Raw genomic sequence first — 267158 nt, forward strand, 5'->3', positions numbered from 1 at the left:
TTCTGAATATTTCCCCGAGCAAAACTATCATAAGATGGACGAGTAAATTACCAAGTTATCATAACGTAAAACCGTAACATTGGCAGGCCGATTGGCAAGAAATTCACCATACATTATTTGTAAATATACATGCGAACCAAAAGACCTTTTAATTTTGTACTACAGGCAAAGCCGTGCGGGTTCCACTAGTATGGAATATTTTAAATCCGTTGTCCATGAAAGTTCAAGCTATGAAACGATGATTTCTTCTCTGCTTCAATAGGATAACAACTTTGAAACCCTAATGTGTGAATTTTCGTGAAACAGCTTCTTAAAGAATTTCGCTTTCAACATAAAACCAGTAGAAAATATCGTGTGCAGGATAAGTGAAAATCAGGTCCGTTTTATTTAGTAGAGTTCGGAATAGGCAATTGCCCCCTCCCTGACTTTGAGAAATCAATGTACTTGCATATAATGGGTGTGGTTTTTGTTGTTTTTCAATACATAATGCATTGCATTTGCCTCTCCCTCTTCGGTTGGATAAATTTTGAAATGACGGGCCTAGTCATGTAGCATAACATCTTAATGAGCAAAATGTAATTTTTGTATTTACAAACCTGTTTCAATAGCAAATAAATGGACTTAGCACAAGAACGAGTTCTTCACAGTTGTTAACAATAGTTTTTTTTTTCACTTGTTTGATGTTTTAAAATTTATGCTGAAGCTGTACAACATATCGTCGCTCAGAGCAACAGGACATTTAATCCCAGGAATAACACTAGGATATCCGACTTTTGCTCTGATGCAACAATATAATATTTGTTAGTTAGTATTGCTTGTAATTCACATAAAATTATAAGCTATAGTACTGTTAAAATGTGGAGTAAGCAGTTGTTGAGTTATTTATCAACAATCAAAGGGGCCTCTGGCCCTCAAACTATGAAGGCGCCTTCTGAATAACTTTCTGATCTGGCACCCCCAGAGGTATCGTTTCACTTGGAGGACATTGTGACCACGAGCATATTTAACGTCGCCCAGTCACCATTAATGACGACGGTGGATCTTCGCTCAGCGAGGATCGAACCCGAGACCCTCCGGCCCCAAGTCCAATGCCTTACCGATCAGACCACCACGACCTTGATTTATTTAATGTAAACTTCCGGGAATCACATATTGACCTTCCATATTTAAAAACGGAATCTTACCTGAAAATATGACTCAAAACTAATCTTCATGGGATCATAACCATGACTTCCACTCAGACACATATTTGGCGAAGGCAAAAAAGTAACTTGCAGTTTATAATTGAAGTTTGCTCCTAGATTAGCTGATCCCTTGATGAACTGCAAGAGACGATTCATTATCATTTTTGGTGACAGAATATAGTGATAGCAGATTTTCTGAAACCACAGCAATCGCATTACTCCCAAGGAGTCAAGCAGCTGTATTTTTCGTCGTTTTACTTACGAGAACGTTTCCGACCGCTTCCCCTCCGATTCGCACGTCCGTCAAAGGTTCCAGCTTGTATGCATCGTTTCCGGGGCAAGACGAGTCCATGCTCAGGCGACTGCTCAGGTGGATGCCCAGGCTGAGCTGGACTGTGGACACGCTGAGCAGATACAGTGGCACGTGCTTGATTGGCCTGTACCGGAGCTCAGTGGGCGTGCATCCGTCGTGGGTGAACTCTTGCCGAGTGCGGCCCAAGATCTATCTCCCCAGGAGGAGAGGGAGAGAAAAGAAAATTGAAGAATTCGTGAATTTTAGAAATTCACAATGGTACTCAAGAGGTAGCTGTTTTAAGATTTTTAATAACTTGAGAATCATGTAAGAGAACAAAAATGCTTCCTTTTTCTTTCATGCTTAGAAAACGGTTTGAAAAAGTGCAAATTGTAAAAAGAAACCAATATTATAAATAATCTGATAGCTCAGCCATCTGGCAAACTACTTCTCACCTTAAATGTAGTATAACTAGATACACAACTTTGCAGCGAAAGCCAATATCCGCCATGGAATGCGCGAAACTCGAAATATAGACGGGTAAAAGCGTAGCCTACGTGAATGCAACGAAGTTTGCATCCCATTAGGCTACGGGGCAAAAGTTGTTGCTTGCATGCTTTTTTTGCACATTTGCCAGTCTATACTACAAGAGCTTGTTGCCCGTCGAACCAGTCTCCAGTCTAATTAATACTACGTCTGTTTCTCCCGCGCTTTGTGGTAACGCCTGGTAATCCTAAGACCTTTTGCCAAAAGGGTAAGAAGTTGAGGAGCAAAGTTAAATTTTGAATACTACGTGCTGATTAAAAATACAGCGTTTTAGAAGGTAGTATTTAAAAGTAAGGAACCTCACGTTATACTTGCGCACCCTGCTTGTCAGCGGCGGTGGTAGGGTGCAAAGCGGGTCAATTGTCTCCCAGCTTTTGGAATGGTTGGCATAGCCTTAACAGTAACCCCTATACCAGAGTTTCCCAAACTGTGGCTCGCGGGCCCCCGGGAGTTCGCGGTGCTATCCAGCTAAAACGTTAAATATAATTGAGATTGAAGGACGTGTAATGATATTATAATTCAAAAAGAAAGCACATTTATGAGAAATAAAATATTTCTTGCTTAAGTTCATGCAGGACGCAGCGCCCCCCTCCCCCCCCAAAAACTCTCCGAAATAAACACACTACACATTAGTTAATTTGGTGTACATGACGAAGTTCATATTGTTACAAAGCTATATTAATATTTGTTACAAAACTATATTAGAAAAAAATAGACTTTACTGTGTCAAATCATTTTTATTTACTTTTTTGCGCGCTGGGAAAGAGAGAGAGAGAGAGAGGGGGGGGGGGGGGTCCACGAAGTTTGTAATTTTTCCGGAAGGGGTCCACGGAGGTCTGAAGTTTAGGAACCTCTGCCCTATACGGTGTTGCGTGACACAGCGAAGTTCGTTAGAGAATCGTTACGCTATCAAATTTTGCTTCCAATCTCCTTCCGAAATGTTTACAATGCTTCAACAGGCTTTGGGACTGTGTTTGTTCTATTCGCAAGTCAAAAGGGCCACTGCCCCTCAGTCCTCACGAAAGGCTGAGGGCCGGGAAGAGGCGACTGATGTGAACCCTAGTCTGGACTTCCATCGTCGGCCCGTACTGACATGAATGTGCAGCGAGTGCTTGAATTTTTGAACATGGGCCGTCGTTTGAGTCTCTACCAAGTAGCAGAAGACCTGGAGTTATAGGAGACAAAGGTGCAATACATTGTTACCGAAGAGTTGCACATGCTGAAAATCTGCCTGAAACTTGTGTCTATTTTGATTGAAGAACAGAAACAATGGTCTCTAGCCTCCCGACAGTTCGGACTTCTCGCTTTCTGACTTTTTATTTCCGCGCTTAAAATCAGCGCTGAAAGGAAAACGTTTCGATTCCACCGAGAGCATCTAAGCAAATGTCAAGGCAGCCCTTACATTAATCTTGGAACAGGACTTCAGGCCTTTGAGTTCTGGAAAAGACGCCTGCAGAAGTGCATTGTTACAGGAGGTACCTATTTTGAAAATTATTAGTCAGTTGCGCCGATCGGCTGAATAAATCTGTGTCTTTGGGCGAAGGCTCATTACTTTTGAATCCTACCCTGTATTGCACAAAACTTGCAGATTACTGCATACACGTGTTTCGACGTTATGAGGAACATAACACCTTTGCAATGCAAAAGAAATAAAATTATGGATGAAAATACATCCACAGACTTATGTAGAAAAAAACCTTTTTTTTTGGAAATTCAAAATGTCAAGTTGACAAAAAGTTGCTCTTACAGACCCACATACCAACCACAATTTTTTTTATTCAAATCAAAAAATGTTTAGGTATGCCGCACGAAGCCTAAAGTTTAAAATATTCAACCAAAAAAAACCTTATATATTTTTTAAATAACGAAATGTTTTGAATAAACAAAAAAGCTGACTAAACAAGGCTGACTAAAGCTGGCATAAACAAGGAAGTCGAACATTATTGTTTGAAAAAATAACTTTTGCTCCTATGCAATATTTAGATCACCTGCATAGTAGTACTCAAAAATTAGGAGCTTTTTCAAGTTAAGGTCAAACTTTTCATTATGAACGAATTAATTACATTGAGAGGCATGAAAAATGCCTCTGACACTATTCCTCCAGGTTCTTATGCAAAATGACCTCCTAAATCCAAATATGACCAACATTTTCCCTCATCACCCACCACTTTTTGGAAATGGTGCCCCCCCCCCATTTTTTTTAATTTTCGTCAATTTCGTTGCCATTGTTTTGATTTGGAAGGGAACAACAGAGCATTATATCAAACGTTAACATTCTTTGGGGAACTAGAGAGATGAAAAGCTCAAAAGTATGAACATTTGTAGCAAGCTGGGGGATGCAGGGGGGCATTCGCACCTACCAAATGTTTAAAAAGTCATCAAAACGATCTTTTTTATTCTGGTTTATTTTCCACAATGTTCTTCATTTATTTTTCGGGGAGAGGGGGGGGGGAATCTTGGTACCGTCAATGTTTGCAAACGAATGGCATTACAGATTTTCAGTTAAGAAACTTACGTTCACAGATGTATTTAAGATTGGAAATCAAATTAAGTGTGTTTATAATTTAGAATTAATGTCATAATTTTGGTTTTGTATTGGATTTTATGGTTAGCTCTTGTAATAATATACTGCTAATAAGGATTTTTTAGAGGGACATTTTTTCGCTGGAAAATTTTTATCTTTTATTTACTTTTTTTTAAAATTGTAAATCTAGGTTTAAAAATATGTCCTTTAACAAAATACTTTTTACATAAGTTTTCCTTTGCTTTATAAATAAAAAATATTTAGCTTTATTTTTTTTATTATACTGTAAGAAAACTATTTTATTACTTAGCGGCATATTTTTACAAGAAATGAATAAGAAAACTTATCACAAGCACCAGAAATATAAGTACATATTAATGCTACGTTATGAGGTCATTTAATTTCATTTTCGATCTAAATTACATCTGTGAATCTGAATTTTTACTGAAGATATTTGGTGCAATTCGAATGCAACGGTTAACTCTCCCCCCCCCTTTTTTTTTCTCAACGTGATTTTTTACAACGGGAACATATTTTCCGATTCAAAGGTCATATACGAGTCATGTCGCTGATCTCGTTTTGATGACTTTTTAAATAACTTGGGGGAGGGGTGAACACCCACATGAGCTCCCCAACTTGCTACAAATGTTCACACTCTTGAATATTTCACCACTCTAGCTCCCCAGAAGAATGTTAACGGTTAATGTAATGCTCTGTGTTCCACTCCAAGTCAAAATAAAGGCAATGAAATTTTAAAAAAATTAAAAAGAAAGGCTCCATTTTTAAACAGTTGTACGTGATGAGGGAAATTGTTGATCGTATTCCCACTGTCAAGCCTCCCCCCCCCCTTTTTTCTTAACTTTCTCGACTCGCGGCATCATTTGAAGAATTATAATTTTCTCACGGTTCCCTAGTCCATCTCTATTAATTAGGTAAGTGCGTAAGTGCACCCGTAAGTAAATAAGGTTACCATTAGGTTCAAAACCTAAAATCTTCCGCTATTATAATTGAATTTCTCCAGTTTTTGCATATTCGTGAAATGACTCATAAGAACTAAGAAAAAATGAAACCAAGTTTCAATTGTGTTTCTCCACAGTTATAGCAAAAAAAAAAAAAAGATTTTGTCTTATTAGAAACATGGGCCCTAATAAGGAAGACTTTGGGCAAAGATTACTTCACACAAAATTAAAAACAACAAAAAGTACTATCAAACTAAAAAGAATTTAGAGTCTTTAATATAAATATATATTGAACTACATTCGATAACCCCAAAAATATTATCAAAAATTTCAAGGATCAATCGTCATATTCGGGACAACTGTTAATTTGTTATTTTCTGTTGTTGTTTTTTTTTTTTTTTTTTTTGGGGGGGGGGGACAATTCGAGTATACATGTGCAGCATATGCAATGATCATATCCTCCACCTGATTCTCCAGTGTCATTTTTTTAGGTTACCCGGGTGCTAAGAAACTAACCAGCGACCTTAATGGTTAACAATCTACTTTTCGTGGTTATCAAAGCATAGTGGAAAAAATGACGGTATGCTGCGACATTTATCGTTGTGAATTCGTCAACTACATAAATTAGGATACAAGAACAATTAACAGCTTTTTTATACTAGTAACCAACAGTGAACTATATTGAAGCAAAACTTATTAGCAAAATAAAAGCAGGTAGTACATCACTCCTCTATTATAACCTTCGCTAAACTTTTGTCTGGTTATTAAAAATTGCTTGTCGAAAACGATTTATTATCAGTTTGGCTTTCTGATGAAGATGAATTTAAGATCTACCGAAATTTTACTAAGCCACATCAAAAAAATTGGGGGGGGGGGGGGGGGGGGAGGAGTGACCTTATTTGGCAAACTCAACTAATATACAATACTATATTGATAACAACAAAACTTCGAGGTTTCCCTCACTCCTTCTTAGGGCACCCCAGCGTGCCACGGAACCCAGTTAGAGAACCCCTGCCCTAGCGGACAGGTTGCTTTTACTGCAATCATACTGTGCCGGCAAAGAAACGACTTTTACGGAAATTATTTGCTCATTATTGTTTCTTTTTATAGAGAATTGCATCGAACTTAGAGCGACAAAATTGGTTGCTAAATTGGTGATATGGCAACCAATTTAGAGACCTAACTTGAATATATTTAGAAAATAAGAGAAGATTCTAGAACTGGGCTGACAAATACGTGGCCTATCTTGCATGTCGGAAAGTTTTCCTGACAAGACAAAGTGTTTAAAATAATTGTGAAAATAAAACGATTCGGAGAATATATATATATTTTTAACTCTCCGAAAGCATGTTATGACGGTTGCATTAAAATTTCTGGAAAACGTGTTCACTTATGATGAAGTGGTCACTTCGCGAGATTGATTATCACCAATCTCGGGAAACGCAAGAAAGAGAATTCTTGTTTTGTTAATTGAGCATTTTATTTATTTATTTATTTTAAATTTAAGTACATTTTCTTGTTGCTTTGTAGAGCACTTTTTTATATTTTGAAACGGCATTTTAAGGGATTTTTTAATGACCAAAACGGGCTCTCGTAATTAATGAAAATTTTCTATTTCATATTTAAACTGAATCTTTTCCGTTTCATCAGTCATTTTTTTCTCTCATAAAATTAATGACAAGTGTTAATTACAGGTGAATATCAATACTTACTCTGACGTATGCTTTTGTACTTCCACTGTGAAGGTAGAAATAAAAGGATCCAATTTCCATTTGATTTCCTAGGAAATTAAGACTTGAGACGAATTTGGTGAACAATTTATATTTTGTAGGCTCCGAGGGTTCTTTCACTCCAGCAAACATGCCTGTTTAACAAAAAATCATAATTAGAGTTTTCAAAACTACTTAAGGATTCCATTACGAACTTTTTAATTAAAGAGGTGAATAAAAATACAGGGTTTCTATAAAAAGTAACCGGACTGAGTTTGTGACAACGGTTGTTGGTGGTCTGGTGGTGGTGGTGGATCGACGATCGAGGGCAGGGGGCCCGAGTCAGTTGCTTCCAAACGACTGGACTGTTAGCATCGTGCGAGAGAGCAGTGCGTGTTTAGTGATCTCGTCGGAGTGAAAATGGAGCGTACCATCGAGCAACGTGTTACATCAAATTTTATGTCAAACTCAAGAAAACGCCAAAGGAAACTCTTGAAATGATCAATGAGGTTTACGGTGAGGAAGCTAAGTCTTCCAGTGGCATAAGAATTTCCGAGAGGACCGCAACGACGTCCACGACGAACAGCGCGCCGGACGTCCATCAACCAGTCACACGGACCCAAATGTGCAAAAAGTGCGTGATGAGTTGACCACTGACCGTCGTCTGAGCATCCGAGCAATCGCAGGAGAGGTCGGGATCGACCTGCCGTCGCACACCTGTCTGCTTGTTACCGAGGAATTGGCCAAACACTCGAGGGCGACATTGCCACAGCCTCCCTACAGCCCGAATATGGCACCACCGGACTTCTTCCTCTTCCCCAAGGTCAAGAGAGTACTAAATGGGACACGGTTCGGAACTCTGGAAGCTGTTCAACTCGCTACGACAAGGGTTCTAGAAGCTTTACGGGTTGCCGACTTCCAGGGGGCGTTCAGGGACTGGAAAATCCGGTACCAAAGGGTTAGCGCCTTCCATGGGGACTACTTCGAAGATTTCTAGTGAAAAGTGTAGAAATTTTGCCAATTAATATGTTTTCTAAGCTCAGTCCGGTTTCTTTTCATACAAACCCTGTATATGTTACTGTCTGCATGGACCGGCGTTTCACGGTCTACCTCAAAAATATACATTTGTTCGGTGTTCCAAGCATTTTATGATATAAATTTCCCCGTTTTCATAACATTTTTTTTATTGCTAATCCACTTCTATTAGTCATAGCATGATGTTATATACACTGGTGTGCAAAACTTAAGCAACAAGTGGTTTTTCAGCCACAGCTCCCCAACAAAGTAAATACTCTAGTCCTACTCTGACTCCGCATCCCTGCCACGACACATGTAACCGTCAACATTTACGTATACTTTAAACCAGCACCATGATAAGCAATATTAATACCCAAATCATTCTCACCTGCATAAATCTCTGCGTTGGCTCCTTTCACTCCTAACCTCCTGAAAGCCAAGCAGCTTTTCCTTTTGTTGTATGTGGCTCTGTCCGCTGCAAACTCCTCCTTGTCTTGAATGGGGTTGTACTTGTTGTCTTCTGTCCACTCTTGGCAGTTGAGGTCATCCCACAGAGAGCGCTTGTGTCGAGAGCCAGAGCCTGGGTCCCACGGCTCAGATTCAGGCTCGAAGAAGTTCTGGGCAATGCGCTTCGATTCGGGATTCTTCTTTTTGTCGAAATAGCGCAGAATGTTTTCCGCGGAACATCGGGATTCGTAAAGAATTTTTCGGAGAATTTTGTCGATTTCGTTAAAGCCGAACCTTGGCCAGTTGTGAGCATCTGGATAAAACATAAATAACAGTCAGAAAATGTGATCAAAAGCTAAAATCGGTGATTGTAAAAATAGCAATGCAATTTTTTCAGCAATAAAGAAAAGAGAAGGAAAGATTATCGACAAATACGTAGCTTTTTAATGATTCTGACTACATGTATGAAAGCATTTTTTTTAAATTTTTCTTTATGAACGTATTTGGCACTGCAGACTTATTTGCGTCTGCATTGGAACAACAAACAAATGTTGCGGTAACTATTATGCTTGGTCAGGAGAGGAATACCTACCTAAATAGAAGAAGTAAATGCTATCCAAAACCGCAGAAACCTAGTTGTCACACTGAAACTCTATCTCCAAACTATACATTGACCAAATCCTTCATAAAAAAAGTTCTTATCTTTTCTTTATCTTTACTAATAATAAAGCTGAAAGTCTCTCTGTCTGTCAGGATCTCTGTGACGCGCATAGCGCCTAGACCGTTCGTCCGATTTTCATGAAATTTGGCACAAAGTTTGTTTGTAGCATGGGGGTGTGCACCTCGAAGCGATTTTTCGAAAATTCGCTGTGGTTCTTTTTCTATTCCAATTTTAAGAACAAAATTATCATAAGATGGACGAGTAAATTGCGAAATTATCATAACGTGGAACCGTAACATGGGCACAAGCCAATTGGCGAGATCATACATCATACATTATTTGTAAATATACAGGCGAACCAAAAGACCTTTTAATTTTCTATTACGGGCAAAGCCGTGCGGTTACCACTAGTTTTTAAAAAAGAGAAAGAAGTGCTTTTATTTTCAAACGGTAGAATACAATTAATTGCGATTCACAACTGTATCTTTTTAGAGAAGCGTTCCTTAAATTGTGTACCGCGGAACCCCAGGTTTCCATGGAGATAACTCAAAGGAAATTTTACTTTAGTTCAGTCACGTACCTTGCTTTATTTCTTGATCCTGAATTTTGTCAAGTAGTGTTCCTATAGTGGCCGTGATCACGTCACAATTTCCATTCTTGATTTTTTTCTCGATCCACGGCTGTACCGAAGGCAAATGCACGAAATGTCGAAGAGCATGCACTGAAGCAATCTGAATACCAGAATCCTGCTCGCACAATTCGGATACCTGTGAAAAATCTTGAAGTCAATGTCATACACTGCACAATGTTTTATGCTTCTGAGAACAATTCCGGAAGAAACTTTCAATTGTGAACGTTCAAATTTGTTGTGAGTAGCCTTTTGGGTCAAAGAAAGCATTAAAGTGGTGATACAGTGAAACCTGTGTATAACGATACTGTTTTTAACGATAACCTGTCTATAACAATATTTTTTTTGGCCCCAGCAAAATGTCAGCATGAATAATCAAACTGTCTATAACGATAACCTGTCTATTACGATATCTTTTTTAGGTCCCAACAGTATCGTTGTAGTTACTGTACAGTTTTTCAAGTAAGAACAATTACAGAAAAATATTTTAAAGTTAAATAGGATAAAATTTAACACAAATAGTTACGTGATTTATGTACGTTATATTTTTATTCCTTCATATTCAACATGTTTTATGTCTTTTGGAGGTTTTTGGGAAATCTGAGCATTAAGAAAATGATTCCTTTGTCGGTCCGAAAATGCAATTTCAGCACCCAGAAGGAGCTTAAGTAATGATCGAGGTGATGCAGGTGAGTGGAGTCGATGACACACAAACAAGTCACTTGAGCATTACCTTAAAACCAATTGCTGGACCGGAGTAAGCGGCAAGCGTTCCGGCACATCTTTCCTGCCACTGGTGATCGATCGAAGCAGAAAAATCTTTGGCACGTGGTCTAGCATTTCTGAAAGACTTGAAAATTTGAGAGAGAACTTTGTTTATACTTTAAAGTCGGTGCTTTGGAGAATACGTTGAGCATCAGCAGTTAAAGCCGAGTGTCATCCTGATGAAGGGTTTCCTGAATTAATATGAAGATTAGGGCAACTGGCTAAGTGCAACTTTGGCTTGACGTAGTTTGGGATAACAAAGCCAGCCTGTTCCATTATTATACGAATTTCTCCCTAGTCCATAAATTCTTTTGTATGTCACGCATATTCATGATGTAAAAACGCACACAATGTGGTCTCAAACTGACCCTTTGCCTTCTTCTAACCTTTGCTCCCAATCATATACTCAAAATGAAAAGAAGACATGTCGAAATTTTCAACTTTAGTGACTACGAGCCATGAGCATGAGTTTTTTTAACGATCAACAATTGCCGCGTTTACGTTAGACCTGGTTTGTAAGAAATTTATCTTTGCATTAAGAAATACAATCATGGAAAATTTCTGGAGTCTGACATATGAGGGTGAGTCGGAAAATAAGTTTACCATAGCGACTGCGGACAGAGCTGTGTGTAAAAGTCAAAAAATATAAGGGGATATGAAAGGTATGACACAATTTAATTTGTCAACTTGAGTACCAAACTCGTTGAGACATCTGCCACACTGCTTGATAAGCTTCAAAAACCCTTCCAAGAAATCATCAGAGCTTTGCATATGGATGAAGCGTTGAACGGCTGTGGGGAAAGAGCGATTCGAAAAGCGATCTGACCTTCTCAGGTCTGGTGTTCAGATGTTGGGTAACAATGCGAGACCAAACTTGGCAATGGCAACGCAAAACCCTATTGCAATTTTTGATTGGAAGCGCCTACACCATTCGCCGTACACTCTTGATGTCGCACTAAGTGACTTCCATCGGCTTCCGACTTTGAAAAAGAATCTCGGCGGAAGGCACTTTCGAAGGCATGCTGAAGTCAAACTAGCCGTTAAAAGTTTCTTCTGTACGCAAAGTCCTGAGTTTTTCCCGGAGGGCTTTTGAAGCTTATCAAACGGTATAGCAGATTTCTCAATGTTCTTGGTACTTGCGGGCAAATATAAATTTATGTGTCTTATCTTTAATTTGCTGCGTTGCTCGGCTTTGCCCAGTCTACCTTGAAAATAAAAATTGTTTTAAGTGACGTATATTCAACCAGGGCTCCACTAAATTTCGCTTACGCTTATAGGCCGTGACAATCGCTGAAACTCATGGCAACAAAGAGGGCACTACAGAGAATCCTTGTTTTCTATTACGTGCCATTGCCATTGATCTGTTCCGTTCAGCGCCTCTTGCGGTCAAAATGGGAGACATCCAATCAAAAATAAACCAACTTTGAAACTTGTCATTGAGTGGTGGATGCACAGGATTGCTGTACATGCATCGTGAAACACAGAAAAGTCATAAATTGTCGAGGCTCAAAAGTGTCAGCGCCATCTAGTGGGGCCATAATTCAACAATCAGGCTCAAATAAAAGAAAAATATATATACAGTCGAGTTCCGACTTACGCGAGGGATGCGTTCCAAGACACCTCGCGTAAGTCGGAATTTCGCGTTGTGGAACAAGGTATGTTTAGTAATTTTTATAATCATACCCAATTTTTTCAGACGTTTGTAAACACCCCTCATATTGTTTCAAACCATTTATTAACTATAAATTGCAGTATCTTTTACAAAGAACGGAACACCCCTCTTTCTAGCCCCTTTAATCCACAATGCAAGAGCAGCTTCCATTTTCATGATTTTAGTATTTTACTTCGACACTACTCTGCGAGCTTCAGTATTAAAACTTAATTTATAACTTTTTACGGATTTCCTTTTCTTGATTTTTAATTATCCGAATTAAAGATTCACTCATACCTAATTTTCGCGCTACTTTTGATGCACTTTTTAAGTGTTCAAGCATGTCCAGAATTTTGACCTTTTCTTTATGTCAAAAACTTTCTCTTTCTCTTCCCATCTTTGGAAACTTTAGTTGAAAGAAAACGTTTGGGTGCGATTCAATTTTATGAACGTTCATATGTAGAATGAAAAAAACTGAATGAAGAATACCGAGTGGATATTTGTATAATTGAAAGAAAAGCGATGTTTAGACTAGTACAGTGAGTGAACTTCCTGTTTCAGTGATTCTAAAGGGATGAAAGTCCATTCACGAAACCAATATTTAGTGTCAATGAAGCCCATATTAACACTCCGCGATTCTTTTCCAAAAATTTTGTCGCTGCAGTTGTGGAGTTTGCGTCAGCAAAAAAAAAAAAAAAAAAAAAAATCATTACTCAGGAAAAACTCGCGTTGTAGCCATTTCGCGTAAGTCGGATCGCGTTGTAGCAGGATCCGACTGTATCATGCAAAATTTCCCTTCCAAACAATGGCAAGAGATATGAAAAATACTTTCAAGAAATTAAAATGAGAAAGATGGCTTTAAAAAACGTAACCACGGAAACACATAATAAAATAGTTTTAAGAAATTAAAATGAGAAAGAAGGATAGAAACAATGGATTCAAAAAGCGTAACAGTGGAAAAGCAAAATAAAATGATTAACAACTTGAATGGAGATGAAATTTTTCGAACTTGACTGATGGCTTGTAATTTTTTTTCCTTTGAAGATAGCAGTAAAGTTTTTCGACCATAGGTCGAGATAGATCTGCAGTAAAAAATGTCGCTTTTTCCAATGGTGTCGAAAAGAAAACACGAGAAATAAGCAGTGGCTGAACACAGCCAACAAAAAGTAGTCCCTGACATTAAATTTAGACACTGAAGTACTGGCCACAACATCCCATTACTATGCTTGCCTTCATCGCGAAGCTATTGAAATCTTCAACCATCCGTTAAATTTCAATAGAAAATGAGAGAACTTCAACTTACCAAAAACATGGCACACTGCCCTTTCATCTGCTCCCCACTTCAAAACAGACTGACGTCCGCTCCCATTTTGAATCTGAAGCCACTCCCACTTTCTATCAGTGCACCAATCACAGGAGACCGCAATCCAAGAGAAGAATGCAATCCAATCAGGAACTGGCATCTACCAGTAGTTTGGGAACGTCATCCAATAAAGAACCGGCACCTACCAGCGGTTTTACTTAAATATCTGAGCGACAGGCGCAGTTGCACATCAGTTTTTCGAAATTTTCACTTTTTGTTTTATTTTTGTTATGTGTGGCCTTGAAGACGTCCCTTTTTTTTTCCATTATCAATCATTGCATGCTTCTGCATATATTTTTTCTACTCCACAATTCTCTTCACGAAGTCAGTTAAATGGGGGTCCCCACAGGCCTGTTAGATATTACATGGCTTGGCTTGGCCCATCAGTCACATTGAACCCTTCCGCTGATGATGTCAGCCGCAGAGCTTGACAAAACGTTTGGATTTTCTTTTTCCTTTAGACTACGGTCAGTAAGCCCGGAAAAGTTATCTCTTCATAAAAAAAGAACTACTTATCGATTTTTTTTCGAACTGGTCTGTAAACCTTTCCGGTGCTGAAAGAAAGGTACTCTGAAAATGTCAGCGAAATTGACCGGGTGGTTCTGAAGTTTTGCGCGTTCAAACAAACAGATGCTTTTTGGAAACTTCATTTTATACTACAGTGTAAAAAAAATGTGTAACCATACTCCGTAAAAGCGGTGACAGCTTAGCTGCCTCTATAGCAATGGAGTAACTTAACTGATGAAACTGGTGTACGCTCATAACGTTACACCAGTTTTATCAGTTAAGTTACTCCATCGCTATGGAGGAAGCTAACCGCCGGAATAAGGTTGCACAAAGTGCAGAACGCTGCCACAATATTTACGGAGTAAGGTTACACCAGGGGCAGATTTACAGTCTATTCAAGGGGGTGGCGGTTGAAAATCGTGAAAGCCATCCCCCCAACCCGTCATGTAGAGGGACAAGGAGTCAAATGCCCTCCCCCCTTATCCTGTCTTTTAAATATTAATCGCCTGTAACGAATTTTCACCCCTTGTAGTGTCAAATCGCCACTTTGGGGGCGATCCCCACCAGGGTTGGAAACAACTGTTCTAAATCATAGTAATGTCTTATCATACCAGTATAGTGTAGTCCTGGAAGAAAAAGGTTGAAAATCACATACAGAAATATAAAAATTATCAAAATTCGAAAAAAGGGGTAGAGGCGAGCTTAGGTTCAACTTAAAAAGGGGGAAACGCTGTCCATCCTCGACTACACTAACTTTCTAAAATTAATTTAAAGCAAATTTGTGGAATGTACTTGATTAAAATTAGTACTGATTGCTAGTAATTTTTTCAATTCTATATCATTGGTTTCAGAAAATGACGGTCACGGAGGGGGCGGTCGCACATACCACCCCCCTAGTAAATCCGCCACTGGGTTACACATTTTTTTTTACAGTGTATGTAGAGATGCTTCATTCTAATTTTTGATTTTTAAACACAATTCCGACCACAGTCAGCATGGGAAATTTATTTTCCGACTCCTTTTCATACATGACGGTGACTTGGCGGCTTTTCGAGTTATCGCCATTATGAACATTGGTGACATTAGACGATAAATGACACTTAGTTCAAACAAACTACTATTAACAGATTTCCGATACTTGTTAATAGGCACCACTTACTTCGAAATTGAGAATTGATCATCTGCTGTGCAAAAAGGGCTTGGATGTGCCAAGTGGCATCAATAACGTTACAATCCGTCCATACAATCCGTCTTACCACGGATTATATGGAAAGGCAAACATCCGGATTACAGGCAGAAAAGGACGCATGTATTAGTTTTTAGGGATGTCAGCTTTTGCGGATGTATGTTAGCCTCTAAATTAGGCAGAGTCTCATTCAAATGAGCGGAACACGAGCATCAAATTTTTACTTTTCTCCCTCATTCAGATAAACTCGTCTAAGCTGGAAGTTTGCCAATTCCATACAATTCACGATTGGACAATATATTAGTTAGCATTTTGCAGTATTCATAAATTGTCGTGAAGTTTCTGTGGAGAAAATAATTCGTTCGGGAGAAATTCTGAAAATGGATTAATGTTTGATGTTGGATATTTCGGTGAATAGAACGGTCAAGTACTATAATATTTATAGGCGGGGAAGAGTCGATGACTGAACTTTATCACAGACGTTTCAATATGGCAGCCTCCATCTTAAAGCTCAACTCTCTACTTCCATCGAAGTATGTAAATAGACTGGGCATTGGGACCACATTTGGGCGATTTTACTGTATATGGTTATCCAGAATTGTCGAAAGTCTCCCAGAAAAAAACTAATAATGAGAAAGTAAATAAAAGAGAATATCAGAGTTGACTTCTACCATGCACCCTGTGAAGTTACTTAAGCAGTGAGAGTTACGCAGGCAACCAAAGCAATAATTTTTGCTTACCAGAGTGTTAGGCACTGTATATATTGGGAGAGGAATTTATTTCTAACGGTATTTTGTTCTGACTAACAGAAAGACTACTTTTTTAAAGATACGCACTTTTTATTATTGCTATTAAATTATATTCTAGGTGACCCAGAATGCCGTGGTTTACTTGGTATTAACTTGAAAACTTGGAAGGAAGTGGAGAAGTATTTGTTACTGTCCGTTTTCGAAAGCGAAGACTACCACTCAGGACATATTCCATTTCAAAAAGGGGCGATAGGTTGAGGATTAGCAGTCACAGCTCGCACTTGCTGTCTTTGAACATGTTATTTTGCACCTTTTACTTCCAGGTTTCCCTCCCTATTTTGATAAAATCACAGCAGACCTGACGCATGCGCAAATTGGCGCTAAGTCTCGGCTTAGAAAAACGAACAGTACCTATTTCGCATGTTTCAGGGGTTTGCGACCCAATCCCAAGGTGAATCTTGCTTGTTATAGTGATCTCTACCTCCCCTCCAAGGTTGTACACGGTAATCAGGAACACTACGGTGCAGCTTATTTTTGAAGTAAATGTGATCTTTTCACCCCCTAAATCTGGTTCCTTTACATATATTGTAACGGATCCGATGCGACATCCAACATTCTTGAAAGGACGACACAGTTCTTGAGGGAAACACAGGAAATTTATTTACACTATGTACAGGAAAGATTGTCAACAACTGCTAAATTAATCATCAGCAATTAAGCAAATATCACACAACACCGTAAACTCAACGGTTACACACGTTATACGAAAAACAACACAGCGAAATGCCTCGCAATAAACAGAGCTATTACACTCTCAGTACAAATTCTCAATCGAAACTAAACTTTTTATCATGCATAACGGCTTTTTATACACACCGAAAGAGATCTCTCAACTATTCCAGAAAATGCTACACCGTTCCACACTTTCTTATTTCTTTTCATTCACAAATCTTATCAATAAAAAATAGGGGAAATATACTTCAGCCGAATGTATAGGGGCTGTATATTCATTACGGGAAACTATTTACAGGTTACGTTACTACAATAATTACTATTTACAGAATTTGTAACAATTTATTAAAAAAAACTGAGGCAAAGCTTTAGCAGGATCTAATAATATTTAAAAGTAGCTCAACGATGGGAAAGTTTTCAATGCAGGGGAATGTGGGGCAAAGGGAAATGGCTAAGATGACTGAGCTTTTTCAAAATGAACCAATTAGAAATTTGTTCTGAAAATTACACTACAAAAAGAAAGAACATTGTATTAAAAATAAAACTTGCATTGAAACATTATTTTTTATTTTTGGCAGAAATCTTTAGCCTTCAAGTAAAAGTGGAAATATTTCTTTCTTTTTTTTCCATGGGGCGAAGTGAAAAATGAAATATTTTTGTAATGAAATATTTTATATTTGATTATGAAAAATATTTTTGATCAAATGAATCTGTAAATAAAATTTTGAATGAATAAATGAAATGAAAATGGAACCAATAAACGAATAATTAAATTAATTCATTAATTAATGTATGAAGAAAAACAAATGAGTGAGTAAAAGAGTGAATGAATAAGAAAATAAGCGAATGGATGAATAAATAAGTGAATTACTAAATGAAGAAACGTAAATGAATAAGTTAATAAATGGCTAATTAAATGTTTTAGTAAATGCTTGAATGCATGAGTGAGTAAACGAACTAAGTTATTTCACTTTGCCCCGCATCTACTCGATTACTTCAGCAAAATATTTAAAATACAAATAAGCTTAATATTAACTAAATAAATATTGCACCGCATATTAGAAGGTCTCAATTCATAGTTAAAATGTCAATAACAAAATCTTCATTATTTTATAATATATATATATAAAAAAAAGGCTTACAAAAAATATTACAATAAGAGTATCAATTTTTGAAAGTTACCTGTATTATCATAAGCTTCAATCTTTGGCAGTAATTTTTTCCTGACTGAAATAGACTATATGTGCAACTACATTGTTAATGTTACGAAAGGAAGTAAATTATTTTCCATAAGTGTTGGCAACCTTAATTTGCATTAGTTTTTTCTCATTCGTTCTTTCCTTCTTGCAGCAAGATCGCGTCAGCAGAATATGCAAATTGCCAGTAGCATTTAAGCTCCCGGCACTTGGCCTCATTCTCTTCCCTTTCAATTTCAACCCAAGTCAGACTTGGTTGTTTCTTTCGGCAGCTCAGTTGAGTCTGTCCGTTTTTGCCGATAGCTTCGGCTTACTGCTCTTGACATGAATATCATAGCTCAGTATGTTTAACGTTTCATACTTTGACTTAGAATGTTAGCTTCAGAAGTCATTTAAAGTATAATGAGCTACTTAATATTGTAAAGAGCGTATTCTCAATATTTCCTTTAACATGTCATTGTATATTTCATAGCCATAATAAACAAGTTACTTTTTAACTTTGGCTCTTCACGATGTTGCACAAGATAAATATGTTTTTTCAAGAAGTATCATACGTCCTGGTTGAGCTTCCACTTAAAGTTAATAAGCTAAGCACTTTTAAAAGCTCACAGTTTAACAGTTAAAATATTACCAGATAGGTGGTGCTGAACGCAGAGTAAATATTTCACCTTTTCACTTTGCTCCGCTATTTCACTTTTCCCCATATTCCCCTGTTTATTAATACATGTAACAAATTCTAATTTAATGATAACATTAAAAATACATTTAACATTACGTCAGTTTCCCCTTTTAACTCATGTAAGACATTATTAAACTATGTAAAACTTTAAATAGTGAAAAAAAAAAGAAAGAAAACCACAAACGAGCTATTTAGCGTTGCAATCATAGAATGCATTTACCACGGTTCTTAAATTTTTGGAAATACGTTTCTTTAAAACTTGGCTTTAACAAATTATGTATAATTTGGATCGCAATTAAATGCTTGTTTTTAATTCCTAAGGCTAGACTTCGTTCTTTCCGATAGCCTGATTATTGAACTGTAGTTGTAAATTTTACTTAATTGCTCCAAAAACTAAAACGACACTTACTTCAAATACCGGCTGCACTGTACTTTCCCAAGCCAGGTTACCAATCGCTTCCAAAATGTCCACAACAAGTGGATCCGAGCGGCACTGGTTCTTTCTTTCCTCCAACAACTTAATGAATGTGTCAGATATAATCCTTCTGCTATCTAGATTGGCTTTTGAAGCCAAGAACCCGGCAGATAGGCAGAGAGAACCAAGCACACCATCCTCGATCTGTGGGTTAGATATGATTTCGCTTACAGTACCCAAGAAGTCTGGCGAAGGCGAAGACAGATCAGACATAATGTCGCATACAGTGCGTAAATCTCTTGGAGATAGTCCATTGTTTTCCAGGAACGACAGAAGTACCTGCACAAAGAGAGAAAACAAAAAGAATCTGTTACAATAAAACCACAATTTAAGTTTAACAATTTCACTTTATCTAAAAGTGATACTTTTCCGTTACAGGTACGTCACTTGGCTCTTACTACTGCGGCGAAAATTAAAAAATTGCGCTTATGTAAAAGGGTATCCAGGTTTAAAAATTAGTATGAAAACAGTGAAGAGTTATATGACAAAAGCGATTGAAAAAATGGAAAAGAATCAAAGATCATTCATAAAATTTCAATCCATTAAAAATTATACTATGCATAATATCTTTATAAAATTTTGAAAGCATGCTAAATTTTTGGAAAAACTAACCTGGCAGCGTCGTAATGCTATGATAAGGATCTGGATAGCCTTCACAATCTTGCCCGGTCAGGTTGGCCCCAACTGGCATCCAGAAGATTATCAAAGCTTAAATTTTTCATTCTAATTAGGTGAATCATTAATTCAAATCGAATATATTTGGAATGTAGAAATTATATACGCTATAAGTGCGTAAATATTGCAATTGAAGATTTAGATCAACCTGTCAACAAATATCGATACTTTTTATCAAAGATAAGTTCTTTGTTTTTATTTTCATATATCAAACTGTTCTATTTATTTTTATTCAGACATTCGGAAGTTGATTTTTTTTTTTTCATTTCTAGCAATTTTGAACGATATTATTTATCGTTATCGAAAAAAAGTTTAAATTTTGCTCAGACGCGACATTTTTTTCGCTTAAGATTTACGCGATATGATTGCGAAAATTTTTAATGAAAATAATTTGTAGTACGTGGTAAACTTATACTTAAATAAAATTACTTCGCAGCATATACAGGCCAGTCTTTTCAAATTTTTCTGCGGGAGGGGAGGTTAAGGGTAGTAAAATAGATGCAAATTTTATCGAAACAGAGTAAAAACACGCCCACTTAAAAAAAAATGCAATGTATGTCTAAAACTTGGGAAGCGGCACTTGCCCCTAATGATCTGAGTAGATAAATTATGGAGGAAAAAATAGCTTCCTAGGTGAGGTAAATAAATAAATGAAATATTCTGTAAAAAAAAAACAACGTAAGGATATTTTTAAATAACGGATAAATTAAAGTTGAGCTCAAAAATATCAGCACACTGCTTTTAAGTGTATTACATAAGGGCCATCGTAATCTACTGTAAGACAGGAGTGACAAATGCTATGAAGCACCCCCCGAAGAACGAGCCCTCCCCCCCCCCCCAAGATGAAATCAAAAACCATCTAAAATACACCCCAAAGAATTTCAGTGGCGTAGTCTAAGTCATGAACTGCCCCCCCCCCCCCTTCCCCCTCGTGGACGCCCCTGTGTAAAGATGTGACTCGAAATATTCCCTACTAATGGTAGCCGCGCGGCTTTGCCCGTAGTAGAAAATTAAAAGGTCATTTGGTTCGCCTGTATATTTACAAATAATGGATGATGAATTTCTCGCCAATTTGCTATGTTCATTTGCTCGCCCATGTCATGGTTTCACGTTATGATAATTTGTTAATTTACTCGTCCACTTTATGATGATTTGCTAAGTATAATGTTCTTAAAATTGGAATAGAAAAGGAACAAAATCGAATTTCCGAAAAATCGCTTCGAGGTGCTCACCCCTATGCTACGAACTAATTCTGTGCCACATTTTATGAAAATCGGTCGAACGGTCTAGGCGCTATGCGCGTAGCAGACATCCAGAAATCCCAGAGACACAGACTTACAGCTTTATTATTAGTAAAGTATTCGCGTTCTTAGCATAAAACATATATATTTTCAACAACTCCAAAAATTAACACAAGGGCATTTTTGATCCAACGTCTTACGTTGAAGCTAATTAGAACTCTAAAGATTTCTTTCTCTTTCATTATTTATCTGTAGCCAAACCAAAACTAAACAACTTAAAAAATTTTTAATGAAAAGGCCCTCAAACCCGGCAATCTACAAAACATTTTTCCTTCATTGCGCTTGGAAGAGTACTTTAAATAATAAATATCGGACAAGAATATCTAAGATGTCTTTTTGCTTAACCTAAGAGGACTCTCTTCTATTTTTTTGGGTTTTGTATTCTGAGAGGCCGTTGTTAAGATACCGTGTGAGTTGAAATCATAATCGATACTTTCGTTTCAAGTTTTACTTTTCTCCCCATGGCAACGTATCCTTGGGTCGCTTAGAAACGACAAAAGATTATCTTCATCGTATTATGATATATTTTTGCACATGCGCTGCAAATCTCTACTTTCACGTTCAACTTTTCCTGATTATTTCATCTCACAATCTCAAAGTTGGTGTTTGCCGACTATATGTTTCTAGAAAAATTGTACCTTCATATACATCGTGTTACGTTAACGACCTAAACTAGAAATACCAGAAACGATTGTTATGAAACGAATTATACTTTGAAATCGTCTTTGAGCTGGGAATGGGAAGTATGTTTAGAACACCTGGATTCCCTCACTCTAAGTTTTTACAGCATTCAGACCATGATTGGAAGTTTAACAACGTCTATCAGTACAATCTTGCAGATGGGGACTGCTCCAGATCGGAAGCGGTCATTGCCGAGAGTGACCGCCTTTGCAAGGAGACGGGAGAACGAACGGAAAAGCTGAAGACTCAAGTCGAGAGAAAGTTTGATCAGAGAATATCGGATGTCGACCACTGGCGCAATGAATTAGACAAGTGCATTGCGAAGCTCCAAGACTGCTTGGACAAACTTTCCCACCTGAAGACGAGGGTGAAAAAGGCAGCCGAAAGTTGCAAGGACCCCATAAACACTTGCAAGAAGGCCCTTCTCCAAAGGGATAAAAGACTTGGCGTCGACCTGGTGCAGGACAAACCTCAGATGGAGATCCAGAAGTACTTGCTGTTTCTGGAGGAGGTGTTGAATATGCTGGAGAAGACGATGGGCCAGATAGAAGATCAAATGATTTCCGATCGAGCAGCTAAGCAAAGGATATTGAGAGATGTGACAGACAAGCAGGCAGCCTTGGAGATCGACTCTCATGCTTCTGGATGCCGGCCGGAAAATTATGTATCGAAAGGATTCAAGTTCGATCCCCACTTGATGTCCCCCGAAAGAGGAGCAATCACGCTTGCAGAATGGGAGAGATCAACTCGTCACAATATCGAGAAAGCGGAAGAAGAGATTAAGAAATCGACGGACTTTGGCCCCCGAGTAGAGGTATTTTTTAATGTTAATGATCAATTGAGTTCTTTGCACATGTGGGTTGGTGATAACTTCAAAAAAAAAAAAAAAAAATAATAATAATAATAATATCAGAAGAAATTATTTTTAAACAGGAAAAGGGTTCCGAGAAGATGTTTATAATTGTAAAATTGGCAATCTTTATCCATTGGCGTTAAATGTTTATCACCAATGCCTGCGCGAAGAATGTTTTTAATTTGGATACGTAAACAAAGACCAGGTTGCATAGGGTTACCATAAAGCGACGGTGTTACCAAAATAAAACTTTTCTCCCAAAAACCACGCCAGTTTCAGAATTATCGAAATATCCCCAAGATTAATAAAAGTATTTTGTTTGGTGAGCACACTTAATTTTTCAGGCGTTGTCGATTGGCGCAAGAGTTCGATAATTAGGTAAGAGGTGCGGTGTTGTTTAGTAGACACATTTGAGAATAATTTCAATTTGGTAACTCTGTTGCTTTATGGTAACCCTACGCAAAAAGACTTCCCACGACTCTTTGTTTACGTATGCAAAAGGGAACAAAGAAAATATTCCTCGCGCAAACATTGGTGTAAAACTAGACGCCAAAGAATCAAAATCACCAATTTCCTTAGTTACCGAAATCTTCCCCTGAGTGGTGACTGCGTCACATTATTTGTCGTAAATCTGGTTTTTGATATTTTACACCAGTACTGTTTCTTTCGGTTTAGATTTTAGATTATTCTGCAGTTATCTTCAAAAAGTTCTTTCTTTTGATATATAAATTTATTTTCTTAAGTAGTGTAAATTCTGATAAATTCTGACTTTTTTGGGATTTTCTTTCTAGTATTGTATTTTTAAGCACTTTCATTGGGGGATATTTCGATAATTGGGAATCTGGCGATCTTTTTTCATTGGCGTCAATTTTTGGCTCCAGCGCCTGCGCGAGAGGTATTTTTCTTTGCAAATCAAAACAAAGAGATGGGAAACATCTATTCACATAGGGTTACTTTAAATTAGCGAGGTTACCAAAATAAAATTATTTACGCCAAAAATGAGGCGACCGCGCCAGATTCCCAATTATCGAAACATCCCCTTTCATTGTACTTGGCCTGATTGTCACAGAAAAATCTCATGCCCGTTTTTACTTATATCTCAGCAACTAGACTACTTAGAGACTTCGGGATTTCACTCAATCATTTACTTAATCTTAAGATACAACTAAACGCTAAAGAATTCAGTTCTAAAATAAAATTATTATTTCGGTTAGGATGAAAAACAGCAAATTTCATGTCATTTCCCCATTGAATGTTCAAAATATAAAACCCATTGTTACAAACTTTATTGCCTTGCAACATGAATAATAATAGTAATCATAATAAAAATTTTGAATCAAGGCTTCTCTGGAGCAAGCATGAAATTTATCCACTATCACTGCTTTCTTAGGATTTTTATCCTCATCTATACCAATAATCGAAAACGGGGCTAAGTAAAGACATGTATGAAAATCTTTATCACGAGTAACTTGTATATTGTGAGGTATAACTTTGATATACCCCACCAAAAATTACGCGCCAAATCTGGCACACCCTACGGACTTCTTAGGGTTGCTGTTTCTTATTTTTGTGTTGCCAATTTAGGTTTTTTCAGCTTTTAGGTTTTTGCTGTTGCCAAATTTAGTATTTTCTTGTATTTTGTACCATGAGTGAGGGAAAAAAAGTCGCCAAATTTCCGATTTGGGGGGGGGGGGTATATCAAAGTAGTTCCTATTGTGAAATATGAATTAGTTTCGCAAACCTTTAATATTTAAATGGTTCTAATTAAATTTCCACACAAACAAATCTTAGGGGGGAAACAACGTTTAATTTTTAGTGCCAAATGCTTAAAGTTTCAGACACGTATGTAGTTTTTTTCCCCTTTTAGTATGAAGCATTTAAATGTAAAAAAGGGATGAAATTTCGTGATGGTAATATTATTATATTTCTGAAATTCATTTACACCAAAAAGATTAAAATAACAGATTTTTTTTTTTATAAAATACTAAACACTTTTCATAATGCACTCAAAAGGACAGAATTACATTTCTGGGTGAGGAAGGACAGTATTTAAGTATAACTGTAGCTTTTCCAGCTTCCCCAAGCTTTCCCAGAAAAATATGCATATTTCAGCACTCAAATTTATGACAAAAAGTTAGATAATGATAAGAAATTCTTACTGACTTGAGCCGCACTTTTCTTCGTTTGTGAAGTCATTTTCTTGGAATAATTGAAAACTACAGGAATACTTAAATATTGTTCTTTCTGACCAAGAAACGTTATTTTGCCGTTTTGAATGCATTATGAAAAGTGTTTAGTATTTTTAAAAAAATTCTGATATTATTATTATTAAGCACTTTCATTGTACTTGGCCTGATTGTCACGAGAAAATTTAAGGCCTGCTTTTGCTTAGGTCTCAGCAACTAGACCACTTAGAGACTTCGGGATTTCACTATATGATTTGCTTAATCATAAGGTACAACTAAACGCTAAACAATTATTTGTCCTCGCATCCCGGGTATCTAAATATAAGGTCTTAAAGTCTGTCAAAATTTCAAGAAAAGTCGCCAAATTTAGCGAGTTGAAGTGAGTAATGGAAGACATCTTTTCACGCTTTGCAAATGGATGATCTGAGTCACGCAGACGGTGAAACTGCGCCAAGTCTTGAAATGTGGCGCTTTTTTTAAAATTTTAGTAGATTTTAAGGCCCTATATCTCTATAAGGGGAGACGAGGGCAAACTGTTTACAACAAAAAATTTCTCAATATGCTCTTCAGATTGCTAACATTTGAACTTTTTTCATTAGTACACAATTTGTGTGATTCCCGGGTGAGAATAAATTTTTAGCTTGAAAACATACTAACAGAGTGTATCATCACATATTTTAGGAGATGCTGTACCAGACTTACAACGACTCAACCCGTCAAAAGCAAAATGTAATCAATGCCCTCAATGATCGCATCCAAGAACTGACCGATGCGCAGAAGAACCTGGAGGAAAGACTTGCCCGGGTCCAGAAGCAGATTCTGGAGATCGAAGATACCATACTCAAGCTGGACCAGTCCATGGACCACAAGTTGCCAGTCATGGAACTGGCTGGTAACAGGATGGAAGGGCGCCGCCAACGGCCGAGATACGAACTGTGCAGAGACATGGTGGATGTCGAACTGGAAGAGGAGGTCAGGAACTTGAGTCTCTCCTTGCACCAGTTGCGCGACCAGAAGAGTCAGGCGAGAGAAATGCTGCGCAAGCTCGAGCAGACGAAGCTTGCTTTGCAAAAGGATATTGAGATCAAAAAGAATAGCATCTACATTGACCAGGAACATTGTATCAACACTTTCGCAAATGTGTCTCACATACGGCACTGAAACTAAAATAGTTTGCTGCATAGTTGAGATCGGACAGAATGTCACAAGAGATTTAATAGCGATGCAAATTTTTGGACTGTTCGGCTGAGTTGTTTGATGTTGTAGCTACCTTTAATATGTTGTTGATTTTCGACACAGAATCAAGTAAAAAAGTTAAAAAATAGAAACGATATTTTTTAAAAAGAAGTTTAAAGTTAATAAGTTTAAGTTATTTTAATAAAATATTTTTTTCTCATTATTTTGAGATTCTAACCAGATAATTTCTTTAAAAACCATCATCTAGCATTTAAAAACTTTTTTTGAATATAAATAGAAATGTTGGTTAAAAAAACAAGAAAATAAACTTTACAATCGAATGTTGACTTATTTTATAATTGTATTATTTACTTATATGTATTTTTTATACTCGGGGTATGAAGAACTTAATTCAGTTGAGTAGTAGTTTAAAAAAAGTTAGCATTAGAAAGAATCTTAAGATGTATAAATCAGTGCTAGTTGATGACCTGGCCCGGATCAATAAATTTCGGGCTCCCCTGCAACAAAATCTGCAGGGCCCCTTTCCAGAGACCAGCTGTGTATATTTACAAGTATAATAAATCTTAGTGCTAGTTTTTTTTTTTTTTTTGGTTTTGCTTTTTTTTTTTTTTTTCAATTTTTTTTTCTATTTCCCAGGATCTTAGGACGATGGGCCCTTTAAGGTCGTGCCGCCCTCGCCGCGCTGCGGGGTCTGTGGGTAAGCAGATCCGGGCTTGTATGATGCCTGTTGTTTGATCATATTTTTGAAAAAAATTAGGAAGTTCTGATAAATCTGCTACGGAGAAGAATCTTTGCAACATATAAAATTGAGCAATCTGCAAGCCAGTACAGACTTCAAAATTAAAGGAAAAGTGCTCCAGAAGAAATTTGAATGTTTTGAATTATTGACACTAAAACACCACTTAAAATGTCATTCCAAATCGATAGATTTGGGATTCTAATAAAGTGACATAGCTTAAGAAAGAAATGATATCTTAAGCAATTTAGATTTCCCATTGTTTGATAAAATTCGTCAAACAAATGCATAAGCTTTTTTTTTTCTGTTTTTTACTTTACACAAGTTCAAAATTTATTTCAGTTTGCAAAGCATATTTCATTTCATTCATTGAAAAATAATATGTGAAATATGTTATTCAACGTTGTTAGTTTTTTATTGAACTGCATTTTAATGTTGTTTTTTTCATACACTATTGAAAATTGTTTTTGTAGCGTGGGTATTATTGTCTTGCTAAGGAGAAAAGAGATACAACTCTCTGTCAATAATTTTTTAAATGCAGATGCGCAACTACTTTTAATTATTTGTAAATAACTTTTGAGACATAGTTTTCCTTTCATTCAATAAATATCTCGTTCCAAAGCTTTTAACTAAGTTATCAATGCATACAAAGCAGAATCTTCTATCTTTAGACACACAGCTGTAATTTATTTTGTACATAATGTCACATTTTGGTGTTATGTATTAAGCTTCCCAAAGAATATTTTTTATACGAGGGATGTTTTTAAAGTAAGTACTGTTTTGGAATAAGGAAAGAACTAGATAGAGCAAAGAAATTTATAGCATATAAATCTACCACCCTTACGCTATTTTTCGACATTGCTCCGGTGATTTTCCAAGCGTTTGTCGTGGGATGGTATAAGTTTTTGTATACCTATTCGTATAAAGCTGCCTACGTAATCAACCATGAAGACTCTTACAGGGCTTTGGCTGGGACGTTTTTAAACATTCTCCGAAATTCCCGAACCTCGTTTACAGCAACTTTCATTTGCTTTACCATCTAAAGTCTTTTTTTAGCGGTCGATGGCACAACATCAATAATGAAATCAGAGAACACCATAGGCAGCAACTTTCTACGAAGTATGCAAAGACCTGTACCACCATATTTAGCAGTGAGAAGCAAAGGAATGTAAGTGAACATTTTCAAGTTTTGAATAAGATGAGTTTAAAGGTAACTTCCTAGGAAGGCTTTCATTGAACTTTTTTTTTCTAAATCATGCTATACAGCAACACCTACCAGAGCTACTTGTACTATCTCTTGCCCCAAGACAGAGGAGAGGTTAACCTACAATATGTACTGGTTATATTCAAATTTTTAATTTTGCCACTAGCATCCCTTTGCTTCTCACTGCTTCGTATGACAAATGCTTGGAAAATCACGGGAGCAATGTCGAAAAATAGCGTAAGGGTGGTAGATTTTTGTGCAATAAATTTCTTTGCTCTCTCTGTACTTGTTCCTTTTTATTTCAAAACGGTACTTACTTTAAAAGCATCCCTCGTAATTAGTATTCTTAAACATCAAATAGAAGTTGAAATTGACAGCAGAAACAGAATACTACCTGGTATGCGCTTACAGGGTACACATAGTTTTCTAACGAGAAAATATTTACTACTAATTACATACAGCCGGGGCCAATCTAATCTGGCAGTGACGTGATGCTGCGATTAGGATTTGCATAGGGATGCTATATATAGTCAATACAGGGGCCTTAGTTCTGCGTAGCCATCACATTGCTGCCAGGTTAGGTTTGCCCCAATTATGATATCTTCAACGAAAACTTTACATTCGGAAAAGTTAATCTACATAACGAGAACATTGAAAAACCTTCAAAGGGCTTTAACTTTATGAGTAAGATACTATTTTGGGGTTTTATTGTGACGATGCAAACAATTTGTTAAATTCAGCGGAATGAAAAAAAAAAAAGAAAAAAAAAACAAGTATTTACTTTTTAATTATTTTGAAAATGAAACGAATGTCGTTAATATTTAGTATAGATTATTAAAGCGGTGCTTTGTTTTTAAATCAAAGTACATATTCGAACTTAGAATGACTGCTTATTTACGAATCGTTTCTGTATTCTCAATGCTAAAACAAACCACCATTGCTACGAATGCAACATTTAACTGTAAGTTCTTCTTTTGTGCAATAGAACTACTTCTGCTGGGAAGCCATCTTTACGGTTTCCCATCCTACTTACAATTAGAAATTTCTGAAGAGTTTGAATGAGTACCTTTTCTGCTTCGGGTCCTCCAGTTAGAGTCAAAAGTTGAAGGAAATCTTTGCAGAGGGAGAAATTTTTCTTGCACAGTTCTTGCATTGTCTGAAAAGTGGAGTATTTTATGCAATTGTAAAGAGTGTAATCGTTTCACATTTTAATTCAGCGGAATAAAAACACAATATACAGTGGGATAAGAAATAATTTAGACACAGATAATACACCATAACTTTAATGCTAATGAAAATATTTCGAAAAAACTTCAAAATAAATATGAATACATTATTTCGTCTAATATATTTACGAATTTTCAAAGTGTCTACCTCAAGGGTTAATAGAGAGCTTTAAACGCGTCACAAAAGTTTCGACCCTGGGCCGCAACTCACTTACTGATATTTTATCCCATCCCTTGCATAAGGATTTTTTTAGGGATGCCAAAGTTTTAAGAAGTTTAGCACACAACCATGTCTCCACGATGAATCAAACAGAATAATCCATCTGGTTCAAAACTGGGGAATACGGTTGCCATTCTTGAACTCCAATAAAATCCGGAAAATTTATCTTGAACCAGTCTTGAGTGCCTTTAGCTCTGTGTGCAGATGTGGAATCCTGTTGGAAGGTCCATCTTTTGTTTCCAAAGAACTTTTGCGACCAAGGTAAGACAACATCTTACAAAATACGTTTGTGATATGTTTCTAAGTTAATCCCTTGATCAACAAAAACAAGTTAGGTTTACCCACTAGCTTATAACTCACCCCAAACTATTAAATTGGGGTAGTTTGCGCAGTTCAACAGGGCAAGAAGTTCCTGGAGACAAGGTTGTGTGCTAAACTTCCTAAAACTTTGGCATCCCTAAATGCAAGGGATGGGATAAAATATCAGTAAGTGAGTTGCGGTGCCGAGCTTAAAATTTTGTGACACGTTTAAAGTCTCTGTATTCATCCTAAAGGTAGATATACTTTTAAAAATTTGTAAATATATTGTTATACTAGCTTTTATCCGCGGCTGCGCTCATGTTGATGTAGTTCCTTTTCAATTGATTGAAGTTAATGGTCAACAGAAGCAGAGATCAAATAGTTATCAAAAAATGGTTTCTCCCCACTTTAATGTATCAAAAGGTATGATTAAAACTAAAAATCAGGGGGGGGGGGGTAAATGAAATGTTGGCGAAATTGGGAAGACACCCAAAAAAATCACTCAACATAAATCAGGAAAACGCTCAGGAGTTGTAAAGAAGTTAGAACGGGTAATTCTCAAAAATTCCAATTCGAGTGAGGTCAACAATTCTTAAATAAAGTCAAACATTTCCCTTATAATCCCGATCCCCTTCAAATGATGTCCAGCGCTACACCGGCTATCTAAATTATTGTCTAGCTTCCAACCGGACAAATCGTCCCAAAATAGGGTCAACGGTCAATACACATCCTGATTATAATAATGTCCCTTTAAAATGAGAACATCAGACCTTTAAAACCCTCATCAGAAGGAAATCAACTGTTTCTAAATAACTTAAACGGTCCTGATTAAAATACTAAAAAGTTCATAGTAAAAATACTATTAAAATCAGAGTAAGCACAACAGTTTTTTCCTTTTTTTTTTAAGTTCCCTTTTAAATGAGGACAATAGTACAAAAAACTTCTCATTTCGGATAGAGAAGCATTCCACTTGACTGTTTTGATGTGCTATCATTTTATTTTCCCGCCAGCACCCTCTGCAGCATCACCGTCGACCGGCTCCTCACGATGCTGCTCCTATAGCGAAAACAGTCTCCAGGTTGCATCCATGTCCTACACATAAGCACATACATACACACCTTCACACACATACACATACATACACCTACACACATACACAAACACATACAGACACACGCATATATAGACACTTACACATACACACACACCTACACACAACTACCCACACACTCATGCCTGCACACAGACATAAACACACATGCCTATACACACATACACATACCTCCCTACACACAAACGCACATGCCCCCCCACACACATAAACACACATACCTGCATACACAAACACACACACACACTCGTGATTGCGAAAAACATAATTTGAATTCAAGAGGTCAAAATTCAAATTAATTTTTTTTTTTTTGCTTATTCTATCAATTTCAGTGACTAAAAGTACTGCTTTTGACTGAAGGAAACAACCCCATTATTAGCGGCACGTGAATTATTTATTAAATAAAATATTATTTTTGGCTAATTTGGCAAAACCTACCACTTTTATCTGGCAACCCTAGCTCCGCAGCAATGAAAAATCCGATCCAAAATGGCTAAACTTAAGCTGATGCGCCGGCCTATCTATATAGCGGCTCTTCGTTGATCATGATTTGTCTCCGTTAAATGTCAACTATGATGGCTGTTCTGTAAGTAATAAGACTAAATTGATAAAAAATACAAAACAACTTTAATCGTCATAATTTACATGTTTTTTTAAAGAATAATTTCTATGGGTTTTTAAGGATAATTTCTATGGGAATAATTTCTATGAATATTCTAAATAATTTCTATGGGATTAAGAATAATTTTGATAATTTCTATGGAACGTGCATTTATTCCAACGTTCTGTCCACTTCTTAAAATCTTGTGAACGTTAAGTTCGAGAGAACCTTTTTAAAACCGCCTCCGCAGAGTTTAGACAGGCTTTGTTGCGTTCAAAATGTTTGCCTCGTAATGGTTTCTTATAAGTTGAGGAAACAGCTAGAAATTACTAATGTAAATGTAAAATATTTCTGCGATTCCCCTTGATGATGACAGCAGCAGTGTTAATCATTGTCTCCGTGATGGACGTTGAAGTTTGTCTCTCACGTTCAATATCTTCCATATTTTGCCTGCCTTCCTTAAAAGCTTTATGCCAGCAAAAAGTACTGACTCTAAACATTGCTCCCTCGTTGAAAACTTCACGTATCATATATCACAGGTCTCCAAAGCTGATTTTTTCAGACGAAAAGTTGAATCGCATAACTTAACAGACATTTTTCACATTATTCACACATTTTTCACAGAAATTAACATTCCGATGAGTGGTTCGTGGCAGTAAAATTAGTCTTATACAGTGGATGCCGGATAATTGAATCAGTGGTAAATTGAATCAAATGCTTTGATGAATCAAATCGTCTGAAACAGAACGATGTCCAGCTTTATTGAATTTGCCGCCTTATTGAATAAGCCGCTTGATAGAATCAGAACGGTTTCGAACAAATGTGATTCAAATAAGCGGCGGCCACTGTATTATTGAACAGCCTAACGTAATATCGGACCACGAATGGGGTTGTTTCCTTCAGTAAAAAGTACTACTTTTAGTCACTGACATTGATAGAATGGGCAAAGAAAATAACATGGTCCCAGAAAATACTTTCAGTTTCCCAATAGTTATTTTTTAATTAATTTTTTAAAATGTCCGAATTTGAAAACAAGGTGTGGTCTTTATGACGTCACAAATGATGCAATTTGACGCATCTTTATACCACTTTTCCACGTTATGATAATCAAGAAGCGAATTAAATATTGCGCTCTACGCTTGCCATCAACCATATCGTTGCCAATACACGTGAGTAAAGATGCGAATTAAATATTTTTCTCCGTGAGTGGCAACTGTGAATGGCATTTCATCATTTGTGATGTCACACGACAGAAACGTAAACAATGAAAGCGCACCGATTTAAGTAATTTCTTTAAAATATTAAACTTGATCAAATTATTTAAAAAATGGTCAGATCCTATATTTTTAAGCATGCTCTTTCAGAAAAAAAATACTTTTAAAATTTTGGAAACGACCCCATTATGTTTACCTATTTGAAATTCTATTTCTTATATAATTTTTGAGAATTTTTCTTCTTATTGTTCCTGATTATACTAATTATTTTTAGGTTCGTAATTTGGTTGTTGTGAAAAAAAAATGGAACTTTAATGTGTAACATTTGTAAGATGCCTTTCGTAATTCTTACCTCTTGGTTCAACGATGTCCTAATCATAACCGATAAAGATATAGGCTCTTTATCTATCTTCAGGCTCAACTCCCGTTCCACAATTTCAAACATTAGTTGCACTGTAAATGAAACGAAACTTAGTACGAACAGGTGAACACATTTTTTTTTTTTTTTGTCAATTGAATCTTGATTGAAAGCAAATAATCGCTAATATTCTAAAATAAACAACTTGAAATCAAATGAGGATCTTACGCGTATAAGCAAAATGCTGTAAGTGAAAAAAATGAAAATTTTGGCAATAACTTGTTCAAATGATGGGGTAAACATCAATCTATTATATGTCACGAGATGCCAGTGGTAACAGGCACAACAATCCAGTGTAATTTTAAAACTACTGATTAGCCGCGGTCTTATGCTTAGAAAAAAAAAATAAGAATCGACGAGGATTGACTGCAAATAGATGGATAAATACACCCATTTTAACTTAACTAGTGTAAATTCTATTTTCAGACATTCCTTTTTCCCACTCCCCTTCCCTTCCAATGACATCAAGACTTTCAAGACCACCGAAACCTGACTAATTAAAACTTGATTTTTGGATATACACTACTGGCTGCTTTAGATCAGCACTGCTTACTGCTTTTTAGCTCTACACTACTTACTGATTTCTAGATCTACGCTACTTACTGATTTCTAGATCTACGCTACTTACGAGCGTAAACGAGTGACCAGACCAGTTTTTCTTGAAGAAATTCCCCTCCCCTCCCCAATGCGTTTTTGGTGTAATCTAGCTTGATCTATTTCATTTAATCTGTTTGCATGATGTTTTCGCGTATGTGTGTAATTTGCAATAACGAGCGATTCTTATTCAGCTCTTCCATACATTTTTTATATACACTGTTGTCGTTTTTAGCTATAGTTTAAATGTATGCGAGTATCTTTGATTTTGGTAAGCTATTGCATGCACTAGTCCGTCTTGTGAGTTATCCTCGAAATTCGCTAATTCGTGGTTACCGTGCCTCCCCTTCCCATTCCACGCATAATCAGGAGTTCACATACTCCAACAATTCAAACTTCTTACTCGATTTATACAAACGCCAAAGAAGATCTTTGGTAATGTTACACATTTTTTAAAAATTAATCTAGTTATTAACATTTTTTTCATGTCTGTAATATCGCCTATTGTTTACTATAGGGTAGACAGGAGCAAGTTTACGCAGTGCCCTTTTTTCAAAACAAATTATATCTGGATAGCCAACTCTCATAACAGACTGATGCTGCTCCCTAGCAAATATCCTCACAAGATTTGGAGCATCAGTCGAGCTTCGGTTTAGCATGCGGATAGGAAAATCTGTTTTCTACCAAGTTGAGTCAACTTCGTTGAACGTTTAAGCTGGTTGTGAAAAAATACTACTTAGTTAAGTAAGAACAAACATATAAAAAAAATTAGCCGAATTTTATCCTTTTATGAGAATTGTATTTGTATGAACTACAATATTATTCAAAATTTTTCACATTAAAAATAAATCCAAACTTGGAGACGGACGTCTCCAAGCACCTTTAAGCACGTGCTTACTGTGTCTTACTACTAAACGTGCCCTGACGCTTTTTTTTTTTGCTCCGAACGGTCTCAAAACTTTTTAGTATTTTCAGGCTATTTAGGTTTGAAAATTACCATTTAGTTTTTAATTGAGTTACAAATTCGTATCGTATAGCTTACAATCATGTAGTACTGTCTTCATGCCCGTTCAGAGTTTACTTTATACACTATTCAGTCTGTAACAAATTTGCTTTATTTTAACGATGGTAAGACATTTTGGTTAAAATAGTAAAAGAACCACGTTAGGTGTCAAAATAAATATGCGTAAACGTGCCCCGTCTCGGGGCACATTTGCGCAACCGACTTGGACACAAAAATAATTTTTTTAACGGCTAAAAACACAATCTGAGCAACAACTGAATGTACCAATTTTGACTCCATCACTGTTTCATAAAACCGCAATGTCTAAAATTTCCTGAGTTAAAACATAAAATTTAGAAAATTCATTGGAAAAAATCCGCGAAAATATGCCCCGGTCTACCCTATTCTGAAAGATATGACACAAATTATTAGCATATATATATATATATATATATATATATATATATATATATATATATATATATATATATATATATATACATAATTAGAAGTACACAATGGATTTCGTCTTACTTTTTTCATCATAATCTTTTCCATCGTCGGTTAACAGGTTTTTAAATATATGATTCATATCTTCACTTGATCGCAACAATATTTTAGTAGCATCCTTGTCTCTGTTGTCTATAAATTGGAGAAATGCTTCATATGAAATCAAACACATGCAAGGTAATATAAATATTTACATAATCTATTAAAAACAAATAAAACGGCTATATTTGGAGGTTTGAAACATTATTACTCTTTTGTTAAGTAGTTCTTATAAAAACACTGGATACAAAAAGGTGGAAAAAAAGTTCAAGGCAGAGAAAAAATATCCTTTTAAACACAAATAGAAATTTTCAAATCGGTCCAGGCGTCTTGAAGAAATAAGAAAACATACATGAAAAGCCGCAAGACGAATACATAACCTCCTTTGAAGTCGGTTAAAGAAAGATGCACGATTTAAATATTAAAAGTTTGAAGCGAAAAAAATGCGAAATCTAACTTTTTATATGGTTTCCTCGTCCCATACATTGAATTTCAGGAACTCACAAGCAAAAAGAAAGTTTGGACACACAAAAAATTGATATCGTATGTCCAATATTGCCCGAGATATGAAAAGCAATGTTTCGTGACTTATACCAAGGGGTGCCCACCTAGAAAGGGTCATGGAGCAGACTGCGCCATTGAAATTTTTAGGGTGTGGGGGTGTTTTGAGGGCTATTTTTCATATTTGGGGGGTCTTGCTCTTGGGAAAAACTTTGTGATATTTAGGGTGTGCGCTCCGGCTCTTAGGAGGGGGGGGGGAGGCTTACCACTTTACACTCGCAGTCAATAAAACTTGGGGGGGGGGGGCGTACAGTGGCTAACAATTGTTCAAAATTATATGTGTGCATGTGCATAGCGTATATTTTTTCAAATTGTACGAATTTTTGTAGTGTGTTTTTATGCATCATAGCGTAACATTTGCATTTTTTTTAAATAACAATAAAAAGATTTTTTTTTTTTTTTTGCTTTTGCCACATGTCATTTTTCTGAAAGAGCGATAGGTCCCAATCTCATCTTCTGCACTGTTTCTACTAAATTTGAACTCGAATAGCTCCTTGAATTTTGGTCGCAAATGTTTTAAATGTTTTGTATTAGTAAGATGGAGAGTGTTTCCCTAAATGCATTGTAGGGGAATTGAGGACCACATAAAAAAGTTAAATTTCGTATTTTCTCACAATTTTTTCTTCTGCTTCGAAATTAGCAACAGCACACCATACAATAACGCATTGAATGTGGGGAGATCATTTATTCATCACCCGTAAAGGACATTTTTTGACCCAGCACTAGAAATTTTGTTTGTTATGAAACAATCCCGCATATGGAAGTTTTTCGTCACTCGGTAGTAATGTGGGTGTAGTTCAGGCATACAATCATGAAAATTTCATTCCATGGCAGCAATTAAAATTGTAGACCGTGCTCGACCCAAAAACCGCAATGACACTAACGCCACTGAGGTGGCAAAAGTGGGAGTTATTTCCTTCGCACCCCGCATTAACCTGTCATTTGATGTTTCTACAAATAGTTTACAAACTCATTGCATAACTGGATAACCGGACACTTGAAAACGTGACATAAATGAAGGGAATCTGACTTTCAGATGTAACGGTTATAGAAAGGATGTTTTTTTAGAAGTAGAAAAATTTAGGTTCAAATAGAACACAGTTAAATGTTGTTAATTGCCATGAATGTTGCTTTATTCGAAAGATGATTCTTTGCCGTTTTTATCTAAATATGATTTCTGGCATAAGGCCACCTCGGCTGTCTCGGAGAAAGTCCAATCGGAAAGTTCAATTTTCTCCCTTTTTGCAGCAATAGAGGCCGTATGTTAGTAATAAGGTGGCAAATGTTCTCTTCCAAGGCGTCAATCGTCTGTGGCTTATCGGTGTAGACCAGAGACTTCACATAGCCCCACAAAAGGTAGTCCAGCGGTGTTAAATCGCATGATCTTGCAGGCCAATTCACGGGTCCATTACGCGAAATTATTCGTTCACCGAAAGTTTCTTTCAATACATCAATTGTGACACGTGCTCTGTGGCATGTTGCCCGGTCTTGTTGCCTATTCATGATGAAATGGTAAACCAAACTGAACACAAAACAAGAGACAGCTATCAAAATGGCACACATATCAAACAGTGTTGGTGTTGCCAACTTAAAGTTCTATACCTCTAAAAAAAACACCCTTTGTTTAAAGGAAATGTAAATGAATATGCTGTACAAACAGTGAAATGCTATTGAATGATTCATATCTATATATTAAGGAGATGTGTTGATAAATGTCCGAACTGTTCTTTCTCACATTGAAAACGAATGATTCATTTATTCCATTACTACAAAAAGCTCAGCAGCGTATTTTTACATGCAGTTTTCCTTCTTCCTTTTTGAAATTTAAATTATTGTCGTTTGCTCTAAAACCTCTTGAAAAGTGAATGAAAAAATTCATACTCATCATTACAGTTACCTTCAACTTCAGCAAAACGACTGGATGGAGAAAAAGATAAGCTGTCTTGACGTTTCAGTCGCGCATCTGTTTTCAAAGAACGACGTTGCCTCTTTTTCAACTGCAATAAACACAAGTAGATGTGATGATAATGATAAAGCGACATCACGACAATAATAACAATAAAATAATGATGATATCAAAACAAGCGATGTGACGATACTGACAAAACGACAACAATGATTGTGGAGGCAATACAACTTCTTTTCGGACTCGTAGGCTGCACTGTTAAAATTTCAGGAAACTTTTATGGTAAATATTACTGTAAAATGGAATGTTTATAGTAACAGAAAAAAAATTACAGAAAATTGTACCGAAAAGCATAAACGATTGCAGCGCCAATTGATACACTACGCGACTTACAGTGCGAAATTCAAAAGACTGTATTTCCTCCATTGAGCAATAACACTAAGAGGAGAGAGAACTTCCCATTCTTCTACACTGAGGCTCACGGTCTGAATTTCGAGCGAGTTTGGCAAAACCAATTGCATTATAAAACATCTTGTTTAATGGCGAAAGACCGCTTCTTTTGCCACAACGATTTGAACATATTAAGGTTTTGAAAAATGCATGGCAAAAGGCTTTACATGATAAAACTTGAGTTTAAATGTTAAAAGTGCGATTCTTTAGCCATACTCGCTTGGGCAAAAAACGGACCGATTAGTTCGCTCTCCTTTTAGTGTTACAGCTCAATGATTTCCCATCACTCGACGTGTAACAACTCGGACGGTGGGCAGCAAAGCCGCCAATCCAAAGGTCTCAAGACCGAACCTGCTGCTCGCATTTTGCATTTCTTGACTCTAGTTTATTATACCGTAAAATTTTACAGTAAAATAGGATTAAAATAGGATTTTACGGTAAAAGTTACTGGCAACCTGTATGCCAGTAACTTTTGCCGTAAAATTTCAGGATTTTTTTAAACAGTGTGTTGCCTGTCTACAATCTTTCTGGCTGACGTTTTGCCTGGCATGTTTCAGACTTCTTCAGAGCACAAATGAAATTGAAGTCTGTACTTTATGGATCTGAATCTTAATCTTCATATTATGGGATACCATCTTAAATTTGATGTTATTGCCTCTGATTGGCCTATCTTCTTTTGTCTTGCGAGAACTTCTGATCTGCCTATAGCAAGAGCTAAGGAGATGAATCACTCAGTAGCAATAAAATAAAATCTGAGTTCGATACCCAATCCAAGGAGGATTAAGGTCCAGATGATACAGACTTTTTCTCCAAATTAATTTGTTCTTTTAAGAAGCCTGAGGCTTATCAGGCGAAATATGCTAGATGGACCATGGCTTACAAGATCGGGAAGTAGTAGTATCGTTGATAACTGCATTTTCATACAACATTGGAGAATTGGTAGGTTCTAGCATGACCCAAGTCCGGGATGTTGATGCTTGACTAGTTGTTAGTAAATGCTTAACTAGTCGGAGAGTACTTTATTAGAGCCAGACTGTAAATGAAACTTGGTCCATTTTGATGGAACTGTTGTCCGCGTCTTGACATACGTACATTATGGATATTAAGTAATATGTATCCGTAATATGGATATAATATAGTTAAAAACTTAGTTATATAAAATGATTCTCGATTGATGGCGGTACGCCTTTCGACCACCGGTCTCATGAACAATTGAGTTTTATTTTGTAGTGGTCCAAATCGGTTTTTATTAGTCTCAGACCAGAGGTCTACCAATGATTTTGAACGATTATGGTGGGGACCATAGACTAATAATAACAGTAGACCGAGCTTTCTCAGACTTGCTGATGAAAAAATTGGTGCATGGATACATCATGTGACTGGTGGAAGGCTTGGCGAAAACTTTGGCAGCATGGTTGCTAGATGGCAACATTATCTATAGTTTGGCACTCGAGATGTATTTTAAGACGTAATGTGTTTTCATTATAATTTTTTTCCAGGTGCAGAGATTGAACTGTTTTTCTTTTAGTTATGCATTATTTTGACATTAGTAATTAGTTTTTGATCAGAGTTTTCAGTAACTTTTATTTCATTTGGAACTTCTACGTCAGCGTTGGCGTGAACGTAATGGCGTAAACGGTTTGCGTTAACGCAAAAATGTACTAATCGGTATCTTAAATAGAAATTGTAGGTAAAAATCTTACCGTTTGCTGATTCTTTTTGGGCGCTTGCATCTTTAATTGCTTAGAGAGTTATTGAAATTGACTAAAGAAAATGCACAGTACTATCTAAACGAAAATCTCACTATATTAACAAAATATTTACAACTTAGAATAACAAATTTACAAATTGGACTCCATAAAAGATCATTCTTTCGTATTCCATCAATTCTATTTATTTTATTTCTCGCGGGCGTTGATCGTCTGCTGCGATCAACACCCGCTGTTGCTAGGATATCCACCAGTCACATGGTTTGATTTATGAGCAGCAAAAGGGTTGCCATAGCTCAGTCTACTCTTATTATTAGTCTACGGTGGGGACAGCACGGACTTACTTGCACATCAAAAGTTGAATGAGCATGAAAGTAGGACGTGACATCTTCCTCCACTTCTCGCTTTGCTCGACTCTTCTGTTTTCCTGAATTGGGTAGCAAGGCGACGGATGATGTACCAGCTGCAAAAGATGATAATGATTAGAATTCAAAATGTGTAAAAATGCTTTTTGAATCTTAAGACCATTTCCATAAGTTTGGTTCAAGCTATAATGTATAAAATAAAATAAATATATGATTTCTCGATTGCAATGCTCAAAAACGGAAACTAATCTTAACATTTTTATACTATTTAGGTTAATTCTAAAACATGCAATAAATTTAAAATTAAAAATTTAGAGAAGAAATATAGGTGAAATAGTAAAAGCAATTCGTACAAAGCTGTATACCGCCTACATTATATGACCTAAAGTATTGGGACATTTTCTAAAATTCCCAATTTTAAGGATTTCTCAAGAAATAACAGACCAATTGCTTTGAAACTGTTCTTACATAAAAACTGTTCTTACATAAAATATTGGGACACTTTCTAAAATTCCCAATTTTAAGGATTTCGCAAGAAATAACAGATCTATTGCTTTGAAACTGTTCTTACATAAAAAAATTTTGAAAAAAAAAAAAATAGAACCGACTTCAAAATTGCTCTAAAAAGTGAAAAATAATTTTATTCTTTAAACACCATCGATAATGCTTTTAAACATAATTTTTGAAGTTGGCGCAAAAACAAAACGTAAAATCCAGTGTAACCATGCTTCGTTCATATTTTTTTTTTTTTTCAGAAAAGCATCCAAAGTTCGAACGAAACATTTATATCGCTATTCAAATATGCTGTCATCAATGCATAATGTACGTGATAGTGAAGAAACTGGTCCTGGTTAAATTTATAGTTGTATTTGAGTTATGGCTGTGAATGATTTTATCTATCGTTTTTGCGCCAACTTCAAAAATTATGTTTAAAAGCATTATCGATGGTGTTTAAAGAATAAAATTATTTTTCACTTTTTAGAGCAATTTTGAAGTCGGTTCTATTTTTTTTTCAAAATTTTTTTATTTCATTCTTTTTAGTGTAAATGTAGGTATTTCAGAAATAATAAGAAGTTACCATCACGAAACTTCACATTTTTTTCTTAAAAATGCTCCATACTAAAAAAAAAAATATTGACACGCGTTAAACTTTAAGCGATTGGCACTAAAAACTTATCTTTGTTCCTCTCTGGAAATCATGCGTAGTTAATTTAATTATAACCATTTAAGTATTACGTTTTTCCTAACTAATTTACATTCCACAGCATCTAAGTTGCTCATGATGCAATCTTGTATTTTCTTACTTAGCCCCGATCATCTGTTATCGGCATAGATGATAACGATAAAAATACTACAGAGTAGTTGATTCAAACCTAATGGTAGCATTGTGAAGGCTAAGCAGATCCTAATCACTGCATCACCTCGCTTCCAGGTTAGGTTTACCCCTACTATGGAGCAATAGCACTGAAGAAAGGAAGATTTTGATAATTCACATAGGGTTACTATAAATCAGAAGGGTTAATAAAATAAAATTATTTACGCCAAAAATGAGACGACAGCTCCAGATTCCCCATTATCGAAATATCCCTTGAAGAAATTTGATGCTTGCTTCAGAGAAGCCTTCATTCAAAATTATCATTACAATTACTATTAATGATACTGTTATTCGCAACTCCAACGAACTATAGGGGGCACTGAAGTCACTGTCTAATGGCGGAATTGAAAACTAAAACAAACGCACATGGTAACGAAGAAAATGCTAAAAGTGTTGTGATTTTTGTTCGGACGTATGATTTTTTCGCTTTATTCTTTTTAAATTAATTTTCAAAGTCTTGTTGATATTCTGACCCACGTAGAAAGAAATGAGAATTCAAGAAGCATTACTAAACGTCAAACATTAATGCAAAGTACGTAGTTCATAGTTCTAAGCAGCCATTTTCACGATGTTGAATTCGATATTTATCAATTCTTGATAAAACTAAATAATAATTGTGGCCTGACAAGAATAACAATTATTGCTAGAAAATTTAATATGACATTACAAATTATTACCAAAAGAAGATGATACTTCTTTGCTTTGCTTTGGCTAGCACTTGTTTTCCATTTGTAGCTGAGTTATTTCTCTTGAATTCCCGAATCGGTTAATTTAAAAATTTTCTGTTTCGATTTTTCTAATTTCTGAGTTACGATTTAATTGTGTCATGTTATGCAAATCATCAACAAAATTCTCACGGATATATGGTGGTAGTTTTCTTTTCAGTTGATTGACAATTATTTCTTTTTACTTATCGAATTCTGTAATCGTACTACCATTTTATTCCACTCATGATAAAAATTGAAAATGGTTTAACTAAAAACGCGAAATCTCGCCAAGGCTACTTTGCTCGCACAATACCAAAATTATAACCCTAAACAAATTTGCGAAACATTTCAGCTGAGAATAAAAGGAATAAAGTAAATTCTTTCTCGGTTAAACATTTTTCATTTTGTTCTATGATAATATATTCAAGAAAATATTTTGCATACTGTCCATTCCAACTAAATGCTGCTGTAAAATATGGTAAGTTTAATTAATTTAAGATTAAAAAAAACCCCATATTCTTACAAATTCATACAAAACAATAAAATTTTTTACCTTGTAGAACGTTATCCAAGTTTGTTAATCCAGAATTTTCGTTTTCACCAATTATGAAGGAAATAATGAAAATAACATTATTTTGAGAAGCTCGAGAATACTACTAAGTGACGAATTAATTTCTGTAGCTGAAAGCAAACTAAGACACATCGATTGCGTTAATAAATACTCAGAACAAACTGCCTGTGTTTACGTCAACAGACACACGTGGAACGCTTCATTTGCAGTTTTGTAAATCACCGCAAGGTAGCGTATTCGAGCGCTGGAGTTCCGAATAGGGCACCAAAGTTTTATAACAATGAGTTTCCTATTGTCGCGTAGATGAAGATAGCGAAGACAATGTGAAAGCCAAATGAAGCGAATACTCGTTGTCTCAACTCGAGATCTTTATTCAGAACCACGAATGAACGTTACATCTCCTTATATACAACTTGAGAAAGTGCTGGAACTTTCCAGACTTGGAAAGATACAGAAATTAATAGAAGATTCGAGAAAATACGGGAAACAGTAGAAACGACATTTTAGTAAAATTCACTTTGTCCTAGTAAGGATTTGAACCCGGGTCGCTCGTGTGGGAGGCGAGAATTCTACCACTGAGCCACCGTTATCCACGGATGAAAAGTGCGAACTGCGCTACAAAATCATTTAATAGGGAAATTGCATAAAATTTACTGTTTTTTGCCCATAACTTTTTTTCTAAAGAACAAATATGGTCAAACAAAGTAATGGGACCTAAGTTGAGCCATCCCCTATCCATTAAAAAAAGAATCATCAAAATCGGTTCACTAGGTGAAACGCTATGAGTGGACAAACAAAAAACAAAACATACATACGGTATGAATTGATAACCGCCTCCTTTTTGAAGTCGGTTAATAAAAAGTATGATTCATCTGTAATTTTGCAATAAAAAATATATCACCCTTCCGTTTTGGGGGTCAGTAATAAATTAAGGAAAATAAAAATATTTTTTGGTAATTTTCATGTATATTTTTCATCAAAAGCTTTTTAGCCTACTTTCCCAGTAAAAGTCAGAAAAAGAAGAAAAAAGCATGAAAGAAGGCTTAATGCATCTTAAAAATATCGCGAAAAACAAAAAAAAGTCAAAAATAAATAAAATAATTAAATAAATATCGAAAAATTAAAAATTGGAAAGTAGGGTATTGAGATGGGGAAAAATGTCTGTCGGTCCGTCGGTCTGTCGGTCTGTCGATCTGTCGGTCTGTCTGTCTGTCCCCCCCCCCCTAATAACTTTTGAATGAATAGTCCGATTCGAACAAACTTTTTTTTGTTCGAAAGATCTCGGCGAGGACACCTCATTCCCATATTTCACTTTTTGATTTGAACTATTCAAAAAAACTTAACATTAGCGCCTACGGGGAATTTGAAGGCAATTCCGAACTGTGAAGCGAATTTGCTTCAAACAAACTTTGTAGGAAAAAGCTTTTGGTAAAAAAAATTGTATATAAAATATCTTTTTGATTTGAACAATTTTCCGTTCAATTTTGAACAGTTCAAATCCCTTAACATTAGCGTCTACGGGGAAACTGAAAGTCATGTAGATTCCGTAGTTGAAGGCGGATTTACTTCAAACAAATTTTGTTGGAAATAGCTTTTGACGCCCAACTCCAGACTCCGACTCTGAGAATTTAGGGGCACCTGACTCCGACTCCTGTGCCCGACAATTAATCGGATTCCGACTCCTCGACTTCGACACTGATTTCGTAGCTTTGGCAAAAATTTATACACGGAGGACAAATGACTGAGTCCGATTCTCGGATATTCGACTCCGACTCCTTTATCTCAAAATGAGATTGACTCCGACTCCAACTCCGCAGCTATGGTTTTAACTGCGAAATAATTATTGTTGATATGACTTTTTTTTATTTTCACGCTAAAGATTTAATTTAGGTATTTAGTTTTCGGGGAATAAACTCGAAGTCATTTATGTTTCTGCATAAAGATATGTGCAGACGATTTTTTTTTTTTTTTTTTTTTTTGACAATGAAAAGTATTTCTTTAAGTTGACATTTTATCGTTTTTTATTTATTTTGGTAAGTGCATTAATTCATTTAAAAAATTATTTTTGGCAACAGGGGAAAAATAAACGATTTTTTTTTTTTTTTGATATGATGTATTTATTTCAATGAGCTTATTAATTTTAATCATTATTTTTTCGTTTTGAAAGCTGTTAAAGATTTTTTTTTAATGGAAACAAGTGTATTATTTTTTCGTATTTTTTTATTTTATTTATTTAGTTTTTTTTATTTTTTAAGCATCTAATTTTTTTAGATGAGTGAGGAATATTTTATTCCTAGAAATTAGCTTAAAATATTAAAAAAATATGTTTGAAACAATTTGCGATTTTAGCTATTTTTGAGAATATTGATCAGGTATTAGAAAGTAGCATAGGTATACGGAAAAGTAGGCTCGTATAGTTCTAGACAGAACTTCTTGTTCCTACAAAGTTTGTATGAAGCAAATTCGCTTTTAAGTTCGGGATTGCCTTGAATTTTCCCCGTAGGCGCTAACGTTAAATATTTTTGAACTGTTGAAAATTGAACGAAAAATTGTTCAAATCAAAAACTGAAATGTGGGAATGAGGTGTCCTTACCGAGATCGTTCGAACAAAAAAAAAAAAAAAAATTGTTCGAATCGGACTATTCACTTAAAAGTTATTTGGGGGGGGGGGGGGGGGGAACAAACATACCAACAGATATCTTCCCCTCATCTCAATACCCTGCTTTCCAGTTTTTACTTTTTCGGTACTTATTTAATTATTGCATTTATTTTTGATATTTTTTTGTTTTCCGTGATATTTTTAGGATGCATTGAGCCCTCTTTCATGCTTTTTTCTTCTTTTTCTGACTTTTACTGGGAAAGTACGCTAAAACGCGGAATCGAAAGATATGACGACCGAAAGTTTCTTAAGAAATAATCTTTTATGGTTTTATTTATTAACTGAAAAGTACCAAAAAATTGTCTACGTACTGGAAGAGACCAGTTTCCCTCCACGGAATATCTGCGTCTGCTGCACTTGCAAAGCCATGTTCTCGGGATTGTTGAGCGCCTCGCTTGGGGCTAAGCGCACAATGTCACTTTCGGTTATCCTCTTGCTGACCATCACTGTCTGCCCTTCGGATGCTCTCTGCACCAAGTGAGATCCAAAGCCTGCTGTGTTCAGTGGCGTACTGTCAGACGTTGTCCTACTGAAAAATAAGAATGATATTCATAAAATACACCGTCAGCCTAGTTATTCCATCCGAGGACTGCAGTTTCTTGCTTTTTAGCACTCATCAGCCCGGAATAGGAAGTAACTCAGCTTGAGGCAGAAATCTTCTTAAAGGAGCTAAGAGAGCCAAACAAACTCGTAGCTAGTGTAGAAGTAGCACACCTCGGACTGCAGCCCTCGGATGGAATAACTGAGATGGCGGTGTATTTTATGTATTTCTGCCTTAGCACTGGCTTAAGGCGGTAACTTACTACAAAATACTTAGCTTTGCCTTCAATCTTTGAGTTGAACCGCACCATTGCTGCGGTCACTCATCTGGTGTGCTAATTCTACATTAGCTACCAGTTTGTTTGGCTCTCTTGGCTGCTTTAAAAGGTTTTCGGCCTCCAGCTCAGTTACTTCCTATTCCGGGCTGATAAGTGCTAAAAAGCATGAAACTGCACTCCTCGGATGGAATAACTGCGCTGACGGTGTATTTTATGTATTTCTGGCTTAGCCCTGGCTTAGGGCGGTATCTTACTACAAAATAAGAATCATTGAAGTTTAGAGTATCTACTGTCATAACAGTTGACGGCACTCACAACCGAAATTTTCTACTGAGTCTGATGGTTGATAACAGTCTACACATATGCTGATGTTACCATACTAGGATTGACAATGTCTCTTAAAAGAGTGTTCTGGATGGAGTTAACCCGCAAAAATCTCCCTCGCTGCGCTGTTGGCTAACATTCATCTTTATTCCCATGTCGCATTCAACACTTTCAGAACAGACGAAAAAGGGGCACGGGGGCTAAGAAAATGTAAAAATCCTAATTGGATACAATTATAGCGTTTTAATTTAGGATCCACACTTCGAAAAAAATCTATTGTTGGGGCAAACCTAACTTGGCAGCATTGTGAAGGCTACACAGATCCCACTCGCGATATCTCTCAAGTTAGATTTGCCCAAACTATAAATTAGCAGCAGTCGAAGACTTAAGTCAGACCTTTTTATTGAAGAATATGTCATTTGTCTGGAGTTCCCGTTAAAATCGATAAAAACTTTCTAATAGAAATATTAAGTTTAATTTTCAGTGCTTGAAATGTGTAATATACTGTTAAAGGTAGGGAGGAAATTTACTTATAATTAAAAAAATAATAATATCTCGGGAAAGGATAGATCGTAGACGAGGAAAAATGGCTTGCATGACATAAAATATGTTTTATTTTGCTGCTTCGAATAAATATTATTTAATGGAATTCTATGACTACACTATTGGGGCTATAAATAAAACATTGGTTTTCTGGTAAGAAGCGGGCTTATACATTGGATTGCTTTTATGGCATCGGATGCATTGAAGTTCCTGGAAGCACTACTTTTCCTGCATTAAACGTATTTTTCTTTAAATAAGTATTGGCTTGACTACAGTTTTTTTTCCCTGTTAACTCTTTTAGTATTTTCAATAAGTTCACTCGTCTGGTCTGTACTAATTTTATATTAGCTACCGGTTGGTTTGACCATCTTGGCTTCCTTAAGAGATTTACCACTTCCAGCTCAGTCACTTCCTGTTCCGGGATAATGAGTGCTAATAAGCACGAAACCGCAGTCCTCGGATGGAATGACTGAGCTGGCGGTGTATTTCATGTAACTCTTTTAGTAATCCTGAACAAAAAGTGAGGTTTTGAACACGTACATTTATAAGAGTAAAAATGATACAGAAACGGATTTTTTCTTTAATGAACTTTAATCATTCTAAAGATGTTCTATGTGCCCTCCTCCTAACGTCTGAACGGTATGACACCTGTATTCAAACACCTGCCATACACGTTGTAACATTTCTGAAGTGATCCAATTTTTCAGTTCATCAAGATTGGTAGGTTAGGGGGTTTAAATACAGCATCCTTTACACATCCCCATAGGAAAAAGTGACATGGTGTTAGGTCCGGTGACATTGACTGCCCATCATACAGTGCTAAATTACCTGCCCTTTAATCGCCAATTTGATTAACTGAATAATGCATAACAAGTGTAACGCGAACGATAATACGCATCTAGGGATAGCCAATTAAAACTTGACAATTCGGTGTTTCATTTAAGCTCCGCCAGAGAGCGGTAAGCCAATGTTTTCAAATCCGTAGCCTTATAAAATCCCGTCATTCTTGATTGACTCATCCTTTATTTTTCTCCCGGCCTAGGGGTGCGACATCGATGTTTTTGTTAAAACATCGATATTTTCAACATCGATGTTTTTTTTCGATGTATTTGGAACATCGATGTTTTGGGTTCGATGTTTTTTCGATGTTGACGTTTTTGTATTTTAATTAAAAATAAGAATAAAATTTCTCACGGAGAAGGGACATCGATTGAAAAACATCAATGTTTCAAAACATCGATCTTCATAATGAAAGAAAAGAAAAGAAAGAAAAAAAAACCGATGGTATCTATAAATTGACCCAGAAACATTGAACTCTCTGCAAAATCGACATCAATGTCAAACCCCTTATACTATATACAAAAGTAATTGATGTCTGACAAAAGAAGTACTGAAGAAATATAATTCTCAAATGCAGATCTCATTTTCACACGTTCGCTGCGAAATTATTCCTATTAAATTTATTCTTGATTTGAGGTTCAGTATTTAATATATCAATCGGGTATGTATACTATAAATACATATATAATTTATTATTGGATTTACTTAGAAATTTCTGAAATAATAGCTATAATTCAACGAATTGATGCAGAATTCACTGATCCAATAAGAAACTTTTGTTAGAGATTATTATATATGTAAATTTGTAGTGCAGCATATTCAAAAATGTATCTAATACATTGATAAAAAGATCGATCTCTTGTATCTTAAAAACTATCGTTTAGTGCAGTATAGCCCATAGACTAATAATAAGAGTAGACCGAGCTATGGCAACCCTTTTGCTGCTCATAAACCAAACCATGTGACTGGTGGATATCCTAGCAACAGTGGGCGTTGATCGTCTGCTACGATCAACGCCTGCGAGAAATAAAATAAATAGCATTGATGGAACACAGAAGAATGATCTTTTATGGAGTCCGATTTGTAAATTTGTTATTCTAAGTTGTAAATATTTTGTTAATATAGTGAGTTTTTCGTTTAGATTTTATTGTGCATTTTCTTTAGTCAACTTCAATAACTCTCTAAGCAATTAAAGATGCAAGCGCCCAAAGAGAATCGGCAAACGGTAAGATTTTTACCTACAATTTCTATTTAAGATACCGATTAGTACATTTTTGCGTTAACGCAAAACGTTTACGCCATTACGTTCACGCCAACGCTGACGTAGAAGTTCCAAATGAAATAAAAGTTACTGAAAACTCTGATCAAAAACTAATTACTAATGTCAAAATAATGCATAACTAAAAGAAAAACAGTTCAATCTCTGAACCTGGAAAAAAATTATAATGAAAACACATTACGTCTTAAAATACATGTCGAGTGCCAAACTATAGATAATGTTGCCATCTAGCAACCATGCTGCCAAAGTTTTCGCCAAGCCTTCCACCAGTCACATGATGTATCCATGAACCAATTTTTTCATCAGCAAGTCTGAGAAAGCTCGGTCTACTCTTATTATTAGTCTATGGTATAGCCTATCTAGGCTCTTGCACCATTAAAATCAATAGAACCAACCAAAAGGATCGATGTTTTTTGGTCGATGTATTAATACCATCGATACCAACTTTTTACATCGATGTTTTGAAACATCGATGTTTTGCCGTCGATGTCGAACCTCTACCCGGCACCCTGAAGTTAAATTGACTAAAAACTCAGATTTGAAGGAACTTACGTAATGCTGTAGTTAGCAGTGTGCTCGCCCATGACAGATGTTTCAAGCACAGCCTGTTCCTCTTGCTCGAAGTTGAGTTTGGTGGCGAACGCATCGACAAGGTGCCGCTTGAAATTTTTTACTCTCCCATCCTCTTCATTTTCCGCGAATCGGATTTCTGGGATGGTTCCGTTAGCCAGCTGAACAAACTGAAATGGCGTAGAGTACAATGTCTGAAGGTCTTCTGCAATAAACTCTGCGAACGAAAAGAAAGTTTAGAAAAAGGAACTTCTTTTATTCTAATTCTTACGAAATTTAACACACAACATCCAGCATCCAGTCCTTGGCTTTCATTTCAGTGTTGACGTCTTAAATTCAAACTATATTTTTCGCAATCACAAATTGCTATAGGACCCTACTCGTTGGGTTTATTGTTATACAAATGAGGCAGTGAGAAGCAAAGGGATGTAAGTGGCAATACGAAAAATTTGGAGATAACCAGTACAAATGGTAGGTGATCCCCTCGTCTGTTTTGGGGCAAGATATAGTGCTGGTAGCCCTGGTAGGTGCTAGTGTATGGCAGGATTTAGAAAAAAAAAATCAATGTTAGCCTACCTATGATGTTATCTTTAAAGTCGTTTTATTCAAAACTTGAAAATGTCCACTTACATCCCTTTGCTTCGCACTGCCTCAAATGGAATGGATGGAAATAGAGAAGAGATTCGCGCCAGTCGTATTATGAGTGATTACTTTCTAGATTAGATAATAGGAGGCATGCCCATCAACAAAGAAATGATAATTAGGATGCGCTAACAAAGATATGGTTATTACAGCAACTTTTATTAGACAGAAATAGGTTTTTACTTTTCTTTTAAAAACATACACTGTTGAAAAAATCCTGAAATTTCACTGTAAAAGTTACTGGCATTCATAATGCCAATAACTTTCACCATAGAATCCTATTTTACTGTAAAATTTTACGGTAGAATAAACGAAAATTAATAAACGCAAGATGCGAACAGCTGATTCGATCTAGGGACCTTCGTATCGGCAGGCGGCTTTGTTGCACACCATGTAAGATGGGACAGGTTTCCATGGCAATCACCATCCTTATACATTGTAGAACGAGCTTTTCTCGTGAACGATATTCAGTATTTCAAGCTAATTTTTTTTTCAGCCTTGTTTCAAAGAACACCATCGAAATAAAAACCTTTCTTGAATGGAAAAAATCTGTTCTTTCTAGAGGTACTAACGAAAAAAAGACTCAAGGTGATAAACTTGAGCAACAGCGCTTTGCAAATAGGCTATATTTTTCTCTCACACCATGTAATTTTATTTATTCTAATATAAAGTCCATTTTTTTAAATTCTGGATCGAAAACACTAGTCAAGTAAATATATAAAACAACTAGTGGTACCCGCACGGCTTGGCCCGTAATAGAAAAATTAAAAGGTCTTTTGGTTCGCCTATACATTTACAAAAAATGTATGGTGAATTTTCTCGCCAATTGGCTTGTACCCATGTTATGGTTCCACGTTATGATAATTTCGTATCTCGCCAATTGGCTTGTGCCCATGTTATGGTTCCACGTTATGATAATTTCGTAATTTACTCGTCCATCTTATTATATTTTTGTTCTTAAAATTGGAACAGAAAAAGAACCACATCGAATTTTCGAAAAAACGCTTCGAGGTGCACACCCCCATGCTACAAACTAACTTTGTGCCAAATTTCATGAAAATCAGCCGAACAGTCTATGCGCTACACTGTTATAACCAGAGGTTCCAGACGGGTGATTATATTCCCCCTAAGGTGAAAGCATGGTGACCAAGGGTGCCATACTGGCCAGGAAGTAAAGCAGAGGTGCGAAAGTAGCAGACAGTCGTAGACAGGGGTGCCAAAACAGCAAGCAATCGCTAAATGACTTGCTGGCGCATGCGCTTCCGACATACATTCACCATTCAACCACTTCAATATGGCGGACGAATGATAGGTTGCACTACGCGTGGCTTCTACGTCTTTCACATTGAATGAAGTACACTATTGGATTAAATCTCAACTTTTGTAGGATAATTCTTTAAAATAACAAGTAAGTACAGCTTTTGATCACTTTGTAGCTTTTAGGGCTTTCAAACATAGTTAAAAGTACGTTTAATGCTTTTCAGTTAGCGTTAGTCCGTTACGATACCGTAGTACCGTTAGTTGTTTATTTTCAGGTTACCGTTACTATCGTGAAAATTCCATCATTCACACAAAACGCTACTAAATGTATCTATCATTATTTTCTTGAGTACTCGATAAGCAACATTTAATCACCGAAATAGTAACCGCAATGATATTTTCAATAACCAACAAGTGAGAACCTAAATAAAAATGATTCTTGTGCTTCGTGTAGCGAACGTAAAAAATAAAAAAGAAATCTCTCTCCGTCTATCTTTTTCTTTTGCTTTTTCGTTCAAGTGTTTGAATCATTTCCTGTTAGCGGTTATTCGATAGTGTTAGGAGTTTCTTTAAATTTTTAACTGTCGAAAAATTTTATGCGCATTTTATTTTATTGTTATTTTGATTGAAATGTTGAACGTTTGAGAAACGATTTTGTTTTATCGTAACTTGAATATTCCAGAATATTTTTGGCTGTTCATGTAAATAATTCATAAGTACATCTACACTTTACTTTCGGTGCGGTTATTTCTCACAAATGATCATTAACTTAACTATGATTATTCAAATAATTACTCGTCTTTAACTTTAAATATATTTGTGACAACTCTTTGATACCAAATAAAGTCTGTAGATATTTATTGTTTTATTCATCTTTAATATTACTTTGTAAAACAAAAACAAAAAAAAAAAAAAAAAAAAAAAAAACTCATCAGTACGCAGAATTTTTTTACAAGTTTTTTACCGCTCCGAGAGTTATTATAATTATTATTATTTATTTTATTTATTTTTAAGAAAAGGATAAAAATTTCACAGGTCCGCAATGTTTTTTATTTGTTTTTACCGACCCGTGGGTCAAAAGAGGTTGAGAAACACTGATGTAGAGAACGATCAGATGAATTAAAGCAATGAGCACTTCTTAACTATGTTGAAAACTCTGAAATATGGTCAAATGCTGTAATTACAAGTTTTAATCATTTCCAGTACTGAATTCATGCAATGTGAAAAGTGTGCAAAACGTAGACTATCATGAATCAAAACAAAACTATTAAAAAAAGAAAAATACACAACTGTATTCAAAAACGCACACAATACGGGGGAGGGGGGAGGATCTACAGTAAGGGTGCCATTTCTCTCTCCGAAGGTTCATTCTTTTCACCCCGGCTGCCTACTTTTTGAAAGGTGCCTGTTTTTCACCCTAGTTAGAGGTGAAATTTCGGCTCCGTATTGGGTGCCGCTGGTGAACAAGCGTTTCACCCCTGAAAAGTGCCGAATGCAACCTGTAGTTTTAACAGTGTAGGCGCGTCACAGAGATCCCGACAGACAGAGAGACTTTCAGCTTTATTATTAGTAAAGATAAAGATAAAGATAATTGAATTTGTTTGAGGTAAATTCAAGTTTTGCAATCAATTCTGCAGTCAGGTTTGACCGTCTTTTAAATCTTTTGAAACGCTTTTCTATTAAAGTTCAGTACTCCACAACGCCTTTCTAAAAGTTAAAAATCTGCAGAAATTTCATTCTGTCTTTTCATCTTTTACTTATACGAAATCTATATACTAATATTCTAAGGAGGGAGCGTATTTTTGTACGTTTTTATGTTCGAGGTAATCTCCGGAACCACTGCACCTATTTGAAAAATTCCTTCACTATATAAAAGGTGCATTTTTACTGAATGACATAGGCTTTAAATTATGCATATATGTCTTTATACTCTTTTTAAAAACTTATAAATTCTCTTCGCTACCAGTTTATGTTTTGTTCTCATATAGGTAAAAATATATGAATGGTTGAAGGTTTCCCTTTGAACTGAATGCTGAAGGATGGGCACATATGAAATGTAACAATATCTCGATGCCAGCAGGAGAACCGCCAAAATTTTTTTCATGTATTTGAGGCTGCAGAAGATAGGGCCTGTAGCATTATATTTTCCAAGAGCATTGAAAATCATTTAGAGTCACATAACGCTTAATCTTGAAAATTTAATTAAATGAAATGAATCTGCGATTCGCTTCGGGAAAATTAGTTTTTGAATTCAAGTAGTGTAGATAGACAATAATAATCAGTGTTTCTGAAAGTCATAATTTTGCAAGCATTTAACTAAGTATATTTAGTTTAAAAAATTCTTAACTGAAAGAGTAATTGCACACAATTACCGTACTTTCAAAGTTAAGAGTCAAAACTACAACGAACAGAAAACTGTAGATTGGAAAGGATTTAACTAGGAGGAAAAAATACATAAAATTATTTGCGGAACTATTCTTCTTGATGACCGTCTTTAAGCATTTAAAAACGATATAATAAACTAATATAGCTCACAAATATCCTATCAGAAGGAAATTGCAAAAAAAAAAAAAGAATGGAGGCATATATTTAAAAAAAAGCAAGTTTCCCGAAAAAAACGAGTGCAACACGTTAAAAGGCATCCCGGGATTAAAAAAGTCTGCCCTCTTAGTAGAAAATACAATATTCATTCTAATAGCTAATCTGAATTCGGTCACATAAGAATTCATTTGGAATATTTTTGTGGTCCTTTGCAAAGTCGATTAACAGTTAAAGATCCTGCCAACCTATCAAGCAGCATCTCGATCTTATAGGTGACGACATAAATTGGAAACTAAAACCTTAGTTTACACATGTAATTTTTTGACTCCGCTCCTAAACTCAGGTAATTGTTTACGACTATTTTAACTTTTATGTCAACTTTTAAACCCTATTGCTTTATGGCAAACATTTAGAAAAGATCTCTTTGATGGCATATTGCAAGGACGGCGTCAGAAGAAATACTATGATTGTCATTCAATGTAAAAAGATATAAAAATTAAAGGCAAAATTTGTGAATGAAGCGGACACTCAACAGGGAACTTTTGTTTGCCACCACCGCAGAGAATCAACGAAAAAATTCTATTGAAACATGATTGGTACATGAAAACCAGGAATGTAAATTAATGTTGATCGGCATACTCGATGGAACTGGAAAAAACTAATAAATTCAACACTGTCAAAAATCAATCAACAGGCTTTTGCGATGTTTTTTACGGAACCGCACGGACTTTACTTAAAGGTATAAAAACTGACCATTCCACATTTCACTACTTTGAATATCTCCTCCAGAGAGACTTCGCACGTTTAACAAGAAAAACAGGCAATTGGAAGAATTTCTTCAATAGGGTACTAATCTGGACTTCTCTTCATGCTTCTTAAATTAAAGACGATATCTCAATAATTCTATTGCGCAACTTCAATTTGTCTAATTTATTCAATGGCAATCAACCACAATGAAATTCACTACGGAATAATATGAGGCAGTGAGAAGCAAAGGGATGTAAGTGGCAGAATTAAAAATCTGAAGATAACCAGCACAAATGATAGGTGAACCTCTCATCTGTCTGTGGACAAGAGGTAGTACTAGAAGCCCTGGTTGGTGCGGCTGTATAACATGATTTAGGAAAAAAAATCAATCAAAGCCGTTATCTTTAAACGCGTTTTACTCAAAACTTGAAAATGACCACTTACATCCCTTTGCTTCTTACTGCCTCATATGATTTCGAATATTGTTCTTGCGGCACCAGCAGCATATCAGTTGACTCATAATCCTTGGATCCCCATGGTCCCTGTATATTTCCTTTTTCCAGTTAAAGTGATTACAATATCCAATGAAAATTTCTTATGCCATCACCATCATCAAACGTACAACTATAAGATTCGTAATGCAACGTTACATACGGGAAGATTGTATTGTTCAGTGGGACTCATATGTTGATCTATCTTGATCTGGAAATGAGGTAAATCAATTTGTTTTAAACCACATAATAGCAAAACAAAAAAATATTGCTTAGAATAAATTTTTTAATTAAAAAGTAGCTTTATAATATTTATTTAAGATAGATGGTTTTTTTTAACCTGAACTATGTCGGGACGGGCTTCCAGTATCATACAAAAAGAACTTTAATGAGTCATAAATTTTAAAAGTTCATGCCATAATACAAAAAAAAAAGACTATTTCTTTCAATGATGACAAAATAAAAATGTAAAACATATTTCAAATTAATTATTTTAAACATATTTTTATAAGAAATTCTTTAGCCAGATATGATTCAAAGAATAATCATTCACAATTCTTGTGTTAATTTAAAAATAAATAAATAAATAAATAATTGATACATAGAGTTGAACGTTACATTTAAAACAAAACTTTTTTTCATTCAGATTTTGTGATGTTCAGATAACTCTTACTGCATCTCTACATAGTATAAAATTCAGATAACTCTTACTGCATCTCTACATAGTATAAAATGAAGTCTCCAAAAAGCGTCTGTGTGTTTGAACTCGCAAAACTCGAGAACTACCCGGCCGATTTTACTGAAATTTTCACAGTTTGTTCCTTTAAGTCCTGAGAAGGTTTGCAGACCAGTTCAAAAACGATTTGGAGACTAGTTCTTTTTTTATTCCAATTTAGGCCCAATTTTCACCTAAATTCCCGAATATGGGGGTGAAAAATTATTCGCAAATAGTAATATTATATATCGTTGAAAAGGGAAGAATTTTCCGCTTTCTACGCAATTTGTTCCAATGGTCTAATTTAATTGCTGCGGGAGTTTTTTACGTTTATAGCTCGATTTTTTTTAGGCTTAGCTGAAATTTAGGCACTACTTTCTTCATTAAATCCATCAATAAAAAGTGAAGGAATTGTCGCACACTTTTCTTTTTGACAGCATTGAAAAGAGCTACTTTTTTTACTCCAGATCTAACACGACCTAAGGTCGCAAGTTTAATCCTCTATCTCCATTAGAAAAAAGTTACAAGCGAATTAAATGAACTTCAAAAATCTGTTCTCTATTCAAGTTTTTAACCATTTTATTTTGCGTTTCCACGGTAACGCTTTTTGAATCCATTGTTTATTTGCCATCTTTCTCATTTTCAATTCTTAAACTTATTTTATTTTGTGTTTCCATGGTTACGCCTTTTAAATCCATCTTTTTCATTTTATTTTAATTTCTTAAAAGTATTTTAGTATTTGTCGTCATTGTTTGGTGAGAAAATTTTGCATGATGGTTTTTTTTTCTTTCATTTAATCCTGGTTATTGAAGATACTTCACTTGACGCAAATGGTTTTTTCTAGGTATACCGAGCAAAGCCGGGCAACGCAGCTAGTTCTTTACTAATCCAGCAAAAGAAAAATAAAAACGAGAGAGAGAAAGAGAGAGTAAAAAGAAAGAGAGATAAAAGATTCGCGGAACTTGTTTGCTAATCGGGATCAACTGATAGCAAAAGAATTTGTGTCATGTGGGTGAAATTTAAAGCGTACACTACTGTCTACTTGCAGTAAGCCAAGAAGTTGAATTTTCGCAAAGATCAACTAAATTTGGTAAAGGAATTGCAAAACAAAAGTTGCAAGTTTGAATCGTAAATATTAAAATGCTGCGAGAATAACATTTTTTTCTTTAACATTAAATTGTGAAAACGGGTGTAGGTTAATGATTCTCAAATGATTGACAAAAGAACCTCATTTTCTTCAGAAGAATTTCTTCATGAGAAAAGGTGGCACAAGTATTAAAAGTTTGTAAAACACTGCCTAAATGCGCCGTTTCGGAATACATTTATTTATGCTTTTTAAAGACGAAACATGGATTTTTCAACCTTCAGTGCTTTCTTCCTCTTCCTCTTTCTTATCATCTACGGGGACGTCTGCAGGAATCGGCAGCACGCTCTCTGGTCCCGAACCCCGCCTTCCGAAAACACGTTTGAAGAAGGTCTTCACTTTGTCCCATGCTTCCGTGAAGAATTCCCCGACGCCTCTCTTCGGCCTTAGCTGTATAAGCTCAAACTCTCTATTGGATAACAGAGAAAAACGAGAAATATAACATCAATCATCAACGTAGAACCGGAGAGAATTGTTTAGTTTCAGAAATTGTGAGTTAAAAAAACAAAAGGTGTGTGCTTGATTGAGTACCGTGGAATGGGGTTTAAATCAGAACAGCAGGGTGAAACGGAACGAAACTTCCCAATAATACAAAGAATATCCCTATAAATATACATTCGGGTATTTTTCGTTGCCAATTTGTTTTTAGAATTAAAGAATTCAGAAATTAAGTCCTTTTGTCATTTTAGGAACAAAATCGACTAACTAACAAGACTGTTCGTATAAAACCAAATGCTCCGATTCAGCCCATTTCACGGTAAGTGGTTAAACTTGAAGCTACTCACTAGTGATACGGAAAGAAGATTTTAGTGAGTTAACTTGTCAAGTTAAAATGAGAAGTTCATCTCGTTTACCACTAAGTTTATTTAGAAAACACGTATAAAAATTCTTTAAGAGATACATCAACCGAGGGCGCCCATATGTAAAATTTTTAGGGGGGGGGAGGCTCAGATATTTTCCCCATGGTTTAGCCGGATATTTTCCCCATAGAAACCTTTTTCAGTACAGATTAGAGTTATTAAAATTTGACATTTTTAGTAACTTATTCATTTTTTGCTGGAGAAGAAATGCTTTTACCTTTTTTCAAAGAAAAAAGTACTAAAAGCAAGGAGGTTCTAATTTCAAAGGGGAAAGGGGCTTGAGCCCCTACTTGCCCCCCCCCCCCTACGGGCACCCCCTTGACATCCGCCGATATATTATAAGAAAGAGTAGAAATCAAAATTACGTGAAAGGAGAGATATTTTACGCACATCTATCTCAATTTGGAGAAAAAATGCAGTAATTCAAATAATTACGTTTTCCTATTCTTTGCCCCGTTTTTATGAATTTTACAGCTCTGTAAATCAAGAAGGACTTTATGTCTGGGTAAAATTTCATATTTTTCTCATGTCTGGGTGAACATTACAAGTCTGACATTTTCAAAAATTTGCAATTTTGCACTTTTTTCTCCTTAAAAAAAATGGTTGAAAAAAAAAAACCTCTGACAATAGTTTTTTGATACAAAAAAAAAGGGGGGAAGGAAAAGAATTCTGACAACGCAGTATTTTAATACAAAAAAGAAAAAGAAGAAGATTAGATGCACATTAATTACCCTCTATTTTCGAATAATGTAAAGTAAGATATCGTAATTTCTCAAAAAAAAAAAAAAAAAAAACACTCTTTAAAAAAAAAATTAAAAGATTCGTTTTACTTACTTTTCTTTGGTTTCTTCTATGAGCAAATTGGACACCTCCACCAAATATCTGAGAGCTTGTGAGCCGTATTTTCCACCGCTGTCATCTCAAAGAAACAAAATGGTTTAACGATGTGTTCCTCAAAGTAACAGCTTTTTACAGATTGATATTGTGTCTTACCTCCAAGGCAGTGCAGGGAAACGTCAGCATTCACAACAATCTCTCCTCCCATCTCACCCCAAAGTTTCGTGCTACTGGAGTACCGGAAATGCTGTGTTTCTTCCATCTAACAAACAAACAAGGTTACTTTTTACAAGGAAAAAAGCCACACAGCCTAAAAGTGTTAGGACAGTTTCAAAAAGTGACATTTTTTTCGAATTTCTAGAAAAGTACCTAACGAGTCATTCTGTGATGTTTTTCAAATGGAAGGTATTCGCAACTCTAATAAACTATGGGGGGCACTGCAGCCACTGTCTAATGGCGGATGAAAAAGGTAAAACAAACGCACGCCGCAAAGAAAAGAATGCTAATAAGCCTAGTAATTTTTGTTTGTATGCAAGACATTTTTGCTTTATTCTTTTAAACTAATTTTTAAAGTCTTGCGGATATTATGGCCCACGTGGAAAGAAATGAGAATTCAAGAAGCATTATTAAACGTTAGAAAATACCGTTAGTAAATCACCGCAAGGTGGCGTATTCGAGCGCTGGAGTTGCGAATTACTTGATTCTACTTTTTGTAAAATTATCGTCTGCTGTGGTTTACATATTAATATTTGTACATTTATTATCGTCAGCAATATTTGTATTTCTTTTTATTATTGAACTTATTTATCGTCTGCGGTATCTATTGTTTTTTTTTTGTAATGGCAATTTGCAACTCCAATAACTATAGGAGGCACTGCAGCCATCTTCTAATGGCGGATAAAAAAGGTAAATAGTAAGTTTTGTTTGTGTGTATGATTTTTTTTTTTAATTATTCCTTTGAAATAAATTTTTAAAGTCTTGTGTATATTCTGGCCCACGTAGAAAGGAATGAGAAATCAAGAATTATTACTATCCCGTAACAGGGGAGACGAAAAAGTAGGACGTAACACAGGACGTGAGGTCTAAGAGACGCTGTATTTAAAAAAATTTTTAAACTCGTGTAATTAAGATACATTCCGGTAATTTCCCTCAGATGCTCTTTGGACTTTTATTAGCAAAGGGAAAAATATTTTTGAACTTTAAATCAAAATATACCTTTTCCGCGGGAATTTTGCTAGAGTCTTAAGATTTTTCGAGAAAATCATATGCTGCAGTAAATAACTAACTACTCGTAATAAAAATGAATCTATTATTTATTAATGATTTCATTTTAGTTGCTTAATATATACAGATCATTTTGGTACCAGAAAATTGATTATATCAAACTACGAAAAAAATTTGACAGCCCTTTAACTATAAGTATTTCGCGTCGTATTTCGAGGAATAATTGAGCCGCTCAGAAGCCAATGCGATTAAGTCCATTTTTTGATATTTTCTGATTTTTGGAAATTTTGATGAAATAAATAATAATCTTCTTAGTTATTAAAAGATTTACTCATTGGTTAATTTTTTCAAGGTTAGACAGCCCTTTTTTTAATAGCTTCTGAATGTATTGTATAATAATTTCAGAAGCCATTCGGAACTCCAGCGCTCGAATACGCTACCTTGCGGTGATTTACAAAACTGCAAATGAAACTTAAACATTGCCACGTTGCGTTCCACGTTTGTCAGTTGACGTAAACACAAGCAGTTTATTCTGAGTATTTATTAACGCAATCGATGTGTCCTCGTTTGCTTTCAACTACAGAAATTAATTCGTCCCTTAGTAGTATTCTCGAGCTTCTCAAAATAATGTTAGTTTTCATTATTTCCTTAATAATTGGTGAAAGCGAAAATTCTGGATTAACAAACTTGGATAACGTTATACAAGGTAAAAAAAATTATTGTTTTGTATGAATTTGTAAGAATATGGGGTTTTTTTTAATCTGAAATTAATTAAACTTACCATATTTTACAGCAGCATTTAGTTGGAATGGACAGTATGCAAAATATTTTCTTGAGTATATTATCGTAGAACAAAATGAATAACCGAGAAAGAATTTACTTTATTCCTTTTATTCTCAGCTGAAAGGTTTCGCCAAATTTGTTTAGGGTTATAGTATTAGTATAGTGCGAGCAAAGTAGCCGTGGCGAGATTTCGCGTTTTTAGTTAAACCATTTTTAATTTTTATCATGAGTGGAATAAAATGGTAGTAAGATTACAGAATTCGATAAGTGAAAGGAAATAATGGTCAATCAACTGAAAAGAAAACTACCACCATATATCCGTGAGAATTTTGTTGATGATTTGCATAACATGACATAATTAAATCTAACTCAGAAATTAGAAAAATCGAAACAGAAAATTTTTAAATTAACCGATTCGGGAATTCGAGAGAAATAACTCAGCTGCAAATGGAAAAAAAATAAGCGCTAGCCAAGCAAGGCAAAAAAGTATCATCTTCTTTCGATAATAATTTGTAATGTCACATTGAATTTTCTAGCATTAATTGTTTTTCTTGTCAGGCCACAATTATTATTTAGTTTTATCAAGAATTGATAAATATCGAATTCAACATCGTGGAAATAGCTGCTTAGAACTACGAACTACGTAGTTTGCATTAATCTTTGACGTTTAGTAATGCTTCTTGAATTCTCATTTCTTTCTACGTGGGCCAGAATATCCACAAGACTTTGAAAATTAATTTAAAAAGAATAAAGCGAAAAAATCATACGTACGAACAAAAATCACAACACTTTTAGCATTTTCTTCGTTACCATGTGCGTTTGTTTTAGTTTTCAATTCCGCCATTAGACAGTGACTTCAGTGCCCCCTATAGTTCGTTGGAGTTGCGAATTGTGAATAAGTCCATCTTTTATCAATATTTTTTTACATAAACCTTGAAATAAAAGTTAAATTTTTCTTCTTCTTTCGATATTTGTTGGCAACACTGAAAAACAAGAAATTCATAGTAACTTTAACTGTCACCTTCTAATTACAATTGTTTGAGTTTTATGCATGTGCGTCAGAACACAAAAATATTACGTTGAAGTGTTTGCGAAAATTATTGTGCTATCAAAAACATTAAAAATTTTTTATAAATAACTGCAAAAACTCTGACTTTTTAAAATAATAAAATAGATTTTTTGTAAGGGTATAAAAACTAAAAATATCAATGGAAATAGAACACAGTGAAAGTGAAAGTGATGCGATATTTCATTATAATTCAAAGAGGGCTAACCGTATTGGTTCTGATAAATCGTCAGATAACGAAGATACAGAAAATCATCAAAATAACGGAAAAGTTGGTAGAAAACACAGCAGGCATCCTGGGAAATGGTCGAGAAATGTTGAGAAACAAAAAAGGATACAAGGTAAACAATATCAAAATAGAAATAAAATAATAATTCCTGCAAAGAAATTTGATAATAAACCTTTTAACTGTTTACGACTTTGTAATCGCAAGATAACCTTTTATCAAAGAAAACAGGCGATGAAAAAATTTTACAAGCTTAATGATCATCATAAGCAAAATATATTTTTAAGTGGGTTAATTAGAGTCCATGTTATCAAAAGACAACGACCCAGGAATAACACCAATGAACCAAGATCTCAGTCTTTGGAATATTTTATTAGACTTAACGGCCAAGATGTTGGTGTTTGCAAAAAATATTTTATAGAAACATATCCAATAAGTAACGGGCAACTATATAATTACTATTCAAAGGAAGATCTGAAGGCCCACCTGGGGCAACATATTCCAGGTAACAAAATAGGTGATTCCCATGTAAGAAAACGTATAAGTTCCTTTCCTGCTATTTCAAGCAATTATACAAGTCATAATCCCAGACGCTGATACTTAAATTCAGACCTTTCTATTGTAAAAGAAAGAACCCTTTCAGAGTTATGGAAATGAACCCACAAGAATTTCTTTCCACAAAACCATTGGAAGAATCTGTTACCAGCAGAAAAATATCAACAAGTAGACTAACAGTCAATTGGCTTAATATGAGATGGATAAAATTGGAAAGGTCAAACCCAAGCAGCATTAAGTTCAAACATAATTTTGACGAGGTTGACACCTTTTATGTAATTGATATTTAAAAAAAAATAGTTGGCCAGTAAACTTAAAAAATATAACTCAACCTATATTATATCCTAATGGCAGAACAATTTCAAGAGAAACAAAAAAGACATCATATGTTTATTAAAGTCTATACCTCCAATTAAACACGACTTTTACAGGACATTAAGGACAACACGTGGAGATCAAGATTTACATTTAAATAACTCGGAAGAAGATGATGTTTGTTATGATGAATAAACATAAAACTTATGACCCAATAAATGTTATTTTATTATTTTTACATAAATTTCTTATATTTTTCAGCTGCCAAAAGGTATAAGTCCTAAAATTTTTACGATGCTGTAATTATTTCAATAAATACTTACGTTTTTATTTACACATCCTGTACATATCTTGTTTTTTTGCGAAGTTTACACTCGAAAAAAGACTGTATACACTTTTCCAATTAAATTAATAAACCAAGAATTTTAAAAACTAATGTATCAAAAAACATTACTTTTCTCAATTTTTGTTTTTCGGACTTAACCGCATTGGCTTCTGAGCGGCTCAATTCAGCCTTTATTGTCCCTAAAACATCATTGCGTAACGTTTGTGAACATTTCAAACAACTCTCAGCGTCATCTGGAATAATTTGCATCTCTTCCGCATTACGCTGATAAGATAAATGAACCTATATCCGCGGCTCTAACGTTAAGAGCCTAATGTCTACTACTGTTCAAAATAGTAACATTGAAGGTGAGGTGCGGTCTCACAAACTTCTTCTAAAGAATGCAATGAAATTTAAACCTGATGCACTCGCCTAAATATACTGATAAGCAAGGGGGGTGTTCAAAGTCACAAAACAAAAAGCTATTGGAAAAAACCATTCAATCGGACTGAAAATGACATAGGGGGACCGCACCTCCCCTGTTAAGGGCTATAAACATTAGAAAATGCAAATCACGTTTTTTGTTGTTCTCAACAGGGCTGTGGGGTCGGAGTCGGAGTCGAAGAGTCGGAATCTGATAGATTTTGGGGTAAAGGAGTCGGAGTCGGAGTTGTTAGAAACAGGCCGACTCCGACTCCGGACTTTTTTTCTTTAATATTCACTGACTCTCCTTGCATTTTTTAAAAAACTCACTACCAATTAGTTCGATTACATGTATAAAGGCCTTCTAATGAGAAAATAACTGTCATTGGAAACCAGCTGGCTTGATTGTTTATCGAATTTTCTGTAATAGCTATCTACGCCGCGCCGTCTCCTAGTTTGCTTATTTTTTTAACTCTCCTTAACTAATAGCAATTGTCAGCAAACGGTTTTGTTGCCTAACATTTTCTAAGTAATGACTTTCAAACAAAAATAATAATATATTTTTTACTTCTATCTCAGTTCTAAAATAGTAAAAAGAATGTATTCCATGAGCCAGTCGGGACCTGTAGCTCGGGAGAAAGCTTCTGAAGCTATTCTGTAAATTCAAATTAGTGTTGGCGCGAAAGCGCAAATCCAAAAGATCCGATAAAATATATCTGTTTTTTAAATTTAAAACTTTGTCTATAAGCTTGGTTCTCACAAAAAAGTATGAAATAAAATAAGTACATGATTTCTTGGTGACAACACACACAATAATTGCAATAAACCTTAAAATCTTCATATTAAGATTAATGCTAAACCAGACAATAAAATTAAAATTAAAAATTGAGCGAAAAAGAAATATAACTATTGGTGCAAAGCAATGTATCACCGCATTTTGTGTAAAATTTGTTCCAGACGTACGTATACCCTGCCTCTCTTCGCAATATAATGCCTTATTTTCGTTGAAAATTAATAGATGAAATATAATTTAAGATTTATTGGGGATTTTTTTCTTTAATTGTTTTTATTTTTCAGAATTGTAGAAATTTTTTTCATATGAACTCCGAAATTAACTTAGGGTGTCACCCACTAGATGGGTGTCCCCCGGGGCGAACCGCCTCGCCCACGCCTCCTGTCAAGAAACGTTTTTTTGACTTAGCAAAAAAGCTTTTGTTTTCTCAAGTGATAGCTTTCAAAATTGAAAGCACATGATTTGATCAACATCTATTTGTTAAACATTAAAGGGGAGCAAATTAATCCTTTTCAGTTTTTTAATAAAAGAGATTTTTAAGTAACTTTTAAGTAGCCCATTTTTAAAATCGCAACTATTGGAAAATTTGATTTTCGAATTAAATTCCTAGCGTTGTATGCATCTTGAGTTTACAATATTTTTCCTTTCCCTTAAGGGGGGGGGGATTGAAAAAATAAATAAATAAGTAAATAAAAAAGGTCGGAGTCGGATATTTCAAAATCCAGGAGTCGGAGTCGATCGTTTTCCTTCCGACTTCCCAGCCTTGGTTCTCGAGCCGCCAGTCAATGAGTGCTCAAAAGAGGGGTGTAACGTGCATGGAACATTCGGTAATTTTTGACTTCAGAATATTGTTAGGGGTAGTTAGTTAGTAAACATACTAAATGTACCCACCCCCTGGGGGGTGAGCTAAAGGTGGGAGGGAGGGCGAAGCAAATTTTGGGTTTTTCGAGAACATGACGGAAACTGTATGAAAAAGGAGTTCAAAATAAAAATTTAAGCTAAATAAACTTTTTATAAAATTGTTCCTACACATATTTGTCAAATTTCCAATAATTTTCCGGGTATATGTTATGAAAAATCAATAGTTTTCGAAGAAATTCTCAAACATTTGCTCCTAGTGCCTCCCAGGGTTTGTATTCATAAAATTTACAAATACAAATGTGACGACCAGCAACAGGCTCTGGGCCCAGCTAGGCTGGTCCTAGTCAATTAATTAGTCCCCATGAAGGTCAATGGCCCTCTTAAAGCTATCCACTCCCTTGCTCATTACCGCCTCTTCCGGTAAGCTATTCCAAGTGCCCACGACCCTGCTAAAGTAGTAGTTTTTCCACAGACTTTTGACAGTCCAGTTTGTCCACAGACACGGAATTTGTCACAGACAAAGTTGTAGAGCTTTAAATTTCCTTCAATTTGATATGCTACTTTGTTGCATTTTATTCAACCAATTAAAAGTTATAGAATTTCAAGCACGCACCTTCATGGCAAAAAATGGAACACTTGTCATTCACAAACAACAAACTGACAAGGATTGAGCACTTTCTCTTTCCTCAATGAATTCGACAATCCTGATTGACAATGAAGAAGTATTGGTGGATTATTACAACACAAATGATGCCGCGCTTCCAGAAGGGGTTCGTAAAATTGTGACTTTGCGACAAGGGGGAGGGGGAGAGTAAAGCGAATTGTGACATCAAGTATTTTTAATGAGAATATGTTTATGAAAAGTAGCTTATAAAAAGTACTTTGTGACCAAGACGAAGGGGGGGGGGGGGGGAATGTTGAAAAAAAGTGTAACACCATGGACAGCCAGTTACCAAATGATTTGCAGTTAATAAGCGGTTAGGTTAACGAATAACAATTGAAAATTGTAGTTTTGGGCTTTTTATCGAAACAATTTTGGTTTTATTTCCTAGTAGGGTTCTTGATCTTCAAACAAAAAATGATTCGTTTCATTATTTCATACTCAATATTTACTTATTATTAAATATTACACACACTTGAAAAACCCGCTTTGCCCTTCCAGGAGGCCCAAAGCGGGTAAGCCGTTCGGGTAAAGAGGGTAAGCTTAACTAATTGTGATTTGGTGCACTTATCAGTCAAATATGAAGTGAGAAATGATTAAATCAATTGATTAGCTAAATGCCATAATGAAAATATAAAAAAAGTTATACTTATCTAATTTAAATTGAAAATCTAAATCAGCACACTTGATTAGAAAACATAAAGAAATAATTGATTAAATCAATAGACTAGCTAATTTCCATCATTAAATAACTTTTTAAAGTTGTACATATCATATTTAAATAGAAAATCAAAGTCAGTACAATTGCCAAAAAATATAAAGAAAGCTGCAAACCCGCTTTGCCCAAAAGCACGTTTTTCGTTTCAATAATTATAACCTTAAATTAATAATTTAAAAAAAAAACGGAATGACGATCGTAGTTTATAGGTAGATGGGCAGTCAAAATGAAAATTCTTTTATCAAATTCTAAGTAGGGGAATGTAGAGCAAAGTGAAATAGTGAAATATTTGCAGTTTTAGCGTCACCTTGTCTTGTAAACTGAGATACACTGTCAAAACTACGGGTGCCTTTGACTAACTATTTGGCTCCCTGGGGTGAAAACACCGGGCCTCAGGGTGCAGTAGAGGCTAGGAAGTGTGATCAAGGTGAATGACGCTAATAAATGTGAAAACGGACCTCCTAAATGCATGGGTGAAACGCTGGCGCATGCGCTCTCCGCTCTGACATCATTCAACCACAATCAATGGCGGACGCAAGAATAACTACGCACATGCACTTTCCCATTGAATGAAGTACGAAATTGGATTAAAACTTATAAGTTTCTGCGATTTACTCTTCAAAGTTTCGCGTAAGTACATGCATTTGATCATAGTGTAGCTTTTAAGGCTTTCGAACATATTTAAAATTGTTTCAAAGGTACGTTGATTCTTCAGTTAGCCGTTATATACATTTGCTATTCCTATCATGCATAAATTTTAACTAAAAAAAGCTATCAGCACCGGATAAGTAACATTTAATAATCAAAACGCTTAAATTAGATGATATTTGAAAAGTTATTTCAACTATTAATTTTGACTATGTGGTTTTACTTGCTTGTATTATCAACAATCTTGTGGATTTTTAACTAAGAGATTCATTGTTGCAATGTGATGCACTCAGCAAGTGAACGGAAACTCTAATTACGATGATGCAAATAGCAAAAACATAAAAGCACGAAAAAAAAAAAGGAAAGCGGATTGAGAAAAAGAAATTTCTTCTCCGTCTCGTTTTTTTTTTTTTTTAATTATTATTTATTATCTCGTGTCTAAGTAAACTAGCTTTCCTCGGCATTATTGCTTAAAGCGAATGACTGAACTAGAATTTGTTTTGGCTTTTAATTTATCGAAAGACTTTTGTTCTTTTATATTCTTTACGGATATTCAAATGTCGAATCATATATACGTACGTACTAATATGGTGCTCTTTGATTAAAATTTCGAACGTGATGAAAGGTTTTATTTTTCCATGATTGCAACATAATTGAATATTTATTGTTCGTGTAAATGATTTACAAATAGTACCTACGTTCTTCATTTTCGGTACGATCGTGCTGCAGTAAATGTCATTAACATATTAAAATTACTGAGCAATCCAAGTGGATGTACGAAAATTAGTGCACGGCAGACAAATTTAAGTCATGAACACTTCTAAACTATGTTCGAAAGTTGAAATGTGATCAAATGCCTTAAAGTACAAGTTTTAATCATTTTCAGAACTATTCAATGTGGAAAATGTCCCAAGACGTAGCTTTTTATAACTCAAAACAATAAATAATAATGTATACAATTGTTTACGGAAATGCACACTAAACCGAGGGGGGGGGGGGGTGCTCAGCAACAGAAAACAGAGGGTGCCAATGTTCTGCCATAGGGTTCCGTTTTTCACCGCGGTGCACGCTGGGTGAAGGGTGCCGGTTTTTCGCCCGTGTTAAGGGTGCAATTTCGGCACCGTAAAGAGTGCCGCTGGTGAACAAGCTTTTCACCCTCGAAAAGTGCCAAATGCAACCTGTAGTTTTAACAGTGTAGGAACAGTAAGCTTTGGCCCCCATGGGCTGTTGCGCCACTGAGTTTTGTTCAGCGTCACCTACCTGGTAATATTTTAACCATGTAGTATATTTCAGTCAGGAAAAAAATATCTCTGAAGATCAAAGCATATGATATTGCAAACCAATTTTCAAAAATTGATACTCATACAGTAAAAAAGGGCTACTTGGACCCGAAATTTCATATTTTTGCGTGTTATACACTGATTTGTTGATTAAACCCATAGTTTGCACTGATAGCCTTGTTTTTACCACTTTTCAGACGTGCTACTACCACCTTAAGCCTTTTCTAAACAACAATTTTAACCTTTTATATATTCTTTTCTATTTTTAAAAATTGGGTTCAAGTAGCCCCGCGCTGGGTCTACTTGTGGTCCAACTTAGCAAATCCATTATAAAAAGCTGTAAAACAAGTGGTGGTATAAAGAAGAGCCAATGATTTTGAAAGAAAACTCATAACATACATTCTAGAGAGCAAACTATTTATATAAATTGCAATATATTTATATAAATTAATATAAAATCAACATATTCACAAAAAACATATTTTTAGGCAAACATAATTTCTCATATAGAAATATAATCTAACTACAGCTAAAACCAATTGAAATGCTCATTATTTAAACATTAGAACGAAAGAAAACTCCTCTCTTTAATGTCTTGGGTGGATTTATTTTCTCTGATAGTATTATTTAATACCTACTCTTTCTAGCTACTAAATACTACAGTATGCCCAGGCTTGTTTTGGTGACGATCTTTTAATTTACTTTTTAGAGTTGATATACTTAAGTCAAAATGGGCTGATGCCACTCTAAGACATTTCTCCGGAATTAATTGAATCTGGGCACAATTGTAATTTTTCCTCTAAATAATCCGCATATTTCCTACTTCAAGAGGTTCTCTTTTACTTTCGGACCCTTTTTATCCCAAGATCTGCAAATAAATGGGTATAAATAGTAACTAACCTCTCTATTTTAAAAGATTACAAACCTTACTTAACATAATTTAGTGATAAAACGTGGTCCGGAACTGCTTGAACCCTGGGTTCAAGTAGCCCCATTTTGAGGCAACCAGTGCACTTTTACTAACTTATATTAGTTACTGTGTTAGTTATAAACCTATAAACCTTAAAACACTGTCATTTTATTAAGAAATAGAATGTAAACATAACACTATTTTTACCTTGGTAATATCATATGTTTCCATGAACTTACATGCGGAAGTTTGCAGACGAAAAAAAAAAGCTGTTTAGACAACTTGCAATCACATAACCTCAATCAGAAAAATGCGGGAATAGCATAAACTTTGTTTCGTGAACCAGCCTCTGCCTAGTACTGCTACCTGTTATGGAGAAGATTTTTAAGTCTATATATTCAGTTTTAAAGGACCAGGGCGGATCTTAAATACTTTTTTCTCCGTGGTTCAAGTAGCCCCGCTTAACGGAATTGCAATTTGTTGCTGTAAGTCAAAAGTTATTTTTGGTATTACATATAAAATGATCAAGTTTTTATTATTAACATTTTTTATATTGATTGAGACACATTAATATTCGATAAAACATTTATTTGTTTAATACTAGTCGACCCGTGCGGAACTCCGCACTGAGCTTCGAATCCTTTCATGTGGCATTTCGCTCTTTAAAAATTTCAGAGAAAGAACATTATGAAGAAGAATCGAAAAAAGTTGACGGATTAAAGTAAACGGAAAGAAGTAAACGCAAAAAAGAAGACATGTAATTTGAAGACATCAGCAACAAAACCTCGTTAAATACAACGTTGTGATAGTGTGATGATCATCGCTCACCTTTTGTCTGTACGTATTTTCAATGCAAACATAAGTATTGTTAAAGGTTCCGGTGCAGCTTCAAACTTTCTTGAAAGGACGACACAGTTCTTGAGAAAACACAGGAGATTTATTTACACTATGTACAGGGAAGATCGTTAACAACTGCTAAATTAATCACCAGCAATTAAGCAAATATCAATCAACACCGTGAACTCAACGGGTACACACGTATTTACATCCAAATAAGCAAAAATACAGCTCAAAAGGCTTCACAAAACAGAGCAATACATGCTCTCCAGCGTACCGCTACAACAATTCACAAGCAAAAACTAACTCGAGATTGACTTTTTGTCAAGCGGCACGGCAATTTATAGACATCGAAAGAGATCTCTCAAATATTCCAGAAAATCGTAGACGGTTCTCTAACCCCTATCTTATTTCTTTCCATTCACAAATTTTATCATTCAGAAATGAGGGGACCGTATACTTCAGCCGAATGTACGGGGGCTGTATATTCATTACAAGAAACTATTTACAGGTTACGTTACTACAATAATTTTAGATGTAAGATAATTTAATAAACGCCAAATTTAGCTAGATTACGACAAATTAATCACAAAAATAATTACTATTTACAGAATTTGTAACAGTAGCATTAAAAGTGTGACTGAGTGACTCGAAGGGAAAAAAAAAACAGTAATTGTGCATATGAATCACGGAATCAGGGTGCTCATTCAAGTCATTTACTTTTAAATCGTGGAGAACAACTTTTCTTGCCCCAATTCCACAAGAAAAGCTCATTGACAGGGAGCATTGCCATGATCTTTTAATTCCCTTGCGTGTCATTCATTCATGAAGGTTTTGGAGATACAGCGGAAACTTTCGCTTGTCGCATCCTCTTAAAACTAGCCGCACAAAAGAATGACGTATTTTGAATTGCTTTTTTTTACCCAATCAAATATAACACAACCTTCAACTGCCAAGTTGGTGAAGTAAAAACGATTTGTTTGTCACGAAAAAGAAATCGACACAGATGAAATAAAATGCATAATGAAATATTTTGAGGGAAATCAAACTTAATGCATTTGATTTCCTTGGGCTACATTCGAGGTGATGTTTCAAACTAGAATTAGAATCCAAACCCACATTAATTTATAATTTAATTTTTGAGCAAAACAAGAAAAAAAAAAGAGCATTTGCTTTTGTATCTTTAAAGAAATTATATTTTCATAAGATACGTAGTCGCTTTCCCCAAAAGTGCTCATGATCCTATTACAAAACTTTGAATACGAAAGTTACATTGTACGTCAAAATAACGTTCTTTGTTCTTATTTTTCCTTTGGATCATTCTTCAAAAAGTGTAACTTTTCTGTCACACTCCTTTTACAGTACGAACTTTAAGGAACAATTCATTTAACAATGCTTATCAATTTCAACAAATTCGAACCTGCCAACAAGTGCTTAATTATAGTTTTTATCTTAATATATTTTTTGTTCCCAGTGAATTCTCACCTCCATGGCATTCCACACACCTGGTGTGAGTGTTTATGTTGTTTAATAACTTGTTTAATTAAAAGTATATATTTATTTGTTTATTATTTCTTTCACAAGTGTCTTAAATACTAATTGTTTAAGTATTAATAATTTTTTATATTTGTGTTTTAGTTTGTTCTAGGAGGATAAGGAGTTATGTCACACAGTAAATTCTCACCTCCGTTACCTAAACACAAAATGCCATTTTTCATTAACAGGTGGCAGTAATGACATCACATTTTATTTTCCATGATAGATGGGAGCGCTCTTGTTTATTTTCAGCCATAAAGAAGTTGTGAGATTTTCGTCGGAAAACAAGAAGATAGATTTTGCTATAAAAACAAAGTGTCGTTATTGTGATTTCTCACCTCCGTGAACTTGATTTTCAGAGATGTAAATTAATTCAAAAAAAGAAGTGCGCGTGTTTTCATTTTCTTAACATATGCAGATTGTAGCAACAAAGCGACCCTATCAATGTCAGTATTTTTGGGATGAAAATAAATGATAGAAGGAAAATATACCGATTTTAGGCAGTCTACCAAAATTATGAATTGCCAGTATCAAATTTACTAATTTTGAAATTTATTAATAATATGCTTTTTTAACACATTTGAACTAAAAGGATAACTAAAAACTATGCCGTACTTTAATTAAGAGAGCTTAATATTAGATTCACACTAATCATTGAAATAGCTCATTGTTAACACAATTAACAAAATTACTACTTTGATATTTAATTGGCCTCGGTTTTCAAACACTTACAGTTTTTTTATTTTATTTTTATTTCCGTGAACAGGGCATTTTTTAATTTTTTTTATTTATGATTAAAATAATTGGAATTTAGCTGGGCCATTGTTTATGGTTACTTCTAGTAGGCAACACTTTCATGTAAGAATGAAAAGAAAAGAAAACACGAGGTTTCGAAATTGAAAAATATTTTCGTTCAAAAGTTACACTTTCTGAAGAATAACCCATTTCACCAGTGATCAAAGAAATAAAATCGTTTCAAATTGTAAGATGCATTTAATAATAATAATACAAATGCTTTTTTGAATGAAAAATAAAAGCACAATTCAAATAAGTAGTGAGGTTGCAAATAAAAGAGAATCGAAATAAATCTATCAGTACCCGCCACTAATAAAATCACTGGACTATAAAATCAACAGCTTTTTTAAAATCAAATCTGGAAGGATAGAATCATCGCAATATCAAAACATGTTAAAACCATTCTTTAAAAAAATTATTAACTCCGTTTTACAAAATTATTTTGGACAACATACGTAAAAAAATACCAAGAAGAAAAGGAATCGGTCTTGGAAGATAAGGATATCTCCGTGCCAAATTTTCTCTCTTCAATAGATGTCAGAAAAACAGTTGATGTCAGGGGTGCCCACAGGGTTTTTTTTTAAATGTTTTTATTTATTTATTTAAATTTATTTATGAATTTACTTTAATTTAAGTTATTCATTTTATTTTATTCTGTTTATATTTTATTTTGTTTATTTATTTAGTTTGTGTGTGTCATTGGCGTACCACAGAACTTTTCTAATAAAATAATAATTATAAATAAATAAATAAATAAATAAATAAATAAATATTGAAGGGGCTTGCATGTGACAGCCCCGAAACAGCTGTTTGCTGAGTTTTTAACTCTTTTATACTACTTTATTTGTACTTTATACACGTTGTTGTCATTTTTACTCAAATAAATAAATAATATTTTTTTAAAAATAATAAAAAATATTTAAAAAAAAAAAGAAATAAAATAAACAAAAAAGCTAGAAAATAAAAAAAGGAAAGAGGACTGAGAATTTTTTCTTTGGGGGGGGGGAATTTGTGCCATTGAACTTGGGGGGGGGGGCATCCCTGGTTGATGTTATACGATGCCCTATAGAGCAAAAAAGGAAATATAATGATGAAAGTTACAAAACATTTTGTAAACTTTCAAATACAATTGAATATTTACTTTCAAATCCCGTTAAAATATTGGCGTATTATTCTCTGATTAAGACCTTGTGCAAGTTTGAAAAATGTATCTCGTGTTTAAAATGTCAACTGTATTTTGAAACACTTAAAATAAAAATAAATGAAGTAATTCATTCCGTTTTTAGAGTATTTAAACTTCAAAACCTTTCATTTTTTAAAGAGAATGTAGTTATGCCGGTTTATAAAATCAGCCACTTTATAAAATCAAGTGTTCTCAAAACGAATGTGATTTTAATAATCGGCGGGGAATGTACTAACTAAATTCAGTTGGTGTTTTCAAAAGAGGGAATTAGTCTTGTTCAAAGCATTTTTTTGAGCAATCACGATTGCTTATTGCTTTCATTGGACTGTTTTGATGTGATATTATTTTATTTTCCCGCCAGCACCCTCTGCAGCATCACCGTCGACCGGCTCCTCACGATGCTGCTCCTCTAGCGAAAACCGTCTCCAGGTTGCGTCAATATCCCACACTTACACGCATACACACACACACACAAACACATACACACACATACATACACCTACACACACATACACAAACACATACACACACAACTACCCACACACTCATGCCTGCACACAGACACAAACACATATGCCTACACACACATACACATTCCCCCCCACACAAACACTCATACACACAACTACCCACACACTCATACCTGCTCACAGACACAAACACACATGCCTACACACATACACATACCCCCTACACACATAAACACACATGCCTACATACACACACACACTCGTGATTGCGAAAAACATAATTTAAATTCAAGAGGTCAAAATTCAAATTATTTTTTTTTTAAATAATTTTCAGTTAAAGAGAAAAAAAAGGAAAAGAAAAAGTGTAGGTTGCACAAAGTATCTGAAGGAAATTAGAATCAGTTGAAATTTCTCTAATAGTGAAACGCGCCTTGATTTGATAACTGTTTGGCCTTACAATCAAAGTTTATTACATTAAAATGGTACTTACTTCGCAATGAATTATTGCTGCTAATTGTTGTTGTTCATATCTCTCTGGGTAGACAACGCCATCAAGCCCTGATGCCAATGTTAGGAATAAATTGAATATGACAACAAGCGTGCACGACATTTTTTGTCGATTGAATTTTTTTTGATGTTGGAACAGGAAGATTCAGTTCGTTTTAATCAACCTAAAATAAGTAAAAAATACAGAGTGAACACAGTTCATTTACAATGATGAGATCAATTACATTATGATATCTAAGATTATGATATCTAAGATCATTTACAATTATGATATCTAAGATAACATAAGAAGTATACTGAATAAGCTAGTATTTTGACGATCAGGCATTTAGTTTGCTTAGGTCGATCCAGGTTTTTATTTTTAGGTCTGCATTTTTTGAAGAAAAAAAAAGACATCGTAATGATTTTTTTTTTTTTTTTTTGTAAGAATATATATTCGGCAATTTTCTTTTATACATTTTTTGTGAAAAAAGATCCTGTTCTATCGTAAACAGCATGTAAAGCTTTCTCAAATCTATTCTGGAATAAGTTTGATCTAAAAGGATTTCACTGGAAATGACTTGAAAGCTGAAGGTTTTTATCATTATTATTGATCTTTTGCTTTCACACGAATTGATTGAGTTTAAAAGTGATGAAAGAACTTTGTTTACAAATGAAATTTTGTGAAATAGCCGCTTATACGATATAGAATTTTGTGAAGGGGCTGCAAAGCGGACCCAATTCGAGTCTGTATCGACCCCTGGTATGATTCCGAAAGTTTCAAAGTTTAAAGAGCATTATACATATCTAATAATCGACAAAATAGCGGCCATGGGATCGAGAGAATAATTTTTTATTTCAGTAATTCGGGGGGTGTACCATGAAAATGCTATTTACATTTTTTGACCCTATGGTGGTAAACATTTGAAGAATATTCTGAACAGGATTTAATTTCGAATGATCATATTGTTCAATTATAATTAATCATTTAGAATCGCTTGGCTTGCTGAAGATAAGCCTTGCATCTTGAATGTTGGTTTTCTCTTCTAAACGATTCCTATAACTCTCCTACGGGTCGTAGAAAATTCAAAAAAAAAAAAATCATCAAAAGGAAGAAAATTCCAAGTTTTCGAATGACCTAAAACTTAAAAATGTGAATGAAATGTTTCTTCCGCATTTTATCAAGTTTCTGTGAAAAATGGGCTTAAAATTGGAATAGAAAAAGAACAAAATCGAATTTTCGAAAAATCACTTCGAGATGCTCACCCCTACGCTACGAACTAATTTTGTGTCAAATTTCATGAAAATCGGCAGAACGATCTAGTCGCTATCATAGGTACCCTTATGCAAAATTTTAAGGGGGGGGGCTCAAATATTTCCCCATGGTTTAGCAGGATATTTTCTGCATGTCAATCGATTTCTGTATAGATAAATTCGAGAACCAGCGTTTATGAAAGCACGAATTGCAAAGAATATTGTTGTTGTTGTGTATGGCAGAGTGCAAGGAGGAAAAAAGGGGGGAAGGGAGAAAACTTAACTATTGGCGTGAAAAAAAAATAAATAACACTTATTCAAGCAAACTAAAAATGTTATTTAGTCTGTTTAGAAGAGTCATTGAACTAAAAGGTCAATCATTCTTTAACAGTAAAACTTTATCAGCATGTATCATAAAAGAGAACACAGCATCACCGTGATTTTCAAATCAGTTGTACGATTATCTTGCGACTGACCCCGTAAATTTAAAGCTGTTTGGGGTCACTTTTATCTGTTTCTTCTACATTAACATTTTTTTAAATTTGGTTTCTTTATGGAGCAATTTCATTTTTCAACCCATGCTTTTCTGGCGTCGAGTATGCTGTTTCCAGCCTTTTTAGCGTGCGGTATTGAGTTACAAGCATACCTTTCTTAGCCTTATAAAAAAAAATATTTTTCACATCTTTATAAAGAGTTAAGCTGAACGTGTAATGACCTTATTATTTTTTTATCGAAATTTTAAAATCTTACATATTTTTACATCTTCAAACATGCATTTTTCTTAAATAATAGGAAGATAGGACTGCAAATGGAGTAATTTTATCTTTCTAGTAAGAGTTTTATCAGATGCCCTTGAAAAGGAGTAACTTATGTGTTACTCAGCACAAAACATTCATTCGCCACTAAATCTGAGAAGTTTTTGGTTAGGAACTATCACATCATGTACTTAAATGTGTATGCTTATTTTAAGAGCTTTTTATCCACGTTTTCGCACTTCCTCCTATAGTGGCTAAACTGCCCTATCCTTCCAAGTTATTAGAATTGCAAAATTAACAATGAAACTAACATCCTCAAGGTGCATTATTTTGAGAGTCGCAATGCATTTTGAAACCTTTTAGATACCTGTTTTTCAACATTTTGATTCAGTTGTATTATCAATAAGAATGTCGATAGAATTTATGGATATTCTTCAAAGAAAATTAGGGAAAATGTTTACATGTTAAACAAATGTCTATAAATAGAACAAAGAATATTTAGAAAGGATATTAATAATCCATGCAGATTTTTCTGAAATCCTGTTCTTAGCACAGCGTGAAAAAAACGTAAAGAACATATTGATAGTCCGTGCCGAGTGTTTAGAGAGCATGTGCAAGTCCATGCAGAATGTTTACAAAGCAAGCTAGTAAAACTCTGTCACTCCTTATAACGCAATTAGTGGGAAATTTTAGCTAAAAAATTTAATTACAAAAAAAAGCTAATTAAAAAAAAACTACAACAACAACAACGCTCCGAGGTGCAAACCATATTGCGCCAAATTTCAAGGTTGTAGATGCTATAGATGTGGGACAGCCACAGACACAATTTTTTTGACGTAACTGATTTTTTTCAGTATGTAGAAATAATTATTGGTTTGAAGTGAACAAGCTATTTAAAAATTTATGGAAGTTTTCTCATTTCAACAAATGGATAGTTCTTATTCACTCGTTTCATAGGCAAGGAGTACAGAGCTAGAAATTTTTATAAGAAGTATGAGTTCTGTGGAAAAACAAAAACCTCGTTTATATGAAGCAAACCTTTGTGATAACGGTGATGCTATTGGAATCCTGCGTTTTTTAGCACAATATGCAGTTACATAATTCTTCATCAATAGCCTTAGATTGTCTAGGAAGCAAGCTTCCAAGTATATCAGAACAAAAATTTCAGCACTCCAAAGAAATTAAAATATTTTTGGCAGTGATTGACAAACAAACGTCTTTAAAAATTCGAGGAAAGTGATTCATTCACTTGTATCTAGAAAAGATGTCAACGATCTAACAATTGATCTTTGTCAACAAAGACTTGTTGTCAAGAAATCGCATCGGAGCGTGAATTTAACCTTGCTTCTTCCACTCTTCCGCGTCACCTTTAGTTGGTTGGTAAGCAATGAAAACAGAAAAAAAATTCTTGACTTTTAAAAGCAGTTTTTCCTTAATTATTATGAAATGAGGGCAAAATATTTTAGAATAGTTCAACGCGTCATATCCAGCTAATAACCCAATTATAATAGTTATAATAAATAGTTAATAACATAATCCATTTAATAGTAAAACGTGTCATTTCTTGAAGGCGTTTTTTTTTTTTTTTTTTAAATTGAAGTTGGCGTTCCTGGTCACTTTTGAGGCCCACCGACAAGCCCGGATCTATAAATTTTAGGCCCCCTGCAACAAACTCTGTAGGGCTTGCAGTATATATTTGCAGCAGTATATAACCAGAGGGCAGCAGTATATATTTGCATTTTTCGTAAGTCTTATTAGTGCTAGTTTATTTCCCATTTCTTGGGCTGTTGGGCCCCTTAAGGACGTCCCCCTCACCCCCCCCCCCCACTGCGGGGTCTGCGGGCACGCAGATCCGGGTCTGTCCACCGACCTCCCCACTAGTTCTGCGAAAGGTAGTGTCTCTAACGCAGCCCGAGGCGCGCACTGAATTGTTGGGGACAGTTACAAATAAATTTTACTGGCTCCCTTCCGTATTGTTTACTCCTATTTCCTCACATATATTTCACCCTTCAATTTAAAATCTTAAGCCCGGACCAACAGGTGTCCCTTCTCCCCCCCCCTCTCCTACCTCCGTGCACGCCACTATACTGATGTTTTACCAGATCGCGTTTAACGAAAAGTAATGCAAAAGATGATTTAATTTGTCGTTTCTTTCTAGTTCAGTTAAATCTAACCATTTATTAGGGGAAAATGTTTAGAAAAATCACAAAATGTAATAATACCTTGAACCTAACTGTAATACCATTCAGTTCTATAGACTGGTTTATCATATAGATCTAATAAGCTGTTTTCACTTTTCCGATTGAAATTTAACACATGCAATAAATGCTTTTGACTTTCTTATCTAGTAAACTACTTTTAACAATTATTTAACAATTTCTTTCACTCTCCGATAGAGTATTTGAATTCCTTAATTTGAACGCATTTATGAAAAAAAATATAAAATCTTCTACTTTTAGTTAGAAAATCCATTTCTCTATTCCCCATTGTGATTTGAAGTTATCATCAAACAAAGATTGCTTGAACAAAAGTTGTATATGGGGGGAGGGGGGATTCCATTGTAGATTGCTTAGCCAAAAAATTATATTTTCGTTAAAATATACTTCAATCTTAAAATACTTGATTTGTGAATATTTTTCATTAAAAGAACCCAAAACCAAAGAATTTCAAGTAAGGACCTAAGAGCCCCAGATCATTCATGACGACTCGAAACATTGATGGAAAACCCACACTTTGGCAGCCCTGCTAATTGGACGAGGTTGATTAGATCTTCAGCAGATTCCTGCTATCCTGCACTGGGTGGTGTCCAAAAGCAAGTATTTTGACCTCGAAAGAAGCACGTGACCTCCCCCCCCCCCTTGTTTGGAAATGCATTTCGGATGACATTATCTACTTAAAGGCGGCAAAAACTCTAAAAACAGTTTGAGCAATTGAGCAGAAGCTATTGACCTTTAACGGGACAAGTAAATGTTTCGGGTCGTCGAAAATAAAGTTGCTATTTATTTTTTACTTACGCAGATTGATTACTTTTTATTTCCATAACTTTGGAGAAGAGGAAGTAGAGCTGAAGTCAGATTTATGCATAAAGAAGGATCAGATATTGAAAGGGGAAAAAAACGGAAAAAACTAACGATGTTACTGTAAAATTTTAATTTGGGAATAAGGAAAAATTGTTTAATTTTTTACGTGATTCGTATAGCGACTGCTTTCCAAAAACCTGTGCATTTCCTTAACTATTTATAGAGAAACAATTCGCAATAACAAAAATATTTTTATGCATTTTGTTGCTTTCTTTCATGTAGTTAATTACGACTAGTTTTCATAATGTCTTTTAAATAAAACTGCCAACTTCTGCTACTTTTCATTAGCAATACAACTGAGATTTTCTAGAATTTCGGACTTTCCGAAAAATGCTTTAGCTTGATACAGAATAACTGCTTGAAAAAATATGCAGCGAGCTACGTCCTCCAAAAAATTGAATTATGGCTGATAAATAACAAGTTTGATTTTGATTATGATCGACTTTTAAACAAAAAAAAAAGTTTTTGAAACTTGAATGCTTACTATTCAAACATGAACATGATATTAGCAGGCGGAGTAAACAATGTACAATACTTCTTGTATAAGTATTTGTTCATTGAAGATGATGCAAAATTTATAATGTAGCAGACATTTTGAAAAATAAGCTGCATGGATGTTTTATGAAGTCTTATAATTTATTCTAACCAATTATGCACCTCGTTTACAAGAATTTAAGGTAAGTATCTTGACAAAACGGAAGTCCTTCAAAATTTAACGGTTTGTTTCCTTCTGAAAATACTTGAAATCAATTTTAAATTGATATTCAACGACATGACAAAAGGATTTCCCACTTACTTTGAATGTTAATTTAGTAAATTAGAATTTAAAAATTCAATTTTATCTAATTTGTCAGTTACAGAAAAATCAACTATTAATACTAACGCAAGCTTAGAAAAATAATAACATAAAACTTTTTATGTAAGTTTCATTTCAAACAAATTCATTACTTTGCATTTATAGAACTGGAACTGTAAGGATGCAAAGTTGAGATTTAGAATTGTCAAATAAAGGAATTGAATTTAAATTTTAATCAAAAGATCAAATGCAGATTTCACATGGAGAAGAAAGTGTTCTTACTTGAGTATAATGATTGATCTTTTGATTTAAATCAAAAGATCAAATGCAAATTTCACATGGAGAAGAAAAAGTTTTGTGTATCCTGACTGATCTTTTGATTTAAATCAAAAGATCAAATACAGATTTTACATGGAGAAGAAAGAGTTTTTGCTTGAGTGTCCTGACAATTCACAAAAGAAGTATACATATAGTGTTGACCAAATCATTAGACTAAAGAGTTTTTTTTTTTTTTGTTTTTTGTACACTAATTGTGCTAAAATACTATTTATTTTACTGTTAAAGTACAGTACATACTGTACACTGATTATTACGTTATTTTAGCATAATTTAATGTTTGCAGGTGGCAGCACTGTCTGCTTTGTTTATGTTCTTTGTTTATCTACTTACCAGGAAAATAACCTCAATCAGCTTAAACAGTTCACTAATTATTTTTATTAGTGTGCTCTGTTATATTTAAAGTTAGTTGTAGGTAATTAGTGAGTATGTGTATGTGAGTATATATAATAGTGAGTATAAACTATTTTTGACCTCCTTTTTTAAAAAGTTAAGAAATGGAGTAAACCTTGTGAAAAGTATGCCAAAAAGACTTAAAATGCTCATCAAGAACAAGGGAATGTATACTAAATATTCGATAATTATTTCACTGTTCGTTAATGTGTCTATAGTTATGTAATCAATAAAGAATTTGCTTTTAAGTCTTTTGCCTTAGTCTAATAATTTGGCCAGCACTGTACAGTTAACTTAGCTCGTTTGTAACGAGCTTTAAATTTCTAAAAAAAGTAATAAATGGCAGTAAACCCCTCCAGCTAATCCAGTGGTTCCCAACCTAGGAGTCATCACCCCTAAAGCGGCGAGTTGGCTCCTTAGGGGGCAAAAGATTCGTTAAAGTGCGATGAGGGCGATGATTATTTGAAAAACTAAATAACTGTAATAAGCAGGGAACGAATAGAGTTCAGGCAAAGAATCATAAGTGAAAAAAGAAACAAATCAGAAGTTCAGGAACTTCCTCACGACACCTCGGTTGAATCTTATCAGAATTTCCCTTCAAATACCTATCAATTCGTTTCGGAAAAGAAAAAAAACCAACATAAAAAATGCACTTGTATTCATTAATTTACTTTTTAGTTTAAGAATGTTTGGATAAAACTCCTTCATTACATACATTTTTCTGAATTTCAAATTAAAATTAGGCATTTATATTTTCAACAATATCGATGTTTACTAGAACCAAATGTTTTTTTGAGCAATCACGATTGCTTATTGCTTTCATTTGACTGTTTTGGCGTCCTATCATTTTATTTTCTCACTGCCACCCTCCGCACCATCATCGTCGATGGACTCCTCACGATGCTGCTCCTATAGCGAAAGCCGTCTCCAGGTTGCATCCATGTCCTACACACACGCGCATACACACACAACTACATATACACACACGCACACATACAAACACACACATACACCTACACACACATACACACACAAACGCATACACACAAACACACACAAACGCATACACACAAACACATACACACACGCATACATACAGACACCTACACATACACACACAACTATCCACACATTCATGCCTGCACACAGACACAAACACATATGCCTACTCACACATCCCCCCCCCACACGCACATTCATACACACAACTACCCACGCACTTATGCCTGCACACAGACACAAACACACATGCCTAATCACACATACCCCTACACACAAACACGCATACCCTCCCACACACATACACACATTCGTGATTGCGAAAAACATAATTTGAATTCAAGATGTCAAAATTCAAATTAATTTTTTTTTATTTATTTTTATTTATTTTTTATTTATTTATTTTTTTTTTCAAGGAAGAGGGGGGAGCTATATTTCAAATCCTCCAGTCAAGTGATGAAGAAAAATTTTTTTTTCTTATTATGTGGAACTGTGGAACACACTAAGTCTGAGCATATTTTAGTTGAAACTCAATCTAAAGCAGCTAAATAAAATAATGAAATATGAGAGAAGCAGTTCAAATTAACAAACTTCCTTGGGTCTGGTTTGAAATTACAAATTAATAATTATTAACAATTATTATGCAGGAAATTTTCTGATATTTTAACAGACCCATTTATTACGAACTCTTGGTTTCACGAGCTAATACCATGATCCTTTCATGTTCGTTATAAACGAGTTCGGCTGCATTGCCCAAATATTCTATTACACAAACAGCCCAGTTTTATTTTTAAAAAAACAGAGCAATTCAAATTTTTAACTGAATGGGGGAAAACATTTCTCATTCGGTGTAACATATCCTGTTACACAAGTTGCACAGAATTATTCCGGAAGACGTGAAAATTGGAACAATTACGACTTAGAAAAGAACGATGTGGAACATTTCCTTTTCGTAGGAGCAATTCATTTCAGCTCAGAACTTTGCAAAAAGTTTTGAAAAGACGATTTTCTGCAGTTACAATCAAGAACAAAAACATAAAATCAGTTTGTTCGAGATAAAAATCGTTTTTACGGCAGTAATAATGAGTTATAACCTTGGCAAAATTATCCATAACTAACGAAAATTTAGAAGAATTACATACATATAAGTAGAATTTTTTTTTTCTTTCTTATACGCTTTGGTTTAGTCTACAAAATTTGTAAAGAGATTTCAACCGGAATTTTGAAACAATATCAATTTATTACAAAAAGATAAAATCAGTGTTTACGAAATAGAAATCGTTCTTACAACAGTAATAATGAACCTTGGAAAAATTATCCACAACACACGAAAATTTAGAAGTATTACATGAAGTAGAAAATGAAAAATTTTCTTTCTTATACGCTTTATTTTAGTTTACAAAACTTGTAAAGAGATTTGAACCAGAATTTCAAACAATTATTATTTAGAATAAAAAATAAAAAATAGATTAAAAAAAAAGTAAAATAGCAAGTTTTAATATGATAAAAATTCTAGGATTCTAATAGTGTAATCTCCACTGCATCATTCCAAAACAAAAGAAAATGTAGCCCAAACGACGTAGAAAAAAGACATGACTATTTTATTTCTTTTTAACTAAATAATTCTATGACCAAAACTTCGAATATAGACCTCGAAACAGGTGGATTTTTTAAAAAGACACTACAGCTTGGATAAATCAACGAAGGAAAACAGTTGTTATGATGATAAATGTTCTATTTCAAGCACCATAAACTCCTTCTCAAACATGAACATTTTCCATCACCTACAAGGTAAATGATCAACGACTTTCTAAAAACCACCATCGAAACAAGTGAGAAGGTTCGAAAAATAAATTGTTCCGTAAATGGATTACTTACCGAGAGAACGCATTTTCGAACTGGGTCACCAAGAGCGCGCTCGAGGCAGTCGGAATGGCTACCGAGCACACGGAGCGAGTGGCGTTCGTTCAGTGGCGTGCATCAGAGCGCTCGCTCAGTCATTGGATCTACTCGTCAATGTCGGTGGCAGTGGAGTGTACAGAGTTACTCAACAGCTTTTGATTTTATTGTCCGATTCACTTTCGCGGTTTAAGCTTTTCCTGTCATCAAGGAGTATAAAGGGAATAATGAAAGGTTGCGAAAGTCGCTTTTCTTTTTTTTAAACGCTTTTGTCAGCTTTATGATCGGGCAGGAATAGGTGCTGGATGTAAAAACTTAAAATGAAATTTATGATTAGGAAATTTTATTCTCGAGGTAAGAATGGGAAGGTGTTTTCGGTCGAAATTGGTTCAGAATGTCTGATTGTTTTCACCTGCGTCCACTTTTATAACAATCTTGCCGTTTTTATCGGTACATTATTTTATCGATGCATACAAGTAACTATTTTTTCAAGAAGATTATTCTATCTTGAATGAATGAAATATATCTCGCACTTTATATACAATGAAAATAGTAAACAAAAACTACAAAAAGGAAGACTTTGGTGAATTTTTCCGGAAGGGTGAGAGAAGAGGAACTGATGATAAAAACTTCAATTTTTTCTTTTAAATCAATGCTCAGGATAATTACTTACAATTCAATAAATGAGAATCATACATACCCAAACCCGTTTTTATTCGGGGTTTTTTTTTTTTTTTTTTTTGTGCATTTTGTTTTATTTATTTTTTATTTATTTATTTATTTATTTTTTGTGCGGTATATGAAAATTTCAATCAGATTGAACTCCATTGGCAAAATTAGTTATAAAACGAGTGCGAGGTAGTATCTTCAAGCGTCGACAGGGGCATCCTGACGGGAAGTCACAGTGACCTCCCAAACAGTTCCTTTTTCGGAAAATTTTGTCCGACTATTCGGCTATCATCACTTGGTTTATTTCGATTTCGTTTAAAGATAACTTTTTGGGTTATTTTCTACTCGTAAAGTTCCGAGCAATTTTTTTATGCGACCTTTTTATGCGGTCCCTATCTACCACATAAAAACAGGTTTGAGTGTAATTCAATTCAATTCAATTGAGATTTAACAAAAAACTCATTTCACATATGAGGCAGTGAGAAGCAAAGCAGGGAAAAAGAGGGAAAATTTCTCCCTTTCGGCTGATTTCTCCACTGGCCGTCTCGACTCCACTCTAGATGAACACAGGGGGCTGGTAGGTGCTGCTGTATAGCTTGATTTAGAAAAAAATTTCAATGAAAGTCTACCTAGGATCTGATCTTTAAACGCGTTTTATTCAAAACGTCAAAATGTCCACTTGCATCCATTTGCTTCTCACTGCCTCACATGAAGAGTAACTCATCAAAAGGGAACATATCCACTTTTTAGAAAAAATCATTTTATGACAGTTTCTAAATCTAAGATGACAGATGACTTTTATCAAATCACTTACTCTCAAGAAGTCCAAACGTGGAAAACCCTATTTTATTAAAGGGTAAAGTGACTTTTTTGATCAAAAGGTAACAAATCCGTCCTCTGCACGTTTCATTTTGAACGAAAGGGGACAGATCTTGAAAGAATCTGTAGTACAATAAGACTTTTAGATCCAAAGGAATACATGTCCAAAATCCTCAAATTTTAGTCCACTACTTTTAAGTTCATGTACTTCGATGAGAGAATATGAGAAGGTTAAATATTAGGGTTTTGGTGAAATTGGAATTCTCAAAATTCAGGTTTTCGTTCAAAAAGGCTCATATCCAAAATTAAGATGGCGATATATCCTTGTTTTTTTTTTACACTAACATTTTTTACTCTGGGCCACGATTTGTTGTGCTTTCGTGCTCAATTCTGTACACAGAGAAGTTGATAAAACTATTTTGCTCTTACCCTAATTCGTTTTTCTCACCTCCTGAACATTTTTAGAAAATGAGTATGTTTCCTTTTCATAAATTAGTCCTCATCTTTACTAAGAATAAAACTCAAAGTCTCTCCGTCTGGATGTCTGTTGGATGTCTGGATATCTGTGACGCGCATATAGTCCTGGCTCCACAATATAGTCCCGTAAAAATTTTTAGGTCCAGAGAATTTCTCTTTAGAATCTTGATCTGTAGGTGTTCTAATGCGTGAATATCTTGGGTAGACATGTTGAATCCTGCGCGAAATAATTTTACAGGCCATCAAAGAAAGCGGCCATTTTGGTTCACTTGCTCATTACGTTTTTCGCAACGGGCGTACCTACAACTTTACTTTTAATTTTGAGCTGCAGCTTTTGGAGTCTAGGAAGTCAATTAATGTATTAATTATGTCATAAAAGCCGCTCTACCTGTTTCCACAATTTTAAGTGGAGATGTCTCTGACATTTATCGTTGAATATTCTAGATACTAAAAAGTGTACGAAATTTTATGTATAATCCAAAATGCTCATTTTAAACTCGTGTTTATCACATACATGTTTCTTCAACAACACAATAAACGAAAAATACAAGATTAGTACTTTTAAAAAAGGTTACGATCTATTTTTGCATTTCATGTTATTGCACTACGACGGACGTCAGTATCATTTGATGCCGTACCACTCTTTTTGAACCATTTTTTTCAGCCCAGTCTATGTGTCGAAAAATTAGTAGATCTGCATCTTATAATGAGTTATTCTAATTAAGCTCTTCAATGATCTGTCTCAAATCTTCTATGAAAAGTATAGCAGATTGCTTCTTCATTAACTGTTAAACCACTAGCAATTGATGAAAATGTAGCATTTTTGGACATTTCTTCTATTTCCTTGCGTGCTATTTACTGTAAATATTCCTTATTTGATACTGAAGACCAGAAATTTTCTACCTGCATAGGTACTAGTGTTTTTCTGAAAATTACAGCAAGGTTTGTTGTGCCCTTAGTTGGTTCTCTTCTCATCCTTTCTGATTATTTCACAAAATGCTGCAAATAACTATCGAACAAGACATGAAGTTCATGAAAAAAGCATAGAGAAATGAATCTGTGCAGAACATTGCTGATAACTTCGCCAAAAGTTTTTTTATTTAGCGGAGTTGTGACATGAAATATATAACGAGTGCAATTTTTATTGGGGATACTTTGCTAAATTAAAAATGTTCTGGCAACAGATATTTCTGTAATCTAGCTTGGTAGGTGAATCACCATCACCAGGGGCATGAAAAGGGGGGGGGGAGAAGAGAAACCTGTTGCCCCGCGCCTGAGCCTGAAGTGGGCCTAATATTTTTAAAACTAGGGGTGAAATATATGGGTAAACACTATGGAAGGGGGCCCAGAAAAGTCATTTGTGACGGGTCCCAAAATTTCTGTGCACGCCCCTGACCATCACATAATCTGTTCGTTAGAAAAAAGTCGTAATCCAAAATATTTTTAATGCATTCTCCCCTTTCTTTCGCTATTTCCATGTTTCTGCACCCTTTTTAAAGTTGATTCTTTCCCATTGGTTTAGAAGTGATATTTCATGAAGAACTGTGTGCATCAAAGCATGGTAGGTTGACTTTTGAAAGTAAATCAGACAATTTTTGAAACAAAATGTATCCAGTCTAAACGGGCGGTACTGTTCTAATCAATGATTCATCATATTCATGATGCTGAGGCGGCGAATCTTGACACTACCATTCACAAGTCGTTTACTGAGAAAGCTGTTAGGTTGCCCTGTTTCAGAAATCCCGTAGGATTTATATGTTGATAGATAAAATCAACAAGTCTTTTGACATTTATCAAAATATTGGCTACGAATGCCTATAAAAATAATGATGCGGGACACTCTCACAGTGATCCATTAAGTGAGAACTAGTAAGACCGCGAAACACATTGCATATCATTAAAATTTCATGATACTTCTAAATGCCACTCGGCAACATACTTTTTCTCGTCTGCCCTGCAATTTCTCCGGTACTTTTCTGTGACCGTTGAATTATTTCTTCCAACTTCATCTCTGACTTCATAGCATTGAATTTACCATTCTATTTTTTAACAACAAATTTACCTTGAATGAATTTTTCCTACAGGTAGGGACACTAATTTTCTAGCGCCCTTATCCTCTCTAAGTACCATGTTGCATATAGTAGATAAATAATGCAATCAAATACACGAAAGGCTGGAAACAGTAATTCAACAGTCCAAACATATAATTTGTAATTTTCTTCGCGATCAGCAATAACCAAGTGTTTTACAAGTGAAACCAATGAACGAAACACTTCCCAATACCTGCACAGTTCCGATTTGTCACTACATCCCTTAACAAAAATTCAATCTCTGTTTTCAAACTTTCAATTTTTTTTTCGTAGCGATTGAACCATTATTTGATTTTTTTCCTCATCCTTTGACCCAAGAGCATCCTGAACCATCTTTACTCGCTTAGCAGAACTTCTCTTGTAGTCTAAAATCAACATTTTATAATAATTTTCTCAAGATTCTCAATGATTTTCTGCAGTCTTCACGGCTTCTTGTGAGCTAAAAGCAGCAGCAAGTACTTTTGGAGATAAATGTATAGAAAAAAACAACAAAGGTTCATTATTTCTTTCGGAAGCACAGAAAAGAATGCTTTCATTGTACGTTGTTACGATAAATAGTTTTATTTCATTAATATAAACCAATGCATTTTCATCTACATTCAGCATTGAGCATTAATTCTTTTATTTCTGAAAGAATAAATCCATGCCCAGAATTTAAAAGAGGCTTTAATATTTAGTTTGCCTTTTTAAACAATTCAAATTTTGAGGATAGATGTTGCGCACACTGTATTGGTTTCTCGCTCATAATTTCGAATATAAGAACTTAACAGTTTGGATGTGCATATAAACTCGCAGCAGTCTGTGCATTTTTTTAACCATTTTTTTAGCGTTTCTCCTCGCGTGTATTTCTTGTAGCACTAGTTGCTGCAATGACACACTATATTTTCTTGCAGCGTTTTTGAATATTGCGTCTTTGCGTATTTCAGCAGCTTCACGAACACGCTTTTGTCGGAGAATATAATTTTTCTTTTGATTCCTCTTGACAAACTACATATTCGTTTGTCAAAACTGTCTTCAGGAAGTCTTCAATTGCCCACTAAAATTTTTTGAACTCAGTTTAGAAATATCAGTCATTGCTTAAATAGTTATTGTCAGAAAAACATGAAACAAAAAATTTTTGGAACCGTGGAATAGTTTTACTCGAAAATAATTACTTTGATAGCAGACGATGATAACCTTGAACAGTGGCGGAGTGAAGGGGGTGGGGGAGGAGAAAAACCCTTATAGCCACTGGTTTTAACATGAATGCACATATTAATACAGTAGCTTATGCAAATGAAAGGGCTGTTTTGATCAACAAACCCTTTCATAAGGTATGTTTGATCAAAAATCCCCTTCAAAAGGTATTTGTTGATTGAAAAAACCCATTCAAAAGGTTTTTTCATCAACCCCCCCCCCCCCTCCAGAAGGTATTTTTGCTCACCCCCCCCAGAAGGTATTGATGGCTGCACTGGTGACCTTGAAAAATATTGATTTACACAAAAGATTTTACACGTTAAAATCGTTTGGTTTCATTAAGAGTTATTAATTTTTGTACACTTTTTAGTAACTAGAATGGTAAACGAAAAACGTCGGAGATATCTTACTCAAAAATTGTGGTAATAGCCATAGCGGCTTTCATGACGTAATTATTACATTAACTGACTTTCTAAGCCCCAAAAATCTCAGTTCAAAACTAAAATTAAATTTATAGGTACGCACGTTGAGAAAAACGTAATGAGCAAGTCAACCAAAATGGCCGCTATTTTTGATGGCCTGTAAAATTATTTCGCGCAGGATTCAACATGTCTACCCAAGATATTCTCACATTAGAACACCTGCAGATCAAGATTCTAAAGAGAAAATCTCTGGACCTAAAAATTTTTACGGACATACATTGTGGGGCCTGGAATAATATGCGCCTAGGCCGTTAGGCCGATTTTCATGAAATTTGGCACGAAGTTAATTTGTAGCAAGGGGGTGTGCACCTCGAAGCGATTTTTCGAAAATTCGATTGTGTTCTTTTTCTATTTCAATTTTAAGAACCTTCTTCGGAACAAAATTATCATAAGATGGACGAGTAAATTACGAAATTATCATGACGTGGAATGGAAGAGCGAATAAACATAGCCAATTGGCGAGAAATTTGTCATCCATTATTTGTAAATAAACAGGCGAGCCGAATGACCTTTTAATTTTCAACCACGGGCAAAGCCGTGCGGGTACCACTAGTTAATAATAAAGCTCAAAGTCTCTCCGTCTGGATGTCTGTAGGATGTCTGGATCTTTGTGACGCGCATAGCGCCTAGACCGTTCGGCCGATTTTCATGAAATTTGGCACAAAGTTAGTTTGTAGCATGGGGGTGTGCGCCTCGAAGCGATTTTTCAAAAATTCGATTTTGTTCTTTTTCTATTTAAATTTTAAGAACATTTTCCGGAGCAAAATTATCATAAGATGAACGAGTAAATTACGAAATTATCATGACGTGGAATGGGAGAACGAATGAACATAGCCAATTGGCGAGAAATTCGTCATCCATTATTTGTAAATATACAGGCGAACCGAATGACCTTTTAATTTTCAACTACGGGCAAAGCCGTGCGGATACCACTAGTATAATATAAAGGAAAATGAATTGCAGACACACCAGTACATTTTGTGTGTATCTATTTGAAACGCTCTGGTAGAGTAGATGAGAGTCAAGGCTATAACAACAGTCTGACTAGCTCCAACCACTTCGATAGGAACGATATATAGGGTCAATTTATAACGCAAGATAATAAAAAAGAAATCACTCATTATAGTACGTAAACAAAATGCAAATAATTTAAAAGAGTATGCAAAAATTCATAACATAATCAAAACACACATTTGCTGTAGAGCTCAGTATAAATATTTTTAGTCATTTCTTAAAAGAATTTCCACTATTCATGCTTTTTGAACTGTTAAATTCCGAGTTCCATTATCTTGGACAATACGAGTTAATGCCATTAAATAAGATTTGTTTTTATGATGATAATGATTCCTTGTTTCTATTTCATTCTTTTTTAACTGCATAACACCTGAGAAAGGGGTTGCAGTGTTACGAAATTCTTAGAGGAGGAAACACTCATTGCTTTCCTGTGCGTGCCATTATTTTGGGATATTTATATTAGTTGTCACATTACGAGTCCCATGTAGTCTAGTGGTTAAGCTAAGCCACTGTGTTTAACCAAGTTGGTCTGAACTCGATCCCCAGTACAGTCTTTGGAATGAACTTGCGTACTCTCTCTAGCTGATATTAATATTAGTTAACGTAAGGTGATGATGTAGATCAGTTTTTATAGTACTATGTTATTAATAAAACCTAATAATTTTTGTTTAATCAATATATATATATATATATATATATATATATATATATAATAGAACGTCCATCGAAACGAGGGACCAACTTCTTAAATTTTCAAAGAAAATGTAAAAAATATATACATAAACCAAAATATAATAATACTATTAATGCTTTCGAAAGAGACTAATTAATATTTTTCCAACAAATTATCTAGTACCAACAGATCGAGAAAATTAAAAAAAAACTATACTTACTACAAAAAATTTGTAAAATTAAATGCACTTCATTCAAAAAACTTTTAAATTTTTGTTTTAAATCTGAACTTGTTACGTCACTTAGCAGTTGAACTGCGAAAAAAATTTCTCAGGATTATTTTCAGGATAGTAATATTTTGCTTAAATACAAAGTTAATATGTACTATGTTAGGAAAACAGACATTTTGCGCAAAAGCATGTTCCTCACTTATTTGATTCTTGTACAAAGGTCTACATTTTTGCATTATTTTAAAATTGTTAATGCCAATCAGATTCCCATAGCTTTATCAGTTTGCTTTTTTATAGTTTTCAGGTTGAAGTTTTATTTCAATTATTCAATTTATTAAAATTCATTTCCTGGCAATCAGTTGGCAACATTGTACACGGCACTGATCGTATCGTCTAAAAATTCTGATTGCAGGCTACTGGGGAATGATGATTCGAAGTGGTTTAAATCTTCAATAACTTCAATAATTGCAATATTTTACTTAATGTCACAAATTATAGAAATCTTAGTGATTCTATGAAAATAAACTTGGGAGTTTGTTTTGAACATTTGTAATCTTTATTCTCCTGGTTCAAAGTCGATATTTTCCTTTAAAAAATTGTTTTACATTCCATTTCTCACAAGGTTCAAAGTGACACTAAAGAGCAGGAAAATTTTAAAACATGCTATTATTCGTTTCAAATAGTTTTAATATTTACTACTTCTTAAATGCGGATAATTGCACAATACTTTAGGAATTTGTCTGGAGTTTAAAGCTAATGGATGCAATAACACTATTAAAACAAGAGTAGAGCAGTTAATAATAAGGAAATCGTGGATAAGCCTATAAAAATGAATACATCGTCCTTTTATTGATTTTGCATTTTTCGGAAAATCGTGTTTAGCTCTTTTTGTGGGTTCTAACTTTCAAAAAATCTTGTTATCGTGAGTAACATCAATTAGCCTGGACATCATGACACAAATATAATTTTCATCGGCATTTCTCTTTGCATTGCAAATGAGGACCACCGGTTCCAGAAAGAGATTTGTCATCTTTAATCTGTATGATATTTAAACATTTTCAATTGTGTTAGGAAGGCAGGTTGTTTTCCTTGCATTCACACTGCTTTTGTGGAAAAACAAAAATTACAGAATTGAATTTTTTTTTCTTTTTTCCATGAGTATTGTTATGCAAGTGCTTGCTGTCTTTCTGTCTCTGTATAATAGATCTCATCAAAAACAACCCTGTTGTAAAAATTTCCCTGCCAAGAAAACCTTTAACTTTTCCGCACAAAAAAGAAAACCTGCATCCTAAACCTAAAAACCCTCAGCCATAAAAAGTTATAATATCTAGTTTGCCCGCCAAGTATCTGCCAAACTGTCATCCTCCCTCTTCTCCTTTTTCATCACAGCTACTTTCATTAGAACCTCCTCCCACCTTCAACTCCTCAGAAATATGGATAGATCTTTTAAATTGTTTATCTTGTTTGGCGGGAAGCTTTTCAAAGTGAAGTGGCTACTTGGTGAGCAAAAAGTAACAACATAGAATCTGAAAACAGAAAGCCCAATGAGCTAAGTCTGCGCGCATGCGCAGTCGCAGTGGCAACTTTGATATCCGCGGTTTAACGTCTAGTTGCAACTGTTGGATCTGTTTCAGTCTTGATTGAATTTCATTTCCTACGACAACTTTGGAGTAACTGTTAGATCTGTTCTAACCTTGCAATTGCAGTCCGAGATAAACAAACCCTATGAGCTTAGAGTAAGTACATAAGAATTTAGGGTAAATTAGTGATATTCAAACTTTAATTACTCCGGGCCATGATGTCCCTGGGGGTTGAATTTTGTATATGTACTCAATGGCCCCCCAAAAATATGTATACAAAAAATCATTACCGTAGCCCCCCGGGGGGCTGTGATAGAACCCCGGGAAGGTATAATTTGGGGAGTAAAAACGAGAGGGGCAGGGGAGGGGGTCAAATGGCACAAAAAGCACATCAGTAGAGCACAAGCAATGTGTGTGCGAAATTTCAGCTTGATTCCTTTTTTCGTCTGGGCTGTAGCCCTGTCAAAGAAAGCGAAAACTTTTTTGAACAGCGATTTTACAAGTTTAATACCTCCTCCCCCTGATGGTCCAGGGGATTGTATTTTGGTTTACGGCGTCAGGGGCCACTAGAGGTTGAGAGTACCAAAAATCAACTCCGGGGGTCTTCATGGGGCTGAGATACAGAGGGGTGAAAAACCCCAAAAAAAAACAACAACTTGTTCTGTCGTGTAATCTTGTTTTTGGTCGCTTTTGTTTTCTTTCGTCTTTGACGGTGGATTTGCTTCTGTTGGCTGATGACGTTTGGTTTCCTTGGCGGGGCGGGACGCTCCCGCGTCCCGTGATATTTCGTCGCCTCAGAGCAACTGTACGACATCTAATCCCAGTAATAATAGTAAGATATCCTACTGTTGCTCTGAGGCGACGTATACAGGATACGTTTTGATTAAGCAAATAGTGCTTACTTGTGGAACCCCTATCAAAGTTTCCGAGAACCCTTTAGGGTTCCGTGGAACACAGGTTGGAGACCTCTGGTTCCACCCTTAAGCAAAAAAATATCTGCTTAATATTTTAACTGTCCCATATAAATAATGAACACTTAAAAAAATGCCGTGCAAAACTTGAATAATAAAGTACGTCCCCTCTTTAAAAAAATACTGACGCGTAAAGAAACAATTTTTCTGTAACTGCTTAGATCAATCAATCACAAATACTGCAGCTGTCTACTGATTTTGACTAACTCAGTGATCTTCAACCTGCGTGTTCTACGAAACTCTAAAGTACCCTGGAACTTAGACAGAGGATCCGAAAATAATCGCTATATGTGCTTAATCAAAGTGTCAAACTTACACTTTTATAAAAATTCGGATGTAGTTTTGTATAAAATCGCATTCTTTAATGTTTACTTGCAAAACTATATATAAAGAAATGACTCGTTAAAAAATTTTTCTTGGTTGATTTGTTATAACTTAAAACATTATTGCTTTAGTTTCATAAACTAGAAGATCTCTCGTCAAGGTATGACGGGTGAAAATTGCTTCTACATTTGAACGAAATCATTGCCTGTTTGATGATATTTTGATAGTTGAAATTTTAAACCTAACTCCAGTGGATGAACCCTAACCTCCAGTAGATAGCGTTCATTGTCGACCCCTTTTTCGTTTCTTCATTCTCCTAAAATGGCAGTCTTAACAGTAAAACAGTTAAGTTACCGTATCCAGTTCAACCTTGTCAAAGTAAAGCTTTTTCCTGCATGTCAAACATTGCCAAAAAATATTATCAAATTATAAATACCTTTTGCTAAATTTTTGGTGCTTCACCAATGAAATAATGCCGTCACGCATGCTATGGAGCGAGTTTCATTACTGATGACGTCAGAGCGTTACACGATCAGTGAATTGGATATTATGTATATCAGGATTTATTTCAGAAAACAAGCAAAAACAAATGAGGCAGCGAGAAGCAAAGATATGCAAGTGGATATTTTCAAGTTTTGAGTAAAACGCGTATATAAAGATTACGTCCTAGGTAGGCTTTCATTGAATATTTTTTTCTAAATCATGCTATACAGCAGCACCTACCAGGGCTACTAGTACTATCTCTTGCACCAAGACAGAGGAGAGGTTCACTCCAAAATGAAAAATTTGGAGATACCATTTGTACTGGTTATCTCCAATTTTTTTTATTTTGTCACTTGCATCCCTTTGCTTCTTACTACCTCATAATGAGGAAAAAAAAATCATTAGCTACCTTACCGTGTATTATCAAATTTACAAAACAAACATCTTATTATTAAGATGTTTGTTTTGTAAATTTGAGTAGGATAAATCCTTGATGTATTCTTTTTTCTGTTCATTGATTAAGGTTCACAAAATAAAACGAGCTGATGTGTGCATCACATGACTTCCTTTTACTCCAATTTAATATCATTTTCTCATTATTGGCAGTTTTAATATGATTCAATAGTTTACTCTCTAAATATCACCAACAATGGCCAAAGTAAAACCAGATTTTAAAAAAAAAAAATAAATAAAAATCGCCAAAGTTGTTGCCAAGTTGGCGACAAAACTTGGCGACCAAAAGACTGGCGATACACTGCCAAGTGTCCCGCAAATTATAACACCACGTGAACCAATTACATCGAAATTAACAATGATTTCCTCTCAAAAAGGGGGCAAAAGACCCCCTTTGGAGCATACGAATGCAATCAAAAAAAAAGGTGCACAACTAGACCCCACTAGGAGTCTACGTACCAAATTTCAACTTTCTACGACATTCCGTTCTTGAGTTATGCGACATACATACACACATACGCAGATATGCTCATACATACGTACATACAGACGTCACGAGAAAAATTCGTCTTGATTAACTCGGGGATCGTCAAAATGGATATTTCGGGTGTCTATACGTTCCTAGGCACACATCCACGTGTGGTCGGGTTGAAAAAAAAACTCAACATTCATTTGGGGGTGAGCAAAATGGAAATTAAGGCCGATTTTTGGGTGAAAATTTTTTCGCGAATACAATACTTCCTTTTTTGTAAAAGGAAGTAAAAAACTTCGAATATTTCTCGATTAACTAAACACTACTTATGGGTAGTGTTTCTAATATCACTGAATTGTTTCCCGTTAAAACGGACAAGAGACACGCTAGAACATTTCAAGAGAAGGGACATTCTCATTCATTTATCTCAATGAAGTGACGTAAGAATTCAACGAACTGATCAATGCTTCTCGCAGCTAGTTCTCTGAAGGGGAAAAAGAAAGCAATTAACGATGGGTTGTTGAAGGTTTGAGAATTTTGTCTAATTGTACCACTCGGTGCATTGCTACTTTTTCTCTGTCCCAAATGAACATAATTGTTGCCGACAAAACTAACTTTAATATGTATACAAACTAGAGACGTACCGAGTAGCACTTTGGCCGAGTAGCCGAGTACCGAGTACTCGGCCTTTCACTACTCGGCCGAGTACCGAGTTACCAAGTTATCAAATATGTTTCAAGTAGAACCATCGACACACACGTGATGAATTTTGAAGACATTGAATTAGTAATATAGACCTCCATGTCCATTAATAGTTTTTAAAACAAAATTCTAGCTGAAATTTAATCAATCATGACTTAAAAAATTTTATTTGCGTCAAAAACTTTACAAAAAAGCTATTTTAAAATTAAGAATAAACAAATAAATGAGAGGCATGACTGATCAAGTTGGAATTGAAACAAATTATATCAATCTATTATAGTGCTAGTCCGTCAAACGTAAATAATTTTTAAAAGAAAACACAAAAATGTTAAAAGCACAAATGTGCAAGAACACTGCAGACACGTTTCTGCATTACAAGGAACGTCTTTTTCAGTGCATAAAATGAGATCTAATGAATGTGAAGGTATCCGACAAAAAGAATCCGACTTTTGTCTGATGTCTTTAAATCCATAAGCTCACATTTTGTGCATTTTAAAATTCATTCTTCGTAAATCAAAACACATGTCTTCTGTGTTCCTTCACATTTATGCTTTTAACATTGTTTTATTTTTTAAACAAAGGTATTTTTATCTTTCTTATATAAATAATTTTTGTTTGAAGCAAAAATCTGTTTAATCATATAAATTTTTGTTGTCCCATTTTAAATAAGTTTAACTAATTTTGGGGACATTAAAATAAAGATTTACTCCATTGAAGCATAACAAACTTCATTATTCTCAAAATTAAAATTTGAATTAAAAATGATTGCAGTACATTATATGCTTGCACATTTTTTTATTAATTGCAAAATCTGTCTTGAACAATATTCAATTTTTTACAACTACTCGGTATTGGCCGAGTACCTGAACAAAATCTGGCCGAGTACCGAGTACTCGGCAAATTGGCCGAGTACCGAGTAATTACCGAGTACTCGGTACGTCTCTAATACAAACAGCATTGATGAAAATAATTGTAAATTTTTATCTAAGTTCAGCTTCTTTGCTAACCAGAAAACATACAAAAGTGTAATAATGAAAAAAAAAAAGAAAAAAAAGTCAAAATTAGTAACAAATAAACGAGCATAGCAGAAATAAATTATTTGCCCTTGTGTCACCGTTATAGAAATATAAGGTCTTAAAGCCTACCGAAACTTTTACAAAAGACGCCAAATTTAGGGAGTTTCGGAGAGCTAAGAAACACATCCTTCACACGCTTTGCAGATGAAAGTCCTGCCACATGCAGAATGTGAAGCCACGCCATACTTTCAATTTCTCGCTTGTCTTTGAATTTGGTGCTTTCTAAAAATTTTAGCACGCATTAAAACCTTTTATATGAACAATTAATAATTTTTGTGCCAAAAATGTCTCAAAGCTCTTCCGATTGCAACATATATTTTTTTTCTCCACTATCACTTATTCGTGTGGTTTCTTGGTAAAAATGAAATGAAAAGAATGTTGATCTGTATTTCACGCAGGGCTTGATGCAACTTGGTACAATAATACTTCGGTATGTCGGACAGAGAGAACAAAAGTTTTAAAAGGAAATAAATGCAATGCAATGTTATTCAAAAGGGTTGAAAGCACAGATGGTCATGAATAGAACATGTTCTCAGAATGCAGGCAAAGCACCCAGCAAGAACTGCTCTCACGTGGATCCCTGATAGCAAGAAAAAACGCGGGCGTCCAAAACTAACCTTGCGTCAGATGGCCATACAAGAAAGATATGCCTTTGGTTGGCCAAACTGGGAGAGTGCCAGGGAGGTGGCATTAAACCGGTCGAGATGAAATGCCACGCTAGCGGCCTTCTGCGCCACTAGGCGTTAAGAGAATCAAGTCAAGGGTTATTCAGAAGAATGGTGGTGTTTCATAATGCTACCGGTTTTGGAATATTGGGCTTACAGCTCTCTGGTGGAGCTTGAACGAAAGAACGAGTTGTAAAGTTTCAATTGGCTAAGCTAGATGTATCTGGGTGTTATCTTATGTATCCCACTTTTTTGTATTTATTATTCAAATAGTCAAAATGGCGATCAAAGGAGAGGTGATTTGGCCCTTTCGTGATTGCTCAAATTATAGTTTTGCGCCACCGCGGTCTCCTGACCTAACACCACGTGTTTTTTTTTCTTACGGGGATATCTAAAGGGTACTGTGTTTGTACCTCATTTACCTGCGAATCATTGACAAACTCAATAATTGGATCACTGCAACAATTGCTTCTGTGACTCTATCTCTATACATGCTACAACATGAGCACAGGTACACAGACATGTCAAGCTTATAATTCGCTTCCTTTGTGTGTCGGGGGTTAAAAACTAGTTCATTTGTATCACTTTATTACAATTGCATTTGTTTCTAAAAGTATTACTATTTGAGTTAAATATTAGTGTCTCTCAAATTTATTTTGAAGACAACATGTTTTGATTCATTGGCTATACAATCACATTACGTATCAATTTTGTCTTAGTTTCATTGATTGATTTAATTATTTTTCTTTTGAGGTGCGTTTAACACTTGTCAATAGTTACTTTTGATTTGGGTTGCTCATAAATAATTTCCAAACTTTTAACTAAAAAAATAAATAAATAAATATGAGAGTGATAATAATAATTATAATACGTTAAATCAGAGATTTCCGAACTGGGTGCCGCAAGCAGAAGTGAGGGGTGCCGCCAAGTGTCCATGATACGTAATATAAAACTAGACTAGGATGCCGTGAGAAAATGCTAATTCTTCAAAGGGTGCCGCGAATCGTTAAAGCTTGGGAACCTTGCGTTAGATGGCACCAGGTAATGGTGTTCAGAAGGGGTTCGGGGATCCGTACCCACCCCTTACTCAAGGAAAGAACGTGTCTTGGGAAAGCGAAGTTATTTTAACAAAACGAAAAGCAAGTAATGTCGGGGGGGAAAATTTCGATTCTTTAAAAAAAAATCTTTAAATTAAATTTTTTTAGCAGATGCAGCTAACTGCTTAGTCCCCCCCCCCCCCCATCTTTTTTTTCCAAGGTAGTCTGAAAAGAAGGATCTTCATAATATTTCTCTCCTTAACTCTAGTCCCCTGCAAGAAATTTAAAATAAGTTTTAGTTGTTCGGTTGGTGCAATAATGGAAATTGATGTTCTAAAAACGCATTTATATAGGCGTTTTTCAGACATCAATTTCAAAATATTTCTGAAGGAGGTCACCCGAACCAACAGCCTTTCACTAAGGTTACTGCCAAATATAGTCTGAAATTGAGCCTTCAAAATTTCAATTTTGAAAAGTTTCGGAGGAAAATTCTAAAACCGCTCCTTACCTCTAAACGCCTATAAAGATGACCTGAAATTGCGTTTTACCTTCCAGAAGAGGATTCTCGAACCTTAGTTCCAAAGATTGCCTAGTGATGCGAAAAAATCTGAATTGCTTTTGAAAAGATCCTTAAAATGAAAAATTTCAGAAGTTAGCGTTGTTAGCAGAAGTTAGAAACTGCGTTTTTAGAACTTTAATTTCGAAAAATTGGGCGGAGGGGTGGTGGATTTCGCTATTTAAAAAAAAAAAAAATCAGTCAGAGACAAATATAGCCTATAATGGAGGTTTTTAACATTTCAATTTTTAAAAATTTCCGTAGAAAGCCCCTGAACTTTTTCTCCTTGTAGCATTATCAGAGACCGTCTAAAGCTGCGTTCTTAGCACTACAATTCCAAAAACCTTCCGGGGGTAACCCCCGGAGCCCCCTTCCCCCGCCCACCAATTAGAAGCGAGAAATTTTTAAACAGTGCCCTCGTAAAAGTTTTTTTCGGTTGCGCCTCTGGATGACAGTATAAAGTCCTTGCCTTACCTCGAAAAAAAGGAGAAGATCAGGGCACTGTTGCTCCCCCCCCCCCGCCCCTCAAAAGAAAATTGAAATTACAAAAAAAGTGGGGGTGGGTGTCTAATCTTGGTTATATGGGCCACCTCCAAAATAAAAACATAGGGTGAACCTACCTTATTTCGTGACATACCTTACTCTGTGATACGAAACATTTATTTTACCACGGAGTTAGGTAGGTTGTGTACACTTAATTTGACATGTTCCTCATAGATGGCAGGGTGTTGTCCAAACCCAGGCAAAGCTTTGGAGGTCTCCGGCAACTGGTTTATTGTGTAGCCATTTTGTCAGTTAGAAGAGAACAGTGTGCACGTGGTGTGACTCCTTGCAATAATTAATGTAAGTTTTTATATGTAATCTCTTAAGAAAATTAATATTTCTTACACTAATATTTAAATTAATACTATAATGAATGTGGTATTTATATTAGTTTCTTGTTTTTGTGTGTAATAATCGTAACGGAGGCTTACAAAAACACAGTTACTTCTTATGAAATTTTGCTACTTTCAGACAGATGGCGCCTATTTACAGCAAGCTAGCCGGTGGGAAAAAAGAGAAAGGTGGGAACAAACGGAAGAAATACTCAAAGGAAACACTTCAACTCGCAGTGAGGAAGGTAGTGGATGAAAATTGGTTAGTGTACAAGTCTGCAAAAAATTTTTTCATCCCATGGAGCAACTTGAAAGACTACATAACACGCTGTGAAGGTGACAGTGACAGTATGGATGTGAGAAAAGTGGGGAGACCGTTTGCTCTAGGCCCAGCAACTGAAACTTCGTTAGTGAAATTTGTCATTAATATGCAGGAGCTTGGGTTTGGTTTGACGGTCAGTCGAATCAGGCCCATAGCATACTCCCTTGCTGAGAAGGAGTGTGCTTCCGCTGAGAAGACCAGGAAGATTCGATTTCCATGGGATGTTCAGTCCCGCTTTTCTGGAAGCATTCAGCAGAGAAAATATCATTTTTGCATTCTGCAAGGCTGGTGTTTTCCCACTAAACAAGATGAAAATTCCTGATGAAGCCCTGACAACAAACGTGGATAACAAATGTATGGATGAAAATTCCCTGTCAGTCAGCAATGCACCTGCTACAAAGGAAGGCATCGATGATGTGTTAAAACTACCTGATTTTACAGCACGTGCTCCAAAACCTGCAAGGAAGAGGCGTGATCCATCAGCTGCAGCTCATCTTCCAGGGGAGAAATCATGTGGTAATACTTCCACCGCCAGTACCAGTTCCAGTACTAGTGACACTACCAAATCCTGTGTCAGTGCCGGTACCAGCAGTTTGGTTAAAGCCAAAAAGAACACCAATAAGAGCAAAGGTGAAGCTGAAGATGAATGGTTCTGCCCCAACTGTAATGAAAGTTACAACAAAGGACATAACAAGAGCCCATGGATCCAATGTTGTTTTTGTTTAAATTGGTATCATGAAAGTTGCCAGGCAGTTGACTCAAAAAATCCACCAACAGTGTTCATGTGTAGTGTATGTGCACGTAATGAAGAAAATGACAGTGACAGTGATTAAGTCATTACCACGAAGTTAGGTACACTGACTCACGGAATAAGGTAGACTATCACGAATTTAGGTACATGTGATACTTTTTTGGAAAATAATTAAATTACATTATATTATCATGTATTAATTCTGTTTGATGGTTTAATAATTAAGAATAAAGTTTACTATGTCTATGGAAAAAATATCAAGTCAATAAATTCAGAAAAAATTATCGATTATACTGTTTGAATCCTTAGTATCACGAAATTGGGTAGGTTTACCCTATATACGCCACTGTCTTCTTTAAGAACACTTTGTAGCACAGTTTTTGGTACACTTTCTACACTACTCATGAATCACTTCTTTGATTGTACCAGTAGTTTTTGTTTTGCTGCTAATTTTGCCGTAATATATCGCGGGGTGGCTTTCAGTTGCCGTCGGCAATGGACGGTCTTCGACCAGGGAAGACGACTTTCCTTTTTTTTTGGTATTCTCGACATCAACCGACAGCGATTCATTGAACAAAATTTCTTATAGTATCATGTTGACACAATCTACTGATTGGTAGTTCAGGCAATCATATTTGTACGAAAGAAAGCAATTTTTCACTTCCTTTTTAATCGAGCAAATTTGGAACCACAATGGGTCTTCCAAACGTATTTTCTGAGAATTTGCAGTGTGTTGGCTGCATTGTATCTAACAGCATTGTATCTCGAGATGTCGGGATGTAGTGTTAAATGGATAATTCCATACTTCGACGGTAAAATTTCGGTTTTCAAACATAAGAGTATTATTAAAATGTCGTTTCACGTATTTAAAACATTTTTCCCCCAAAACTTGTGGCGGACCCCCTTCAATGGCTTCTCGGACCTGCACAGGATCCGCAGACCACAATTTGGGAAGTCATGTCTTAAAGAGTTCAAGGACCTTTAACCTTCAAAATTTTCGATTTTCTGAAGAAAAAAAAATGTTATGCATAATTTAAGTCTGAACAATTTGATATCCCCCTTTTTTTTCTGCAAGCAAAAAACTTTTCGAGTAATCGTAAAGAAAACGTAAACGTAAACCTTTGAAATATCTGTCAACAGCAGATGTATTAGCTCTTTTTCTCCGAAGCCTGTTTTTCGTTTCGCGTTATCTCAAAAAGTTTTAAATATATTTTTATAAATTTTTTCATGCATGTTTGTTTGACCTATCGTAAAACTTCAGTTTTAGCCAAAAACTTTTGTTAAACTCAAGGAACAAAGTATTTTCTCCCAAAATTTTGAGATTTATTTTCAAATTTCAAAAGGAATTTTTTTTAATGTACATATTAAAAGGTTCAAGTCCTGGGGAAAAGTATATGGCAATACTTTTAAAATAGTATTAGAAAGTAGTAAATGGAAATAGTATTCGAAAGTACATATATGGAAATATTTTAAAGTAGTATATTAGAATTATATAGGCGTTTGACAATAAGAGAGAGTGCACACAAGGGTGCCTCAGAAATCTAGGGGGAAAAAATCGATTTTGTATTTTTGTTCGTCTTGCCCCCTTATTTCGTGCCACTGTCTACAAGGATAATTTATGCAAAATTTTGGCAAAATATATTTGTATTTAGAGGTGGCACAGGCGCTTTCAAATTTCGTAATATTAACAAAAGGAGAACGCAAACAATAATAAAGTTACTTTATATTTTTCATATTTCTGACAAAAGAAATTATTCTATAACATATATATACACACATACACACACACATATGTGTATATATATATATATATATATATATATATATATATATATAGATAGATAGATAGATAGATAGATAGATAGAGAGAGAGAGAGAGATGTATAGATATGTATGAAAGGCTAATCAAATACAGAAAGTACATAGTACCTCGCTCATTAGGTCTCAAATTTTTAAGGCTTCTTTTTTTTTTTTTTTTTTTTGCAACCTCGATATTTTTTCGATGTTCCTGAACTATTTGATAAAGGCGCTGTCTCTGCACTTCGTCTTTAGTAATAGTCATACCAAACGCTTCGATAAGAGCCACGCCACGCTCCGCATTGTCATTTACTTGCGACACAATTAAGTTTTTCTTAAAGCAATTACTTCAAGTTGAAATTAATTTGAAGGAAATAGCTTGCATTTCGGTGCGGACATTCATAAATACCCATGTCACAGCCAAGCGACGAAACGCAGCGTCAGATCAGAAGCTGTTTGTGGTGAAGAAAGACTTGATGGTTTCTCATCTTAAGCAAACTAGAGTCTATATCAAAAATGCCTAGGTTCGAAACTAAATCAGAATTTAATGCCCAAGCTATTGTTGTTCATGTTGGATGTTTGTTAAGTTGTTTTGAGGTACTTCACGAACACATATTCATTAATAATGAAGTACCCTATTTCTTGGAAAGGGAGACAATGCAATAGCTTTTTCTTTTATTATGTTACAATAAATTATATAAATAAGAAATTGAATGTATAACTTGTAAAAATGTTTAGATTTTGAATAATAACTAACTTAAAATTTTATTTAAATGTTTATATTTTGTGTTTTAAACCTATTTTTGCTTTGTAAGGTCGTGTAAATTGGGAAACGGGGCGATTTTGGTTTATTTTGCTGCTTTTTGGAAATTTAAAGAAATTATTCCATTGATGTAAAACTTTTATGTTTAATGTTACCAAGAGTTAACATTTGCCCCCTCAAACATTTTTAAAATCATACATTTTCAATTTTGTAAAACTTTGGGGGGGGGGGGGGGGTACGCATTTGGCGGCCCCTTAATTGTTTCAAACGCATGTTCCAATAATGCAGAGATAGAGAGAGAAGATTTAGCTCCTGGTTTAGCAAGGACAGTCATATTACTAGACCCTAACAACATAAATTTAATCGTAAGGATAATATTCAATCAGAAATAGGGGGTGTCGGAGGGCTACTCCCTGGCCTTTTTTCGAAATTGAAGATATAAAAACTCAGTTTAGACTTTATTTTAAGTTGGAGAGGAAGGGGAAAGCGGTAGTCTCTCCCGATAATTTTTCCAAATTTAAGTTCCCAAAGCATAATTGTACGTTAAACGTTATATTTGATTATTTTCAGGACAGGGGGTCCGTTGACTCTCCCCTGGGAATTTTTCAAAATTGTAATTTGAAAACAGTTTTAGACGATCTATGGGGATGTTAAGGGATGGAGAGACTTGGGGTCATCCCCCGATAATTTTTCAAATTTCAAACTCCCCAAGTAGCATTGAATCTTGGCGCAATATTGTACTTGGTTGGCTGAATGTTGGCGTACGATTTACACCCAATATTGGCTGAAGCTCGTAGGGGATACATTTTAACAATATCGGCCAATATTGCTATTGCAATCTTGAGCCCATATTGCACCCCGATCTAAGGCCAATATTGGCGTTACGTTGGCTAAATAGTGGCTTACAATATTGGCTGAAGCACGGAGGGGATACATTTTGACAATATTGGCCAATATTGCAATCACACTCTTGAGCCATTATTGCAATTCGATTTTAAGCCAATATTGGTTAAATAGTGGCTTCCATTACTGTTATTGTTATATACACTGCTGTCTACATAAAATGCGACATCAGGAAGGTGCAGTCAGAATGATACAAAATTTTACACTTGATGGCAACATTGATTACAAAATGAAAATAAAATGAACATTTATTACTGGAAAAATCCCAAATGAATGGAGGTTTAAGTACCTGTTGAATCAACTCTAGCTTGAATGTACAACACGATACAGTGGAACATTGAGGTATACTAGTCTCATATGATGTAATAGGTCAATTCCTATCAGTTAATGTAAAGCACTACTAATTCAATCAAACTCATAAATTGTTTAATTTACTGTCAAGTCATTCCAGATATGCTCAATTTGTGACAAATCATGACATCACGCAGGTCAGAAAAGGTGATAATGTGGGAGAGGAACCCCCCCCCCCCCTGCTGTGTGTGACGGTGCATTGCCCTATTGAACACGAGTCTCAACACATGACAAAAATATACCATTAGGTTGTGATAGTGCAGCGAATCAATGTTAGAGGTGATCCTGTCCCACACACAATATAGCACCCCATAGCATCACTACAGCTGTCGATGTGGTGTGCTCCTAAAAAGCAGGCTTTATTAGGGTCACACACACTTGGAGTAGGTTCGAGTTCAAATCGATTTGTTAGCAACCGAATGGTTCCTGATTGCTCTCATAGAGATGAATCCAGATCGAATTTGGCAAAAATAACATTTTTGTAAGGTTATGGTGAACACGTTGTGAACTACCAAATAATGCTTTTGCTTTTCAGCGGCATACCCCACCCACAGCTGGGATGCCTTTATGGGTTGCAATCATGTACAAAACATAGTCACTTCTAATATTGATCCACAGCACTACGACAGGTCACCCTGCGGTCCCCATGACACCAAACTGCGTTAATATCATTATTCAGTCACATGTGTTGACACTCATGGCGGGGCTCCCAGGAAGACACTGCTTGATCACACACAGCAAGGGTGTGAGGGGGCTTCCTTTTCCACTTTCTATGTCCAGTGCGTCACCCTGCTTCGTCACAAATTGAGCATATCTGGGATTACTTGAGATGGTAAATTGCATAGGCTATGAGCTTGATGGAATTAGGTGCACATTTCTAGTACCTGTGTAGTATGATATCCTACAAGACTGATATGCTTCAATGTTTGACTATTACCTCGTACATTCACGCAATAGGTAGCTCGACAGGAGACTTAAACCTCCATTCATTTGGAATTTTTCCAGTAATAAATGATCAATTTGTTCTCATTTTGTAATCACTTTCTGATAGTAAGGTTGCCATCACGTGTATAAAATTTCATTTCACTCTGACTACTATCCTTCTTGGTGTTGCATTTCGTGTGGCCAGCAGTGTAGGTAGCTGTTACAGTTTAACCAGGACTGAAATTGTTGGGATTCCAACAATTTCAACGAAAAGGAAGAAGGAATTAAAAGTCGCTTTCCTGGAAGCTTCGACCACGTAAACACTGAAGATGACTGCCGCAGATGCAGTTGAAACGTTTGTGGTAACAACACTCAGACCACAGCAGAACAGCCCAGAATCTCACAACATCATCAATTTAATTCATATTAAAAGTGCCTAGTTATTAAATGTTGGTCAGAAAAAAAGAGAATTTCTTATGACTGTGCACCAATTAATGTATATTTTATTTTTGAATCATATAACTGTAAAAGTAGCTAACAGAAGAAAAATGAAACAGTCAATGCTAACTCCATAAAAATTGATGAAAATGTAAAATAAAATATAATAAAAAGAAAACTTAATTTTAATTCTACATATTGTAATAATAACATAAGAAAATAGAGTGATTTGAGGAAACATTTACTATTTTAAAGACTTTAATTTGTGCTAATTGAAAATATCCGATATTTCCGAATTCTGCTCAAAACTTACTAACATTGCTAAATATTAGTTACAAAAGTTCCTGAGCAGAATTCAGATTAGAGTTAATTCTCCCTCGACGAACAAATAGAAAATTTGTACACATTTGGTTTCATTGCAATTCTAAGGTTGCACAGAAAGTAAATGTAATTGAAGTACAGTGCAAAAGTTGCTCAAAATCTTTGCTTGATCGTTTTCATTGTCATTCAAATTAATAATAAACTTTTAAATTTGAAATAACTGATTAGTAAAGTTATTTTGCAATATTGAACAATTAATGGTAGGAATTTTTATTCCTATTTAAAAAAATTAAATATGAACATCATTTTTAAGTACCTTTTTTTTTGACCCGGATAGTTCAGAAATAGCAACTTAATTTTGCAAGAATTAACTCCTTCAGTAAGATGTTTGACCATGTTTATGTAAATAAAGTAAGTAGATCTTTAAAATTTCTTTATCAAATACTCCAGCATATGTCTAATATTTTCACATAAACAAAAAGTATTCAATAATGAACTAACAATTATTGTGAAAGAAAATAATAAGATCTATTTCACAAAATTGGCATTCATTATAATAAATGTGGAAACAAACTACACTCAAACCTAGTTTTGTGTGGTGGATAGGGACCGCATAAAAAAATTCACTCAAAACTTCACTATTAGCTACAAAAAAATGCTTTCGTAACACAGTCTCACTTGAAAATAACCCAAAACTTACAAAACAACTGTAGGAATTTCTTCTTTAAACAAATTCAAGACACTTTTCACTCCAGAGTTCCCCGTACCTACCACTTTTTGTGGCTTAACCAGTTAGATGGGACCCTGAAGACAGCTCTGCTTTTGCAACTACTTTGAATCTCGCCAACCATTTAAATCCGCTTTTAAAATATACATCAGAGAACGATTCATCACTTAAAAATACTACCGAGCACTTGTTTTATAGACAAGTTAGTCAATTGAGCCACAATTTGATTGAAATTTTCATGTACCACAAAGAAAAAGGATCCCACACAAACAGGTTTGAGTGTATTGCAAACAAAGTTGTTAAGTTTTTCTTTTTTAAAATGGATGTAATGTAGGTGACAATGAACAAAGAATAATCTGAAAATCATTTATTATTGATGCAAATGTAGGTTGCACTTATTGCAATGAAATAATGGACAAGCAGTTAGCTGTCTAGTACATATGTTTGAAAACTAAAACACATAAAAAAATATTTCCACTTACCATAATGAAAGGAAAATTTAAAAAGTTGAAAATGATTATTAAACCCTTTGCATTTTGGCTTAACTTTTGACATCACTTTTTAGCTCTGTATTGTCTTAGTTTTTATAAAAAATAAAAACATTTATTTTTATTTATAAACAAATAAATATTCCAAACATAATGCAAAAGAACTTACGGCTTACTTTACATGTTTTTCCCCTCACCTTTAAATTTCCAAATTCTTCAACATTATATTTTAATCTATATGATATCACTTTTAATAGACGAAAGAGTATGAACACTTAATTTTTTTGTGCAAAAGAGATGATGTGGAACAATTTATAATTTGTTTTAAGGTTGAAAAGGGACATTCAATTAACTAGAACAGTTTGATACAGGCAACGGTATAAATAGAATTATTTGTAAAGCAAATGGACAATTCCACGGTGTTGGACCTAGAATTTGCACAACTTTTATCAATAAAAGTTCAGATTTTCTAGATAAACAGAGCCATTTTTTTTTGCTCAATACTTATGCACGTAGAAACAATTAAAAAACCTACGAAATTTCTAGAAAAAAGTTCTAACTTGAAATATGAAAAACGTCATGGTGTTGAACATACATTCAAGAGATTCTTGACATGTCACGTCAAAAATAACGGTTTGGCACAAAAAATTCAACACTGGTGTAAAATCATAGTTAATCAAAGCATCTTGGTTTTATTCGACTTTGGATACATTTCTTGGACTTTATCAGATAGAACTTCAATTATTTCCGTAACAATGGTTGACGCTAAATAGTTTACACTACCTTTACTGCCATTTAATCGTACATGCTCAGCTGAAAATAGACCATGGAACTTAATTCTCATTCTGTAATGAGTCAAAAGTCTTATGATCATCAAAACGCAAGTCAGTGTAGAGAAATGAACTTGGTAGCATAAAACTAGTCCGTAAAACCTTCTTTCAGATTTTGCATTCAGACTTCTAAAAGTTTACTTGATTATTGTCAATAAAATTAGGTGTTATAGAGCATTGTGAAAAGGAATACAGTTTTCCAGTAGAAATTTAAATTTTCACGGAAAGTTTTTCTCATATACATTCTCACTTTTTCCCAGATTTTTTTTTTTTTTTTTTAGAGTTCCTGCCACATCCACAATGTAGAATCATGAAAATAAAACTCCTGGAATCTTCATCATATATTGATCCAGTGTTTTCAAAGTCAAATATCGATCCAGAATTTACTCCAGTTTCAAATGTTAGTTCAGAATTCTCAATGTTCGACGCAATTTAGAATGTCACTGTTCGATTATGATTTCGAGTTTTGAAAACACAATGTCGATCCAAAATTTTCACTGTTTCACATCGTTTCAGCAATTTCTTCAATGTTAGATATCTACCCAGAATTTTATTCAGCATTTAATATTTCTTCAAAAAATTTTTGCCTTATTTCATTACTTTTATTTTGGAAGACAAAGTTCATCACTGCAAAGGAAAGCTTTCTCATTGAGTTGCTCCAATAACGCTTTTCTCTTTCGCTTTTTGAAATTTTAGAGTGGATTAGACATAGTTAAAAAAATTCACTGATGAGAATGATAAAATATCATTTAAGAAATGAAGGCAACAATAAAATTTTAAGGAAAGTATCTCCGATATTCGGACAAAAGCATTTACCATGTGCAGCGGCGAGGAAGAGCAACAAAACACAAAATGTGCAGACAAAGTTGAAGTTTCTTTTTCGCCGGTTTTTAAAAAAATACAAATGCGTTTAAAGTGAACTCAAATAGCTCCATTTTTTGAGGACTCTCTCTACGTTCAAAATTTGTTTTAGCATTCTAAAACAGTTTGTGGAGCTTCAGGTAATCAGGTTCAGTGTTTAATTGCTCACTTAGGAAAATGAATCATTTTTCAGATTTGTTTCAAAATCGGTTGAACATCAAAGAGCCATCTTCCGCCCAATATTGGCTTTCCAGAGTTTGACCAATTTTTTGCCAATATTGTCTCACAGTCTAAATACAATAATGGTTGCGCATTGTTAAGCCAATATTGGGACAAGATTGTATGTCAATCTAAGTACAATATTGCTAATGCAATGAGATGCCAATATTGGCACAAGATTATCTGCCAATCTAAGTACAATATTGTTAATGCAATGGGAAGCCAATATTGGCTTAACATTGCAAAAATCGTGCCAATATTGGCCAAGACATTGCCAACGTGAACAATCTCACGCCAATATTGAGCCAAGATAAAATGCTACTTGGGTCCAAGCACGCGATTTCTGATTTATTTCAGATTGTGATGAGTAAAGAGGGCTCTGGGGTTCTCCCCCGTGAATATTTCGAAAATTGAAAGAAAAAGGCAGTTTAAGACGATCTATGGCGATATTAAGGGAAAGAGAAATGCGGGACCATCCCCCCGATACTTTTTGAAATTTAAGCCTTAAAAACGCGGTTGTAGGTTTATTTTTATAAAAATTTAGTGCACCACCAGTTTCTTGAAATTAAAGCTCCGAAAACGTAATTTAAATCAACCTTCAATTAAGTGGGAGGGGGGGAGGATGGGAGTTTTAAAGGGGTTCGCGTAGAGAAATGTTTCATAATTGAAGCACTAAAAGCGAAATTTAAGACATTTTTCGATGATGTTGGCGAGAGAGAGAGGGAGGGGAGTATTCTCTAGAAAAATTTTCGATCTATAGAAAACGCAGTTTTTGAAGATTTTTGGTAATGTTAATGGATGGAGAGTTTTGGAGTCCTCCACTGACCAATTTTCAAAATTGAAATTCAATTAAAGCAATCGTAGACGATTTTCAACTCTGTTAGAAGGGTAGGGGGTTAGGGGATCTCCCCCGAAAATATTTCTGAATTGATGCCTTAACAATGACATTTTTGAGGATCTTCGGTAATATTAGGAGGAGGACAGCTTTGGGAGACCTAGTTTTTTTTAAATGAAGTCCAAAAGACGAAATTTATTCGACCTTGAATGATGATGAATGATTAACTGAGAGGGCGTTTCTCGGGGTTTACGTTGGGAGATCTCTCATGGTTTTTCGAAATTACAGTTGTAAATACTCGTTTGCAGGCCATTTTTAATGATGTTAGGGCAATAGTTTTCGATTAGGCAGACTTACCCACTCTGCGGCCTAGTGAATAGTGTACTGAATACTTTTTTTTGCGTTAAAAAAATATTTAAAGCGTACACTTTCGCGGCCCTTTTCCTAGATAGTCATGGATGTTCCCAAATTGTATTTTAAGATTGCATTTTCAATTCAAACTTTTGCAGAAAAAATGCTTTTGTCACTATTATTTCAATAGTTCATTTATAATTACTATTTTGATTTTTTTAAACAACGAAAAGTTTCGCTTTTTTTTTTTTTTTTTGCATCGCTGGCGGCCCCACTTCTGAAAAACTGGGACGACGTCTCTGGCTAGAGTTTCTAATAAATGAAAACTAGGGACTCCAATCGAGACCTTCGTTATTATGCTGATGTGGTTCGCCCTCCTTATTTTAGAAAAATGTCGGCTTAAGAGCAAAAATCGTACAAATGCTTACTGATAGATTTTGTGCTCCTTATTTTCACTCAGCAATTTAATTAATTTAATGCAGGGGTGCCCACTTATGGGAGGGAAGGGGGAAGTCATTCCGAAGAATGCACCATTGACATTTTAGGGGAAGGAGTTGAAGTGCTCCCCTTTTTTGGGAGGGGGGACCCTTGATCTGGGGGTCACGAAATTGACTAGGGGGGGGGCACAACGCACAACTGCAAATGACAATATGCTGGAGGAAAAATCAATTTCAACATTTTGAACCTTTAAACTCATAATGAATAATTATTTTCACTTCCGTCTTTTTTCCTCCTTCTTCCTTGTATTTTTACTCCTAGCTTGCGTTCGACGAGGAGCTACCAATGGCTCATCGAACACAACCCTAGTTGAATGTTTATCAGTTTCTTCTCCACTTTTATCTAATCTTGTTCTGGCCACACAAACTAGAATTCAGTCAAAAATGGCGTCGTTTGTTCGTGTATTTAAACATGGTTCTGCATTCTATAATTTGTTGGAACGTAAGGTAAATTGTGCTCCAGCCTCTTCTTTAAACTGAAAGGAAAGCTTGCTACTCATTGTCTTGTGGCTAAAGTATCTTTTTATTCTTAAAACTTGATAAGTACTTTTGCTTGCCTCATTAAAACCACGTGATTCATTTGTGCAGACGATGCACGATGTCCATGACGGATAACCCACCAATGATCGCTGTGTTTTCATTGCAAACTTCATTGATCATTCCAACATGTGACCAATAGTGCCTCTCTAAATAAAAATACATATGTTGTTTACAAATATTTGAAACAATAAAAAATTTCGTTTAATATGATACAAACATATTGGAATCTTAATGACATTTCGTTTGATATATGTTATCGTATGGAAATAAATCAAATTTTTTCAAGATTTTCTTTTTTTTTTCTATTTTTTTTAAATTAATTTAAAAATTTTAAAGAGAAATAATTTGTTTTAACAAAGTGACCTTTTGATTTCTGCAGTTTTTTATTTTCATCCTTTTTTTTTAAACAATTTTAATGTGCTGCATTTTTTTCCATGAAAAAATTCCCTGTAAAAATTTTTTTTAAAATAATGTTGGTTTGTAATCATACATTTTTTTTTTTTTTTTGTGTATTTTTCAATAAAGAAGTTTTTACTTTTGAAGAATATCTATATAATAATCTATGGAAAAATGTATGGATGTAGAAACATTTAAATGAGGTTAGGATTCTTCACTGAATAATGAAGAAAAACAGTTAAAAATTTAGATGACTGCTTTATATAAACCTAAATAGTTGCTGCAAACTACACTGAATGCTCTAAGTGTTTGATCTGAATTTGTGAATAGTTTTCCTCTTATGATGCACTTGTCAAATCGTAAAAATTTAGTGGAACTCTCCTTCACTTTTTTTGCATTTAGTCTTATAATTCGATAAAACTTTATCACATGGTTATGCTTTGGTGTTCTCGGGTCATTTAAATATTTAATTAATTTTAGTAAGTGCATAAAATGTACACCATTGATAAGTACATACCATGGACTGGCTTTTTTTGTTGTATCTAAGACTTTTAGATAGTTGATGCAATGAAACACATTTGATTTTCTTGTCATTTTTGGATCTAATTTTCCAGAATTTCGCTTAATATTTTCTGGTGTAGTCCTGGGTATGTTCCCAGATAGGAGAAAAATCAATTAAATCGAAAAGTGTAGGAACACTTACATTTAAGAGAATAAGCAGGGACTGATTTACGACAGGGCATTCGGGGCACCAAAGGAAAGGGGGCACCAAATTTCTGTCATCAAATTTTTTTTCTGGGACCAGTGTTCGGGGCCTCTAACTAAAGAGAACAAAAAATTTTTGTCATTTGATAATTTTTTTTACTAAATGAAAGCACATTAGCCAATTGTTGCGGAGAACGATCATTTTCGCTATTGAAGAGAATTAAGTGTCCTTTGCGCACTCTCATTTCTGATGGTAAATTATCTTTATTAGCTCTGTTATCAATAGAATTAAGTTTGACCTAAAACTTGATTATGGGACATTATAGATGAATTTACTACAAGAAAACAAAGGTGAAAATATATAAAGAATCATTGATGCGCAGAAAGCATAATCTGAAGGTCATTTCTGCCTGTGCGACTAGACGTTTGTGTTAGAATATATAAGGAGGGGGATGCAAGTATACAAATTAGAAGTCTAAGTCCATTCTTCCTCGACTATACCTAGGGCTTAACTTGCTTTCAAGCTCATGGAAGCTCAGCTCAATCACTTCTTTCAATTTCTTGAGCCTTTTTACATATTGAACTGAATTCAGACTGCATATTAAAATAAGCTCTGAAGACTAGAGAGCACTGAACTTGTTTTATTTGATGGCCAGCAACGCTCTCATCTTTCCATCCTTCCCAGAGCTGAGGTAATCTGTTGTTTAGAACGATTAATGGACATGACTATCTGCAGGCCTATTTGCATAAAATCAATCTGACAGATTCGCCTCTTTATGTGCTTTGCAACACCTCTGTTATGACTGGGGAGCATCTCTTTAGTTGTCCTCTCTTTTTGACATTCATTCCAGTAAAGACTGTCAAGCCCGTACCTCCTCTTGAGCTATTTCAAATCTGTACAGGACTGCAAGACGCCTCATGTCTGAAAAGATGATGTTGGGTGTAATATAAAAAAGAACTCCTTTCGTTAGAAATCAAGCACTGAACCACTGACAACACCTCCTTATTCTTCATCAGTTTGAAAATCCCTGGTTTGGACATTTACTTCAGGTGCTTTCAACATTACATATTATACATGATATTTATTAATTTTCTTATGCATTTCTTCTTTTCAATAGACTGCATTTGAGGTCTTAGCTGTTTGCAGATATAGTATGATCCCTGATATGGCAACCAATGTTTCATATGCCACCATTAAGGCACCAATGGCATGGATAATTTTTATGCCCAGTTTCCCACCAGATGGAGACATTTAGCCCTCTTGTGAAATTGCACTAGGAATTTAATTTGGTTGTGAGTGCCTCAGCCAAATGAAAACTATACCATCCAGCTGACAAATACATAAGCTTATTGTGTGTAGTTTGTATTAAAATGTTACCTCATCCAGCTGTTTCTAAAAGATATTTTTTTATTTAGTGTGCTGCTGCAGTTGTACCAGTACGTTACCTGAACTTGCAAGAATATCAAAGCAAGCAGTTGATGAGTGAATATGGGATTTGTGTTCAGAATTTTAGAGTAGCATCCAACGTTAATGAAGCAGAAGAAATTTCTCATTCTTTTCGTATGTATCAATCCTTTACGTAGTATTATATATAAATATGTGTATAAATATATATATATATATATATATATATATATATATATATATATATATATAAAATTAAGCAAACAGAATTACAAATATAAATAACAAATGATGATAAAAAGGAAAAATGCAAACAGCTATTAAGTAGGAATAGATAAAGAGTGAATCCAGAGCTCATCAGCCGTGGAGGATTCATTAATTATGGTCAAAAGACCAAAATTTTTAACTATGAACTAGAAGAGAATGTTTAAGCTCCAGTACATGTAATAAAGAGTAACAATGGGCAAACGCACCACTTGCTACGCTAAAAACAATAAACTAGAGCTCAAACCTAAAACTAAAAGCAGGGGGTTTCGCCTCGACTAATTAGGAAAACAAGTTCCGATAATTAGCCTTCCACGGTACAGTACCTGCCTATAACAAAATTGTCTTACCTTGAAATCCACGTAACCAAAACCAAATCCATTGTTCAACCTGATAATAAACATTCCATTTGTCAACAAAACATTAAAAACAAAAAATTATATCCAGAAATCAGTCCAAAGACATACCGAGTCGCCTGTTTTGCACGTGTAAAAAATTCATCCACCCTGTGATTCATAAAAAATGGTTTGTCACGGTTGTATCATACATTTACACAGTTAAACAGTTTCAAAAGATGCGAAATGTTCATCGAAGGCTATACTTAAGCAAATGTTTTCAACTAGATTTTTAGGGAAGTTATTATTAAAAAGTAAGTTTTTGAGTACTGAAATTTCTTGCTTAAATGCAGAAATGGTATTGCAAATTCTTTTAATTCTGATAGCTTGCGAAACAATAATGCCAATAAAAACCTTTTTACTTAAGCAGGAGGAAAAATCTTGTAAGCTGTTAACTGTGAAATTGAATTCACGTCTTTTATCATAGATTGTAGTGGAGCAATTTGAGTCAATTTGTATGTTGATATCCAGGAAATTAAAGCTATTTTGATCAGAACTGGTCTTTTTGAGCGTTAATGAACTATGATAAATAGTTTTGCTAAGTTCAGAAAAATTAGGAAAATTTATAACCAAAAGGTTATCAATGTATCTGCAACAAAGAGGTGTAGAGGAAGGATTGTCAATTAAATATTTTCTCTCATAATATAAAAGAAAAAGGTTGGCTAATGTAGAGCTAAAATTAGCTCCCATTGCTATGCCATTAATTTGTAGAAAACATGAATTACCATTTTTGAAAAATTATTGAAAACACAAAATTTAAAAAGACCAAGAAAAAACAATTCATTAAAATCAAGGGAATCCTTGACTGAATTAAAAAGTTCTGAAACAGAGGAAAAAAGTTCAATGAGTGGGATATTGGTGAAGAGGTTTTCAAAATCAAATGTTTCTAAGTAATTTATATCAAGCATATTAAGTAAATTGATCACTTCAACACTATTATTAACAATCCAGAACCAATTCATTTGTTGAAGTTTAAGTTGTTCAAGACTTGAACCTCTCTTGAAAACCTCTTCACCAATATCCCACTCATTGAACTTTTTTCCTCTGTTTCAGAACTTTTTAATTCAGTCAAGGATTCCCTTGATTTTAATGAATTGTTTTTTCTTGGTCTTTTTAAATTTTGTGTTTTCAATAATTTTTTCAAAAATGGTAATTCATGTTTTCTACAAATCAATGGCATAGCAATGGGAGCTAATTTTAGCTCTACATTAGCCAATCTTTTTCTTTTATATTATGAGAGAAAATATTTCATTGACAATCCTTTCTCTACACCTCTCTGTTGCAGATACATTGATGACCTTTTGGTTATAAATTTTCCTAATTTTTCTGAACTTAGGAAAACTATTTATCATTGTTCATTAACGCTCAAAAAGACCAGTTCTGATCAAAATAGCTTTAATTTCCTGGATATCAACATACAAATTGACTCAAATTGCTCCACTACAATCTATGATAAAAGACGCGAATTCAATTTCACAGTTAACAGCTTACAAGATTTTTCCTCCTGCTTAAGTAAAAAGGTTTTTATTGGCATTATTGTTTCGCAAGCTATCAGAAGTAAAAGAATTTGCAATACCATTTCTGCATTTAAGCAAGAAATTTCAGTACTCAAAAACTTACTTTTTAATAATAACTTCCCTAAAAATCTAGTTGAAAACATTTGCTTAAGTATAGCCTTCGATGAACATTTTGCTTCTTTTGAAACTGTTTAACTGTGTAAATGTATGATACAACCATGACAAACCATTTTTTATGAATCACAGGGGTGGATGATTTTTTTACACGTGCGAAACAGGCGACTCGGTATGTCTTTGGACTGATTTCTGGATATAATTTTTTGTTTTTAATGTTTTGTTGACAAATGGAATGTTTATTATCAGGTTGAACAATGGATTTGGTTTTGGTTACGTGGATTTCAAGGTAAGACAATTTTATTATAGGCAGGTACTGTCCCGTGGAAGGCTAATTATCGGAACTTGTTTTCCTAATTAGTCGAGGCGAAACCCCCTGCTTTTAGTTTTAGATTTGAGCTCTAGTTAATTGTTTTTAGCATAGCAAGTGGTGCGTTTGCCCATTGTTACTCTTTATTACATGTACTGGAGCTTAAACAGTCTCTTCTAGTTCATAGTTAAAAATTTTGGTCTTTTGACCATAATTAATGAATCCTCCACGGCTGATGAGCTCTGGATTCACTCTTTATCTATTCCTACTTAATAGCTGCTTGCATTTTTCCTTTTTATCATCATTTGTTATTTATATTTGTAATTCTGTTTGCTTAATTTTATATTTACTTGGCTTTTTAGTTTTGCTACGTTGCGCATCTATGGGCTTTTGGTGTGGTCTTTTCAATATTTTTCACTTTTTTATTATTATGTATATATATATATATATATAGGTTTTGTATTCTTTTCTTCAATATTATTTAATCTAAAGAAGTTCTTCTGCTCTTATATAGAAGTTTGCTAAGACATCATTTGGAGTATGCTGTTCAGTTTTGATCTCCTTATCTTAAGAAAGACAGTAATGTATTGGAAAGGGTTCAAAGGTGGGCTACAAGTCTAATAAATGAACTTTCTCATTTGGACTACTATTCCAGGCTTAGAAGGCTAAAAATGTAGTCTTGAGCTAAGAAGAGACCGAGGGGACATGATTCAGATGTTTAAATTTATTAAAATGAAAGATGTTACGGGGCTGAATTTTAGCACTGAAAACAGGACAAGGGGTCATTGTTTTAAGCTATTTAAATCTCGGGCTAACATGGATATTAGGAAAAATTATTATTTTAGCAAGGTAATAGAACCTTGGAACAGCTTACCGAAGAGGTGGTAATGAGCAAGGGAGTAGATAGTTTTAAGAGGGCCATTGATCTTCACTGGGGATTGTAAATTGACTAGGACCAATCTAGCTGGGCCCAGAGCCTGTTGCTGGTCGTCACTTTTGTATTTGCATTTTAAATCAAAGTAATGAGAAATGTACATACTTTTTCTTATAATTGTAAAAACTCTTTGGAGGCATCTGTAATGCTAGTTTTGCATGAAACTCAGATTAAAGAACTTAACCTTATTTTTTGATACAAAAACTATAATTTCTGTCAAAAAGTTTAAGCATTTTAAAAAATGAACTATTTTTCAAACTTTAACATAAGAAAATACTCTATTTATACTATGCCTTCGAATCAAAAAGATAAAATTTTGTCTAGAATATCTTGACACCATAAAACCATCCAAGAATATATAATAACTCAAAAAAACTAGCAAAATATCGATCTTTCAATGCAACCAAGTTCCAAGAACAGGCCGACGAGGGGCCATGTCAGCCTAGTTGAAATGTTTGGGCCTGTCTCAGAATCGATGTGGTATAAATTTTTCAAGTTTTAGAGGGAGAGGGGGAGTGGCGACCAAACTGACAAAGGGGCCGCTCACCTTGACTCTCTGCTGCCCTGTCCAAGAAAATACCTTAATTTATTCTGCGGTACTTTTTAAATTAAGTTATTAATTGAAGTAGCATTTTATTCAAAGCTATTTTATTCTTGCGTCTTTCTTTTTCCAAAAATACTGTTCATGGGAGCAAGCGAAAGATTTTGTGCCATTTTCACGTAATAAACTGCAAAACAAAATATTTACAAAGGCTCATTCAATCCATGAACTGGTCAGTGTTTAATCAGAAAATGAATTAAAAATCTGAAGTGGTAAACTAAAGTTTATTCTAAACAATATCTTAATTGCTAACACCTTAATTTGTTAGAAACAAATTAATATTTATTTAAGCAAACCATTTTCTTTTTGGATAAAATATACTATATCATTACCCCATTGATCATAGTAAAATTATGTGATTTTAAATTCGAAATTTTATCAGAGAAAGTTCAATGGTTAAATTGTATTCCAGAAAGCTTCATATTTTTTGTTGTGATGTTGTTTCCTTGAATACAGTTAGTCATGTGACTACCATGAGTGTCTAGAATTTTTTCTTAAAAATTTTTTATAGAATAAGTATTCTTGGTAAACAATTTTATTGAAATAAATTTGCAGAATAATAATTCAATTACTGATTTATATTAACACAATTATTACATTTTTCTAACTGGGTGAATTTTCTCTGATTAAAATTTGCAGTTAGGCACAGTCCAAAGCTCATTCTGTAGAAAACTCACAACTGCAAACCAGAGGCGGCAAAAAGTAGGGGGAGGGGGAGGCAAAAGAAAAAAAACGTCAGCTAAAGCCATAGGGTTTTTATCAGCAACAAAAAAAGTGAAAAAAAAAAGCATTTTCCTTTAGGCTGGTTTTGAGAGCATATGCATGGTAATTGATGTAGATCTAACAGCTTTTTAGCTCATGTTTTTCTTAAGATTTTGATGAATTATGTACACAATAACTTTTCTTGAAGAAACACTTAGAGATGAATTAGACTTACATTATTTAACCCGAAGTATTTTGAGATGTCACAAACACTTGATAATAATTTCATTAAGCAAGTATGGCTTGTTTAAGTAAAACAATTGATTTACTTATATCTAAACAATGAATACATAAGCTAAAAGTTACTGCTTCTGATATATAATGTTTGGTAAACAGATATACAAAGTTTCTAACAAATAACAAATAATTATGATCTGAAAATTTTAACATTTCTGCTTTTTTTATAATTTCTAGTTTTGATTTCTAAATTAGGAAATAAAATTTAAAAAATGAACCATAAAAAGGGGGGTGCCCCCCCCCAATTGCCTCCACTGTTGCAAACTATATAATAACTATAAAAGTAAAGGTAAAGACTTATGCTGTTTATATAATGATGGTGTAAAAATATAAAGACATTTTGAATTCAAATTTAGTAATGAATTTTAAAGTTATAACCGAACATGAAAGATTTCATTAATGGAAATGAATTTTTAAATTGTAGATGTCGAAGAATATGTTATTAAAGCTCAAATCTTAGCTGGTGGCAGAGGTAAAGGTACATTCTCAAATGGGTTCAAGGGTGGTGTAAAACTGACAAAAAAGTAAGTAATTTTTCCCCCGCAGTTTACAAGCACATTGTGTTGTACTTTTAACAGCTGCAGTAGTATGTAATTTTTCTATTTTTCGTTATTTTCAAAAGGTGTATTGCAAGTTATTAGCATACAGTTGTTGTATTAACCAGGACTTGAAAACTAGATTGCCTGACATTCCCGGGGCATGTAAAAATTCCGATTAGGCATGAATATTTTACCCTTGTTGAGTTGAGTGGAACTTAAAGAACTACAACAAACAAATTATTTGCATTTGACTTTTCAGGTTTTGAAAACATATAAGCTAAGCTTTCTTTTTTATGAGTACAATGATACTTACATTTTTCTTCCCTCTTTTTAAACATTAATTCAAATGATGAAACTCTTAATTTTATTATTGCAAGACAAGAAGCAAATAAAATGATTTTCGTGCTTGTCATCCTATTTTTTATATGTTGTAATTTTAGCTTCATTATGCTACTTTAAAAAAATTGTTAGTTTTATTTATAAAATATAGTATTTTTTGTTCACAACTGTATGGGATAATAAGTAACTGATCAAAAGCATCATAAGTTCATGAAATTGTGTACATTTTTTTTTACAAATGTCTAGTGAAATTTGAAACTATGTTATTTTGTATTCACATTATTATAATCTAATAAAGAAAATTAGAATTTTTTTTTAAGAAACATCATGTAGAAAACTAAAATCCATAAATAACTTGCCGCTCTAATGAAAAGTCTATGTACTTTCTCAGTGGGATCAAGTATCCCCCATGAAGGGATCATGTATCCCTAAATATAGGGATACATGATCCCTTTATGAAATTTTTGAAAAAAATATTTTACCAAAACTATCTGTTTCATTTCAACCAAAAAAAAATACTGTCGGATTGAGAGAAAAAATTATGTTTCTTCGCGTACTTAAAAAAAAAAAAAAAAAACACTGGTAATTTACAGCAGAGAAAAAAATTGAAAACTAAAGTGGGGATTAAGTAGCCCCAGTTGCCCCTATATATAAACATTTTAAAAGTTGGACTTAGCAGCACGACATTTTTTAACCTTTAAATAATTATGAAAGGACATATTTTAATTCCATCTTCCCCTACTACAGTGAAACCTCTCAGGAGCGACCACTCTCCGTTCCTAAAAAAAGTGGTCGTTAATGGAGGTTGGTCGCTTTTAGAGGTCATTAGGTCATTTTTTAACATGCAAAGGTGATATAGCAACTATGGAAATTATTCATATTCTTCCTGCAGGGTAATCAAAAGCAATAGAATAAGAATGTTTAAACAAAGAAACTTCTTTTTTTTTTTGAAATTTTTAATGTAAAATATAATTTTTACATGAGTTTTACATTTAAACACTATTTAGTAGCATTACAATATGTAAAGAGATTTGCCTGTTTCAGGCTTTTAGTTTCGTCTGAAACAACTTTAGACTCTAAAGTTAGACTTCAGCTAAAGCTTTTAGCTGTAAAAATAAGTTATTAATGTCCTCATCATTAGTGCAATCTGAGTGCAACATAAGATTATCTGTCACTGTTAGAGTTTGTTGAGCTGACAGCCTTGGTCGTACAGCGTCCGTCAACCCCGCGTTTTCATCACCTTCATTAAATGTATAACATCAATACGTTTCTCGAGCGTGAGGGGGGATTCCAAGAAGCAATCCTTTAGAGAACTTCTATTCTTATCACCCTTCCTCAATGATAGGGAACGCACGCCTGACTTGACTGGTGGTATACCTGTGCAACCTTTTAACTTCCCAAGGGTCCGAAAAACTACGCCCTTCTTTTTGTGACATTTTTGAGGTTTAGAACAGGAGAAGACAAGAAAGGAACATGTTTGAAACCACAGGGAGAATAGATTTTAATCCCTTATTCTGGTTTCTTTCCACTTCTGTTAACAAGAGAAGACTGATATGTGTGCAAACTAAATGTTCTATTGCTTTTCATTTGTTGTCTCTCTTTTTTGGTTTCTAACGAAAAATTCCTAGCATTTGTTACAGCTGAAGTTTTCGATATGCCGGTCGTTGTGAGAGGTTTCGATGGTCTTTCCCAGAGGTATTTTAGCATTAGGTATATACGGGGGAAAATCAGTGCCATGGAAAATTGGTCGTTAATAGAGGTGGTCGCTGTATAGAGGTGGTCGTTCATAGAGGTTTCACTGTATTTATTTAAATTTCTATTATATATGTTTTATATTGAAATAATTCTTAATTCAGATATAAAGCGGTTAAATTTTTGATTAATTCTATATGACAAATTCAAATATTTTTGTTATTATAGAATTAAAAAAAAAAGCATGTAAAATTTTTATTTGGGCATACATCTTTTAGACAAGCATGCTCGTCAGGGCATCTAAAATTTTAATTATTTTTCTCGCCCTGGTATTAACAGGAAGACAGGCATGTACCATATTTCATATATACTTATTGATACAAAACAATCAATGCGCTTTGTAAACTATTTGTATCCTATTGGAAATTGGCATGTAAGTATAAAGAATAAAAAAAGGGATCAATTTAGTATGATTTGTGTTTCAAAGCACAACTGAAATGTTAATATATAGGAGTGGAGTCAAACTTTAAAATTTCTTGAATACATTACTTTAAAATTAATTTCAATACCAAGAGATTTTAGAAATAAATTAGAGGTGGAGAACAAAACATTTAAGAAATTTCAGTCAATTTGCTCATGATGTGTACAAAAACGATCATTCAGTAATTATAATTGCTTTGCTGTTGGTTTGTGTAGCTGTATTAACTGATTATCAAAAACAATGTTTCCTTTGCTTTTGTAAAAACTGATACAGTAAAATCATGTTGCACAATAAAACATTGTTAAGGTAGCTAATTTGTCTCCTATTTTTCTTCAACTTAAATGTTATATTTTGAAAATAGCTTCTACTGTAACTATTTTCAAACTGTTTAAACATGTCTGATTTTTTTTTCTAGTCCAAAAGATGTTCCGAATATTGTAGAACAGATGATAGGGCACAAACTTACGACAAAACAAACACCGAAAGGTGGTGTTCTTGTCAACAAAGTAAGTTTTTTTCTTCTATTGATTGCATGCTGAAAACTAGTGCAGAATTGAATATATATATATATATATATATATATATATATATATATATATATATATATATATATATATATATATATTGGAGATTATTTAGCATCAATTTGCTTATTAATTTTAGTACTTGAATTTAAAAATACTCTGAAAATAATTTTTGAAACTTAATAGAAGCAACCATTTCTGTTGATGATGCAGTTTAAAATTAGGTTCATTGGTATACCTGAAGCTTAGCTTTAAAAACTGATAAATTTATAATCTTTATCATATTTTCTTGAAATATAAATAAAAGTTTCATATACTTTCAATAAGAAGGAAAAAGAACTTGTTTTCTAAGTGTTTTCAATTAAATCTAACATAAACCAGCTGATGTGTGCATCACATGACTTCCTTTTACTCCAATTTAATGTCATTTCCCCATTATTCGCTATTTTAATGTGATTCAATATTTATTCTCTAAATATCACCAACAATGGCCAAATTGAAACCAAAAAAAAAAAAAAAAAAACTCCGCCAAATTTGTCGCCAAGTTGGCGACAAAACTTGGCGACCAAAAGACTGGCGATATATCCCCGAGTGTCCGACAAATTATAACGCCACTTGAGTTTACATCGAAATTAACAATGATTTCCCCCCAAAAAGGTGCAAAAGACCCCCTTAGGAACATCCGAAAGCAACCAAAAGGGGAGGTGCACAACTAGACCCCACTACGAGTCTATGTACCAAATTTCAACTTTCTAGGACATACCATTTTTGAGTTATGCGAGATACATACGCACATACACACATACGCACATACATACAGACGTCACGAGAAAAGTCGTTGTAATTACCTCGGTGATGGTCAAAATGGATATTTCGCGTGTCTATACATTCTTAGGCACTTTTCCGCATGTGGTCGAATCGAAAAAAAAACTCAACATTCATTTGGGGGTGAGCAAAATGGAAATTAAGGGCGATTTTTGAGTGAAAATTTTTTCGCGAATACAATACTTCCTTTTTTGTAAAAGGAAGTAATAAAGGACACTGATATGCAAAGGAAGGAAAATACAGTAGGCACCGCCAGGGCCGCGCCAAGCCTGTTCGGCGCCGTCGTGCAAATGGTTTTTGGGCACTTCTATGCTCTGACGTTTGAGGAAAATATAGTTAACGCCTGGAGGGAGGTTTTGTAGACAAATATAAAATGTAAAAAAAATATGTTTGGCATTTGATTTACAAAAAAAAAAGAAATGTGTGAGTTTTTAATTTCGCAATATGGTGTATGTTTTTACTTCATATCTCAAAATTAGCAAGTAGCGCCTCTGATGTGCTAATAATGCATTTTGGAAGAAGAAAATATTTTAATATCTAAGTTAAAGCAACATTGAATATCTCTAATCTCTAAGTGATGAACAATCAATAAAACTTTTGTGCCTGTCAAAACATGACAACAGGAGCATTGGCACAACTAGAAATTAGTCCTAAAAACCTAAGCAGTATTCTATGATATTAAGAGAAGATGTTCAAAGGCTCTTCCAATTTAAATTTTTTGTAAGTCATGTTTGAAAAACCTAATTTTTGATGATATTTAAGAAAGGAGGTTCGGAGGCTCTTGCCCGAATATTTTCTGAAATTGAAGTTTAAAAACGTGATTGTAAGACCATATTTAGTAACAATAGCGCTGGCAATCTTTCGAAATTGAAGCTCCTAAAATGCAATTTTGAGTGATTTTTGAAAGCAGTTTTAAGCGATGTTGTTTTTTATTCGGAGCTCTCACGAAATTGACGATCTGGAAACTAAGTTTGAGATGCTCCGTAATGCTTTTGGCCTGGAATGGAGGAGGAAATTCGGAGGAGTAGCATTTTGAAAACTTCCTTATTTTTAAGCCAACTAGAAAAAAGAAAAATAATAAGGAAAAAAGAAATAGGCTGGTGGTGGGGGAGTAGCTGACTAATTAGCTGAAGCTATTGAAAATTTCTAACTCCAAGATTTCTTTTTAATAGAAATTCAAGTTTTATCCCAACATCATTATTTTTCCTTTTTAAAATCCCTTTGTTTTCCAAAGAGGCGTTTTCCCCCCTTTCAACAGTAGATATTTTTGAAAAACATTCAACTAAGCATTCTGGAGGAGAAGGGGGAGGGAGCACGGGGTGAGATGCAACCAAAAGGGTGCCCTATGGACCCTACCATCCTCTGGTTGCATCACGGAATAGGAGGCAGGGCTGGATTTAGGGGAGGGCAAATGGGGCAAGTGCCCCGGAGCCTCCACAACAAAGGGGCCCCCACAATGAAATTTTTCAAAATATCCTAACTTTCACGGGTCGAAAATATCGGATATATACATATATATCAAAATATTCGGATATATATCAAAGTACCCAATATTTTCGAAAATATGACGATCTTTTCAAACCCTGATTAGGGGTGCCTCCACTCCTTCGTTGCCCCAGGGCCTCCACACTTCCAAATCCGGCCCTGATAGGAGGGTACATATTATATTTCTAAACTGAAGGATGATGTTGTAGAGGATATTTCACTTTAAAATCTGAAACTGAAACTCGCCGATAAAACAAATAGTTCTAAAACACAAAATCGTGAAAAAGGCATCAATTTAATATCTAAAACAAACACATTGTCCAAAGCTAATTCTTTACTTTAATACACAAATAGCTAAAGAGAACGGGGTTTGTAGGAATTGAGTAATTATGGTCGTCATTACTTTTCGGAACTAAAAGGTAAATCTAAGTTATTCTCGACAAAATATGCATATAACGCACAAGTAAATAATATGCAAATGTGCTTACGTATTTTTTTTATGTATGATAACATGATGCAGTGGAATGACTATGAACAATAGTTAAAAATTACAAAAAGACACATTGCACGAATTATAATATAACATATAATATATTCACCGCAAGAACCAAAATTGGGAATAGCAAGTTTCTAGCGCTGCTTCGTATGTTCAACTTTGTGAAATTATAGACATACCGAAATAACAATCATGGCTCCACATATGAGACAGTGAGAAGGAAAGGGATGTCAGTGGCAAAATTAAGAATTTGGAGATAACCAGTATGCATGGTAGGTGAACCTCTCCTCTGTCTTGGGGCAAGAAATGGTACTAGTAGCCCTGGTAGTTGCTGCTGTACAGCATGATTTAGAAAATAATTTCAATGAAAGCCTACCTAGGATGTTATCTTTAAAGGTGTTTTACTCAAAACTTGAAAATGTCCAATTACATCCCTTTGCTTCTTCTCGCTGCCTCATATGAAGAAAATTGCTAGTGTATGCATCAATTAGCATCCTGTATTTTCAGTGTAAAAGATTGTGCTTTTGAATAGCATATTTAGACACAACAAGGCAATAATTTTTCCTTATAGATAGGCATCAAGTAGGATTGCTTGTTTCAATGAGCAGTATAATTTCACCGCTACTTTCATAGATACAATGAAAAGTTCAATTTTTTTTTGGTTTGAGATCCTCCTCCTCCTCCCGCCCTCCCCATTTGCAGCATTTTTGATTAGTGGAGCTTTTAGACTCTGGCACCATCGTGCACCGCATGACCTTGCACATACGGTCTGCGCGGCCCTGGGCACCGCTTAATATGATCACTTTGGGATAAATACAGTTTGATAACTGTAACCAATTGATAACAATAACCGAAAAGAATCCAGAGCACACGAAATGGTGATTTTTTTTCCAATTAAGACTCATTTATTTTTACAACTGCAAATTAAAAGTACAATGACTTAACTAAACTCAGTTTTAAATTATAACAGAATAGACTAGTCTTTCTCTCCAAAAAAAGTCAAGGATTGATTTTGACTGAACATCTGTTAATAGTAAAAATACATGCTACAATGAAGATTTGTAATCTAAAGGGATAAATGTTTATTAATGTTGTCACCTCAAAATTCAAATTGCATCTGATATATTTCTGCTGAAACTATAATATCTTAAAATTTGTTATAGTTATGCTTTAGGTTTTGATAAAACAATAAGATTAAATTTTATGAATACAAATACAAATACAAATGTGACGACCAGCAACAGGCACTGGGCCCAGCTAGGCTGGTCCTAGTCAATTAATTAGTCCCCAATGAAGATCAATGGCCCTCTTAAAGCTATCCACTCCCTTGCTCATTACCGCCTCTTCCGGTAAGCTATTCCAAGTGCCCACGACCCTGCTAAAGTAGTAGTTTTTCCTGATTTCCAAGTTAGCCTGAGATTTAAATACCTTAAAACAATGACCCCTTGTCCTGCTTTCCCCGCAAAAATTTAATCCGTTTACATCTTTCATTTTGATAAATTTAAATAACTGAATCATGTCTCCTCTGACTCTCCTTTGCTCCAGGCTATACATGTTAAGCCTATTAAGTCTGGTATCATAATCTAAATCTGAGAGTCCCCTTACTAATTTAGTTACCCTTCTTTGAACCCTTTCCAATACAAAAATATCTTTCTTCAGATAAGGCGACCAAAACTGAACAGCATACTCCAAATGAGGTCTTACTAAACTCCTATATAAAGGCAGAAGAACTTTCTTAGATTTGTTTGAAATAGACCTATTGATGAACCCAAGCATTTTGTTGGCTTTGTTACTAGCAATACTGCACTGTTGACTAAACTTGAAGTCCTGATTTATAAAGACACCCAGATCCATAACATTATCTGCCTGATTTATGACTGAACCCTGTAAACGATATCTCATACGCTTATTTCCAAGACCTAAGTGTAGCACTTGACATTTCCCTACATTAACTGCCATACCCCATTTATCTGCCCACTTAGTAATATGATCTAAATCCTCTTGCAGCTGTTTTACTTGTTCTTCATTTTCGACAATCCCCATAACTTTTACATCGTCAGCAAAACAATTCATGCTTCCAGAAATATTTTCATTGATGTCATTCATAAATATAATAAACAAAAGAGGCCCTAAAACTGATCCCTGAGGAACCCCACTTAAAACATCACTCCAATTAGAATGATTTCCTCTCACAACTACTCTTTGCTTCCTACCAGTAAGCCAATTTCTAACCCAAAGTAAAGTTTTTCCTCCTATTCCAATGTCAGCTAACTTGCTGAGAAGAGCAACATGCGGTACCTTGTCAAAAGCTTTTTGAAAATCAATATAAACAACATCCACACATTTTTTGTTATCTAAAGCTGAGGTAACCTTGTCGTAGAAATGCAATAAATTAGTAGTACAGGATTTACCTTTCCTGAAACCATACTGCAAACTAGTCAACAGACTATTAGTCTCTAAGAACATCATGATCTTAATTTTGATCAAAGTTTCGAAAATCTTACAAATCACCGAAGTCAAACTCACAGGTCTATAATTCCCAGCAATACCTTTAGACCCCTTCTTGAAGAGTGGCGTTATGTTAGCCAGCTTCCAGTCCTCTGGCACCGTCCCCGAGTTATAAGAAGCATTGAAAATATTCAAAATAACATCCACTAATTCCTCTGCACATTCAACTAAAATTTTTGGATAAATATTATCTGGTCCCGGAGCTTTAGTTGCTTTAATCTTTTTCAAATGAAATAAAACCTCCTCCCTGGAAAATACAAAATCCTCAAGCTGTATAATAGCTTGTGTCTTGTTAGTGTCAACTGTTGAGATACAGTTATCGTTAAACACACTGGAAAAAAAGTTATTTAGAACATTTGCAATATCCCTATCGTTTTGGATTAAATTTCCATGCTCATCAACCAAAGGCCCAATTTGACTGTTTCGAGCTTTCCCGGAATTAGCGTAAGCAAAAAACCTCTTAGGGTTCCCATCAATGTCATCTGCCAGCCTTTGCTCCAATTCCCTTTTCTGAATCCGTACCAAATACTTAAAATTTCGCCTTGCCTTACCATACTGGAGCCTCTCCGCACTCTGACCAGTTTCTTTAAACTTACGAAAAGTGGCTTGCTTATAATTAAGAGCTTCTTTAGTCTCCCTGGAGAACCACATGGGCCAAATTTTGGTACTAACACCTTTTCTCCTAAATGGAACATAGTCCCCAACGGTTTTAGCAAGTTTATCCTTAAATTCCGTCCACTGCTGATCTACGTCGCTATTTTCCAACCCTGACGAAAAAACCTCTTTCAAGCTCTGCCTAAGTGCAACAAAATCGGTGTTTCTGAAATTGGGCACAAACCTAAAATTATCATCTTTGCACACTTCAAATTTAACCCGGAACCTAATGCTGTTATGATCACTATCTCCAATATGCTCCCCTACACTCAACCCCTGAACAATACTACCTATGTCACAAAAAACTAGATCCAAAATGGCCTCCTCTCGAGTTCCCTGAGTTACAACTTGATCTAAGAAACAGTCACCAATTACTTTTAAAAATTCCTCTTCTTTGCCATTACCAGGATAAAAATTATTCCAATCAATACTCGGAAAATTGAAATCCCCCATTATGATAACGGATCCCTTACTAGACATGTCACTAATAATACGGTACATCTGTTCATCTTGTCCCTGGTTTGAATTAGGTGGCCTATAAATGTTTCCAAAGCGTAGCTTTATGCCCTTACTGCTCATCAACTCCAGCCAAACCATATCAATATCAGTAGGCTTATCATTTATGACCAATTCATTGCAAATAAAATTGTCTCTAACATAAAATAAAACCCCACCACCTCTTTTACCTACTCTATCCTGTCTGAATAAATAATACCCAGCAATATGTAATAACTCTGCATCAGATTCGGTAGCCCATGTCTCTGTAATTCCGATAACATCCAACTTCTCATCCATAACTATGCTTTTCAATTCATCCATCTTGTTCCTAATACTGCGAGCATTGGTATAGAAAACTTTAAGCATGCCTAAGTTGCTTTTATTTAACACCCTGAAATTTCCTAAATTACAATTGTTAACATTACTACTCTTGTTTGTCACTTTATTTCCATTTCTAGCAATACCCAAAAACATTACATTCTCTCGATACCTGGTGCTTGAACCATGCCCCCCATTCCAACTTAGTTTTTTGACTCCAAAGCCCTTAAAATCAATCCACTAACCATTTTGACCCCTGTAGAGCTCAGATGCAGGCCATCCCTAGCAATCCAATCCCGTTTACAGTGACTCCATACATCAATGAACCTGATACTGCGCTTTTCGCAAATTGACTTCAGTAGCAAGTTCATACACCTCGCACGTTGATTTAGCCAGCTCCTATGCACTCCATACCTGGGAAGCAAACCAACCACTTGGACATTCGTCGAAAAGCTGGTTGCTTTATCCAACAGGGATTCCCATTCCCTAGAAAACTCCTCATTTTTACTGTGGCCTACATCATTTGTTCAGACCCACAAAGTAACCATGTCCTCCTTATTCAATACTCCCTTCTTTTCAGCAACCATATTAACGTCTTTTACCCGAGCCCCTGGTAAACAACACCTAGCCACCTTACGCTTTACTCTCCCAACTGTGTTACCCACCTCCCTTACCATAGAGTCCCCCAAAATTACACCCTTAGTTTCCCAATCTAACTCCTCATTTGAAACTTCCCCCTGAATCTCTGGAACATTTATACCCTCTACAACTGGCTTACACCCTAATGCTAACTGGGCTTCCAAAACTAGCATCTTAAGTCTTAAGTCTGAGAGTTCAGCACATTTAGTGCAAATATAATCCTCTTCAAAAACAGACTCATTTTCCCCCTTATACAGGCAGAACATATGACATAAATCACAATGAATGTGTTTTATAAGTTTGATTTTTATTTTGGTAATTTTCCAGTTCGCTTGCAGCTTCTTTGACAAATCGTCAAATGACAACTCACTCGTCATAAAATAAGGCTAGCTATTTGCTCGACATTTGTGAATTGGTAATTGTCTTTTAACAAATTTTTAAATTCTTTGAATAGGTCATGATAGCTGAAGCCGTTGATATAGCTAGAGAAACATACCTTGCAATTCTGATGGATCGAGAAAGCGGTGGTCCTGTTATTGTTGCAAGTTCCGCAGGTGGTGTAGATATTGAAGAAGTGGCTAGTAAGACCCCTGAACTAATACATAAAGTATGTTTTGTTTCATACCATAGAATATAGTGTTAAAATGATATTGATTTTTGAAATGTTTTTAAATATGTATACAAATACAAAAGTGCCGACCAGCAACAGGCTGTGGGCCCAACTAAACTGGTCCTACAATCCCCAGTGAAGATCAATGGCCCTCTTAAAACTATCTACTCCCTTGCTCATTACCACCTCTTCCGGTAAGCTGTTCCAAGGTTCCACTACCCTTCTTAAATAATAATTTTTCCTAATATTCATGTTAGCCTGAGATTTAAATAGCTTAAAACAATGACCCCTTGTCCTGTTTTCAGTGCTAAACTTCAGCCCCGTAACATCTTTCATTTTAATAAATTTAAACAGCTGAATGATGTTCCCTTCGTCTCTTCTTTGCTCAAGACTGTACATTTTTAGCCTTCTAAGCCTGGAATCATAGTCTAAATGAGAAAGTTCATTTATTAGCCTTGTAGCCCGCCTTTGAACCTTTCCAATACATTAATATCTTTCTTAAGATAAGGAGACGAAAACTGAACAGCATACTCCAAATGAAGTCTTACCAAACTTCTATATAAGGGCAGAAGAACTTCTTTAGATTTGTTTGAAATAGATCTATTGATAAACCCAAGCATCTTATAGGCTTTATTACTAGCTATGCTACACTGTGTTGGCTAAACTTTAAATCCTGACTTATTAAGACGCCCAGATCAGTAACTTTGTCTGCCTGACTAATGACTGAACCTTGCAAACAATAACTTGTACACTTATTTCCATGTCCTAAATGTAGCACTTGACATTTCCCAACATTAACAGCCATACCCCATTTATCAGCCCACTCTGTAATATGATCTAGATCCTCTTGCAGCTGATTTGCTTGTTCTTCATTTTCTACACTCCCCATAACTGTGACATCATCAGCAAAACAATTCATGTTCCCAGAAATATTTTAATGAATATCCTTCATAAAAACAATGAACAAAACAGGCCCTAACACTTATCCTTGAGGAACCCCGCTTAAATCCTCACTCCAATTAGAATAATTTCCCCTTACAACTACCCTTTGTTTCCTTCCGATCAGCCAGTTTTTTACCCAAATGAATGTTTTCCCTCCTATTCCTATATCAGCTAATTTGCTAATTAGAGCAACATGCGGTATCTTATCGAAAGCTTTTTGAAAATCAATGTAAACAACATCTACAGGTTTCTTATTGTCCAAAGCCATGGTAACTTTGTCGTAGAAATGTAATAAATTAGTTGCACAAGATTTACCTTTCCTGAAACCGTACTGAAAACTAGCCAATAGATTATTAGTCTCTAAAAAATTTACTATCTTAATTTTTATCAATGTTTCAAAAATTTTGCAAACCACCGAAGTTAGACTCACAGGTCTATAATTTCCTTCACTCTCTTTAGACCCTTTCTTGAAGACCGATGTAATGTTAGCCAGCTTCCAGTCCTCTGGCACTGTCCCCGAATTATAAGAAGCATTGAAAATATTTACGATTACATCTGCCTCCGCACATTCAACTAAAATTTTTGGATAAATATTATTTGGTCTCTTTAATTTTTTTCAAATGAAGTAAAACGTCATCCCTGGAAAATACAAAGTCCTCAAGCTGTACTATAGCTTGTGTCTTGTTGGTGTCAACTGTTGAGATACAGTTATCGTTAAAAACACTCGAAAAAAAGTTATTAAGAACATTAGCAATATAGCTATTGTCCTGAATTAAAATCTCGTGCTCATCAACCAGTGCCCAGTATGAATTATTTGGAACTTTCCCCGAATTAGTGTATACAAAAAACCTCTTGGGATTCCTGTTTATATTATCTGCCAGTCTTTGCTCCAACTCTCTTTTCTGAATCCATACCAAATACTTAAATTTACGCCTTGCCTTACAATATTGGAACCTATCTGCGTTGTGACCAGTTTCTTTAAACCTATGAAAGCGGCTTGCTTGTAATTTAGAGCGTTTTAGTTTCCCTGGAGAACCACATCGGCCAAATTTTAGTGTTAACACTCTTTCTCCAAAAGGGAACATGATCCCCAACCGTTTTCGCTAGATTTTCCTTAAACTCTGCCTACTGAAAGTTCACATTGCTATTGTCCAGTCCGGAAGAAAAACTGCTTTTACACTCTGCCTAAGTGCCACAAAATCAGTATTTCTGAAATTGGGCACAAACCTAAAATTCTCTACATTATGCATATCAATTTTAATCCCAAACCTAAAACTGTTGTGGTCACTATCTCCAATGTGTTTCCCTACACATAACCCCTGAACAAAACCTTACATGTCGCAGAAAACTAGATCCAAAATCACGTCCTGTGGAGTACCCTGAGTTACAATTGTTGATCTAAGAAACGGTCACCAATTACTTTCAAAAATTCCTCTTCTCTGCTATTACTATGGTAAAAATTATTCCAATCAATTCCTGGAAAATTAAAATCTCCCATTGTGATGACTGACCCCTTGCTTGTCACTAATAATACTAAACATTTGTTCATCTTGACCCTGGCTTAAGTTGGGTGGCCTATAAATGTTCCCTAAACATAGTTTTTTTGCCCTTATTGCTCATCAACTCCAGCCAAATCATATCTATCTCATTAGGTTTATCATTAATTACCCATTCATTGCAACTTAAAGTGTCTCTGACATAAAATAAAACCCCCACCACCTCTTTTACCTACTCTATCTTGTCTAAACAAATTATACCCAGCAATAGATAATAAATCATTATCATTTTCGGTAGCCCATGTCTCGGTAACTCGAATTATGTCCAACCTCTCGTCTATTATTATGCTTTTCAATTCTTCCAACTTGTTCCTAATACTACGAGCATTTGTATAAAAAACATTAAGTAAGCCCATCTTACTTTCATTTAATGCTGCGAGATTATTTGAATCCCAAATGTTAAAATCTTTTCTTATTAGCCACCATATTTCCGTTTCTACTAAAATCCCAATAGTTAGTACCCTTTCGAATTCTGCTCCTTAAACCATGCCCCCCATTCCAACTTAGTTTTTTGACTCTGAATCCTCTAAAACCAAACCACTAACCATTTTGACCCCTGTAGTGCTCAGATGCAGGCCATCCCTAGCAATCCAATCACGTTTACATTTACTCCACACATTGATAAACCTGATACTATGCTTTACGCAAATTTCCTTGAGTACCAGGTTCATACACCTAGCCCGTTGGTTTAACCAACTCCTGTGCACTCCATATCTGGGAAGCAAACCAACCACTTGGACATTTGCTGAACAGTTGGTTTCTTTGCCCAACAGGGAATCCCATTCCTTTGTAAACTCATTGTTGTTACTATGGCCTACATCGTTAGTTCCTACCCACAAAGTAACTACATCCTCTTTATTAAATACCCCCTTTTTTCCAGCAACTCTATTTACATCTCTCACCCGAACCCCTGACAAACAAATGTTTGGAAAGGAACCAAGTTTTTCAATGTAGACCTGAAAATTCAAAATTGAAGATAGTCACCAGTAAACGATAGACACTTTTAGTTTTTATAGCCACTTTAAAAAAAAAAGCATTAGTAACCAGGTTTTTTTTCTTTTGACAGACACAAAGAACACTCTATAGTGTGACTCTGGTTAATTGAGCACTGACCTTGATAATGTTTACCTGTTTTGGAAAAACCTGTTATACTGCTGCAGATTTGTGAGTTAGAATACTATATCCCAGAAACTTGACTTCACTGCATTCCTTGTTTAATGCTGAAAATTTTCAAATCTGTATTGATGTGCTTAAATTATAAATGCGTAAAAAATATATAAATTTAAATATTTCATATTACAAAAGCAACTTTAGCTATCATATGTTTTATGTGTATGTAGTGCTTCAGGTACATTTCATCACATTTAGGATAGGGCCTCTCTTTAGTAAATGGAGAGTCCAGTAAATGCTAAATTAACCCATTAATTTTAACTATTTCAATGCACCATTAATAGTACATGAAATACACTGCCAGCTCAGCTGAACTGAACCATTGCTTCGGTCACTCGTCTGGTCTGTGCTACTGCTAATTCTATATTAGCTACCAGTTTGTTTGGCACTCTTGGCTTCCTTAAGAGGTTTTCCAGCTCCAGCTCAGTCACTTTCCTATGCCCGGCTGATGAGTGCTAATAAGCACGAAACTGCACTCCTCGGCTGGAAGTGACTGAGCTGGCAGTGTATTTCATGTATTTCTGCTTTAGCCCGGGCTAATGGGTGGTAATTTACTGAATGCACCATTAATAGTGTTTTTTCCAGACATTTTTAGGAGGATTCTGCACCCCTGTCCCTTTAACACAACCTACCATGCGTCCTGCCCTCCTTTTTGTATCTCTTTGCAGCTTTGAAGTTATCAGCATTTAATCCCAAAAGCAAACCTTTATCAAAAGGTAAAAATTCTTCCAGCCTGACATTGAATTGTAGCTGCCTCATTTCCATTATCGACAAAAAGGTGTGGGAATATTGTATTACAAAACCTAGTACTTTTTTCACCACAAAGTTCTTTCGGGAAGCCTAAATGCAGTCAGTTTGCAATAACTGGAAGCCTTATAACTCAAATATTCCTTTATCTCTAAGTTTTCATGGGGTCCAAACTTTTGAGAAGGTTTTGGGAAATTTCCATAACTCAAACTACGAATAATTTTAGCCGGTCCCTTGGGACTTTGGGATTATTAAGAGTTGCCTGTAATTGAATTTAAAGACCCTGTCCCATTTTTGATCTTGAGAAAACACTAATTAAGAGGAAGTAGTGTTTAGCGGAACACTAACCTTAAATAATTAAAAATAAAAAGTCAGAGGAAATTCTGTACATTTTAAAGCCATGTTTTATTTTACTGTTTGTCTAAAAAGCAAAGTTCAGAGTAACATTGGCTATCTTTTAATTTTTTTAATTGTTGACAATAATTAAAATTTTTATCATTTAATTTTATAGGAAATAATAGACATTTCCAGAGGAATTACTGACAGTCAAGCTAGAAACGTAGCTCAGAAACTTAATTTTAAAGACGACCTCCTTCATCAGGTAAGAATAATATAAGTTGCATAATTTTGTCTCATTAATAGTTCGTTTTCAAATCCAATGTGTGCAAGTTTTTCCAACTAGTAAGTAAAATGAAACTGAAACAAATAGTTTCAAAAAGATAAATCCCCCCCCCCACACCCATTTTTGCATTTTCCATGCTGCTAAGTTTATTCTAAAAACAAAGTAAGAAAATATGCTTCACTAAATTTTATATGTGCATTTCTGATTTTCGGTGCATGAAATATACTTATAGAGGCGTTAAAAATATTTCTACTTATCCTGTACCCTGTTGCAGTAGTAATTTTCCTGATTCCAAGATTAGCTTGGGGTTGGAAGACCCTCCATTTTAGTGATTTTTAACAACTTTGATCATGTTACTCTTTACTCAAGACTACCTGTTAAGCTTTCTAAACTTGGTATAATAATCTAAGACTGAAAGTCCCCTTGCAAGTAGCCCTCCTTTGAACCCGTGAAGTCAGCGCTTATATGTTATGAACATCGAGATATGACTGAGAATAGATATATTTAAAAATAAAATACATTTAATGTTGCAAAAATAAAAACATATTTACAAGGATTACAACAACCATTTTAAGAAAGAGAACTGAAGCTTATTAAATTTAAAAGTAACTCAAGCACATCTACAAGCAGCTTATGTAAGATCATTTCTTTCTGTCTAATGAAGCAATATCTTTCTTAAGATTAAGAAACCAAAAACAGCAGAATGCTCCAAATGAAGTCTTACCAAACTTCTGTATGAAGGTATAGTCGAATCCCGCTACAACGCGATTCGACTTACGCAAAATGGCTATAACGCGAGTTTTTCATGAGTAATGTATTTTTTAGTGCGGACACAAATTACTCGCCTGCAACATGAAATTTTTCGGAAAAGAGCAGCATAGAGTTAGAATGAGCTACGTTGACACTAAATATTGGTTTTGTGAATGGACTTTCATCCCTTTAGCATCACTGAAAGCGGACGTTCACCCACTGTATTAAACTAAACAACGCTTTGCTTTAGTTTATACAAATAACTGCTCCGATTCTTAACTTTTTTTTCATTTTACATATGAACATTAATAAAATACATTCTGATAACATTCTAATCGTGCTGCATAAAAATGCTTCGTTTTTTAAATTATAAATATATTTACTATATCTATACTGTTAAGTGCTATAATAATGCTGTAGTGTACATACTGTAATTACCATACTGCTTTATTTTAAGTTTCTCTCCCCCATTAATCATTGATTTTGTGCTAAATTACAGAATTTCATGTCAAATAATAACGCTTTTTCTAAAATACAGAAAAAGTCGGTTCTTTGTAAAAAATACTGCAATATATAGTTAATAAATGGTTTGAAACAATTTGAAGGGTTTTTACAAATGTCTGAAACAATTGGGTATGCTTATAAAAAATTACTAAACATACCTTGTTCCACAACGCGAAATTCCGACTTACGCGAGGTGTCTTGGAACGCATCCCTCGCGTAAGTCGGGACTCGACTGTAGTAGATTTCTTTTACATTATTGATGGTTCCTTAATTCTGGCGTTTTAATTTTAAAAATTCATTTTTTGAATTGTATTTAAAATGTTTATTTAAGTATTAAAGAATGACTTGGTTGGTATGTAACAGGTAAGATGCTGCCATGAAAATTAGTATTTATCAGACTCAAAAAAAAAAAAAAATAAAACTAAATAAGTCAAAATTCGAAGTGCAAAGTGATCTTTGGAGGGCTGAATGACACCAAAATAATTGATGAGTTGAACTATGCTTCCCGACAGTTTTAATGGAAATTCATAACCTTTTGTGAAAATTGTTTTCTGAAATTAAAAATGATTACTTTTATTCAAAAAAAAAAAAAAAGTCTGATAAAAAAACAGCATTACAATTTTTGTGCTTTCATAATGTTTTTATTGCTAATGTATTTCCCAAAGTTGCTTTTCTGCAAAGATATAAATAAATAAATAAAACAAATGAATGAATTTGTTCTTTTTATACATTTATGAATTAAGGACTGAAAGCTCAAAATTGCAGATAATTTTGAATAAAATTTTGAATAATGATATAATTTGAGTTAGAACGTTAGAACGCAGCTTCGGCCTGACCAAATCATGAGCTGTGATTCTGACTATTCAGCAATATGACGATTTATGTTGTCTATTTTTTTTGGACTATTATTGTATGAAATATTGTCTTTAATTTATTTTTAACTTAAAAGTTTGGGTGTATTGAACCAGAAACCCTTCTGTAATTGATAAAATATTATATTTAATTTACAAGTTAAATAATTGAAGTTAATAATTATGCATACAACACTAATTGTTTTAAAACAAAGCTATTAATATATTTCATGAAGAATTCTTAAAACATTTCTTGCTTTGAAACTTATGAAAATAATAGTGTCACTAGTGTTATTTTCTACTAGGGCAGATCTGCCCATAATGGCACCCTTAAGGAATTTTATTTTGTTTAATAATTATAGGTATAATATCCAAGTTTTTATGTAAATGCATTAATGTGTCTACAAAATGTAACCAATTACATAGTCACTGATCAAGATTATCTAAAACCTCTAATTGTAAAAATTTCAAATGATTGTCAAGAAGTAATTAAAAACTTATTAATTTATTTTTCATTAAGCCAAATATGAGGTGGTTGCCCACTGTGTGCGCATTTTAGACAATTAAAGTTGTAAAATGTGTTCCATGTTCGTTATTGCCACATGATAAAATGTTTTCTATGTTTGTTATCCTGCTACTATATACAATTTGATCGTTTGTCTCTCTATTTTAAAATAGGATGCAATGTTTCCACATTTTCATAAAGAATGCTATTTCTTTTGTCCTTTTGCCTCCTGATAAATATTTTGATTGGTGATATTAATTCAAACTTACATATGCTGAAAATATATTAAACTAAGAAACACTAAACTGTATGCAGCATAATATGACATTATATAAATTATTGTGCTTTTTTTTTCAATGCTAAAAGTAAATATCTACAGCAACGAAGCTTCGTTACTCACCGCTTTGGCCAAACTCTGCTTCCTGCCATCATTAGATATAATAGCTTATACAGACGAACCTCCATATATCGAACTTCCTTACATCAAGAATTTCTATGTGTCGAAATCCCAGCAAATTTCCATAGAGAAATTGTTTCTGGTAGAATCCACGTCAATTATGAACAATACTTTGAAAAATGATGAACAATACTTTGAAAAATTAATATGAAACTATTTTTCACAATAGTCAAACTTGAGGAAAAATCATTTAAAACTTATTTGTACACCAGATATGAAGGCACAAATATGTCATTACTGGTAAATTTAGTATTTCCACAAGCAGAATGCTTGCTATTATGAGAAATTGGAAAGCGATAATTAAAGTACTGAAATTTCCAGAAAACTTTCACTTAAAAACATGAAACAGAATGACAGTTGGTTTTTTAGAAACTATGGAGTACTCAGTAAATGTTTCACATTTATTTTATTAATTATTAACTTTCATTTAATCTGATTCTCTTATAAATTAGAAATTGTGTTTCACATGAAAATCAGCTTTAGTTCTAATGTTGTAGGAGATTTTTATGATAAACTAAGGTTGTTTCTTTTTATCGAAATTTTTATGTATCAAATTTTTTTCCAGAAATTTGCTGCTTTGTTATATGGAGGTTTGGCCGTATTTATTTATTTAATTTTTTTTTTCTTTTCAACAGGCTGCACAGCAAATCAAAAAGTTGTATGATCTTTTCATAAAAGTTGACGCTACACAAATTGAAATCAATCCGTTTGGGGAAAGTAAAGATAAGAGAGGTAAAAATTGCTTTAACAAATATATTTTTGAGATGAATAAAAAAGGCTTTTGTGTTAAGTTTTGCTTCATTATTTCTGTTTAGTTATTTGCTTTGATGCAAAACTCAATTTTGACGACAATGCGGAATTTAGGCAGAAAAGAATATTTGCATTGGATGATCATTCTGAAAGTGATCACAGAGAAGTTGAAGCATCTAAGTATCATCTGAACTACATTGGAATGGATGGCAATATTGCATGCATGGGTAATATTTCAATCTAAAATTTTATTCAATATATATTAGATTATATAATCACCTATAATTGTGACAAAGGGGGTCCAAGCCCCTTTTAGATATTCGATATGCCATTTTTTTAAATGAACTTTCTGTATACATTATAAAACACTTCAACAAAAGCCTTTAATGAACGACTGTTGTTTAAAATTTCTTCACTTAATAATTTTATTCTACGCTGAATTTACTTTCAAAATTGTAACATTGAATTTTAGATAACTGATTTGTCTTATAGCTAAAATAAAACTGAATCTCCTTTACGGTGGGAATTTGAAGCATTATGTTCCTAAGTACCACTAATTAATTGTAAATTATGTCCAAGATTATAATAAGAACAATATTGATTTTAACCCCCCATTAGAATAAAGACAATATTCCCTTAAAAAACCCATTATAATTAGGACAACAGATACAAAAAATTCTCTTTAGAGTTGGATTACAGATGTTAGCCGATAAAAAGTAAAAACAAATTCTTTAAACTAAGTGCTTAAAATCTACCAAATTTCTTAGCCTACTATAAAATTACACATATGGGCTACTTAATAAATTATTTAAAATAATATAATAATTTTTTATAAATTTAAGCTCTGAAGAATACAGAGCTCCAACACATTTTGGTTACAAATTAAGTTGTGATCTAAGCTAATCAGTGCAAGTATTACAGTAGAAGACCGTTATAACGCACACCTTGAGACCAGAGCTTTTGCGTTATACAGGTTTTGGCATTACATAGGTCATTTCACAAATTTTGAAACTAATGTTCAGAATATATATATATATATATATATATATATATATATATATATATATATATATATATATATATATATATATATATTAGCACTTCAGAATTAGTTCTATCTGCAATGAGTATTAAAACACTAATTATACAACTAATCATTCACAAATAAATATGCTTTGCAATTATAAGAAAGTGAATTATCCTGCACTTCTGCCAGCTTCATAGTTTGCATAACAGCTGCATTTTCAAGAGCCATCTGATATTTTCTCTTTACTGTGAATATTATTTTTCATTTAAAAGCTTTGAATTAAGCTGGAAATATGAAAAACTGTTTCAAAATTTAATTTTCCTAACAATTTTTATGTTAGCAAGGTAAAACAAAGGGATTTTTTAAACTTAAAAATCTATTGTTTACTTCTGAAAAGTTGTGTGCGGTTTATAGAGAATTGTGTTATATAGGTCGGTGTTATAAAGGTATTCTACTGTATTGTCATTTTTATTTTTTTAATAGTCAATGGTGCTGGACTTGCCATGGCCACAATGGATATAATTCATATGTATGGAGGTAGTCCTGCTAACTTTTTAGATGTTGGGGGAATGGTTCAAGAAGAGCAAGTCCTTCAAGCATTTAGAATTTTGACATCTGATGAAAATGTAAGTAAATATATTTTAAGAACTTTTTACAGGTTTGGGAAAATTCGTTTTTCAATGTTTCAAGGTTGCCTACTGTTCTGCATTTTGCGAAGTTTCTCTGCTAAAACCGAAACTCTGCATTTCCTGACAAAAATCATTGCAGGGGTGTAAGTTAAACACACCAGTAGTGGCCAGCGCTTCAGTTGTGGCCACTTAAAGGTTTAAAACGCTGTAGTAGTGGCCACAGTAAAGTGTATTTTTAAACTGTGGGTCTACAATATTAATTGCCTCTCTTGAAACTCAATGAGCGTATTATGGCCCAACTCTTCCTTATCGTCCCATTTTCTAAAAATGCCAGAATTTCAATTTTTTCCTAAAAATTAAATTTGGTCCATCAGTGGCCACTCCAAAATCTGAAAATTTCAGTAGTGGCCATCTGACATTCTCCCATACGAAGAATTTACATTACTTATTTTAAATTCAAATAACTGACGAACAAAATTGTTTCAATATGATAGTTAAATTTAGTGCCAATATTATAGATGGAAAATCAGTGCCAAACTGCGCCAATTTTCACTTTCTGATGCAAACTGATACAAAATGGCCAAATTTGCAATTTTTGCGCCAAATTGCGCCAAAAATGAGATTTTATTCCCCAAAAACATTTACTACAAGAAAAGAAAAGCAGTTGCCTTCATTTTTTTCCATTGAAAGAATTCTTTACATTCGCCGAAAATCGTGTGCTGCGCTTTAAATTTCAATCCTTTTGCATCCTGTAAATTTTTCAATCATTTTAAAAAATAGAAGTTATTTTGACCCATGTTACTTCAAATTAGTTTATTGTCTTTCTTTTGACAATTATTTCATGTTTTTAATAAAATTAAGATGTAGGGGAATGTGGTGCAAAGTGAAATAGTTATAACTTACATTTTTGAAAATGAACGAATTGGAAAAGTTTTCTAAAAATAACGGCACAAAAGGTGCAAGTTGTTGTATAATAAAACAATTTGCATATTAATCAAAAAACATTTAATATTTTTGCAGAAAAAAAAATCAAATCAATATTCTTAGTGAAGAATTTATTTTCCTTCTTCATAAAACAAACAAACATAACTTCAATCACAAAACTATGTTTCTGCTGACTGTGCGAATCAAATGTATAGGGTGCCGCAAAAAAAAGGGCAAGCAATTTTCCATGTAACTTTATTAAAAACTAGTGATACCCGCATGGCTTTGCCCGTAATAGAAAAACTAAAAGGTCTTTTGGTTCGCCTGTGTATTTACAAATAATGTGTGGTGAATTTTCTCGCCAATTGGCTTGTACCTATGTTACAGTTCCACGTTATGATAATTTCGTATCTCGCCAATTGGCTTGTGCCCATGTTACGGTTCCACGTTATGATAATTTCGTAATTTATTCGTCTATCTTATGATAATTTCGTTCTTAAAATGGAATAGAAAAAGAACCACATTGAATTTTCGAAAAATCGCTTCGAGGTGCACACCCCCATGCTACAAACTAATTTTGTGCCAAATTTCATGAAAATCCGAGGAGCGGTCTAGGTGCTGTGCTCATCACAGAGATCCAGACAGAGATCAAGACAGAGAGACTTTCAGCTTTATTATTAGTAAAGATAAAGATTAAGAAAACAAATTCTTCTCCATATTATCAAATTTATATGAAAAATGGGCTTAAAATTGGAATAGAAAAAGAACAAAATCGAATTTTCAAAAAATCGCTTCGAGGTGCACACCCCCATGCTATAAGCTAATTCTGTGCCAAACTTCATGAAAATCGGCTGATTGGTCTAGGCGCTATGCACGTCACAGAGTTACTGACAGACAGACAGAAATCCGGACAGAGAGAGATCTAGACAGAGAAACTTCCAGTTTTATTATTAGTAAAGATAAAGAAGAAGAAAGATAAACAAATTCTTTCCCATATTATGAAATTTATATGAAAAATGGGCTTAAAATTGGAATAGAAAAAGAACCACATCGAATTTTTGCAAAATCGCTTCGAGGTGCACACCCCCATGCTACAAACAAACTTTATGCTAAATTTCATGAAAATCGGCCGAACGGTCTAGTCGCTATGCGCGTCACAGAGATCCAGACATCCTACATACGTCCTCTGGACGGAGAGACTTTCAGTTTTATTATTAGTAAAGATAAATTAACAAAACCCAAAAAATAATTTGAGAAGACCTTTAACAAGCAATAAATTAATAGGTTTCAAATTGACCGCCTTTTGAAGTAATACAGAGGTACACTAGCTTATTGACATTTTCATTCAAGGTCCGGAAGTATTTTAATCAATCCTACTCCCTTTAAATCAATTGGTTTGGAGAATCCAAACTTACGTGTATTTTAGGGTAGACCTTTGACTCTAAAACAGGCCATACAGTGTAATGAATGAGATTGAGGTCTAGCGAGTAGAGCGTTCACTCTAAAGATGATATCATGTCAAAAGCAATGTGCCTTGCACTACTCTTGTTGTTTTGGCCGTATGAACTGGTGTGGAGTCAAATTGAAATGTCCAGTCTACATTGCTGTGCTGAGGTGCTCTAGGTCCACAGAAGTACAACAGCTTCTATAATGTCCTTCTGGTACACTTTTTGACTCATTTTATGGCCCTCATTCACAAAAAAGCCAGAGATTTTTTGTTGCTTGTGCTGATTTCATCAGAGACAAAGCCTGATTTTGTGTTTTGGCGATGTTTAACATTTTCTAAGGTGCTTGTAGGGTTTACAGACCAAATCCTCTTGTTCTGGTGGTTATGAACTGGTTAAATGGTAAACCAGTGAAAGGTATCTCTTTCAACGTGGACTTGCGGCCCGTCTCAAACATTCTGGCACCTTTGGAGTCATACGAATGCCTGAACTTTTTGGAACTGGTAAAACTTCTGTTTGAGCTGTTTTTGCCCTTAGTTGCACTTATTGGCCACAAATTCCCCCTCTTACGAACCACTTCTCTCGTGGAAACCAAAGGATTTCATTGAACTCACTTTTGGATGACCTGACAACTAACTGAAATGTTCACTGTTCATTTTTGTACACTTTCTGGACATCGACTATGATTTCCAAGCCACTTGAAGCAGCATACCGCATCAAATACTGTTTGCCGAGGCACAACAAGCAAACAAACTGTAGTTAACTTGGTTAAACAACTTTAAAATAGCAGGTCTTTTGCTTAAAATTGTAAGAAAACTAAAAAACAATACATAAACTAGGAGATACATTGTAAATTATTTTATAATAAAGTGAGTGACAAAAATAGATAAGACACTCATTAAAATGAAATTACTTTACTTCCATTCAATGATGCAATCTTTGTCAGAGTTTTTTTTTTTTTTTTGGTTTTTGTTTTGCCGCACCCTGTATAATGCCATGCTAAGCACAAAAGTGGAATCTAGTTAAGTTCAAGCTGAGATAGTGTTTTAAAGTTTGGCTTTTCCATATATTTGATTCAGATATCTTTTTTTTTTTTTTCAGAATATTTTAAAGAAAAATAGTTTTAGATCAAATGACCCTAAAACATTTTATTTGTTAAGTAAAGTACAAAACAGAGGAAAACTTCAATAACTCAGTTTTGTTCAAAAGTGCAGGTATGACTACTTTTACTACTGTGCTTAGCACGGCCGTATGAATAAACTAAATCTCCAGTTTAAGTTTTGGTTCAGCTTTAGAAACCATTGCGCAGTTTTGGTTTGGAGTTTGTTTGAAAGAAAAAGAAAAAAACTATTTAGTTTTGATTTGGGCTTAGACTGGATTGAAAAATATCAAAACTTAATAGTTTTCATTGCTAGACAGTAAAATTACATTGCAAGAAAAGGAAATCATACTTATTTTTCTTTCAAACAATATCAATCAATAATTACTATTATTATTTCAAGTTTCAAAGGCAATCTAAAATAGCAAACTTAATTGTTGTGATTAAACACACCTTACCCAATATTGTTGGTTGAGCGATGATTTAACTTATTTCTGGTGTTTGATGAAGAAAGCTCTCAGTTATAAAACAAAAAGTTTTTTTTTTTTCGAATTAAACCTACCTTTATGTGCATTTCTGTCAAGCAGAAAAAGAAGATGCGTGGATTACAAATATTTTTTAATGCTCAACTCTTTATATCTTCCAAGAAACACAGAGCTTTTAAGAAACCCTACTTTTATTCTTTAAAAAAATCAATTTTTCCATTTTTTCCCGAAAAAAACCGTTTTTTTTTCCAACTTCAAAATTTTTGGAAATTTTACATCTCTAGTCAAGATATATCTATGCTGTTGCCATTTGAACAACTGGTTACACACCTCGAAAATAGTTATATTCTCTCTGTTTCCTTAATTTAAAATCTTTTATTTCATTTCTAGGTGAAAGCAGTTTTAGTTAACATATTTGGTGGTATAGTCAATTGTGCCATTATTGCCAGAGGAATAACAAATGCTTGTAGGAATATTCAACTAAAAGTGCCTTTAGTTGTTCGACTTGAAGGTATGCATATTTTTCTTATATTTCTTTTTTTTCTTTTTTGTGAAAATTTATTTTTATTAAAGCATACTAATTTTTTTTTTCTAGGAACTAATGTAGATGAAGCTAAAGCAATTCTTGCAAATAGTGGTCTTCCAATTGTTACTGCCACAGATCTTGATGATGCAGCTAGAAAAGCTGTAGCTAGTCTTCAGTGAAACCATATCAAAAATTATAACTTTTTTTAATTTATGACTTATTCTTGCTATATGAGATAGCCAGAATCTTAAATTAATTTTAGAGCGTATAAAATAAGATTATATTTTCATTCCTAGCTTGTTGATATTTTGGGTGCTATAATTCAAAATTTGAAACTAAAAAATAAGATTTCAATTTTAATAATTTTATAGGTTCATTTTAAAATGTTTTAAGTAAACATTTAAGTATTAGTATTTTTAGTTTTTAAAAAACTGTTAAGAAATCATATTGTCATTTGTTTCATACATTCATGTGTACTTACTTTTACTTTCCACATGTTTTAACTATGTACAAAATCAAATGACATATTGTTCTTTGAAGGCTATGTATTAATTTCTATTGATTTACATGAAGTTATATTCATAACTCATTTTATGCTGTATTTATTTGTAAAGAAAATGAGCCATTTTTTACTGTATAAAAAAATATTTTGTTATTAAAATCTAAGGAGCTTAAAATTAGATTTCTATGCATATATTGACTATATTAATATTTTTAAAGGTTGAGATGTGTACTTGTTTGATTTGTATACACTTAAAAAAAGTTTTCATTTTCCTCAAATTAAATCAGGGTTTGTTGATTTAAATGAAGTTTAAAAAAAAATCATTGTTTAAAATCATTTACTTACAAAGTTTTTACTTTTTAAATGATTTTAATTTTAGAGTCTGTTGTTCAAAATATAAAATATGTTGCATTTACAACTTTGCTTCAATTAACAAAGCTATCGAGATCCTTCTCCGCTTGTCTATATGTGAGTTCACACTCTGTGTAATGTCATTACTTGAGAGCTAAATTGTGTTTTCAGAACCTAGCTATATTGCTGTTATTCTTCGGAAATGAAATGAAGATCAAAGTAAATATTGCAGTTTTTTATACTCTAATATGGCTATGAAAAATCCTTTGCTAAAACATACACATTTATGAAACAGCTGTATCCAAAACAAATTCATTTCTTTTCACAGGTGTTGACCTTTCTGAACCGTAACATTTATGAAATGTTTAGAGAAATTATCCTAATATCATTAGTAGACTGCATGGATATATTTATATAGATTGCTTCTGATCACTTTGAGTCATGTAGTGAAATTGAACGTATGATTTTGCTAAATGGGTAGTAAAAACATTATCAAGTATTAAAATAGAAAAAATATTAAAGTGTACTCAGTTTAAAAAAGTAAGTGCTCATATAAAACAGCACAATTGTTAAGCCCGTTTCAGATTCCAAAAGTAAAAGTGAATTTTAATTAAACTTACTCATTTTTTTTTTCAACATTTAGTGTACTATTATTCTAAACATTAAATGTGATTTAAGGTCATGCAAGTATAAATTGGTTTTTCTTTATGTTTTTGTAAAAAACAATGCCATGGAAATCGCGTAAAATATATATTTTAAACATCATCTTACAGATATATGTAACAAAATTAATGTCAAAAATCCTTGAAGTCGATTTGAGAAAATCAAACCCTGATTTAAAGAGGAATCAATTCAAGTACACAGGTTATAAAAATATTTATAAGTCATTTTTATTTTTGTAAAGTGAATATTTTATAAATCATAACATAAAGGAATAAAATTGAACTGTGATGTCTTTGACTATGCTAAAGATACAATAGTTTAACTCAGTGCTGTAGCTGGAATTTTTTTTTTTTTTTTGGCGTACTCATCTTGGGGTTTGGAGGACTCATCAAAAGAAAAAAAGGTTTGAAACCAATTGACATTATTTTTATTTTATTGTTAGTATTAATTTACATTAAAAAATCAAATATTTGGAGGACAGCACTGTTTTTTCATAATTCAAAATGTATATTTTGTTGCTATTGTTGAGTGAACTAATTTTTTTAAAAAATTAATCATTACATGTTAAATGAAAAATATTTTTTCGTTTGTAATTGAACGTTCAGTCATTTTTCAAAGAATAAAATTAGACAAGGAAAAGTTTGAGTGAAAATAAAATATATATTTGCAATGAAATGCTTGGCTGTTTTTTTCATTAGTTTAATGGCAACTGATTGTACTGCATATAATAAACGTAAAAATCAGTTGAACAAGGTTATTCAATCTTATACACTTTGAGCTTACTGTTTCCTTAACCCATTCCATTATCAGCCTGAAAACCCTTAACTTGCATGCTGCAGATAACAAACGGAGTTGCTTTTTGCTACATTGTTACAGCACTTTTCTCCCCATTTTGCTATCGGGATTTCAATGTTTCTTTTTCTGTTGAGCTTGCATTCGAAAATCAATTCACTTTATTAGTTTTTAGGCTCTGTATTAAATGCATTTTGTGCAATAAGAACACAAGGTTGCAATCATGTATTGAAATATTTTTTACATTTATACAGTACATAACAGGAAAAGAATAATTAATAGAGGATAGGATAAACGGCAATGATTCTTTATAGCACTAATCATTTTATTTATTTATTTTTCTTTTGACTTTGAACTTAGTATATCAAATTTCTTTTATCTGAGAAACCAAAACTGTTAAACCTAAGATGATCTATCTTTCAAAAAGCCTCAACAAAACATTCTTTAAACAATTGACTGATAGACTGAACCTGTAAGCAAGGGTATTGAATAAACAAAAACACTTAAAGTGTGCGGATGATTTTCTTTTAAGATGATAAAAATTATTCTTCAGTACCTTTTGATACATTGACACTACAAAACGACCAATAAACTCGGAAAGATATTTTTGCTGGTCGGTCCTTTTATCATAACTTCTGGGAGTTTAAATACCTCTCAGAGTGTACGGTTAGGAGTTGCTCAAACCTGGGAAGTATTTTAAAGATAAATGATTACAAAAGATAAAAATTTACGATAAATCCCCATTTCCCTAAAGAATATTTCTGTACACGCAACTAAAAGCCCCCAGCTGAAAGAGGAATAACAGAGACACTCTGGGAGGTCTATTCCCCTAAGGAGAGCTTTCCGCAAACATCTGAGCAAGATTCAAAGAATGGTCAGAAAGTCATGTGCATTATGGTCAACCCTTCCACATGATTTTCTTCCAACAAAACAGTTCAAATCAGAAAGGAATGTCAAAGCAAGCTTTACTACTGCTATGGAACACGTGATATACTTCAGAAAAAAAAACGAGCTGATGTGTGCGTCACATGACTTCCTTTTACTCCAATTTAATGTCATTTCCGCATTACTGGAAATTTTAATGTGATTCAATAGTTTACTCTCTAAATATCACCAACAGTGGCCAAATTGAGACAGATTTAAAAAAAAAAATCGCCAAGTTGGCAACAAAACTTGGAGACCAAAAGACTGGCGATATATCGCCAAGTGCCTGTCAAATAATAACACCACTTGAGTTTACATCAAAATTAACAATGATTTTCCCCCAAAAAGGGGCAAAAGACCCCTTTAGAAACACCCGAAGGCAACCAAAAGGGGAGGTGCACAACTAGACCCCACTAGGAGTCTACAAACCAAATTTCAACTTTCTAGGACATCCGACAAAAGCTTTTTTCGGATGTCTTTTCATCCATAAGCTCTTTACTTTTTGCATTGAAGAAGGCATTCCCTGAAATGCGGAAACAGGTGTATGCAGTAATCTGAAAATTTGTGCTTTTTTTACGTTTGTTTATTTTACTGTTCAGCACAAAGGTATTTATCTTAGAACCATTTGTTTCGGTCACTTGTCTGGTTAGTGCTAATTCTGCATTAGCTACCAGTTTGTTTGGCACTCTTGGCTTCCTTAAGAGGTTTTCCACCATGCAGCTCAATCACTCCTATGCCGGGCTAATGAGTGCTAATAAGCACGAAACTGAAGTCCTCGACTATTAATGACTTGAGATGGCGGTGTATTTCATGTATGAATAATATGTGTCGATTACTGTATATGGAGCATATGACTTTAAGATAACTTTGTCCATAAAATTTCATTTATATATTTACAAGCAAACTGCCATTAAGAATTAAATCCCTTTCAAAAATTAAGATGTTGGAGCTCTGATTAAGCAAATAGAGATCACTTTCAGAATCCTGGCATTGTTCCAGAGAAGAATATACACTATTAATTAATTTGCATAACTAGTGTCTAAGGTTGCAAACTTCTAAAAAAGAAACAAAAATATGAGGTAGCCAATATTCATCAGGAATTGAAAAACAGGAAGTTTTGAAATCGACTACAGTCAAACCTGTCTATCTCGAAAAACTGGGTAGCTCTTTCTTTTTTTGCTTATGCTTTTTTCCCTGCTTTTCTTAAATATTTCATACGCAAAACCTCTACTTCTCAAAGCTCAAAATTCACTGCGATAGAAATTTGAAGCACAACCTTGTTTTCTTTTCACGGTTTAAAGAACAAAAGTAGGCAGGAGGTTAGCCCTAAAATACGAAATAATGGAGGACAATACCCAGCCTCAGGTGAGGGACAGAGCGAATACAAGGTGCAAACATTGACTGGCCCACCAGGGGAGGAAGAGATGAAACGTGACACTTTAAGTTGACAAACTGGACAAGTGGTGCATTTATTTCTCCTGCTAAGCAGAGAAAGGTAAGCGAAAGAGTATGGGGGCGGGTAGTAGGAGGAAGAATCAAAAGCAAAATTTACAGTGATCAAAAAATTAAAAAGAAATGTAGATGAAACAAAAATTGTCAATCCTCAAACTTAAGTTACAATTTTTTTTCATTGAGGTATGTATTATGGTATTGCATTAAATCATTATGAATTGTTTATTTAGTTAATTTACTTCATTCTTTGTATATTATATTTTTATTCAGTTCACCGACAGTGTTTGCATTGTTTGAACAATTCATAGTCGCTAGATTTAAATGGAAAAACTGAAATCCTCCATATCTTGAGGCCTGTCTTTCTTTAATTTTTTTTCTGAACTCTCGACATTCGAGATAGACAGGTTCAACTGCCCAGTAGCAGAAACTTTCTAGCCAGTCTGTGACACTATTTTGGGCAGTTGAAAATAATCTGCAGCATTATTAGTAGTTTTAGTTTTCATAAAATACACAAGTCCCTTGTAAAGGTCAAGACTCAGAAATTATCTCCAACAGTTTATATAAGGGTTAACATCCAATTCTGTTTTTGGAAACTTACGTAAGTAACAGTCTCGTCTATTTCAATCTTGCGAATGACCAAACATGGCGTCCATGCGAAAAATTCATGAATATAGAAATTTTTGAATTCGTTACATAAAAGTAGTAACAAATTCAAAATTCTTAAACTACAATTTATATGAAATAGATTTTAGCACATTGTCCTCTATAGCAATGAAGATAAGATAATATTCTAAAGATAAAATTTTGCATTTTAAGGCAATAATTAAGAATTAGCCGGAAAAATAACACATTTTGCATACTTTTCTTCAGTTAGCATTGCAATAAACATCCAATTCCGTTTATGAAAACGTACTGCCCGACTGTCACGAGAAAAGCCCCTGCCTGTCTGTTGCTAAATAACGAGGTGCGTCTCGTTTTCCCAAGGTAAGCTTAATGTTGGAAAAACCCGTGTTATTACACAAGGTGATAAGATGAGTGGCGAAATGGCGCCAAAAAACCGCTCCTGCTAACCCTCGCAGAAAATGAATAAAGTTCGTTTCTAAGGCAGTAGACAGGCTCAGACTTAACGCCGATAGCTTTTCTCATGAAAGACAAAAAAGAGTTTTGCGTACCAAACCAACATTTTGGGAATGACCAAACATGGCCACTATGCCAAAAATTAAGATGCAAATTTCTGAATTTTTTGCAAAAAATAATTTAAAAATAAAAATCCTCATGAGACTATACTTTAGTCGAAAAATGTTTAGCATCCAAAGCAATGAGGATAAGGTAAAAATTTTAAGTTATTTTCATTAGTTTGCAGTTAAATAAAACATCCAATTCCGCTTTGGTTTTTTAAAATTTAGGCGACTGTTTTTCTAGCTGAAATGCTGAAGCATCCATCCCCTTTCCGGTCAAAATATGATCTTTGCCAAGTTTTCTTTTTTTTTCTTTTATTTATTTATTCTATCTTTCTTTTTGTTCTTTGGAAAAATTGTCTGCAGTCCTCTGAAAAATCTGCTACCGGGTTCAACTGTATAACATAAATACAGAATAGTAATAAATTCTCTGTAGTTTATTGGGAGATTTAATTTATATGTTTATATGTATCGTACATCCAGTTTACTAATGCCATAAGTGTAAATTCGTAATTTTATGGCAGTATTACACCCTGGCCTTCCGACCCAAAATACAATTAAACTTGATTTAGTCAATATCTATATAATTATTTAGTTTAATTGTATTTCAGTTCAAAGTCTAAAATGTTACCTCTGCAATACCACTGTAAAATCAAAATTTAAAAATTTGCACTTATGGCAGTATTAGAATGTATGTGTGATGCACTAGCTTTTTTTGGAATATTGGCAGAAAACAAACTTGTGTAATTCATCATCTTTTCACACTAGCACTTTTCACTAAATAATTGTTATAGAAATAAATAGAAATATTTTAAACAAGTTTCAAAAACATTTTAATAAGTTCTATATTTTATATACAATTATACATGATATATTTTATTTATGAAAGGAGAAATGAATACATCATGAGTATTTATTTAATGAACATAATTTGTAGGAAATAAGTCTTTATAGCTCTCCCTGTAGCAACAAGATACAACAAATATTTTATGTTTAAAAACTGAGAGATTCAATACACAAAACAAATTCAGCATGAGATACAAAATGGCTGTATTTTATGAGCAAGTTTTTTTTAAAGTTTTAATTCACATATCTGAATGTCCTGTGATTGAAATCAATCTCAATTTTCCTTGGATTGTAAATGATTAGGTGCATCATCGAACATGTATTTCAATCTGTAGGCATCAGCAAGGAGAACATCAATTTCCTTGTCAGTCCAATGCGAAGTTGGAAGATTTTGAAGCTTTATCATGAGACCCTGGTAAGAGATTTTTTGTTAGGTTGTTATTTGTTTATGAACACTCTGTATTTTTACTGCATTTTGTAAAGTCTCATCCAGATAAAGAAATTTTGACTTAAAAAACTTTTAAAGATTTATACCACTTTTTTTTTTGAGCAATCGCGATTGCTTATTGTCCTCACTTGACCGTCCTTGACGTTGTGGTTCCTTTTTAGCCTACTTTCCCAGTAAAAGTCAGAAAAAGAAGAAAAGAGCATGAAAGAAGGCTTAATGCATCTTAAAAATATCGTGAAAAACAAAAAAAAAGTAAAAAATAAATAAAATAATTAAATAAATATTGAAAAATTAAAAATTGGAAAGTAGGGTATTGAGATGGGGAAAAATGTCTGTCGGTCTGTCTGTCTGTCCCCCCCTAATAACTTTTGAATGAATAGTCCGATTCAAACAAACTTTTTTTTGTTCGAAAGATCTCGGCGAGGACACCTCATTCCCATATTTCACTTTTTGATTTGAACTATTTTTTGTTCAATTTCGAACAGTTCAAAAAAACTTAACATTAGCGCCTACGGGGAAATTCAAAGCAATTCCGAACTGTGAGGCGAATTTGCTTCAAACAAACTTTGTAGGAAAAAGTTTTTGATAAAAAACTTGTATATAAGATATCTTTTTGATTTGAACAATTTTCCGTTCAATTTTGAACAGTTCAAATCCCTTAACATTAGCGCCTACGGGGAAACTGAAAGTCAATGTAGATTCCGTACTTGAAGGCGGATTTACTTCAAACAAACTTTGTTGGAAATAGCTCTTGACGACCTACTCCCGACTCCGACTCCAAGAATTTAGGGGGACCTGACACCGACTCTGACTCTTGTTCCCGACAATTAATCGGACTCCGACTCCCCGACTTCGACTCTGACTTCGTAGCTTTGGCAAACATTTATACACGGAGGACAAATGACTGACTCCGATTCTTGGATATTCGACTCCGACTCTTTTATCCCAAAATGAGATTGACTCCGACTCCGCTGCTGTGGTTTTAACTGTGAAATAATTATTGTTGATATGATTTGTTTTTATTTTCACGCTAAAGTTTTAATTTAGGTATTTAGTTTTCGGTGAATAAACTCGAAAAATATGCGCAGACGATTTTTTTTTTTTTTTTTGACAATGAAAATTATTTCTTTAAGTTGACATTTTATTGTTTTTTTTTTATTTTGGTAAGTGCATTAATTCGTTTAAAAAATTATTTTCGGCAACAGGGGAAAAAGAAACGATTTTTTTTTATATGATGTATTTATTTTAATGAACTTATTATTATTTTTTCGTTTTGAAAGCTGTTAAAAAAATTTTTTAATGGAAAGAAGTGTATTAGCTGCTTTGCTTAAAAGGTGCTGCTATTTTATTTGTTCGTTTTTTCGAAGAAAAGTAAGGAATATTTTATTCCTAGAAATCAGCTTAAAATATTTAAAAAAATATGTTTGAAAAAATTTGCGATTTTAGCTATTTTTGAGAATATTGATCAGGTACTAGAAAGTAGTATGGGTATACGGGAAAGTAGGCTCGTCTAGTTCTAGACGGAACTTCTTGTTCAGCTTGGACCAGGGACACAAGCAACACCGCCCTTTGCAGGCGCGGCTCCGAGCACTGCCTCCTGGAATCCGTTTCTCCTGGTCGATGGTGTCCATGTCCTACACACACAGGTCTACGTACACACACAAGCCTCACACACACACACAATTATGCACACGTAACCGCACTGGAGGAGGGGCAGGCTTGGGGGACAGGAGGCGTTTCTAGAATTAATAACTCCAATGATTAGGGTCCTGTCACAGTTCGTGATTGCGAAAGACATAATTTGAATTCAAAATTTTAGAATTCAAATTAGTTTTTTTTTTTTTTTTAAATCCTTATACCATCATAGTAAAAGGCATGAAGGTGGTGCTAACATCAAACACTAAAAAATGGCATATGAGGTAGTGAGAAGCAAAGGGGTGCAAGTGGCAAAATTAAAAATTTGGAGATAACCAGTACAAATGGTAGGTGATCATCTCTTCTGTCTTCAGATAAGAGATTTTACTAGTAGCCCTGGTAGGTGCTGTTGTACAGCATGATTTAGAAAAAAATTTCAATGAAAGCTTACCTAGGATGTTATCTTTAAACGCGTTTTACTCAAAACTTGAAAATGTCCAAATACACGTGTTTTACTTTTGTTACTTTACGTGTTTTTACAACATGTTTTACTTGAAACTTAAAATAGTCCACTTGCATCCCTTTGCTTCTCATTTCCTCATATGTGAAAGAAAAAACCTCCAGTGGTTCAGGCGGAAAGGGGGGGGGGAGGGGTCATTAATTTTCAAGAATCTTTGGTTTTAACCAGGTCCCGATTTAAATATTTTAGGACTGGAAGCATAAAACCTTTGGTGGCCCCCTTGACTTGTGGAATCGAAGAACTCGCTCAATCGCAAATCTTTTAGTCATGGCAGAGGTTCCCAACACCCCAAGAGAAATGGTGTACCATCCAAAAAAAACTGATACCCCCCTCCTCCCTCCAAAAAAAATCAGTGGTGCAATATGTACCATTATAATTTTTTTTTTTTTGGTTGATCCCATTGACATTTGCATGGCTATAAAAGCTGCAGTAAACCGAGGTTGTAAATATATATATGTATTGATAATGTCACTGAATACCTTAAACAAAGTCTTTTCCTTCCCCAAACCGGTCTCCAATTGCTTGCAAAAAGAAAAAAAGTACTGTTTTTAGGGGGACCCAAAAATGTTTTCAACTGTCCCCAAATTAACCTTGGAAAGGAAGTACTGAAGTTATTTAATCTTTGAATTGCATAAGTAAACAATTACACAAAATATTCAAACATCTTGAAATATTATAAATCAACAGAAACAAAATAAATGCCTTAAGCAGTAATAGTGAGCTCCATACTAACATGGAGTGACATTTGAGGAGCTAGATGTCACTCCAGATAGTTTTCTCACTCCATGGAAGAGAGTTAGTTCTCCGCTGTACTCATAAACCTTGTTAAAACAGAGCCAGCAATAACAATTTAATTTTTAAACTAATGCTAGAATAAAAAACATTTAGAAAACTTTTATAGTGTAAAACAAATGGAAACATTCATTATGATTTTTTTTCTGTAATTTTATAGGGCCCAAAGCCCGTACTTCATGGGCTTACACTTAAATCAGGCCCTGGTAACATGTATTGCTAATCCTAAAACGGCAGTTTAAGGACTTGTATGACCAGACCTTCATTTCCCAGAAGGTAAGTTTGGGCTGGTGCAAAACTGAAAATTGACTAACTCTTCTCAGAACTACAAAAGCTGCACATGTAGAAGTGTATCAATGCTGTGAAAAAAACATTTTGGGATAAGGATCAAAATAATTTAGAAGTAGTTTTTTTTTTGAGCAATCACGATTGCTTATTGTTCTCACTTCATTGTTTTGATGTGCTATCATTTTATTTTCCCATCGCCACCCTCCGCACCATCACCGTCGACCGGCTCCTCACGCTGCTGCTTCTATAGCGAAAGTCGTCTCCAGGTTGCATCCATGTCCTACACACGAGCATACATACTCAACTACACACACACGCTCGCACACATACACACACCTACACAAACAGATACACACACAAACACACTCAAACACATACATACACACACAAGCATACATACAGACACCTACACATACACACACACCTACACATATCTACTCACACACTCATCACACTCATGCCTACACACAACTACCCACACACTCATGCCTGCACAGACACAAACACATATGCCTACACACACACATTCCCCACCACACACAAACTCATACACACAACTACCCACACACTCATACCTGCACACATACACAAACACATATGCCTACACACATACACATACCCCCTACACACAAATACACACACCCCCACACACACATAAACACATGCCTACATACACACACACACTCGTGATTGCGAAAAACATAATTTGAATTCAAAAGGTCAAAATTTAAATTATTTTTTTTTTAAATTTATTTTTGTGATTAATGCAAGACTTGATAAAAACCCTAAATAATAAATATTAAAAATAAGATAAGTTGAACAAAAGCAGTCAGGAGGAGTTGCCCAAAAATGAGGCAGTGAGAAGCAAAGGGATGTAAGTGGCAAAATTAAAAATTTGGAGATAGCCAGTACAAATGGGAGGAGAACTTCTCTTCGGCATTGGGACAAGAGACAGTTTACTGCATGGTCTACTCCTGGTAGGTGCTGCCTACTATATAGCATGATCCAGAATAATATTCAATAAAAGCCTACCCATACCCAGAACTTTTACTCATAATTTTAAAAAGGTCACTAACATCCCTTTGCTTATTATTGACACTCTGACAAAGTTAATCCCTACAGGTAGTTAATTATGTTAGGGAAAATCAATACCTGAAAATCTTTTTCTTGCAGTAAACTGTTGGACCAATGCTGGAGAAATGCTGCACATACATATAGATGGAATCTGCTAAAACCATTTGGTTCCGACTAGAATGATAAATGATATCGTCATTTATTGAAACATCGAATTTTGATGCTTCATAATTTAGCACATGAGAAGAAAACTTTATCAATAATGATGAAAATAATCAAAACAACTTATATGTTTATCAGTGTCTTCAGATAACTATTAAATAGCGAGTATAAACTATAATTTAATAGCAAATTTAAACTATAATATTCCAGTTTTAGTAAAAATAATGAGGACAATTTGTTTTTTGAACCTGTAAAGAGAATGAATGTCCCTTATATTTCTGAGAAAGTTCACTGAAAAATCTAAAGGTTAAATAGTATGTTATGATATTTTTTAGTGAATATTTGATGAGTGAGATCTCTTATAGAACATAAGACTGCAGAGATTATTTTTATTTCTTAAAATTGTTTTTCTTTGCATCACTTACTGCAATAGAATTTGATGTTAAATACTGCAAGAACTGAGAGATTTTCATATTACTTTTTTAGCGACTTATTGTAGATTATTTACGCTACTTTAAGAAATCACTGAAAAAGAAAAGTACAGGAGCTGTGATCCCATGCAAGTAAAGCCCTGCCTGATGCGCTAATCTCACTTCACTGAGGGTGAATCAGAGCCTTAGTTGACTTGGTAGCAAGGCCGGATACAAGGGAGGGGCCATGGGGACGATCATCCCCTCCTTGAGCCGAGAGACAGGAAATTTCTTCATGTATATTTTCAATACTAAAGTTTCAAAACAGCAATTTTTCATAATATTCGATGGTGCTAAAAGAAAGGGAGCTCTTTCCCGGAATTCTTCCGGAATTGAAGTCTTTAAAACTCGATCGTACTACATCTCTTTTTACTCTGGGGATATAGACCAGTACTTTCTACCGGAAATTTTTCGAAATTGAAGTACCAAAAACTCAATTTTAGACGATCTTAGATAATATTAGGGATAGGTAAGCAAGGGGTTCAGTACACTCCTTCGAAAATTTTTAGAAATTGAAGTTCCAAAGAGTAAAGGGTGAAAAGCAATCGCCCCCTCCTTGAATATTTTCTGGATCTGCCCTTGGCTTGGTGGCAGTAAATGTTCACCGGCAGAAGTATCTTTTGTGGTCCTTCCACTTGAATGGAGATTACTATTTTGGTTCTTAATTGAACTAAGGCAATGATTCATTCACAGTGCAGTCAATTGGACTGAGGGAAATAAGGTTAAGGCCTCTGGTACTGATTTTATAGCCATAATTTGTTAGCCCCAATGTGGCAGTGCACTTTATTTTGGTTAAGTGAATTAGGTTGCAAAGTTAACCATTTGAAAAATGATTAAGGAATCAAAATTATCCTCCTTCGGTTAAAACAGACACCATGAAAATTTCAGAATAAATGTCCAATGCAATGTAACAGAAACAGTTGTGAAATCATTGAAAGACTCAGCAATAGCATTAAAAATAATTTCATAGAACAAAGCTGTTCTTCTTTCTGCATACTTTATTCTATTGATTGAACTTCTGAACCAATTTACAAAAAAAAAAAAAAAAAAAAGCAACAAAGGGATTAATTTCATTAATACATTTCATTTATGCATATTTATCTTTTTTGGTCTTTTCGTGGATTACCGCAATTGTTTATTTTGAAAAATAGTCTGCTTTATGAGGCCAAAATGAATTTAATAGAGTTTAGAAAATAAAAATACAAACCAAATATGTGTCCCATAATCGTATAGTGCAACTTAAAGGCAGCTCACGCATGAGTAGATTGTTCATCCACCGGAAAGAAAATTGGAGATATTCTATGGAATGGTGTTCTAAATGAGCATGAAGTGGAGCTAGGTGGGGGGAAAACTAATAAATATATGCATTTTTTGGGGTACATACAATCTAATAGATTTAAATCCAAATAGAATTCAAAGTGACCAGTGTTTATCAATATTGCAAATACAAACTAACCGTCTATTCTTTTCATTAGCTCTTTTAACAAATAAACTTTGTGTTGAATGCCAGGCTGAGCAAATGTATAGTTATTTTGTATGCCATCCATCAGTTTTTCCATGCAGAAATAGCTGTCAGTTTCAACCTGCAGCAACGCATCACGGGAAAGTTTGCTCACGTCGTAGCTTTCGACATCAGAACCTATGTTAAAGTAATGAAAAATAAGGATTTTTCTTGTGTCAAACATACTATATGCAATATTTATTAAAAAGCACAAAAAATAAATAAATAAAATAAAAAATTCTATAGCGAATGAAACAGATTTTCTTCTAGGATAAGGAGTTTTTAATTTTGTCACAGTGGCCACAGAAATGTACTAGTAAGCACCCCATTGATATCTTCATTTCTGTTTGGAAGGTTTTTTTCAGAATATCTTTCCTGATGTAAAAAATAACTCTTAATTTTTGACATTGAATATGCAGTATCAAAAATATTATTCTTTTGTAAAAATCATCCTTATAAATATAATAGCGAATATCCCTGATCAAGTAATGCTCTGATGTCACCAAAAATGAACATCAAAAATATTATTATTGTGTAAAAATCATTCTCATAAATATAACAGCGAATATCGATGATCAAGTAATGATCTGATGTCACCAAAAATGAACATCAAAAATATTATTCTTGTGTAAAAATCATCCTCATAAATATAATAGCGAATATCCCTGATCAAGTAATGCTCTGATGTCACCAAAAATGAACATCAAAAATATTATTCTTGAGTAAAAATCATCCTCATAAATATAATAGCGAATATCCCTGATCAAGTAATGCTCTGATGTCACCAAAAATAACATCAAAAAAATTATTCTTGTGTAAAAATCATCCTCATAAATATAATAGCGAATATCCCTGATCAAGTAATGCTCTGATGTCACCAAAAATGAACATCAAAAATATTATTCTTGTGTAAAAATCATCCTCATAAATATAATAGCGAATATCCCTGATCAAGTAATGCTCTGATGTCACCAAAAATGAACATCAAAAATATTATTCTTGAGTAAAAATCATCCTCATAAATATAATAGCGAATATCCCTGATCAAGTAATGCTCTGATGTCACCAAAAATAACATCAAAAAAATTATTCTTGTGTAAAAATCATCCTCATAAATATAATAGCGAATATCCCTGATCAAGTAATGCTCTGATGTCACCAAAAATGAACATCAAAAATATTATTCTTGTGTAAAAATCATCCTCATAAATATAATAGCGAATATCCCTGATCAAGTAATGCTCTGATGTCACCAAAAATGAACATCAAAAATATTATTATTGTGTAAAAAACATCCTCATAAATATAATAGTGAATATCCCTTATCAAGTAATGCTCTGATGTCACCAAAAATGAACATCAAAAATATTATAATTGTGTAAAAATCATCCTCATAAATATAACAGCGAATATCCCTGATCAAGTATTGCTCTGACGTCATCAACAATAAACCTCGCGCCATAGCTTGCGAGATGCCATTATTTCATTGTTGCATCACTTAAAAATCAGTAATATTACTTATAATTAAATAATTTTTTTGGCAGGGTTTGAGAAGCAGAGAAGTGATTGTTTTAACAAGGCAAAACTAGATCCAATGAGAAACTATTTGTCTGGTGAGACATTGAATAAAATAACTTGGCCATCCGTTTTAAGTTCAAGCCATTATGGCAATGATGAATTTAATTTTTCCCAATCAATCTTAAACATTTCTCACTCATATGTATTTATTTGAACATGTCAAATTTTACAGGAAATCTTTCTAAGAAAGAAGCAATTTGTACCCATCATACCATGATGGGTGATTTTCTAGTATTTAGAGTACTTGTGCAACTATATCAGTAAAAAAATTTCTTGAAGTGATGGACTGTCAACAAATATTACCCTATTTTGTATTGAAGCAAACATTCTATTACACAGTTAAAAATTTATACACAAAAGGTCACACTTCTGACAATTCCAGCTCGTTGAATTGAAATTCTGTTATAAATTATTTAATATGTGGTGAGGCCTTAAAAACCATAATGACCTATAAGTACCTGACAAATGATCATGAATCATTTATAAGACCACCCTGCTTATAAGGTCAGTTTGAAAGTCCCAAGGGTTGACCCTTATTACATGGTCTGACTGTATTTTACAACAAACACTAAGTGCATATAAAATTTTATACTTTTACATGCTCTAGTATAAGCATAACTTCACCAACATGGTGATGGTTGCAATACTACAGTTGTATCATTCAAAGAATGACTGTAATACAAATGTGTACTCCATGCTTATTCCAAAGGGCAACAGAGAGAGTCGGAAAGGGTAACACCAAAAAAGACAACAGGATACTGTGCCCAGCTGAAAAGTGAAAGAGTCACTACTACCCATAAGTAATATTCTATCCTTCTCAATAAAAAAGGTCTTAGTTTTCAAATCACTTTTAATGAACATTTAAACATCAGAGTACTTCGCTCATTTGGAAGAAGAGTGCCACAATACGAAGAAATGGAATTTTACAGGTGAAACGTTTGATGTTGAACTCTTCAGGCAATTTGCATTAAGAAAAGTAAGTTTGCTGTGCTCTCAGGTGGTGAATATTCAAAACAAAAAATCCGTCTTTTTTTTCCCAAAGAAGATAACGTCTTTTGAAGACCTTTAAGTGAAAAAAAAAAAAGAGAAAATTAAAAATTTTGTACTGTGGCACTCTTTTTCCATACCAGCGATTTATTGAAAACCATGATGTAAAAAAAATACTGACCAGGTGGAATGTAGTCTTGCAAAAATACAACATAGAAAGGAGTTAAAAGATCATTCATTCCTTGTACATATCCACTAGCTGGATGCCGAATCGCTAATATATACAAAACACGTTCAAATGCCTATTAAAGAAAAAGATATTTCAGCATTTATGTATTATTATTATTTTTTAAATTCAAAGCAATAACACTTAGATACACATATAACATACCGTTATACGCCAATAAAACAACTAAACAACAAGCAAAACAAGAGTAAAATATAGAAACTATGGGGATAATTAAAAAGTCAACTGTAGCTAGGAAATACATGAATTAGGCTGAATCTCTGCGTTCTTCTTGTACGCCTCCCAATATTTGCCAGCTACAGTTACTTGATAGTGTAGGGCATAGTAGTAAGCGCTCTAAATATTTAGTATTACATCATCCTCTCCACAAATAGCTCAGTTTAGACTTTTGAAGATGCCAAATTTGAAAAAATAGGGTAGACAATTGTGTCCCGTGCACGTATAAGGGTCATTCTCCAGAAAATGCAACTTTTGAACGCAAATATTTTTCAATTTTGAAACCTTTTGTTTTCTTTTTTTTTCATTCTTACATGAAAGTGTTACTTACTAGAAGTAAGCATAGACAATTGACCAGCTAAGTTCCAATTATTTTACTCATAAATTAAAAAAAATAAAAAATGCCTTGTTCACAGAAATAAAAACAAAAGAAAAAACTTTTAATATTAAAAAATTGAGGCTAATTTAATGTCAAAGTAGTAGTTTTGTCAATTGTGCAAACAATCAGTTATTTTAATGATTAGTGGGAATATATTATTAAGCTCTCTTAATTAAAGTACAGCTTAATTAGTAGCTTCAAATGTATGTTAAAAATAGTATTTAGTAAATTTGAGTATATACAGGCTATTTATAATTTTGGTAGAATGCCTATTATTGATGTATTTCCCCTCCATCAGTTACTTTTACCTCAAAGATACTGACATTGATAAGGACTGTCTCGGAGGGTGAGATTCACGGAAGTGAGGATCCTTCCATTAATATAGGCCTAATAGATACATTTTTCATGGAATTTTTTTTTTCTTCATTGCTACAATCTGCACATGTTAAGCATATGAAAACATGTTCACTTCCTTTTTTACATCAATTTACATCCCCGAAATTCAAGTTCACGGAGGTGAGAAGTCAGAATAACCACACTAAGTTTTTAAAGCAAAATCTATCTTCTTGTTTTTCGACAAAAATCTTACAACTCCAATTATGGCTGAAAATAAACAAGGGGGCTCCCTTGTATCATGGAAAATAAAATTTGGTGTCATTACTGCCTCGTGCTAATGAGGAATGGCATTTTATCTTTAGGTAACGGAGGTGAGAATTTGTGTGACATGACTCCTTGTCCTTCTGAAACGAACTAAAACACTATAAAAAAAAATTAAATATTCTTAAACAATTAATATTTGAGACACTTGTGAAAGGAATACAAAATTAATAAGTATATACTTTTAATTAAACAAGTTATTAAGCAACATCAACAGTCACACAAGGTGTGTGACATGCCAGGGAGATGAGAATTCACATGTTGTGAACCAAAAATGTACTAAAATAAAAATTATTAAAAAATTGTTGGCAGGTTTAAATAGATATATTTTTTGATCAAATTAAAAGTCATTGTTAAATGAATTGTTCCTTAAAGTTTTTACTGTGAAAGGTGTGTGACAGAAAAGTTACACTTTTTGAAGAATGACCCATAAATAAGACAACACTTGTTTATTTTAGAACATCACCTGGTAAAATACGGGGAAAGTATAAATTAAAATAACCAGAAGGTGTTTCTTATGCATTCTGGCTCCACTTCACCCTGATATACACATATCGTTACTTTACAAGCATGGTAAGCATTTTGGAAATTTTATTTATTCATTTGGTTTGTTTAAAACTATTGAATTTAAATGAATATTCTTGTTTAAAATTAAGTATTTTGCTCATTTTAAAACTACTAATTGGTTTAAAATTTTAAAAGTTCCATTTTTCATCAAATAGTTAACTGATAATCAGAAAATTAAAGAAAAAATTTTGGAATGATTTAAAATAGTTTAAAATCATTGGAACGTATTTTTAAAGATTTTAAGGATGTAACTACAGAGTCCTTACAATATTTATCTAACTGGTGCACAGCACATTGAATAGTATTATTTGAAAACAGTAAAACACAAAAGAACCTTAATGTAACCAACAAAAATAAAATTCTAGAAATAATTCATACTTCTTGGACTATTTCTTGCTGAAATAAAGGAACTAATGGACTCATACGAGGCACATCGATATGTATCTAAAATGAAAGGAGAAAAACAAAAATAACTATGATTAATACAATATCAGTTGCAGTAATTACATATGCAATAATTCATCTTTCATAAATCATTAATTGAACAAATATTCAGTGTTCTTAGGCATCATTTTCTGTTAATTGTATGTAAAGAATTTGAAGTCATAGAAAATGTTCTTACAACAGACTTGGCAGTTTTGACAAAAATTGGAAGTTGAAAAGTCTAATCAAGATATTAAAATAGCAAGTGGGAAGTAACTGACCTCCAAAAAAATGTCTTTATTCATCAAATTTTGTCAGACAATTCAGAAGTTTTGGCGATTGTATTGCATACCTATAACGATGTCTGATGCCTATTTTCAATGAATGTAGGTATTTATACAAGCTTGCAGGGTAGCATTTGGCAAAATTCAGAGTTCCATTTTGTAAACAGCAAATTTTCTCCCTCCTATAATTTACTCATGGAGCGTCATAATAAGAGCTGCTACATGACTCGGCATGGAGTGAAACAAAGTTTGAATATCTGCCTGCAGAAGAGTATTCCATATTGTTTGTATGCACAACCAAAGTTTGTCTGTTGAAGCAACAGGACGAGGATCACGAGCGAGACGCCGCTCAACGAAATCCCACACATGTTCAATCGGTGACATAGCCGGGGAATATGCAGGCTAAGGAAGAAGCTGTACCTGCTGCGAATCAAGATAGGATTTGACAGTCCTGGCGACATGTGAACGGGCATTATCCTGCTGGAATACAGCCCCTGGGGATCTTTGCAGGAAAGGAATAGCTTGGGGCTGTAAAACTTTGTTTACATATCGGGTACTGTTCAAATTGCCCACAATTCGTAGCAATTGCAATCATCCTTGATATGCTATGGAACCCCAAACCATAACTACGAGTGTTTGTCCACTGTGGCGTTCGATAATGCACTCCGGAATGTGCCGTTCACCGGCATAGCACCTGACACGAATTTCGGCCATCATGGTGCCACAAATTGAAGCGGGATTCGTCAGAAAAGACGACCTGCTGGCAATCAGCATGCCAGCTCCTATGCACATTGGTCCATTGTAGCCGCGAGCGGCGATGGTTTTGCGAGAGAGAAATCCTGTATAAAGGAATCCTTGCGTGCAGCCCACGCTGCAGCAGACGTCTCCGAATTGATGAAGCACACAATGAAACACCTGTAGCTGTTGACCAATGTGCTGCCAATTGTCTAGAACAAGCTGTGCAGTCCATCAGCACCATGCGCACCAGGTGTCTGTCATCGCGAGCTGACGTCACATTTCAGGGTCCACTCCCTTATTGATCAACTGTTTTTTTCAAGGCTTAACTAAATTAGAATTTTTTATTAAAAAACTGTTTTTACAGAAAAACACTGATGTAGATGAACTTAGAATGCAAAACTACAATTAAATCCAAAATTTCATCTAAATCGTTAGAGCCATTTCTGAGATAAGCTATATATGTATATGTATATATATACATTTAGTCACAAGAATTGCTTGTTTAAAGATATAAGTTAATATTTTTAGTCATAAGTGAAAATAAAAATGAGAATATTTGATAAAGATAAAAAAAAAGAGGAAGATGTCTTTTTCCGTCTAATGATTCCTAAAAGAAACAGAAATCTGTCAGTAGGCAGAACACTTTCACTCATAGATGAATCTGTGAATTGCACTGTGAGCATGTATTCATAGAAAATGAACTGAATGGTGAATCATTTTTTACCTGTCTGTAAGTTTCATGATGAACGTCCTCAGTTCTACTGTCATAATAGCGACTGACGAATGCTTGATAGCCTTCTTTTCTTCTCTGAAGAAACGACTCCCGTCTTTCTTTACACGTGGGCAAATATCCCTAATTTATTTGAAAAAATTATGCAGTTAACAAGCCATTAAACAAATCAAAAATACTATCAATGATATCAATATGAAGGACAAAATAAACCAAATGCATGGCATTTGGATCAAAAACATTTTCTCTATTTTCTCCTCTTCAGTACTGAACTCGCTTTCCGCAGAAGAATTTTTCTCAAAGAAGTGAAAGCAAATAGCAAAGACAATGATAAAACTTTTATTTAAAAGAGACACATTTAGAGAACCTTTATGCTCTTAGCAGAATGTAATAGCATTGACAAAATAAAACAATACATGATATTTTTTTATATTTCAAATTCAAATAACTGAAGGGAATGATAAAAATGCTTTCTGGTTAGCTGCTTGTATATGAAAACATTCAACAGACAATCACTTTTTTAAACAGGTAGCCTTTTAAAGCAGTCATGTAAGAATAAAAATTAGAAAAATTAAGAATGAATTTTTGCAATTATAAATTATTATGATTTTTACATGGTTAACTAGCTGTAAGTGAATTCAAGTAGTGCAGATAGATGACATTAATCCGCTATTTTAAAAGCTGTATTTTTGTATGCAATTCGGGCTACATTTTAAGGTTTTTTCTATATATACCAATATTATAAGGAGAGAGGGTTTATTTTGTATGTTTATATGTTGTGGACAAAATTAATACATGACTGCAACCTACTGAATGAGTACGTTTCCAATGAAGTAATTTAATTAGTAACCGATCAGCGACTCGCCTATGATACGAGAACGCAAATTAATGTTTATCGGCATACCCAGTAAAACTGAAAAAAGTTTAATAAATTTAACCAAAATTAACAGGCAGACTAAGGATGTGTTTGTAGTTATTTGTTTTTAAACTTAACTGCAGCAATTTTTCTTAGCTGTCGAAAAACTGACCACTCCAGGTTTAAACTACTTTGAATGGCTCCCTTCAGAAAGACATTGTAAGTTTCATAAGACAAAAATGGGCCATTAGGATCTTCAAAAGGTCCGTTGCATAATGGATGTTCAATGAGCCACTGTTTGTTTATGGAAGCCATGGATTCTAAATGAACTAAGAGATTAAGACAACATTGAGAGCAGTTTTATCTTTGCCTTTACCGGTGATTCTTACCAACTATTCCTGTGGTTCCCTTGATAAACACATGCAGATATACTTTAAGCCTGTTTGAAGTCGTCTCCTTTGAGGGACTCTATACAATCTTTGTATCTTAAGAATACTTTTCAGAGCCCATACAGGTATTTATTCCATGAGAATGAAAGGCGGTATTCCAATAATTTTGTTGTGAAACTTTAATTTGTCTTATGTATGCAATGGAACTGGATCCCAAAGTAATCTCAAAATACCATGGTCCTTGCACACTTCAATTTCTAATATAAGTAATTGCAATTTCCAATGAAAATTTCCTATGCCATAACCATCATCAAAACTGAAGGTCATACGTAAAACGTTACATGTGGGAAGATTATATTGTTCACAGGGAAGTAAATGGTGGTTTCTCTTGATTAGAAAATGAAGTGAATCAATTTCTTTCAAAACCTCATAAAAACGAAACGAAAAATGTATGTACGAGTATACCATAATAATATGTATACCATGATATTTTAAAACAAAGAAATCTGTAGAATATTTATTTAAGACAGATAATTTTTTCAACCGGAACAAGTTCAGGACGAACTCCTAGTAATTTCATAAAGCAGGTAACAGCATTTCTGTTTTAGAAAAGAAATTAACTAAATTTTACAGCATGGTGTTTAAAATGATATTTCCCTAATAAAATACTTAGATGAGCTTTTTGAAAAGTTTTTTTTAAACCGAAAAAAAAAGGTAAATTAAGCCTCAATCTATTTCAAGCAACATTGGCTATTTCATGCAACAAAATTTCCATGTAATATATTACAAAGGTAGGTTTTATATCATGTCATAACACAAAAGCCCTATTTAGACATATATGCTTTAAGATCATTTTATTAAAAGTGTATTACATTACAATAAAAATAGAAATGAAGGAAGAGAAAAAAGTCTGAATACATTAATTCTGCAACTTACAGACAATAATTTCCATGTCATAGGCCTAACTTTACTAGGAATACCTGACCAACTTGTGGTTTGAAGTTCTTCTGAAAAGTAATAAATGCCTTCAAATAATTTATAATACATATGCAGGTTAAAAAAAAATTTTTTTGTACTGCCATGCTAAGCACAAAAGTGATATCTGCAGCTGAATTGAAAATCAGAAATTGCTTTTTAAAGTTTTACAATTCATGCAATTGATGCAGATGCTACTTTTTCTAAAATTTGTTTTAAAAAATTCTATTTGCAAATGACCATAAAACATAAAATAATAGGTAAAATAAGTTGCTTAAAATCACCTGTGAGTGACAATAACTCAATTTTTTAATAAAAAGTACAGATAAGACTTTTGTGCTTAGCACGGAAGTTCATTTCAGTTATAAATGTTCGAGGAAAGAGCATTTCAACATTCATGTATAAAATATTTTAAGTGGATGCCTTTTCATTGCAAGAAAACTCATGAAAGAATGAACACACACACCAGTAAAAATATTTAGACGAGCATTCCCAGCCTCATCACTCGTATGATTTTGTTGACAATGTCTTAATTTTTGGGGGCAGGTTTCACAAAGTATTTACCATGTTATGTTTACTGCCATGGTAAAAACTTTTCCCCAAGATTTTACCATTTTGAAAAAAGAAAAAAAAAAAATCCTCTAGCATCCAGCCCCTGGCATTAACTTGAGAAAAAAAAAGGGAAAGGGAATAAATAAATTATAACCATTATACAACATATCTATAAAGCCATCACAAATCATTTCAATCTTTACTAATAATAAAGCTGAAAGTCTCTCTGTCCGGATCTCTGTCTGTCAGGATCTGTGTGACGCGCATAGCGCCTAGACCATTCGACCGATTTTCATGAAATTTGGCACAAAGTTAGTTTGTAGCATGAAGGTGTGCACCTCGAAGCGATTTTTTGAAAATTCCATTTGTTCCTTTTCTATACCAATTTTAAGAAAAATGTTCCGAGCAAATTATCACAACGTAGAATAGTAAATTACAAAATCATCATAACATGAAACTGTAACATGGGCGAGCCATTTAACATAGCAAATTGGCGAGAAATTCATCATCCATTATTTGTTAATATACAGGCAAACCAAATGACCTTTTAATTTTCCACTTAGGGCAAAGCCATGCGGGTGCCACTAGTACCAAATAAATTAATAGGTATAGAGATATTTGAAGATAACAATCAGAATTACTTACTGAGATCTACATTTGGACTTTCCAAAAGCTTTTGAAATGCTTGCAGACGAGCTGCATCTCGCTTAGAGACAGCGCCATCTTTTGGGAGATTCTGAGGATTGAATAGAGAGGGTTGCTTGTTACGAGTCTGTCGTATTCCAATACCGGGACCGATCGGATGGTTACTGTGATTAACAAAATTGGACTGATGTTCAGTGAAACTGTCACCATCTGAAAGTAGGAAAATTTACACATTTACAGAAACAAATATCTTTACTAATAATTAAGCTGAAAGTCTCTCTGTCTGGGTATCTGTGACATGCATAGCACCTAGACCGTTCGGCTGATTTTCATGAAGTTCGGCACAAAATTAGTTTGTAGCACAAGGGTGTGCACCTAGAAGCGATTTTTCAAAAATTTGATTCTGTTCTTTTTCTATTCCAGTATTTAGCCCATTTGCCACATAAATTTGATAGTTGGAAGAGAAACATTTTGTTCACAGTTTTAAGTCATTTGAAAGCTTGGAATTTTCTGCTTTAGATGAAGTTTCTATGGGCATTAGGAGAGCTGTAGGAATCGTTTAGCAAAAACCAACATCAAAGGCTTAGCTTAAGAAAGCCAAACAATTCTAAATGATTAAGCTTCAGAATAAAAATCAAAAATTAAAGGCAAATGGAAATTATTTTTGAAGTGAATATTAAATTTTTGTGTTACCACTGTTACATCTTTTACACCCTTTGATTGTTTTGTTACTTTTTTTTTGAAAGAACATTTTTGAAAACGTGTTATTTTAGCCACCAATCCTTTTCTTTTATTGAAAAGAATTATAATTAAAGTATTTTAACTATTGAGAAAAAGTTGTCTACTTTCATATTTTTAGTTTTTATTGAATTATGTTCAATAAATTGTTAAAATATTGAATTACAACCTTCTTTTGATAGTGTTTAATTTTGGAAAAATGTCTTATTTTGAGTTTTAACCAAGAAAGGGAAACTTCCTTCCTGTTTAAAACCATTTCTAAGGCATTTGTTGGTTTCTGTTATCTGTTAAATATGCTAAGTTTTCAAATTTGCCAAAAATATGAAGATATCTTTAAAAAAAATACTTAACACATAGTAGACGTTAACTAAAGTACCTGGACGACTGAGCCTCGCTCGACTTTAAAAGAATTATTTTTTGTCAAATTGTGTTTTTTTTTTAAGGTTTAATACTTTTCCAAATATACTTGAAAAGCTTCACGTTCACGAAATATTATGTACTCGACCTTCTTATAACACTATAGTACCAAACAAAGAAGATTCTGAATGTAATTAAAACAACATTTTGCTCTAAACTATCAGTTATGTTTGTTTCCACTATACAATTTTCTTGTCAGTAATTAAAATATTTTGACCTTAGTTTTGTTTTGGTGAAATCGGTTTTCAACCGAATACTTCCTTTCATACTATGATGCGTTTCACGATTTTATCCCAATCGAGATTTTCTTTTTGAATAAGTACTTTTAGTTTTTACGCCAGAAAATGCTACATACAGCATGATATCCATCAAAACTGATGATCCACAAACCATTCCAACAAATGATAACAACTGTCTTAACAAAACATAAACAATCTCAAGACATACACTTCTTCGAAATAAAATTTAGATGCGTGATTTAAAAAACATGTTAAACTATTTGAAGTGTAAAAAGAAAATAAATAAATAAAATAAAATAGGATGGTCAAGCAATAGTTTCACTTAAAAAAGAAAAAAAAGCCTTACATCGACTTACATAATGCTTTTGAATTTGTTTTCAGCCAAGTGTGTTTGAAATTAGCCAAAGTGACCAATATCAGCCAAGCCTGGCAACCCTAAGCAAGTATAAAATTTTAAAGTGAGAAGAGACCATAGACTAATAATAAGAGTAGACCGAGCTATGGCAACCCTTTTGCTGCTCATAAACCAGACCATGTGACTGGTGGATATCCTAGCAACAGCGGGCGTTAATCGTAGCAGACGATCAACGCCAGCGCGAAATAAAATAAATAGAATTGATGGAACACTGAAGAATGATCTTTTATGGAGTCCGATTTGTAAATTTGTTATTCTAAGTTGTAAATATTTTGTTAATATAGCGAGTTTTTCGTTTAGATAGTATTGTGCATTTTCTTTAGTCAATTTCAATAACTCTCTAAGCAATAAAAGATGCAAGCGACCAAGAGGAATCAGCAAACGGTAAGATTTTTACCTACAGTTTCAATTTAAGATACCGATTAGTACATTTTTGTGTTAACGCAAAACGTTTACGCCATTTCGTTCACGCCAATGCTAACATCTCCAAATGAAATAAAAGTTACCGAAAACTGATCAAAAACTATTACTAATGTCAAAATAATGCATAATTAAAAGAAAAACAGTTCAATCTCTGCACCTGGAAGTTTTTTTTAATGAAAACACATTGTCTTAAAATACATGTCGAGTGCCTAACTATAGATAATGCTGCCATCTAGCAACCATGCTGCCAAAGTCTTCGCCAAGCCCTTCCACTAGTCACATGATACATCTATGAACCAATTTTCTTTATCAGCAAGAATGAGAAAGCTCGGTCTACTCTTATTATTAGTCTATGGAAGAGACAAATTTTCATTGTTATGGTTGCAAATCGGCTGCCTGATGCGTCAACTCACAGTTTACTTCAAGGCTTAACTCAATTTGACTTTATATTAAAAAACTGTTTTTTGTAAAAAATCGCGTTTTTACAGAAAAAACACTGATGTAGATGAACTTAGAATGCAAAACTACAATCAAATCCAAAGTTTCACCCAAATCGTTAGAGCCGTTTCCGAGATAAGAAATATATATATACCCACAAGAATTGCTCGTTTAAAGATATAAGATATACAGACTAACCAAATGACCTTTTAATATTCTATTACAGGCAAAGTCGTGCCGGTATCTTTATCATATATATAAACCAAAAAAGTAGTGCAGTGGTTAGACGCAGGTCTCTTGTGCCAAAAGGATGCAGGTTCAAACCTGGCTCCAGTTAGTGCATTTTCAAAGTGCAGAAAACCTACAGTGTCCATGGCTTATGATTATGCAGTGCATAATAAATCCCTCAAATACTTTTTTGGCTTTGAATATCCTCAGCAAAATTCAAATCCCCTAGTATTGTTTTGCATTAAAGAGAGCCAATGTGCTTCCATCTGGTAGGGAATCTGGGAGCCAAAATTATTGTGGTAATGGCATCCACCCCAGTGGTGCCAATTGAAAGAATAGATGCTATTTCGGGGGATCATACTAGATCTGAAAAAGTTTTTGCCCCTAATGCAGCCTCATTTTGAAAGAAAAAAAAAAAAAAAAAGAAATGAATATATATAGTAAAACATGTCACAAAATAATTTTCTTGAATTATATTTTTTATTTAAAAGAAAACCTCAACCAACAGTTTTGGATCTGTATTTTTAGGCATTTGTATGCATTTTTTTTGACTGCATTCCACAAAGTTGACTAAAATATTAATATGTATAGTTTTGCGAAACAGAGTCAAAGGGGACATGATCCGGTTCCAACAAAAATCAGACACAGACTTCTTAGTGTCTTTGAAAATAAATCAGAACAGAATATTACAAAAATATCTGGACAAAAATCAGAGAATTTTTAATATTTTCTTAACCTGGTTAGTGTGCACATATACATTGATAATATATAATGATGATTAAAGATGTTTTGGTTGACAATGAGATATCAAAATTAGGGAATTTAGAGGGTAAAATTTTGCAAGAGTCGGGAAATGTTGGGTAATATTTATACTCTGACATATACATCGATAATATATAATGGTGATTAAAGATGTTTTGGATGACAATGAGATATCAAAATTAGGGAATTTAGAGGGTAAAATTTAGCAAGAGTCAGGAAATGTTGGGTAATACTTATATTCTGAATTTTCTTCATTACTTAAAAAAAATTAAATGTTGAATACATTAGCTTATTAATCTTTTGCACTCGTATTTTTACATTATTCTTAATTTTGTGCTCACTATGACTAAAAAACTTGCAATATATCTTGTATGTTTGCGTTACATAGTAACCAATTTTGTATGGACAACAAGGATCATTTTATCGAATGTCGACTGTAGTCGAACCTAAAAACTGTTTCAAAATGTTAGCTTCATCTAACCATAAGTTTAAAATATTAGAAAATTTAAACACATAAAAATGAGAAGACAAAGGGTAAAATAATCATCAAATTACCTTTTTGAGTTTCTAATCTTCGTACAGAGCAAGGTTTATCATCTTGGAAGTTGATATTTGCCTGTCTGCAAATCCTTTGGGAACTCCCAACTTTAGCATCATTGGCATTTAAAATGCAGTTGGCATCATCATTAGTGAAAGAAAAAGTGCCTTTGCTGTGAATGCTGAGTACTTCCATGGCTGTGGATTGAGCAACTTTGGGATGTATAGGGATCTCTATAGGTTGCAGGAGCAGAAAAAGAAAAGAAATGAAAATATTAGCATCATCTATAAATTTCAAAGAAATTAAAAGCAAAAAAGAAAAGTTCAACATGAAATAGTGTAAGTTTTTTTCAAACTGATATTCAGCATGGCATTTCTTTTACAGCTCAGAAAAAAAAGAAAAAAACTCTACTAATTAAAAGACATAGGCGTGGACATATCCAGAAAGGCAAGGGAAGGCAACTGCTCCTGCCTGTTCAAAACATAAAATGTTTAAAATGAAATCCTGAAAAAAAACGAGGAATTCTTTTAAATGGATGCATTCACGGTTGCTTTGATTTTTAAATTTGTCAATGAGTTCAGTCCTAGTATCTTTGGGACGATTTTGAAAATGTATATTTCTTTGGGAGCTTATTGAAAAGGGAAAGTTATTAGGGGTGGAGTTCATACCACCATACTTCTATGAAGGTTGCACATGGTAATACAGCGCCAAAAACACATTTTTTCCAAACTTCCCATAAAAGAAAGTCCTCTTTCGTTTGTAAAGTGTGTTATTACATACCTTTCCTTTCCCATATAACATGAAAAAGTTAAAATTTAGAGATGTACCTCCCTCGGGCCTGTTATTTCAATATTTTATACTTCTAAATTTAACAAAAAACAATTATCTCAACTTCCCAGTTTAAACTCATTCACTAATTAATTACTACTTTTAAACTTCTATTTTGTTCTGTTTCACTTCCCACTTCCTCAAAAGATGAAAATTTATCAAAAGATAAATTCTTCACGCCTGGTCATCTGCATAAAAGGAAGAATTTTCTTTTTCTCTTATCAATGAAACAAATCATGGAAACAAAATAATTTCAAATAACTTAGTTTTCAAAACACACTAAATGTATCTTTAATGGGGAATTTACATGTAAATTATTTAGACTTCAAATAATTGCTACCTTAATAATGCAATGTAATTTATTCGAATTGTGATACCAAAAATAATGTAATTCAAAATGCACATTTCATTTAAAGGTAATGATTTATTTCTTTAAATGACAACAAATTCTTTCAAGAAAACTGAAAACTACAGTAATGTTCAGCATAAGAAAAACCTTAGGGCAGAAAAGTTTGCAGAGAACTGCAGACACATGTTTTAGGGGTACAAGGAATTCCTTTCTCAAAGCAAAAGAGGTGAACCATTCATATGAGCTCACCATTCAATTCCTACTCTATTATTTCCTTTAATTTCAGCTTCATAATTTTGTTTGATACTGGTAGTTCGGTCTAACTCGAAAATAAATGTTTTGCCAAGTGGCGCATGTTCAACAATTGAGCTTAAATAAAAGAAGGAAAAAAAGGGAAATTCTAATCCCCTGCCAATGTGTAGAAAAGAGCAAATTTATGACTCAAAATTTAAATTTAGAGATCTTTGGATTTTTTTTTTTTTAATTTTGAAAATTCATTCATTGTTATTAATAGGCATAAATGCTGTTCCCCAGACTTTCTGGTTTTTGCTCCCTCTCCTATAGGGGAGCAAAAAAACCCTTACGAAAATTCCTGAGCAACAAAGGACTCGGTGCCAAATTTGGCAAAAATCCGACATAAATTGCGAAATACATACAGATGGAAATGGGATATCATCACGAAACTTAACACGTATGCGGTCTAAGAGGAGATAAGCAAATTATTAAAAGTTTAGAATGAAAGATAATTTTATTAAAAGGGCATTTAAAAGGTTTTAAATCAATAAGTTTTGTAGCCTCATCTCGCTACTACTCAAGCAGAAACATAGCTTGGCACTAAAACAAGTCAGTCACCTACGACCCCAGCAGAAGATGATGCCATAATCTTTGTATTTAAGCAGTTATTTCACCAGTATTCTGGGACGGCTACAGTTGCCTTCCAAGCATAACTCAAACTATTAACTGTGCATAACTAACTGTGAACTATTGACAAGAGGCTTGGTGACCTGGAAGGCAACAAGAGAGTATGTCATATCCTTAAAGACACTGAAATTTTAAAATTCTTTTACCAGTACTAAGGCAAATATCGTCATCTCCGACGTCCCAGGCATCATCCGTACTTTCTTGAAATTCCTGAAAGGAACTTGAAGATGATGTCTTGCGATGTTTGGATTTTGAAACATTCTTTTTAGGACTAACACTCCTAAAATAACATAGATTCAATCATTACAATAACTAGTAACAATAAAAAAACTAAAAATTACTATTTTTATTTTTAAAAAAATGTTGTGAATAGTTAGTAAAATTTTTGAAAATTGGCTAAATTACGGGACAACTGACAACTATAGTATTATTCATTTATAAAAGCTAAAAATATTGGGTGATGTACCGTATTACCGCGCATTATCCGGCATGCCGCAAAATTTGGGGGTCATCAGATTTTCAAGAACAGTTGCCTGGTCCTTTCCGGCATGCCGGAAAAATCAAGGTTAGGAAAAAAATTAATACTATAAAAAATATATTTTCAGCTTAAAAATGAATGTGAGTTCTATACATATCTTATTAGCAGGGACGCAACCAGGGGGGGCGGCACAGGGCCTGTGTCCCCCCCTCAGAAAGCTATTTTGAACAATTTTCAAAAATACTCTTTTTACTTTCTTCTATATCTAATATATAGAAGAAAGTATTGGATTCGTGCAAATTTTCGAATTTTGACCGATTCAAACGTTTTGAGGTGTGCTGAGTCCATTTCGACCATTTTTGGAAAATGTCTGTCTGTCTGTGTGTGTGTGTATGTGTGTGTATGTATGTGTGTGTGTGTGTGTATGTGTGTCACGTCTGTGTGTGACCAGTTTTTTGTGGCCGCTCTACAACAAAAACTACCGCATGAAATCGAACGAAATTTAGTACACATATGTGCCCCTATGTGAACTTGTGCCCATTAGTTTTTGGCGCGAATTCCTCCAAGGGGGGTGGAGCAATGGGACGTTTTTCGAGTTACGCGTGCTTGCTATTCCTCAGGAAGTAACTGGCGGAATCAAACAAAATTTGGTCCATATGTTGGTATTAACAGGAACAGGTGCTGATTCAATTTTGGTGTCAAGAACTCAAACGGGGGTTGAGCTATAGAACGTTTTTTGTCGTCAATTGTGACTGCTGTATCTCAAGAAATAATGAACGGAATGAAAGAAAAATTTATCGGCAAGTAGCCCTTAGTGGGTATAAGAACTGATTTTATTTTTGTGTCAACAGCTAAAAAGGGGGGTAGCGCAATCACCCGTTCTTTTTTTCCATTTTGAGTGCCCTATCTCAAGAAGTAATGCTACGTTCTGGTTGAAATTTGGAATATATGTGAATCCATATGTAAACAGGCTTTGGTTCGATTTTGACGCCGATCGCTCCAAGAGGTGTTGATTTTTTTTTTTTTTGCGAATAAAAATATTTTTATTAATGCAACAATAAGAAAGATAAATCGTAATAGATTGTCGTCTGCGTATTTCTCGTGGTTTTAATTGTATGGAAATGATAGGAAATATTATCTTAATGATTTAAAATTTTTAACTGTTGCCATCTTATGTTTGTTAATAAATAAAATATTTGTAATTAATTCAAGTTAAGCTTTTAAAGTAACTTTCAATTTTCGCTCTTTGTTTTGTTTTTACAATAATTCAGACATTGGGATGGTCGTCAAGTTTTTGCATGTGTAATTTTGTTTTTGTTAGGAATATTGCTTCCTCGTCAAGCATGGGGAGGGATCAGAAAAAGGAAAAATATAGAAGAAAGTTTCGTGATGGCCACAACATACTAGTTTTAATTCGAACGAAGATGGACGCGCTTTGAGAAAACGAAGCAGTTCCAAAGTAAGCAGGGACGACAAGAGGTTATTTAAAACTTCCCTCTCTCTCCTTTTTGACATTTATTTTTTCTGTAGTTAGGAACTCATTTGAAATGTCAGTGATTACAAGATCCTATCTTCTTCCATGCTTTGAGTCCTTTAAAAGTGTTTATTCTTAACGTGATTTCAATTCTGGCACAAGAACAATTAATGTTTTTGCAACAGTTTTTGAATAAATTTCAAAACTTATACAATTTTAAGGAATTTTACTAAATAATATTAATAATAATAATAAATATATATTGATGTAAAGAGAGAGAGAGAGAACGCTGATAGAGTGTTGTGAAAAAAAATTGTGCCCCCCCCCCCCTAAAAATATTTTCTGGTTGTGCCCCTGCTTATTACTTTCTTCTATATCTAATATATAGAAGAAAGTATTGGATTCGTGCAAATTTTCGAATTTCGAATTTTGACGGATTCGAACGTTTTGAGGTGTGCTGAGTTCATTTCGACTATTTTTGGAAAATGTCTGTCTGTGTGTGTGTGTGTGTGTGTATGTATGTATGTGTGTATGTATGTGTGTCACGTCTGTGTGTGACCAGTTTTTTGTGGCCGCTCTACAGCAAAAACTACCGCATGAAATCGAACGAAATTTGGTACACATATGTGCCCGTATGTGAACTTGTGCCCATTAGTTTTTGGCGCGAATTCCTCCAAGGGGGGTGGAGCAATGGGACGTTTTTTGAGTTACGCGTGCTTGCTATTCCTCAGGAAGTAACTGGCGGAATCAAACAAAATTTGGTCCATATGTTGCCATTAACAGGAGCAGGTGCTGATTCAATTTTGGTGTCAATAACTCAAAGGGGGGTTGAGCTATAGAACGTTTTTTGTCGTCAATTGTGACTGCTGTATCTCAAGAAATAACGAACGGAATCAAACAAAAATTTTTTGACAAGTAGCCCTTAGTGGGTATAAGAGCTGATTTTGTTTTGGTGTCAACAGCTAAAAAGGGGGTAGCGCAATCGCCCGTTCTTTTTTTCCATTGTGAGTGCCCTATCTCAAGAAGTAATGCTACGTTCTGGTTGAAATTTGGAATATATGTGAATCCATACGTAAACAGGCTTTGGTTCAATTTTGACTCCAATCGCTCCAAGAGGTGTTGATTTTTTTTTTTTTTTTTGCGAATAAAAATAGTTTTATTAATGCAACAATAAGAAAGATAAATCGTAATAGATTGTCGTCTGCGTATTTCTCGTGATTTTAATTGTATGGAAATGATCGGAAATATTATCTCAATGATTTAAAATTTTTAACTGTTGCCACTAATGTTTGTTAATAAATAAAATATTTGTAATTAATTCAAGTAAGGCTTTTAAAGTAACTTTCAATTTTCGCTCTTTGTTTTGTTTTTACAATAATTCAGACATTTGGATGGTCGTCAAGTTTTTGCATGTGTAATTTTGTTTCTGTTAGGAATATTGCTTCCTCGTCAAGCATGGGGGGGGGGATCAGAAAAAGGAAAAATATAGAAGAAAGTTTCGTGATGGCCACAACATACTAGTTAGTATTAGTAAACAGTTTAATTTTGTAAAAATATGGTATAGATGTGATATACCCCCCCCCCCCTGATTTGGCAACATCCGATTTTCTGCACAAAATTGAAATATTTTTCTCGCCAATGAGGCGATAATTTTTTAAGCATGGCATCCGTGGTGAAACTTACATGTGTTTGGCAACGCGAAGGCAATCTTGTTCAAACTTGTTTACTTGGGTTGTTTACTCGCTTTCACGCAGGAGAGATACGTGTTGTTTCATGCAATATACCTTACAGGAAATCTCATTTTGTGTTAGGTTAAATTCAGTAGTTGTGTTTTGAAGTAAAAACATTAGAAAATGCCAGTTTCTTCAAACTTGAACGTTAATTAAAAGTTAACTCCAACGTGGTGTGTATCTGTAACGTGCCATTGTCATATGATGTTTTGTTTTGGACAAGTTCTTTATTTTAGAATTCAAAAAAAAAAAAAAAAAAAAATCTCACTTCCGAAATTCTTTGTTTTTTTACAAATCCTTGAGGGGTTCTTGTAGTTTTAATTTTATTTTTACTGTATGTAAATTAATTTTGCAAAAATAGTACAGTTATTTTGTTCTAAAAGTTAATTCTTATCGATGGCACGAATTATTTAGACATATTCTATAAACGTGAATCCATGAGGTACTGAATTTCTGAAAATAAGTTGACCCCAGCATTTTATAAAAATATAAAGGTGTTATTTTATGTAAAATATAATAGGTATTTTGAGAGCATGTCTGAATAGCAAATAAATGTATGGTATTTTTGTATTGTTTATGTTTAGGATGTTTTGTTGAGACATTTCTACTTTTCATACATCAAAATTTGAGTAACTAAACGCTTTTTTGGCTGAAATAGTTATGGATTTCGGGCATGTTTTCCGCTTTAAACATCGCAATTTGAATCGCTTTGCTCTTTTTTAGCAGAGTGCGAGAAAAGTTTTTTGTTCGATGAAATGCATGTTGGAAAATAGCTTTTATTTCTATTGGTACATATTTCTTTGGTGAGCTGTTATAGTAATTTGTCAATTCAAGCATTTTAAATACTTTCTAGTAATTGTTCTTTATGTACAAAACCCTTCTAGTTTCTGGTATTTTTGAAGCATATATTCGTGATGTTTTTTGTTGTAGTTTTATGTTGTTTTTATATATATTGTGTTCTGAAGTGCTTTGATCGTGTTTTTTATCTGATTTTTTCCTGTTGGCGCTAAAAAAAACATTGCTAAAAATGATGTATGACATATGTCATCATACATCGTTTTCTTGGCGACGCTTTCTTGGCGCCAACAGGAAAAAGTCGCCAAGGGTGGGGTATATCACATCAGTTCCAAAAATATTTACTATTAATGTCATTTGTTCTTTTAACAAGAAAAATATTGTTTAATAATGAATAATTTTATAAAAATATAACTAAAACTAAGTAAGGAAATATTTAAGCAGTAAGTTACTGCTCCTAAACCAATGCTAAAGAATTTACCATAGCTATTCAATAAATAAAAATTAAACTTTCCTCTCTAAAAGGAACCTAAAATAATTTATTTAACTCTGGAGAAGTCACTGTACCTTTCATCACACGAAAGCTAGCGGGGAGCTCCGTAGACCCGGAGTGATTTTTTCTGTAAATTGAGTTCGCAAAATAGAGAAAAAAATGTGTTTTCAACACTGAATTACAGATAGATAACCAGCCTCTAAAATATGTTTTTAAAAAGTAAGGTTTAAGAAAGTTTTATGATACATGAATCTTCTTCTAAGCATGACTGATGATCGCTATACTGTTCTGTGTCAACTTCTTCATCATCTTCATAAAGGGAGTTCTCATCAGTTGAAACCTCAACTAAAAAGGTCTGCAACCTCTTCATTTCATTTTTGTAGCTTAAATAGCGATGCATTTCACAACCTTTTCCTTTACATTCATAATCTGAAATAAAAAGCGTGAGCACTCGCTCCGGGCCTCTGAGGCCCGAATCGGAATTTTCTGGGGAAAAAAGGGACTGTACATTCCTAAAAAGCATGCGGTCAGTATGTAGATCACCTTGAACGCAGCTACTGTGGACCTCATTCATTTCCCTTGAAGGGGTGATTTTTGGCAGCGTAGTTTTGTAATGACGGGGTTTGAGAGAAACGATGTGAGTTCTCCCGGGTTAAAAAAATATATGAACAAATTGCAGCAACAATGATTTTCTTCTGAATTGATTACTTTATTGGCATATAATTAAATCTCTTAATAATGACCTAAAATAAATAACAAGCACATATTATATGCAATACAAATTTTATTTTGAAAGAAGGTTACTTTCGGGATTATTTTTTTCCTTACAGTGATTTGCTTTCTGATTGGAACTGAATGGGGAAATTTACTTTCGCTTTGTTGCAAAATAAACCTTGAATTATCCAGCATGCCGGTCAACGTCGCTTTTTTCGGGCATGCCCGATAATACAGTAACCTCTTTGTAGAGATTGGGACAACATGTATCCCAAATGTTTTTGATTTAAAAACATAGGACTGGGATGCGTTTAACCAGTTTTTTCCCTCCTTTGCATAATGTGGTTTGTTCTGAAGCAGCGTAAAGTCTTCAAGAGACAATTGATAGAGTGCTTTAGGATACATCTCAAGAAAATTTGGAAGTGCTAATCTGGTTTCTGCAAACATATATGCTTATACTTTAATGACCTCTCATTTAATCCTTTTAGACCGGGTGAGCCTATTGAAGAGACGTTAGTCTGATGCTTTTGAAAGGAAAAACATTTCATGCTAATTTCCGCAAAGGCTATCATCATATTTTTTATCCTGATTGGAAGAGGTCAAAAAATGTAAGTACTGTACAGTAAAATTGAAATTTATCATTCATTCACACCAAGTATTCTTCTCTCACACACACACAATATGAGTTTTCTTTCACATTTCCATTCATGCCATCATGCAACAGTAGCCCCAGTGACACCCTTCTCGGAGGTGACTCGTAAATGGATTTGGCAGTCTATGAAAGATATCAATACTTCAATTGTGAAAAATTTCTCCAATATTTTAAATTATATTAACTCTATCAAATGCAACAGCATCAGTATAAGGGGCGCATTTTTCTGCGTGTGGGGGAAGGGGAGGGGGCAAAATGCATCAAACAGTTTCTAAAAAAATATAAATACTAAAATCTCAAAAACTTCAAAATTAAATTTAATCTATCAAACGGAGTAGAGCCAGGCCCATCATTTCATATTTTTCCACAAAGGTCAAAGGGTATGTGCTCAATGCAGTCGCAGCAAAGGGAGATTTTGGGGTAAAAAAATTCGCCAGAGACATTAGTTTCAACATAAATGTTAATTCTAATACAGCAGTTAATGCATATGAAAGGACTATTTTGATAAAATAAAAGTAAAAAAAAACCTTCAGAAAGTATTTTTGATAAAAAAAAAACCTTTGCAGAAGGTATTTCTGGCTGTGCTATTGGCTCAATGTATATTAAGCCAAAAAATAACATAAACCATGCCCACATATATGCAAATATATTAATTTCACAAAGCCAGTGAGGGGAGGGGGGAGAAAATGACAGGCCTGAGTAGTCATTCTATCAAAAAGCATATTTTGCCCTACATGTAACAATTGTTTCTGTCTAGATGTAGGGAGAACCTTCTTTCTTTTGTCTAAAGCAGGAAAAGGAATACAAAATAGCCAGCACCAGAGTAACAAATTTATTTTACTACTACAAAGACCTAATTACCTTAATCTATGCCTACAGCCTATGCTATAAGCAGGGTTGGTTCGGTTTAGACTTAACGGGGCTTTTTCAAGTATGGTGTCCTTTTTGTAGTTCGAACATCTTGGTTCGTGGCATGGCTCAAAAATTATATAGCCTGACATGCCCAGGCATGTAAAAATTCCAATTGGGCACGAATCTTTTAATTTTATATCAGGACCCTATACGGGGGGGGGGGGATCTTAAGGTTACACCCTCCCCCTGAAAAGTTCGGTTTGACATTTAAATGTTCGTTTATATTTAAACATTTCCAAAAAATGTTGTTCGAAAACTCAAATGTCTTTCATATTAATTGCATAAAACTCTTTCATAATAGATAACCCAACGACTTGAGCATTAGCACTGCCCATGAAAGTTTTTTAAAATAAATAATGGGGGGAGGAGGGGGGAATATATATAAATAGACAAATTGTGCATTAAAATTCCATTTTAAACTAATTTTTTATAGGGGAAACGAAAACCAATAATTTTAATCGCAACAAATTATTACACATTTTCTCAGGTATAATTTTCACAGGTCAGGTTCTCTTTTACCTTTTTCAAAAATACACTAGACGTTAAATCCCGGTTTTAACAAATATGCCATTTCAACTGTGCTTGCGCGCGGACTTAGCTTTTTGGGCTTTTTGTTTTAAGATTTCGTGTGGCTTGTTTATATTTAGGCTGAGCGAGAGTCCCACCAAATTAATGAATGTGATTAGAATATTTTCACAGCAATTTCGTGATATAATATATGAAACTACGGATATGAATAACTGATAATCTTAAGAGAAAAATGACGCTAAATATTGATTAGTTTGGAAATATTTAATTAACATAAATGTAAAACAGGTTGTGTACTTCAAAAATAATTGGAATATTAATACAGAAATCCGTCTTTTACGGATATTTTACGTTAGGCGTAAACAACCCTTTTGCTTAGATTGAGGGTTCGGCTTTGTATTACAAGTGATGCTGCAATTCTAGTACGCTCTTCTGAGGTTAAAAATGGTCCTGAAAAGTACAGACAAATCAGACACCGAATTCATTAATAATTAAGACGCAAAATTCCATCTTTACTGAGGCCGAAAAACTAAATCAGAGAAAACTTTGTGATTTCTAATTTTTATCTGTTGCTATCTCATATTTATTACCAAATTTAAAATGCTTATAATTAATTTTAGCAAGATTTTTTAAATCAGCGAAGTCTGCGCACAAGCGCAGTTGAAATGAAATTTGTGATAACCGGGATTTAACGTCGAGTCAAAAATACAGGTTCAAACCTTTCAACAACTACTGATTTGATCATTTTATTTCTAGACAGACTATACTACATTCATTTAAAAATTTTGAATTTTTTTTTCTAATCAGATAGTTTTAATTGGTGTGAAATCTAGATATTTTAAAGTCAAGAAATAAATTTTTAATTACGGTTCAAGTACAAAGCATTGAAAAGTGATGAAAAGTGCAAAAATACATGATTAAAATCATAGTATGAACTTTCCAACTTACTTCGAATCTCGTATCAGGTGTAAATTATGAATGGTACTAGATACTGGCCTGAAAGATGATCAAAAATGTATTAAGAGCAATAAAGTAACAACGATGAGTACTTATTTATCTGTATTTCATTAATTATACATGTGATACAATTAGCTTCGATCTCATGATCTTTATTGATTTTAAATATATTAAGTGCGTGAGTGAAACTGTAATCCAGAGGAAAGGGAATAAATCGTTTCTGTATATTTATTTGCTACAATTCTTAACATTATCTTCTCACAAAATACTGAAAACTTAAATAAAATTGTACATTTTAAGTCAAAATCACTTCACATGCCACGTTCATAAGAAAAAAATAGATAAAATACCTGCCAGGAACATTTTCAGTTTTTTTCCAAAAATTCGATTTGCTATCAGAATCATCATGAGAATTTTTCATATTGTTCAAAACAAAATTTTGTTTTTTTCATATTAGTAAATGACGGAAAAGTAAACACGAAAGATGAAGGACAACATAACGTCACACCGGTTGGGGTGTTGCTTGTCACGTTTCCACAATTTTCTGAATTTTTTCTTTTTTTTTTCTTATAGGTTGTGTTCGATGAGCTACCGGTAGCTCACCGATTGCTTGATCACATGACAAATAATGACGTTATCTCCAACGGTTTAGCTTTGGCTGACGTGACCGGTGGCTACCGGTTGAGCGCAAGCTTACGTATTCATTCATTTCAAAAGAATAAAAGTTTCTCATTTAAGCTTACTCTGAACAGAAAATTAAAATGAATGTAAGCACTAAACTTTGATTGGAATTGTTGATATTAATGAAGAATTTCTGGGAAAATATCTTTGAAAGGAAAATATATAGGCTACATTCGGAAACAGACACAGGTCACACCGGTGCCACCACAAGCGTTCGGAAACGATCGACCGCCATAGTAGGGAATTCAAAAAATCAAATTATTTTAAAGTTTTGACTACTTTTTTAATGCAAAACAACTTTTATCAAGAGTTATTAAAGCAATGTATCCTCAATAAAATCTAGTTTGAATGTTTCCTCTTAATATACAAAAAACTAATGGCAGCTCCGTATTCCGCACTTGTTTTGGATGACGCCATAATTGTTGACATTCGTCATCCTGGTCTTCAGTCAAGTACCCGGACGAAAACAACCGGCTATTTAAAAAGTACGGGATTATAAATATGCAAAGATAATGTCAGCTAATTTAATTTTCCAGAATAAAATTATTTTGAGCCTTTCAAAACTAAACTGATGGATACATATTTTGACTAACAATTTTCATGGTCACAAAGCATTGAATTTAAATAAAAAAGTTTCATTTTTGGAAATAACTTTAATATATTTTCCATTCATCCACGGTTTCAGAGTTTCTTACATTTTACCATCTTTAAAATTCAATTAGAATATCAATTTTTTTTTAACTGTCGTATTTTTCCTTTTCTGAAAACGTTTCTAACGTATTAAACAACTAGCTGCAGACTATGTAATCTTTTTACTTAGGGTATTGTTGTTTTGTGTTTGTATCCAGTTTTAGGTATCATTTTTGAATTAGTAGCCAGATCTTTGTTTTGTTTAAGAAACGTAGCACATAGTTCGAAAACCCTAAAATCAATTGTCAAGCAAAATCGACCAATTTTTCCCCCCTCTCAGAGTGTTATGAATTCAAATTTCCAGAAAAAAATTAAGAGAAATTTAAGGGTATTTATTTTGATAGCCAGGAATTTCTTGTGAAATTAATTTTTTTTAAGTTCCTCACAGTTAAAATATTAATTATTTCAGGGTAAAGATCTTTTTTTAATCTTACAAATCCATTACATACAAATTATGTGTGTTTGCGAGTGATTGTTAAAATTTATTTATCAGTTCATGTACTAGGTCTGATATGACAATTGTTTTAAATGAATAGTTTTATTTCAACTTACCTTTGTGTTTCATGTAGGAAAATATAATAAACTTAAGAATTGTACCTTTTTTGATATTAGTGAAGAAAAAGATGAACATGAAGTGAGCAAACTATTTTTTCTTTAATTACTTAATTATAGTCTATATTATGGCATTTTCCAGCATATTAGTTCATTAACGAAGTACTGTTTAGAAAAAAAAATAATTTGTTTGTTAATTAACCAAACTTGCATTACATGATTATAAAAAGTTTTATTCCTGGGACCAAGTTGCCTGTTTGCCAAAAGGTGCATCAATAAAACCAGTGAAAGAAAAGCATGGGATACGTACATGCGTTCCTTATCACCTTTTAAGTGAAATATTTCTGAAAAGCAAATTAGTACGGGAAAGATAGTGGTCAAAAGTCGGCATTAAAATATATTGTCAATGGTTTATTTATTTTATCCCTTAGTGTGAGGTAAAATAAGTTATGCTTTGAGTGTTCAATGCATAATTTATTTCTGTTCATTATATATTCATGATTTTATAGATTAATGAGAAAACAATTAATTTAAATATTTGCAGAAAATAGTACTGTCTTCTGTGGTTCATTTCAGAATCAGTAAGAACTTCCCCAATTTGTAAAACATAAGAAACAAAGAATATTTAAATAGAGCTTATTATTGTTGCGGAGAAATTCCACATGAAGAAATCTTGAAGATTGAAATTGTTCATTTTTTATCACTGGCATTTCACATGTTATTCATGTCTGTGCTGTCCTTGAATTTGTATGTTTTTGTATCATTAATTTTTTTTTTAAAATTTTTGCTGCAACTGGTAACTCTTGATTTAATGTGCTCCAAATTAATATTTTTTTTTCTTTTTCATAACCAGGGGTGTAGTGTAATGCCCGATGGTAAATTTCTCCTATATCTGGAGTTTATGCATTAAAACGCGATATAAAAACTTGAAGGAAGATGGGTAAGGAGGCAGATTCAAGATTTTCCCCAACGATGGGGGGGGGGGGGGGGATCAAAGATTCTGCGATGGTATAGCAGGGCCCTAATTAGCGGTACTTATTCTTCACTGTCAACAATCTCTATAACTTTGACATTGTCTGCAAAATATATGAAGTTTCCTAAAAGCCTTTCAAAAGCTTTTTGATTTCGAAAGCTTTTAGACTTTCAAAAAGCTTTCGATAAGGTACCGCATGTTGCTCTACTTAGCAAATTAGCTGATATAGGAATAGGAGGGAAAACTTTCATTTGAGTAAAAAACTGGCTGACCGGAAGAAAACAAGGGGTAGTTGTAAGGGGAAATTATTCTAATTGGAGTGAGGTTTTAAGCGGGGTTCCTCAAGGATAACTGTTAGGGCCTGTTTTGTTCATTGTTTTTATGAACGATATTTATAAAAATATTTCTGGGAACATGAATTGTTTTGCTGATGATGTCAAAGTTATGGGGAGTGTAGAAAATGAAGAACAAGCAAATCAGCTGTAAGAGGATCTAGATCATATTACGGAGTGGGCTGATAAATGGGGTATGGCTGTTAATGTTGGAAAATGTCAAGTGCTTAGTCAGGCAGAAAAACTTACTGATCTGGGCGTCTTAATAAGTCAGGATTTAAAGTTCAGCCAACAGTGTAGCATAGCTAGTAACAAAGCATAGCTATTTCAAACAAATCTAAAGAAGTTCTTCTGCTCTTATATAGAAGTTTGGTAAAACCTCATTTGGAGTTTGCTGTTCAGTTTTGGTCTCCTTACCTTAAGAAAGATATTAATGTATTGGAAAGGGTTCAAAGGTGGGCTACAAGGCTAACAAATGGACTTTCTCATTTAGACTATGATTCCAGGCTTTGAAGGCTAAAAATGTACAGTCTTGAGCAAAGAAGAGCCTTAGGGGACATGATTCAGTTGTTTAAATTTATTAGAATGCAAGATGTTACGGGGCTGAAGTTTAGTACTGAAAACAGGATAAGGGGTCATTGTTCTAAGCTATTTAAATCTCAGGCTAACATGGATATTAGGAAAAATTATTATTATATCAGGGTAGTGGAACCTTGGAACAGCTTACCGGAAGAGGTTTTTAATGAGCACGGAAGTAGATAGTTTTAAGAGGGCCATTGATCTTCACTGGGGATTGTAAATTGACTAGGAACCAGTCTAGCTGGGCCCAGAGCCTGTTGCTGGTCGTCACTTTTTTATTTGTATTTATCATTGAAGCAGCAATGGCCCTAAAACCAAACCTTGCAGAACACCACTTCAAATATCAATCTGCTGAGAATGACCCTAAAAACTATTCTTTGTTTTTCTTCCTGTGAACTAATTTCTAACCCAAAGTTAAGTTTGTCCTCCTAAAAAAAATGGTTGCTGTACCAAAAAATAGTTGCAATAATAGTTTTTTTTTTTTTTAATATTTAAAGGCTGGTGTATGGATTCACCTGAAAATGAAAACAGTCTACAGTGTGACTCTTCGCTTGATTCTCAACCAACAAAGCCAAATGTAGTTGATGCTGAAGTACAGCTGGATTTGAATGATGATCTTAAGTCTGATGCTGAAGAACTTGAAAGTGCCTTTCAGAGTAATTTTGCAAATATAAACATGAAACTACCTCTAACAGTTCAAAGTTGTGTGCCCACTGGCTTACAAGTGTCATCAGAGCTAGTTGTTATAACTAATGCAGGTACAGTTTTTTTTTTTTTTTTTTTTTTAATTCTCTTTCTAAAGTATTATATTTTCAAGTTTTACTTCAAATACAAATACAAATGTGACAAACAGAAACAGGCTCTGGGCCTAGCTAGGCTGATCCTAGATATTTCAATACAGTCTAGTGGAATTCTTTTTCTCTGAAAACAATATAACTAACTTATATTATCAGAATTAGTGATTGCAATACCAGTATACTGACTACCGGTATTTCGAGCAATTTTACAATTTTGTAATACTAGTATTTGCTGAGGTAAAATACCGGTATTTTCATTACTAGATGCAAAAAAAAAAAAGTTTCAATTAAAGAATTTTCATTTTAACTTTTTAAATATCTACTTGTATTTTAAATGTACATTTCTTTTACCATGATACAGAACCAAAATCAATCTATTAAAAATTTGTTTTAAAAAGCACAAAATAATAGAATATCATTAAACATAAATAGCAGAAAGATTGCAAAATAATATTGTCCTTACTAGACGGTGAGATGAATTGTATTTTCGTGCACTTTTATGCACCATATTTTTATTTTTTCCATTTCCCTGATCACTCGCCTTCAATTTTGTGAAATTTAATTTTGAGTCCTATGAACGATTTATTCTAATTCCAACCATCCCATGAATTGATACTTTCTGATTTCTTTTTTGATTATTTGTTTCAACTGTACTAAATTTTGACAAAAAAAAAAAAATCTTGTTAGCATAACAAATTTTAATTTGTTGTCACCAGTATTGGTTTGTTGTCCTGTCTCGCTATTTGCCTTTTATTTGGCAAGATAGTATTTAGAAGTTATAAAGTGGCTCGAAAATTTGCAAAGGTAAAGCATAAGCAATTGGAGCATATTTTCAGGTATTTACATAATTATAATTGTAAAAGAAAAGAAAGTGAAAACGAATAAGGAAAACTAACAAGATCAAATTTAGTTGAGCTTATCATAAATTTCATAGTAAAAAGCTTATAAAAAGCAAACACAAACTTCTCCTGCTTAAGAAAAAATTATAGTAATATTGGAAAAGTATCATCTGTTGGAAAGAAATTTAAACTAGCTATAAATTTTTAAAAAGTAATAATACACACAATACAAAGAGAAACACACTAAAAGGTTTATCCACACGTAACACACAAGAGACCAAATTGTTTGAAGATGAAGGACTTCTAGACAATTAAAAGTGGTGTATTGCGCATTGTTAGCAGGAACCACTGACCTGCGTGAATTCAGAAAGAGGATTTTCAACTGTCGGAAAGTTGAGCTCTAAAATGAGTTCCGGGCTTAGAGATGATTCAATAGATGCATTATGTTTTTTACTATTATTTATTTTTTATTATGACATTTGATCCTTCATTTTATATCTGTGCACAATACGTTTTCGTCAATAATACAATTTTTGCAAAAAATTGGCAGCAACGAAACAATATATTTTCAAGCATTTTTTTTTTTAAATTTCAAATACCAGTATTCCGATATCACGTTTTGAAAATACTGAATACTGGTATTGAATTTTTGGTCCGGTACTTGTAATCCCAACTCAGAATCAATTAAAGGTTAAATATGTAATAGGATTGAACCTGTCTATCTCGAATTTCCTGGTACAGAAGGGAAACTCAAGATAAGGAGGTTTTAAGAAATAGAAGGTTTGATAAAGTCACTAAAACAAGCAACTAGGATGAAGTCGGAGCTGAGATCCTTTTGCAATTATCGGGTCATTTAAAAAGGCTCTGCGCTTTTTTAGTAAATTTTTGAACAATATTTTTTTATTGAAAATCAATTTTAATCTAATACATATTGGCTATTATTATCGATCATGGAGGAATTCTTAGAAAACTTATTTTTTGTACAATGTTTTCCCTGGTTTGCATGAGGACTACATGAGTGCTGATATTAGAAAGAATGATTTTTATTTCCAAGTTCTGCTGTTGATAAAGATCATTCGAGATGTATTTCAAAAATGACACTTTAGCAGGAATTTGAGATATAGAGGTTTTTCAAAAAATTATTTGAGGCAAACATGGGGGAAAAAAGCATCTGCAAATGCAGGCCAATTGCAAAATTTTGGCAGATAGAGGTTTTCAAGATAGGCAGATTTGACTATGTTTGTCCAAAAGTAATCATGCTTCAGTTGTGTATGTGGGTAAATTTGTAGATAATAAATACAGTGGCGTACCTGGCATGAATGACACCCGGAGCGTTAATTTGTGGTGTCACCCCCCCCCTCTATAGATGCAAAGGAAAAAAAATATATGTAAACATGAAATTCATGCAATTTTTAGTAATAACTTTATTTTTGTTATAACCAAATTTTACATGGACTAATTAGAAAAAAACAAATAAAAATGGGGGTCTGGGGTTTCCCCCCAGAAAATTTTCAAATTTTTTAGTCTTAAAAATGCATTTTAGCTACATATTTTCCCAAAACTTGCAATTCCACTTCGGGTGTGACCCCTAGATGAGTGACCCCTGGAGTGGACCCCCCCCCCCAAGTAATGAATCCACTGATAAATATTATGTCTAATAAAATCCTCATACTAACATGTTGTTGTGATCAAGTTTGGCTCATTTGATGCATTTTCTTTAACAACCCACTGGGAGATAAAATTTTAAAAAAATGCATCAGCTGAACCAAATTAGTAACTGCAAACATGCAAGATTACTGAATTTGAAATTTCTGTACTTGGCAATCTATATGTGTTTTCAACCTGGTTGTGATAAAAAGCAAAAACTCAATTTTCTATTGCATGTTTCTTTTTCTATTGGAGAAATGATTTATATTGTTAACAAAGTTGTAAACATTTAAAAATCTCTTAACTCTTTTGTGATAGGAGCTGGATTCCTGAATGAGCAAAAACTGCCAATTTCTACATTTCATCCAGCTGACAATCCTGAACCTCTTAGTAAACGGCTCTGCATTGAACAAGATGGCCAAACTTATATCTTGGCATTGCAAGGTATTTTTTTCTTATCTTAGTTAGAGTATGTTGATGGTAAATGCTCTATACTGTTAAATGACCTTTCTTTATTAAAAATGAAATATTTTAGCACAGTTTTTGAATGTTTTTTTTTTCTTTCTTTCTTTTCTTTTTTCTTTTTTTTTTTTTTTTTTGAACAAGCATCTTCTGAAGTAGTCAATATTTTATAGAGCAAAATTTTCCAGTATAATTTGGATCCTAAGTTTGATCTTTAATCTAAGTTTGAACACCATTAACACTGTGGCAAATATATAAATACAAATGTGACGACCAGCAACAGGCTCTGGGCCCAGCTAGGCTGATCCTAGTCAGTTGTCCAATGAAGGTCAATGGCCCTCTTAAAAGCAATCCACCCCGTTGCTCATTACCGTCTCTTCCGGTAAGCTGTTCCAAGTGCGTCGTTTTTTTGCCAAAACAAAATGAGTCTTCTTTCTCAGTTTACAATAAGACTCTTAATTAATGTATTTCAATTATAATGGATGTGTATTATCATTTATTAGCATCTATAAATTTTAATTTGGTGTTAAAATATTTAAGGCTTTTTAATAAAAGGCCTTAAATATTTTAACACCAAATCTCTACCTTTACAACCTTTCCTACTAATTTCTACCTTTACCTACTTTATGGTTACTCTAATATATTACCGTTAAAAAGAAACCTTATTAATTGTTCAAGCTGAGACTCTAAAATGACTCTCTCTGTTTTATCAATAATTCATTTCAGTCTTACTTAATTTTTTTAGCACTTATGATTTATGCATCATTAAAAAAAAAACATTCACTTAACAATCTTCTTTTTATCACCAACTGCCCATGTAACAAGAAGTGGTTATTTTGGACAATTTTCAGTGCATTTTCAATGTATTCCAATTATAATAAATGTGACTTATTATATGGTATCTATAAAAATCTTCTAAACCTTTGCCTTAAATGTTTGAGCATTAAATTTCTACTTTTAACAAGAATTTCCATCTAGAACTAAACAAGCCTACTTTGCCGTATACTATCTACTTTCTAGTATCTGATCAATATTCTCAAAAATAGCTAAAATCGCAAATTGTTTTAAACATAAATTTTTAATATTTTAAGCTGATTTCTAGGAATAAAATATGCCTCACTTATCTAAAGAATTAGATGTGCAAAATAAAAAATAAATGAATAAACAAACAAATGAAATAGCAGCACCTTTTAAACAAAGCAGCTAATACACTTTTTTCCATTTAAAAAAAAAAATATATATCTTTAACCGCTTTCAAAAAGAAAGAAAAATTAATAAGCTCATTAAACTAAATACATCATATCAAAAAAAAAAGGGTTTGTTTTTCCCCTGTTGCCAAAAAAAAAAAAATTAAATGAATTAATGTACTTTCCAAAACAAATAAAAACCATAAAATGTCAACTTAAAGAAATAATTTTTAATGTCAAAAAAAAAAAAAAAATCGTCTGCACATATCTTAATGTAGAAACATAAAGGACTTCGAGTTTATCTGCCAAAAACTGAATACATAAATTAAAATTTTAGAGTGAAAATAAAAACAAGTCATATTAACTAATTATTTCACAGTCAAAAGCATGGCTGCGGAGTCGGAGTCAATCTCATTTGAGGATAAAAGAGTCAAATTCAAAAGCCAAAGGTAATTAATTCAAAGACTCTGAGTTGGAATCGGTCATTTCCCTTAGAGTACGCAACTTTGCCAATGTTTGCAGAGTCGGAGTCAGACTTATATTGGGATGAAGGAGTCGAATATCCAAGAATCGGAGTCAGTCATTTTTCCTCCGTGTATAAATTTTAACCAAAGCTACGAAGTCAGAGTCAAAGTCGGGGAGTTGAGAGTTCGACTAGTTGTCGGGCAAAGGAGTCAGAGTCAGGTGTCCCAAAATTCTCCGAGTCGGAGTTGGGAATTTGTCGTCGAGCTATTTCCAACAAAATTTGTTTGAAGTAAATATGCCTTCAAGTGCAGAATCTATATTGACTTTCAGTTTCCTCGTAGGTGCTAATGTTAAGGAATTTGAACTATTCAAAATTGAACAAAAAATAGTTCAAATCAAAAAGTGAAATATAGGAACAAGGTGTCCTCACCGACATCTTTCGAACAAAAAAAAATTGTTCGAATCGGGCTAGTCACTCAAAAGTTATTGGGGGGGGGGGGGACAGACAGACTGACAAATATTTTCCCCATCTCAATACCCTACTGTTCAATTTTTAATTTATCGATTTTTATTTTATTATTTTATTTTTTGACTTTTTTTTTTCTTTTTGCCATATTTTCAAGATGTATTAAGCCTTCTTTCATGCTTCTTTCTCTGACTTTTACTGTGAAAGTAGGAAGAAAATACCTTACTGTCCTTCATGTATTACCAATGGAACTGAGGACTTTAATGTTGATCCTTCAGTAAAATAATGTGTATTAATAACTTGAAGTCTTACTTAAAAATATAGACACTAACAATTTTTATTAGAGACGTACCGAGTACTCGGTAACTACTCGGTACTCGGCCTACTCGGCCAATTTGCCGAGTACTCGGTACTCGGCCAAATTCTGATCAGAAACTCGGCCAATACCGAGTAGTTGCAAAAAATTGAATATTGTCCAAGACAGATACTAAAATGTCTAAAAAAAAGAGCAAGCATTATATTCTGCAATCATTTACAATTAAAATTTGTAAGTCAAATTTAAATTTTGAGAGTAATGCAGTTTGTAATGCTTCAATGGAATAAATCTTGATTTTAATGTCTCCAAAGTAAATAAAACTTTTTATTAGAAATTATGCAAAAAAGGTAAGTATAGAAAATATGGAATTTTTATATTAAAAATGGATTTTTGCTACAAACAAAAATTAGTTATAAAAAATATAAAAATACCTTTGCTTAAAAAATAAAAGGAAACAAAACAACGTTAAAAGCACAGTGCATGAACACTGCAGACATGTGTTTTGGCGTTACAAGGAATTCCTTTTTCAATGCACAAAATGGGAGCTCGTGGTGTTCAGCCCTAAATTCATTCAACCCACCACCAGAGTGCGCAACGACGCAACAGTGCGCACGTGCGTAACTAGCAACATTGATGTAACCTTCAGTGTAGATGTTTTGTCTTTCCAATAAAGTTGTTCAAAACCCGTGCTGCTCTTTCCATCGTTCGTACATGGTCCGTCGAGCCGGAGCAATAGTCAATCAAGTTTAGGATGATGTGTAGCAGTCAACGTGCAAACTGTTATAAAACAAGCAGTTCATATTCATCACTCTTGAACGAGTAAAGCAAAAGACGAAACAAGCATCGCACTCATTGAGGAAGGTCACGTCCTTAACATGGAGCCCCTTTTAAAGAGAAAAAAAATAATAAAAGGTAAGCTAACTAGATTAACTACCCAAGTAAAGAATTCGCAAGTCAAGGGTATTTCTCTGTCTGATATAGAAGTATTCGAAAATAGTGCTATTTCTTTAGATAGTGAGATAAATACTTTAAATGATGAAATTCTAACAACTTGTTTAGACACAGAATTTGATAAATATGAACAAGAAATGCATGAATTGCTTTCAAAATTAGATGAGTTAAAAATCACTTTAAAAAATGAACAAAAGAAATGTGTAAGCGATAACACTGTTAACGACATTAATTTAAATATATCTCAAAACACAGTAAATTCAGATGTCAATAGCTTAAAACTTCCGCGTGTAGAGTTACCAGTGTTTACTTCTAATTATCTTGATTGGATTTCATTTCGTGATTTATTTTTAGCAAGTGTAGGAAACAATCAATCATTAAGTAACTGTCAAAAATTACAGTATCTTAAACTTTCTGTTAAGGGTGAAGCAGCTACTTTGTTACAATCGATTCAAATTTCAAATGAAAATTATGAAAGGGCGTGGAAGGCGCTTACTGATCGTTATGAAAACGAATCAGAAATCATAAATGCAGCTTTAAACAAATTAATTTCTCAACCTATATTAAAACAGGAATCAGCCTCAGGGTTACGGAAATTAATTGACACTACATCACAATGCATAGATACATTAAAAATCCTAAAACAGCCTGTAGAGCATTGGGATACAATTATTATTTTCCTATTAAAAGGAAAACTAGATTCAGAAACACTTCGCGTTTGGACGCTAGAACATGCGAAAAAATTTCCTTCATTCGATGAGTTCAAATCTTTCACACTAAGCAGAGCAGATGCTTTAGCGTCTTTAGCGTTAAGGGAGGCCAGAAAGGAGAAATTCAATGTAAACTATGAGAGCGGGGGATCCTTTCGAAGTCAGAAAACCCATAAATCAGTTCATTCAGCTCAAGTGGTTGCTAACATATGCGTTTTCTGTAAAAGTGAGTCTCATTTCGGATTATTTAAGTGCAATACTTTTTTGGAGCTGCCCTTGAAGGAAAAATGGAACGTAGTGAAAAGAAATAACTTATGCGCTAATTGTCTGAAATCAAATAAAACTCATCGAATTGAAAAATGTCGAGCGGGAAATTGCAAAAATTGTTCTCAGCCACATAACACATTATTGTGCGCGAAAAACACAAATGAAACAAAATCTCAAACACAAACAGAAAATGAAATGCTTTCAACTATTAGTAGCAATAGCACAGTTGTTCCAAACACACAATGTGTGCTATTACCTACTGCAGTTGTTTATGTCAAAGACATCAATGGCATTTCACACACTTTCAGACTGCTGATCGATTCTGCTAGTCAGGGCACATTTATCCGGGAAAGTTGTGTAAATTTTCTGGGATTAAAACGCAATCGAATAAACATAAGCGTAGATGGCTTGAGTTCACAGAAAGTGGGCAAAGTTACAGGTTCAGTTCAAATACAAATCACATCACTATTTTACAAAATTGCTACTATCACAGCAGAAGCGTTCATTATACCTAAAATAACTTGTGACCTTCCCCAATATCAAGTGGATGCATCCGTCTTAAGTAATTTCAAACACTTACAACTGGCAGACAAAAATTGCCATCAACCGGGCCCTATAGACATACTGCTGGGTGCAGATGTATTTAATGAAATAATGCTTAGCGGACAGACAAAAGTCCCAGGACAATCATTAGTCGCTCTAGAATCCATTTTCGGATGGGTGATTCTAGGAAAAACTGAAAGCAAGTCAAATTCCAAATCACAAACTGTAATTTCCAATCATGCAAGTTTCGAGTATAATGCCATTGAGTATGAGCTAGACAAGTTCTGGAAATTGGAAGAAATTTCAGAAACAAATCCTTATACGGAAGAGGAAGCCGCATGTGAGAACCATTTTAAACAAACATTCTCCCGTGATTCTACTGGCAGATTTGTGGTGAAACTACTGTTCCGTGAAACAATCAATGAACTCGGATCGTCTCGAGACATAGCCGTGCATAGGCTACAACAAATAGAATGTAGGTTTGTTAAAAATCAATCCCTCTCAAAACATTACCACAAATTCATGCAAGATTATCAGGACTTAAAACATATGGAACTAATTCCAGACAACGAAATTGATGTTCCGGCAACTTCCAGCTTTTATCTCCCTCACCACGCAGTTCCCAATAAAACCGGAGATAAATTTCGGGTTGTTTTTGATGGTTCTGCAAAATCATCCAGCGGTATATCTCTTAATGACAATTTAATGGTGGGACCACAGCTACAAAGTGATCTCACTACATTACTTCTTCGCTTTCGAACTTACAAAATAGCGATGACTGCAGACATAGAAAAAATGTACAGACAAATTATCCTACAAGACGCAGACTTTCAGAGAATAGTCTGGCGCAATTCATCGTTGGAGCCAATTCAAGATTTTCGTCTAACAAGAATAGCATACGGCACAGCTTCAGCACCGTACCTTGCTGTTAGATGTCTACAACAATTGGCAGTGGAAGAAGCAGATCAATTTCCAATGGCCTCCAAAGCAGCCATCATGGACTTCTACGTTGACGATTTAATGTCTGGAGCCAAGTCAATCTCAGAAGCTATTGAATTGCAGAAACAATTGATGCACATGCTATCAAGTGCAGGCTTCATTCTACGAAAATGGGCATCCAACAGTGAAGAGCTCATAAATTCGATTGATTCAGATTTACGTTCTTCAAAGACCGCGTTGAACATAGATAGTGATGAGACTGTCAAAACATTAGGTGTCCTGTGGCATCCAGCATCAGACACATTCCGGTTCAAAGTAAACACCACACCTCTAGAAAGTACTTTGACAAAACGAACACTTCTTTCAACCATCGCCAGAACATTTGACCCTCTTGGATGGTTGTCACCCATCACAATCAAATCTAAAATCATGATGCAAAAAATGTGGAAATATCAAGTGCAATGGGATGAAAACGTTCCCCCAGACATCGCACGCGAATGGACAGAACTTGCAGAAGACATGATGTCTGTAAAAGATATCGAAATTCCAAGATTTTTGTCGACTGGTGATAGCAATGAACTCAAATTATTCGGCTTCAGTGATGCATCGGAAAAGGCGTACGCAGCAGTTATTTACTCCTGTTCTACTGAAGAGAATGAAAAAACAAATGTGCAGCTCGTAATATCAAAAACCAGAGTAGCTCCACTCAAAACCGTTTCCATTCCAAGGTTGGAACTTTGCGGTGCTCTATTACTCACAAAATTAATGGATTTTACCTGCAAAGCATTGAATACCAACATAGCACACACGCAGTTCTATACAGACTCTAATATTGTTCTTTCTTGGTTAGCATCTCACTCAAGCAAGTGGAAAACCTTTGTAGCCAACAGGGTGGCTAAAATCCAAAATCTCTCATCACCGACCCAGTGGTTCTTCGTAAGTAGTGAATTAAACCCAGCTGATCACGCCAGTCGTGGCATGTCATCATCAGCGCTACTGAGTTCATCATGGTTTACAGGACCAAGTTTTTTACATGAACCTATGCCTCTACAGGTAAGTGCACCAACACCTCCAATCCCAGAGCCTGTGCCAGAGGAACGTTTGCATACGATACAATCAACAACTGCAATCAATAATACATCAGAAGTAATACTTTGTTTAACCGTTATTCATCCCTTTCTACCCTTAAACGTGTTGTAGCTCTTTGCTTAAGATTCATTCACAACTGTAAAAATTCACGTAATAAGATTTCCGGATTTTTAAAGACAATAGAAATTAATAATGCTATGTGTGTTTTAATTAAACTTGTACAAAATTCAGAGTTTATTAATGAGATCAATGCACTTAACAAAAATCAAACTTTATCTTGTAGAAGCAAAATTTTAGCTCTCAATCCTTATCTCGATGCTTCAGGAATTTTGAGGGTGGGCGGCCGCTTGCGACATGCAAACGTCGCATACAGCCAAAAACATCCCATCTTACTTCCAAAGAAACATATTTTAACTGATCTCATTATTAAACACTATCATTTAAATCTATTGCATGCTGGTACACAACTTTTACTATCATGTATTCAAGAACAGTTCTGGATTATTGGTGCTAAGGATATCATTAGGCATTTTATAAGAAAGTGTGTTAAATGTTGCAGAATTCGAGCAACTGTAACCAATCAAATGATGAGTGATTTGCCACCCACACGCATTTCTCCTGCTCCTACATTTTCTCGTTGTGGTGTAGATTATGCAGGCCCGTTCCAAATCAAAGCAGCTAAAGGACGAGGCTCTAAAACATTCAAGACATACATTGCTCTTTTTGTTTGTTTTATCACTAGAGCTATTCACTTAGAGTTAGTTACTGATCTTTCAGCAGACGCGTTCATTGCAGCTCTGAAACGTTTTATTTCTCGCAGAGGGAAATGCAGTGACATATATAGTGATTGTGGTTCTAACTTTATTGGCGCAAAACGTAAACTCATGGAATTTGAAAAGCTCGCTAAGACTAAGAGTTACAATGAAAATGTTAATAATTTTTTATCTGAAAAGGGTATTAATTGGCATTTAAATGTTCCAGGAGCTCCACACATGGGTGGTCTCTGGGAGGCAGGCATAAAATCTACAAAATTTCATTTAAAACGTGTTGTTGGGGATATAAAATTAACCTATGAAGAATTTGAAACACTTTTAACCCAAATTGAAGCTTGTTTTAATTCTAGACCATTAACAGCTTTGTCTAGTGATCCCAATGACCTGTCAGCATTAACGCCTGGTCATTTCATTATTGGTAGACCATTAGTAAGTATTCCTGAACCAAGTTATATTGACTCCAACATTTCGCATTTAACCAGGTGGCAAATTATTCAGAAAATGGTTCAACAATTCTGGAAACGATGGCATAAGGAATATTTATGTAGATTACAACAGAGACCAAAATGGTTATTACCAAAAAAAAATCTTCAAATAAATGATCTGTGTCTTTTGAAAGAAGACAATTTGCCTCCTACTAAATGGAAAATGTGCCGAGTGACTCAGTTACACCCTGGCAGTGACAATATGGTTAGGGTAGTCACTGTGAAAACATCAGATGGTGTATTCAAGAGAAACATCACAAAATTATGTCTCTTACCTATTTAAACACTAATTAAAGCATACTTTTAATCCATATTGTTTGCATATGTTGAAATAATATTTCAAGGTGGGCGGCATGTTCAGCCCTAAATTCATTCAACCCACCACCAGAGTGCGCAACGATGCAACAGTGCGCACGCGCGTAACTAGCAACATTGATGTAACCTTCAGTGTAGATGTTTTGTCTTTCCAATAAAGTTGTTCAAAACCCGTGCTGCTCTTTCCATCGTTCGTACACGTGGATTTAAAGGCATCCGACAAAAGTCAGATTTTTTTGTCAAATGTCTTTGCATTCTTTAACTCACATGTTATGCACTGAAAAAGACTTTCCTTGTAACAGAAAGGGAGGGGGGCAGAAACACGTGTCCGCAGTGTTTCTGCACATTTGTTTTATCTGCTTTTAAGAATTATTTATGTTTGGCGGACTAGAACTATGATTGGTATACAGTGAAACCCCTCCTAACAGACACCCTTCAAAGGCGGACACCCCTCTTATGCGGACAATTTTTAATTCCCCAGTTCCAATGAAAATAACATTATTAAACCCCTGTCCTGCGGACACCTCTCTATTGCGGACAAAAAAAATTGTCCTGTTAGTGTCCGCATTAGAGGGATTTTATTATTTGTTTTAATTCCAACTTGATTAATCATACATTTTATTTATTTATTTTTAATTTTAAAAATAATTTTTTTGTAAAATTTTTGACACAAACAAAATTGTTTATGTAATGCGTAATTAAATTTTAGCAGGAATTTATTTTTAAAAACTATTATATGGACCAGGAGGTCTATACTACTATTCCAATAAGTTCAAAATTCATCACATGTGTGTCGGTGGTTCTTAAAACATAATTGGTACTTGGTAACTCGGCCGAGTGGTGAAAGGCCGAGTACTCGGTACTCAGCTACTCGGCCAAAGTGCTACTCGGTACGTCTCTAATTTTTATCGTACATAATTTTATGAAAATAGCTGTCGGGCATAACTATCTCTCCTAGTGACCAATTACCACCAATGCAATAAGAAGTTGTTGTGTTAGAGAGGTTCTAATGTATTTTCAGTTTGTTTCACCCAAAAAATTATATTCTTCTCAATGAAGCTATTCTTCTCAATGAAGCAGTGTGAAAAATAACTATAATTAAATAATAATAATAATAATAATAATAATAAAAATAACAGAATAAAAAAACAGGTTTAAACTAATTTGGATAATTGTTTGATTTTTTAAAAAAGCGATCAAGACTTTATATATATGCAGTGGTACATTGTTTATACATTTCTTTTTTACACGTTTTTATCATTTATACATTTCTTTAATCAGTGCTGATCGAGTCCCATTGCATATTGATATATACAAATACAAAAGAGACGACCAGCTACAAGTTCTGGCCCCAGCTGGACTGGTCCTAGTCAATTTACAATCCCCAGTGAAGATCAATTGCCCTCTTAAAACTATCTACTCCTTTGCTCATTATCACCTCTTCCGGTAAGCTGTTCCAAGGTTCCACTACCCTGCTAAAATAATAATTTTTCCTAATATCCATGTTAGCCTGAGATATAAATAGCTTAAAACAATGACCCCTTGTCCTGTTTTCAGTGCTAAACTTCAGCCCCGTAACATCTTTCATTTCAATAAATTATTATACATTTTTCGATTTATACTTTCTTTTCATACAGTCCCTTCAAAAACATATTAACAGTACTTCACTATATTATATATTATGAAACTTTCAACTGCTCATCTTAATATCTGCTCATTAAAGTTGTCTATTGAGTATTTTAATTCATTTCCAGATGGTATGGATGGTTTGACTGGTGTTGTAGAAATACCCCCAAAGAATTTTTCGCCCGTTGATGCTACTCAGGTATGATATAATAAATATATATTAATTTTAAAAGCATGTTCTTCTTGTTTTTATACCTTTAACGACCATTATTGGATACGTATGTCCCCTAAGCTCATTTTTCAAGTTATGGATTATAATCTATATAAATAAAATAAAGAATATATATGCTTGTATATATATGTGTGTTTATGCATATGTGTATTTGTTCCATATACAAATCCACAGTTTACTTCGGATCTGTACCAAATTTGGCAGGCATATTCTTAGGCACCCAAGAATGAACGTAGGTGGGTTTTCAAACGCCGGAAAAGAACCAAACCGTTCAAAGTTTAATTTTACGTCCCGAAAATGGCATTAAATGGCTCTTTTTACACGAAATAATTATCCGACCAATTCAAACTGTAAATCCACTGACTGCAATTAGGCCAGAATAATGCAGAGCTACTTATTATCTTCTTTAATTATTCAAATTACCTTCATAAGTTTTCAAGGGTGCCCATATAGGGGGAAGGGGGGGGGGCTCGAGCCCCCCTTGGAAATTAGAATTTCCTTGCTTTTAGTACTTTTTCTTTACAAAAATATAAAAATATTTCTTCTCCAGCCATTACTAAATAAATAATTAAAAATGTCAAATTTTAATGACTCTAATCTGTCCTGAAATCTGCCTCCATGGGGAAAATATCCTGCTATACTATGGCTAAAATTTTTGAGCCTCCCCTCCCTTCACCCCTTATAATTTTGCATATGGGCGCCCATGTAAGTTTTACTTTAGTTTTGTTTTTTGTTTAATAATGGAAGACATATTTTGTTTTCAACATTTATTGCATCCCATGGAGAAAAAATATTGCTATTTTGCTTTTGTTTAAAGCTAAATAGTCATTATTCTAGTCATTATTTGTAACAACTTTGTAATTATAAATGCATTACTAGATATGATATTGGTTAAAGAAAAAATATCAGAATATATGTTTAATTTGTTTTTTAATCCTGAGTGGTATTTTTGATAGATTACTGTGTAAAATTTTGAGTTTTTTCTGTATTGGTCAGTATTAAGGTCTTGAACAAGGTAAATGGTGGTGAATGGGGCCTTAAACACAGTAAATAATAGTGTTTGTAATTTAAAATACTGTAATTAAAAATAACAAAATGAGGATACTGTCATAGACTCTAATGAATTACAGTGATGGGATTCAAATCATTCAAGAACCGGTGTGCTTGAAATTTTTTGAGATTTTTTTTATGGAGGAATAATAATAAAATATTAAGCACATAATAATGACGTATTAAAAAAATCAATAAATACTCATTTTCAAGTTCATGTAGTTCAACAAAAAATAAATAACTTTTTTACTTTAATTTCCAAAAAGCGTTTCCGTGTTCACTACTTTCATCTTTTTTTTTTTTGTTTTTACTCAAGAATTACCAGAGTCAAGGCTCTGGGTCCCAATCTTCTAGTGGTAATCCAACTAAGTCAACTTATATCATTATGTTCGAAATATTTTAGACAGTCAATCTATTTCTTTTTTCTGAACAAATTTGATCTGGAAGAACACTTTTAGAATGAAATAACTTTCAAAATTTTATCAAATATTTTCTATAAATTTTCTGTACTCGTTTGCATTGATTTTGTTTTTGAGAACCTCAGAAAATTACTGAATAAGTGTTTCTGTCTTTATATGCTGGTTCGTGGAATGTTGAGAATTTTTAAGTAATGGTTAGCTCAAACCCGTTCGTAATGGCTGAATCCCATCTCCATTTATATATTTGTATGCTATGTGCATAAGATGGTTATAGATTATCTATCCTAGTTTTTAGTGCTCATTGTTGCATATTTATTGGTATGTGTGAAAATGTGATGTGATAGATTTCTAAAATATTTTATTGTTTAGATTCTTAGTTTTCAAGAACCAAATAATTTACAATGTAAACAAGGTATAAATCAAAATTGGTTTACCAGTAGGGAAGAAAAAACAACTTTGCATAATAAAGGTAATGCATTCATTCAATATTTATTCTCTGAAAAAAAACTTTGTTTTATATGTCTGTATAGGGTGTTTAAAAATTGTTTTCATGAATTAAAAAGCAAAAATTCATCTTTTAAATCTTAATATCAGGATAAAACATGTTTACTATGGATCTTAAGGCTAAATTGTAATCCTTAATAACAGTATTCACTCAGTTTGGCGTGCAAATTGAATTATTTCACACCTAAAAAATTTTCGGTGTTAGGGTTATATTGTAGAGCAATATTTCTAGATCCTAATCTGACTCAACCAAATCCATCTCTCTCAGTTAGGTAACAAACTAGCTGACGTTTCTTTTTCTTATTTTACCTATCATCTCAGTGCTATAGTATAACATGTGAGGTTTTAAAAATATTAGTACAACTAAGCAAGCATTTCATCAAACACCATTTCTTTCAAAGTTTTATCTGAAATTCCCTTTTTGAAAGGGGGAGCCAACTTTCCCCCTTCTGCTTATCAATGAGCTCATGGTAGTCTCTCAGCTTCGAAATTGAAACCTGGAATTGTAAATTTTCACTCTACAGTAGAATTTGTCGAATTTTGAGTGTGTCCAATGTTTTAAAGCTTGTAACTCGCTGTAAAATGCGACTATCTTGATGGGAAAAGTACCATTTTGAGAGATTTACTCTGCTCTTTCCAAATATGTACTTATTTTGTTATCTCAGAAATCGGTTGTTTTCTCAGAATTTTGTTTTTTTTCATCATTTTTCTTACATCTACTATAACTCGGTTGCGGTTAACAATTGGACACAATACTGGCTGGTTTTGTGCTCCGCTTAGGGTCTTCTATCACCCCCTTTTGTATGGCAGATTCAATCAAATTCACTCTGTATAAGAGTACTATTACCCTTCCTATTTTTTCAAAACCATTTATGAAGATCCTGTATATAAAATATATGATAGGTTGTTTTATCACAGTTAACTGTTTCTTTTCTTCTGTACATAGGACATATGTGGAAGCAAGGTATGTGGGCTAAAGAAGAAATAGAATTATTGGAAAATAATATCCGTCTGTATTGTGAGGTATTTAATTTTAGTTCTTGAATGTTTGAATAATATGTAACTGGAAATGAATATGAGCCAACGATTCATATATCCTTGAAAATTTTTAAACACAGAAATCTCTCACTTGACCATCACTTCTTTTACACATCTTTCCCAGCTGCATGTTAATTTTCAAATGAAGAACCAAGAAGCAAAGGGATGTTAATGTAAAAACAAAGATTTGGAGACTGCTAGCGCAAACGATAGGAGAAACATCAATGTGCTTTGACAATTTGTTGTTGGTGTTGCCCTGAGTACCCTGTACTGTCCAATCACGGATTGTATGGAATTTTTAGAAGTCCAGATGAGACGAATCTATCTGAATGGGGGGGAAAAGTAAAAATGTGATGCATATATTCTGCTCATTTGAATGAGACTCTGCTTCTGCAAAAGCTGACATCGCTAAAAATAATAGATTTGTCCATTTCCGGCTATAAAACGGATGTTTGTCTTTCCATACAATCCGTGGTCAGACAGTAGGTACTGTTATCAAGGGTGACTTAGAAACATTACTAATGAAAGCTTCAGTATGATGTCAACACTGGACAGATTCAAATTATACAGAATGTCTGCAATGTTCAAAGCAAGTTCTTTAACTAAAGTTTGTCTGTGGTCACTTACTTCTCTTCTCACTGTGTCAACTGTTTAGATCAGTGGTCAGCAATTGGCTCACTTTTTAATTTTTTCCAAAAAAAAATTTTTTTTTGCATTTTTTTGTGTAATTTGATTAAACGTGGTTATTGTGTCTGGGATAATATAGGATTGCATTCAATTTAACTGCCAATTTTTGTTTGCTAAATTTTAACTTCAACATAAATTATATAAAGTTATTGCGCAAATTCATGTTCTTAACAATTAAAATGTTTTTATGACATTTGATGTTTTTTTTATTATTACTCTTATGCACATGGAAATAAAACATGTTTGCTTTGCCTGTTTTATTTGGAGTTGAAGATAGATCTTTACTCTGTTCATGGAAAGGATAGACTGAAAGTAAGCAAACAGGTTGCCAGAAGGTTTTCTACTTTTGGGGACTTTTTCTGGAGTATAAAAAAAGTTAATCAATTGTATTAGCATTCGCCCAGTGGTGTAGCAAGTGGCACCCAGAAGGAGGTCTACTCGTCCCCGCCTCCATCAAATAACCAAATAAAATTTATCTCAGATGTTTTTTTTTAAATTTATTAAATAAGCACAGTACTGTGATAACTCGTGTGTAACATTTGTGTTTATGAATGAAAACATACAAGTAAAGATTTTTTATAACCAAATTCGATTGGAAATGAAGCAAACTTTATTTATACACATATTAAGTAGTAAACTTTTACTTGTTATTATTGTTGTATAATTCAATGAAAATGAAATTATTAGCAAAGTTTGAATTCTGGGGATCTTGGATCAATAAAAAAAGGGTTCCAAAATGACGGATCAGCTTTCTGAAACGAATTGCCATGTTTTGGTTCCCCCATTGGAGACTATTCCGGAGCCAACTTTCCTTTGAAGTATCCTAGATCCTTGTAATTTGCATCTTGGAAGCTGAAAATTTGTATAGATTAGTTTCAAAGGCATGTGTCTGTAACTCTCTAAAACATCCTCTAAATCGGAGGTGGTTGGATGGAGACCACTAGGTCATGTGACATGGAATGAATCTATGATGTTTAGTTTTTGCAGCAATTTTATGCACCTTTGCTACCTGTTTCCTTCCAAAACCAGCATGACTCAGCTTAAATAAGAGCGAACCTTTCTTACCTGCTGTGATGTACTTACACAGAAAAATTTTGTGCCTGTATATTATGACGTTTGGGTTTGTCGCTCATGGGCTCTTAGACTATTAGGATATAAGTATCAATTTTTGAAAATTGCTTACATTATGATATGCTTTTAATTCATCTTCAATGATAATTGTTTTCCTGACAGGAACAAACTAGATGTCATTGCCTCAGAGCAACACTAAGACATCTAATCCAAGAACTAACACTAAGTAATCCACCTGTTGCTCTGAGGCGATGATACATGTATGTTGTTACACAGTTAAAATATTATAAAATAACTGGTGCTAAAAATAGTTTTAAAAAAATAATTTTAATTTTGACCTCTTGAATTCAAATTATGTTTTTCGCAATCACAAGTGTGTGTGTATGTAGGCATGTGTGTTTGTGTGTGTGGGGGGTATGTGTGTTTGTGTGTAAGGGGGTATGTGTATGTGTGTGTAGGCATATGTGTTTGTGTCTGTGTGCAGGCATAAGTGATGAGTGTGTGGGTAGTTGTGTGTAGGTGTGCATGTATGTGTAGGTGTCTGTAGGTATGTGTAGGTGTCTGTATGTATGCGTGTGTGTATGTATGTGTTTGTGTATGTGTTTGTGTATGTATATAAATGTGTGTGTGTGTAGGTGTGTGTATGTATGTATATATATGTGTGTGTAGATGTGTGTATGTCTGCGTGTGTGTGTAGGATATGGACGCAACCTAGAGGCTGTTTTTGCTATAGGAGCAGCATCGTGAGATCCCGTCGACAGTGATGCTGCAGAGGGTGCTGGCGGGAAAATAAAATGATAGCACATCAAAAGAGTCAAGTGAGAACAATAAGCAATCGTGATTGCTCAAAAAATTCTGCTGAAAGTACCAGTTACTGAAATGATGCTGTGATTATTTAAGCTCAGTAAATGTATATAGTGGACACCGGTAATTAAATCAGTGGTTAATTGAATCAACCGCTTTAATGAATCAAATCTTCAAAATCCAGCTTTGTTAAATTAGCCGCTTTATTGAATCCGCTGCTTTATGGAATCAAAACTGTTTAGGACAAACATGATTCATATAAGCAACGACCACCGTGGTAATTAAATATATATTTTTTTTTTTTATTATTGTGAGGATGAATAATGCTTCATTTCTCTTTTCTTATATAAGGAACACGAAATTACAAATCCTGCCACAATTGTGTTTGAGATGTCTAAGGATGAAAGAAAAGATTTTTACAGAACAATTGCTAAAGGGTTGAACAGGCCTTTGTTTTCTGTGTACAGGAGAGTAATCAGAATGTATGATAACAAGAACCATGTTGGCAAGTACACAACTGATGAATTAGATAAGCTGAAAAAGTGAGCTAAAACTCTTAAAAGTGTTTTGATTTGTTAAAAAGTTTGATGATTTGTTTTCTATTTGTGTTATTTATTTTATTTATTTATTTTTGAAGATTACGCTCAGTTTATGGTAATGATTGGCAAGCAATCGGAGCAGCAATGGGAAGAAGTGCTTCATCAATTAAAGATCGTTGTCGTTTGATGAAAGACAACTGCAATCAAGGTAAACTTCGACCTGCATTCAATGGTTAAAAAATACTCACCTCTCACACAATTACACTGCATAGAATTATTTCTAAAACTTCTGTTCTGCATAGTGCTTATTTCCCCTATCATTTTTTTCCCCATCATTTCTGTTTCTTTGAGACTGAGATTTATGAAATGGATGAGTCCACCCTAGTTGATGCTTATGCAATGTAAATACTCCAACTATTTTATAATATGGTTCATAATAAGTTTGTGACAGTATGAAATCTAATGCTTCATATTAAAGATTGTCAAATTATTTCTTAATAATGTTTCTTGCATTTTTTGCACTTCAATATATCTTTTTTTTTCTTGTTCTATCACTTCCTATGTAGCCGTAGTCATGATATAAAATGTACACACACAGACTTTCAGCAGCAATCCAATGCTCTATTGTAAGTGATCCAATTGTAGACACATACGTCCATTAAGAAAGCCTAGTGGGTTACAATGTCATGAATGTTTGTGCAAGTGCTTGATTCTGCCAACAATATACCTTACTTTTGCTGCATTGCGTTGTCGTATTGCACCAGAGGCGGCGATTGAGACTGAAAAGTGAGGGCAAAATAAATAAATAAATAAATAAATAAATATATTGATTAATAAATAAATAAATAAAAATAAAAAAAAGAGGGGAAAATTTACTAAATTTTGCTAGAGCTGGTTTTGAGAGCAGATGAGTGGTAACTGATGTAAATCTAACAACTTAACTCATGTTTTTATTAAGATTTTGATGAATTTTGTACTCAATAACTTTCCCCGAAAAAACACTTAGACATGAATTAGGCTTACATTATTTACCGGAAAGTATTTTGAGATGTCACAAACACTTGGTAATAATCTCATTGAACAAGTATGGCTTGTTTAAGTAAAACAATTGATTTACTAATATCTAAACAATGAATACATAAACTAAAAATTACTGCTTGTGCTAAATAATGTTTCATAAACAGATATACAATGTAAAGCAAATAATTATGTTCTGAAACTTTTGACATTTGTGCTTTTTTTTTAAATATAATTTCTAGTTTTGGTTCCTCAATTGGAAAAAAAATAAGCATAAAAAATCCCCCCCCCCCCTTTCTTTCCTAGAATCACCGTCACTGTGTGCTCCTGGGGTAGACAACCTGCCTAGGATGGCATATTTTAGGGGCAGCCAATTTCATGATGACAAATGTAAGGAGGGGGGGGGGGCAAAAGAAAAAGTAAAATTTGTTCCTCAGTTTTTATTCTTTGCAGCTCAAATTGCAGCAATACATGAGTGTATGCTTGATGATTTAAGAAAAATATATGTATTAATAAGACCAGGGACGGCACTTGTAAACATTGCCTGGGGCGGCAAAACTACTAGAGCAGGCCCTGAATCTACCACAGAAATAAAAGTTGCGCCAAGTGACGCATGTTCAGCAATCAGGCAAAAAAAAATCTGTGTAAAATATCCCATCAATGTGTAGAAAAGAGCAATTTTGAGACTCAAAATCTTAATTTAGACCACTTCTCGCTTTCACATTTATAGTATTAGTAAGTATTATCAGCTCAGTGCTTTGTTATGCTTTTCAGGAAAGTGGCTGCCAGCAGAAGAGCGGAGGCTTGCTGAAGCTGTTTACGAATTGGCCAATGCCTTGCCTGGCGAGATGATTTCGACAGGCTTGTCTTGGGCTGTGGTCGCGGAAAGGGTCGGCACTCGTTCTGAGAAGCAATGTCGCACCAAGTGGCTCAATTATCTGAACTGGAAAGTGGCAGGGGGGACAGACTGGACCAGAGAAGATGACATAACTTTGATTTGCAGGTTAAAAATTAAGTTTCATTATTTCTTCAACCTTTTGGTGGAATAGATAGTTTTAATGTTGCTTCCCTTCATCTTTTAGTTCTCTGTTCAAAAAATTATTTTGATTGCTGTTCTTTATTTTTAGTGTGACAATGAACTAGTGGTGGTATTTTTCTTGATTTAAAGTGTAAAAGCTTGGGATGCACTTTTTAAAGTATTTTTTGTGTCAACTATAAATGTATTGCTCTAACTTTTAAATTGGTATGAAATAAGACATTCTGTGACGAAAATGCTTGTCTTGTAAGATTTTTCCAATACTTTTGTTCCCCTCATTTTTATGTAAATTATAATGATGTATTTTACATATGCTTAGAATTTTTCATATTCTTACCACACACTCACTTTGTTACCTGTGCTATGATGTTTAAATAGTTTTTCTAAATTTATGAAATTCATAATGCTGTCATTATCAGCTGCAATGTCCTGAAGCATTTTAAAACAATTTTACATAGAAATTCATTGATTCATTTTAGTTACAAGTTATTTTGCATTGCTTTGAAACATAATTTAATGCTATGTAAGGCTCTTCAATCAAGCCTTTTAAAACCTACAATGTGCTCTTTGTTGTTATCTCATGTGAAACTTTATATTGGCTCTTCGCCATATGTATTCCCCAGGGACTCATAACTGTTGTTTCATGTAGTACCACTCTATTTTGCTGTAAAGCATGATTATTAAATTTATAATCTACAAACTTGTAATAGTAGTGGCACTTGTAATAGCCCATTTATATTACATAAGTAAGAATCAACTGAACAGCTATTTTCAGGGGTTTTTTTTTCTTTTTTTTATTGCATCTTAAGTAAACTTTTTTTTAAATTTGTAAAAATAAATAAACATAGAAACATGATCTTTAACTTTAATAAAACATTGATGCAAGAAACTACCAGTGCACTCGCAAATTGTATCTATTTTTTTTTAATGCAAATTTGAAGTGAGTTTTACATTTGGGTCTGGTCTTTTTGCTTTGATACAAATACAAAGACCAGCAACAAGCTCTGGGCCCAGCTAGGCTGGTCCTAGTCAGTTTATAAGTCCCCAATGGAGATCAGTGACCCTCTTAAAGCTTTCCACCCCCCTGCTCGTTACCACCTCTTCCAGTAAGCTGTTCCAAGTGCCCAGGACCCTACTAAAAAAGTAATTTTTCCTAATTTCTAGGTTTGCCTAAGATTTGAATAGCTTGAAGCAATGACCCCTCGTCCTGCTTTCCGTGCCAAAATTATATCGTGAATCATGTCCCCTCTGACTCTCCTTTGCTCCAGGCTATACATATTAAGCCTATCATATTAAGTCTGTTATCATAGTCTAAATCTGAACATCTTTACATTAAATGAAGCTGCATAGGGATCACTCAGAAAATAACTCCTAAATTTGTCAAAGATATATTTATTTTTAAGAAACTTTCCGAGTGTGACTTAAAAAGCAGAACTATAAAAACAGTGCCATAGTTATACATGCGCTTATTTAGTGAAGATAAATCAGTTAGAATAATCTGAGGTGTAAAAAATTTTTTAAGTAAGAAAATCTAAAAATTTATGAAAAATTGATCATCTTATTGGTTTACTGAAGAGACATTTAAAAATAGATTAATCAAAAAAAAAATTATAATAATTATAATAATAATAAATAAATAAATAAATAATTATAAGAAAAAAGAAATAAATAAAGAAAATCAAAAGAATGTGTTTCAAAACTTAAAAAACATACAGGTTTCTTTTTTAAAATATTTTATCACTCTTTCAACAGTTTTTTTTTTTTTTAACTGATGTGAATTTTACAATTAAAGCCTTGAAGTTTTGAACAACTTGTTTTAATTTGTACTATCATTGCAATAACAAATGAGATAAGTCATTTTAGGATAGGCTTCTAAATTGAGAAATTAATTCAATATGTTGGTGGGTTCTTTTTACTAATGACAGTATAGTAACTATACCATTGTATTTTGTATTGACTAAGAATAAAAAATTTTGTACTTTTCTTTGCATCATCCCACCACTTATCGAGTGCCGCCGGTTAAATATTTTACAAATACAAATGTGATGACCAGCAACAGGCTCTGGGCCCAGCTAGGCTGGTCCTAGTCAGTTTTTAAATCCCCAATGAAGATCAATGGCCCTCTTAAAGCTATCCACCCCCTTGCTCATTACCACCTCTTCCAGTAAGCTGTTCCAAATGCCCACAAGCCTACTAAAGGAGTAATTTTTCCTAATTTCCAGGTTAGCCTGAGATTTGAATAGCTTAAAACAATGTCCCCTTTTCTTGCTTTCTGTGAGAAAATTTAACCTGTTAACATCTTTCATTTTGATAAGTTTAAACAACTGAATCATGTCCCCTCTGGCTCTCCTTTGCCCCAGGCTATACATATTAAGCCTATTAAGTCTACTGGGTTGTGTGCTGTAGTGATAGTGGATTCAAATTAAATTTTCTAAGGCAGTGTCAAAATTTTTTTGAAACTATGGGGAATATTATTTTAAACTACCGAACTGTTTATGTGTCGTAAAGATATCTCCATACCTTTAAACATAAACATCTTTGTTTATTCTGTGGAAATTTAAAGCTTAAAATACAATTTTGTTGGGCATTATTTTTTAATTTCCTAAGTAAACAATAAATACTTTCATTATCAATTTAAGCGAGAGAAGTAAAACACACAAAAATTTAGCAGGCATAATATGAGTCTTTTTCCCCTTTCTCACCGACCAACATGGCCGCTGCTCTCTCACAGTTACTTCAAGCACGAAAATGGGAGTAGAGATTCCCTTCTGTACTCCTACCTCCATGATGATACCAGACTTAATATGCTTAATATATATAGCCTAGAGCAAAGGAGAGTAAGATGGGACATGATTCAGTTGTTTAAACTTATCAAAATGAAAGATGTTAACAGGTTAAATTTTCTCACAGAAAGCAAGAAAAGGGGACATTGGTTTAAGCTATTCAAATCTCAGGCTAATCTAGAAGTTAGGAAAAATTACGTCTTTAGTAGAGTCGTGGGCACTTGGAACAGCTTACCGGAAGAAGTGGTAATAAGCAAGGGGGTGGATAGCTTCAAGAGGGCCATTGATCTTCATTGGGAACTAATAAACTGACTAGAGCCAGCCTAGCTGGGCCCCGAGCCGGTCGTCACATTTGTATTTATGTTTATTTTAAAGATATTTGTTTGTAAACAACAATTAAAAATTAGTATCTAATGAGGTGAAACTTGTTTGTCCATTTAATGAAAATAAAAATGTATTCAGATTTTCAGAAGACACAGGTTATTTATGATACTGAAAGCTCAATTTGTGTTCTGAAAAATATATTTTCATATTACAGGGTTTGTGCATTAAATGCAACAGATGAAAATCAGATTGAGTGGTCAAATCTGTCAAAGGGCTGGTTGAGGTTGTTTATTAATTATAGACTTTTTTCTTTATTAGTTTTTTTTCCTATTCTATTTTGTTTTAAATGACAAACATGTTATTGCCTGTTTTGCAGTGTCCGTTCTCCTCAGTGGCTACGAGGGAAATGGTGGAGTCTTAAAAGACATGTGCCAAATTCAACTGTCATTTCATTTCAAGGTTTGTATTTTACAAGAGTTTCACAAAGATACTGAAAAATTATTTGTTAGTGATTGTTCAGTTAAGACAGTGGTTCCCAAACTTCTCATGGCTCCCTAGTAAATCTCATTACATATATCTATGTAGAATTTGCGGCACTGTCTAGGGGTATTTTGAACGATACTTGTGTTCTTCATTGTAGTAGGATGTAGGATCCGTTGCTAAGAACTACAACCAGGTGACGACACATAATATTTATTGCATACAACACAAAGCACAAGACAAAACACACGCGGGAAAAAAGACGTCCGCCATCGCGGAACATTAACAGGTGTCTCCTTCTTTATCGAACTCCCCGCTAGAGGGCAGAGTTGCACGGAATGAACATAACTCAATTGCCAGCTTATTTCCTACAGATTCGGCCATCCTGCAGGAACTGGCCTCCGTGACTGACATAAAATTTCGATGTATGAAAATAAACATAATTAAGCTTTACATAAATCACAACGAAAGTAAATACAACAAAACAAAAAGAATGAAACACAATCCTAAATTCGTGAACAGTATTTCATCATGTCAGCGGATGAAATCGTTGAGTTAGGGCCCTCATGATTACCTACTTTTTCTACTTCATACCTATCTTTTGATTTAACACTTTTTATTTTGTACGGTCCTAAAAATTTCGGCCATAATTTTAGACCAGTTCCGAACTGCGTCCGTTGGATAGCCACTAAATCTCCCTCTTGGTATACAGGAGCTTTTTTACGCTTCTTATCGTACGTTCTTTTGTTTTCCGATTGAATTTTCTGGATATTTTTCTTTGCTTCTTGCCGGAGCAGATTTCGAGCGTCTTCTAGTTCTTCCACAAATTCCTCCATTAACAGTTCCCGCATATGAAGATCTTCTTTGTTTCTCATTGCGGTACCGATCAACAATTCAAAGGGAGTCCGCTTAGTACTTCGGTTGGAGGTGCTGTTAAGTATCCTTTGTAATCTGTCTACATGCTTGTACCATTTGGTAGGATCTTCAATGGATAACTTGCTGAGAACCGGTATAAGCGTGCGGTGCACTCTTTCTACTTGGCCATTCCCACGGGGAACTCCAGTTGCTATAGGCAGATGTTCTATTTTTTCATCAATGCAATAGTCACTAAAAGCCTTAGCGGTGAATGCTGGTCCTCTGTCGGTTGTTATTCTTCTGGGATTTCCGAAAGTCTTCTGTTGCAGTCTCAGTTTGTCGAGCGCGTCTTCTGCAGAAGTGGATTTAACTGGATAAAGCCAGGTAAACTTCGTAAATGCGTCAACCACTGTCAGGATGTGTTGGTACCTCTTGTTTGTTGACGGCATAGGACCTATAAAGTCAACATGGTAGGTGCTTAGCGGTACATCTTCTTTAGGGATAGGGTTCAAGAATCCTTCTTTCTTTCCACTTTTCTTATTTGCTAGTATGCATGGCACACTGTTCATAATTACATCTTGCACCCGTCTAGTTATGTTTGGGATGAAAAATTCCAATTTGACGATCTATTCGGTCTTTGCTGCTGCGAAATGTCCTTTTTCGTGAGCTAACTTTATCAGTTCAGTTTGCATGTCTCTGGGAGCAACAATTACTTCACGACCGTTTTCATACTTATACAAAACATCATTCTTTCGAAAAAGTCTTGAGCGTCACTGCCTTTCAGGAGGGATTTCAAATGTTGAACGCTTTCATCTTCTTGTTGAGCCCGTTTTAACTTTGCAGTGAGAGTATCAGTCGTGATAACAGCCACGGGATTCCTACTTAAAGCCTCAACGTGCTGCATTCTGTTGCCGGGACGATGTGCTATTTCGTAGTCATATTCTTCCAATAGAAGTGCCCATCTGGCTATTCGAGTGACTAAATCTTTTTTGTCCATAGTTTTTTGAAATGCTGAGCAATCTGTCACAATTTTGAAGTGGTTACCCAGGAGATAAGTACGAAATTTCTTTAAAGCTGCGATAATAGCAAGGACTTCCAACTCGTAACTACTGTATTTTTCTTCTGCCGGAGAGGTTTTCTGGGACATGTAGAGGACAGGATGCAATTTTCCGTCGTCGGCTTCTTGTAATAAAACGGCTCCATAGCCAATTTGGCTTGCATCTGTATGCAGTTCAGTAGTTCTTCCTGGTCTAAAAATACTCAACACTGGACTTTCTGTTAATTTTTTCTTCAGCGTTTCAAACGCTTCAATTTGGGGTCGATCAAATACAAATGAATTATCTTTTCTCGTCAAGTCGCTTAGTGGTTTTGCTATTTTGGAATATCCTGGAATAAACTTGCGGAAATAACCGGTGAGACCTAAAAAAATCTGAACTTGTTTAACGGTAGTCGGTGTGGGAAATTTTTTTACTGCTAGCGTTTTAGCTGTTGACGGACGAATTGTCCCATTCTCCACGATGTGGCCTAAAAATTCTATTCTTCTTTGCAAAAACTGGCACTTTGAAAACTTTATTTCCAAGTCATATTTTGAAGCAACTTCGAATACTTTCTTCAACTTTTCAAGGCCTTCTTTCTCTTCCTTAGCTGGAATTACTAAATCGTCCATATAGATTATTACAATGCCTTTACGCATAAGCTCCCAGAAAATACTGTAAATATATCTTTGGAAAACACTAAGGCTTGTACTTAGACCGAAAGGAACTTTGTTAAACTCGAACTGTCCGTCTGGAACGACAAAAGAGGTGAATTGTTTGCAATCTTCATTTATGTTCACATGAAAAAAACCGTTTCTCAAGTCGAGTGTTGTGTACACTTTAGCTCCATAAAGTTTGTCTAACACGTCTTCTATTAATGGCAGCAGGAATCAATCTTTAACGAATTTACGGTTTAGTTTTCTGTAATCAACGCATAATCTGGTACTTCCATCCTTCTTTTTTACCAGTACAATTGGACTTGCATACTCAGATGAACTCGGTCTGATTATTTCTTGTTCTAGCCATTCATCAATTTGCTTGTTGACAGCCTGGTTCTCAGTGTTAGATTTTTAATTTAAACTTTCACAAAAAGTGAAAGAATCACTTAATTTGAAAAACAAAAATCATTAAAAATACGTTTTTGCATCATGCAGAATCAATCCTTTTTCGATGTAAACATTGCATCACGTTGTGATATCATTTATGCGATCGGTTGCAATAACTCAGTCAAATGAATGAACTTTTGGGTGAACCGAGTCGCGAGTTCATTGTATCTTATAACCGCGAAGTTTTTTTTGATTGAGTTACTTTTTGATTTATCTTTAACTTTCTTTCATTGGCAACACATCTTGTATTTTGCATATTCTTAATTTGAAAGCCATGTGAAGACTTTAAATACTTCGAGCGATTTTTTTCGCTCTCTCTCTCACCTCACATAGCCGCAATGTGTTGCACGTAGTAATTCGTCGTGATTTCGTGATGTCTGCCAGTGCTCTTTACTCCTGGCAGGGCGTAATACAACGTGATGTCAATTTTAAAGTTATAAAATGCCTTTAGGCCTATTTTTGTGTGTTACGGTAATGCCTTATATTCCTTGGAATCAGCATGTTCGTAAACTTAATGTTTCGTTGTATATTAGCGGCTAATATTTGTTTATTTTTCAAAATGGTTTTTTAAATATCAATGAAGATGTTGTTCGTCAACTTTAGAAATCCTTTGAGGATAATAAATACAGATTTTCCTTGAGGAAAAATGCTTCACGTGTTTTTCTTTTTCTCCAACTTCAGGCTGTGGACATTTTTTTTGCAAGTTCACTTCTACTAGCGGTGTAGTAAGTCTAAATTTCACTACACTTAATGCTCACAAGTGGTTATGGGCCCAGGTCCCCTGGACTTTGCAATTCCTGGCCATAACCTGAAGAACTTGGAAAATTTGAATTTTTATGCTCTGAAGAATTTTTAAAACATCGTGAAATTTTTGAAAGTATGGAAGTCCCTACAATACTTTTACTAAATGCCAATAATTGGAATACTTGGAAGAGAAACATACAAGTTGTCCTGCGTCATTCGGGCAGCTGGGAATTTATCGAAGCTGACGAAAAAGAAAAGAAACTTGAAGAAGAAAAATTGACGTTCCGAGATAAAGCGGAAATGAATCTTAGAAGAACCCGAGCTTATACTACCATTTATCAGTTCCTGTCAGAAGAATTCAAGCCTCTCATCGAATGCACTACTGAAGGAAAGATAGCTTGGGAAATCTTGTGCAAGTATTTTGAACCTGACACCCGTGCCAGATTGATATCCCTGTTGGATAAATTTTTTCAAGTCAAGTTTCAAGAAGGTGAGACTGTTGGTCTTTTCATCTGCCGAGTGAAAGCAGCTGCATCACAGTTAAAAGAAGTTGGCCATGTGATGTCCGACCTTTACATAGGTTTCCAGTATATCCGGAGTTTACCCCCTGAATTCACATCCATAGTACAGCAAATCTACCGATGGTCTGACGTGGACTTTACTCCATTAAAAATAGAACAAGAACTGTTGCTCGAAGCAAATAGAATTTCTGAAATGAACATTCCACTACAGACACCTGCTGTGTATGTGACCGTTCCCAATTCGCTACCTGCCTGTAAGATCCATCCTTGTAAAAGTAGTCGTAAACCTGTGTCAAATTTTAGTAAAAATAGATTTAAAGGGAAATGTAATTTTTGTGGGATTTTTGGGCATAAAAAGGTTGATTGTTTTAAATTTAAGGCAAAGTTAAATTCTAAAAATTTATCTCAAGGATCTTCTAATTCTCAACATAATGTGAGTGAAATTAATGAGTCAGAAGCTTTGAATATTACTTCATCTGATTCAGATATAACGTGGATTGCCGATTCTGGAGCTACGTCACATGTCACTAAAAATAAAAATCTTTTCTCTGATTTTAGGCCGGTTAATAACTTAAAAATGTATATGGCTGTTGACGGTAAACAAAGCAATATTTTAGGGGTTGGTACAATTCAATTGTTGGTCAAAGTTAATGGTAGACATAGGAAAATTATCTTGAAAGATGTTCTGTACAATCCTGAAATCCGTCGTAATTTATTGTCATTATCTAAATTGGAACAGGAAGGTAACAAATTTGTTGGTCATAATACCATTCTTAAAGTTTATGACAAAAATTGGAATCAATTATTTTATGCAAAGCGTAGAAATGACATAAATTTATATTTCTTTAAGCCTAATAGATATTTGTATTTGAAAAATAGTGAACATTGTGATAATTCTGAGCCTGTTTGTAACATTTCTGAAAAAATTGGTAAAATTTCACCTGAAGATTTATGGCACAAGAGATATTGTCACATTAATTATGAATATATTTCTAGAACTAGCAAAAACAATAGTGTTAGAGGTCTTCCTGAATTGAATAAAAATGTTAACTATTGTGAAATTTGTAAATATACTAAAGCTAGGAGTATTTCTTTTAAATCGATTGGGGCTGTGAGATCTTCTAAACCTTTAGAGCTTATACACATGGATGTAGGTGAAGTCCCAAATTTAACTTTGAGGGGAGAGAAATATTATTTATCCATTATGGACGATTTTTCAAAATGCGTTGCTGTATACCCTATGAAATTGAAGTCGGATGTTTTCAATATTTTTGTAAGATTTTTAAATCGTAATGAAAGGCTTTTAGGGAGGAAAATTAAATCAATTCGTACAGATGGAAGGAAAGAATTTTGCAACCAAAATTTTGAAATTTTCTTGAGAGGGCAGAGTTGCACGGAATGAACATAACTCAATTGCCAGCTTATTTCCTACATCTATATATACTATTGAAATTTTATGGCACCAATCGCTTCTCCCTGTGGCATCTGAGGTTGCTGCTGCATCCACTTTGAGATAGTCTGATTTAAGATATTATACATGGTGTTTCAAAATGAATAGCGGGGTTTTAACATGTTATAATATTTACTACACCAAACTTACAGCTACAAGTGATGTATCAAATGAAAGAGAAACTCAAACAGTTTTAAATAATTGCCTACAAGTGTTCAATGTGATCACCATTCGTCCTTCGGCACACGTCAAGACGATATGCGAGTTCTTCCCAAACTTTGATGAGTGTCTCATTAGTAATTGCTGCAACAGCTGTTTCAATTCTGTTCTTTAATTCGGGAAGGTCGGCTGGCAGTGGAGGCACATACACACGGACCTTAATAAACCCCCAAAGATAGAAATCACACGGTATTAGGTCGGGTGACCGTGGAGGCCATGGGAAACAAGCCCTGTCATTAGGCCCCTTACGGCCAATCCAGCGGTCGGGTAGAGTTAGGTTAAGCCAATCGCGTACCTCATTATGCCAGTGAGGCGGCGCACCATCTTGCTGAAAGAAGAAGTTTTCTGGTTCATCTTGTGTCAGTTGAGGGAAGAGCCATAGCTGTAAAGTATCCAGATAAGAAGTATCAGTTACAGTTGCTTTGACCAAAAAAGAAATGACCATAAACTTTCTGCCGGGATATGGCACAAAAAACATTCAATTTAGGGGAGTCTCGTTGCACTTGTACCATCATGTGGGGATTTTCTGAGCCCCAAATCCGAACATTATGGATGTTAACTTGACCACTAAGGTGCAAGGTTGATTCATCACTGAATACGCACTGATGCCAACAAACAAAAAACTGTTTGAGTTTCTCTTTCATTTGATATATCACTTGTGGCTGTAAGTTTGGTGTAATAAATATTATAACATGTTAAAACCCCGCTATTCATTTTGAAACACCCTGTATTGTATGTATATGTCTCACACCTAATACAGCACCGCCACAAGTCAAAAATGTCGACGCCACAAGTAAAGAATTGTCAATTTTGAGTTATATAACTTATAATTAGTTCTATTAAAATTCAAGACAGTCTCAAACGAAATTTTTTTTTCTTAACCTTATTTTTGAGATGTGTCAGTGTCACCACCACAAGTCAAAAATTATCGATTTTTAAAAATGCAATTTCAGGCTTTTTTTGGTAGTAACACAAGGAAAAGGGTTTGGCTTGTAGACGCCCCCTTTAAAATTTTGAAGCTTTAAAAAGACACTTAGGTATGACCCCCGAAAAATTCTGTTTTGAAGTTTTAAAAATGCAATTTTGGGATACATGTTGACATATTAGGGGAGGAGACGGTTGCTCTAACTCGGAAATTTTTTGAAGTTATAAGTATTATAAGTGATGAAGCTGGGGGAGAAGAAAAGAGGTTTTGGGAGGGAGAGCATTCAATTTTTTGACAATAAGACTTTAAAAACGCCATTAAACATTTTCTTTGGGTGAGTTTATGGGAAGGAGATCGAAATTTAGGAGCGTTCCCTTCTTAAAGCACATTCTAAAGTTATCTGTGGTAACGTTAGACAAGGGAAAGAGGTTCCCCAGAAAAAAATGTTTGCAATTGAAATCCAAGAAATATGATTTTTGATTATGTTTGGTACGACAGCATAAGGGGCGGGTAAGCAGCTGCTGTCCTTCTGTAAATTTTAGAAATCAAAATTCTGAAAATGTAATTTTAAGTTACCTTTAGTGATATTAGGGAGGTTAGCAGGGATTGGGGGTTCTGATCCAAAAATTTTCCAAAATTAAGAGCCTAAAAATCCGTATTTTGGACTGTCTTTGGTCTTGTCAAAAGGGTTAAAACCCTCTTTTGGATCAGTGCTTAGTGTCAGAAGTTGCTGCCGGGGCATGAGCCGACTCTCAGGGCCATTCCAAAGTTGAAAAATAAATAGGTGTATGAAATTAAAGGCCTCTTTTTTATATCAAATGTGTCTTAAACTTTCTGGGGCTCCTGCCCAGAAAGTTTAAGGATTTGTAGTCTTGAAAATGAATTTTTGACGATCTTTGGTAATGTTAGAGAGAGATGAAATATAAGAGTAATTGTAAAATCGCTATTTTTATATCTCAAACTATGTTAATAAAAGGGCGGTTTGGGAGCTCGCCAATGAAGTTTTTTTTAAATTGTAGCTCTAAAAACACAGTTTTGGAAGATCTTTGGTGATGTTAAGGAAAAGAGATTCCAGACCCCGATCCCGCAAATTTTCTTAATTTGTAGTTTTAAACATGCGTGTTAGATAACTTTTGGTAATCTAAAGAAAGGTTCAGGAACGCTCCCACGGTCCTTTTTTGAAATTATACCTTTTAAAATGCAATTTTTGATTATCCCCTTTTATGCTACGGTGGTTCAGGGGCTCTCCCCCAAAGTTTTTCAAAATTATAGATGCAAAAACGCAGTTTTAAATTATTTTTGGTAATATTAGGGGGAAGAGAGATTCAGGGTCAATCCCCAGAAATTTTTTTGAAACTGAAATCTTCATAATACGATTGAAAGACCATCTTTGGTAAAGTTAAGGCCATAATGTTTCCCAATTGAAGCTCCAAAAATGTAATTTTGGTTGACTTTCAATGATATTAGGGAAAGGAGTTTTCAGAAGCTCTCCTCTGGAAATTTTTTGAAATTTAAGTCATGAAAACTAAATTAAAGACAATCTTTACCGATTTTGACGAGATGGGGGGGGGGGGGGGAGGAGGCAGAGATACATTCCTTCAAAAATTTTGGAGTTAGCTTTAAAACACGGGTTTTAGATCAATTACTATTAATGGTATGAATAGTGTCTGACTTCTGGATATTTTAACGACCAAACTACATAATAATTTGTTTTACAGAAATCTGTGATTATTTGTATCAACATTTTGTGTTAAAAATTAAAATGGAAGATGAATCATCCAGCTCAACTTCAGACAGTTTGACCAGTTCTTTGGAGCTGCAGTCAATGCTCAACCGTCCCAAACCTACTATTCTGCAGTCAATAGCCGTACCAGCTCCTTCACCGCCACCCCCCCAAGCATTGTAGTGACTACTACTCAAGGTAATTTTTTTTTCTCTCTCTCTTTGAACTTTGACCTTGTAAATTTTTGTTTAATGACTTTTGTGCAATAATTTTAAGCAATAGAAATTTAATTATACTGGAACTATCTCTTTGTGTTTTAATGCTGTTACTTGTAAGGGGGTAAACAGTTTTAAAAGGACTCGTGATCTTCGTTAGGAATTGATAAATATTCTAGGACCAACCTTCGCTTTACCCACAGCCTGTTTCTGGGCATCACTTTTGTATTTGCATGTTTTCTTTTTTTATGTGTGTATTACTAAAATTTGATTTCGATTTCAGCCTGTCCAGCCCCTGTTATGTCATTCAATACTGCAGATTGTATAGATGTGGTAAATTCTTCTGCAGCTCTTACTTCAGTAAGAATGGCCCCTATGCTACAAACTCTTGAAATGCTTCCGCAGAACATCCAACTCACAAATCCCCAAGCATTTCTTCTCACAACCCCTGCTCAACCAACATTACCTCTGACGACGGCTCTTCCTCCGAATCAAATCATCATCCACACTATGACGGTATGTTTCTGCATTTTGAAAATTATGTACCATATGAAGTCGACCCCTTACAGGGAAAATCTGTGAAAAATTGAAAACACAGTCGAGCCCCTACTTTCAGAAAAAAAAGGGGGAAGGTTTTGTCTCAGTTCTTCAAATGCATTAAGAATTACTAGCTGCTTTGCCCTGTCTACTTTGAAAAAACCATTGCGTCAAGTGAAGTATCTTCAATAACCAGGATTAAATGAAAGAAAAAAAAACCATCATGCAAAATTTTCTCGCCAAACAATGATGACAGATACTAAAATACTTTTAAGAAATTAAAATAAAATGAAAAAGATATATTTAAAAGGCGTAACCATGGAAACACAAAATAAAATAAGTTTAAGAATTGAAAATGAGAAAGATGGAAATTAACAATGGATTCAAAAAGCATTATCGTGGAAACGCAAAATAAAATGGGTAAAAACTTGAATAGAGAACAGATTTCTGAACTTCATATAATTCGCCTTGTAACTTTTTTCTAATGGAGATAGAGGGTTAAACTTTCGACCTTAGGTCGAGTTAGATCTGGAGTAAAAAAAGCAGCTCTTTCCAATGCTGTCAAAAAGAAATCTGTGGGACAATTCCTTCACTTTTTATTGATGGATTTAATGAAGAAAGTAGTGCCTAAATTTCAGCGAAGCCAAAAAAAAATTCGAGCTAAAAACGTAAGAAACTCCCTTTTAAAACAATAAATAATGAAGAAATTTTGTCTTGCAGCCGGAGGGCCTTCACCAAAATGAAAATGTTTCTGTAGAGTTGAATCCATCTCATGTCATTATCAACACAGCAAATGCCGCTTTGACGTCTTTAGCATCTACACAAATCCCATCAGCTCCTCCTTCTCCCGCAGAGGTCGAATCCGATTCTTCCGAAAATGAGAGCTCATCTTTAATGGAAAATTCTTTTGAAGCTCAAGTAAGTATTGTTTTGTGCTCTGTATGTCTTATAAGGTATGGAGTTTCGTTTTGCATAAATATAAGAGACCCCACCCCTTCTATGAGAGGTTTCCTGCCTTCAGCTCTATTATGGCTATTCCAGACTGACAATTTTCAAACAAAAGGTCGAAACTGCTGTCTCTGGGTGCTCTAACGAGCCATTTGGTGTATGCTTTTTTTTGGATATCGCTACTTTTTTTTTAAAAATAAAATCAGTTGTCACTCTTAATAAGGATTGTTTTTTGAATCATCCTGTCGAATGCATAATTGCAACAACAGATAAACTAAACGTGCAAGCGCTAATGCCACCTTCTTTATATAAGTCATTATGTTCCATGAATAAAGAACCCGAATCCTATGAGAAAAACTTTCTTTCTAAGGAAACAGAAGATTTAGACCAGATGCATTCCGCAGAGAAAGAAATAGGTGCAGCTCTGAGTGAAGGGGAAGAAACTAGTGATACATTTTGTGTTGAGAGAGACTTAGATGATGTTAACTTGAACTCTGACAAAAATAAATTGAAGAATGAACAGAATAATTATAGTTCTCTTATAAAGATTCACTATGAATTAAAGCTCAATAATAGTAATTTCATCTTAATTGAGGACTTAATTTATCATAAAGATAAAATTATTGGTGAAACAATATTGCAATTAGTGTTACCACGATGTAGAGTAGACAGGGTTTTGAAATTGGCTCATGAGTCAGATTTTGGGGGTCATATGGGGGTTAAGAAAGCCAAAGAAAGAATAAGATATAGTTTCTATTGGACAAATATGTCTAATGAAATTGCTGATTTTGTCCAAGCATGCAATAGGTGCCAGCTTCGGAAAACAGAAAAATTGTAGAAAGAGCTCCAGGAGAGAACAAAAGTTGGCCGCTCTGAGCTGCCTCTTGAAAAAGTGAACTTTGATACCATTGGAACAACTGAACTCCTCTCCAGTAGACGACGAATGCATATTTTGAGTATGATAGCTCAACATACTCGGTGGCTTAAAGTAGTTTCACTCCGGACCCTTGCGGCTAAACCTGCGTATGAAACGGCTAAATACTACTACAGACGTAACAGCTTTTACACTACTCAACGACCAAGTAGCTCGAGGTCCATTATCCATACTCAAATCATCTTGGCAAATGAAATGCATCTTTCAACAAATATTTCTCAACCAGCTACCATAGGCGGATTTACGGGGGTGCTAGGGGGTGCGCCGCACCCCCAACAACTTTGGTTGGATTTTCAAAGAAAATTTAAATGAAATATATTTCATCAGGAGAAAATATATATTTCTCCTCAGGAATTTTGTAAAACAACTTGTATTTTTCTACAGCTAAATGCAAGTTAATTTACTTGAAAGCAAACCAAAAAATACAATAATAGGCAGCTTATTGTGAGACCTGGTCACCACACATCGCCAGCGCGAGAGAAATTGTGCAACACGAATTAAAAAGTATTTCTCCATTAAAAAAAGAAAGATGATAAATAATTACATAAATCAAATAAAAACATTCTTTTAATTATTTTTCAGTACTGTATTATATGATAATTTTATACTCTGCAATTTGGTATTTATTGGTAATAACATTACAATTTTCTTTTTCTTTGAAACAACCATGGCTAATAAAGTCAAAAAATATGGCTATTGTGATGTACTTCCTCAAAAACGATATAAAGTTCCTTACACATCGTTCCAGTAAACAGAACAATAAAATCCCTCTGAAATCAACTAAAAACCAACATTTCCACGGTAAAATTTCAAAATTTTCTGAAGGGGGGCGGGGCAGTGCTATCACTGAGTTCCGCGACTAAAATTAGTTGCTTTTGTTGCCTTTAATATGAATAATAGTCTCCAAAATAGTTACCAGATACAGAAAATATTTTCTAAAATAGTCTATTTTAAAAAAATAGCATGTATATTATTTTGATGCCATGAAGTGGGACAGACCTACGTGGGGTAAATTTTCTCCAAACAACCTTTAAAAAGGAAAACTTCAAAAAATATTTTCCAAATTTCAGCCCAACCCTGAATAAACACTAGAGAGAAACCGGCACTGACACATTCTAGTATATTTTTCTCACTGTCTGACTGCTAATATTAAAGACAACAGTGAAAGACTGACTGTATAAAAAGAGCTCGAAGCGTCACATTCATATTTCCGATCGAAAGAAAACTAGCTCTCGTTTAAAAAAAAATGATTGTGTAGTACGAATAAAAGAAATTAAGAACCAAAAAAACAGTAAAGAAAAAAAGAAGTAGTTGAGAAACAGAAATCACGATTGCAAAAACTAATCCTTTACAAAAATCGCACTCAAAAAAATCAATTTCACATTTTTTCTGATCGTGAATGTTTTATTACATTTCATTTTCGCACTTTTTAAAACGATTGTTTTCAAAAATTAAATGCGGTAAAACTTTTCCTTTTTCCCATGGTAACTAGGGGGTAAATTAAAAGCGATTTTTTAATTTTTTTTATAATTTTTTTCTCCCAGGAGAAAAAAAAACTACCTTTTTTTACGAATTTTAGTTACACTCACTAAAACAGTCGCTGTATTTTAGAACTGATTGCAAAATACTCGCTTTTGTCATCAAAATAGTCGCCTTTGCCGTCAAAATAGCAGCTTTAGTCGCCATTTGCAGTGCTGTATCCCCCCCCCCCCCCATTTCCTGTATTTCAATAGCTTAGCTAGTTTCTCTCGCCCGGAGCGTTTCCTCTATTTGCCACCTTTTCATTGAGACATATCTAATACATTAAAGCATTGAAAATTATCGCTCAAAATATAAAACTTCATGTAAGGTAGTAAAGGGAAACTAATATAATCCGTATTCTTCCTACAAAAATAAAGGGGGCGGGGTCAGGCGCCTATCTCGGAGAAATACTCTGAATTTACATCAAAAATTGCAGTTAAAAGTAACTTTTGGGGAAATGGGGTTCTCTACCGAATCTTTATCAAAACTGAAGTCAGTTTAAGCCTTTGGGTACGATGGAGAGACAGCTTTTATTCCGTAACAAAGTTCCAATAATATGTTTTCCTTGCATTAGTTCAGCACTGGCAAAGAAACAACTTTTACAAAAATATATTTGACATTTATATACATTAACAGATGTTATATTTCAGAAATACATTTAATATTAGATATTTATATATTTTCCGAAATTTTAGTTTTAAAAATACAATTTCAGTGTTGAATTACAATTTAAGGACATTAAGTGAATGAGGCAGGTTCAAGGGCTCACTATGGAAATATTTCAACTTTGAACACTGAAATGATCGTTCAGTCATACCAAAACCTTACATTTCAAAGGGTTTTTTTTGCCTCCAGTATTACATTTAAAGTATGATTCCCTTATTTGATTTTTTTCCCCACCAGTGGGCTGAATCGCCGCCCCGAAAAGTACGCTGTCCCGGGCGGACCACCCTCTCCGCCCCTTCCTAGCTAAGCCACTGCTATAGTGTTGCACCCCCAGAATTCACAGCCTAAATCCGCCTATGCCAGCTACTGATTATCTCAAAAACTGATAACTAAAATGGAGAAAGCTTCAGAATGTGCATCATTGACTGTTGCTCAAAAGCATAAAACCTATGCAGCTTGTTTTAGCAAATCGTCATCTGTAAGACATTTCAAGTTGTTACAGAAAGTTATTTTGCTTACCGTATATACTCGCGTATAGGTCGATCTCGCGTATAAGTCGACCCCCCCTTTTTCAGAGAAAAAATCCAGAAAAAATCTAAAACCCGCGTATAAGTCGACCCCCATACTTTCCAAAAACATCGCGAATTATTTTCAAAGAAATTTCAAAATAATGAACACATTTATTTACAAATAAAATAGGAATTAAATAGGAAAACATTTCTAAAAGCCTTCAAACTCGGATTCCGAGTCGGACGCAAAAAAAAAGTTCATTAAAGTCCGCTTCCGTCATCACCGCGTCATCGTATACATCGGCGGCTGCAGAATCGTCAATGATATCAGAGGTTGCGTTCGACGAACCTCACCGGTAAACCGGTAAGTAACCAGTTACTAACCGCGGCGTTCTATGATCAACCGGTTACCGCAGCGGTTACCATTCTAAGCAGTTGATTGGTTGATTTGAGCACGTGATCATTAGCTGTCACGTGATTCACTAACCGGTCGTGCTCGTCAAACGCACTCTCAGTCTGAATGGCGTGACTGTTGACGATAAATATTTTCATACGTTTCACGATATTTGTTAATTGCTGATTTGATCCTTAATAAAGAAGAATAAAATTATCTTTATTTATGTGTATTATTTAAGTTTTTTTATTTATTATTTTTGAATAAGTTTACTTTTTCACATGATCAACTTATCAGCAACTACCTGTAACCGCACATCGGCAATTCTCGTAGCTTCCCAGCTCTCGTTAATCGGAAAAAAAATTTCGGAAAATTTGACCCGCGTATAAGTCGACCCCCCTTCCTTTGATCTCATTTTTTGGACAAAATTTCTCGACTTATACGCGAGTATATACGGTACACCTGACAATAGTAATGAGATCTACGCTCGTTGAGCCGGACCAGGGGAAATAGTTGGGCACCACCTTCTTCATCCTTATTAAGTTAAATTATCGGACGGAAGTGTGACTTACGTTCATGTCAATGAAATACAGAAGTATAATGCTCGTGCTCTTGTAGTTGGAATTATATTTCAAGAATTCAAATTCGGAGAAATACACACAACACCTAGTTTTATGACCAAAAAATAATCGATGAAACAGGTTCGAATAATTTGAATGGTAGGAAGAAAGAACAGCTGTTAAATCTCCTCGTGAAGTATCAGTCTTGCTCCACTGGCAATGTGAAGACAGTCGAAGCAGGTGTACATAAGATTGGTTTGAAGTTGATACCGAAAGAACCTATTTGTCTATCTCATTTCAGAAACACTGAAAGTAATAGTGGCGTAGCAAATTGAAGAAACTAAAATCTATCTTTTATTTACTGAAAGACGCTTAGAGTTAAAGATCTTGATATTATATTGTGAAATAATATTTATGCATAGTTCATGCTTGTATCAGATTGAGTCTCATAACTGATACATCAGTCTTATACATCAGTCTTATGTGGGGGGGGGGGTATCCTTATCCGGAGTTACAAGCAAGTGGATTGAGTTTTCGCACCAGATATCTTTATTTTAAGTCACGCGCTCTGATGTTCGCATGTTTTGATTCTTGAAAATTGAAAAGAAAGAAAAAAATGCTTTAGTTAGAAGTAAAATGGTGCTTATTCGATGGTGTGCATATTTCTTAGAAGATATAAACATACTCTAATAAACCTCTCAAACCTTTGAGTTTACATACTCACACAAAAAAATCATAATTTATGTGGTTCATTTTTAGTGCATATCTCATGCACACCAAATAATATATGATTTACTATGGAATGTTTTTAGGCTATTGATGAAAATGGTAATATTCATCAAGATTGTGAAATAGATGCTGTAAATCAAGTTCATATTGAAGATAAGTCAACTCATTATATTCTATCAGGTAATAAACTGTTCTTTGAATTTGTTATTTCAATATTTGATTATGCCTTTTTTATGCTAAAACCAGATTTCATTATCAAACCATTTTTATTTCTAAATAAAATACAGTAGAGTCTCGAAAATCTAAGGTAATTGGGGCTCGCGCCACCTCGGATTACTGAAAACTTGGTTTATCTGGGAAATCCTTCCAGATTAAAATTTTACACTTTTCAATGAAATAAAAAAGAGCACTTTTTACTTCCTTGTACAAAGAAGAGGAAGTATTGCCTTCACAAAAAAAATTATCACTGAAATTTCAGCATAAATTTTGCTTTGAATTACTAAAAAAATTTTGATTTTTTTCTTCGTGGTGTTTGTGTAAGTATTTAGGTTTATTTATTATGCAAATTTGTGTGCAAGCAAGCATGCATTTTGACAGTGCCCGAATCCATTTCGTTAAGTTTTGTCATTACTTCTATAACTATGTGCTTGTATATTCGTCTCAAAACACGAAAACGGTTAGTTGTAAAATTTTGTATATGTGATTTGTTCTTAAGTTGTGAATCTTCTATTTTATCTCAATCGGGCATTCCAAAAGGCATGTTTGCACATTCTTTGTGGTTAATCAATGTCAATTTTATTTATCAAGTTATTTTTTCCAAGTCATCTCTTAATCCATATTTAGTAGTCAATGAATATTTTGTCACTTAAGGAGTGTTGTTGCAACCAACCTCTCAATATATTTTTTTATTATTTACTATGTTTTGCTATGACAATGAGAATTTCAAGTCATTAATTTTCAATTGAAACCACATATTTTGTGTTTTTAAGAAACAATAATGGCAAGCTTAATTTTATGTCATGTTATCTTCTGACCAGCAACATTCTATATTCGTTTGGCGAGAAATGGGCTGTTTAAATCTTTGTATCCTCTCTGTTACAAAGAAAACTGCTTGGATAATAAAATACTATACTTTAAATTATTTTGATTAATGCATATTTTACAACTTTGCAATAAATTCTATTAGTTTCTTTATTAGATGGATTGTTTACATGAAGTTTTTTATGTTTTACAGCTTGCGGGCAATTTTAATCTAGCTTTTCACTTTATTTAGTGTATTGATAATATTAGGTGCTGTAAATGTTTTTAATCAGGTCCTCTTTTTTTTTTTTGGAAATTAAATAAAAATTAATATTATTTGAAAAAGGCATAACTTGTATATCTTGCCTATGTTCTACAGTCTAAATGCTTGTTTATAATCTTTAACTCTGCAGGCTTGTGTAATCAAAAGAGCGATCACAGCTTTTTTTAATAAAAACTTAAGAGAATTGTTGAAAAAAATTTAAGAGAAGTGTTGAACTAACACATGATGATAGTAACATTATTTTGAAATGCAAAAAGTTTTTGCAAGAAAATGTTTGCAATAAAACATTATATAATTATCTCACATTTAGTAAAAATCCACCTGCTTCAATAGAGGGCAGATATATCTGAAACATTGCAATGGTAAAAATTGTGCTTGTTTAGTTTTCATTGCAAAGCTTAACTTTCTGTTTACCAATATTATAATTTGGATAGTGATTTGGATAACAACTGTTTACTAATGTTATAACTTGGATTTCATTCATTAATATTTGGTAAACAATATGATAGCCCAGATTTCACATGCAAAAAAAATTTTTTTTTTACTTAATAGAATTTTGAAAGAAAGTATGCTGAGTTAAATAATTTGACACATTTTTGTGGTTTTATATTCATTGTCATTTTCATGAAATAATTATTTGAATTGAAAACAAATTTGTCAACTTTAAAAGAAAAATCAGCAGATATAACATTTTGTTATTAAAAAATTTTACTTTTATTGACTTCTTAATTTTATTTTATACACAGATCCCATGTTAGCAGCCAACAGAAGTCCAGAAGGTATGATCTCTGACATGGAACCAGATAAAATACATACTTCAGTAGACAATCTAGACAGTACCCCTGATTAATGTAAATTACTCCATATTATAATTAGGTTTTTCAATTGTAGTGAATTACAAATAAACATGTTGAATATGTATATCAGGGAAGATCTGTTAAAATAGTTACATACAATACAAAACTCGTATGCATAAAAAAGCATAGACAAGTCAACATATCACAGATTTATTTACAATTTTCTATGTAATTATTAGGAATGCCGCACTAAAAAATATAAATAAGATCATGTACATTGCTTATGATTATGTTGCAAAGATTTTTCTCTCCTCCTTTTGTGATTTTATAAAAGAAAAACCTTAAAATATTTACAGAAAATATATTTTCATTTGATACAAAATGTAAAAAGCTTACACATTCATTCAGTTCTTTGAGTTATTACTTAGAGTAAATCTGTATTGAAAATTTCTGCATTTATTCATCCAAATCTTAGCAACTCTTTAAATACTGTTTTTATATGCAGTTTAATTATTTTTTTGAAAAAGTTACAAAAGGGAAACATTTGATTTTTTAAATTCATTTTTATATTAATGCATACAAAGATCTAAAAAGAAAAAAGAAAAAACTCATGCAAGAAATATTTAGTTCTTGAATAAGAAGAATGTAGACTATTTTTCTGCACAAAATGCATCAAAAGGCATTTGGTGATTGTAAGCATCACCAATTGCTGTGCCAACACTTGTAAAACTGTTTTATTATTATATGCTGCCAACTGTGGGTAAATTATTTTATTGGATCAAATGCCTTACAATGTCAAAAAAGCAGTTCAAAAAGCCATGCCTCTTTTATATGAATGGGGTTCAAAAAATGATTAATATTCAACTGAGTTTGGCATAGATGAACTTAAGAGTTTTATAACTGTTTCAACAGTATGAAGAGGTCAAAATAGGATTGTATAATTAGACAATTATTCTCTATTCTAAAATGCTTAAAGAGAAAGCAAGTTACACTTAAACACATATTGAGTAATACATTATCTCCCATTAATTTACATAGTTCCTTCTAAATATATTTAGGGTGCTTCATAGATAGTAATATAGTTTGATGATACATGAATCATACCTCCATCTAACCTGCTATTTTTGCAATGGTTAGTCCTAGAAGCATATTTCCCATTGCAGAAATGGTCGAAATAAGATATGAAAAGTTTGAAACAAAAAAAAAACAAAAAAAGTTAAGAAATCTAACTTTTTATGTGATATTTAGGTCCTCTAAAATGCATTTAGAAAAATCACAAGCATGAAAAAATGATTGAAGCTAAGGATGTGCAAATAAACCAATTAATTGGCAGCTCATAATTGGTTGAATAATGATTATAATGATTTTTTTAATACTACATATTTCTCCATCATTTTTTTTTTCTTTTATAATTTTGACTTTAGAAAACTTTTTTTTCCTGAGGGACGATTCTTTTCTCTCAACTTTCCCAATTTTCCCAGATGAACTTTAAAAATTCATCCAATTTCTTTGATATAATTATCGTATTATTGTTAACAAATTACATTGTGTTAAGTAGACAGGAAAATTTAAAAATACTAGGGGGTAGCCTGTCTTCAGCAGATTAATTTAGGAGCACTTCTAATTTAAATTATTTTTTTAATTATTAGTAGCCATTCAATCCAAGACTTTTATTCTTTATAAAAATTATAAGGTTATCTAAAAGCACTATGCTAAAGGAGAAAATTATCGATACAAGAAATATGTTGTGATATTGTATAAATGTGTATATTTATTCAAAATACAAAAAATAAATTTAAATGTACCTTGGAGGGATAGAACACTATGTCCATTTTCATAACTTTACAGGGGAGTTGTTTTTTAACCTCATGGTGTTCTATCCCTCCAAGTGAAAGTGGACTTGGTGTTATTTTAAAATACACTATATCTATTTATTAATAACTGGTTTTGGACATAGCGCTCTCTGCCTCTAGGAAATATGAGAAAAGCTGATTTTAACTCTGTAATGTCATTTTGGAAAACGATGAACATAGTGTTGCATCCCTCTGAGGTACAGATATAATGGCTGCATTTAAAAATGCTTATAGATCTCTTAATTTGCTCCAGCAATTAATGTTTAAAACCAACACAGAAGTTTTTAATTTACTAATTTATACATTACTAGGGAAATAAATGTTTTTAATGTGTATTGGAAAGTCCTAGATAATATGAAGAAACATTTATTTTCTGGTAGTCTTGATATAAATTTCATTTAAAATACATTAAATGTATGCATATTTTCTTCAAAATGCTCAATTAAAAAGTTTTTAAATAACTTTTTTTGTTCGAATAATACTGAACCAAGACTATAATGTTTTACAAAAGAAGGCATTATTAAAAACAGAAAAATACTCCAAAAAATCTTTTTTTTTTCCTTCACAATTTTTAATAATTCTCAAGTTGTGATTCTGTAACTTTTTAAATCGGAAGGCATTATTAAAAACAGAAAAATACTCCAAAAAATCTTTTTTTTTCCTTCACAATTTTTAATAATTCTCAAGTTGTGATTCTGTAACTTTTTGAATCGGAATAAAATAATATTAAGTCATCACTATCTTAAACACCTAATGCAATAGAATAATACTAAAAAACATAATGGAATGTAAGAAAATAAAAATCCTTTTTTTCCCCTCTCAAAACACGAAGTAAAAATGATTAAAAAAAAATAAATTAAGTATATACAGTTAAACCTCCCTTAACTGACACTCCCCATTAGCGGACAGTTTCTGAATCCCCAGACCCTTGAGATAGGCATATAATGTATTTCACTCCTCGTTAGCGGACAGTAAATCAGCCAAGTTTCGTTTTATTTTTCTGTGTATGGAAAAATTTTGCTTAGCAATGCTTTCGTAGCAAGCATTTTTTCTACTCCTTTAGGATGTTCTGGGGCTAACCAGTACCAATAAGAGGATTAACACCCCTTTTGCTCCGAAAGGTCATTCAAGTCGAACGAACTTTAAAATCAAAGCTTATGAAAGTTTTGTTTTCATTTCATACACGAAATTCCAGCAAAAAACAGAAGAAAAAAATCTTTCTCATTTTACACAGTACTTTGCTTTATCAGTTTGCATGGGAGAAGAATTCATTCAAAAAAAAAACTCACCTGCAACTTAAGGGTATCCCCGCCCTCCCCTAGATTTTGGGAGATGAGCGTCGGTGCCGTGTCTTTTCCTTTCAGACGCTGATGAGGAATCGGCACAGTATTGCCAGATTAAGTGAAAAGTAGCGGACTGGGCTACATTTTGCTACGATCTAAAACTTTATTGGGTAGAATTTACGAAATTATCCAATCGTATTTCGGTTAAATTATGTAAAACATATAAAATGCTTTCTTCTTTAATTTTCCCGAAAAATTCAGATTATTTACTTATTGGGTAAGTACACTTATATAAGCACTACTTATTAATTTAATTTAGAATTATACACTGTATATGTAGGCTTAGAATACAAAATTAAAATGTCATTGTAAAATGTGAATTCAAACTCCCCAATAGCAGACACTCCCTGTTAACGGACATAAACTTTGGTCCAAATGGTGTCCGCTATTGGGAGGTTCGATTGTAATTCACTTAAAATGAAACTTAAATACTTTTTAAGCAAACCAAAGCTTGAATTGAAAGCGGCAGCAAACTGAAGAGTATTATTTGCATGGAATTACATTTGGCATTGATTGCAATGCAAATAGATGGCTAAAATAAGTCATTGGCTTCCACACAGTTATTCATTTTCTCACAAACATAAGACATGTTGGTTCCTTTTGAAATCGTTAGAAGTATACATAATTTGATTTCTGTGTTTTGATTGAAAAGTATATTTTTACACTTCGCCACCAATTATGAATTATAATATAACCATAAATATATACATATCAGCATATATAACATGTTAAATGAAAGAAGCATATGAAAAATGGACAGAGCTGGTCTTGAAGAAACTAGAAGAAGGTGATTACATCAGGCCTGTCCATTTTAAACTTTTTCGCGGGGGGGGGGGGGGGCAAAGGGTATACACTCAATGCATAGTATAGGAATCATGCAAAATGCACAACAAAATATATTAAGTTTCATCAAATTGTTAACATTTTAATGCATGTTTGTCTTTTACCATCAGTATCCTAACTTTTAAGCGAAACAAGCGTAAAAATTTTGTGGCTGGTTCACAACCACTAATTTTGACTTTTAAGAACATAAAAAGAGTTTTATTGAATTATTTGCAGGCTGTTTAGATATTTATTTTTATATTTATTTAGTTTTTGAAAAATTAAAAAACTTTCAACATTAGTGCCTATAGGGAAAAAACTGAAGCAGTCAAAAAACTAATAAGACTAATAAACCCAGTGACACTAAAACATTTTGCACCGAAAAACCTAGAAACTTGCTGATTTTTGTTTTCTTTTTATCTAAAAAATGCAGATGTAGGATAACTGGTATGGATAAAATAACTGTTTTGAAACTTAAAAGTACTTAATTTTTTATTACATAAGATGCAAACAATTTTAGTTTTAATATAACTTTTTTTTATTTGCTCTATTAAAATTATTAATTTTTTTTTCAGTCTGAATTTTATAATGAGAGAATTTTTTTTTTTTGTTCTCTTTAAACTGGTTCTATCTTTTAACTAGTTGCTCTGAAGTTCTTTGCCTATGTTTCAAGGTTTCAAGCTATAGAGTTAATTGTTAAACAGCATGCTGATACACCACACACTATCTACAAATGCAAACAATTGAGAAGCTGACATGTGGAAGACAGACGGTCAAATTTCAAGTTTTTTGTCGCCCCCCCCCCCCATTCCCCTGAGAAAAACAGTAAATGCTCAAGCCAATGGCTTGGAATAAACAGCAATCCAATCAGCAAAATAGTTTAGTTCCTACGAGCAACGGAAGATGGCACTAACAGTCCATGATACTTGGTCTGGTATTTTTTGCTTCCCCTGTTAAAATTTACTTTTTGTGACTTACTGTTCTCTAAATATCAACTTTCCATTATGGAGTTTTTCTTTTACAAAGAGAGGAATATTATGCACATGTACACTGGATAGAAAACTGGAAAAATTTTATAAGTTTCAATTCCACAACTACAAAACTTGCTTTACATGTGTTATTACTTTTTTAGCAAGCAATCCTTGACAGTAAAAATTTTAATTTGTCAAAAATAGATTAAAGGAGAAGGTTTTTCTCACTTAATTTAAGGTACTCTTGAATGTGTATTGAACTTTGAGATCTTTTTGAGAAATCTAGAAAACTGGATGCCTTATAAAACTAATAAACATACAAAACAGAACAAGGAAAACTTTGAATGATTAATTCATTTGATAAAATTAATGAAATGATGTAATAAATAGTTCTGGAAAAAAAAATACATATCACTTCTAAAACCTTCAGAAGTACCAAAATATTCAGAAACAAAACTGTAGGTACTCTTCTTATTATAAAATTGTTTCATAGTTTTTGTATAAAGAAGTCAATGCTAATGTGATTAAAATTCCAATCTAAATTATTTTGTTCAATCTTAAGCTCATCACTTCGTCTAATCATTTCATTTATAGAATTAAATCTATTTTTAAAAATCGATGATAAAATTATCTATAGTATTAATTGTTTGAAAACTATTCTAGTTTGTTCACAAATTCTTCTAATAATTACCTGGGTTTCAAGACCAAAACAAATCACAAAGCTTTATCCTACATTTTTCTAGCACCACAAATGTCAAAACCATTGTTCATATTAGTACTACAAACATGAAAATGATTTAATCTCTCATTATAAAATAATATAATAAAATTCAAATATTTCATAAAATCTTTTGCATAATAAAATCAAAATCTTTGAAATAATTTTAAGTGGAGCTTGATTCTTAATACATTTGGCGCTCAAATTCTTATAAGTCTGATGGAATTATTTGCACACAAATAATAAATATGATTAATATTACGCACAAACATTCAGACTTAAGTACTATGTAGATGATAATAACAATTAGCACATATACAAAACAAAACAATAAGACTTGTATTACAGTAAATTAAAATACGGAATTTAGGATCAACACCACCTTCATTGTACCAGTAGATCTGTAAGAGAAAAAGTAATTGATTAAACTTATAGGTAAAATATACCACCAGCTCAGTTATGCCTTAGCCCTGGCTTAGGGGCGGTAACTTACTATAAACTGATAGGTGTTTAGAAAGATGTTTTAGTTTTGATAGTTCAAAAACTTCTACTAAATTTTGTTACTGGAAAAAGCAGAATCAAAGCATTAAAAATGAAAACCATTGTAAGAAACATTGCCTAAATTAATTACAAACATTTTATTTATCATTTTGAAGATAGCAACAGATAAAAAATTTTAATTGTTGAGATTTGCCAACAATTAAATTGCATGAAAGGCTTTCTCGAGGCAGTGCTACGTAATATCGTTTTAATGTGATTTACTTTTATATTACTGATTAAATTAAGATGTATAACACAAGTAAAGGATGACTGATATCATCCTCCCTTGCAGTGATTAACTCCCAAACTGAATGACTTTTTCCGCGTTGCTGTGAAACAAAATTAAATGGAAAAGCAAATGAACTTTTGTAAAACAAAATAAGGTTTAAAGTCATTTAGTTTCATAGGATAACAATTTATACCAATCCTAACCCAAATAAATAAATCAAAATACAGTAAAACTTCTCTAAAGCGGACAATAGTGGGACAAACATTTTTGTCCATGAGAGAGGGGTGTCCGCAGGAGAAGGGTTTTGCAATTTTATTTGTTTATCTAACATTATTCACTTTTTAAACTAAACTTAAACATATTTATAATATACACTTTAATGTCTCTATAACTTTTTGATTTAATAGTTTTTTTAAACATAAGGTAAACACAGAAAAAGGCATTTGCCAGTGCTTAATAGTGCTTCACCAGTGGCCACTTTAACGCTTATATTTGAAAAAATAGGATTCCAGGTTTCCCAATGGATTTAAATGTGCAGGAAGTGATACCTTCACTTTTGCACTTTTGAATTCATCGGGGGACCTGGAATCCTATTTTTTCAAATATAAACCTTAAAGTGGCTTATACTAGTGTGTTTACCTTATACAAGGTGTCGGCCCTAATCATGGACCAATAGCTAATTTCTAAACTGTAAGAGATACGTGTATAGTTCTAATTTTAAAAAATCTTGCGTAAGGAATCAAAATTCATAAAATTTGTGTCAAAGAATCAAATTTTGAAAAAATTATAAAATTTAACTTTTTATACTGTTCCTCAGTCTTAGCAGTTATATTTAGTAAAATATTCCTGACACACTAACATTTAAAACTAAAAAAAAAATCCCTCTTCTACAACCAAAATTGACCCAGCTATAAAGTTTTGAAAAATCACGATTTTTGAAGATTTTATGACATCAGCGAGATAGCTCTTAAAGGGATGTATGCGAATTGACAAAGTGCGTTAATAGATTTAAATTTATTTTGGCTCTTGTTATCAGGAGGCATTTTTAATGTTTGAAATGATTTTGCAAGTGCTATTTATAATCTAAAAAGTCTAATTATCATTAGAAAGGCTTTTTTTTTTAAATTTTATTTTTTATTCATTTATTTATTTTATCAAAGTGGTTCATCGTTTTACATTCTCTAACTTCCATCCTCGAATATCATTAAGTATTCAAATGAAATAGTATGTATTAAGCAATTATATTCATTTTTTTTATCAAAAAAAAAAAAACAATGTCAGGGGATTATTTTTTTCTTATTAGCTATTTGAATGATTATCTCATGTTTACTGTGTCATCGAGTTATTCCATACCTAAAGTGAGACGTTTGAACTGTTTTATAGACTTTTAATCAACTCAAAATCGCAACTTTTTCCCAAAATAAAAGCAGGCATCAAATTAAATGGTAAAATAAATTAATTACTGACAGTTCTGGAATCGTATCTTTTATGTTTTGAAACGCAATATCATCAGCAAACATAAAACAAAAAAATATATAGTTAATTTTAATTGTAACATCTTGAATTCAAATTATATTTTTTGCAACTACGAATTTCTACAGCACACTACTTGTTGGGTTTCTTGTTTGTACAGTTGGAATGGAAATGGGGAAGAAATTCTCACCTATAGATGAATTTATGAAACATGGCAAACTATTAAATTAAGTTTTTCTAAAAGAATAAATAAGACTAACAGGAATATTTTAATTTAAGAGCATCTAAAGTTAAGCATTGTTTTAGAAAAAGAATTTATGTTGTTACGAAAGATTCATGCCACCGCTAATATAGCAGGGGTGCCCCCCTCTCCAAGAGAGTAAAGACCCAATCCCCAATCAAGAGCCCCCCCCCCCAAAAAAAAGGAGAAAAATACCCCTCAAAACGCCCAGGTGGCCACCTCTGAATATAGTCTGCGCAACTTTTTTTCTTCTTCTTGGCCGGAAACTTTTTCAAAAGCCTAATAAATGAAATGTGTTGGAAAGAAAAAAAATAGCATTACAAAATTATCGTCTGACGACTGAAATAGCGTAACAGAAGTTCTAAGTAATTAAAATTTGAACGTATTTGCTTTTCTTCTAAATGTCTTTTTTAGTAATACACTGTAATTTGAAATCCTTTTACATAAATAATTATGATACAAAATCTTTTTTTCCAATCCAATTCTCATGTGGAAATCAGATATTCTTGAAACAAAATGGCAGTAAAAAAAACTATTCTGATCAAAAAACAGACCTTTGAGCTTGTAAAATTATACTTGCAAAGCTTTTTCAACCATTAATAATGCCTCCTGATGAAAAGAAACCTATTAACACACTTTATCAATTTCCATACATCATCCCTTTAAGAGCTCTCCAGCTGTAGTCATAAAATCTTCAAAAATTTTTCAAAACTTCATAGCTCAATGAATTTTGGCTCAGTCAATTTTGTTCGTAGAAGAGTGATTTTTTTTTTTTAGTGTTAAATGTTAGCGTTTCAGGAATATTTTACTAAATATAATTGCTAGGACTGTTGAGCTGTATAAAAAGTAAAATTTTGTAATTTTTTTCAAAATCTGATTTTTTGACAAAAATGTCATGAATTTAGATTCTCTACACAATTTCAAAATTTTTTTCCAATCGGAACTATATTCTTATCTCAAACAGTTTTGAAAGTAGCTATTGGTCCACAATTAGAGTGGACAGGACACCCCGTATATAGTAATAATCAATGCTATTTTAGCAGGTTACATTGCATCAAGTTGCGTTTCTAAACCTTAACAGGTGCACTAACAACTGCAAACTTTTGGATTCATCATTGACACAAAATTTTCCACTCTGACATATCCATTTTTGACAGTTTTAATCCCCCTGCAAACGTACTTTACACAGCTGATTGCATCCAAAACATCAACAGTTTTTAGCATTTTGATACTAGTTGTAGCGTTTTTGCATCTTGTTGAGTAAATACGTTAAATCTAGGACATTTTTCTGGCATTAAATTTTCTCGTTCAGAAATTGACATTTCGACGTTGAGTTTGCTAACAAGATGGTCTTCACATTGATCTATCAATAACAATATGCCTCTTTCTCAAGCAAACATTTTATCCAAAATCGAAAGCCGATCTGACATAATACTGGTTCACTGGTTGTCATCCCTCCAGGTTCTTTAATTTGAATGCCAGTCAACTGGTAAATGTTTTAAATCACTGGAGTCTGGTTGTTTTCCAGATGACAAAAGGTTTCAATTTCATGCTATTTATGGTGCTCCAAAAAATTGCTAAACCTTTTTAATAAAATTTCTCTTTATTAAGAAAGGAGATCCTGCCGAACTCTACAAAACAAGTGTGCTTCATCAACTTTATAAATAACAAATTTTCCAATGTTTATAATTATTTTATTTGTTCTTGAAATTTGTTTTGTTTTCTTCTCCGGAATTTAGTCGTCCTCAAAAAAGGTAAGATCCATATAAGTGGCTTCCAAAACAGTGTCCGTATTTGAGGGTGTCCTTAGTATTGAGGTTTCTAATAGATTAGGCTCATTGGCTTACTGCAGGGGAATTAAAAACTGTCCGTGTAAGAGGGGTGTCCCATTTGAGAGGTGTCCGTCGGAAGGGGTTTTACTATACTGTTAAAACAAACATAATTTTAATTAAAACCAATAATTTGGCATACACTAGTTTTTAATTTTATGTGACTAAAACTTACCAGTGTGATGTGAGAAACACACATCAATGTAATGCACACGGCAAAAAATATATTCAACACCTCAGGAGGCCATTGTGGAAACACAAATGCACTTATGACAGTTACCTTCAAGAGAGATTGAAAAACAAATTCAAGTTAAACTGTTTTATCCCTTCATTTTTCACATAATATGGTCACTTGTACAGTTTCATAAAAACAGTAAAGCACACAATAAAAGATCACATGCAAATTCTATGAATTGAAAAATTACTTAAGGTAATATAAAATCTAGTTACTATATTGGGCCATAAATTTCCATCCCTAAAAGTCAATTTTTTCTAAATCTATAACTTTGATTAAGCGATACCTGATTTAACGATTTTCTTAATTCAGCGATACATTTCACTGATCCGGATTTGACTGCATTAAATGTCTATGCCTGTCGATTTAAAAATAACTTCATCCAGTCCCTTGACAATCGCTACGTCGAGGTTATACTGTACTATAGCTCTTTTTCGCCCTTTTTCTTACAAAATTTCAACTTAGTTTCGAGTTTTCCCAGTGCTTCATTCTATCTCCTTCTCCCCCCCCCCCAAAAAAATATGAACATGTTGCTTACACTCCTACCATAATTTGAAAATTTTGAATCAAATAGGGACACAACAGCTTGAGTTCTAAACTATTGATTAGGTGTAATGCATTTACTCAGCATAGTTTTTTGTTCTAAGTAAATACAATTTCAATATTTAAAAAAAGTCACCAATAATTCGGCTAAAATTCATTCAGAATTATTACTTGTTCTAAGCAAAAGTACTTTTAATATAAAAATAATGTTTCAGCTGATTAATTGACTAACATTGGCTGATAGGTAAATTGGCAAAGTGGCCAATTACCAGTACTGATTAGTTTGTGCATCACTAATTTTAACCTTTGAAAGTTTTGATTAAGATTCCTTTTTTAAGGAATTTAGGTCCCTTTTTCCCTTGGGTTTAACTAAAAATTGATTTTCAATAAACATCAGGAATATTAGTAAGAAAAAATAACTAAAAATCAGGACAAATCATTTTTATCAAAAAAATCAGGACCTGTTCAAAGACTATTCAGTAATGAAACCAAAAGTATTTTCCACCAACTTTAAAATAAAATGGGAAATCACGAAGCATCTAAATTTATATTTAAGTTTAAAAGGCTGAATAAGAATAAAATATAGCTTTTAAATCATTTTTTTTCCTTCTTTTTCTTGATAATGCATTTTAATGTTTTAAGGGAAAGAAGGGGACATTTTATTGATGTTATACATTTCTTACCATCAATAAATAGTTTCTCACTTACATGTGTAATACAGTAAACCTCTCGAATGCGGACACTAAGGGGGCAATTTTTTTGTCCGCAATAGAAGGGTGTCCGCAGGATAGGGGTTTATTAATGTTATTTGCCTTGGAATCGGAGAATTAAAAATCGTCCACATGAGAGGGTTGTCTGTTTGGAGGGGTTTTACTGTACTAGCTCTTTTAGTAAACATAAAGCAATATAAAATAGCAGAAACATGTTCAAGATTTATAAGAACATTTAGATAAATTGAAAAAAAATCATCTTTCATAGAATTAATGCCTTAACTGTCATGCAGGCACTGAATTTGTTGGTAAAAAGATGAAAGCTTAGTTTACCAATCAACAAATCATAATAATTGCCAAAAGCCATCTTTTGTGAGAGTTATGCTATAAATCAACAGATTTGATGGCATTTATTGGCTAAAATGTGGAATGATAAACAAAGAAAATATAACAGAGATGATTTAAGTGACATAAAAAAATACTGTTTGAAGAGCTTCAATTATGATTTTAAAAATGCTCATAAGTTAAAGTGAAAAATGAATGAATGTTATTCAATTATTTATTAGTAACAAAGAAATATCTAAAAATCAAATAGAACTCTTACCAAAACAAAAAGTGCAGTGAGGACAGCAAATGATGTGTTTACGACTCGGTCCTGCAAAAAAAGTTAAAAAATTCACTAAACTCAAAATTTTTCTACTCTTTAAAATTAATTGTTCAATGGTGATGCAACCAATTTGGATAATTTTCAGTATTTTGAATGAGGATGGCTACTCGCAGTTATGAAACAGAAAGGCTAATTTTTCAATAATTGTTTTTTTTAATGTTAAGAATTGCTGTTACTTTTAATCCTCATATATATATATATATATATATATATATATATATATATATATATATATATATATATATATATATATATATATATATATATATATATATAAAATAGCCAATGATCAAGTAACGCTCTTGATATCATAAACAATGAAACTGGTGCCATGGCATGATAATTTGATAATATTTTTTGGAAATGTTTGACATGTAGGGAAAGGCTTTATTGTGACAAGGCTGAACTGGATCCGGTAACTTAACTGTTTTACTGGTAAGACTGTCATTTCAGGAGAATGAAGAAACAAAAAAGTGGTTAACAATGAATGCTATATACTGGATTTTAGGGTTAATCCACTGGAGTTAGGGTTAAAATTTCAACTATTAAAATATCACCAAACAGGCAATTGCTTTGTTCAAATGTTAAGCAATTTTCTACTCTTTCAATAAATGGAAAACCCAGGAGAGAGATTATGAGACACATGTAAATATTTTTCCTTTAAACACAATATTAATTTTTTAATGGAAATATGATAAAACTTACTCTCCATTTCGATACACCAAACAGAGGTTTATCTGTCATTTGGCCGAGAGACGGAGAATAATCATGGCGAGGATCTCCCATTATTAATGAATTCTGGAAAAGAACATTATGATTGATCACTACTGAAAACAACTGATTTAAAATAATTAGTTTCAAAAACTTAAAGAACTTTAGGGGATTTTTAAGAAAATAAATTTACGGTTGATATCTTGGGCAGATTTTCTTCTTTTGTTCATGATTAAAGGGTTGTTCACAAATGCAGTCATGCTTTGAGGGGGGGAGGGAGTCATGAAATTTTTAGTTTGTAAGGAGGGGGAGGTATAACAAGAAATGTTACATCACACATTTTGGATGAAATAAAAACATTTTTTTACAACAATATGTTGTGTGACATGACAAGCAGACTTAGATAAAATGAAAAGCTTTCTGCGAACACAAATCCTAATTGGAAAAATTTCTGCAAATAATTATTTTGCCTGACTCACCCTTAAATAAAAAATTAAATTTCTATTCAGATATGAAAGAGACAAAAAAAAGTGGTTTAAATCATTTAATTTTTTTTTTACAATAACATATATTTTGCTTATTTTTCACCAACTGAAGAAAACTGTCAAAACTCAAAACCATTATTTTTTTTACACATGTGCTTTAAAAGCTTTTGGAGAAAGGCTTTAACATAAATAAACTGGGATTTTCTTAAAAATTCCCTTTAAAAAAAAGAAATTTTTTTAAAATCAACGTTAGCAGTTTGAAAAAATAATTTCTGCAGAGACAAAAATTTTCTGCGAACGCCGTTCGCGCGTTCGTCTATATTATGCAAGACTGATGACAAGGGGAGGGGGAAGGTCGAATATGTCGCAAAAAAAGTGTGACATCATTCATAGACAGCCCCTAACCTCATGACGATAATTCCAACTTTTTCTGCAAAAAAGTCCCCCCAAAAACTCATAAAATAGTTATGTATTTTTGTTCTGAACGATGTGTAGCGTCGACAGTTAAATATAAAATATGGTAAGTCATAAGCAGACACTAAAAGATTACCGCTTAATTACAACACTGGGAAAATTAGACATGACCATTTGACACATGAATGCAAAGTATTGCATAAAAAAGCCTGAAAATGAGGATTCTAAAATATCATGATACTTTTAAAAATATACAATACGTTGATATAATTTGAGCTTTAATTTACAGACTTTTACATAACTTATAGTACTTATCAAATAGTGTTGATGATTTTCTGTTCCCTCTGTTACCAGTGGCGGATCCAGCCGATTGTTTTGGGAGGGGCCATCCGAATTTTTTGAACAAACTTCCCAGGGCCAAATTTAGCTCCATGCCACCCCTAGGAAAATTTGAAATCTGCCGCCCCTCCTCCCCGCCTAAAAGAAGCAAAATATCCTTGACTCAAAAAAACCTAAAAAAGTATTCCCCAGATTCAAACTGTCAAACTTATGAAGAAATGATGGCGTTTCACATTCTGAGGCACCCTGATGAAATCATCACAGTGTGCTCCCAAAAAAAAATTTTATTCGGCAAATTTTGCTGACGATTCGGCAAATACAATGATTGAAAAACATTTGACTTTCATAAGATGTGTGGTAGTAATCATTATTAAATTACAAGAAAAAATTGCCTCTGTGGAAAATGAAAGAATGTTAATATTTTACTTTCAAGAATAACAATTTAATTCAAAAAATGTATTTTATAATAGCAAATTTGCCGCCCCTGAAAAGTTTTCCGCCCTAGGCAGCTGCCTACTCTGCCTATTAGGAAATTGGGCCTTGATAACTGCCAGAAATTTTATTAAAATGAAGTTTTAAAAACTCAATTTTCGGGGTATCGAGACATTAGGTGAGGGGGTGGATTTAGGAATCTCCCTCAAAAATGTTTCAAGATTTAAATTTACAAGTAATTTTTGAAAATTAGGAAACTAAAAACGCATTTTGTCCATTTTTGATGATGTACGGAGAAAAGTCAGGTTTCGGGCGCTGGCCTCAAAATACTTTTTGAAAATAAAGCTTAGAAACCAAAATATTCTGTCATTATATTTTGAGAAGTTAGAAGAGGAGTCGTGCTCTTCTAGCTCTTCAGCTGTCCAGCCTAAAAATGCACCTTTAGGTAATGTTTGCATACATTAAATTAAGTGTGAAGGTGCTTCGAATCCTTCCTCCCTGGAAATATTTTGCCTTTGAGGCTCTAAAAATTCGATTTTTAACTACATTTATACATATTTTAGAAAGGAATGTAAGATTCGTGAGCTCCTCTAATAAACCTCCTTTTAAAGCTATCATCACGATATAAACTAGGGAGGGAGGGTGTCTTATCAAAACTCGTTTGTAATTGAAGTCCCAAAAAAATTCATTTAAGTTGCTTTTAAGCAAGTTAAGTGATAAGGACTGCATAAGCTAGTTTCCGTTGACATTTTTTCCAAATAAAAGACTTAAAATGCAATTTTTTGCTACATATCAAATCATTTGCGAAAGGGCATGGGAAAAGGGGGTTCTCCTCCTAGTTTCGAAATTAAAGCCATAAGAAATAAAATTTAGGCTCTCTTTAATCTTGTGAACAATAGGTATGCTCTGAGAACCGCAGCATTTAGAGATCGTCCAAGTGTCTGTAGTTGGAATCAAGAAATGATGTAAAAGATGGAGAAAAATTTTGGAAATAAAAGTTTTGTTTTGAGGACAGGGATATAATTTATCTCGAAATTAAAACCTATACTTCTTTTTCAGTAAAATACATGTGTTAAATTTTGTTATCTTCTCATAATATATATTTCTTTTTTTTCCCCTTAAAAAAATTCCTACAATCACAAGGTTTTGGGAGGGGTCATGGCCCCTCCCAATAAGTCTGACTCTGACTCTGCAAATATTGGCAGACTTGCAGACTTTTTGGGGAAATGACCGATTCCAACTCCAAATCTTTGAATTTAAAACTTTTGGCTCTCGAATCTAACTCTTTTGTCCCAAAATCAGATGGACTCTGACTCCGCAGCCATGGTTTTTACTGTGAAATAATTGTTTTTAATATGTTTTGATTTTATTTTCAAACTAAAGTTAGTGTTCCCGCTAGACCATTTTTGAAGGGCGCAGCGCCCTGCCCTTTTTCATATCGGCAGAATGCGCCCTGCCCTTCATTTAGTGCACAAAATACGCCCTGCCCTTTTCAAAAGTAAGGAATTGCTCCCTGTGTTTTAAAAAAGACATTGCGAGCATCTGATCGGACCCCATGAGCAATTTTATTTGCCCAGCGATCGGTCACAAAAACCTCTAAGTATTGCCCCAGGAATTTCATCAGGAAAACGGTCCCATAAATAAAAGGAGAAGCAAACACCTAGGCAAAGAGAGTAAATGAGATTCTCAGAATTCAGACAGGCTTATCAGTTGGGCACAAAAGCAAGTTCTACCTTCTTCCCAGGGGGGCTTAAAAGGGTGTGGGAAGGGTTCCAGTCATTGTCTACGATCTGTGAAGGGGGGGGGGGAGGGAGAGATTTGTTTCATTCAAGCCCCACCTTTGATCTTCTGAGAATCAACAATGAGAGTAAATACTTCATACAGTAGAATACCTTTATAACGCCGACCTATATAACGCAATTCTCTATAAACCGCACACCTTTTCAGAAGTAAACAATAGGTTTTGAAGTTTAAAAAATCCCTCTGTCTTACTTTGCAAACATAAAAAGGCAAATTAAATTTTAAAACAGTTTTTCATCTTTCCATCATAATTCAAAGCTTTTAAATGAAAATTATTATTCACAGTCAAAAGAAAATACCAGATGGTTCTTGAAAATTCAGCTGTTATGCAAACCATGAAGCTACCAGAAGTACAAGATAATTCACTTTCTTTCGATTGTGAAACATATTTATTTGTGAATGACTAATTCTGTAATTAATGCTTTATTACTCATTGCAGATAAAACCCATTCTGAAGTGCTAATATATAGATATATTCTGAATATTAGTTTAAAAATTTGTGAAATGACCTATATAACACCAAAACCTGTATAACGCAAAAGCTCTGGTCTCAAGGTGTGTGTTATAATGGTCTTCCACTGTAGTATTTTCTGCTGTAGGATCAGGGGGGTGTCTGTTCCAGGAAAAATAGAAGGGGTACTTGGAAAAAGTCTGAGTGAGAACGCAAACAACACGTGCCTTCTGCTAAAGGAAATTTAAAGAGTTGGAGGAAAAGAATATAGATGCTAGCAGATTAAATATGAAGATTAGTGATGTTTCAGACTTTTTTTCTTCAGCAAAATAGAACAGAAGCAGGGTTGGTATGCTCTTGATAAAACTTGAAAAAGAATTAGGAAAAAAGTTCATTTTTAAATGATTGAAAAAGTTCTGAAAGATTATCTAGTGCTTGAATTCCTTAGGCATTCATTGAATTATGCATTTTGTTTTTGTTTTTTTAACATTTCATCAACACAATTTTCAATTTTCTTCACATGTGTCAATATGCTTAACACGTGCATCGCAGAAAATCGTCCACCGCGCTTGAGATGTCAATCCTTTTGCATCTTGTAAATATTGTAATATATTTGACAGTCAGAAATTGTTTTGACATATACAACCCAAGCTTAGCTGATTTTATGTTTTATTTCAATAAATCATAACACTATTTTTGGGATGCTTCACAATAAATTACTTCCAGTGTTTGAGATTTCAATCCGTTGCATCTTGTACGTATTTGTTTTTTTAACAATTGGAATGTATATTTTAACATGTGCGACTTTAATTAGCATATATTGGTTTTCATTTTAAATACTAAAAAATTTATTGTTTTTGTTTTTAGTCTTGTCTATTAATTTTTGCAAATAGGATTTTAGTAATTATTTCCTCATTGGTTATCACCGATCTTTTGCAAAAAAAATATTAAATTTAAACAAATGATCTCATGGTATTTTAATTTAACGTTTGGCTTGAAATGCAATATTTTTTAAAAAAGTTTAATTTACATTCATCATGATCTTGATGTCTACCAAAATATTTCATTGTGTAAATGTTGATTACTAGGATTTTTTTTTTTTAAATCTAGGAAGGGGGAATCAGTAATTAAATACTGTTCTTACATTGCAATTCAAAGGATTTTAAAATACCTAGAGTTTTTACTCTTACAGAATAAGTAGTCACATTTATAACCCAAAATAATGTTGAAAAACACCCAAAAGTCCAATTTCAGCATTAGCTAAATGCTCCTTAGGAGTGGGAGAAAATGTGCTTAGTTAGTCAAGGGAACCTTTTTCTAAGGACAAATGACACTGGATAATATCACTATATTTAATTCTAAAGTCAGTGGTGGCTATCGAAGAGGGGGAGGGGGGAGCTTATGGTGCAGACTACACTGTTTGAATATTTGCAAGGTGTTTTAAATTGTTATTTCTCATTTTTTTTTGGGGGGGGGAGGGGGCGCTGAGTACTTTTTGAGTGGGTGCATCATTGCTCTTGGGTAGAGGGGGGGGGAGTGCAACCGCGTTGAAATAGCGCCTTTTTTATGATTACAGTTCCCTTTTCAAAGACCAGCACCCTGCCCTTTTTTCCTCTAGAGTGAACACTACTAAAGTTTTAATTTATGTATTCAGTTTTTGGCAGAGAAATTAGGAGTCCTTTATGTTTCTACATAAAGATATGCGCAGACGATTTTTTTTCGACAATGACCATTATTTCTTTAAGTTGACATTTTATTGTTTTAATTTATTTTTGAAAGTACATTAATTCATTCTAAAAAAAATTTTTGGCAACAGAAGAAAAACAAACGATTTTTTTTTCTTTTTGATATGATGTATTTATTTTAATGAGCTTTTAATTTGAATTCTTTTTTTTTTTTTCCTTTTTGAAAGCGGTTGAAGATTGTGTTTTTGATGGAAAAAATGTATTTAGCTCCTTTTTTTAAAAAGGGCTGATATTTTATTTGTCTTTTTATTTATTTTTTTCGTATCTAATTCTTCAGATGAGCGAAGCATACTTTATTTCTCGAAATCAGCTTAAAATATTTAAAAAATATGTATGAAATAATTTAAGATTTTTGCTAATTTTGAGAATACTGATCAGATACTAGAAAGTCGATATTGGTATATGGGAAAGTAGGCTTATTTAGTTCTAGACAGAACTTCTTGTTAATGAAATGTGTGCTCCCCTTGCAAGAATTTTTGGTTAAGTGTTGTGAAAAACTTGGAACATCTGAATAGCCACCATTTCATTGCCAGTAAGCAAGCAGAGTTTTTTTCAGTACACATTACAGTTTATAAAATTTAACATTTTTGATAACTTATTCATTAATGGCAGGAGAATAAATATTTTTGCAAAGAAAAAAGTATTAAAATCAAGGAAGTTCTAATTTGTAAGGGAGGCTTGAGCCCCCACTTGCCCCCCTCCCATATAGGCACCCTTGGATAAGGGAGAAATTTTGGTACTTGGAGACTTCTCAGAAAATTTTTCTTGTGTTGTCCAAGACGAGGTCCAGATCTATCGCTGGTCAGGTGTTTAATGCACACTTCATCCTTTTGTTGTATAAGCTGAAAGTTTTTGCTTTGTAAATGATTACCTGAATCACAACATTACCGCATTCTATGCTTTTCAAAAGATCCTATTTGAAAAAATTAAGGCAGACCACCCTTCAGTTTCAAAATTAACCTACTTTTCAGATGGGTCTGCTGCACAATATAAAAACAGAAAACTTCATTAACCTCAGCTACCATAAAGAGGACTTTGGTATAAAAGCAGAGTGGCATTTTTTTGCTACGTCCTATTTGAAAGGCCCTCGCGATGGGATTGGTGGAACAGTAAAGAGGCTAGTTCGAAAGGCTAGTTTACAGCGCCCAATTAATAATCAAATCTTAAATCTATTAGATGTATATGATTATTGCACCAAACATATTAATGGTATGACATTTTTCTACGTTTCCTGTGATGATAACACAGTAGCAAGATATAAAGCAGCATTGCCATTACTCCAAACTCTGTCTTTTCACAGCTACATCCCGATCAACAGACATAAAAGTACTTAAAATACCACAAATAAAAAAAAAGTAACCATGCATAGGAATATATGATGAAAAATAGGGCTTGTTATTTTAAACCCTTCATGGGTTTTTTAATTTTCAAAAGTGGTAAAAAAATAGTTTTTTTTTTTTAATCTGAAATTTATTGATATCAATATATGAAAAGATCTCTTTCTTAGCTTTCCAATGAGCTATGTTTGAGCTCAAATGCTTTGATAGAAAAAAAGTTATAGTTCATAAAACAAAGCATCAAAATGCCCGTATTTGCTGTTGCCGACAACAAAAAGTCTATATATCTAAGGGTAATTTTTTTTAAATAAAAAATATTTTTTTGAGGTCTGGGAAATAAAAGGAATGCACATGTAAATTTTCATCAAAATGAAAAATGGTGATGCAACTACTTTTTTTGAAAATTTGTTGATTTAAAATGGAATGAAATGAAAATAGAGAAAGTTTTATGTATTTTTTCAAAGGAAAATCTGTTTCTTATGTCCCTTCTGTTACCACTTGGAACTCACCTTAGCCAATAGAAATATTTAAACGAGAATCATGAGGATATAATGTGTTTGGTATCATTGTCGATCATTTGTTATAGATTTAGCTATCTAAAGTAGTTTGTCCTGACTGACAATCAATGCACAAGCAAAACTAATAGGGCTAGAAAACTGAATATTGGAACATAGGTTTACTTTATAATGTTATTAAAAAAATGTGAGTTCTATACTTTTGCTTTGAGAATAATATATTTTATTTTAAATTTATTCATTTTAAATTAATAATTATGCTTAGTGTAAATAAATTTAAGAAATACAAATGCATTTATGTCACTAAAGACACAAAATTAAAAAACATTTTCTGCTCTAAATTGGCATGAAGTAAAAATGCTATCCACTAAAGTTGAAAAGGTTTATATTCAGTATTTGGCCAAATATTCTGTCGGAATATTAACCAAATATTCTGTATATGGTATTTGGTGCATCTATAGTAAAAACTGTTTGGGGGGGTTACCATGGGAATAAAAAAAACATGTGAAACTTAATCAAGATACATAATAATCAAGATTTAAAAATTACCATGATGAAGCTTCTGCCATTTAATCTTTCTTAGCTAAATTATGCACTTTAAGAACAATGCCAACAGCATACAATGTTTACTTAAAAGCAATCAAAATTTCTGAACAGCATCAAATGTTAAATCAAACGGTTTCGTTTGTTTCGTAGATTCTTTTGTAACACTGGAATATAAAGTATAAAATTAACACATTGTAAAAAAAAAAAAAGCACTTTCAAAGATAGAAAAATAACACAAAAGGTAAAACAAATTTTTATTGTTTATTATTCCAAATTTCTCGATTATTTGTCATAAATCTGAGATACCTATGGTCCAAATTAGATTAGATTTTTGATGTCCTACAGTACTCTTTAGAATAATCAAAAATATTTCATACTTGGGCATTACTTTTTTTAAAAGTGCATTTAAATATTGTGAAATAAATGCAACACAATTAAATAAGAGAAAACATGAAATGTATTCACAAAATAAAATGAGAAATGAAACTCTCAATAAATTGATCATTTTGCATGTATAAAAGCAGAAAATTTTACACCACACTGACACTAAAAAACTGATTGATAATTTTAAAACAAGGTAAAAATTCCCAAAAAATTCTTTAATACAAAAAACAAACTACAAAATATTTAATATAAAACACTATAAATCTTTTCTTTGGTTTCATTTTATGTCGATAGTTATTTTCTTGCAACTTCCATTTCTAACTTAAGCTTTAGGACTCCAAAGCTTCACTGCTTGCTCAGTGCTTTCTTTCACTTGACTTGTGTCACCACTGTTCAGAGTTTAAAGTTTGTGTATAGTAATATAGTTATAGGGTTGTTAATGACAAGGAGTAAATTAATTTACAATGTTTATAAATGAAAATTTAATAGTAAGCAAAGCGATTAGTATCTCAGCTAGGATTGCAGCGTATCTAAATCAACTTCTATATTTACATTTCTTGAAAAATAAAATAAAATAATAAATTACAGAAAGATAGAATACATAAACATGGTTTAAAAATATTTTTCCTTGTTGCAAAAATCAAAGAGAGCAGTATAGTGGTTAGACATTTTAGCTTCTTATACAGGTTCAAACCTGGCTCCAGTCGAGATTTTTAAGAGGCAAGAAATTAATAGCGCCCATGTTCTATCTTTCTGCGGAATGAATGAGTTCCCTAGAACTCAATCAGCTTTGAGTATGAACGGCAAAATTAAATTTCTAGTGCAGTTTTGCCATAAATAGAGAGAAGGTGGCTCCATCTGGTGGGGAAACAAGATGTTGAAATTCTTGTGATAATGGCATCTGCCCATAGTGGCGACTCATGAAAGAATAGATGCTATATTGAGAGATTGCACTAGGTCTGGAATAAGTAAAGCTTCTAATGGAGCCACATTATAAAAGAAAGAAAAACAAATGTAAATTAATTCTGTACAACTTTGATCAGTGCATATTCTACTAAATGTTCAACAAATTTTATCTTTTGTAGCTAGTTTAAATTTTTTTGTTGTTTCCAAATGCTCTGCCAATAAGAACAATAGATTTTTGGTAAATCATCATTTACTTAATTTGGTATACATAGAATGTCTTTTTCAGATTATTAAAAAGATTATAATTAATGATGATAAGTATCAGTTTGAAAAAAATCAGATTACTTATTTAGATATTAAAGTTGTTAATTCTGTGCCTTAAATAACCTATAACATTTCAATAAAGCCATTTAATTTCCAGAATAGTAACTGCAGAAGAACCAGTTATGTAAATAAAAATATAATGAAAATACTGTTTATATACACCTTAGGAAAATAAAAAATATTTTCAAAAGACTTATAAGTTTAAGAGCATTTTTCAATAATATTATAATTTAATATATAATTTTGAAATAAAAAATGTTATTTGATTCAGCAAAATTCCGATAACATTCAGAAATGTGCTTAATTTTACTTTAGCATGCTCATAATTAGATAAAAACAGAATTTAGATACAACACATTATAGGCCATTTATTGTTTTGATTTTGTACCACTGAGGAGCTGACAAAGGAAAAGACAGAAAGTCACAAATTTCAAATTTTTCAGTTTTTTCCCCCGGAAAAAACAATAAACACACAAGCCAATGGCATGGAATAAATAGTTCGCCAATGAGTAAAATTATTTAATTTCGAGCGAAGGAAGGGAGCACTTGATTGTAAACCATAATACTTGGCCTGCAGTTTTTTTACTTACCCTGTAAAATTTACTTTTTGTGACTTAGTGTGTTCCCCATGACATCCTTTAATTTGTAATAATTATAAAAATTTTTATTCTATCTAGCTGCCATGTTTTCTCCTCTTTTTCTAGTTATGCATTTTTATGGAACTTTAAATACTTATTAATTTAGTGGACACTATTTTGTATTTTAACATTGCTTTATTTAGCTGTTAGAATATTCTAACGCAACTTTTCATGTTTTTAATAGCTTGTTTATGTATTTGGTCGACTGTTTTACATTTTAATGTTTTTTTTTTTAAATCTTAGCAAACTAGTTTCCTTTTCAATTTTTGGATCTTCTTTAAAGGCTTGTTTTCTTTTTAAGTCCTTAAAAAATAGTGTATAATAACACCAAGCAAAGTTTTTGCAGAACTTTGACCAAGCATAGCAGCAATAACTAAAATGAAAAATAATAACCAAGGTTAAAAATGTGTTAAGTGATGCACCTATCATGGAAAAGTAATATTTTTATGTGATAACTCCATAAATGATACATCAGCTCTATTTTGCTTTTGAAATTAATTGATTATTATTACTTAGGATTACCTCACGTTGAGTTCTAAATTGTTAATATGCAATCAGGGTTGCTAACTTTGGGAAAATAGTTTGAGGAGCATCTGTGATGATTTTGAGGAGCATTTTGAAATTTTGCGAGCAGCTTGGTATTTGGCATAAAATTCAAATAAAAATAACAGCTTTTAACACTGTGTCATGCTTGAAAATGCTTGGCCTGGAAATGCAGAGCAAGATAACTTTTTTATGGAGCTGCAGAGTTTTGTTATTTTTGTGGAGCAACTCTGCATGATGCGGAGCAGTTGGCAACATATTATGGCTACAATGGTTAAAAAAATTAACAATTTGAATACAGTGCTGGATTTAGGGGAGCGGAGGGAGAAAGCCAGGGGCACTTGTCTTGGGCCACAAATTTACCCCAATTCTATCATTTTTCCTTGAAACTTGATATTAAATTGGCAACAAAAAAGGGTGACATTTTAAAGATTTGTCTTAAATCTGATACTGTTTCATTAGCCTAAAAACTGGGGAAGTATCAAAATGACTATATACGCTGCTTGCCCTGTATAACATCAAACTAAAATCATTGTAAAACAACAATATAATTGAAATGATTAAACCAATATTTAGTGAATTATATCACTTGGTTATTATGTGTTTCCACAATTAAAGCTAAATATAGCTCTCTACAAAAAGTTTTAAGTTAGCAATCGCGTCAGTGAGTATACAAATATTAAAAATATAACTTTTTTTTAAACAGCCTATTAGTTGTTTGAACGATAGCAATTTATCAGTACTTGATTCCATTCACAAACATAAAAGATCAGCTTTTTGGGATCAACTTAATGAACGATATGTCAACAATTTTATCGGAAATACGTGAATCATTTCAGTGAAAAGAATTAACATTTTACGTTCAATTAAAGAACTCCACTGAGCTTATCCGATAAAAAGAAGTGAGTGAGAACAACAGTACCTTTTAGTTAATACGTACGATTTGACTAGAAGAACATGACTAATAATTTTATTTCTTTCCGTAATTCAGGAAACGCAGATTAAAAGGACTATAAACAAATTTACAAATGATGTTGCCAAATTGCTGACAAAATTTTCCGAAAATTTGTCCTTTCGTTTGTTGCAGATATGTTTTTTTTTTTTTTATCTATCGAACTCTTATTAGTTTTTATTTAATATTCCTTTAAAGAAACCATTGTATTATCAAAATGATACTAGTCTTTAAAGCTATTCAATACGGCAGTAGATTTTTAAGCTTTCTGTTGCTGTTGATGACTTTCACTTCTAACCTGACGTTGATTAAAGTATAGTGCCTAGAAAGAATAGTGTGCCGATCGGCGCTTTTTCCCCTTCGATTCTTGAAGACAAAATGTATGAAAACCGCTAGAGGGCAGTGCGGTCGAGGTGTACGTTCAATTTCGCGGTGTTTACATTAGTAGACGCGGGATTTTGTTACAATTTAGTTCCGCGTTTCTCTTTTTTACCTTTATTTCGTGAATATTTCATGAAACAGCGTTTAAGGCTTTTAATGGAGGCATCAAAGTTTAATATTAGAAGAAGTAAAGCTTCATCTTGTTTCGTACCAGGGTGCAAAAGTGGATACAAAACATGCAAAGAAAAAGTTTCGCTTTTTAAAGCTCCAGCAGATGAAGAAAAACTAAAGAAGTGGAACTCGTTAATTCCCAGGTTAGATAAAGTTTTTGATAAATATTGCTCAATTTGTGCTCTGCACAATGTGATCTGCGTTCAGAGTAACGGCACGAGGCACTCGTGACACTCGGGTCATGTCCCAAAGCGTTCAGAGTAGCAGCTCGAAGAGCCCGAATGTCCCAGGTGCTGTCCAGAGTAGTGGCCCGAGTCACTCGGGACAGAGCGCAAACAGCCCAAGAAATTTAGCTGGGCAGATAGGTCACGTGTTTGGGACATTCGCGAAGGATGATGTTCATTGGCTGAAAATTTTCCCTCTTATTTATCAACTTTTCACACGTTCGAGTTCGAAAGTAGTGAAGTTTGTGATGGTTTTTGCTGCGATTGTTTATTATTATTTTCGAATCAAGAAGATTTTGTTGCTAATATTTGTTTAGAAAGAAATGATGGAACTTTTGAGCGGAAAAACTCAGTGTATGCGCTCATTTATTAGTATTTACGCAGCTCCAAAAAGAGAAAATTGTCAAAATTTCTGCAATGTAATGTTGACAACGTAGCCTTTCTTAAAAGCCGGTAACGAAAATAAATGCATAGTTATGCCATCACTAAAAATAAGCTCTTATTTAATTGAGAAGACAACATCTTTTTTTTTTTGAATGTCAAGTAACACAACAGAAGATTACTGCATCAAACAAACCTTATTATGGAAATATCAATTACAAAATGAGCAGCAAAAGAGTATGCTAGTATACTTTAAAATCTACATACGCTGTTGCTGACTTTTTTTGTTTTATATGCTACACTACAGGCTGTGACTGGTAGGTGAGAATAGCTCTTGTCCAATGTAATTTCAATTATGGTGTTTTAATTTGCTACTATTAAATTAAGTTGTATTTGTTTGCGTAATGTAATGATTAGGATATCTTGATATTGTTTGCTGTTTTGGTAAAAAACTCCATTAACGAATGAAATTACTTGTTTTTAGTTGCATGTTTCGCTCTTTAAAGCCGATGAATTTCATTGAAAATTAAGAACACAACCTTAAGAGCACACCACCTCAAGCAGAGCAAGATAGCATTAGAACTGTTTGCAAACTCAAATAATATCTTTAAAATTTTCTGCAAAAAACCACTGTACTTCTCCCAAGTCTTATATTGTGGGCCACTCCAAGAATATCAAGTTGAAAGTGAGTAGAGTTCCGCAATGAGTCCAGCATGTTATTATTAATTGGAGGAAAACTCGAAATTTGCAACCAACATTTGTTGCTTATCATAAAAGTGTAGTAACTAGTGATACATAAATTTGTTTCAAATATAACAATTGTCTGTAAACTTTAAAAATGTTTCTGTCAACGGCGTTCACCTGTTCGTCTATACCAGCGTTTCTTAATTTCTTTGATCAGTGTAACCCTTTTAAACGCTCATTTTTTCATGGAACCCTCATCTTTTTTTAATAGTTTGCAGTAGCGTATGGTTTTGTTTGAGAGAGAGCCCAGGTTCTTATCTCAAAGAGACTGTCCCATTAACTATTTGTCGTTAAATTGATCATTAAATAGACTTCATTATAGACCATGGTAATTATGGACTTAAATTGGTCCTTGTTAATGTTAAAAATGTGCTTTCAACTGCCATAGATACTGGGAGAGTGGGTAGTATTAATAGTAGAATATTTGAAATTTACTTCAAAAATCGTAATTTTAGGCAATATTTGGTAATGATGCAGGAAAGGGAATTTGAAGTGCATTCCATAAGTTTTTCAACATTGAAGTCACTTTTAAACTATCTTTGGTGATAGGGGTCAGTTGCTTCTTCCAGAATTTTTTCGAAATTGAAGTGTTTAAAAGCAGTGGTGTTCCCATTGGGTATACTCCATACATGGCGTATACTCTCAAACATTTTTTAGACATATAGCGTATACCCTCAAGCTTCAAAATTTTTCATATAAATGACATGTTATGTAGTATATGATCTCCATGCACATATTATGCATAACTGATTACTGGGAGTATACCCTCAGAAAAGTTGATGAGAACATCACTGTTTAAAAGTCAGAAAGAGGTGCGTTATGCCTGATCTTGGAAAAATTTCGAAGTTGAATCTTAAAGGCACAGTTTCAGGCGACAAATAAATTATTCCTATAGTGGCTAACCCTGATGGGTAAAACAGCTAGTTTAGTATACGAAAATAAAAGGAAATTTGTTTTTAATTTTGGGAAAGCGTTTTTATCGATTTTTTAAGTGACAAGTTTGAAAGATGTGGAATGAAAACATAAGTTTCATGGAACCAGGGGCGTAGCTAAGGGGGGGGTTTTTGGGGACAAAACCCCCCCCGAAAAGTTAGTCTCAAAAAAAAAAGAGAAAAAGAAGAGAGAAGAGAAAGAAAAAAAAAAAAGAAGAAAAGGAAAAAATTCCAAGCGATTATACATATATATAATATATATATATATAATATAATATATATATAATATATATATATATAATATAATATATATATAATATATATATATATATATATATATATATATATATATATATATATATATATATATATATATATATATATATATAAAAGAAGTAACCCCCCCCGAAAGTCGGGTCTAGCTACGCCACTGCATGGAACCCCTGAGGGAACTTCATGGAACCCTGTGGTTCCGGGGAACATAATTTCAGAAACCTGGTTTGGGTCTGACCAAATTATCCAGAACTCTTTTATATCAAACCTCATTTTCCTTGAGTTTTACTTAGGTATTGTTTAATACACTTGATAATTCTGATTATAGGAAAATAGACTGATAATGAAATCAATGAGTTAGATGAAGAGTGCCACTTGATGATTAGCCAGATTCTACAAATGCTCAAATGAGAAATGCGTTGAGTGCTGAAACATAAACTCAGTGGCAGATAAAAGGGGAGGGTCATGGGCCTCATGACCCCCCTAAACTGTCCATATTGTGTTCAAACACTGAATAAAATGTAAACCATATCAGTTGTCTTTTCAATTCATTAAATATTCTTGAAATTTCCCTTTTCAGTGCTCCTGATATTAATTTGCAACGTTTAGGCTGATTAGGAGCTCTATTCCTGACCGATTTTGTGCTTTTTATCAATACCAATGCATTTGAAGAAATTTTTCGTGCCCAAAACTGTAGATTCGTTCTTCGTAAAATGGTAATCTGTATAAACCCCTGCATAGACTACAGCAATATTCTGATGACATAAAAAAAACTATGAGTAATTTATAAAGGAGTTTCTGAAAAATTCTAGACAACATTTGATGATTTTTTAAAAATTGTTTGTTTTTAATATTTTACAGGTAATATTCTAAACATAAGATGAGCTTCCTCATTTTATTTTGAAAAACTACTATTAAATCTTAAAATGCAATTGATTTAAAATGTGAATTTTAGTGATTTCATGATACGTTTCATATTAATCGGTTAGTTTTCCAAGTCATTGTCTAAGTAATTGCATTAAGTGGAGACTACTGTATGTGTATACGTGTACACTAACATGTATCTTGTTTTGTGATTTATGAATGACAAAAGTATTATGCATTTCAAAATTGAATTGATAAACTGGTATTTGAAAACTACAAGCTTTTTTTATTATATGCTATACATAAACATATATAACTGAGTTCCAATTATCCAAACTTCAAATTACCGATTCGCTTTAAGAATTTGAGCAAAAAATTTCAAGTGAGTTTATTAAAGCACTTGTTACAATTCGCAAAATAATGATTCTGACGAGGCATGCAATATCCTGCCATCCTGGAAAGCACTTGTTGGTACGCTTAGCATAAAAAGCCCTGCCTTTCTACTGGATTAATTGAAAACTCTTTTTTTTTTTTTCCCCCCATTTTCAACATTCATACAGTATTGATTAAAATATACCCCCTTTTTCAGAAACGTCTAGTTATCTGAAAGGGGTCCATCCCAATCAATTCTGATAATTGGAGATTCTCTCCAATTTTAAAAAAATTAAAATGAAGTGTCCTATAATGTTGCGACCCCACCTTTTGAGGTCGCGACCCTCAGGTTGGGAACCCCTGTTTTAAATAAAGTATATGTCCTTATTTATTGTATCAAACGCTTTAAACATAACATATTTCTAATTACCAGAAAAGTTTTAAAGAAATCTTGACTATAAAATCAAAATATAATATTGTAAAATGTAAAGGATGGTACAGTTTTAACTTTAAGTAGAACTTGGTTTGCTACAACGTGCATAGTAACGAATTGGTTGTCCAGCAGATGTGTCCTTGGTTACACTAAAAATATATTTAAGGGTGCTAGCTTTGCATCTAAGTGATAGAAATCTGGCTTTTGAAAATATCCAAAGATGGAAGCAGGACTAAGAAAATTACTCTTGCCAAGGGAAAAAAAATTAGGTGGTCAGTGGATTAATTTGAGAGTTAATACATGTCACAGGTTCATTTTCAGATATAATTGCAAAAATAAAATGAAAGCAAATTCGTCTATGAGAATAACTGGACAAACTATCAAATAGCTGGTATTTTTTGCTAAATAAACAATGTGCAATGCTGGCATACATTCAAGTACACTGCGGTGTGCAGGTAAAGGGTAGTAACTGCAAATTTTTCAGTTTTTTGCATTTTTGTCATCTTTGTACATTATCTACAAGCTCGCTTACTTGGTTTCCGCTGAAAAAAACACCTAATTCCAACAATTTCCTATTGTTTGTATTGAATCCACCACACATTTCTTCAAATGTCTCGAAAACTCATTTCTGCAGATACTGCCGTTTACCTGCACACGGCAGTACAGTAGTTTATGTACCTGGGTTCAATTTATGGGTTGTTTTGTTTAATCGGTACTTGCATTAATTTGGATTAAAGAGGTTCTACTGTTTAAAGCCATAAATAAAGGGTGGCAAAATATTAACATCAGCGACTTAACAATGAACTTCTGTAGAAGTTGAATACAGACTTAACAGTTAATTTTTGTAGAAGTTGGGGATGTGGAAAATGATTTTCGCTGTTTCTTAAAATGCTGCTCTCGCTCATTTTCATTCAATTGAAAGTATATTGACTTTCAAGAAAAATAAACAGCAATAGATTGAATTTGTCTTGGGGCAAAGGTCCCAGCTTGTTCCCCCATGACCCGCACTTCTATATGTATATTCATATAGAAGTGGATGTTTCAGGGGCGTAGTTCCCCTACTTTTTTAATATTTCATTAACTAGCATCCCCCACCTTTTTCCAGGACTATTAAATGCAGGAATCAAAATATGATTTTAACGGAATTTCACCAAACTTTTCAAGTTTTGTTTTGCACAAACATTAATTAATATTTCCATTTAAAAGAGTAAAATGTGTTAGATGTTTTTTTTTTAATAAGGACATTGTGAATCCTTAACTATCTCCCCAGTCAGATCAGCAGAGTAGGTTCGTCATTGAGAGGTTTGGCTATTGCATTGTGTGTGTTGTTTGTGCCCCTACCCTAATGTGACCAGACGTCCCCCTTTTTGTCTTACTGTCCCGCCAAAGTGTCCCGCTTTGTCGAAAAAGTCCCGCTTTTTTGTTTAATTCCGTCACACAAGAAATATAACATACAATCTAGATTTTTTAAACGCTTTTTTGCTGTGAGCAAACGTAAGAACGCTGTGTAAAATGTTATTCTTTAATAATTAATACGCTGAATTACCTCCACCATGATTTGGATTGAAGAGGAGCTGTTCTTTATTGGTACATTTGAGTTATTTCTTGGCATTTTTCTGTTACTTAAAATATTAAGCCTGTGGGGGAAAAAAAAACTACTGTAACCCCCCCCCCCTCCGTCATGTGTCCTGATTTTTAGCTTGAAAAATCTGGTCATATTTCCGTACCCTCTGTTAAAAATTTGTCACTCGACTGCATGACATGCAAGTCAAATATCCATTTTTTATCAAAACTTCTTTTATTTTTATATGCTGCGAAGAAGATAAGTGAGATGATAGTACACATTAGTGCAGCACTGAGTACTTGGTATATACTCGGTACTCGGACCAATTTTGACTCTTTATTCTGCCAATATCAAGTAGTTAAAATTTAATATGAGTATGTCTGAAAACAATGAGAGTTTCAATTGCAGAAAAGTATTCAACTATAGTTACTGCTACTTTAATCATAGAATCTGGATATTTTGTGTAGGGATTATCAACCAGCAAATGAACACCATCCAGTGAATAAACACCTCAGACGTTTTGTAAAAAAAATAAGGTTTTAAAACTTTTTTTAAGTGAATTGGCAGAAGTAACTTTCTTTTACCCATCTCCAGAAAGAAAAAGATCTTAACAGTTTTTGTTCGTTGGTACTCTGGTTGACAAAACAATGCTGCGTTTGTCCACTGGTTGGGGTGTTCATTCTCTGGATCGGAACATTTTTTTTTCTCTCCCCCCCCCCCCCCCCCCGAAAAAAAAAACCTTGATGCAGAACCATAAAAATTCTCACATTTTTTAAAAAAATAAATACATCATTTGATGCGATTTTACTGTCAGGGTGGCTAATACATTGCAATGCCGTTACATTGAACTTTAAAGGACCCTAAATAATATTCGTTGTAATGGAATTCTAGTAATAAGGACTGCAAATGTATTTTGTTGAAATGATTATTTCATTGTAGTGGCATTTGTTGTAACGGAATTTCACTGCACTACATTTTTTACAAAATATAAATACATCATTTGATATGATTTTTCTGTCATGTGGCTAATACAGTGAAATCCCATTACATTAAACTTTAAAGGACCCAAAATAATATTGGTTGTATGGGTAATTTTGTTTTTATTGAATTCTAGTAATGTAATGGCAATTAAATGAGGACTGAAAATGTATTTTGTTGAAAAGAGTATTTCATTGTAGTGGTATTCGTTTCACTGTACGACAATTTTTAACAATGCTATGGATTTTTCAAAATTAAAATTCGTTTAATTGTTCATTCACTGGTCCGTCTACCCATGTTACGGCCAGAGCCCTCGATTGGCCAGTTCGAGTTTAAAATAAGCTTATATAAGAAGATTTTACCTTTCGTATGAAACTTTTTTTTATAAATTATTTCACGAGATATCTACTGATGGGAAAATTATAAAACAAAACAATTACATCTGTGAAATTTATTGAAAGCCTGTAGGGATATATTGTACTGTTATATATAAAGTAATGTTGAATGAACATTACATATGATTGAGATTGAGATGAAGTTTGGAAACTTAGCAATTACAGGTTGAAAAAAAAAATAAATAAATAAATAGAGACACTAAATGGTAGCATTTTTTTAAAAGTTGGCTGAATCATTTATCACTTCAACTGCATCAAGCCAATAAAGTGTCACTATTTCTTATCTTTCTTTCAAATTTAGCAGTATTGTTTTCATTTAAATCACCGTCCAAAATTAGAGCATATTACTTCATAGTTTTTTTTAATGCAAGTTTCACAAATACATAGTAACCAGCTTTTGTGGCTGGATAATCAGTTCTTCTTCTAGGTCTTCACAATTATTTTGAATTTCATGATAAACATTTCTTCGTCAGAGTTGCTTTTCATTATAAAATAATCACCCTTAGGAGGGGACCTGCTTATCCCTTACAGAGAAAACCTTTGCAAAATACCATTGCAGTACGTACTTAAGGCTAAACTGCAGGGAAAAAATTCAATGAACATGAAAAGAATAATTAAAATTAACCAAGAAACATAGAAAAATGTGTTCTTGGATCCGCTAAAAATTATTTTGAGTTAAGTTCTAAGATACAGAAAAAAATTCC

The 267158-nt window shown here is 33.8% G+C and overlaps 5 protein-coding genes across 6 annotated transcripts in view; 3 read left to right on the top strand and 2 right to left on the bottom strand.

The window, feature by feature from the left end:
* The window catches only part of LOC129234433 (uncharacterized), an 86535-nt gene extending 1580 nt beyond the window's left edge, over positions 1-84955 (bottom strand). Inside the window, exons 1-18 of the mRNA XM_054868432.1 lie at positions 84840-84955; positions 75353-75533; positions 59410-59515; positions 59251-59335; positions 57775-57965; positions 49999-50233; positions 45954-46171; positions 40310-40428; positions 37798-37897; positions 35325-35432; positions 33128-33228; positions 29170-29259; positions 19205-19549; positions 9920-10106; positions 8620-8991; positions 7218-7369; positions 1447-1686; positions 1185-1322 (exon numbers count right to left, since the gene is read on the bottom strand). Of these exons, the coding sequence (XP_054724407.1) occupies positions 1185-1322; positions 1447-1686; positions 7218-7369; positions 8620-8991; positions 9920-10106; positions 19205-19549; positions 29170-29259; positions 33128-33228; positions 35325-35432; positions 37798-37897; positions 40310-40428; positions 45954-46171; positions 49999-50233; positions 57775-57965; positions 59251-59335; positions 59410-59515; positions 75353-75472 (2907 nt within the window). The 5' untranslated portion in view covers positions 75473-75533; positions 84840-84955. The remainder of the gene's footprint in view (positions 1-1184; positions 1323-1446; positions 1687-7217; positions 7370-8619; positions 8992-9919; positions 10107-19204; positions 19550-29169; positions 29260-33127; positions 33229-35324; positions 35433-37797; positions 37898-40309; positions 40429-45953; positions 46172-49998; positions 50234-57774; positions 57966-59250; positions 59336-59409; positions 59516-75352; positions 75534-84839) is intronic.
* A 28420-nt stretch (positions 84956-113375) lies between these two features.
* LOC129234434 (succinate--CoA ligase [GDP-forming] subunit beta, mitochondrial-like) lies at positions 113376-150029 on the top strand. Its single transcript, XM_054868434.1, has 11 exons — positions 113376-113508; positions 116119-116263; positions 121666-121765; positions 124708-124798; positions 132694-132846; positions 137776-137865; positions 141589-141685; positions 141769-141930; positions 143214-143356; positions 147703-147823; positions 147908-150029. Exons 1-11 carry the CDS (start codon positions 113446-113448, stop codon positions 148015-148017), a joined length of 1275 nt encoding a protein of 424 aa, XP_054724409.1. The 5' UTR covers positions 113376-113445; the 3' UTR covers positions 148018-150029.
* A 4469-nt stretch (positions 150030-154498) lies between these two features.
* On the bottom strand, positions 154499-187205 carry LOC129234435 (TBC1 domain family member 22B-like). The gene is made up of 13 exons (XM_054868435.1): positions 187039-187205; positions 186680-186727; positions 178102-178235; positions 175875-176090; positions 171660-171869; positions 170424-170494; positions 168237-168365; positions 166446-166511; positions 164183-164303; positions 161392-161574; positions 161143-161270; positions 159382-159477; positions 154499-154958 (listed from the first exon to the last, which is right to left on the bottom strand). Exons 1-13 carry the CDS (start codon positions 187107-187109, stop codon positions 154821-154823), a joined length of 1611 nt encoding a protein of 536 aa, XP_054724410.1. The 5' UTR covers positions 187110-187205; the 3' UTR covers positions 154499-154820.
* A 573-nt stretch (positions 187206-187778) lies between these two features.
* LOC129228038 (cyclin-D-binding Myb-like transcription factor 1) lies at positions 187779-225569 on the top strand. 2 transcript variants are annotated; one of them, XM_054862669.1, is made up of 14 exons: positions 187807-187854; positions 188629-188693; positions 190993-191253; positions 194097-194222; positions 204501-204571; positions 206443-206542; positions 207524-207600; positions 210529-210719; positions 210815-210924; positions 212508-212736; positions 216091-216159; positions 216253-216335; positions 224929-225131; positions 225432-225569. In XM_054862669.1, the coding sequence occupies exons 3-13, from the start codon at positions 191001-191003 to the stop codon at positions 225114-225116; spliced, it is 1497 nt and encodes a 498-aa protein (XP_054718644.1). In that variant the 5' UTR covers positions 187807-187854; positions 188629-188693; positions 190993-191000; the 3' UTR covers positions 225117-225131; positions 225432-225569. The 2 variants fall into 2 exon arrangements, with proteins under 2 accessions (XP_054718653.1, XP_054718644.1); XM_054862678.1 differs by lacking the exon at positions 188629-188693 and having other exon boundaries at positions 187779-187854.
* Positions 225515-234099, top strand: LOC129234300 (cyclin-D-binding Myb-like transcription factor 1). Its single transcript, XM_054868295.1, has 4 exons — positions 225515-225664; positions 226406-226603; positions 232030-232126; positions 233996-234099. The coding sequence occupies exons 1-4, from the start codon at positions 225515-225517 to the stop codon at positions 234097-234099; spliced, it is 549 nt and encodes a 182-aa protein (XP_054724270.1).
* Positions 234100-267158: the final 33059 nt, after the last annotated feature.

Source organism: Uloborus diversus, chromosome 1, assembly GCF_026930045.1.
Source record: "Uloborus diversus isolate 005 chromosome 1, Udiv.v.3.1, whole genome shotgun sequence".
NCBI classification, from domain to species: domain Eukaryota; kingdom Metazoa; phylum Arthropoda; class Arachnida; order Araneae; family Uloboridae; genus Uloborus; species Uloborus diversus.

Bases quoted from the DNA above. Each gene is read 5' to 3' on its own strand.
- LOC129234434 (XM_054868434.1), top strand. From the start codon at position 113,446: ATGGCGTCGTTTGTTCGTGTATTTAAACATGGTTCTGCATTCTATAAT. The intron at 121,766-124,707 runs GTAAGTAATTTT...TTTTTTTTCTAG, and splicing joins GGTGTAAAACTGACAAAAAA to TCCAAAAGATGTTCCGAATA. The intron at 141,931-143,213 runs GTAATATTTCAA...TTTTTTTAATAG, and splicing joins TGGCAATATTGCATGCATGG to TCAATGGTGCTGGACTTGCC.
- LOC129234435 (XM_054868435.1), bottom strand. From the start codon at position 187,109: ATGAAAAATTCTCATGATGATTCTGATAGCAAATCGAATTTTTGGAAA. The intron at 171,870-175,874 runs GTAATTTGATGA...TCCTACTTTCAG, and splicing joins AAGATTAGAAACTCAAAAAG to ATGGTGACAGTTTCACTGAA. The intron at 170,495-171,659 runs GTAAGTAATTCT...ATTACTTTTCAG, and splicing joins AAGTCCAAATGTAGATCTCA to AAGAACTTCAAACCACAAGT.
- LOC129228038 (XM_054862678.1), top strand. From the start codon at position 191,001: ATGGATTCACCTGAAAATGAAAACAGTCTACAGTGTGACTCTTCGCTT. The intron at 191,254-194,096 runs GTACAGTTTTTT...CTTTTGTGATAG, and splicing joins AGTTGTTATAACTAATGCAG to GAGCTGGATTCCTGAATGAG. The intron at 204,572-206,442 runs GTATGATATAAT...TTTATTGTTTAG, and splicing joins CGCCCGTTGATGCTACTCAG to ATTCTTAGTTTTCAAGAACC.
- LOC129234300 (XM_054868295.1), top strand. From the start codon at position 225,515: ATGGCCCCTATGCTACAAACTCTTGAAATGCTTCCGCAGAACATCCAA. The intron at 225,665-226,405 runs GTATGTTTCTGC...TTTGTCTTGCAG, and splicing joins TCATCATCCACACTATGACG to CCGGAGGGCCTTCACCAAAA. The intron at 232,127-233,995 runs GTAATAAACTGT...TTTTATACACAG, and splicing joins AACTCATTATATTCTATCAG to ATCCCATGTTAGCAGCCAAC.